Source organism: Gavia stellata, chromosome 4, assembly GCF_030936135.1.
Source record: "Gavia stellata isolate bGavSte3 chromosome 4, bGavSte3.hap2, whole genome shotgun sequence".
Lineage (NCBI taxonomy): Eukaryota > Metazoa > Chordata > Aves > Gaviiformes > Gaviidae > Gavia > Gavia stellata.
The window spans coordinates 48,644,162-48,901,291 of NC_082597.1; the positions used below are offsets into that span (position 1 = coordinate 48,644,162).

The following is a 257,130-nucleotide window of genomic DNA, read 5'->3' on the forward strand; positions in this document are numbered from 1 at the left end:
TGGGGAGAGACATGTCACTTTTACTGACAAGACGGAATCGTAAAAATTTCTATCAAACAGTTACCTGAATGGTTGTTTGAAACTTAGAGAATGTTTTTGCTCGTGGATTTCTTTTCCTCCAAGTTGGTGCATTGTAAGATCCTGAAGTATATTTGTCTATAGAAAAAACATATACATTGTTTCTTAATATCAGGGGCAGTTTGAGGGAAGACTCCCTTAGCCTGATAACGTGAATTAAGTATTGCGTTAGCTGAAGTATCAATGAATGGACCAGGTGACTCACGCATCACCTCGGAAATACAAGTTAGGGTTAAATACAGACTCCCTCTCTGGCACTTTAAACATCATTTGTAACCTTGCAGCGTTTCCGTCAGGCTCGCAGGATCTTCCAATGAGGCGATTCTGCCACGGACATCCTTGCCTTGAACAAAGTGAATGTTCCTGTGTTGAAAATCTTCCCAAAGGCATCAATTGCTTTTAGATTAAACAAACCCATAGTCCAATCTCCTGTTCTATCTCTGCTTGTGAAAGCACTAGATGCAAGGCAGTATGGTGTTTTTGTGCTAGGCAGTTGATTTTGCATTAGAGTATGCTGCCTAATGACTAACCATTTTCTGTAAAATCTGGTTCAAAGTCATTATTATTAACACTCTGGCTTTCTGTTAATTCCAGCTTAATTCCGTTAATTCACATTCTTAATTCCACAAGAAGCCTAAAATCTTCAGTTTATACACAAGATGTAAGAATTACCGTAGTTTTCCCTTTGGGTCCAAACTCTTCTGTTTGTGTCAAGCTGATTCTTTTGTTTGGAGCATTTCCCACCATATGGCTCAGGTTCTGCTGAAAAGAAAGGTAGCGAAAATGGTAAAGGTCGTTCTTCTGAAAATTAGGAAATACGTAATAATTAAGTCCCTTTCACATTGGAATACTTGGATGCAATTGGTCCTTTTTCCCAAGGTAGTGCCTCGTGTCTTTTCCCTTCAACAAATGTGTTCCTCTGCGCCACAGAGCAGTCACCTCCTACAGGAAAGGAGTCTCACAAAGTTACCTGTACTCAAGAGCACCCTGAGAAATGTGAACAGTGCACAGAGCCTGCTCTTCTTATAATTACATTAAGTTTTTAACTGAAATGAATACAAAAATGCAAAGAATACAGAGAAACCAAACAGCTGATTCATTAAGGCTCACAAAAAATTAGAGACACAGTCCATTTAAAAAGCTTTAAATACAGAGGGGTATGAACGGAGGTTCAATTATGGAATTGTTTCTCAGTGGTAACTGTTTCTTACTGAGAGTAAAGAACACCTACAAGAAAGATACAATTTGTGCATAAAGGTGGGAGGAAAAGAAGTAGCATGTGAGATACATTTGTACTGTGCAGTACAGTTCTGGAGCTAGAAGATGCGTGCCGGTTTGCTCAAAGCTAGAGCAAGCATCCCTAACGTGGTACTGCATTATTTTGCATTGACAAACCAAGGGGAAAAAAGACGACTACAACAATTACGGCTGGTTTTACCACTAATAAATGTTTATGAAGAAAAAGGATTAAATACCACTAAGTATTAAGTAAATGCAAGGAGAAAGGGGCATTCTTCCACCTTGATGACATGATTCTATACTGAACTCAATGGGGCAAAACACTGTGTCTTCTTTAAGATCAAGCGAGTGTGTGCAGAGGGGTCAGCTCCCTTACACAAGATGCAGGACTGCAGCTTTAATATTTCTCTGTATGATAACTGAAAAATACAAAGCCTTTTCATCTGAACTAGGGATAGTCTCACAAACATAACGATACTGAAAGCATTTTAACTTGTACGCATTTCTACGCTTGCGTTTTTGCATCATCCTACTCAAATCTGTTTTACATAATTATCAAGATTTTATCCCTAAAATTTACACAAAATAAGCAACAATATAATTTTTTTAGTAAAAGTAGCAGGTCAGCCCAAATGAGAGACTTAAACTACATTCCTGACCTTAGGATGGTTAAAATTAGACTACATAAATCTGGACCGTGAAGTAAAATTATACGAAAGACCTATGTTGTGTATCTCGGGCAAGTATACATAGGGTTAATAGCCCATTTCTACCTTTTCCATCTACAATCGATGCAGGTAGTCACCATGTGTGTGACACTACGTGTATCTATATCTATATATAGATGGGGAAAAATTAATGAAGTATTTTTACGCTCTTTGTAACATGCTCTCTTCTGTTGTCACTAAATTAAGAAAGGGGGGAGGAGGGGCAAACTGTGTAATAGTTTCTCCCTGTAACAGTAAGTTTAAAAGCGGTAAACGTTGTCCAAGATGAAAAGTACTTGCCTTTCTGCAAGTCTCGCTCGGTAGCTTCCAAGGGTGATAGCTCATTTTCCCGAGGTGAAGACACAGTTCTTCTTGATTGGTGTTTGTGAGGGTACCGAATCCTGTAATACTCTCCTAAACATTCACGAGGAGGGAAAAAAAAAAAAAAAAAACAACGTTTACTATAGTGGCATCATTGCTGTTGAGGGAGGAGTGACTAATTTCAGATTTACCAGATGTATAGCATATTTCCTTTATTGCTCTTTCCTCTTGAATGTCTTCAGCAGTCTTAGGCACCCGATTAGAAACATCTGTAGGAAATATTTTTAAAAGATTTTACTAGATAGCTATACAAAGACCTGCAACAATTCTTAATAATCAAAGACCATAGTGAATTTCGTTTCGGTCACGATTTGTTTTTTTCTGACTGCAACCTCTGCTTCTGGACAGAAAAGTGATTCCTTAACAGTAGGTGTTTCCAAGTGCAATAAGAATTGCAGTTACAAGACATATTAAGAAGCAAATGCTTGTGGATTTAACGTGATTCAGAAACATCTTCAGGACTCATTGTCAAAATAAGCCATCATTTACACCCAAAAGGAAATCTTCTGATTAAACCTGTCATCAGGGAGTGCTTGTGACGAAACCTCTGCCCAACGTTACTATCCTGTAATGTCTGCCGGCAGAGCTGGCATTACATCACTTTTTATATTGTTTAAATTAATGTGGCTTACTCAGCCTAAAACCGAGTTAGAAACCACGAACAGGCAGCCCTGCCCGCCAACCTGGAGGGCAGGGGGATGGTGCAAAGCAACTTGGGGCTGCCTGAGAACTAGCGCGGTAATTTGCGGAGTGAACGCGTGAGAGTAGGCCATTCTCTCACTTTCCCTCGCTGGGAACGGGCAATTGGTTCCTTCCCTAGGAATCTCTCATCTCAAGGGAGATACAGTCACAGCTTAGAAGTACCTCCTAAGCTTGTAAACTTGTAGTTTTGTCCCCAAATTTTGAGAAATTTTGAAGGGTCTTTGGTGTCCATCTGAATTGTGGATCACATTTTAAACTCTATTAAATGAAAAAGAGCTATGTGAATTAGCTGGAAACTATTTCAAAAACTTGTCAACAACTCGCTTCTAAAAATGTAATGGTTATTATAATAAATCGGTTGCGAAGTACGTTGCAAGAGTCGAAAAAACCCATTCTAGTTCCTTGTAAAAGGAAGAAAAAAACTGTTTACAGTTCTCTTCCTCTTCATCGTCCTCTTCATCCTCTTCGCTGTTGACATTTATAATCAGTGGAGGGTGAATTGGTGGTAAAATATTCTCTCGCTTTCTGAGTGATTCTCGACGAAGGGTTGGATGTAGAATCCCTTCTTGGACACCCTCTTGCAATGGGACATCTGCAGAAAAGAACATCAAATTTATTTTTTTTAAGGAGGGAACTAGAACATGAAATCCAGGTTCAGACCAGCAGGTATGGGTTTGAAATCATTATGACGTTGAAGGAATCATTAAATAGACTGATTGTGCCTTTTAGGCAACACCTTCTGCGGAGGCTGGCAAACGAGCATCTTCCAACTACAGAAAGTATGAGAAAACAGAGAGATACTTACAACATAGGGAAACGTGTGATTAGTAATACCTGGGCTGAAGTGAGTAAATGAGTTTAGGACCCCACCTGTGAAAATATTTTAAACATGCTGAATAATAGGCAGGCCTGTATCACTCCCCATGGCATCGATTTTGAAGAATTTAGCAGTGCTAAGCACAGGATTACCCATTTTTAGCTTGTAGACATTTTTCTCTATCAACATTTTCTGAATCACAACTCTCTTTACTACGTACAAGCTGTAGATTTTGAGAAAGAAGATGAAGTTCCTGAAAATCATTTACGCTTAATTAGAAGGAAATCAGCAAAGATATTCTTTTCCTTAGGAATTTATATCTACCCACGACGTTTGCAGCAAAACTATTTCAGTACGGGGGTAGCATTTTCTGAGAGCCGGGAAATGCAACGGACTGAAAATTAAAATGATGAAAAATGGTGAGTCTATCTGTATTGTTCAAGCTGACCAATTTGCAACTCTAGGTACAATCAGGATTCTGTGCATTATATTGAAAATACTGAGGTTGGATATGTTTCCCAGCTTTAAAGAAAGAAGATGAAGCATGGGCATTTTCTCTTATTCCGGTTGTTGTTATGCTTGTGAATTTGTACATATTGCAGTAACAAGGAAGAGGGTTGGGTCCATTTTCTCGTTCTGATTGTTGGATGCTGCTCTTTCTTACACAGGATGCCCTTGTCCATAGTGCCTCTTGGGCAGTGTCTCTGACTCACACCACACCCAAAAGCGTGCCTACGTGGTGTGTACGACAGCACTAGCTGCCAGGGGCCGGTGCTGTGGATGTGGGAACTGTACTAAAAGCGGTATGGGCGCTCATAGAAACAGCACTCAAGTTCTTGCCTTGGTCCTGGGTGGCTAGTTAGGCTCAACATGCCCAGATATGAGAGGCTGCCTTTTCCGGGGGGAATTTCAGGAACACGAGGTGTTTGCTTCTGACTCGAGGGCTTGCTGGACTTCTCTTACGACACCTGTCCACAGCTCTGGAGATAAGGCCCCTGAATCGGATGATATCTAGACAAGGGGTGTCTCACCCATGTAACATGTTGTGCTCTATCAACAGATACGGCTACTAGGGGCCCTACCAACCTCCTCCCCCCACCGCACACACTACTTTTCCTTTCTCTTAAATGATTTCCTGCCTACTAACCATTTTCACTACTAGAGAGATTTACTCTAGCAAATACCCAAGTAAAGCAACGTTTTCACTCCATGGATCTTAGCAACGTAAACTGCCGTTTGTGACTTCATCTCTCATCACTCATAGGTAGGGAGATCCGTAACGTGACAGCTAAGCAAATCCATACGGCGACCCTAGACAATTGCCAATGCAATTCCTTTCTTGGCCTCGAACTTGCTGGGATAGCAAATCAGACCTGATGATTGATTTGCCGTGGTACATTTCTTGACCTTAATATATATTACGTCAGCACTGGAAGTAAGCCCTGGAGGGGCATTTTCGTGTCTTTACTTACTCTAACGAACAAATTGTTGAGAAAATACTTTTACTCACTGTTACTAGGTGGCAAAAAAAGTCCATTTATATTACGAGGCTTGCTATGATGGAAGGCGCAATTGATCCTCGCACAGCCTGAGGGTTGTGTTTCCCAGAAGCAGGAGATGTTGCGGTACTTTTGCTGCAGGAGAAGACAGTTCTCAGACAGTGTAAATATCACCATGAAAATGGACTAAATGGATTAATACACGGTGCACTGCAGTGAGCAGAGGACTAAGATTTTGTGGGACCACGCTCTGATATTTTAGAACGTTTGAGGTTATCTTTACCCTGAACAGATACACTCAGGTTTATATCCTGGATGTGAACGACATCCCAGCTGAGAGCTGTAAATGCCAGGTTGCCGGTTATTTCTCAGTGAGTTTCCCCCAGTGCTGGAACGGATGCAATAACGAAGAGCCCTACAGCCAGCCCTGGATTTTCACCAGGTGGAATATAATTACTTCTTTGAAGAACAAACCCATTTTGGAGGACGTTGTTTTAAATAACTGATTTTGCGCCATCTTTAACGTATGTGTTCCCTGAGTGCCTGAGCCTGAGTTCACCGGAGAAATTGTCCATAGTTTAGATGATCATTAGCTCTTCACACGACTTCCGACCATCAGAGCCTTGATCTACAGATGCTGCCATGACCCAGGCAGAGTGGCATATCAGCTTCTAAGTTTACATAACAAGCCTCCCTTTCAACACGGATATATCAAGAAAATCAAGGATACAAACCACTCTAAAATCTACAGCAGTTACCTGTGCGTAGGGGGCGTGGAAATGGAAATAGCGGTCGTTCCCAACTGCGGCCATTTTCACCTCTCGTGCTTCTCCTCCACTCTCCTAATACTGGCAGAACATACACATGAAAACGTTAGAGCTGTCAACACTGAGGCAAATCGTAATCTTATCCTGAAAGCAGTAGCTTTCTTTCAAAAACTGGACCTTCAGAACCTTAGCTCTGGTGCTTTTTTCAAACAAAACCCCAACGGGCAGCGAAATATGCTTGGATGAAGGAGGCGGTACCTTCTCCAGGCTTGCTGAACCGACGAAGGCAGTTGCTAGCCGGTATAGAATGTTACAGTTCCACGGTGGTACCTTCTCCAGGCTTGCTGAACCGACAAAGGCAGTTGCTAGCCGGTATAGAATGTTACAGTTCCACGGTTGCCAACCGCTCCTCCAGCTCGTGACATCAGCATGATGGCGCTCTGTGGCCTGTCCAGCTTGAACATCTTCCTTTACCTCCATTGCTTCAGCGTAAAGTAGGGGAAATCGGACCGTTGCAAAGAGTCTCCCATTCCGGTGTTTCCTTAACGTAAAACGGAACAAACCCGTTTGGCGGGGCTTAAATAATACCCAACGTCTTGCCGTAGGAACTGCGGTCTTAGAAACAGATCTTTGACACCACAAAGACAAACCTTATTCTCTGACTATTTTTTAACCACCATCCCTGTGCCCAGTGTTTTTCTGACTCTACCTCTTTCTTTGGATGGAGAAACTTGCTGCTTCCTGTTAGTACACTGTTAGCTGTTAACTGCTTACAGTGTTGGGGTTCATTGCTTTTTCTGGCTTCCATGACGTCCACGGCCACAGCTCAAGCAGAAAGAACAGCGTACGCTTGTGTCCCTAATTAACGCCTCTGTTCTCATTCAGGTCCTAGGCTGCCTCGGAACACAAAGTATCGAGGGGGGGGAAATGAAGTTTCAGTCCTGGAAAATGGTGAGGCATACTGGTATCGCCAGGACATGGGGTCAGATTTACAACACTGAGTGACATCAGTGACTTGGAGACGAACACTTCAGGTGCCAGTGACTCCGTGGGCACAAATGGTAGAAGGCTGGCTCAGCGGTGGTTACACCCAAGCCGGGGGAGAAGTACGAAGACACTGAAACGACTGGAAGTCGTCTGGTCTCTCTAGGAGCCTACCAATTTGCTTGTAACTCGGGTATCAGCGGATGGCCCGAAGACTAACCGGAAAGGAAAATACCGCATGCCTGACCACTGGGACTTTGCCACTGGAATAAAGTGATTTCTACAGGAATGACCTCACCTAAGTACAGAACGAAACTGCTCACTGGCAGCAAGGTGGGCAGTACTGGCGAGAGCTGTGAACAGAGAAGCGATGGGAAAAGGCTCCCACAGTTCTGCAAGCCCTACAACTGACTGGGGCACACAGGGGAAGGGAAGTTCAGAGAAGCAGACGAGGGCCGTGAGTAATGAACTCTCAGTGGGCAGGAGCAGCCTTTGGAAGAAAGTGTTACCACTGCCAAGAGCTACCCAAACAGGGGCCCTCTGCAGCTGTATAGCTGTGCCTAAATGAGGCACAGAAGCAGGTACGGCCAGGAGGAATTAATTCTGTACTGGGTTTGCGTGGCCAGGAGGAATTAATTCTGTACTGGGTTTGCGTGGCCAGGAGGAATTAATTCTGTACTGGGTTTGCGTGGCCGGGTTTTGGTAGCGGGGGGGGGGGCTGGAGGGGCGGCCTCTGTGAGAAGCTGCTGGAGAGCTTCTATCCCATGTCCGATAGAGCCAATGCCAGCCGGCTCCAAGGCGGACCCGCCGCCGGCCAAGGCTGAGCCCCTCAGCGACGGTGGTAGTGCCTCTGCGATAACATGTTTAAGAAGGGGGAGAAACTGCTGGGCAACAGCAGCCGGAGAGGGGAGCGAGAATATGTGAGAGGAACAGCTCTGCAGACGCCAAGCTCAGTGAAGGAGGAGGGGGAGGAGGTGCTCCAGCGCCGCAGCAGAGATTCCCCTGCAGCCCGTGATGAAGACCATGGTGAGGCAGGCTGTCCCCCCGCAGCCCATGGAGGTCCACGGTGGAGCAGGTATCCACCTGCAGCCCGTGGAGGACCCCACGCCAGAGCAGGTGGATGCCCGAAGGAGGCTGCGACCCCGTGGGAAGCCCGTGCTGGAGCAGGCTCCCGGCAGGACCTGCGGCCCCGTGGAGAGAGGAGCCCACGCTGGAGCAGGTTTGCTGGCAGGACTTGTGACCCCACGGGGGACTCATGCTGGAGCAGTTCGTGAAGAACTGCAGCCCGTGGGAAGGGCCCACGTTGGAGAAGTTCGTGGAGCACTGTCTCCCGCGGCGGGGACCCCAGGCCGGAGCCGGGGAAGAGTGTGAGGAGGAAGGAGCGGCAGAGACAAGGTGTGATGAACTGAGCGCAACCCCCATTCCCCGTCCCCCTGCGCCGCTCGGCGGGGGGGAGGCAGAGGAAAATCAGGAGTGAAGCTGAGCCCGGGAAGAAGAGAGGGGTGGGGGGAAGGTGTTCCGAGATTTCGTTTTTCTCGCTCATAACCCTACTCGGATGTGCTTGGTAACAGATTCATTTCCCCGAGCCGAGTGTGTTTTGCCGGTGACGGTAACGGGTGCGTGATCTCTCCCTGTCCTTATCTCGACCCAGGAGCCTTTCGTTGTGTTTTCCCGCCCCTGCCCGGCTGAGGAGGGGAGCGATAGAGCGGCCTCGGTGGGCACCTGGCGTCCAGCCAGGGTCAAGGCAGCACACGTTCAAAGGCTGTACAGCGAGGCAGAGAGCCTGGGTAACGGCAGGAGGCAGCTGTCCCGGCGGAGGCAGAATGAGACCCAGCGAGGTCCCCACAGCCTGGGGCCAGGGCATCCATGCCCCAGGCCCGGGCGTGCGGCACCCCGGGAAGCAGAAAAGGCAGCCTGAGGAAAGGCTGCCAGGCCAGGGGAACGGCACCGCCAACGGCGAAGGGCCGCGGCCACCTCAGCCCGGCGCCGAGCACAGCCGGGGCGGGGCGGGGCGGGGCGGGGCGGCCCTGCCAGGGCGGGGGCCGCCGCTGTGGGAAGCGGAGGTGCCCCAGGCCCGCGGCCGGGCTGGGCGGCGGAGAGCGGCGGAGCCACCGCCCCGCTGAGGGCTGCTGGAGAGAGGCGCCCGCGCCCCGCCCCGCCCCGCCCCGCCCCGCCGTCCCCGCCGCCCAGGTGCGTCGCGGCGCTCCTGGCGGGCGGGAGGCGACGGACTCCATTTCCCGACGCGCCCCGCGGCCGCGGGGCGGCGCAGGCGCAGTTCCGGCTCGGCGCTGGGCCGGCGGCGGGAGCCTTGGGCTGGAAGCCGTGTAGTTGATATGCAAAGTCGTCTCTAAGTGCTAAGTTCTTCTAGATTTCACTCTCTAAAATACATGAAGTATGGTTTAAGTGAACATGCCAATCGAGGAACTGTTCCAGTTTTAAAGTTTCCTATCCGTAAAGCTTCCTTGCACACTAGAACTTGTATAATAAAGGGCGTCTGATTTCCGTGGGGAGGATTAAAAGAAGCATGGAGGTTGGGAGGAAACGAGAAGACTGTGGTTCGTTGCACCACTGCGGCTCTTGCCTCTACCTGAAATTGTAAGGAAACTTTGTATTAAACTAGGCGAGACTCTACAGCTAGATTTTTACATTCATCCGCAGTAGTTAATTGAGGACTTTAAATAGTGTCTTTGGATATAAAATTTCCCTGGTGGCAAATGAGAATTCGTACCTTTCCTTTTATGTAGTTGATTCTGCTGGTTTTATCCCTCTGGAAACTCCAGGGCCACCCTATCCGTGGGCCAGGCTGGATGGACAACCCAACAAGCAGGCTGCAAAAAGGTTTAAACGATTCTAGTATCTCAGGACTTATTTTCACGTCGTGTTAGTTTAAAGCAGCGGGGGGGGGTCTGTCATGCAGCGAGTGTGTGAAAGCACAGAAATGCAATCTTTAGGGCCTCGCTGCATGAAATGTTGAATATCCTCAGTAGCCTTTGACTCCGCTTTGGGGCCCTAACGACAGAGACAACCAGGCAGAAGGGGATGAAGTAGTCTAACAGGGGATGCACCTGTGATCTGGAAAACAGGCACGTATTTTTATTACTTTCATGGACCTTGGTGCCTTTGAAGCTGTGGAAGGGAGCGGTAAGGTCTCCCCTCAGCCTCCTTTTCTCCAGGCTAAAGAACCCCCGTTCCCTGAGCCCCAGCACGGCACAGCACAGCCTGCGCCTGCACAGGCTCGCTGTGTTGTGGATCGGTCACTCCTCCATGCACAGGGCGCTGCCGGTTATGGGGTTGGGGGTGGGAATGGGAGAGAGGAAGATGCTTTGTTGATCTGAGGTGCAGAGTTTTCTGCAAATAACTTCAAAGTTGAACGATGAGTTCAAAAAAGGCATACTTCATGCTTGTCAAGCCAACGTAGTCAAAGCTCACAGAATCACAGAATGATAGGGGTTGGGAGGGACCTCTGGAGATCATCTAGTCCAACCCCCCCGCCAGGGCAGGTTCACAGGTTCATTCCAGATTGCACAGGAATGCGTCCAGGTGAGTTCTGAATATCTCCAGAGAAGGAGACTCCACAACCTCTCTGGGCAGCTTGTGCCAGTGCTCTGCCACCCTCAAAGTAAAGAAGTGCCTCCTCATGTTTAGATGGAACTTCCTGTGATGAAGTTTGTGCCCGTTACCTCTCGTCCTGTTGCTGGGCATCACGGAAAAAAGACTGGCCCCATCCTCCTGGCACCCACCCCTTAAGTATTTATCAGCATTAATAAGATCCCCCCTCAGTCTTCTCTTCTCCAGACTAAAAAGACCCAAGTCCCTCAGCCTTTCCTCATAAGAAAGATGTTCCAGTCCCCTAATCATCTTCGCAGCCCTTTGCTGTACCCTCCCCAGCAGTTCCCTGTCCTTCTTGAACTGGGGAGCCCAGAACTGGACACAGTACTCCAGGTGCGGCCTCACCAGGGCAGGGCAGAGCAGAGTGGGAGGATAACCTCCTTCGGCCTGCTAGCCACACTCTTCTTGATGCACCCCAGGATGCCGTTGGCCTTCTTGGCCACAAGGGCACATTGCTGGCTCATGGTCATCCCGTTGTCCCCCAGGACTCCCAGGTCCCTTTCCACAGAGCTGCTCTCCAGCAGGTCAGCCCCTGACCTGTACTGATGCATGGGGTTATTCCGCCCCAGGTGCAGTACCCTACGTTTGCCTTTGTTGAATTTCATGAGGTTCCTCTCTGCCCAACTCTCCAGCCCATCCAGGTCACGCTGAATGGCAGCGCAGCCTTCCGGTGTGTCAGCCACTCCTCCCAGTTTCCTGGCTCTTCCTTCTTGCCCTTTTTGAAGACTGGAGTGACATGGGCTTTCCTCCAGTCCTCAGGCACCTCACCTCACCTGTTCTCCAGGACCTTTCAGAGATGATGGAGAGTGGCCCAGCAATGACTTCTGCCAGCTCCCTCAGCGCTCGCGGGTGCATCCCATCAGGACCCACGGACTTGTGGGTGTCCAGTTTACTTAACGGGTCTCTAACTTGATCCTCCTCAACCAAGGGGAAGTCTTCCTTCTTCCACACTTTCTCTGTTACCTGCAAAGTCTGGGACTCCTGAGGGCTGGCCGGAGCAGTGAAGACTGAAGCCAAGAAGGCATTCAGTAACTCCGCCTTCTCTGCATCGTCCGTCACCACGGCACCTGTCTCATTCAACAGCGGGCCCACAATTTCTCTAGTTTTCCTTTTGCCTCCAATGCACTTGAAGTAACCCTTCCTGTTGACCTTGACATCCCTTGCCAGGTTTAATTCACAGGAGGCCTTGGCCTTCCTTGTTTCATCAGCTCAGTGGAATTTATTTTAACTGATGACAGTCCTCTTACAAGCAAGGGAAATAATGTCTCTAAAATATAATAATACATCTTTGTTTTTATTAGCTACGTTTATTGTACCTTTATAATATACAAACAACTATTTTTAAACACAAATTTCCATACAAACAACTACTTTTAAACACAAATTTCCATACAAACAACTACTTTTAAACACAAATTTACATTTTGGTCGGTTTCTAAACGTTAACAGTGTTCTTCCTCCCTCTTACTCGCTTCATCTCTTTCTCCTCTCTACGTAACCTTCTCCTTTTCTCCTCACTTCCATGTCTTCTCGGCTCTGTTGTCAAAATAGATGTACAGAACATTTTGTGCATAATTTATCAGAGTAAAACTCTGTGCTCTTTCAGAAACATTTTAAGAGACACAAGATGGAGGTTCTAATCTCTGCTTTCAAGTCAGCTGTAAAATGTATTAATGGTCCTAAGGGCATCGTGTGCATGTTTCGTAGCCTGAGTCCCCTTACGAATTTGGACCTCGGCTGATCATCGTTCAGCTGTTGCAGATGCTTCCCGAGCAAGCAAGCAGAGAGAGAAATAGATCACACTCCTGTAGTCTCTACTGTGCTTTGTCCAGTGCCACAAGCCAAAACACGCTTCTTGTAGCTCCTCACTTTAAAGGCAGGTACAGAGTTTGCTTTCATAGCGGTAATACTGTGACAAATTAGATAGTCAGACAGGCAAAATTACATGTCCGCAAACAAACGAAACCATTAACTGCTCTTTCAGACTACTCGGCGTTGCTTAGAATCTTGCGGGTTTTGGTTGGGCAAGTTTTCAGAGCCATTTCACGTTTTCTAGGTGGGGAGAGACATGTCACTTTTACTGACAAGACGGAATCGTAAAAATTTCTATCAAACAGTTACCTGAATGGTTGTTTGAAACTTAGAGAATGTTTTTGCTCGTGGATTTCTTTTCCTCCAAGTTGGTGCATTGTAAGATCCTGAAGTATATTTGTCTATAGAAAAAACATATACATTGTTTCTTAATATCAGGGGCAGTTTGAGGGAAGACTCCCTTAGCCTGATAACGTGAATTAAGTATCGCGTTAGCTGAAGTATCAATGAATGGACCAGGTGACTCACGCATCACCTCGGAAATACAAGTTAGGGTTAAATACAGACTCCCTCTCTGGCACTTTAAACATCATTTGTAACCTTGCAGCGTTTCCGTCAGGCTCGCAGGATCTTCCAATGAGGCGATTCTGCCACGGACATCCTTGCCTTGAACAAAGTGAATGTTCCTGTGTTGAAAATCTTCCCAAAGGCATCAATTGCTTTTAGATTAAACGAACCCATAGTCCAATCTCCTGTTCTATCTCTGCTTGTGAAAGCACTAGATGCAAGGCAGTATGGTGTTTTTGTGCTAGGCAGTTGATTTTGCATTAGAGTATGCTGCCTAATGACTAACCATTTTCTGTAAAATCTGGTTCAAAGTCATTATTATTAACACTCTGGCTTTCTGTTAATTCCAGCTTAATTCCGTTAATTCACATTCTTAATTCCACAAGAAGCCTAACATCTTCAGTTTATACACAAGATGTAAGAATTACCGTAGTTTTCCCTTTGGGTCCAAACTCTTCTGTTTGTGTCAAGCTGATTCTTTTGTTTGGAGCATTTCCCACCATATGGCTCAGGTTCTGCTGAAAAGAAAGGTAGCGAAAATGGTAAAGGTCGTTCTTCTGAAAATTAGGAAATACGTAATAATTAAGTCCCTTTCACATTGGAATACTTGGATGCAATTGGTCCTTTTTCCCAAGGTAGTGCCTCGTGTCTTTTCCCTTCAACAAATGTGTTCCTCTGCGCCACAGAGCAGTCACCTCCTACAGGAAAGGAGTCTCACAAAGTTACCTGTACTCAAGAGCACCCTGAGAAATGTGAACAGTGCACAGAGCCTGCTCTTCTTATAATTACATTAAGTTTTTAACTGAAATGAATACAAAAATGCAAAGAATACAGTGAAACCAAACAGCTGATTCATTAAGGCTCACAAAAAATTAGAGACACAGTCCATTTAAAAAGCTTTAAATACAGAGGGGTATGAACGGAGGTTCAATTATGGAATTGTTTCTCAGTGGTAACTGTTTCTTACTGAGAGTAAAGAACACCTACAAGAAAGATACAATTTGTGCATAAAGGTGGGAGGAAAAGAAGTAGCATGTGAGATACATTTGTACTGTGCAGTACAGTTCTGGAGCTAGAAGATGCGTGCCGGTTTGCTCAAAGCTAGAGCAAGCATCCCTAACGTGGTACTGCATTATTTTGCATTGACAAACCAAGGGGAAAAAAGACGACTACAACAATTACGGCTGTTTTTACCACTAATAAATGTTTATGAAGAAAAAGGATTAAATACCACTAAGTATTAAGTAAATGCAAGGAGAACGGGGCATTCTTCCACCTTGATGACATGATTCTATACTGAACTCAATGGGGCAAAACACTGTGTCTTCTTTAAGATCAAGCGAGTGTGTGCAGAGGGGTCAGCTCCCTTACACAAGATGCAGGACTGCAGCTTTAATATTTCTCTGTATGATAACTGAAAAATACAAAGCCTTTTCATCTGAACTAGGGATAGTCTCACAAACATAACGATACTGAAAGCATTTTAACTTGTACGCATTTCTACGCTTGCGTTTTTGCATCATCCTACTCAAATCTGTTTTACATAATTATCAAGATTTTATCCCTAAAATTTACACAAAATAAGCAACAATATAATTTTTTTAGTAAAAGTAGCAGGTCAGCCCAAATGAGAGACTTAAACTACATTCCTGACCTTAGGATGGTTAAAATTAGACTACATAAATCTGGACCGTGAAGTAAAATTATACGAAAGACCTATGTTGTGTATCTCGGGCAAGTATACATAGGGTTAATAGCCCATTTCTACCTTTTCCATCTACAATCGATGCAGGTAGTCACCATGTGTGTGACACTACGTGTATCTATATCTATATATAGATGGGGAAAAATTAATGAAGTATTTTTACGCTCTTTGTAACATGCTCTCTTCTGTTGTCACTAAATTAAGAAAGGGGGGAGGAGGGGCAAACTGTGTAATAGTTTCTCCCTGTAACAGTAAGTTTAAAAGCGGTAAACGTTGTCCAAGATGAAAAGTACTTGCCTTTCTGCAAGTCTCGCTCGGTAGCTTCCAAGGGTGATAGCTCATTTTCCCGAGGTGAAGACACAGTTCTTCTTGATTGGTGTTTGTGAGGGTACCGAATCCTGTAATACTCTCCTAAACATTCACGAGGAGGGAAAAAAAAAAAACAAACCAACGTTTACTATAGTGGCATCATTGCTGTTGAGGGAGGAGTGACTAATTTCAGATTTACCAGATGTATAGCATATTTCCTTTATTGCTCTTTCCTCTTGAATGTCTTCAGCAGTCTTAGGCACCCGATTAGAAACATCTGTAGGAAATATTTTTAAAAGATTTTACTAGATAGCTATACAAAGACCTGCAACAATTCTTAATAATCAAAGACCATAGTGAATTTCGTTTCGGTCACGATTTGTTTTTTTCTGACTGCAACCTCTGCTTCTGGACAGAAAAGTGATTCCTTAACAGTAGGTGTTTCCAAGTGCAATAAGAATTGCAGTTACAAGACATATTAAGAAGCAAATGCTTGTGGATTTAACGTGATTCAGAAACATCTTCAGGACTCATTGTCAAAATAAGCCATCATTTACACCCAAAAGGAAATCTTCTGATTAAACCTGTCATCAGGGAGTGCTTGTGACGAAACCTCTGCCCAACGTTACTATCCTGTAATGTCTGCCGGCAGAGCTGGCATTACATCACTTTTTATATTGTTTAAATTAATGTGGCTTACTCAGCCTAAAACCGAGTTAGAAACCACGAACAGGCAGCCCTGCCCGCCAACCTGGAGGGCAGGGGGATGGTGCAAAGCAACTTGGGGCTGCCTGAGAACTAGCGGGGTAATTTGCGGAGTGAACGCGTGAGAGTAGGCCATTCTCTCACTTTCCCTCGCTGGGAACGGGCAATTGGTTCCTTCCCTAGGAATCTCTCATCTCAAGGGAGATACAGTCACAGCTTAGAAGTACCTCCTAAGCTTGTAAACTTGTAGTTTTGTCCCCAAATTTTGAGAAATTTTGAAGGGTCTTTGGTGTCCATCTGAATTGTGGATCACATTTTAAACTCTATTAAATGAAAAAGAGCTATGTGAATTAGCTGGAAACTATTTCAAAAACTTGTCAACAACTCGCTTCTAAAAATGTAATGGTTATTATAATAAATCGGTTGCGAAGTACATTGCAAGAGTCGAAAAAACCCATTCTAGTTCCTTGTAAAAGGAAGAAAAAAACTGTTTACAGTTCTCTTCCTCTTCATCGTCCTCTTCATCCTCTTCGCTGTTGACATTTATAATCAGTGGAGGGTGAATTGGTGGTAAAATATTCTCTCGCTTTCTGAGTGATTCTCGACGAAGGGTTGGATGTAGAATCCCTTCTTGGACACCCTCTTGCAATGGGACATCTGCAGAAAAGAACATCAAATTTATTTTTTTTAAGGAGGGAACTAGAACATGAAATCCAGGTTCAGACCAGCAGGTATGGGTTTGAAATCATTATGACGTTGAAGGAATCATTAAATAGACTGATTGTGCCTTTTAGGCAACACCTTCTGCGGAGGCTGGCAAACGAGCATCTTCCAACTACAGAAAGTATGAGAAAACAGAGAGATACTTACAACATAGGGAAACGTGTGATTAGTAATACCTGGGCTGAAGTGAGTAAATGAGTTTAGGACCCCACCTGTGAAAATATTTTAAACATGCTGAATAATAGGCAGGCCTGTATCACTCCCCATGGCATCGATTTTGAAGAATTTAGCAGTGCTAAGCACAGGATTACCCATTTTTAGCTTGTAGACATTTTTCTCTATCAACATTTTCTGAATCACAACTCTCTTTACTACGTACAAGCTGTAGATTTTGAGAAAGAAGATGAAGTTCCTGAAAATCATTTACGCTTAATTAGAAGGAAATCAGCAAAGATATTCTTTTCCTTAGGAATTTATATCTACCCACGACGTTTGCAGCAAAACTATTTCAGTACGGGGGTAGCATTTTCTGAGAGCCGGGAAATGCAACGGACTGAAAATTAAAATGATGAAAAATGGTGAGTCTATCTGTATTGTTCAAGCTGACCAATTTGCAACTCTAGGTACAATCAGGATTCTGTGCATTATATTGAAAATACTGAGGTTGGATATGTTTCCCAGCTTTAAAGAAAGAAGATGAAGCATGGGCATTTTCTCTTATTCCGGTTGTTGTTATGCTTGTGAATTTGTACATATTGCAGTAACAAGGAAGAGGGTTGGGTCCATTTTCTCGTTCTGATTGTTGGACGCTGCTCTTTCTTACACAGGATGCCCTTGTCCATAGTGCCTCTTGGGCAGTGTCTCTGACTCACACCACACCCAAAAGCGTGCCTACGTGGTGTGTACGACAGCACTAGCTGCCAGGGGCCGGTGCTGTGGATGTGGGAACTGTACTAAAAGCGGTATGGGCGCTCATAGAAACAGCACTCAAGTTCTTGCCTTGGTCCTGGGTGGCTAGTTAGGCTCAACATGCCCAGATATGAGAGGCTGCCTTTTCCGGGGGGAATTTCAGGAACACGAGGTGTTTGCTTCTGACTCGAGGGCTTGCTGGACTTCTCTTACGACACCTGTCCACAGCTCTGGAGATAAGGCCCCTGAATCGGATGATATCTAGACAAGGGGTGTCTCACCCATGTAACATGTTGTGCTCTATCAACAGATACGGCTACTAGGGGCCCTACCAACCTCCTCCCCCCACCGCACACACTACTTTTCCTTTCTCTTAAATGATTTCCTGCCTACTAACCATTTTCACTACTAGAGAGATTTACTCTAGCAAATACCCAAGTAAAGCAACGTTTTCACTCCATGGATCTTAGCAACCTAAACTGCCGTTTGTGACTTCATCTCTCATGTCACTCATAGGTAGGGAGATCCGTAACGTGACAGCTAAGCAAATCCATACGGCGACCCTAGACAATTGCCAATGCAATTCCTTTCTTGGCCTCAAACTTGCTGGGATAGCAAATCAGACCTGATGATTGATTTGCCGTGGTACATTTCTTGACCTTAATATATATTACGTCAGCACTGGAAGTAAGCCCTGGAGGGGCATTTTCGTGTCTTTACTCACTCTAACGAACAAATTGTTGAGAAAATACTTTTACTCACTGTTACTAGGTGGCAAAAAAAGTCCATTTATATTACGAGGCTTGCTATGATGGAAGGCGCAATTGATCCTCGCACAGCCTGAGGGTTGTGTTTCCCAGAAGCAGGAGATGTTGCGGTACTTTTGCTGCAGGAGAAGACAGTTCTCAGACAGTGTAAATATCACCATGAAAATGGACTAAATGGATTAATACACGGTGCACTGCAGTGAGCAGAGGACTAAGATTTTGTGGGACCACGCTCTGATATTTTAGAACGTTTGAGGTTATCTTTACCCTGAACAGATACACTCAGGTTTATATCCTGGATGTGAACGACATCCCAGCTGAGAGCTGTAAATGCCAGGTTGCCGGTTATTTCTCAGTGAGTTTCCCCCAATGCTGGAACGGATGCAATAACGAAGAGCCCTACAGCCAGCCCTGGATTTTCACCAGGTGGAATATAATTACTTCTTTGAAGAACAAACCCATTTTGGAGGACGTTGTTTTAAATAACTGATTTTGCGCCATCTTTAACGTATGTGTTCCCTGAGTGCCTGAGCCTGAGTTCACCGGAGAAAATGTCCATAGTTTAGATGATCATTAGCTCTTCACACAACTTCCGACCATCAGAGCCTTGACCTACAGATGCTGCCATGACCCAGGCAGAGTGGCATATCAGCTTCTAAGTTTACATAACAAGCCTCCCTTTCAACACGGATATATCAAGAAAATCAAGGATACAAACCACTCTAAAATCTACAGCAGTTACCTGTGCGTAGGGGGCATGGAAATGGAAATAGCGGTCGTTCCCAACTGCGGCCATTTTCACCTCTCGTGCTTCTCCTCCACTCTCCTAATACTGGCAGAACATACACATGAAAACGTTAGAGCTGTCAACACTGAGGCAAATCGTAATCTTATCCTGAAAGCAGTAGTTTTCTTTCAAAAACTGGACCTTCAGAACCTTAGCTCTGCTGCTTTTTTCAAACAAAACCCCAACGGGCAGCGAAATATGCTTGGACGAAGGAGGCGGTACCTTCTCCAGGCTTGCTGAACCGACGAAGGCAGTTGCTAGCCGGTATAGAATGTTACAGTTCCACGGTGGTACCTTCTCCAGGCTTGCTGAACCGACAAAGGCAGTTGCTAGCCGGTATAGAATGTTACAGTTCCACGGTTGCCAACCGCTCCTCCAGCTCGTGACATCAGCATGATGGCGCTCTGTGGCCTGTCCAGCTTGAACATCTTCCTTTACCTCCATTGCTTCAGCGTAAAGTAGGGGAAATCGGACCGTTGCAAAGAGTCTCCCATTCCGGTGTTTCCTTAACGTAAAACGGAACAAACCCGTTTGGCGGGGCTTAAATAATACCCAACTTCTTGCCGTAGGAACTGCGGTCTTAGAAACAGATCTTTGACACCACAAAGACAAACCTTATTCTCTGACTATTTTTTAACCACCATCCCTGTGCCCAGTGTTTTTCTGACTCTACCTCTTTGTTTGGATGGAGAAACTTGCTGCTTCCTGTTAGTACACTGTTAGCTGTTAACTGCTTACAGTGTTGGGGTTCATTGCTTTTTCTGGCTTCCATGACGCCACGGCCACAGCTCAAGCAGAAAGAACAGCGTACGCTTGTGTCCCTAATTAACGCCTCTGTTCTCATTCAGGTCCTAGGCTGCCTCGGAACACAAAGTATCGAGGGGGGGGAAATGAAGTTTCAGTCCTGGAAAATGGTGAGGCATACTGGTATCGCCAGGACATGGGGTCAGATTTACAACACTGAGTGACATCAGTGACTTGGAGACGAACACTTCAGGTGCCAGTGACTCCGTGGGCACAAATGGTAGAAGGCTGGCTCAGCAGTGGTTACACCCAAGCCGGGGGAGAAGTACGAAGACACTGAAACGACTGGAAGTCGTCTGGTCTCTCTAGGAGCCTACCAATTTGCTTGTAACTCGGGTATCAGCGGATGGCCCGAAGACTAACCGGAAAGGAAAATACCGCATGCCTGACCACTGGGACTTTGCCACTGGAATAAAGTGATTTCTACAGGAATGACCTCACCTAAGTACAGAAGGAAACTGCTCACTGGCAGCAAGGTGGGCAGTACTGGCGAGAGCTGTGAACAGAGAAGCGATGGGAAAAGGCTCCCACAGTTCTGCAAGCCCTACAACTGACTGGGGCACACAGGGGAAGGGAAGTTCAGAGAAGCAGACGAGGGCCGTGAGTAATGAACTCTCAGTGGGCAGGAGCCGCCTTTGGAAGAAAGTGTTACCCACGGGGGACTCATGCTGGAGCAGTTCGTGAAGAACTGCAGCCCGTGGGAAGGACCCACGCTGGAGAAGTTCGTGGAGCACTGTCTCCCGTGGGAGGGACCCCAGGCCGGAGCCGGGGAAGAGTGTGAGGAGGAAGGAGCGGCAGAGACAAGGTGTGATGAACTGAGCGCAACCCCCATTCCCCGTCCCCCTGCGCCGCTCGGCGGGGGGGAGGCAGAGGAAAATCAGGAGTGAAGCTGAGCCCGGGAAGAAGAGAGGGGTGGGGGGAAGGTGTTCCGAGATTTCGTTTTTCTCGCTCATAACCCTACTCGGATGTGCTTGGTAACAGATTCATTTCCCCGAGCCGAGTGTGTTTTGCCGGTGACGGTAACGGGTGCGTGATCTCTCCCTGTCCTTATCTCGACCCAGGAGCCTTTCGTTGTGTTTTCCCGCCCCTGCCCGGCTGAGGAGGGGAGCGATAGAGCGGCCTCGGTGGGCACCTGGCGTCCAGCCAGGGTCAAGGCAGCACACGTTCAAAGGCTGTACAGCGAGGCAGAGAGCCTGGGTAACGGCAGGAGGCAGCTGTCCCGGCGGAGGCAGAATGAGACCCAGCGAGGTCCCCACAGCCTGGGGCCAGGGCATCCATGACCCAGGCCCGGGCGTGCGGCACCCCGGGAAGCAGAAAAGGCAGCCTGAGGAAAGGCTGCCAGGCCAGGGGAACGGCACCGCCAACGGCGAAGGGCCGCCGCCCCGCGGCCGCCTCAGCCCGGCGCCGAGCACAGCCGGGGCGGGGCGGGGCGGGGCGGGACGGCCCTGCCAGGGCGGGGGCCGCCGCTGTGGGAAGCGGAGGTGCCCCAGGCCCGCGGCCGGGCTGGGCGGCGGAGAGCGGCGGAGCCACCGCCCCGCTGAGGGCTGCTGGAGAGAGGCGCCCGCGCCCCGCCCCGCCCCGCCCCGCCCCGCCCCGCCGTCCCCGCCGCCCAGGTGCGTCGCGGCGCTCCTGGCGGGCGGGAGGCGACGGACTCCATTTCCCGACGCGCCCCGCGGCCGCGGGGCGGCGCAGGCGCAGTTCCGGCTCGGCGCTGGGCCGGCGGCGGGAGCCTTGGGCTGGAAGCCGTGTAGTTGATATGCAAAGTCGTCTCTAAGTGCTAAGTTCTTCTAGATTTCACTCTCTAAAATACATGAAGTATGGTTTAAGTGAACATGCCAATCGAGGAACTGTTCCAGTTTTAAAGTTTCCTATCCGTAAAGCTTCCTTGCACACTAGAACTTGTATAATAAAGGGCGTCTGATTTCCGTGGGGAGGATTAAAAGAAGCATGGAGGTTGGGAGGAAACGAGAAGACTGTGGTTCGTTGCACCACTGCGGCTCTTGCCTCTACCTGAAATTGTAAGGAAACTTTGTATTAAACTAGGCGAGACTCTACAGCTAGATTTTTACATTCATCCGCAGTAGTTAATTGAGGACTTTAAATAGTGTCTTTGGATATAAAATTTCCCTGGTGGCAAATGAGAATTCGTACCTTTCCTTTTATGTAGTTGATTCTGCTGGTTTTATCCCTCTGGAAACTCCAGGGCCACCCTATCCGTGGGCCAGGCTGGATGGACAACCCAACAAGCAGGCTGCAAAAAGGTTTAAACGATTCTAGTATCTCAGGACTTACTTTCACGTCGTGTTAGTTTAAAGCAGCGGGGGGGGTCTGTCATGCAGCGAGTGTGTGAAAGCACAGAAATGCAATCTTTAGGGCCTCGCTGCATGAAGTGTTGAATATCCTCAGTAGCCTTTGACTCCGCTCTGGGGCCCTAATGACAGAGACAACCAGGCAGAAGGGGATGAAGTAGTCTAACAGGGGATGCACCTGTGATCTGGAAAACAGGCATGTATTTTTATTACTTTCGTGGACCTTGGTGCCTTTGAAGCTGTGGAAGGGAGCGGTAAGGTCTCCCCTCAGCCTCCTTTTCTCCAGGCTAAAGAACCCCCGTTCCCTGAGCCCCAGCACGGCACAGCACAGCCTGCGCCTGCACAGGCTCGCTGTGTTGTGGATCGGTCACTCCTCCATGCACAGGGCGCTGCCGGTTATGGGGTCGGGGGTGGGAATGGGAGAGAGGAAGATGCTTTGTTGATCTGAGGTGCAGAGTTTTCTGCAAATAACTTCAAAGTTGAACGATGAGTTCAAAAAAGGCATACTTCATGCTTGTCAAGCCAACGTAGTCAAAGCTCACAGAATCACAGAATGATAGGGGTTGGGAGGGACCTCTGGAGATCATCTAGTCCAACCCCCCTGCCAGGGCAGGTTCACAGGTTCATTCCAGATTGCACAGGAATGCGTCCAGGCGAGTTCTGAATATCTCCAGAGAAGGAGACTCCACAACCTCTCTGGGCAGCTTGTGCCAGTGCTCTGCCACCCTCAAAGTAAAGAAGTGCCTCCTCATGTTTAGATGGAACTTCCTGTGATGAAGTTTGTGCCCGTTACCTCTCGTCCTGTCGCTGGGCACCACGGAAAAAAGACTGGCCCCATCCTCCTGGCACCCACCCCTTAAGTATTTATCAGCATTAATAAGATCCCCCCTCAGTCTTCTCTTCTCCAGACTAAAAAGACCCAAGTCCCTCAGCCTTTCCTCATAAGAAAGATGTTCCAGTCCCCTAATCATCTTCGCAGCCCTTTGCTGTACCCTCCCCAGCAGTTCCTGTCCTTCTTGAACTGGGGAGCCCAGAACTGGACACAGTACTCCAGGTGCGGCCTCACCAGGGCAGGGCAGAGCAGAGTGGGAGGATAACCTCCTTCGGCCTGCTAGCCACACTCTTCTTGATGCACCCCAGGATGCCGTTGGCCTTCTTGGCCACAAGGGCACATTGCTGGCTCATGGTCATCCTGTTGTCCCCCAGGACTCCCAGGTCCCTTTCCACAGAGCTGCTCTCCAGCAGGTCAGCCCCTGACCTGAACTGATGACAGTCCTCTTACAAGCAAGGGAAATAATGTCTCTAAAATATAATAATACATCTTTGTTTTTATTAGCTACGTTTATTGTACCTTTATAATATACAAACAACTATTTTTAAACACAAATTTCCATACAAACAACTACTTTTAAACACAAATTTCCATACAAGCAACTACTTTTAAACACAAATTTACATTTTGGTCAGTTTCTAAACGTTAACAGTGTTCTTCCTCCCTCTTACTCGCTTCATCTCTTTCTCCTCTCTACGTAACCTTCTCCTTTTCTCCTCACTTCCATGTCTTCTCGGCTCTGTTGTCAAAATAGATGTACAGAACATTTTGTGCATAATTTATCAGAGTAAAACTCTGTGCTCTTTCAGAAACATTTTAAGAGACACAAGATGGAGGTTCTAATCTCTGCTTTCAAGTCAGCTGTAAAATGTATTAATGGTCCTAAGGGCATCGTGTGCATGTTTCGTAGCCTGAGTCCCCTTACGAATTTGGACCTCGGCTGATCATCGTTCAGCTGTTGCAGATGCTTCCCGAGCAAGCAAGCAGAGAGAGAAATAGATCACACTCCTGTAGTCTCTACTGTGCTTTGTCCAGTGCCACAAGCCAAAACACGCTTCTTGTAGCTCCTCACTTTAAAGGCAGGTACAGAGTTTGCTTTCATAGCGGTAATACTGTGACAAATTAGATAGTCAGACGGGCAAAATTACATGTCCGCAAACAAACAAAACCATTAACTGCTCTTTCAGACTACTCGGCGTTGCTTAGAATCTTGCGGGTTTTGGTTGGGCAAGTTTTCAGAGCCATTTCACGTTTTCTAGGTGGGGAGAGACATGTCACTTTTACTGACAAGACGGAATCGTAAAAATTTCTATCAAACTGTTACCTGAATGGTTGTTTGAAACTTAGAGAACGTTTTTGCTCGTGGATTTCTTTTCCTCCAAGTTGGTGCATTGTAAGATCCTGAAGTATATTTGTCTATAGAAAAAACATATACATTGTTTCTTAATATCAGGGGCAGTTTGAGGGAAGACTCCCTTAGCCTGATAACGTGAATTAAGTATCGCGTTAGCTGAAGTATCAATGAATGGACCAGGTGACTCACGCATCACCTCGGAAATACAAGTTAGGGTTAAATACAGACTCCCTCTCTGGCACTTTAAACATCATTTGTAACCTTGCAGCGTTTCCGTCAGGCTCGCAGGATCTTCCAATGAGGCGATTCTGCCACGGACATCCTTGCCTTGAACAAAGTGAATGTTCCTGTGTTGAAAATCTTCCCAAAGGCATGAATTGCTTTTAGATTAAACGAACCCATAGTCCAATCTCTTGTTCTATCTCTGCTTGTGAAAGCACTAGATGCAAGGCAGTATGGTGTTTTTGTGCTAGGCAGTTGATTTTGCATTAGAGTATGCTGCCTAATGACTAACCATTTTCTGTAAAATCTGGTTCAAAGTCATTATTATTAACACTCTGGCTTTCTGTTAATTCCAGCTTAATTCCATTAATTCACATTCTTAATTCCACAAGAAGCCTAACATCTTCAGTTTATACACAAGATGTAAGAATTACCGTAGTTTTCCCTTTGGGTCCAAACTCTTCTGTTTGTGTCAAGCTGATTCTTTTGTTTGGAGCATTTCCCACCATATCGCTCAGGTTCTGCTGAAAAGAAAGGTAGTGAAAATGGTAAAGGTCGTTCTTCTGAAAATTAGGAAATATATAATAATTAAGTCCCTTTCACATTGGAATACTTGGATGCAATTGGTCCTTTTTCCCAAGGTAGTGCCTCGTGTCTTTTCCCTTCAACAAATGTGTTCCTCTGCGCCACAGAGCAGTCACCTCCTACAGGAAAGGAGCCTCACAAAGTTACCTGTACTCAAGAGCACCCTGAGAAATGTGAACAGTGCACAGAGCCTGCTCTTCTTATAATTACATTAAGTTTTTAACTGAAATGAATACAAAAATGCAAAGAATACAGTGAAACCAAACAGCTGATTCATTAAGGCTCACAAAAAATTAGAGACACAGTCCATTTAAAAAGCTTTAAATACAGAGGGGTATGAACGGAGGTTCAATTATGGAATTGTTTCTCAGTGGTAACTGTTTCTTACTGAGAGTAAAGAACACCTACAAGAAAGATACATTTTGTGCATAAAGGTGGGAGGAAAAGAAGTAGCATGTGAGATACATTTGTACTGTGCAATGCAGTTCTGGAGCTAGAAGATGCGTGCCGGTTTGCTCAAAGCTAGAGCAAGCATCCCTAACGTGGTACTGCATTATTTTGCATTGACAAACCAAGGGGAAAAAAGACGACTACAACAATTACGGCTGTTTTTACCACTAATAAATGTTTATGAAGAAAAAGGATTAAATACCACTAAGTATTAAGTACATGCAAGGAGAACGGGGCATTCTTCCACCTTGATGACATGATTCTATACTGAACTCAATGGGGCAAAACACTGTGTCTTCTTTAAGATCAAGCGAGTGTGTGCAGAGGGGTCAGCTCCCTTACACAAGATGCAGGACTGCAGCTTTAATATTTCTCTGTATGATAACTGAAAAATACAAAGCCTTTTCATCTGAACTAGGGATAGTCTCACAAACATAACGGTTCTGAAAGCATTTTAACTTGTACGCATTTCTACGCTTGCGTTTTTGCATCATCCTACTCAAATCTGTTTTACATAATTATCAAGATTTTATCCCTAAGATTTACACAAAATAAGCAACAGTATTGTTTTTTTAGTAAAAGTAGCAGGTCATATTTCTGCTTGGCAGTTTTTGATGACTGATCTACTGACTACTCTGGTGTCTTGTTATAGTAAGAACCTAACTCTCTGCTAAAATGGAATTACGTTATTACTTATTCACTAAAAAAACTACTACAGATTTTTTTCAGTCATGCCACTTGGCCAGGAATGAAGGAGAAGCATAATAAGGGAGGTAAATATTTATTAATTTGTATTTCTTTCACCTTAATTATGTTGGATAAAGCCCAACATTCGAAACAAAATGGAACTCTCTCGTTCTTACCTTTCAGAAGACACTTAAAGGGGGTATTTATTTACTCTAAATTTAGTTCTAGAAAAGTTTGATGTGTCGCTACATTTCGTCATCTGGACACCCAAGAGAGCCAGCAGAGAGCGTGGAGCACCTCTGGGGAAGTGACTCATCTCGCCTTTCGCTGGCGCTATCTTATGATGCAGTAAACAGCCCCATAGGAGTGCCTGTCTCAGTAAACAGCCCCATAAGAGTGCCTGTCTTTCTCCATTGACAACAGAGAGCCCAGATGAGAGACTTAAACTACATTCCTGACCTTAGGATGGTTAAAATTAGACTACATAAATCTGGACCGTGAAGTAAAATTATACGAAAGACCTATGTTGTGTATCTCAGGCAAGTATACATAGGGTTAATAGCCCATTTCTACCTTTTCCATCTACAATCGATGCAGGTAGTCACCACGTGTGTGACACTACGTGTATCTATATCTATATATAGATGGGGAAAAATTAATGAAGTATTTTTACACTCTTTATAACATGCTCTCTTCTGTTGTCACTAAAGTAAGAAAGGGGGAGGAGGGGCAAACTGTGTAATAGTTTCTCCCTGTAACAGTAAGTTTAAAAGCGGTAAACGTTGTCCAAGATGAAAAGTACTTGCCTTTCTGCAAGTCTCGCTCGGTAGCTTCCAAGGGTGATAGCTCATTTTCCCGAGGTGAAGACACAGTTCTTCTTGATTGGTGTTTGTGAGGGTACCGAATCCTGTAATACTCTCCTAAACATTCACGAGGAGGGGAAAAAAAAAAAAAAAACAACGTTTACTATAGTGGCATCATTGCTGTTGAGGGAGGAGTGACTAATTTCATATTTACCAGATGTATAGCATATTTCCTTTATTGCTCTTTCCTCTTGAATGTCTTCAGCAGTCTTAGGCACCCGATTAGAAACATCTGTAGGAAATATTTTTAAAAGATTTTACTAGATAGCTATACAAAGACCTGCAACAATTCTTAATAATCAAAGACCATAGTGAATTTCATTTCGGTCATGATTTGGCTTTTTCTGACTGCAACCTCTGCTTCTGGACAGAAAAGTGATTCCTTAACAGTAGGTGTTTCCAAGTGCAATAAGAATTGCAGTTACAAGACATATTAAGAAGCAAATGCTTGTGGATTTAACATGATTCAGAAACATCTTCAGGACTCATTTTCAAAATAAGCCATCATTTACACCCAAAAGGAAATATTCTGATTAAACCTGTCATCAGGGAGTGCTTGTGACGAAACCTCTGCCCAACGTTACTATCCTGTAATGTCTGCCGGCAGAGCTGGCATTACATCACTTTTTATATTGTTTAAATTAATGTGGCTTACTCAGCCTAAAACCGAGTTAGAAGCCACGAACAGGCAGCCCTGCCCGCCAACCTGGAGGGCAGGGGGATGGTGCAAAGCAGCTTGGGGCTGCCTGAAAACTAGCGCGGTAATTTGCGGAGTGAACGCGTGAGAGTAGGCCGTTCTCTCACTTTCCCTCGCTGGGAACGGGCAATTGGTTCCTTCCCTAGGAATCTCTCATCTCAAGGGAGATACAGTCACAGCTTAGAAGTACCTCCTAAACTTGTAAACTTGTAGTTTCATCCCCAAATTTTGAGAAATTTTGAAGGGTCTGTGGTGTCCATCTGAATTGTGGATCACATTTTAAACTCTATTAAATGAAAAAGAGCTATGTGAATTAGCTGGAAACTATTTCAAAAACTTGTCAACAACTCGCTTCTAAAAATGTAATGGTTATTATAATAAATCGGTTGCGAAGTACATTGCAAGAGTCGAAAAAACCCATTCTAGTTCCTTGTAAAAGGAAGAAAAAAACTGTTTACAGTTCTCTTCCTCTTCATCGTCCTCTTCATCCTCTTCGCTGTTGACATTTATAATCAGTGGAGGGTGAATTGGTGGTAAAATATTCTGTCGCTTTCTGAGTGATTCTCGACGAAGGGTTGGATGTAGAATCCCTTCTTGGACACCCTCTTGCAATGGGACATCTGCAGAAAAGAACATCAAATTTATTTTTTTTAAGGAGGGAACTAGAACATGAAATCCAGGTTCAGACCAGCAGGTATGGCTTTGAAATCATTATGGCGTTGAAGGAATCATTAAATAGACTGATTGTGCCTTTTAGGCAACATCTTCTGCGGAGGCTGGCAAACGAGCATCTTCCAACTACAGAAAGTATGAGAAAACAGAGAGATACTTACAACATAGGGAAACGTGTGATTAGTAATACCTGGGCTGAAGTGAGTAAATGAGTTTAGGACCCCACCTGTGAAAATATTTTAAACATGCTGAATAATAGGCAGGCCTGTATCACTCCCCATGGCATCGATTTTGAAGAATTTAGCAGTGCTAAGCACAGGATTACCCATTTTTAGCTTGTAGACATTTTTCTCTATCAACATTTTCTGAATCACAGCTCTCTTTACAAGTACAGTACAAACTGTAGATTTTGAGAAAGAAGATGAAGTTCCTGAAAATCATTTACGCTTAATTAGAAGGAAATCAGCAAAGATATTCTTTTCCTTAGGAACTTATATCTACCCACGACGTTTGCAGCAAAACTATTTCAGTACGGGGGTAGCATTTTCTGAGAGCCGGGAAATGCAACGGACTGAAAATTAAAATGATGAAAAATGGTGAGTCTATCTGTATTGTTCAAGCTGACCAATTTGCAACTCTAGGTACAATCAGGATTCTGTGCGTTATATTGAAAATACTGAGGTTGGATATGTTTCCCAGCTTTAAAGAAAGAAGATGAAGCATGGGCATTTTCTCTTATTCCGGTTGTTGTTATGCTTGTGAATTTGTACATATTGCAGTAACAAGGAAGAGGGTTGGGTCCATTTTCTCGTTCTGATTGTTGGACGCTGCTCTTTCTTACACAGGATGCCCTTGTCCATAGTGCCTCTTGGGCGGCGTCTCTGACTCACACCACACCCAAAAGCGTGCCTACGTGGTGTGTACGACAGCACTAGCTGCCAGGGGCCGGTGCTGTGGATGTGGGAACTGTACTAAAAGCGGTATGGGCACTCATAGAAACAGCACTCAAGTTCTTGCCTTGGTCCTGGGTGGCTAGTTAGGCTCAACATGCCCAGATATGAGAGGCTGCCTTTTCCGGGGGGAATTTCCGGAACACGAGGTGTTTGCTTCTGACGCGAGGGCTTGCTGGACTTCTCTTACGACACCTGTCCACAGCTCTGGAGATAAGGCCCGTGAATCGGATGATATCTAGACAAGGGGTGTCTCACCCATGTAACATGTTGTGCTCTATCAACAGATACGGCTACTAGGGGCCCTACCAACCTCCTCCCCCCACCGCACACACTACTTTTCCTTTCTCTTAAATGATTTCCTGCCTACTAACCATTTTCACTACTAGAGAGATTTACTCTAGCAAATCCCCAAGTAAAGCAACGTTTTCACTCCATGGATCTGAGGAACCTAAACTGCCGTTTGTGACTTCATCTCTCATGTCACTCATAGGTAGGGAGATCCGTAACGTGACAGCTAAGCAAATCCATACGGCGACCCTAGACAATTGCCAATGCAATTCCTTTCTTGGCCTCGAACTTGCTGGGATAGCAAATCAGACCTGATGATTGATTTGCCGTGGTACATTTCTTGACCTTAATATATATTACGTCAGCACTGGAAGTAAGCCCTGGAGGGGCATTTTCGTGTCTTTACTTACTCTAACGAACAAATTGTTGAGAAAATACTTTTACTCACTGTTACTAGGTGGCAAAAAAAGTCCATTTATATTACGAGGCTTGCTATGATGGAAGGCGCAATTGATCCTCGCACAGCCTGAGGGTTGTGTTTCCCAGAAGCAGGAGATGTTGCGGTACTTCTGCTGCAGGAGAAGACAGTTCTCAGACAGTGTAAATATCACCATGAAAATGGACTAAATGGATTAATACACGGTGCACTGCAGTGAGCAGAGGACTAAGATTTTGTGGGACCACGCTCTGATATTTTAGAACGTTTGAGGTTATCTTTACCCTGAACAGATACACTCAGGTTTATATCCTGGATGTGAACGACATCCCAGCTGAGAGCTGTAAATGCCAGGTTGCCGGTTATTTCTCAGTGAGTTTCCCCCAATGCTGGAACGGATGCAATAACGAAGAGCCCTACAGCCAGCCCTGGATTTTCACCAGGTGGAATATAATTACTTCTTTGAAGAACAAACCCATTTTGGAGGACGTTGTTTTAAATAACTGATTTTGCGCCATCTTTAACGTATGTGTTCCCTGAGTGCCTGAGCCTGAGTTCACCGGAGAAATTGTCCATAGTTTAGATGATCATTAGCTCTTCACACGACTTCCGACCATCAGAGCCTTGATCTACAGATGCTGCCATGACCCAGGCAGAGTGGCATATCAGCTTCTAAGTTTACATAACAAGCCTCCCTTTCAACACGGATATATCAAGAAAATCAAGGATACAAACCACTCTAAAATCTACAGCAGTTACCTGTGCGTAGGGGGCATGGAAATGGAAATAGCGGTCGTTCCCAACTGCGGCCATTTTCACCTCTCGTGCTTCTCCTCCACTCTCCTAATACTGGCAGAACATACACATGAAAACGTTAGAGCTGTCAACACTGAGGCAAATCGTAATCTTATCCTGAAAGCAGTAGCTTTCTTTCAAAAACTGGACCTTCAGAACCTTAGCTCTGCTGCTTTTTTCAAACAAAACCCCAACGGGCAGCGAAATACACTTGGACGAAGGAGGTGGTACCTTCTCCAGGCTTGCTGAACCGACGAAGGCAGTTGCTAGCCGGTATAGAATGTTACAGTTCCACGGTGGTACCTTCTCCAGGCTTGCTGAACCGACAAAGGCAGTTGCTAGCCGGTATAGAATGTTACAGTTCCACGGTTGCCAACCGCTCCTCCAGCTCGTGACATCAGCATGATGGCGCTCTGTGGCCTGTCCAGCTTGAACATCTTCCTTTACCTCCATTGCTTCAGCGTAAAGTAGGGGAAATCGGACCGTTGCAAAGAGTCTCCCATTCCGGTGTTTCCTTAACGTAAAACGGAACAAACCCGTTTGGCAGGGCTTAAATAATACCCAACTTCTTGCCGTAGGAACTGCGGTCTTAGAAACAGATCTTTGACACCACAAAGACAAACCTTATTCTCTGACTATTTTTTAACCACCATCCCTGTGCCCAGTGTTTTTCTGACTCTACCTCTTTCTTTGGATGGAGAAACTTGCTGCTTCCTGTTAGTACACTGTTAGCTGTTAACTGCTTACAGTGTTGGGGTTCATTGCTTTTTCTGGCTTCCATGACGTCCACGGCCACAGCTCAAGCAGAAAGAACAGCGTACGCTTGTGTCCCTAATTAACGCCTCTGTTCTCATTCAGGTCCGAGGCTGCCTCGGAACACAAAGTATCGAGGGGGGGGAAATGAAGTTTCAGTCCTGGAAAATGGTGAGGCATACTGGTATCGCCAGGACATGGGGTCAGATTTACAACACTGAGTGACATCAGTGACTTGGAGACGAACACTTCAGGTGCCAGTGACTCCGTGGGCACAAATGGTAGAAGGCTGGCTCAGCGGTGGTTACACCCAAGCCGGGGGAGAAGTACGAAGACACTGAAACGACTGGAAGTCGTCTGGTCTCTCTAGGAGCCTACCAATTTGCTTGTAACTCGGGTATCAGCGGATGGCCCGAAGACTAACCGGAAAGGAAAATACCGCATGCCTGACCACTGGGACTTTGCCACTGGAATAAAGTGATTTCTACAGGAATGACCTCACCTAAGTACAGAACGAAACTGCTCACTGGCAGCAAGGTGGGCAGTACTGGCGAGAGCTGTGAACAGAGAAGCGATGGGAAAAGGCTCCCACAGTTCTGCAAGCCCTACAACTGACTGGGGCACACAGGGGAAGGGAAGTTCAGAGAAGCAGACGAGGGCCGTGAGTAATGAACTCTCAGTGGGCAGGAGCAGCCTTTGGAAGAAAGTGTTACCACTGCCAAGAGCTACCCAAACAGGGGCGCTCTGTAGCTGTATAGCTGTGCCTAAATGAGGCACAGAAGCAGCTACGGCCAGGAGGAATTAATTCTGTACTGGGTTTGCGTGGCCAGGAGGAATTAATTCTGTACTGGGTTTGCGTGGCCGGGTTTTGGTAGCGGGGGGGGGGCTGGAGGGGCGGCCTCTGTGAGAAGCTGCTGGAGAGCTTCTATCCCATGTCCGATAGAGCCAATGCCAGCCGGCTCCAAGGCGGACCCGCCGCCGGCCAAGGCTGAGCCCCTCAGCGACGGTGGTAGTGCCTCTGCGATAACATGTTTAAGAAGGGGGAGAAACTGCTGGGCAACAGCAGCCGGAGAGGGGAGCGAGAATATGTGAGAGGAACAGCTCTGCAGACGCCAAGCTCAGTGAAGGAGGAGGGGGAGGAGGTGCTCCAGCGCCGCAGCAGAGATTCCCCTGCAGCCCGTGATGAAGACCATGGTGAGGCAGGCTGTCCCCCCGCAGCCCATGGAGGTCCACGGTGGAGCAGGTATCCACCTGCAGCCCGTGGAGGACCCCACGCCAGAGCAGGTGGATGCCCGAAGGAGGCTGCGACCCCGTGGGAAGCCCGTGCTGGAGCAGGCTCCCGGCAGGACCTGCGGCCCCGTGGAGAGAGGAGCCCACGCTGGAGCAGGTTTGCTGGCAGGACTTGTGACCCCACGGGGGACTCATGCTGGAGCAGTTCGTGAAGAACTGCAGCCCGTGGGAAGGACCCACGCTGGAGAAGTTCGTGGAGCACTGTCTCCCGTGGGAGGGACCCCAGGCCGGAGCCGGGGAAGAGTGTGAGGAGGAAGGAGCGGCAGAGACAAGGTGTGATGAACTGAGCGCAACCCCCATTCCCCGTCCCCCTGCGCCGCTCGGCGGGGGGGAGGCAGAGGAAAATCAGGAGTGAAGCTGAGCCCGGGAAGAAGAGAGGGGTGGGGGGAAGGTGTTCCGAGATTTCGTTTTTCTCGCTCATAACCCTACTCGGATGTGCTTGGTAACAGATTCATTTCCCCGAGCCGAGTGTGTTTTGCCGGTGACGGTAACGGGTGCGTGATCTCTCCCTGTCCTTATCTCGACCCAGGAGCCTTTCGTTGTGTTTTCCCGCCCCTGCCCGGCTGAGGAGGGGAGCGATAGAGCGGCCTCGGTGGGCACCTGGCGTCCAGCCAGGGTCAAGGCAGCACACGTTCAAAGGCTGTACAGCGAGGCAGAGAGCCTGGGTAACGGCAGGAGGCAGCTGTCCCGGCGGAGGCAGAATGAGACCCAGCGAGGTCCCCACAGCCTGGGGCCAGGGCATCCATGCCCCAGGCCCGGGCGTGCGGCACCCCGGGAAGCAGAAAAGGCAGCCTGAGGAAAGGCTGCCAGGCCAGGGGAACGGCACCGCCAACGGCGAAGGGCCGCCGCCCCGCGGCCGCCTCAGCCCGGCGCCGAGCACAGCCGGGGCGGGGCGGGGCGGCCCTGCCAGGGCGGGGGCCGCCGCTGTGGGAAGCGGAGGTGCCCCAGGCCCGCGGCCGGGCTGGGCGGCGGAGAGCGGCGGAGCCACCGCCCCGCTGAGGGCTGCTGGAGAGAGGCGCCCGCGCCCCGCCCCGCCCCGCCCCGCCCCGCCCCGCCGTCCCCGCCGCCCAGGTGCGTCGCGGCGCTCCTGGCGGGCGGGAGGCGACGGACTCCATTTCCCGACGCGCCCCGCGGCCGCGGGGCGGCGCAGGCGCAGTTCCGGCTCGGCGCTGGGCCGGCGGCGGGAGCCTTGGGCTGGAAGCCGTGTAGTTGATATGCAAAGTCGTCTCTAAGTGCTAAGTTCTTCTAGATTTCACTCTCTAAAATACATGAAGTATGGTTTAAGTGAACATGCCAATCGAGGAACTGTTCCAGTTTTAAAGTTTCCTATCCGTAAAGCTTCCTTGCACACTAGAACTTGTATAATAAAGGGCGTCTGATTTCCGTGGGGAGGATTAAAAGAAGCATGGAGGTTGGGAGGAAACGAGAAGACTGTGGTTCGTTGCACCACTGCGGCTCTTGCCTCTACCTGAAATTGTAAGGAAACTTTGTATTAAACTAGGCGAGACTCTACAGCTAGATTTTTACATTCATCCGCAGTAGTTAATTGAGGACTTTAAATAGTGTCTTTGGATATAAAATTTCCCTGGTGGCAAATGAGAATTCGTACCTTTCCTTTTATGTAGTTGATTCTGCTGGTTTTATCCCTCTGGAAACTCCAGGGCCACCCTATCCGTGGGCCAGGCTGGATGGACAACCCAACAAGCAGGCTGCAAAAAGGTTTAAACGATTCTAGTATCTCAGGACTTACTTTCACGTCGTGTTAGTTTAAAGCAGCGGGGGGGGTCTGTCATGCAGCGAGTGTGTGAAAGCACAGAAATGCAATCTTTAGGGCCTCGCTGCATGAAGTGTTGAATATCCTCAGTAGCCTTTGACTCCGCTCTGGGGCCCTAATGACAGAGACAACCAGGCAGAAGGGGATGAAGTAGTCTAACAGGGGATGCACCTGTGATCTGGAAAACAGGCATGTATTTTTATTACTTTCGTGGACCTTGGTGCCTTTGAAGCTGTGGAAGGGAGCGGTAAGGTCTCCCCTCAGCCTCCTTTTCTCCAGGCTAAAGAACCCCCGTTCCCTGAGCCCCAGCACGGCACAGCACAGCCTGCGCCTGCACAGGCTCGCTGTGTTGTGGATCGGTCACTCCTCCATGCACAGGGCGCTGCCGGTTATGGGGTCGGGGGTGGGAATGGGAGAGAGGAAGATGCTTTGTTGATCTGAGGTGCAGAGTTTTCTGCAAATAACTTCAAAGTTGAACGATGAGTTCAAAAAAGGCATACTTCATGCTTGTCAAGCCAACGTAGTCAAAGCTCACAGAATCACAGAATGATAGGGGTTGGGAGGGACCTCTGGAGATCATCTAGTCCAACCCCCCTGCCAGGGCAGGTTCACAGGTTCATTCCAGATTGCACAGGAATGCGTCCAGGCGAGTTCTGAATATCTCCAGAGAAGGAGACTCCACAACCTCTCTGGGCAGCTTGTGCCAGTGCTCTGCCACCCTCAAAGTAAAGAAGTGCCTCCTCATGTTTAGATGGAACTTCCTGTGATGAAGTTTGTGCCCGTTACCTCTCGTCCTGTCGCTGGGCACCACGGAAAAAAGACTGGCCCCATCCTCCTGGCACCCACCCCTTAAGTATTTATCAGCATTAATAAGATCCCCCCTCAGTCTTCTCTTCTCCAGACTAAAAAGACCCAAGTCCCTCAGCCTTTCCTCATAAGAAAGATGTTCCAGTCCCCTAATCATCTTCGCAGCCCTTTGCTGTACCCTCCCCAGCAGTTCCTGTCCTTCTTGAACTGGGGAGCCCAGAACTGGACACAGTACTCCAGGTGCGGCCTCACCAGGGCAGGGCAGAGCAGAGTGGGAGGATAACCTCCTTCGGCCTGCTAGCCACACTCTTCTTGATGCACCCCAGGATGCCGTTGGCCTTCTTGGCCACAAGGGCACATTGCTGGCTCATGGTCATCCTGTTGTCCCCCAGGACTCCCAGGTCCCTTTCCACAGAGCTGCTCTCCAGCAGGTCAGCCCCTGACCTGAACTGATGACAGTCCTCTTACAAGCAAGGGAAATAATGTCTCTAAAATATAATAATACATCTTTGTTTTTATTAGCTACGTTTATTGTACCTTTATAATATACAAACAACTATTTTTAAACACAAATTTCCATACAAACAACTACTTTTAAACACAAATTTCCATACAAGCAACTACTTTTAAACACAAATTTACATTTTGGTCAGTTTCTAAACGTTAACAGTGTTCTTCCTCCCTCTTACTCGCTTCATCTCTTTCTCCTCTCTACGTAACCTTCTCCTTTTCTCCTCACTTCCATGTCTTCTCGGCTCTGTTGTCAAAATAGATGTACAGAACATTTTGTGCATAATTTATCAGAGTAAAACTCTGTGCTCTTTCAGAAACATTTTAAGAGACACAAGATGGAGGTTCTAATCTCTGCTTTCAAGTCAGCTGTAAAATGTATTAATGGTCCTAAGGGCATCGTGTGCATGTTTCGTAGCCTGAGTCCCCTTACGAATTTGGACCTCGGCTGATCATCGTTCAGCTGTTGCAGATGCTTCCCGAGCAAGCAAGCAGAGAGAGAAATAGATCACACTCCTGTAGTCTCTACTGTGCTTTGTCCAGTGCCACAAGCCAAAACACGCTTCTTGTAGCTCCTCACTTTAAAGGCAGGTACAGAGTTTGCTTTCATAGCGGTAATACTGTGACAAATTAGATAGTCAGACGGGCAAAATTACATGTCCGCAAACAAACAAAACCATTAACTGCTCTTTCAGACTACTCGGCGTTGCTTAGAATCTTGCGGGTTTTGGTTGGGCAAGTTTTCAGAGCCATTTCACGTTTTCTAGGTGGGGAGAGACATGTCACTTTTACTGACAAGACGGAATCGTAAAAATTTCTATCAAACTGTTACCTGAATGGTTGTTTGAAACTTAGAGAACGTTTTTGCTCGTGGATTTCTTTTCCTCCAAGTTGGTGCATTGTAAGATCCTGAAGTATATTTGTCTATAGAAAAAACATATACATTGTTTCTTAATATCAGGGGCAGTTTGAGGGAAGACTCCCTTAGCCTGATAACGTGAATTAAGTATTGCGTTAGCTGAAGTATCAATGAATGGACCAGGTGACTCACGCATCACCTCGGAAATACAAGTTAGGGTTAAATACAGACTCCCTCTCTGGCACTTTAAACATCATTTGTAACCTTGCAGCGTTTCCGTCAGGCTCGCAGGATCTTCCAATGAGGCGATTCTGCCACGGACATCCTTGCCTTGAACAAAGTGAATGTTCCTGTGTTGAAAATCTTCCCAAAGGCATGAATTGCTTTTAGATTAAACGAACCCATAGTCCAATCTCCTGTTCTATCTCTGCTTGTGAAAGCACTAGATGCAAGGCAGTATGGTGTTTTTGTGCTAGGCAGTTGATTTTGCATTAGAGTATGCTGCCTAATGACTAACCATTTTCTGTAAAATCTGGTTCAAAGTCATTATTATTAACACTCTGGCTTTCTGTTAATTCCAGCTTAATTCCGTTAATTCACATTCTTAATTCCACAAGAAGCCTAACATCTTCAGTTTATACACAAGATGTAAGAATTACCGTAGTTTTCCCTTTGGGTCCAAACTCTTCTGTTTGTGTCAAGCTGATTCTTTTGTTTGGAGCATTTCCCACCATATCGCTCAGGTTCTGCTGAAAAGAAAGGTAGTGAAAATGGTAAAGGTCGTTCTTCTGAAAATTAGGAAATATATAATAATTAAGTCCCTTTCACATTGGAATACTTGGATGCAATTGGTCCTTTTTCCCAAGGTAGTGCCTCGTGTCTTTTCCCTTCAACAAATGTGTTCCTCTGCGCCACAGAGCAGTCACCTCCTACAGGAAAGGAGTCTCACAAAGTTACCTGTACTCAAGAGCACCCTGAGAAATGTGAACAGTGCACAGAGCCTGCTCTTCTTATAATTACATTAAGTTTTTAACTGAAATGAATACAAAAATGCAAAGAATACAGTGAAACCAAACAGCTGATTCATTAAGGCTCACAAAAAATTAGAGACACAGTCCATTTAAAAAGCTTTAAATACAGAGGGGTATGAACGGAGGTTCAATTATGGAATTGTTTCTCAGTGGTAACTGTTTCTTACTGAGAGTAAAGAACACCTACAAGAAAGATACAATTTGTGCATAAAGGTGGGAGGAAAAGAAGTAGCATGTGAGATACATTTGTACTGTGCAATGCAGTTCTGGAGCTAGAAGATGCGTGCCGGTTTGCTCAAAGCTAGAGCAAGCATCCCTAACGTGGTACTGCATTATTTTGCATTGACAAACCAAGGGGAAAAAAGACGACTACAACAATTACGGCTGTTTTTACCGCCAATAAATGTTTATGAAGAAAAAGGATTAAATACCACTAAGTATTAAGTACATGCAAGGAGAACGGGGCATTCTTCCACCTTGATGACATGATTCTATACTGAACTCAATGGGGCAAAACACTGTGTCTTCTTTAAGATCAAGCGAGTGTGTGCAGAGGGGTCAGCTCCCTTACACAAGATGCAGGACTGCAGCTTTAATATTTCTCTGTATGATAACTGAAAAATACAAAGCCTTTTCATCTGAACTAGGGATAGTCTCACAAACATAACGATTCTGAAAGCATTTTAACTCGTACGCATTTCTACGCTTGCGTTTTTGCATCATCCTACTCAAATCTGTTTTACATAATTATCAGGATTTTATCCCTAAAATTTACACAAAATAAGCAACAGTATTGTTTTTTTAGTAAAAGTAGCAGGTCATATTTCTGCTTGGCAGTTTTTGATGACTGATCTACTGACTACTCTGGTGTCTTGTTATAGTAAGAACCTAACTCTCTGCTAAAATGGAATTACGTTATTACTTATTCACTAAAAAAACTACTACAGATTTTTTTCAGTCATGCCACTTGGCCAGGAATGAAGGAGAAGCATAATAAGGGAGGTAAATATTTATTAATTTGTATTTCTTTCACCTTAATTATGTTGGATAAAGCCCAACATTCGAAACAAAATGGAACTCTCTCGTTCTTACCTTTCAGAAGACACTTAAAGGGGGTATTTATTTACTCTAAATTTAGTTCTAGAAAAGTTTGATGTGTCGCTACATTTCGTCATCTGGACACCCAAGAGAGCCAGCAGAGAGCGTGGAGCACCTCTGGGGAAGTGACTCATCTCGCCTTTCGCTGGCGCTATCTTATGATGCAGTAAACAGCCCCATAGGAGTGCCTGTCTCAGTAAACAGCCCCATAAGAGTGCCTGTCTTTCTCCATTGGCAACAGAGAGCCCAGATGAGAGACTTAAACTACATTCCTGACCTTAGGATGGTTAAAATTAGACTACATAAATCTGGACCGTGAAGTAAAATTATATGAAAGATCTATGTTGTGTATCTCGGGCAAGTACACATAGGGTTAATAGCCCATTTCTACCTTTTCCATCTACAATCGATGCAGGTAGTCACCACGTGTGTGACACTACGTGTATCTATATCTATATATAGATGGGGAAAAATTAATGAAGTATTTTTACGCTCTTTGTAACATGCTCTCTTCTGTTGTCACTAAATTAAGAAAGGGGGGAGGAGGGGCAAACTGTGTAATAGTTTCTCCCTGTAACAGTAAGTTTAAAAGCGGTAAACGTTGTCCAAGAAGATGAAAAGTACTTGCCTTTCTGCAAGTCTCGCTCGGTAGCTTCCAAGGGTGATAGCTCATTTTCCCGAGGTGAAGACACAGTTCTTCTTGATTGGTGTTTGTGAGGGTACCGAATCCTGTAATACTCTCCTAAACATTCACGAGGAGGGAAAAAAAAAACCAACCAACGTTTACTATAGTGGCATCATTGCTGTTGAGGGAGGAGTGACTAATTTCATATTTACCAGATGTATAGCATATTTCCTTTATTGCTCTTTCCTCTTGAATGTCTTCAGCAGTCTTAGGCACCCGATTAGAAACATCTGTAGGAAATATTTTTAAAAGATTTTACTAGATAGCTATACAAAGACCTGCAACAATTCTTAATAATCAAAGACCATAGTGAATTTCATTTCGGTCATGATTTGGCTTTTTCTGACTGCAACCTCTGCTTCTGGACAGAAAAGTGATTCCTTAACAGTAGGTGTTTCCAAGTGCAATAAGAATTGCAGTTACAAGACATATTAAGAAGCAAATGCTTGTGGATTTAACATGATTCAGAAACATCTTCAGGACTCATTGTCAAAATAAGCCATCATTTACACCCAAAAGGAAATCTTCTGATTAAACCTGTCATCAGGGAGTGCTTGTGACGAAACCTCTGCCCAACGTTACTATCCTGTAATGTCTGCCGGCAGAGCTGGCATTACATCACTTTTTATATTGTTTAAATTAATGTGGCTTACTCAGCCTAAAACCGAGTTAGAAGCCACGAACAGGCAGCCCTGCCCGCCAACCTGGAGGGCAGGGGGATGGTGCAAAGCAGCTTGGGGCTGCCTGAAAACTAGCGCGGTAATTTGCGGAGTGAACGCGTGAGAGTAGGCCGTTCTCTCACTTTCCCTCGCTGGGAACGGGCAATTGGTTCCTTCCCTAGGAATCTCTCATCTCAAGGGAGATACAGTCACAGCTTAGAAGTACCTCCTAAACTTGTAAACTTGTAGTTTCGTCCCCAAATTTTGAGAAATTTTGAAGGGTCTGTGGTGTCCATCTGAATTGTGGATCACATTTTAAACTCTATTAAATGAAAAAGAGCTATGTGAATTAGCTGGAAACTATTTCAAAAACTTGTCAACAACTCGCTTCTAAAAATGTAATGGTTATTATAATAAATCGGTTGCGAAGTACATTGCAAGAGTCGAAAAAACCCATTCTAGTTCCTTGTAAAAGGAAGAAAAAAACTGTTTACAGTTCTCTTCCTCTTCATCGTCCTCTTCATCCTCTTCGCTGTTGACATTTATAATCAGTGGAGGGTGAATTGGTGGTAAAATATTCTCTCGCTTTCTGAGTGATTCTCGACGAAGGGTTGGATGTAGAATCCCTTCTTGGACACCCTCTTGCAATGGGACATCTGCAGAAAAGAACATCAAATTTATTTTTTTTAAGGAGGGAACTAGAACATGAAATCCAGGTTCAGACCAGCAGGTATGGCTTTGAAATCATTATGGCGTTGAAGGAATCATTAAATAGACTGATTGTGCCTTTTAGGCAACATCTTCTGCGGAGGCTGGCAAACGAGCATCTTCCAACTACAGAAAGTATGAGAAAACAGAGAGATACTTACAACATAGGGAAACGTGTGATTAGTAATACCTGGGCTGAAGTGAGTAAATGAGTTTAGGACCCCACCTGTGAAAATATTTTAAACATGCTGAATAATAGGCAGGCCTGTATCACTCCCCATGGCATCGATTTTGAAGAATTTAGCAGTGCTAAGCACAGGATTACCCATTTTTAGCTTGTAGACATTTTTCTCTATCAACATTTTCTGAATCACAGCTCTCTTTACAAGTACAGTACAAACTGTAGATTTTGAGAAAGAAGATGAAGTTCCTGAAAATCATTTACGCTTAATTAGAAGGAAATCAGCAAAGATATTCTTTTCCTTAGGAACTTATATCTACCCACGACGTTTGCAGCAAAACTATTTCAGTACGGGGGTAGCATTTTCTGAGAGCCGGGAAATGCAACGGACTGAAAATTAAAATGATGAAAAATGGTGAGTCTATCTGTATTGTTCAAGCTGACCAATTTGCAACTCTAGGTACAATCAGGATTCTGTGCGTTATATTGAAAATACTGAGGTTGGATATGTTTCCCAGCTTTAAAGAAAGAAGATGAAGCATGGGCATTTTCTCTTATTCCGGTTGTTGTTATGCTTGTGAATTTGTACATATTGCAGTAACAAGGAAGAGGGTTGGGTCCATTTTCTCGTTCTGATTGTTGGACGCTGCTCTTTCTTACACAGGATGCCCTTGTCCATAGTGCCTCTTGGGCGGCGTCTCTGACTCACACCACACCCAAAAGCGTGCCTACGTGGTGTGTACGACAGCACTAGCTGCCAGGGGCCGGTGCTGTGGATGTGGGAACTGTACTAAAAGCGGTATGGGCACTCATAGAAACAGCACTCAAGTTCTTGCCTTGGTCCTGGGTGGCTAGTTAGGCTCAACATGCCCAGATATGAGAGGCTGCCTTTTCCGGGGGGAATTTCCGGAACACGAGGTGTTTGCTTCTGACGCGAGGGCTTGCTGGACTTCTCTTATGACACCTGTCCACAGCTCTGGAGATAAGGCCCGTGAATCGGATGATATCTAGACAAGGGGTGTCTCACCCATGTAACATGTTGTGCTCTATCAACAGATACGGCTACTAGGGGCCCTACCAACCTCCTCCCCCCACCGCACACACTACTTTTCCTTTCTCTTAAATGATTTCCTGCCTACTAACCATTTTCACTACTAGAGAGATTTACTCTAGCAAATCCCCAAGTAAAGCAACGTTTTCACTCCATGGATCTGAGGAACCTAAACTGCCGTTTGTGACTTCATCTCTCATGTCACTCATAGGTAGGGAGATCCGTAACGTGACAGCTAAGCAAATCCATACGGCGACCCTAGACAATTGCCAATGCAATTCCTTTCTTGGCCTCGAACTTGCTGGGATAGCAAATCAGACCTGATGATTGATTTGCCGTGGTACATTTCTTGACCTTAATATATATTACGTCAGCACTGGAAGTAAGCCCTGGAGGGGCATTTTCGTGTCTTTACTTACTCTAACGAACAAATTGTTGAGAAAATACTTTTACTCACTGTTACTAGGTGGCAAAAAAAGTCCATTTATATTACGAGGCTTGCTATGATGGAAGGCGCAATTGATCCTCGCACAGCCTGAGGGTTGTGTTTCCCAGAAGCAGGAGATGTTGCGGTACTTCTGCTGCAGGAGAAGACAGTTCTCAGACAGTGTAAATATCACCATGAAAATGGACTAAATGGATTAATACACGGTGCACTGCAGTGAGCAGAGGACTAAGATTTTGTGGGACCACGCTCTGATATTTTAGAACGTTTGAGGTTATCTTTACCCTGAACAGATACACTCAGGTTTATATCCTGGATGTGAACGACATCCCAGCTGAGAGCTGTAAATGCCAGGTTGCCGGTTATTTCTCAGTGAGTTTCCCCCAATGCTGGAACGGATGCAATAACGAAGAGCCCTACAGCCAGCCCTGGATTTTCACCAGGTGGAATATAATTACTTCTTTGAAGAACAAACCCATTTTGGAGGACGTTGTTTTAAATAACTGATTTTGCGCCATCTTTAACGTATGTGTTCCCTGAGTGCCTGAGCCTGAGTTCACCGGAGAAATTGTCCATAGTTTAGATGATCATTAGCTCTTCACACGACTTCCGACCATCAGAGCCTTGATCTACAGATGCTGCCATGACCCAGGCAGAGTGGCATATCAGCTTCTAAGTTTACATAACAAGCCTCCCTTTCAACACGGATATATCAAGAAAATCAAGGATACAAACCACTCTAAAATCTACAGCAGTTACCTGTGCGTAGGGGGCATGGAAATGGAAATAGCGGTCGTTCCCAACTGCGGCCATTTTCACCTCTCGTGCTTCTCCTCCACTCTCCTAATACTGGCAGAACATACACATGAAAACGTTAGAGCTGTCAACACTGAGGCAAATCGTAATCTTATCCTGAAAGCAGTAGCTTTCTTTCAAAAACTGGACCTTCAGAACCTTAGCTCTGCTGCTTTTTTCAAACAAAACCCCAACGGGCAGCGAAATACACTTGGACGAAGGAGGTGGTACCTTCTCCAGGCTTGCTGAACCGACGAAGGCAGTTGCTAGCCGGTATAGAATGTTACAGTTCCACGGTGGTACCTTCTCCAGGCTTGCTGAACCGACAAAGGCAGTTGCTAGCCGGTATAGAATGTTACAGTTCCACGGTTGCCAACCGCTCCTCCAGCTCGTGACATCAGCATGATGGCGCTCTGTGGCCTGTCCAGCTTGAACATCTTCCTTTACCTCCATTGCTTCAGCGTAAAGTAGGGGAAATCGGACCGTTGCAAAGAGTCTCCCATTCCGGTGTTTCCTTAACGTAAAACGGAACAAACCCGTTTGGCAGGGCTTAAATAATACCCAACTTCTTGCCGTAGGAACTGCGGTCTTAGAAACAGATCTTTGACACCACAAAGACAAACCTTATTCTCTGACTATTTTTTAACCACCATCCCTGTGCCCAGTGTTTTTCTGACTCTACCTCTTTCTTTGGATGGAGAAACTTGCTGCTTCCTGTTAGTACACTGTTAGCTGTTAACTGCTTACAGTGTTGGGGTTCATTGCTTTTTCTGGCTTCCATGACGTCCACGGCCACAGCTCAAGCAGAAAGAACAGCGTACGCTTGTGTCCCTAATTAACGCCTCTGTTCTCATTCAGGTCCGAGGCTGCCTCGGAACACAAAGTATCGAGGGGGGGGAAATGAAGTTTCAGTCCTGGAAAATGGTGAGGCATACTGGTATCGCCAGGACATGGGGTCAGATTTACAACACTGAGTGACATCAGTGACTTGGAGACGAACACTTCAGGTGCCAGTGACTCCGTGGGCACAAATGGTAGAAGGCTGGCTCAGCGGTGGTTACACCCAAGCCGGGGGAGAAGTACGAAGACACTGAAACGACTGGAAGTCGTCTGGTCTCTCTAGGAGCCTACCAATTTGCTTGTAACTCGGGTATCAGCGGATGGCCCGAAGACTAACCGGAAAGGAAAATACCGCATGCCTGACCACTGGGACTTTGCCACTGGAATAAAGTGATTTCTACAGGAATGACCTCACCTAAGTACAGAACGAAACTGCTCACTGGCAGCAAGGTGGGCAGTACTGGCGAGAGCTGTGAACAGAGAAGCGATGGGAAAAGGCTCCCACAGTTCTGCAAGCCCTACAACTGACTGGGGCACACAGGGGAAGGGAAGTTCAGAGAAGCAGACGAGGGCCGTGAGTAATGAACTCTCAGTGGGCAGGAGCAGCCTTTGGAAGAAAGTGTTACCACTGCCAAGAGCTACCCAAACAGGGGCGCTCTGTAGCTGTATAGCTGTGCCTAAATGAGGCACAGAAGCAGCTACGGCCAGGAGGAATTAATTCTGTACTGGGTTTGCGTGGCCAGGAGGAATTAATTCTGTACTGGGTTTGCGTGGCCGGGTTTTGGTAGCGGGGGGGGGGCTGGAGGGGCGGCCTCTGTGAGAAGCTGCTGGAGAGCTTCTATCCCATGTCCGATAGAGCCAATGCCAGCCGGCTCCAAGGCGGACCCGCCGCCGGCCAAGGCTGAGCCCCTCAGCGACGGTGGTAGTGCCTCTGCGATAACATGTTTAAGAAGGGGGAGAAACTGCTGGGCAACAGCAGCCGGAGAGGGGAGCGAGAATATGTGAGAGGAACAGCTCTGCAGACGCCAAGCTCAGTGAAGGAGGAGGGGGAGGAGGTGCTCCAGCGCCGCAGCAGAGATTCCCCTGCAGCCCGTGATGAAGACCATGGTGAGGCAGGCTGTCCCCCCGCAGCCCATGGAGGTCCACGGTGGAGCAGGTATCCACCTGCAGCCCGTGGAGGACCCCACGCCAGAGCAGGTGGATGCCCGAAGGAGGCTGCGACCCCGTGGGAAGCCCGTGCTGGAGCAGGCTCCCGGCAGGACCTGCGGCCCCGTGGAGAGAGGAGCCCACGCTGGAGCAGGTTTGCTGGCAGGACTTGTGACCCCACGGGGGACTCATGCTGGAGCAGTTCGTGAAGAACTGCAGCCCGTGGGAAGGACCCACGCTGGAGAAGTTCGTGGAGCACTGTCTCCCGTGGGAGGGACCCCAGGCCGGAGCCGGGGAAGAGTGTGAGGAGGAAGGAGCGGCAGAGACAAGGTGTGATGAACTGAGCGCAACCCCCATTCCCCGTCCCCCTGCGCCGCTCGGCGGGGGGGAGGCAGAGGAAAATCAGGAGTGAAGCTGAGCCCGGGAAGAAGAGAGGGGTGGGGGGAAGGTGTTCCGAGATTTCGTTTTTCTCGCTCATAACCCTACTCGGATGTGCTTGGTAACAGATTCATTTCCCCGAGCCGAGTGTGTTTTGCCGGTGACGGTAACGGGTGCGTGATCTCTCCCTGTCCTTATCTCGACCCAGGAGCCTTTCGTTGTGTTTTCCCGCCCCTGCCCGGCTGAGGAGGGGAGCGATAGAGCGGCCTCGGTGGGCACCTGGCGTCCAGCCAGGGTCAAGGCAGCACACGTTCAAAGGCTGTACAGCGAGGCAGAGAGCCTGGGTAACGGCAGGAGGCAGCTGTCCCGGCGGAGGCAGAATGAGACCCAGCGAGGTCCCCACAGCCTGGGGCCAGGGCATCCATGCCCCAGGCCCGGGCGTGCGGCACCCCGGGAAGCAGAAAAGGCAGCCTGAGGAAAGGCTGCCAGGCCAGGGGAACGGCACCGCCAACGGCGAAGGGCCGCCGCCCCGCGGCCGCCTCAGCCCGGCGCCGAGCACAGCCGGGGCGGGGCGGGGCGGCCCTGCCAGGGCGGGGGCCGCCGCTGTGGGAAGCGGAGGTGCCCCAGGCCCGCGGCCGGGCTGGGCGGCGGAGAGCGGCGGAGCCACCGCCCCGCTGAGGGCTGCTGGAGAGAGGCGACCGCGCCCCGCCCCGCCCCGCCCCGCCGTCCCCGCCGCCCAGGTGCGTCGCGGCGCTCCTGGCGGGCGGGAGGCGACGGACTCCATTTCCCGACGCGCACCGCGGCCGCGGGGCGGCGCAGGCGCAGTTCCGGCCCGGCGCTGGGGGCGACGGGATCCGGCGGTCGTGGCCATGAGCCGCCGGGGCGCAGTCCAGCGGAAGGTGCCGTGTCTGTTCGTGACAGAGGTGAAGGAGGAGCCGTCGGCCAAGCGGGAGCGCCAGGTGGTCGGGGCGGCAGGGGGCCGGGCGGGAGGCAGGCGGGGCCGCAGTCTCGCGCCGGGGCCGGGGCCGGGGCCGGGGCCGGGGCCGTGGCTGGGGCCGGGGCCGGGTCCGGGTCCGGGTCCGGGTCCGTGTCCGGGCCCAGGGGCAATCGCTGGGCCGCGGGTAGCAGCGCCGCACGGCGGGGCGGGACGGGGCGGACAGGCAGCAGCACCGAGCGTGTGAGACCGGCCCGGACCTGCCCGTCTGCGGGGAGGGGGACAGGCGAGTGGCGAGAGGTTTCGCTGCAGATGTTAGGGAAGTGGCGGGTAGAGGTTTCCATAGGGCTCCCCGCCTTAAATGCGGGCAAGAAATGTCGTTTGGGAGCCGTGTCGGCTCTGTCGCACTCTTTTCCTGCCAGGTGCATACAGGTGTTCACCCTGATGTTGTGTTTGCCTTTTTGTAAGTGCAGGGAACAGGTATGGCAAGGAATGAGGCCACTCCAACATGACTGCACTGGGAGCTTGTGTAAAATTGTCCTGCTGTCCCCGCTTGTGAGCCTTGTGGCCAAAAAATAAGCTTGTCTTTCCTTTCTTTTTCCTTTCTTTTTTTTTTTTTCCTTTTTTTTTTTCCTGTGATCAAAGCAATATCAGGCTTATGCCAGAAGAATTCACTTGAGGCTGTAAGATGTGGCATACTTATCAGGGTGGAAGTAATGGAGCCCAATCAAAGTTACTTCTTCCCGAGATGTACAAGGAAGTGTCGGGACAGATTGGGGTGGCATTCCCCTGTTTAGCTCTAGACCTGCAACTTGTGTTTCCTGATTTTAGTAGCAGCACCTACTGCTGTCTGTTGGCTGCGTAGTGAACTTGCATCCATCTGGGTGACTTTCTCCCGCTGGTGTTTGAGTTCCGGGTGGAAGAGCTGAACTGATTACCAAAACGTCGGTAACATCATTGTTCAATTCTCAGTGCCAACGTCGTCTTGAGAATGGTCATGTAAGGGTACCTCCCTACGTTGTCGTTCCTTCATATGGAAAAAGCCGGCAGGAGATTAGGTCTGGAACTGGTATACGCTCTTTTTTGTGTTTTTCGAAGCACAGGCAAAGATAATACAGGGGGTTTTGACTGCTAGGGAAGAAGGGGGGTGGAGGTGGGGAAACCAACAGGAATGTTTTCTCACTCCCCTGAAAATTTTCTTTTTCATGTACTCTTCATAAAGTCTTCACATATGCTGCATGTTATGGTTACAAATCCGATGACTAAAATACAAACCAGCCATGTAATGTAACAAAAGCATGTAGAAGGCTCTCATTTTATGAATTCTGAATTGTGTTCCAAGACTTTTGCAAGACAAGGACTGGTTTTGTGTTTTGCTAGCAGAAAGAGACAGTGACCAGCTGACAAGTCTAAGTTGACTAGGGAGAAGAGGAGGAAGGGGTGATGATACAGGAAAATATTTGAATCCAAACACAACTGATGACATGTTTGCAGTGAAACTGTTACAGAAGCCCTGTAGAAGTCCTCCTAGGAATGTGGACTAGTGGCTGGCTATTTGTTTCAGACCCCCAGATCACTTATTTCTTTGCTCTTTTTGAGCGGAAAAGTGTCTACTTGACAGCACGGACACTAAGTATTTAACACGAGGATGCTTTTGCCACCTTGCATTCCACGGGTCTGTGTATTGCACTAGCATGGTGCTGTTGACTTTCAGCTCCAAACTGAAAGCTCGGAGAAGCTAGTCATGATGAAGTTCTGTTGCCGTCGTAATACAGGAAGGCACATCTCAAAATTTTGCAGCGTTGGATTGGAAACTTGTAGTTGATATGCCCTGTGTAAAGTAGAAGGCAAAGTCATCTCTAAATACTAATCAAGAATGGAAAAGAGGGAGAGAGTTTGCAGATAGGTTGCCTTTGTTCCTTTGCCTTAGAGCATTTTCCAAACTTTCACGTGTTGAAGGTTCAACAAGGGTCTATTTCGATAGTGTAAGAAATCGGCGATATAACATATAATGCTGGCCTTGTAGAGGCCAGCTGTAAGGAGCAAGAATCCATATGAGGCCAAGGCAGTAACATAGCCATGATGAAGGTTTAAAATACCTGTCTTCTTTTCAGCCATTTAAAGTTTTGGCAACTGAAACTATAACTGGGAAGGCGTTAGAGGCAGATATATACAATGCAATTCCTACTGAAAAGGTGGACGGAACCTGCTGTTATGTAACTACCTATAAAGGTAATAAGCAAGATTCATATGCAGATTTCTCATGCTGACTAGAAGCCTTGTTTTATGTAGTTTTCACTTTTATTGTATGATTTACTGGATGACAGGTGTTGTGAATTCAACGCTCATGAAACATCTTGACTACAAAGTAATAGCTCCCGTAAACACAGGAGGTGTTTATGAAGTCCTTCTAGATTTCACTCTCTAAAATACATGAAGTGTGGTTTAAGTGAACATGCCAATCGAGGAACTATTGCAATTTTAAAATTTCCTATCCGTAAAACTTCCTTGCACACTAGAACTTGTATAATAGAGGGTGTCTGATTTCCTTGGGGAGGATTAAAAGAAGCATGGAGGTTGGGAGGAAACAAGACGACTGTGGTTCGTTGCACCACTGCGGTTCTTGCCTCTACCTGAAATTGTAAGGAAACTTTGTATTAAACTAGGCGAGACTCTACAGCTAGATTTTTACATTCATACGCAGTGGTTAATTGAGGAATTTAAATAGTGTCTTTGGATATAAAATTTCTCTGGTGGCAAATGAGAGTTCATACCTTTGCTTTTATGTAGTTGATTTCAGTACTCTGCAGTGTATGGTTACCTCAGTAAACTGCTGGTTTTCTCCCTCTGGAAATTTTAGGGCTACCGTATCTATGGGCCAGGCTGGATCGAAAACCCAACAAAGAAGCTGAAAAAAGGTTTAAACGGTTCTTGTATTCATTGGAAGATTGCAAAGGTTAGTGAAGATTTCTTTCCTTGTTGTTGGTAATGTAAGTTATCCAGTCGGAAAAACACCTGTAGTTTAACACAGGAAATGTCAGTGGTCCTGCTCCAATTTTTTTTAATGTCACTCTTAACTTTACTTGGAGAGAGCTTTAAACTAGAATCAATGGGGGAAGGGTATACCAACAGGATTGCAGCAGGTAAGCCAGGGGTTTGCATGGCATTGCCTGAGGTTGGCAGTGGTAGTGGGAACATTTACACTGCTCCTGGGAGCACGGAGGGCTCAGGATTCTATCTGAAATGCTTCTACACTGACGCACGCAGTAAGAAACAAACAGGATGATCTGGAATTGTTGGTCAGCTCCCAGATCTACGATATCATTGGTATTAGTGAGATGTGGTGGAGTGAGGCCCACGATTGGAGTGCTGGGATGGAGGGCTACAGTCTGTTCAGGAGGGGTGGCAGGGCAGGTGAGGTGGAGATCTTGCATTATGAGAGACAGGTTTGATTGCACAGCCCTTTCAGTTAGTGATGATGAGGTTGAGATCCTCTGGGTAAGGACTAGGGTGATGGAAAACAAAGGAGATGTTGTAGTGCATGTCAACTACCAATCACCCAGCCAGGATGTAAGCACTGATGAGTTATTCTATGGGCAAATAGGAGAAATTTCTGGATCAGTAGCTCTTGTCCTTGCGGGAGATTTCAACTTCCCAGACATCAACTGGGAATATCATCCTGCTGTGGCGAGCAGGTCTTGGAAATTCTTGAATTTTGTGGGAAATAACTTCTTGTCATGGGTACTCGGTGAGCCAACTAGGAAAGATGCCCTCCTAGACTTGCTGTTTGTGAATAGAGAAGGACTTGTGGGGGATGTGATGGTAGGTGACTGTCTCGGCCGCAGTGATCGTGACATGGTTGAGTTTAAAATTTTCTGTGTAAGGAGAAAAAGGGGCAGCAGAGTTGCTACCCTGGGAATCTGTTTTGAGGGCTTAGGAGTCCCTGAGTGCTGGCCAGCCTTTAAAAACCACCCTTTAAAAGCACAGGAGCAGGCAATTGCACTGTGTCCTAAGTCAAGCAAGCAGGGCAGAAAACCAGCTTGGCTGAACAGGGAACTCCTCATGGAGCTCAAGAGGAAAAAGAAACCGTATGATCTCTGGAAGCAAGGTCAGGCTTTGCAGGAAGATTACAGAGCTGTGGTTCATATGTGCATGGAGAAGACATGAAAGGCCAAAGCTCAACTCTAGTTGAAACTGGCCAGTGTTGTTTCGGATAACAAGAAGGGCTTTTAAAAGTATGTTAATAAAGGTCTTTTCCAACCTTAATGATTCTGGGATTCTCTGATTCTGTAATAGCAAGAGAAGGTCTAAACAAAACATTGGATTGATACTTGTTGAAGGTGGTCATCTGACTAATAGGGATGAAGAAAAAGCAGATGCATTCAATGCATTTGCCTCTATCTTTAATAATACTGACAGACCTTGGGCTGCTCGGGCCCCTGAGTCGGAGGACAGCAAGTGTGGGAACAGCAAGTGTGGGAACAGTGACTTGCCATTGGTGAACACTGAAATTGTAAGGGACCAGCTGTCTCAGCTGAATGTTCACAGGTCCCTGGGGCCTGATGGGATTCATCCCAGAGTACTGAAGGAGCTAGCAGATGTTATGGCAGGACCTCACTCGATCATCTACCGAAGATCTTGGGAGTCTGGGGAGGTCCCTGCTGACTGGAAGCTAGCCAACATTATTTCAATCTACAAAAAGGGTATGAGGGAAAACCCAGGGAACTACAGAGCTGTTAGTCTCACCTCGGTTCCTGGAAAAATTGTGGAGAATATTATAGTGCGTACTATTGAAAGGCATTTCAAGAATAATGCAATCATCGAGCATAGTCAACATGGGTTCACAAAGGGAAAGTCCTGTTTAACTAATTTGATATCCTTCTGTAAGGTCACCTACCTAGTGGATGAGGGGAAGGCAGCGGATGTAGTTTTTCTGGATTTTAGTAAGGCTTTTGATACTGTCCCTCACAGCATCCTTCTGGACAAGTTGTCCAACTGTGGGATGAGTGGGTTCACAGCACACTGGGTGAAGAACTGGCTGAATGGCAGGGCTCAAAGAGTTGTAGTGACTGGGGCTACATCTGGCTGGTGACTGGTCACCAGCGGAGTTCCTCAGGGTTCAACTCTGGGGCCAGTCCTGTTCAATATATTTATCAACTATCTGGATGCAGGAGTTGAATGCATCATTAGCAAGGTTGTTAATGATACCAAACTGGGAGGTGCTGTTGACTCTCAAGAGACAAGAGGCCTTGCAGAGGGATCTAGATAGACTGGAGCATTGGGCTATGTTTGATGATTGGACTTGATGATCTTACAGGTCTTTACCAACCTTAATGATTCTGTGATTCTGTAATGGGATGAAATTTAACAAGGCAAAATGCCAGATTCTGCACCTGGGATGGAGTAACACTGGGCACAAGGATAAACTGGGAGAGGAGTGGCTGGAGAGCAGCCCTGCAGAAATGGATCTGGGGGTGCTGGTCGACAGCAGGCTCAGTATGTGTCAGCAGTGTGCCCTGGCAGCCAAGAGGGCAAACCGCATCCTGGGGGGCATCAAACACAGCATAACCAGCCGGGCAACAGAGGTGATTATCCCGCTCTATTCAGCGTTGGTGCAGCCTCACCTTGAGTACTGTGTGCAGTTCTGGGCCCTGGAATTTAAGAAGGATGTGAAGGTCCTTGAATGCATGCAGAGGAGGGCAACAAAGCTGGTGTCAGGGCTGGAAGGCATGTCCTATGAGGAGCGGCTGAGGACTGTGGGTTTGTCTAGTTTGGGGAAAAGGAGGCTGAGGGGTGACCTCATTGCTCTCTCCAGCTTCCTGAGGAGGGGAAGAGGAGAAGGAGGTGCTGATCTCTTCTCCCTGGTATCCAGCGATAGGACGTGTGGGAATGGTTCAGAGCTGCTCCAGGGGAGGTTTAGATTGGACATTAGGAAGCATTTCTTTACTGAGAGGGTGGTGAAACACTGGAAGAGGCTTCCTAGAGAGGTGGTCTATGCCCTAAGCCTGTCAGTGTTTAAGAGGCATTTGGACAATGCCCTCAATAACATGCTTTAACTTTTGATCAGCCCTGAAGTGGACAGACAGTTGGACTAGATGGTCGTTGTACATCCCTTCCAACTGAAATAGTCTATTCTATTCTACTTCTTTTGTTCTAGTTTAAATATAATGTTGGCTATTTAGGTAGCTATTTTTCAATGTTAGTTTTGAACTTCTAAACAACTTAAAGGCTACTAAGCTTCTTTAAACCTTCCTAATTATAGACCGCTTGAGCGCGGCAGCTCTTGGTGCTTGTACAAAGTAACTGGGACTACTGTCTCTAAAACGAGGTTTAAATCAATGGTGTTTCAATATTTGCATTGAAAGATGATCAAAATGTAAAATTGGCAAACAGTTTGTGAAAAAACTATCACATTTATTTGTTTAGAATTTGTTTGGAATGTTGAAGAGGATTTCAAGCCTGTTCCAGATACCTGGATTCCAGCAAAGGACATAGAGTTCTCAAATGGCAATCCTTTGCCAGATGAAAACGGACATATGCCAGGTACCTGTGATGCAGCACAGGTAAAATGGGGCGGGGGGGATCCATTTTTGCAGTGAATTAGAATTAGTTCCAAAGTTAAAAGTAGTGGTTAACATAGTCAGAAAACAATTGGAATGTCATTCATTCACTATCCAGAAAGGCTTTGTTCTCCAGACACATTGAAAATAATCGCAGTTTGCTGTACAGACTTACAGTGCTTCAGCTGAAGGCATAGTTGTCACGTTTGCATTCCTCTGACATTTCTCTGAGATATGACATAGTTTTTCTTGTTACTCTGTCTGTTTGTAGTTAACTGTGGTTTTTTAATGCATGTACAGTTCTAGTATGCATATAACTTCAGATATTTACTTTGGTAAAATGCAATTTTTTCTCATAGGTTGGGTGCCTGTCGAGAAAAATAGTAAGCAGTATTGCTGGCACTCATCTGTTGTAAATTATGAGGCTGAAATAGCACTGGTATTGAAACACCATGCTGACCCAGGGCTTCTGGAAATCAGTCCGGTGCCATTATCAGAAATTTTAGAACAAACATTGGAGCTTATTGGGACTAACATTAATGCAAATCCATATGGTAAGTTTGTATGGTCTGTTCTTAAATGTTTTTTTTATTTAGTGATATTTTTGAGTGCAAACTATGTATTTTCTTTGTATAAGTTTTAAAAAAAAAGTGCTAAGGTAGCAATGTAACCTTTTTTAGACGGGAAAGAACACTCACACAAAAATACTCACCTCAGAAAGCTGAGTTGTCATTAGACTATTTATGTCTATTAAACCTCTCTCCACCTGCATGTTTTTTAGGAGTTACTACAAAAATGCTTTGCTTTAGTCTTTCAAAAAATATTCTAACTGGAAAAGTTGTTTTAAGTTTTGCTATTAAAACATTTTTTAAGATTGTTTGTTGGTGCCTTTTCTTGACTTTTTTTTAACTTGCTCTTCTGATGCTGTTTAGTTCATTAAAGTAGAAAATTTTATTCAGGCACTGTTTTGAGTCCCTAGAGTTAGTCATAAGTTGCAGTTTTTAAATTATGAAATAGTATGAATATGTTTTTAAGGAAATGCAATTTAAGCTAAATTTGGGTTGTGGCTTCTCCCTTTAAAAGCCTTTTAACAAAAAAACAGTTAGGTATGAGCACAAATGAGTTCCAACTTCTGAGCTTTGCTGTTAGGATAACTTGCAAGGATGGATAGAATAAATAGTAGTAGGTGGTCTAAGCATTTTCTCAGAATGTAAAGGAACTGCAACAAAAAATTCTAATAGCTGTATTCTTAGATGAAGATTTATGTTGAATAGTCGGTGAAGAGTTAATGCATTTGTTAACAGCCTGGTTTAAGTATTGATCCATATTCATAAGAAAATATGCCATATTTTCAGGAACTAAGATATTTGTGCTATTGATCATGATCTGAAGTATGAGGAATTTAGCTAATAGCTTTATGGTTACTGGAGGTGACCACAAGGACAAAGCAGGCAACTGTATAAGTCTCTATATCATGTTTATTTTATATAAAAAAAAAAAAGTTACATGAGGAGGGGATAGCTACATTTGATACTTAAAAGTATATCTAACTGTTCTCTTAAAAGCACTCTATAAAGTTAGACTTCTATTAGATACAGCATTGTCCTGCCTTTAAGGTAACTGTAATAACAAAAGTGAGGGAAATCTTGAGTTATCACACATGACTAGCAGGAAGGTTTTTGTTTCTTTTAACATAGGATTAGGAAGCAAGAAGCAGCCTGTACATCTTCTTGTACCGCATGGAGCATTTGAAATAAAGAATCCACCTACTTTGAAACAAAATGAGATACTGTCTTGGTTTGAAGGCTGCAGTGAGGGTAAAATTGAAGGAATTGTGTGGCACTGCCATGATGGGTGTTTAATCAAGGTAAATGTAAAGATGGACATGGGGAAAGCACTGTAATAATTTGTAATATGTGAAGTATTGTGAGGTACTCACTTTTTGTCTTGTTTTTCAAATTCTTTAGTAGTAAATGTTCTCCTAGCAAATCAGGTGACAGTAGAATTAGTCAAGCCAGTGAATCACTACAATGACAACATACTAAACTTTTTCATTATCTACGATAGGCTAATAACTTAAAGTAACTGAGAACATAAAATATTTTCTTGCTTCTGTATAGGAATCACTCAATGTTTTAAAGCTTAATTCTTTTATTTAAAAAATTAATTTCTTGTGATGTTGACTTATAGAACAAGTATTGTTAATGTGATTCTTGATTAATTAGCAAGTTTATATTATTTCTGAAGCTGTGGAGGACACCTTGGTTCTGGTTTGCCTTTTGTGCTTCATTGTTAGTCATGCTATTCAGATAACTGATGAATGGTTATAAGTGCCCTAATGCAGAGGATCCTAGAATTAAAGCACCCACACCCCTCAAGTTGGGAACTGTTGGCCTGCTATATCAAAATTTCTAAACTGATCTTATTTCTTTTTATTTTAGCTCCATCGCCATCATCTTGGTTTAAGCTGGCCACTTGCAGAGACGTACCTGAATTCTCAGCCTGTTGTAATTTCTTTTGATAGAACTAAATATGACTGTGACTTTGAACCAAAGAGTTTGTTTCACCATTTTTCAAACTTGGATGGTCAAAGATTTGACAGACTCCAAGACATCAAGTTTGATGCTTGAAATGATTTTTCTCTTTTGAATTAATTGTCGTATGTGCCGCATTCCTTTAACGTGTGTCTACCGCAGAACTCTTCACAAATAATCTGGTTTAGGCAGCAGCCTAGGTACTGTACCATTAAATTACTAATTTTATATAATGAGAGATCAAACATCTAGAGAAGAGATCTAGCTTTCAGCATGTTTATTTCCAGTTCTGAAAAATCCTTAACTTTTGAACCCATTTCTGGAAACTGTTATAATTAAGTGTAAGAAGTATGTTGTCTAACTGGCTGGTCCTAATAGCTTAGCTAATGAATGCAATCGGCTGTAAAAGTTCCATAGGTTGCAATTCTGTAAATATGATTATTATGACACTCTTATATGTAGGATTCAGATTTAGCATCTCGTTGTTTCTTAACAGTAAAGGATATATTTCAGGTGGGACCAGAATTAGTCATGAAATTTGATATTTTTTTTTAAAGTTGTAACAATTTCTTTGGGGGGAAAACTTTTCACTGTACTATTTAACTGGTAAGCTGCAGCATTATGCTATTACTTGAAAACCTAATTAAGCTATATCCTACAGGTACTTCCATTATTTTGGGACAAAAAGAATAAATAATAGAAAGTATACTAGTTCTACTTAGGAGATCCTTAGTAATTAGAGAGACAGGACTGGGCTTAATATTACCTATTTTCAGACTGCATCTCAATTAGGAAACTTCAACAAGGGCATATTAAGTAAGATGTCATATAAATAATAAAGGTGAGACTACATGATTGTTTGAGTTGGCTTTATTTTATTTGTGCTATAGAAGTATACGTCCAGCTATATAAAATATACAAAATAAAAAATCATTTATCTACAAAAATACCATTGGTTTGGCTGAAATACTATAACTTTATTTTCAACTCTTTGTTCTTGGGTTTTCTAAAATTGAGGTAAAAATTACCAGGGATGTAAGAACAGACATCCAGCACGATGACCCTGAGTCCATAGTTAAGAAGGTATGAGAGCATGAGACAGCAAGAACAAATTACATATTCTTACTGAACTGGAATTTAGCATACTTAGCACATTTTAAGAGTTTCTCAACTTTTAGGATAAGTCCAAGGTTTCAACTTCACCTGACAACTCTGTATTACCCAAATTACTGTTCTGAATTAAAATATAATATTGCAAAGGAGTTGGGAGAGGTAAAACCCACTTTTATTTTGACTGGTGTATATAAATACTGACCATAATCTATTGACTAATCCAATTCTACACTCTTAGGTATGTGCCAGACTATTGTAACTTTAATAGACTTGTATCATTTTAAGATAAAAACAGACAGATAAATCACTATTATGTAACTACCCTGGAATTTATTTTCTCTATGAATACTAAGGATACTAAACACTAACCTAATCAACAGAAATGTTGCCTGGACTATCAACTTGAATGCCAAACTCCTGAGAAAGCTGCTTTAACCTCTCTTCTAAGATAATATTTTTTTTTACTTCTTCATTGTAGTTATATTTCAGATCCTCAATTTCTTCAAAAAAGGAAGGGTCAAAGTTTTCTAGTTCTCTTCTCAGCTTTTTTGTTTCTTCCTATTAAAAAGAATGAAGGAGTACCATCTTTATTCAGAACTTCGGAAATACATGTCAACAACAGCTTTTGTTTCCTTTTTGTTAAGAGGCTAAATGATGAGAGAATAAGCATGTTCTCTAGAGACATAAAAATATACCCAAGAACAGCACATTCACTTCATAAACATAATGTTTAGAAACTGAATTTATCATTAAATATTAGTTTAGATATTAAACAGCTCTTTCTAGCTAACCATAATTTGCTCGTTATCTTGCCTAGGATGATCCTTACAACTCACCTTTAATTGCTGTTTTTCCAACTCTGAGGCTTTCAACTGTGTCTGGAGGTCAGCTACTTCTGTCATTAACTTGTTATTTTTATCCTTCTCAAGAATTTCATTATGTCCTGCAAAAATAATGATAATTTGTTATGAAATTTAAGGTAATGAAAATCAAGGACATGAATAATTTTGTTACAGTAATTCTTCATCTCCTGAAAGCTGGAACAGTTAAAGTGTGTAAACTCAACTGGGATCAACAACCACAAAAAATTCAAGTCATCTGGGCTTTTCTTTAGTTTTGGTACAACTTAGGCAGTGGTGTCTAGTTCCTGTGATTGAACGCAGTACTCCAATAGCCAGTCTATTAGCATACTTCTGAGAAATATGACATGTACAGTTTCTCTAAATTAAATGCAAGAAACTTGGAAATAACATAGTATAAGGGTCTTGTTAATTATATTCATAATTTCCAGAAGGTTATTTTAAATTTTTTTTTTCCTAGTCATATGGTAACGTGCTGCTCTGTAGTTCTCTGCTTTTCCCATAGGACTGATGCCTGCTAAGTCTTAAATCATTCATAGAGCTGGTATCTGGAAATAGACAGTCATTCTCTGGCAGCTCGGAACCCAAGGCAAAAGGGGTAGGCAGGAGGGTTTCAATGAATAACAGGTCTTGCAAGCAGTCTTCTGAGGTTTATAAAGCAAGTGGTGGCATGAACTACACATCTTCTTGGAAAGGGACATCTTACAAAGATTACAGCCTCTAGTTCAAGATAATTAATTATGGAGATTTTTACCAACACTTCTCTATAAAAAGCTTGTATAAGTACTCAAAAATCCAAGACCTTAGTCTGCTCCAGTTTACACTACTCTGGCATTAATATAATTCAAACAATTCTGTAGATTTATTATCATTTTGCAACACACATTAAGTAAAAATAGTTTTAGGCCCAAAATACAGGAAGATCTTTATTTTAGGTATTGAAAATGATTACCGGCTGCAGGACCTTCACTTGTATTTGTGTGCATATGGTGCTTGTAATCCTCCATCTGGTGAGCTAGTTCTGCTTTTTCTTTCTCTAATCGATTATTAGTTAATCTGGAATATAAAACAATTTTAGAATAATTTTTTAAAATTACTGAAATATTTTAGAATATAAAATACGTAACTAAAAATCGCAATGGCCATTTCCTGATCATTCTTATTTCATGTATATTGGCTGAGGTATTTATTTAGTTATTTAGAAGTACATTACCTTAAATGCTGAAGCTCCCTGATGAGGCTTTGCTCTGTCCTTGCACCTTCAGGAAAGCATTTGAGAAGCTCAATCTTAAAAATTAAGAAAGTTTTACTCTTGAAAACAGTATCCATTGATAATGCAGTTCATATAGAGTTTTCTTTGATAGATTAAAAAAATTAATGATAATAATACTAAGGATGTAACCAAGTACTAGGTTATCACAGAAAAAAACCTCTATGTGTTCATCTGCTGACAGTTTCCACAAAATTAATTATCTACAGCTTTTTTAAAGTTAGTAGAGGTTATTGCTACATATTTCATGAAGGGTGAAGAAAAAAGTATTCGAAAGTTAGATTTACAAAGTAAGTTAGACACATAGCTATATTGCAATAATATATACATATGCTTAAGGAAGTGATATGCCTAAATCATTTAAGTGCTTAAAAAATACTAGACATGCTTATTTGCATATATAGGTGTCCAAGCTCCTTTTTAAATGTAGTATGAAAAGTCTGTGATTTTTGCAATGAAAACCCAAATGAGAGTATATTGACTAGAAATGACCTGCAGTCAAAACTTAGAATAGGTCCCTGACCGGAGAAGGAGTTAGCCTCTCTAAGTGCCTTTCAGTAGAAGATGCAGGAGCAAAAAATTAGCATTTTAAATATGAGACTATATACAGGTTTTGGATGCAGTGACAACTTATGAACTCTCATAAGGCTACTGTTAGTGATAGGCTTTTGTTCTTTTACTACCTAAAATGGTAAGGATTTGGGTTTTTTTTTCCCCAATCAACCTCTGTTTCTTTGAAATGTAGGTAACCTTGACCACATCCCTTCATCAGTATTTGACTCATGAAAGAAACGGGGAAGTGTGTTGCTCCAGAGTAGCATCACATAATGAAAGAACTTTATCTCTCTGTTAATTTTGCAGCTGGTATACACTTCATGTTAATAATGCTGACTTTAGAAAAGGGAAACCAAGCAGAAATTAGCAAAGTAATTGTTTTATAGGGCTCAATTCCAAGTTCTATTTATTGAACACATTTACTTGCTTACATAACATATATGACTTCCTAAATTGAAAGTTGTGTATTCGATACCTTACACTGAGAATGGCCAGTATATGATGTCTGGGGAAGAAAACCATGCTCATAGTAATAAATGAGAAGATGGAAGCTAATCTAGGGCTACATCTCTAGAGTACTTAAAATGCCAAAATTTGATGCATCTTTTCAAAGGTACCAGAGTTTAAAATTAATGAACTTTTCCGTGTGTGAAGTAATATTTGTAAGCCTTATTACGAACTGCATGTAAGAGGCCATATTGGAAACAGGCATGAAGATCCCCTTTAGGATGGCAAAGTCAATCCCCCAAAAAAAGACCTGGAAGGAAGAGGGAAGCCCCTGCAGCAAACTCACTCTATGGAACAAGCTAGAAAGATTTTAAGACCATTTGAAACATCTGTACCTACAGGTTTTCATGTGATCAGTGAAACTATAATAAAAAAACCCTACAGAAGAATACAGTAGAAAAAATTAATTTTCCCCTAAGACTGCAAGTCAAGGATATATATTGACAATATGTGGTAAACCTCATTAATTTGCTAAAATATGTAAATGTACAATTACAACAACTAGGACTGAAAAAAACTATAAAAGCATGGATTAGAGAAAAAAAATGTACTCTGCCAATACAGACATTAGAAAGAAATATTAAGCTATCTATTCTCAGAGTCATCTGGCTAAATTTTACTCACTTGTTCTTTTAGATCTTGTAAATTTTTATTAGCATTGTGTTCACGTTCTGTTGCTTCCTGAAGCAGCCGTTTAAGGTCAGTAATGCTTTGGGTTTTTTTAGCAATATCCATTTCCATTTCCTTCATCTTAGTTTCGTGCATCCTGGTAGTATTTTTATTCAGAAAAAGATAAGAGTAAAAGCTAATAGTTTTATAGAAATAGAGGTTAAAATATCTTTAGGAGATTAAGTGCCATAAAATACACCCTAAAGTATGTTTGGGGCATTGGCCTTGAAGTAATCACTGATTTTATCTGTAAGTGAGCTGAAAGAAGCATAAAGAAAAATACATTTTTAATCTTAGAATAAAGGCTTTTCCAAATATTACACCTTTGTGGATCTTACTTTGTGTAAAGGGGGACTGGAATCTTTTTATGGTATTGCACATAAACCCCAAACTACCTCCTGCTAAAAACATGCACACCTCTTATTGATGCAGTGTGCATATTGGTCAGATTTTACTTCAGTGTCAAAGGTATGACAGTATTTCTCTTATGATTTAACAATTTCTGAAACATAGATTAATGTACTGAGAAAGGGTCTAATACAGATACAGAAGATGAAGACTCCAAGGGCAACAATGTTCTACGAGTAATTACGCTTACCCTGGAGAAACAGCAGTATAAGGAGGATTCTGTTTTGATTTGAGCCATACAAGGCTACAAAAAGGTTTTTGTAGAATCATTGACATGTTGGTTGGAAGCTACCTCTGGAGATCGTGTAGTCCAGTCTCCCATTGGAAGTGGGTTTTCAGATGGCAGTACAATCTCCAATATCTTGCTACCTGCCAAAGAGCCTTCCCAAGGATCACTTGGATGACACCTTTGTCTGCCCTATCGAATACTTTCTATTGCCACGTACACGCTTTGGAAGATGAGGTGGATTGCTTGTTCAAGTGCCCCAATGAGCTCCTCTAGGTTAGTAATGTCTTAATGTTACTCACTTTAAAATCAAGTTAAAGTAAATGCAAACAAAAGTTTTTACTCGCACCAGCTGAAATAGGCAAGTACCATTAAGCACAACCATGTATTTTATATCTATCTATCTAGACACAACTACCTATCTATATCAACTAAATAGAACTAAGTAGAAATGTTTTTCAAAGAGGTGAAGTACTAAAAGAAAAACTATATTCCAACTACTGAGCTGATATGCTAGCTGTTAAGGGCCTATCATCTTCACTGCGTGTTCCTGCCCTCCTCCTCCTGTGGCAGGCAGCCAGTTTTGCCCTCCTTCCTTATGCTAAATATGGCCATCATCTGACCTTGCATAAAGATGTTTTACCTCACTACATAGTTAGGGGGAAGGTTAAAAAAAAGGAATGGCTTTCTGAAGTCTCAGTCAAGTGAAATGGCTCAGCAGTATGTCAGAGAAGCACCAAAACTCTCTCAAGGGATCCTGTGGGACTGCAAGACTGGGAAGTAGGTAAAACTTGGACATCAGCAGATAGACTGTTTAACAGTGATACGACCTAAGATGAAACCAGACAAGTCTCTCTCCTGTCCAGCTGATTTTCTGCCCTAATAAGGTTGCTGTCAGAGGTTCTGTTTTTGTAGGTACCTTCCACCTCTGTTTACTGAAAATGAAAGTCTAATTTGTTTGCTAATATTTAAAGAGGCATTAACATCTATGTTTATCTTCCTTACTTCATGCTCAATTCCTACCTTGTTACAACAACAGACTTCCAGCTTTTGCTGTCAGCTTCGTCAAATTGGCTCCCAGCCAAATTTAGCCTCCTAATGGTTTCCTCCAGCTGTACAGTTAACTTCTCATTTAATATCTCCAAGTTATTCTTTGCTATTCGTAGCTTCTCTCCACTGTCAGCTTCCTATTGTTCAATAAAAACATAGGTTTATGGAATACTTAAGCTTACATGAAGCACAGGACTATCTAAAATGATAGTGAGATAGGGTCAGTGCTGATTTAGAGGAAAACGGTGCATCAGAGATCACTAGCACTACAACTTCCAAATTCTGTCTTGGACTGCTCCTTGGATGTCTCCTCTCCACATATAATTAAAAATTCTGTCATAGCAATATCACTGCTTAGAAAAGTGTCCATTCCATATCAACCATTAAAAAAAAAAAAAAAAAGATACTTGCCACAACCCATAACTAATGGAAATAAAGGGATGCATTACAATGATCATACCTTTTTCAGTTCTTTACGCAGCCTCTCGTTTTCAGTAATGACTTTTTCCATTCCTTTGGTTTTAGATTCATAACGCATACTCAGCTGGCCTCCCAGATGAAGTTTCATTTTTTCCATTTCAGACTAAATACCGAACAGTTTGTTAAAACACATATACATTGCTTAGTAGAAAATTTCAGATTTCCATTTTTAAAGCCCAGCATAGTTCCAGCTACCTAGCACAGTGAACGTAACTTTTCATCACATATTTAAATATACCCTTAAGGTACAGAGTACTTTTACATAAATCATGCAGTATGTTATGCTAAAATTTGTGTTCGACATGTTTCATATTTTGTATTTTTAAAACACTTTTGTGCCAATCAATGTCAACAACAGCCTTGCTGCTCCATTTTTCTACTAGCTTGTATATAAACTGCTATCTAAATACAGTTATTGGAGATAAATCAGTACCTTTAGCCTCTCATTCTCCTGTTCAAGACCAAGTAATTTCTCATTAGAAACCACAGCTGGAGCTTTTTTCAGATCTTCATTTTCTCTTTGGACTCTCTCTACAACCTTTTTCATCAAACCAATTGTTTTTTCCAATTCTGGGACCGTCTTTCCACTTCTACCAGCCTATAGAGAGGGAAGAAAAAAGAGTAAAACGAAGTAAACAGTTTATGTTGACATTCTGAGATACTCCAAATCTTAATCGCTTATTTTCCCATTGCAATTTAAATTTATAAAAAAGATGTTATATTTTGGTGTGACTTGAACCCTAAAGTTTCTTGCATACTTAGCTCCCCAAAATGATTTATTCACCCCCCAAAGTCAACATATCAGGTCCTTCATTTCCTGTGTTACCCAAGAAAGCTGCAGTCAGTCTCAAAATCTGCTGTACTTTATGAACTAAACTGAAACATTAGGAAAATAAGTCAAAGTACTACTTATTTTTTTTAGCTTTTCTTCTAGAGCAATTCCCTGATCCAACAGACCATGCAATTGCTTGAATGCTAATACTTGGGGGGGAGGGGTGGGTAGAATGGCTGGGAGCTTGAGGGAAGAAAAGAGGGCCCTTTTTTAGCAACCATATTTCTGCGGAATTAAAGTAACAGAAGAACTAGCTCTTAAAAGCATGAGTAAATCTCCATTTCCCAAGGCATACATTCTCCTTGCAGAGTGATAAATAAATAAATAAATAAATACGGGGGAAAGCTTGTAATATCTCCATTTTTCTTCTTTCACTATGTTCATTTATGAGGTAGAAAAGATGTTAAAGGGTGTTCAAATGCATTTATTTTCTCAGTAATTTTGTAGTGACTGTTTTCCTCAGCAGTAATAATTTAAAGATGCTGCTGTTTCTAGTTCTGGGCCCACGAAGTACCTCCTTTTCTTTCTACAGAGGTAAGGAGCACAGTACAGTGGAAAATGGGGAAGATTTTACTCCCTGGAGTCCTACATAAACATATATAGCGATGAAGTTTTGCAAGTAAAAATGACTTTTTCTTTCTTCTTTAAAATAACTGGAAGGATTAGGAGGTTTGTGTTGGTACATAGCAGAGTTAAAGAAAAACCTCTGTCTGATCGTGGTGCCTGAAAAGGGAGGAAGATTCAGAATTTGCTGCCTCCTCAGAACCTTTGCATGAAAGTTTCATAAACTGAACTTCCTTATCCAAAAACTACCACTACGTAAGAGATGGGCAGAAACACAAGCAGTTCATGCAAGGAACAAGTAAAAGAATGGGAAATAAACAAACTTTTCCAGGTACCCAGAAGTAGAACCCATTCTCCTTGTATACTGAAAGAGCTACGAAGGCACTTAAGAGCTTCTATTAAATCAGCTTCCTTTAAAAGGTCACACAAATAGTTTGACAAGGTAGTGGCAAGAGAGATACTGGGCACTGCTGAAGCCTTTTTTTCCTGTAACTTATGAAATATTGCTCTATTAAAGTAGCTGACAGTAGCTAGGGTAAAATTTAACTGTGTCATATTGCATAGCACAGCAAACAAAAAACTGCACTAACTTACACTTTCTAGCACCTGCATCAAATCAAAATCCTATCTTTTAAATCATAAAGTTGTAACTGTATTATGCATTTACATGAATATCTGAACATAATTTTCATTTGTCATATAATTCTTAATTTAGCTTTAAAAAAAAAAAATACTGCTTTTTTCATACTTGTTTCATTTAATTATGGTGAAAAATGCTGTTACAATACTCACCCCTCTAATGCTGCCCAGCTTTCGTTCAACATCTGCTTTCTCTTTTTTGAGAAGTTCACACATTTCTTTTAAGTCACCTACTTGGTCCTAAAAAACCAAAGTAATAAGCAACTTATTTAGATTTCAAATTGAGGTGAACAGCAACAAAATTACAGTTGGTTTACTTTGAAAAAAGAAAAGAGAAAGCAACTTCCCATCGCAATGACATCTTTCACAATTTCTACCAGCCATTCAACCTTCTCATCTTCCATAAAAACATTAAAAACTTACAGTATGTACAGAAAATATATCCATTTCTTTTTAAGCAGTGCCCTAACCTGTGTCAGGGTGAAGGGAAATAAAGGTAAAAAGATGTTACCTTCAGTCTTGGCAAATCTTTGTGGGCCTGCTCTAGCTGGAATCTTAGCTCAACATTTTCAGATGACAATCTTAAATTTTCCTTTAAAACCTCTTGTTGTCTTCGATATTGATCATCTGATCCTATTCCTGATGTCTTGAGAAAATGGAGGGGAAAAAAATTATTATTAAGTGGTAATGCACTATTCATTGTATCAGTTGTAGCTGATAAAGAGCAACAAAATTTAGTATTTTTCACAGAAATAAAATGGATTACAGTTGTATCACCAGTTTTGATCTAATCTGCTCTGACTTTGAACTCCTTCTCTTACATTTTCTAAATTTGCTTAACCTTTAAGGGAAGTTTACAAATCAGTATAAACCAGTAAACATTTTGTCAAACCAAAATTATCTCCCAAACTACTAGGTAGAAATAAATCTTAAATTCTAAAAGACAAAAAAGCTACCGAGTGTAGTAAGCTGTGACACTGTACCTGGGAACAGCATCTAATTTTAAGGACATATTCTGAGATGTTTATTAAATAGTACATATGGCATAAGGAATTTCACTTAAGTCAAACATTACATTCTTAGTCTGTTAGTTCCTACAATCTTAAGGTCTTCATCCATGGAGTCCAGTAATTTCTTTTACATAAAGAGTGCTCTGCATGCCTTATACTGCCAGTTCCAATCATAAGTATATGGTAAATTATTATGCCTGACTAGTAAAGAGTAAAACCTTTTGATGATATAATAATCAGCAAGTTTTACTTATGTAATTATGGAATTAACCATATGATCCATTAATTCATCACTGAAAATGCCAGGAATAAAGTATTTGCTTCAATAAAGCATATTTTTTTTCTTAGCGTAAGTAATAACACATCATAAGTCTCTTTAAAGAATGAAGGTTATCAAGTAGCTGCATGTATCATTGTGATTATTTGTAAACTTTCTAGATCAAAATTTTAGAATTGACAGGAGCTTACTTGTGAGCTGACATGCATGCCTATCATGAAAGTGTAAGGTTTGTTTTATGGACCACTTGGTGACTACTTCAATATCCCTACAGACTATGCAGAGGAAACCACTTTATCTAGATAACCACATTATCAAGATCAAACTAGTCTATTTCTACATCAATTATACATAAGAAATGCTAGAGGACTGCTACAGTATCAAACCTCGGGCATTTCACAAAATTCTGGGGTTGTTTCAACCCCCTCTGTACCACTTTGGTAAGTTTCATGTTTATCCTCTGCAGTGTGTTGATTCATTTCATTATTTGCATTTATTTTTTCTGCTTCATAGTCATCAGCTTGATTAGAAGGTTCCCCTGAATCAGACTGATTGCAGCTCATTCTGTCAGTATAAGGCTCTTCTACACTTTCTTCTTCATCAAAATTTGATTGCTTGAGTATTTCTTGCTTCCTCTCCTCTTCTTCAAATTCCTCATAAAGTTTTCCATTTTCAGGTTGGGTTATATTTTCTTCTTTGTCACTGCAGTTCTCTTCATGAGCTTCAGCTATATTTTTGTTTTTCAAGCCTTCCCTAGAAATATCTGTGTCCTTGCATTTCTCGCTATCTTCAGGATGCCATTCAGGAGACACTTCTGTGCTTGCATCCGCAGTAGCCTCATGGCCTTCATTATGCATAATGCATGTTTGCATGTCTGCTTCCTCATCTATTTCATTGCCATCAGTAATGCTATGATTAGTCTGATGTTTGATTTCATCCCTACTTGAAATAGATTTCTTTTGAAGGGAATTCAAATACTGTTGTTTACTGATACTGACAGGATCAGACTTGGTCAGTTCAGTTTGGTCACATGTACTCTGATTCAAGTTGAAGATAGAATGAAGCATGAAAGAAAAGCAGAAGACAGTAAAACAAAACATGAAATAAAGAAACCTAAAATGTACTGTTAAATCTATTTCTTGAAAGATTAAGATAACCTAATGATGCAATATTTGCAATATAATGAACCTTGTAAAAAAACAAAATAAAAACGCCTAATATAACTGAAATGCAGCTCAGTATTTCCCCAGACTCTGTGTATCCCAAATTTTCAATCAATGTGGAATATAAAAGCAGTCTCTCAGTTGCAGACTCACATATTTAAAAATATATATCCCTTATTTCTCCGCATATGCTAGGATGCTGAATATTTCAGCTTCCACCTGTAGAACACAGAAAATAAGTTTTGGGTTTTTGGGTTTGTTCTGTGTGTTTTTTAAAAACATTAAAAGCTGAGTATTTCATATTCCGTTCTAGAATACTATCATTTGAAATAAAACCAGCTACATGACACAAAATACCAAACGGATAACAAACATTTTTGTTAAGTGGGTGCGATTCCTGTAGGTAATATGGTTACATTATTAACTTACTGAGGGTCTAGAATATGTTTCTCTCGAACATTGTCTCTGCAATGCATGAAGCTTTTCCTGGAGGTATTGATTTTTGAAATGTAATTCTTCTACAACAGAATCTCGTGGGATTGCTTGCTGTGTTCTACATCAAAAAAATGGATCAAGCCAAAACAAACAAATAGCTATTAATGCAGGAAAACATCCCTTAAGGTGAAAAACCCCACGAACTTCTGGATTGTTAGACTGGATTTTCTAGTATTAACTGGGGTAGTTATTCTAAATCAATGTTAGCCATATACACTATTTCAACTAATCCCTGTGAATTTAAAGTGCTTACTTTGGCAAAAGTAAGCCAAAGTACACTCTTTTGAGATGTGTACAGCTTCTGTTACTCAGGTACACTACCCACTGTGATAGCGTATACACTGATTAAGAATACACTCCCTAACTGCAACTTAGCAGTTCCAGTAACTTTCACCAACTCTAAATCATAATTATAATTTTACACAATAGGAGCCAGATGTGTTTCATATTATTTAGCGTTTTAGAATAATGAACCAATGCTGCATATTTTCTGAACATGCACAATTGCTCCCATGTAGCTTTAAGTTTGCTTGTCACAAACTCAAAGAAGGATTTTTGAAATTCCTGTCTGCTTTTTTCCTTATTGAATCAGTTGGTCTAATAGAGACTATCTATCTCTTTCCACAGATATTTTTCTCATTTAAATTTTTCAGTTTTTATAGATTCTTTTAAAATGCCTCTCACCTCATGTGAGCAACTTCATTTTCTAAATCTAGATTCCGTTTTCTTAGTTCTTCCAGATCTTTTTCAGTCTCTGCGGCTCTTACTCCAACAACACGGTCAACAGTGACACCAGTAGTTTTCAGTTTCTTCTGTAAAGCAATTTTCTCTTTTTCAGTCCTGCAACATCCAGTAAATTTACATTTAAAACTTTATTTGCTAACTTGCTTTCTTTAGGAGAAAATATTTTCTGTCTTAAAGAATCCACATTTGCCATTTATTTGCTCACTGAACCACACCCCCTTTTCTGTTTAATAAGGTTACCTTATAGACAGTACAGCTCTACCAAAAGAAAAAAAACAAAAAACAACCCAAAACCTAAACCTGGAAAAAACAATGAACATTAAGTCAGTATCAGGCACATCACAAACCACTTGCTGGTCTTGCCTGTGTTTTATGTGAAATTCATGCAAGACTTGCTAAGAATAAATGCCATTTTGAAGCAGTTTCAACCACAATCTAACAACAGCTACAATTGCAATCAGTTTCCCATCTCTTCTGCATCTTTTATCAGCAAAACCCTGCCGTTACTGTACTGAAGTAAACGTAACATTTGTGGAGGGTTTGCACATGTTTTTTTTTTTTCTTAAAAGGCTTCCATTTCATAATCCTGGAACCGTCAGTACTGCAGCAGCACTACATATAACAGTAACCAATCCTTGCAATCTGATTAAATAACACAGTGGTGAGAAACAGTCTGTCCTCATAAAGTTGTTATTTGTTTCATGGGAATAACACAATGCTACATAAAAGACACATAATAAAGGACTTAAATGAGTTTTATTCAGAGACAGTTTCTTCTAGTAAAGGTTGTTGGCTTTTACAAGAGAAAGGATGCTAGAGGAGTGGCCTGCTGCTTGAAAATTAACTAATCCTTTTAATCTCTATAGCAATGTCAATTTCTAGACATCAATCTTATAAACATAACAAACTGTTATAATTATTACATGGCAAACATATTTGGATTTCCCTTATGTCATCATTTTGTAGCTGAATCTATTAAAACCAACTCACTTAGTATAAATGTCCTTCAACGTATTCAACTGTTTGGCTAAAGCATCTGCTTCTTTTTCCTTTTCCCTTAGTTTGTTCCGCAATCCTTCCGTTCTGATTTGCCATTTTTTACCTTCTTCCCATCTAATTATTTCCTCCTTGCAGGTCTGTGAAGCACATAAACAAATCATGTATTTATTTTTGATTTTTTTTCTTAAAGCAAAGTAAGCAAACATATTAGAAAACCAAGAATGATACATTCTTCATTTATCAATTTAAAACATGAAGCCATAGCAGGCATATATTATTTACCTTATTTACCATAAGGTAAATAGCAGGCCCAGTTGGATACCTTAAGTATGCTGTAGTGACTGGTGTATAAAGCTGATGCAGTTTAATGCTAGTGCCAAATTCTTCCTTAGCTTTTAATATTAATTTTACAAAAAAGGAGTGACACATTTTATGAAATTAGTGGTGCTAGCACAATGTATCCTTTTACTTTGAATTACACATCAGTAAAGAAGGCTGATTAAGGAAAAAGAAGTGTTTTTCTATGCCAATTTACAGCAGATCTGTCTTCTGCAGCTCACCAGGAGTTTATATGCCCCTGCTGCACAGCTGTACAATTGGCCATTTTAGTTTATTTTTTCCTATGAGAAATGGAATCTCTGCTTAAATTTACAATTCAGTAATTATAAATTAAATATCAGTTAAAACCTGTACCTATGTGATCACAAATGGCTACTGAAAAATCATAGTCAATATTCCCGTAAGCATTTTTTGTTTTTCTTTAATTAGAATTTTCCCTTCTCCAGTTAGCCCCCTGTATTTTCTTTGGAAGCATAAGTGCAGTCCTAGAATAATATTTAATATCATAAATAGTCTGAATGTAATTATACAAGCATGCTATAATATTTCAGTATACTTTATGATTATTATGACAAGCCACTAACTAGTTACTGAAGTACTAAAATAACAAGCAAAAACCCAAAGAGAACAACTGGTAAAATGAATACATGTCCAATCTCACAGAAACTCTTGTATGTGGAGATCACTATTGTGAAGAATAATGACTTATACAGACATCATCCCTTTTAGGATTCACACTTTTGCTCCTAAGTACTTCATGTTTTTATCATTGCATTGATTTAGCAAATGCACATTTGACAGCACTTACGTCATCAACTTCACTGCTACCTATAAAATCTTAGTTTTCTAAGATTTGTAATGGATCTTTAATTCTACAAAAAGGGCAGGAAAACATTAATATACCAGTACTAAGCAAGAAAAGCAGTAACAAAGTGCATGGGAAACATGAAGTTACAGTCATAAAACTGCTTTTCTTCTGATCAAGTTTGTTTGGTTGGTTTTTTTTTAGAGGCAATAGGGAGCGTTGAACTGCCTAGACCTACGCTGATGATGTCTTTCAAAGCCACGATCTAAATATCACATACCTTGTCTTCTCTTACACCTTTGTTTCCTGTTTCTTCACACTTCTTCTCAAGTTCACTTTCCAACCCTTTAATTTTTTTCTGAAGTGCATCTATCAGATTTTGTTCATCAGCTTTGCACTGAAAAATTACAAACTTTTACAAACTTAAAGTTTAATGACCACTACCTAAGTATTTTTCTCCACTCAGAAAATAAGGACTTTAATTCCAATTGGTAGAATTAGATTACAACCTAAATGACCTTTTAAAAATTATCTTGAAATTATTAAAGTATTGGAATGTAACTTTGCATTCTAAACTGAATATACATTAGCAAGTAGCTGAATTAAAAAAACAAAAAAAATCAGACAATTCTACTGTAAAGCCCTTTTCTTCTGAAAGGGGAAATAAGGACAGCCAGGGAGACCACAAAATTCCATTTTTCAAAGGAGCTTTGAAAGTGGTAATTTAGCTCCTCAGACTCTTTCAAACATATTTCAAGGATCAAGTATTTTTCAGTGTCTTCCTTTTATTTGAGGCATGCTTCCAACAACAAAAGCTAGTAGCTTACATGTAACACAGCTGATGAGCAAACATAAATTTTTAAATCAAGTGTAAGTTTCAATGCCTGCCGAAAGTACTTAATCTTTCCCTCCAAAACCAGCACATCTATGCAGAAACTTGACCAAGATCAAACATATTTTTAAAAATCACTTCTACCTGAATGCTACTGCTTAGCCTCCTAATCCGTTTCTTCAGTTCTTCATTTTCTTTTTCCATTTCATTTTTTTCTCTCAACATTTTAGCAAATGCTTTTTGTTTCCTCTGAAGTTCTTGGTTCAACTCATCCCTTTCATCAGACAAAGAACTTTCCCTGGTTTTACTTATTTTAAGGTTATCTGTAAGTTTTGTAATCTGATTATTTAATTCCTCTATCTGTGTCTAGAAGAAAACAAACAAACAAACAAACAAACCAGCAACACCCCAAAATCAGGATTATCAACAATACAACAGCGCAATACAATGATATTACCTAGTACTCACCATAAGCCTCTTTGTTTGTCTGTCAACAATCTCCTGGACATTCATATATGCCTCTTTTTGTGATGCAGCAGAAATAATCTGCTGTTCAGCATTAGCAGTCATTTCTGCTCGGAGTTCCAGAAGTGCTTTACTCAAAGCCTGAAAATAATAAATTCAAGTTCTTCTAAGTGAAGAAGCTGCTAAGATGAACATTACAAAACAAGAAAAGGCAATTGTATTTTACTATGTTATATTATGCAATTATGTTCTACCTCCTGTCATACTATACACAGAATTCTTAAGCATTAAGCAACATTAAACATTTATGTGACATATGGTTTAATTTTTGTTGACTAACTTTCTGCTGCTTCTCTTTTATGGCTAACTGGCTCTTCAGCTGTTCCACCAGATTTTTCAGTGTTGCTGTGGGTGCTCTATTATTTGCTTCTTTTTGGACGTCTAGTTCAGCTTTTACATTTGCTAATTCCTCCTCCATCTGAGATAACATGTTCCTCAATTCACTTGCTTCATCTTTTAGTTGTTCCACATCAACTGTGTGCTTTTCCTGAAGCCTAATAAAAAAATAAGCATTAATAGGGTACACTGCAATAATTTAGCATACTCCAAATAAATAATAAAGGTCACGATGTTGTATTTTTTATTATTGTTAAAGCAAATGACACATAGATTTGGAAACAGCAAAAAAGACTGACTCACAAAGAAGACCTCCATTTAATAAGAAAATTACTCAAGAAGGTGAGCAAAATGAGATTAGAGCATTGTTCATTCTAATTCCTGGCCCTAACAGGTAAAGAAAGCATCATACTACTCTCCTTCTAAACAGGGGTTAAATTTTCATGATTTTAAACTTTTTAGGCAGCAAGCCCAAATGGATGTATCAGGGAGAAAAAAACCCCAAACATAAACCAGCAAGTATCACAGTAGCTTAAAGACAACTGTCATACGAAGAGTCCTGGAATACTTTCTTTTTCACTGAATGGCACAAAGCTAACTCCTGAAAAGCATTTTTCGAAGCAACAGTTTTTCAATATTAGCCCCAATGAAGGGCTACAGATTAAAAATAATTTACAATTACCAACCATAGTAACTCTTCTGAGTTATTTTTTTCAGTCAAATCTTCAATTCAGCAAAAACATGTTAAATTTGATAGACAAGTCCTGTAGCAGCAATACATAATTGACCTGATCCAATCCAATTGTGACTTACGTTAAGTCTAAAAACTTACTGGGCTCTGACAGTCTCAAACTCTTTGATTTTCATTAAAGTAATTTGTTTTTGTTTCTCCAAATCAGATGATGTTTTCTTTAATTTTCCAACAAGGGAAGCAAGAGAATTATCCTGTTCTGCTACCGTTTGCTCCATTTCAGCTAAGCGAACAAAATGTGTGTTGTCGGAAAGTGATAAAGAAGTCTTTTTCGCTAACTCCTGTAAAACAGAACAAATGCACGTGATAAACATTTTGATCTTTAAATCAAAGGTAAGCATTAGTGATGCATTTTAAACTCAATAACAAATATAACCAAGCATTAATATCTAACATGTTTATTTACTGAGATGTGATTCTACGTCCACAGAGAAAGCAGTCACACTGGTTTGAGAAGATCTTTGTGCATCTAATGATCCACAGAATAACCAGTTAAATACAGGTTTCACCTTATCAGAAAGTGTCAAGAGAAAATTTGTAATAAAATGGGTTAGTTTAACATAACCACAGACTGAATAAATAGAACAGAAAACAAAATATACCTCTCTCTTAGGAGTCTCCATAAATTAGGATGATACGAAAAATGCTCATATATACTGAGGTGGTAACTCTTTAATCTTGACTTCTAATCCATTTCTTGCGAATTCTCTCAAGAATAATACAATAATTCTATATCAACCACCCATTTATTTCTCCTGTCATCATTTATCACTTACTTTTGACTGCAAAACTGTTCTTTTGTGCAACAATTTTAAGATTTGGGAACAACTTCACTAATCCCACAAACACACATAACTCACCAAAGCAGTCTGCTTGAATTTATTAAGGGAATTGTCAGTATGCAAATTTAACTGCTGGTGTAGAACTCTAAGGTGTTCCTCATGCTTCTTTGCTATTTCTTCTTGTTCCTGTTAGTTCAAAATAAAAATATAACTCTACTGATGCACACTATTCCAGAAAATGATGAAATTACAGTACCTTCATGTTGATTGCTCACTCATTACTCAGTATTGCTCCCCAAATTTTCCTCTAATTCTGGCAGTTTTTAAAATTATTTTCTGCTTGCTATAATCCATGATATTTTTTTCCTTTTTAACACTATTGGGAAAAAAATCTATTACAGTTTTAAGCTATGTAACAAGTAGAATGGTGCAACAGGAGCTGGAGAGCAAAACAGTTGGTGTTGGTCCCCGTCATATATAACTATCAATATGGATAGTGATATCCATACTATGTACTTTGCAGGTCTGTTTACTTTGGACTATAGTGTGATCACGTGGATTGAATGTCTGCCAGCAGACAGAGCACAGTAGGCTCATTTTTAGACTGCATCTTCTGGCTTAGTTCCAAATCAAGAGACATGATTTCTCCCAGAAGAAACAGCTACACATGTTAACCAAAGAACACTAATTGAAGATGATAGGAAGTCTGCTTCGGAAATGTGCTCCTGATCCAAACACACTAAAACTGATGCATATTTAGTCTTAAAGTACCTCTGGGACACAAGGTTTATGCTTTAAAATATGCTTTAAGGGTATAAAGAATATAACGTATGTTTAAATAATATAAACTAGGCTTAGATACACTGTTTATGCTTTAAAATATGCTTTAAGAAGCATATTTTCCATAAATGCATGTCTTTCCTGTACCTTCCAAATTCACTACAAGGTGCAGTCCAGAGATCATTGTTCAAGTACTGGAAAATCCCATATAAATACACAATATACTAAGACCATTTCTCACAGCAGAATTTTAGTTTTCTTCCTGTTATGCTAATTTAATTCCTAGACATGCATCATATATATAACCTCTCGACCGAGCAAGACTCCTATTTTAAGAAGTTAAAAAATTCTACATTAACTTCCTACATAAAAAATTACCAGTTGTCTCTGTTCTGTTACCTCTGAGGTCAGAAACTTTTTAAGATTTCACTAGCAATGAGATAAACAAGGAATCAACAAAAACAACCTAAAAATGAAATTTTGTGCAAAAAGTTTAACTACCTCTCTTGCTTTAGCAAGCAAACGTTGGTATTTTTTTAACACTTCCTCCTTTTGATTTAATCTTGCTTGCATATTTGCAATGGTTTGATGAGCAATTTTTATGGCATGATGGTACTCTGGATCATCTTCTTGTTTGCCTAATTCAGACATTATTTTCTCTCTTTCTGATGTTCCAGGTAATCGAAGTCTTAGTTCATTTATAACTTTGTCTCTTGAGAAAACATTTTGTTCAGCTTTCCACAGAGCAGTTTCCTTCTCTTTTAATTTCTACAACGAAAGGCAATTGTTGCATGTCCAGAATTCAAACACTGCAAAAAGATCTTACTTTTTAAAAAATGTATCAGAAATATTTGTCTAAATGGACTTATAAACACAAAACATTTTGCACTCAGTTCTGGCCGTATGGGATTACTATTAGATGAAAAAAGTCCCAGAATATCATTACCGTGTCTTTATGTATTATTTGCTTGGCACAAGACACTTATGCAACTCATTTTGTGCTACCAAATTAAGAAGCTGGTGTTTTTTCAAATTTCTTAAGAACCTCAAAGTATCTTCTGTAACAAAATTTCAGTTTAGCATCCCAAGATAAAAGGATTTTGCTATGCTACTTGTTAATGTAACACTTGCTAAATTTAAATAGCTATAGTCAACTGAATTTTGTACAGCAAGAGCATCTTACCCTTCTAAATGAACGTTCTAAAATATTCAAACATTTTCCCCAATAATTTGTTCCAATGGAAAAAATATTTCATTTTAGTCATGGTACAATTATATTATTTACATTTTCTCTGTGTTAAATACTTCTAAGGGATTGGACACATTCGGGTGACTTTTATAAAAGGATATTTATAATATAAATAAAATTAAAGGTCGTAGAAATACAAACATTGTCCCTTTATATGATAATTTATACATTTAATTACCTCCTCCAGTGATTTGCAGGTTGCCCTAGTTTCCAGGATTGTTCGAATATGCTCCTGAATCTTTCTCAAAGCCAACTCGAGTTGTTGTGGGAGTGGCAAACTAGAGTCTGGAACTGATCCTGTAGCCTCTTCTAACTACACAGAAAGATTCATATTCATGTAATCTGACAGCTCCAAAAAAATGTGTTTATGAGTTTGTTTTTAGTTAATTCAGTGCATGTACCTTTAGAGCTGTACTAAGTATTTCATTTTGTTGATGATCATACAGGTCTAACTGGCGTTGCAGATCTATTTCCCTCTGGTCCCAAGCCATTTGCCTTTCTTCATGGAACTGTAACAAATGTTTGATAAAGGTATTTCATTTATTGAAGGCAATGGGAATTTTATAACCGACTTAAACAGAAAAAAAAATAGATACCAAACTGTAAAATACCTAAATGTGCTATTAAAAAGAATTATGGAACCAAGATACAAACATCTATGTTAAAAACTTACTAGGAAAAATCTTCCTTTTTCACCTAGGGAAATAAGGAGTAGGTTGTTTTTCTAATAGCATGCAGAAATACATACCTTGTTCTGCTGTACAATTTCTTCTTCCAGATTATTGATTGTATGTTCATATTCAGAAATTATATTTCGCAAATACTTCACCTCTTCCTTTTGCTTGACTAACTCTCGATTCAGTTTAAGTTCCTGGAGATGGAGTTCCTCCATCTTCATATGCCATTCAATTACCTAATAACGAATGATACGCTATTGTATTTACCAAGCCCACAGGCCAACTAGATGCAGCTACACTCTTTGACTTCGAGGCAGTAAGGCACTTATCCAACTAACAGGAAAAAAGAGATTCTGCCTTTTTAAGCTTCTTCACTTCTCTTGACTGAGGGGGCTTGGCAAGGATATGAAACTGCAAGAGGAATGACTGAAAAGCACAGCAAACAATTGGAGAGGCAACAGGTTTCCCCTACACTAACAGAAGTGCATTGCAAATAATTTTCAGGTGACCTAACTAAGCTATACCCTATGCATCTGTCCAGACTGAAAAACAAAAAGGCATGCAAGAAGTTTCGTTGACTTTTCTAAAACAGCAAAAGATTTTCAAAACCATTAAAAACTGTATGTATTAGAAAATGCACATGTACTAAGAATAACAGACATATTGATGTCAAAATGCTCTAAAAAAAATATTTGAAAACTGGCTTAAAACTAAAACATGCCAAGAGCACTACAACCATTGCTTACATGCAGACATCTTTAGTCATGACAGATATAACCATATTATATAATACACAGTGATCTGGAAGAGAAGTGAGAAAGCCTCATTCATATTTCAAGGCAACATTGTTTACAATAGCAAAATATGGTTAAGTAGAATTACATGAGTATAATAACATTTCTGACCATACTGCCTAAATTATTGCCCTTGGATTTATTTAAAATGACATGGATTTGTAGTAAAGATTTCAAAGCAAGCTTATGGAAGAGACCTTCAAAATGCTACTCTGTGTTTAATTTAATTTAATTCGTAATTTAATTCAATTTAATATAACTGAATTCATAGTTAGCCTCTACTTTCTATGCCACTTAATTGGGCACAAAAGAAAATTAGTAAATCTGACTGCACTGACTTTTACAGGGCAAATAACTAATGATGTATTACTTTTTTAAAATAGGAAACCAAAAAATGATAGCTGTCATATTCTAACAAAGTGTATTTTGAAATCATTAAGTTCTACATTAAGATAGATGTTTAGGGAACAAGCTGAACTGAAATGTAATTTAAGTGCAGATCAGATGAACAAAGCTATTCAAAGTTGTAAAACAGCAAACCTTTTGAGCTCCTCTTGTATCCTTCAATGCACTTATTAATTCTTCCAAACCTTTCAGTTTTAAGTCCATCTCTAATGCTCTGTTTTCTGCATTTCGACGCTCCTGCTGGGCATGCTGAACTTCTTCCAGGATCTTCAGTTTGTCATTCTGTAGCTGAATCATTGTTTTAGAGAATTTTTCTTGCTGTGCTAAAGGCAGAGCACCACTAAACTGTCGCCGCAAAGACTGAACTGTCTGTTGTAGCTGTTTGGCTCTATTTCTTCCTTCCAGTCGGGCAAAATATAAGGCTTGCTCTCTCTCATCAAGCTTCTGCTCTAAACGTAGATTATGGATCTCCATCTTCTGTAGTTTCAATTTAAGCGTCTCCAATTTCCCTACAGCAACAGATTCACTACCTTGAAGGGCTATGATATGTTGATGCAGTTTTGCAATAACTGCTTTTTCATCTGACTGTGCCTAAGAACAAAATATATAGAACAGATTTATTTTTCATTTTGAATATGTTAATGCAGTGTATATGTAAATATAAACAAGCTATTATTTTTTTGTTTTATATATTGTATGTATTTTATTCCATAGATAAGAGCAAGAATTAGCCTCTAAAACCAGCTTTTTATTTTTCCACTATTGTTTCTACAGCCACATTTTAGAAGTACACCTATTCAGATACTGATTTTAAAAATTATATCTTTCCAAAATACCAGGACATGAGGAAGAAATGTATACCTAATCTTAGATAATATGGTAACGTAAAAGCTGACAAAAGTGTTGTATTTTGGGATTCAAATCATTCTAGAACATGAGTACAAATCCCAAGAAATTTTTTCAACTAATAACAAAGCAATATAATAAGTCTACTGCAAGTCTTCAAGATTTACAAATCATTGCTTGTCTTGTAAAAAACGATCAAACTTTCCTGATATTATATTTAAACACTGACCATGAGCTATTAATCATATAGGAATAAATATTACCTAAATAACATGGAAAAAAGCTCAGGATCTGTAATAGCTCTACAGCTAGAAATGGGAAAAATGGAGAAGGGAATAATTAATGTAATACAGAACTCTTGAAAGGGTATGGCCACTGCAAAATTAATTAATTTCATCTCACTCCAAGAAAAGAAGTCCAAACTGCAGTGTTAATAACAGTTGAATTTTACCTGATAGTCTAAAATTTGCATTCTAAGAGATTCCACTTCTTTATCTCTGTATTGCTGCCGTGCCTCCAAAGCTTCAACTTGCATTTTTGCTACATCAGACAGTTCTCTTAACCTTGCAGGGAAACCAAGAGTATTGTGTCACTTGAAACCACTGAATAACCTATTAAGTTTTTCTACACAGAAGATGCTAAGATGTTTAGTATGTCTCCTCATGTCAAAACATTTGAAGACTTCGTTATTTTCAGCATACTCTACTACTCAGAGTCCTTGCTATGAAAATTCTTCTGTATTGCCTCTCAACTTTTTCACAGAACATTTTCCTGTAAGTTATACAGAAGTTTTCTAGCAGTAACCTACTCCAGGAATACGATGCCATGGTTTTTACCTGAACTAAGCATCTCTGTCCTCTATTTCTCTCCCACATCAGGACATAAACGCTCAAAAAGTTTCATTCTCAATTCCTTTCTCTGCTTCCCCATCTAATCACTCATTTTCAGTGTCAAAAACCACTGCAAATATCCCCACAGACATTGCTGTTTCAGGAATATAACAGGATTACATTGTTTACTCAAAGACAAATGTCCATATCAACATATCTGAAAAGGTCAGTTTTTCAATTTATCCATACAAAGTTAATCTCTTTTAAGTAAATGGCAAAAAAATCCCCACTGCAGTTTAATCTTCGAGATACCTATGACTCTTTGAAAGTAAGAATTGCTTTCCAATTTCTTTTATTAGATCTTCATACATTTAAGGGAGATGGTGGCACAGAAACAAAATAAACTTTAATTAATTAGTTTAAAAATACTAGTAATAAGTAAGTGCACCCTTACGTCTATCCAGGCCAGCACTTAATTCCTTGTTTAAATCAAAATGAAGCAAATTACTTGCTTTATAATCATGAATTAAATGCTTCATTTTAAATTCCAAATTTGGCATATATAAATGCCAAAAAAATTAGGCATTGAAAATTATCTGTTAGTAATACGTAAGTAATGTATTACATAAGCCTATATAGCTTAAATTTTTGCATGCTTCTGAACATACTGCATTCAAAATTTGTTACTTCAACACTTACTTTGATACTTCAATCTTGAGCTCCATCTCACGCTTCTCTAGGTCCACAATTTGTCGTCTGTCTGCATCACTTACTGCCTTACTTACACTCTTTGACAGTTCATCTCTTAATTCCTGTTCCACTTTCTGTGCCTCAAGGTTTATTTTGGTGAGCTTAAAAAAAAACCAAACCCAGAAACAAACAAGATGGTATCTTAGGCACACAACTGCTCCCAACCCTGCAAAGAAAAAGCTGTACCAAAAATATCTTTTCTTTTTTAGTCATTACAAAATACTATTCATCTGTGTTCAAAAAACAATTTCCTTTCCTCTCTGCTTAAGCATCTTTTTGTTTGCAGCATTGCATACACATAGGAACAGATATGCAGGTAGGCACAGAATGGTATTCTAAATTAAATACAATTTTTATTAGTGAATTTTCTTAAAACCATTACCACAATAACTTGCTCTTAAACTAAAATATGAAAAAAAGAAAAAAATAATAAGACTGTAAACTCTTTAGGAAATGAACAGTCTTACTTATGTATTTATATACTGTCTAGTATATCAGGATTGGTAACACAAATACAGGTTGTAAGTGCCAAGACTCATGGTAGTGTAGTTATTTTGTTCTTTCTAAAAAGAACTTTCATAATTAAGGGATATTATTTGAAGCGGCCTAATTTTTCAAGTTGATTTTTAAATACCGAGTAACAGATGTTTCAATTCAAACCAAAGAGCATTAAGAAAAGATATGTATCTGAAAAGCATTAGGCAACACAGAGAAGCCTCAGGAATTAATTTAGTAAATACAGCTGTAGCAGATTAGTCTGATACCACTCCTTAATAAAATAAACAATGTCCTAAACAAACAAAAAAGGTGTGGTGTATCTTATTATCTGCACTTCATATTATTTGAGGCAGCACTATCTGGAAAACTAACAATCATGTTGAAGTAGATTTATGAGTTTAGAAGATGTCTAGTAGACTTCTAGTTATCAGTTCTTAAACTGATATCACTTACAATGTTCATTAATTACCTTAGCACAATATTGTTTTCTCTCTCGCTCTCTCTGCCCTCCCCCCCAAAAAAGAAACCAAAATAAACCCCAAAAACCAGTGGTGCCAGTTTAGGAGGCACTGACAACAGGAGTATATGAAACAGAAAATGTATGTCTTGGAGCTACAGAAATGCGGAAAAAAGGGATGCACAGAGTAACTAATAAGAAAAAATAGTGGCATTAGGAGTTCATCAACTCAAAATGAAGGAAGACCAGCAGACCTAAATGTATCGCAAGACAGATAATAATATATGCAAAAGAGAAAAAGGGAAATGGGATGCTAGGGTGTATCACCTGAGATATTTCTTAATGAAATAAATGAAGTCATGCCATCAGAAAAGGCTTTAACAATACTGCTGCTAAGAAGCTTTATACACTTTCAGTTACTCCACATCCCAAATTAATTCAAATCAAAACAGTGTAACAAACACTACTAAAACAATAGAGAAATGGGGAGTTCAGATAACAGCAATCTAAAATAGCTGGGCTAAAGTCTAGCAGAGCACAAGGAGGGGGAAATTAATACAATCTATCAACATTCCTGTCAACTTAACTATTCTTTTTCTTCCCTTGTGTTTAAATTATAGGCCAGTACTGGCACAAGAACAAATGTGTACAACTGCCTATAAATAAATAGAGACTGGAGATTACAATAAAGTGTCCTACTATTAAATAATGAATTTATGGAACAAACTTCAAATATGAATAGTGGGGACGAAAAAAAAAACCTAACAAGATTAAGACTGATATGACAGGAATGCTAAGGATCATCAGCTTCAATGGCACATCACTTCTCTTCTATTCCTGTATTATAAATAATGTTCGGCACGTGACAGAGGACATAGCCAGTCTGTAACAGAATCATGACACTAACATTTGCAAAAGGGATGCAAAGATCTAACATTTTTTGAATCACTGGTAATTAAGGGAAAATTAGCAGAAAGGGGATCATATGAATTAGACACAAGAAATAACAGGTAAAGAACAGACTTTTTTTTAGCAGTCTGCTGAAAAACTAGCAAACTATCTGTCAAGATGCTTATCATGTATTTTACAGAGATTAACTGATGCTTGAAATAAACTACTGAAAAATTAATTAGTTATGTATTTTACAAATGCCCTGTGCATGCAAAATTGCAGCTTTTAAAGGCAGCTATATTTTGCACCATAAGCTTATTTACCAGCCGTGACATAAAATCCTTTCTGAAAAGCTGAAAAATATGCTTTTAAGATGTGTCAGATTATGTTGTTACACCTCAACAGATTTACCTCAGCAAATTTTGTTTCCAGTTCAAAATTACGTTCTTCTACTTGCTTTACAGTGTTCCTTAAATGTTCATACATTCGTTGTGAATGTTCTGCTCTCTGTCTTTCATTTAGTTCTTTCATTTCCAACATTGTGATTTTCTTAGAAATGGACAAAATCTCACTGTTGGTTATTGCTTTTGTGGCCTTGTCCATGGCATTGTCACCCCCTACATTAAAAAATATTTAAATTAGGGAATACACAAGCTTATTCAGCTATGAAAATTATTTGCACCATGAAACAGAACATGAGTTTTGCTTTATCTCTGTCAGATAAACTTTATCAAAACACCTGTATTATTTTTTTAAACTGCAGGCATGGCTATCTTGCATTATTGCATGTTTGAAAGGTATCTAATTTGAAGAAAATATTATTATCAATTATAAATGGGTATATCCGCAACCGTGGTTATTGAGACTGATAACTATTTTCAGTGTAGCCTTTCACTTTATCCTCAATTTAGCTGGTAAATCTTCAGGAAATTTAGTTTAAAATCTAATTTAAAATCTGTAAAAGAAAGAGATATGGATGAGTTGTTCTTGAATAATGGGAATGTAAACTGTAAACAAAGAAGCCCCACCTATCAAGGAAAAATACTTTGTTACACAGCATGAAACCAGGAAAAAGAAATAATTTTCCTGACAACCTATGAAGTATTTTGAATGACAATCAAGTTGTATTGCACCTCATTAAAAAAAAAAAAAAAAAATTAAAAAAAAAATCAGGTGATGTTGTTTTACAAGTTCCAGCTTTTAAACCCTTGACCTAGTAACCCAAGAAAAGTCAACATGGAACAGTTTCCAGAGGAAGATACCAAACTTGGTTTTGGTCAAATAGGAAAGTAAAATGAAATAAACAACAAAAGAAAAAATCACCAAAAAAAATTAAGACCATTAATGAAAGACACAAAATAGTTTTGACTTTTTTTGTTGTTTTTTTTTAAGACACCTCAATTTTAAAACGTTCACAGGACATACCATTTGATTTTTAGTGTTGCAATATAACTTTCATACTTGCCCAGTTTAGTCATCTGTTCCCAGGCCTGTTCTACCGTGTGAAGTTTCTCTTTCGTGATCTCCAGTTCCTTATTCAATAAATTTATCTGTGCTTTCAAGGATTCATTCTCACGCTGTATGACAAAAAAGTTGCACGTAACAGCAAACTATTTAACTGTAGCAGACTTGATGTTTAGTATCTATAAAATCCTTTAACAGATTTTACCTATGCACAACCCATTATCTACATATATGGCAACAGAAGAGCATACGTTTTCTCCTAAGCATAAAAATGCTAGTCTTTGCCCTCTATGTTGTATCTTACTATCAACTTGTATTACTGTGAATATTTATCATCAATAACTGTGATTCCTAGAGTGTCCAGAATTAGATGAAGAAATCTATATTTGTCATACTAAACACCCTATTAACAGTGGGAAAGAAAGAAGTACTTCTGGAGGATACTTCATCCTGCACAGGATATTTCATCTTGCACATAAATACATGTTTGAGACCAATCATATGCTTCTTTTAGCTCTTTTAGGCATCTAATATGATGCCAAACATTAGTTTTGTAAACGTTCCCTTACTCCTCCAAATAAAAACACAAATTTCCCCATTAACCAGTAAAACAAATTGAATACTTCATATTAATTTTCAATTTCTAATTTTCTAAACCCATTTTTAGTTTGCTATTGATAAATTATTCTCTAGCTCTGTGAAATTGCTGAAATAGGCAATGCAAGTTTTCATACACATAAAATTTCATAAAATAGAGAAGGATTCATTAATCTTTTAGCTAACACAAATGCACCTACCTGTTCCCAAGCAGACAAATTTAATAGTTCAGTAAGTTTACCCACCATATGTATTTAACTCTTGTCAACCACAGAAACCCAACAGACAAGAACATGATGTGAGTTTTAACTACTGGTTAAACTACTACTTTCTTGGACTATTATTTCTGACATGAAAGAAAAGTGGAAGGTAGTAACGTATCTTTGAAGCCAGCTTCACAGTTCTTGAAAAGAAGTTTCCTTCTACTCGAGAAAAGAAGTTCAAAGGAATAGTTACATATTTGCCGTCTCTACGACATTTTGCAAACACATCGTGAACAATCTTCAGTCATTTACTTTTTTTATAGAAGTAAAATTCCAAAGGTTTACTGCCTTTTGGAACTGAACATTTCATTCTTGTAAGTCAGGAATTAGTAAGAGCACTTTGAGAGAGAGCTTTGGAAGTGTTTACACTCATTCTACTTTCCTTATGACCTCTAAAACTAAAGATGATAGCAAATATTCCTTCTGCCAGCCTTGTTTTGTTAATCAAAGAACTAAAAATACTTTGTGAGGAAAAATACCCAGAGCTTAACTTAAAAAGCAAACAAACAAAGAAAAAAGCCAAACCACCAAAATAATTAAACAAATTGCTTTTATGTATGCCCATTGAAATAAAAGCTCGGACTTCGTGTATGTTTCTTAATCCACCAAAAAATACCAGGTAAGCAAATTAAAATTCGATAGCAACAGTAAGACTGGTTCCAACATCTCATACCCACTATGGAACTGTTAAAACCAGCAGTTCTAGCGTTGGGACTTCCGTTCAATCTTTCTATTATGTGAGAACAAAAACCAATGCAGAACGAATGTATATAGAGGTTTTTTTCTCTTAGGGTTCAAAAATAAATCAAACATTACCTCCATGTGGTCCATATTTGTTGTCCGTTGGACGAGCAAGTTATCTTTTTGTAACACATCTCTGTATTTAGCAGTTAATGCATTATACTGCTTATTAGCCAGTTCTAGCTCAGATAATGGCACACTACCATCCAACACTTTTTGCAGAGCTGCAATCTTAAAGCTAGCCATTTCCTATGAAAATAATCAACACAATGGGTTACTAAGGTCTGCTAGATCTTTTAAAAGAAAAAATAAAATTACTCCATGAAAAAAGAATACCACTTAATATAATGCTTTAGAACATGATACTGGTTTATTTTACTGAATTACTGTCCATCTTTATAAATTGCTTGCATTGACAGAATTTCTCTAGTATTCCAACTCTCTGGGTAATTTTACCAATGGCTGCCTCTCAATCATAAGGCATTGTCAAAAACATATTTTATAACGATGAGTTAATAAAAGCCCTAGCAACCTGCGAGGCCAAAAAGTAAGATTTGGTTTCATATGACACTTTCCTAAAAAGAACTTGTTGAAGCAACTTCAGAAGGGGAAAACTGACAGGTTTTGTATTACGATGCTTATTTAAATACAAAAAATTTTTTGACAAAAATCTATAACAGCGTTTAACAAGTATTTGGGTAACTCATTCAAGAAACTAGTACTGCCTCCATTTAAAAAAGTGTATTTATAGAAAAATTGTAACAATAAAAATGTGTACTATTACTACTATAAACCATACCTTGAATCGTTGCAAATTTCCAATCTTCTCTATAACTGCAGTCTCCATGTGTGTTATTTCACCCTTTAGTTTCTCATTTTCTTTTCTAAGATGCTGTTCCGTTTCAAGTAAAGTGGTATACCGCCTTGTTAGTGACCTTTCATTAACTCGTAAAACAGTTATTTTTCTATTATTTTCTGCAAGTACTTTTTTTGTTTCATCAGGATCCAGCTGAAGTGCACTGAGTAAATTCTGTAAAATAATTTTTTCAACAAGAGCTTTGTACAGAAATATGGTAAAACTCAACTACGTAGACAAGCTTTCTTGTACATTTTTTAATCTAGGTGTAAAAATTCTGGTAATCTGTCTGAAACAATTTCTTTTTGCTAATAAAACATACACACACACATACTCAACACATGCATAAGCATACAATATTCTATTATAAGAAAAGAAAAAAATCAAATCTTAAAAATCAATATTTTCTGAGGAATAGCTGCTAAATACTTCTGACTAATTGGAATTTTCATTAATGCTGACATTTTCAAACTAGAATCAAAGAAATGTATTGGAACAATTTTCTAAACCAAATAGAATCCCTGTGGTTCCTAACAAATGCTAATAACAATCCTACTTTAAGAACCAAACCAGTATTTGTAAAGTAACCACAGGACCCCTCCTATGGAACCATGCACGTGTATGTGTGCACACATATGTGCTTGCGTACATGTATAAATCCAAGGTGTGGAGTGCAGAGAGCGGGGAGAGGGAACTAGAGTGACTCAGGTCGCAGGGCATGTAAGCTTTAGCTTTGCTGTTGCACACATCAACTTGCCAAGAAGACAGGGAGTAGAAACTGGAGCTGTAAAATCCCAGATTCCTATAAGCCTAATGAAGAGTAGTGAGCAGGTAGCTAGAAAAAAAATCCTGAGTCCTGAAGCCATGAAAAAAATCTAGTTCTGTAACAACTAGGAAAGATTTGGCTTTTCTGATCAAGGAGCCTGTTTTTCTTAAGATTTTAAGAGCAAGCAAAACATTTGCATTGATCATTCACAGTGAATTAGTTTCAGAGAAATGTTTAATCTGAAAATGTTCACCTAATTCTAATTAAAATTACACACTAACAAAAAATAATACTAAATAATAGTACGTATTTCTCATGTTTGGATAGGGTATTTTTCTGGAAACAAAAGCTATTAGGAAACAGTAACTTCTCAAAAGTTCTCAGCAATACTTTGATAGCACCGCTAACATCATAAAGCTCCATTATATTTTAAAGACTTTTAAAAAAACAAATCCCAGAAATATCTTTATGCTGCTACAATCTACTCCTGTGACTGTGGAAATGCAGAATAAGATAGTGAGCAGATTAAGAAAAATGGCAAGCGCGCTCCCCTCCCCTCGTTTTTTTAAACATGCAGTAGAAACATCTGCAAAACAATTTCAATTTCACTTTTCTGGAAATATTTAGACTTAATTGCCTCAGGATACAATTATTTTGCAAATCAATTACAGTTATGAACATGATTATAAGCAGGACCACATACCATTACAGTCACCCCTCAGCAGAAGAAAAGGGTTAAAACTCAGCTTTTTGATCTCAGGCATCCACAATCATTTTCAACACCTTATGATATCCTTGCCCTGTGTCTGCTTCTCTAAAAGGACATGTGTCCCATATGTCCTCTGTCATATTTGGCAGCTTTTGGTATCTGCCCAAAGACACCTGAAGCCATCTAAAATTGCACTATGTCTGTGATTAGGCACCTGCATCAATTCCAGGAACTTTTAAAGATCACCTTCTTAAAAAGTTATTTTTCACTTTTCTTAATAGAATATTGAATTCAGTCTTGGTGGAAGTAAATAAAAATAGAAATATTAATTCTGTTTCCTGTCTTTGTGAAATACTGATACATATTTATATATACCTGTTAATATATAAGATGTAATTCAACCTCATAACCTTAACTCTTAGTATAAATTACCGTGTTTTCCATGGGGGTGCCTGCACTACTCCTCCTCCCAATCAAACAATGTGGATAACAACCGCTGTTAAGAGAGCAGTGTGAGCGTAAATAGTGTGTGTGAACAGAATCCTGAGACTGTCTGAGATGGCATTTGCTCAAAACTGATAATGTTAAAGAGGAAAATGACCATCAACCAGATTGAATAGTAACCATAAAATTAGAGACTTGAAATAAAGAAGTAGTCAGCTTGAAAATTAGTATAAAAGCAGCATGAAAACTTCAAACAGCTGGGGCAGAGAGAGTTATAATGCAGCACTCATAACGTAGTTCAGCTTCAGAAGTTTCCCCACTGTCCCCGCATCCTCTGTGCAAGTGTGAATGCTTCCTCCTTACCATGAACCTCAGCACTCCAGCTAATGGACCAGCGGTACCACGTGCAAGAAGTAGGGACCCACATCTCGGGTGTGTGTACGTGACCTTCTGGGGTGATTTCTCGCCAGTGCATGGATTAGCAGACTGCGGGGAGGCGCACAGGTACACATAACACCAGAGCACCCCCACATACACACAGCACCAGAGCACACACAAACGGTGTGTGTACGCAGTCAACCTGCACTCTCAGGAAAGGGGGTGCGTGCCGGTAACCTGAAGGGGCCTGGAAGTTAATATAACTGTGTGAATGTGGGCATGTGGGATGAGAAATATTTGGGATTAATTCCTGAAAGGTGCTTAGAGATTTTTAAGTCTACAGTAACATTTTGTATGTGCCTTAATATTGTGATTTACCTTTGGTATTGTTGATACTGATTTTGAATGTATAGTTCACTGATTGCTAGTTATTTACATTGCACTAATAAACCAAGAAACCACTTCCCTTCTGATTTGATTTGAATTGAGCAGTTTTTCCCTGCAACATTTTCCCCATCTAACAAATTACAGTATTGTATTAAAACCTTTTTGAAACATGAAAGCAACAAAATTACTTACAGAATATGCCTTTATTTTTGTAGCATCCTGTTCTTTTTGCTCTTCTAGCTTTTTCTTTTCCTCTTTCATGTCTTCTGATTCCTTCTGCCAGCTTTCCTTTTGACTAAAACAGTAATTAAATATTTTCATTTAGAATGATGAAAGACTTGATGATTTTTAAAACTATAACTAAAACAGCAACCCTGAAATCTTGCAAACCAAGATACTTATTTTTAGGAGCAACATAATTTAAAAAAGACATTATAAATTCTAGATGGATTAATAAATCTATCCCCCCTGTTTAGGCTGCAGCTGGTTTAATGATGAAAATAATTCTTAAGTTAAAGTGTCTTATCTCTTCTTCACACGTGTACTTCAGTGTAGAGATAGAGATGCCTTACTCCCCAAAAATATACACACACACGGGATTTAATCTGCTTTAAATTACACAGCTTGTAAGGAGAACAAGGCTTCTGCAGTTCCTAAGACAGAATACCTAAGTTGCTTTTAAATTATTTTTAATTAATCATACAGAACAGTACAGTATCATAAGGAAAAGATTACTCGCTCATCCTCTGAGAATCCCCCACAGCACAGTAGTTGGCTTTTTCTTTAAAAGGTGTCAGTTCAAATTTCCCTCAGGAAGTGGACAGAATTAAACTCAGGTTTCCCATATCCAAATTCTGCGTTAGATGTCAGACTGCTAAACAAAAGGGCAGGCAATGACTGTACTATTAACTCAATTTTTTCAATGGTTTTGCAAATCTTTCCTTCTATGACATTCATTTTATTTCAGATGCATAAAGGACATAATTTCCCACCCTAGTTTTTCTATTTCAGTGAAAAACAAACAAAAACATAAAAAGATTTAGCTTCGCTTTGGCCCAAACTACTCTCCTCTATCTACTTTTATTTATTTATTTGGAAACAAAAAAGACTATGAACTGTTTATACATGTCTAATAAGGAAGTTCCTATAGACTGTATAGGCTGGTTTAGGCTAGTTTAAACAAATAATTTATTTCAGGAGGAGTATTTTATCTTCAAAGAAGATCCCTTAGTTTCTTCCATAATGCAAGAAAATGGAGGAAAAGGAAAGAAAATGTTCTGAAACTGAGTCTTTATGGGATGCCAAGTCAAAGAACCTCCTCGCCTAACTTCAATCTGTAACAGGTTTGGAGAAGGAGCCTTGAGTCATCATCTTATCCCTGTCATTGGAGATATCTAATCCAGTAGTAAATGAGGCAGTATATTATAGCCTTCAGTATTTTAAAAAAGCTGTTATCTTTAATGCCTCAAACAGAGATAATGTTACCTGGGAAGTCTTAACTGATTCAAAGAATAAACAGAAGGTCCTAAAAGATAAAACACCCTTATTCCAAAAGCCGTCCGGTGACTGTTCATTCCAATCCAAAGGTAGAGAGGACACAACTGTCTATTACCTGAAGAACCCAAATCATCCCTATGCTCCTAACAGATGAAAATCCTTTTTTTTTGATCATAAGAAACATTTTATAGAAATTAGATTCAATGAAGCATATAAAGGAACTAAGAGTCTGAAAGAAAACCAACTACCAAGTCCTGATGATCTGAAATTTTGTAACAGAGATCTCTGATTGTATTTGGATAAGTTTTCCTTCCCCCCCCCCCCCTCAGAAAAACTGCTAGGACCCATACTTGGAAGGAAAAAAAAAAGAGACTGAAGAGGCCATAATATTAAGTTCTAACAAAATACAAGATATCAGATGCAGAAAGCACAATGCAATCCTCATTATATAGTATGCAATATGAAAAAAGTCCAGCAGAAAATGTTTTTGTAAGAATTTTCTGAATCCTTACAGGACTAAAGAAAATATATGGAGTACATATCCAAGAGCAGCAGCATTTATGACATTAACCAAAGAACTACTTCAATACAGCAGCAAATCTCGTATTCAAAATTATTAAACATTTAGATAGTAGAACTTTCATAATTCAGAAAAGAGAACAATACCTTTGATATTCTTTATACAGCAAGCCTTGTTGATGACGTATTACTGCAAATTTTCGCTTATAGTCCCCTACTGCATCTTCTAATTGTTTAAGTAACTGTTCTTTATTTTCCAGTTCCTAATGATTATTTTCCAAATGAAAATATTGAAGTGATTAATATACGTTTTAAACATGAAAGGATTAATCAAAATGGCAGTTCTCCCTTGTGTTTTTCATTATAGATGCTTCTATCATGAACTGTGTGAACTGCAGATATGAAATGTGTATTTTCTTTACAAGCAACAGATGAAAAAAAAGTCCAATAAACTTTGGCATTCATATTAATAGGTGTGAAATAGTGCATAACTGCACTGTGGATTACAGCACTCAAAGTTCAAAACACTATGACATGTTGCTAGCCCACAAAGAATACTTTGAATAATTGCATGTCTAACTGGAAAGTGATGTTTTCTTCTCGTGTTCCCAAATATTATTCTACTTTATAATCATATACAGTTGAAAAACATTCTCTAATCAACAAAAGTGATCAAAGTGAAACAAAATAATTCAGTAATAATAAAAAGGTAAGTTCTTTTTACTCCAATTCTCAAAGAGTTAATATTTCTTTACTATATGGTTGTCTGCTATGCTTCCCGTGGGAATCACTGGCTCCGGTTTCAATGTATTTATGCCTCTTTTTACAAATGTTGACATATTTTTGACAAATAAGGGAATGAAAATTCATATGGTAAATAAATAGAGACCTTTGCTGTACAGAGAAAAACTGTTCAGAGTAGGATTTGCACATGCAGACTCAGGTGTGGAATCCAGACAGCAGTAAGAAATAATTTCTCATAGAAAGAGTACAACTGCAGAAGTAGAAGGAAAAGTGGGCAAATATTTAGATCAAAATTCAGATTTAAACCAAAAAAAATCTAAATTGTCAAAAATTTAATAAAGTATTACCTTCCAGGTTTACAACACAGCAAAGTATTTACAGCTCTAAAAAAATAGAATAGCCCAAAGAGTTTACTGGATGTCAGAACTTCAAAATAATTTTGGAGAGTTCTCCCATGTCCATACATGGCATGGAACTAGATTTTGGAGGAATTAGCTATATGTTACAAATATTCTTGATATCAAGGAGTAAATGAGTTACCTGTATGAGACGTATTAAATATTCATTCAGAGAGTTAATCATATTAACACTTGAAGGAACCATTCCTTCTGGAAGATTCACGGTTCGGAAGACAATATTGGTACCTTCTGACTGACGTAATAAGCAAATTTCATTATTCAGTTGTGCAATCTAAAGAAAATAAACAAAAATATAAAGAAGTAGCTCTTGGTATTTAATTAAAAAATTTTAAATAAAAAAAATCACTGATGGAAAATATATTGTTTTCCTATGCTACAGCAGCTGTTATTAACAACCTAATTCACTTCCACTTATATTCTAAAGCATTCAAATGCTCTCTAAAGCAACCTTTTCAAAATGCTGTGATTCCATAAATCATTACATGCATGATATCTTAAGCCAAATTTATCAAATGACTCCAGCAATCAGGGCAGCTTCACATATCTAAGGATTCACCACAGTTTTATTCCAAATCATTTAAAACACAGTGCATTTCTATTCCTTTTAAAAAGATGAAGCTTTGGATAGAATTATTGCAGTGGTTATTTGACGGTTTACTCTAAATAAATCTTTGCCTTTTCATTTAACTTCTCAAAAGCTCTCTGGTTCTGTACTCTAACAGTACATAAGACACTGTTCTAGAATATTAATTACTGGCAAATCTTTTTGCATCAACAAAGCTGTTGTAAAAGGCAAATTTAAATTTGGCTTCTTGTAAGATAATATTCCATTCCTCATTTCTGCCCTGGAAGAAGGATTCCACAAATTCAATTGTACAACTTAAAACAAGATATAGGATTTTAGAGAATGATTCATCATTTTAGAACACTTAATCTCTGTTACTTATTTATAAAAAACAAATGCAAGACTACTGGCTTTTTGAAGAAAGAAATCTGTGAGCATTTTTGGGCACAGGTCTCCCCAAAAGACAGGCATGCTTGGTGTTTAACATGATAGGATATTCCAAGGATAAAGTAACATTAAGAAGAGTAAGATCTGAACTTAAAAAGGACAAATTGGTAGATCCAATACATAAATTTAATTAAGATTTGTATAATTACACTGTTCACATAAGCTAAATTCAGTATCTTATAGATTGTGTCGTTTTGTTCTAAATTATCAGAGAAGCCACTTTTCAAGTACAAAATAAATTGTATAAAATAAATCGTATACCTTTTCATTTGCATTTGCCAGCTGATTAGAGAAATTTGTTGCCTCCTTCTGAGTCTGTTTCAGTTCCTGTCTTAATTCTTCATTTCGTCCTGTAAGCTGGTCAACCTGAGCTTTCAAGTGCACACTAGCATCACAGATTCCCTCTGAATTCTTTGACTCCATTGCCTAATGCAGTAAACATTTGATTAACAAAACAGAGAAAAAGTGCAGACAAGCTTTGTTTTTTCATAATAAACTGGAGCCCTCAAGTTTAGACTACATGAAATTAGAAAAAAGCATGAAATTTTAATGCTTTAAAATCTACTTATCAGTTTCCTGATGGTATATTTGCCATAGACAGTGATTTAAATGGTTAAATTTCCCTGTAAAAACACTGATTTTTTGGCGAGATGCTTGAATAAACAATTTTTCTTCAACATTTCCTGCAGGTCCCATAGAGATAAAAGACATGCAAACAAACTTTTACATAAGCTTTATGACTGTCACAATAAACTTGCCAGACAGTTTTATACTATCCAGCTGAAATTTTTTTAAAATTTTTTTTATTGGCAATCTCTTTTTGCTGTATATTTTTAATTTGCATTTTTAAAGAGGTATCACACTATGTACTCCTACTTGTAATTAAGGAAGTCTATGTATAAGGAAGCTACTGTTTAATTATACAATAACTGAGTAATTGAAGAGAAAAAAAAACAAAACCCTGTAAAACCTATAAAGCTAAAGAATACTTTAGAAAGAAAGCTTACGTTAACTAAACGATCCAGACTAGGGATTATTAAGGCTGTTTCTCCTCCCTTCACAGTAGGATCCTTCTGCATTTCCTTGACAGCTTGCAGGATTTCTTTCATTCCTCGTTCAAGCTGTTTATTCTCTTCTGATAATTCTTTTACTGTAATAAAAATTGTAAATGTGTCTAAAAGCACTTAAAAAATGAGTTAAGGTTTCCTAGGACATTTCATCATAATACTTGTTGATTTGATATATAAAAAGAATGTTCATATTACATATAGACATAACCAATTAGGAAGTTAAAAGTAGAGCTGCTAGGATCATCTGGAGAGTGTATTTTGGTGGAGAAATACCAACAAAACAATAATGAAATGCTTCATGGGAACACATTTGACTTTATTGAACCTTCCAGTCTTCAATGCTTCCTGACACCTTTTTTCACTTCTTAGTAGCCTGTCTGACTGGCTTTCACAAATCCAGAAATGTGGCTATTTTGGAAATGTTTGGGTGTAACAATGAAGTATATAGGAATTGCCTGAATTCCTGCTGCAGACTGGGAAAAAAGAACATTTACATTATTTGGCTGTAATAAGGACTCTCAAGACATACAATTTTCCTGCCGCCACTAGTCTGTCAGTGGAATGTCAGAGTTTCCAGCACAGAGCAAGAAGCTTGGAAATTTTTAAAAAAACAGAAAACCTGTCAGGACATTCTCTGCATCTTAACAATATGGCTAACTGTCCTGAGGACCCAGGAGTGAACTGCAAAATTTAGAACAGTTTGAGCAGTTTCACCAAGTGTATTTTGAAAAGTCAAAAAGAATTTTTAGAATTCACATTCTTTGGGAAAAAATTAAGATTCTTGTCTGGAGAAATTAGCATTATTTTTATTTCAGAGTTTGCAAGCAGTGCAACTTCAGCTAACATACGTATATACATAAGCAGCAAGTGGCTTTAATTCCCCAACACTTCCCTGGAGCCAGAAAAGCACTACAATTACACAAGTAAATTGTACAATTGTTATAATTGGGATAACTCACAGAATTAAAGCCCTTATTAGGTCTGATTCAGGAAAGAAAAACCATGAGACATGCCAGTTTAATGTATTTAGTATGAATAAACTATGTTTCATTTACTATCACTAATTTAAGTTTTAAATTAGCAACACTATACATGTATTTATACACACACGAAGATATACACTGATATAAACACAAAATTTAAAAAAAGTCACTAATGAGAATTCAAAGAAATTACGATTCAAAAATGCCATTTACATTCATTGTTTTGTAATCATTGTGTTCACACCTGGACCAATTCACAACCACAATTTCCACAGTTCAGAAGTATATCAGAATGATTGTATAATAACATTCTATATACACAGCAAATTCAATCATTGTGAAAGATACCAAAGTAAACTGCATTTAAAACAGAAAACATAAAGTCAAATATTTGTGGTCACAATTACAGAAACAGAACAACTAAATAAGCAAAGTATCTGCAGGTACCTGATAATATTCCCTAGTCTTAAAACAGGTTGCAACTTACATTTAGATTGAAATTTGGCTATTACAGTCCTGTTCTTCTCCAGATCTCTCTCTCTCACACTTAGTTCATTTGTAAGATACTCGTTCTATACAAAGAACAAAGAAGACTCAAAAATTGCAATTTAGGAATTTTAGTATTAGAATTTTTGTTAAGACTCTGTGGTTAAATGAGAATAAATGCTTGAAAATATTGCTAATCCATATATATTCAACAGTGAAATTACACAGTATGTAAACCAAAATAAGGTGTTACACTGAAGGTAACAATCAAAGACATAGCCTCATCTTCACAGCAACAAAATTATCAGGAAAAAATTATTTAAACCATGAATAAGCTTTATATAAATATTTATCCTGTTTCGTTTTTTTTAAAACGTTGTACTACCTGCACTGCCTGTCTTCTGCATCTTTCAAGATTTAATTCTGTATAACTATTTAGCATACTCTTGATCAACAAATCTCTGGATATCTGCCCATTCTAAAAAAACCTCAACAGTAAGTTATTAGTATAGGATTCTATCTCCATTTTTATATAAAAAAATTATATTTCCAAGACTTATCTTCCAAAATATAAAAAAACTTTTTTTCTACTGAAAATGCAATTAGTTGGCATTACTCATTCCACAGCTTGGCTAATACAGTATTTTAAGAGAAGTCACAACAGCAAAGCATACTCCTCCAGCATGGAAAAACTGTTGTATAATTGAAAAAAGCCTGATGTATGTAGACTTATACTTTCCATTGATGAATTACATTGCTCAACGGGCCTAATAGAAATGCCATCAGTTCCAAAACATTTCAGTTAAAGATAGGAAAGACCTATTTGCTTATCTTATACATTGTTACTGTGATGTTTCCTCATCACATTCTTAGATGGTTTCTCCCAGGCAAAATATACACAGATTCTAATTTTAGCAATCTAATGGTCTAGACCCAGCCTTTTTTGAAATTTGGAGTATACCTTCATGAAAATTTCCCAGTCCATATATGAACCTCCTCCCTGAAATGCAATGGCAACAGAGATTGATTCACTGGAAGAATTACACAAGGTGTATCTGATATAACACTGTCTAGGGAAACATGTATTCTTGGGTCATGCAGCAGTTGGAACAACAGTGTGGTACAGACCAAAAGTCTGTGAGACTCTGAGGGATTGGCTTGATCTATGCTCCAAAAGTATCTCTAGCAACCAAAGCAATGTCCTCCACTACACAGAAAACTAACACAGCATTTCATGGTACCAATTTAGGAAACTACCAGTGAATAATTTTTTTAGATGATTTATCATGTGAATAAAACAAACCACAGCAAGCATCCTGAAATCAACCTGTTCTTTCACTGATTATAAAAAGGTTTGAAAAACCCCTTTCAGAACCTAAGATTTTATCACTAGAGATCATTTTAATAAATAATAGAATTCTTAATTGGAAATCTTTTTTTCTGAAAACAGATATACATTGTCTTTGTCAGTTGGCAGGGAAATGGATAAAAGGACAAAAGAACCAACTCAGGAACTTCTTAGATGTTTCTCAGAAGGAAAGGCCTTTCTCATTCCAAAAGTCTAACTTTATACCATGTGTTCTCTCTGGAGGTAGGAGATGTCCTCTAGTCAAATAACATCTGCATCTTTTAACAGAAATCTCATCTTCTATCTTTCAAACCAAAGGACTGATTCAGTGCCTACTTCATTCAACTAATGCTTGTAAATTACCATTTGTATTTCTCCGTCTTTATTTAAAACAATTTTTAAAAATAATCCTCAAACTATGTTGTTTAAAATACAGTTGCAATAATTAATTTGTACAAGATGCAAGACTGTATGCACTAATAAGAAAAGTGATGAGTACCTTGTTTACACAAACATGTGTGAGGTCTTAAAACTGTTCTCTCTTTGTACCCATCTATGTGCGTGTGCATGGGTGTTGTGCAAACTTTTTCCACCAACAGAATGAAAATATATGCTTACATTTTTCAATCCCATGTCAACAAATAAACTGCAAATTAATGACTTGTCACTTTTTTTTAGAAGAAAAAATGCCAAATTCTATTAGAACTATCCTATAGCTTTAGTTAATAAAAATGAAAGTAAAGTAACACTTATTTATTATTTGTATTTATCTTCTAAATAACTGCAATAGATATAAAAATACACACACAATAAAGGTGTCTCACCTGTGATCTAAGAAGGGCTAATTCTCTCCTCAATTGCTCTACGAGATTTTCAACAGGATCTACCTGACCTGAGTGTTCTGACTGTCCATTTTCAAGTTCACTTTCCAAAGATTTTACTTGCAACAATTCTGTTAGGCATTTGTTTCCTTCTCTATCTTCTTGAAAGGTAGTTAAATCAGAAAACTTTACTGGCGAATAGTCTTGCTTATTCTTCAATGTTATTATTCGTGTTTTGTGCGTTACTGGCTTTCCAAGAGCAGATGCACAAGGAATCAGAGAGTTTTTGCTGAGAGATAGTCCTGGGCAAAAATTTTCCTGACCTGTCTGGTCTGAATTAGAAGTTATGGACCCTTGATTCTGAAAAGATGGTTTGTTTCTGTAATTTCGGTTATTTACCTCTGAGGTCTGACACACTCGCTGATAAGCAGGAAATGAACCTGTGTAGTCTGATTTTAAGTCTTTTGACATCTCTCTATTGTCTGTATAATCTGTTATCCCTGATGTCTGTGTGAACTGTAGCTCTGGTGGTACGAAAAGCTCTTTTATACTAAAAGTTTCAGAATTACAGTTGTCATTAACTAGCTGCCACTCTGTCACATGTTTTGAACCCAAATGAACTGAAGAAGTATTTCTATTTTTTTCCAAGTGATCTAAATTCTCAAGTATGCCAGAAGTTCTTCTAGGTAGATTTCCCACAGCCTTACTGTTTTCAGCTAGATCTTTCTCTGCCTTTAAAATTCTAACTGGTGCTTCTCTATCTGCAAGTGTGTTTCCCCCTTCCACGTTACATGAGCTGCTAGCCTATATTCACAAAAAATATAAAATATTCTTTAGTCTTCTAAAAAAATTACCAATTATTAATTTTTGGATTTTTTAAAAGCAGTTAATAAAAGCACCTAGAGAAATATATGAACGGATATCTACAAAATAACATTTCTATTTTGAAAGAGAGATACAATAAATGTTTATGAACTTGCTTTATGAACCAACCTTTGCTTTTACTTCAGCAAAATCACATCTGTTCAAGAAATCCAACTTCCTCTTATTCATTCCCTTCTCTTCGGTAAAGCTATCGGTTATCTGCACGTCACCAGCATCCAGTCCTAATTGTAGTAAAGTAAATGTACAAGTAATAAATGGTTACGAATTTTTAATTGGTGTCCAAACAAGGGAATACATTCCATTTAGTATATCTGAGTTCTAGTTTTCTACCTGCAAAGTAGGGAGCTGTAAACCTTTCCATCTGAGCACATTATGCTTCCCTGTGTGGCACAGAATTGAAATTTTAAGATTTTTGAAACACATACTTTACATAGATTTACTGGAAATCATGGCGAGTCAAGCCAGTGACACAACTCTCAGTGATGCATTACTAGCTCTCACAAGTCAAAAAGCTACTGGGCTGTAAGACTACGGAAATACAAAACCACTTATCTCTTCCTACAGATTCAATGAAATGTATTTAGCCTTGTAATTTAAACAAATGAGTAAATATAACATAGCTATATTAATAAGTATAGACAGCATGTTTTTGAAACAACAGTTTATAATAAAAAAACCTACCTATTGTTGCAACTCTTCTTCCTTTCTCCTGAGCCAACTTACGAACCTGTTTTTTCAGTTCAATTCTTTCCTCTTCTAGTCTTTCAATCTGCATATTATTATTCACAGATCAATATTTCATTTTGTTCAAATACATTTTTGTTATGTAGCTCTTACACAAAAATAGGACTTATCACTTGCCTCTTGCAAAAGAATCTGGTTTTCAGCTCTATATTGCTGTTGCTTCAGTGCTTTGCTGTTTCTGAATTCATTTAAATCAATCATTGTCTTTGGCTCAAGACCTAAAACACAGTATATGCTGTATAATTATTCATTAAGGAGGACCATTAATGTTAGTAATCATTAGAATGCAGTTAATTTAAATCAGAACGTAACTAGTCAAGTAGAATTAAAAAAATACGATAATTGAATATATAGAAGTATTTCTATATACGTACACACATCTTATGCTCCATGTAACCAGAAGAAAGCATAATTTTACTTCAGTTACTCAAAAACCAAAATACAATAAAATGCCACCTAAAATTAACTATATTTATGATAAGATTCTTCTCTGTAAAAATAAGCCTGTCCAAAGTTTTCTCTGAGTTTTTCAATCTAGCATTACAACCTCAGTTGTTATGGTTTCCAAATACTCTATTATGAAATTAATTGAGCAGTGTACAGTCAAAGAAGAATCAAAACAAAAAAGCACTACAAAACCTATTCTCCTACTTTCTTCAGTCAAAGTAACCTGTAAGCCAAATTTAGTCATGTACATTCAAGTTTAGTCATGTACATTCATGCAGTTTGTCCTAACTAACTACTTGCAAATATTAGCAGAATATACAAAATTATTTCCAAGTAGTTACTTAGTATAGCAAAAGATTTCCATGATATAATGTTATTTCAATTCTTACACAACAAATAACTGAAAACATAATGGGTATAGCATACCTAAGCGCTCTCTGAGTTCTTCATTTTCATCAAGAAAATCACTTATTTTAAGTTCAAGTTTATTGACTTCCTTAATTAATGTTTCAATCTCATGATCTCGTATTTTGATTTGCTTTTTTAAATCTTTTATTTCAGCAACAGCCTCTTCCAAACCATATATACCCTGTAAAAACCCAAATTGAAAGTAAAACAAACCACCCAACAGAAGATATAGGAAAATAAATTATGAATCTGTCTTTCATCATTACACAGATAAGAAACAATGTTTTTCAACCTGTATTACTCTTCTGCACTATGCTCAGTGAAAAAGAATTACTGAATAAAAAGCAGATCCTACAAATCTGTCTTTTGACTACAGAGGAGTCTCTGCATATTTCAAAACTGAGTCTTACTACATGATCCTTTGAAGAATCACATCTTAAGTGTTCAATTACTGTTCAATGGACTTCAGAAGCTCATATGAATGTTAAAACTGACAACTTGTAAAAATCATTAAGTATGGCTAACAAATTGCATGCAGTCAGTGACCACTAAATGTTATTAAGAAAAGAAAAAAAAAAACAACCCAGCATCAGAAGTCATTCATTTAATTTCTAATTAGAACTCAGTCAATAAAAAAAGGAAGGACAAAATGTTCTAAATGTGTATAAAAATACCCTGTCCACTCTGACAAATTGTTTACCAGCTCATAGTCTCTCATTCGTTTCAGAGCCTCAACAAGCTCTTTATCCTTTTCTCTAGCATCTGCTTCTGCGAATTCTGCTGATTTCTCAGCCTCCTTAGTTCTCTCTTCTAGCATTTTTAACTTTTCTTGCATATCCCCAATGAGATTCTGCTGAGCAAGAGATGAGTGACCTGGAAAGAAAAACCTTGATCTGTTTACAATTCAACTAGGAATTCTTGCTATCAGCCATTAAGCAAGAAAGAAACACTTCAGACGATGTTATAAAGAAGATCTTAATTTTCTGCTCTTTTTAATTAAGTAATTATAAAAGACTACCTATGAGAGGGGTTTTTTTTCCCCCTAATCATTCATTCAAACAACATTTATACGAAGTAAGTGCACATAAGGGACATCAGAATTTATTCTGAATTGCATGAGACTCCTCATTTGCAATTCTTCATAGAGCTGAGACCTTTTATGTTATGCTCTAACCTTTGCAGACCAGGTATAGTTTTATTAAGCACTGTATTACCCATAAAACCCACTGAAGTACTGTGAATAAATTTAAACTCTTCATGAATGTTTAATAAATGGAAATGAACAACAAAAAAAGACGACTAATATTACTCAAATACTGCAAATATTTTTTCTGTATTTCTAGAGGAGAATGCACAGTAAATTTGTGGTTTCGTATTTTCCTTTCCATAGATATTAAAATAAAATGGTCACGTTACCTTTATCTTTTTGGAGATCATTTTTTAATTCCTCAACAACAAATGCATTTTGTTCCATTTCTTTGGTATACTGTTCGACTTGCTCAGTAAGCAATCTTATCTGAGCATCTCGCTCTTGCACACCCTATACATGCAAAAAAAGAAACCCCATTTAAGAATTCTTCTTTATTGACAGGCAAGCTACCAATATAGAACACCGTACAGTAAATGAAGAAATTAAAAGTAGCTAATACAAAACAATTTATAGAACATCAAATATACTGTACTTACAAAATAGAGTTCAGATATTGTCTAGAAGTTGGGTATACAAAGGCAAAGCAGGAAAAATAAAAGGAAGAGTAAAAATAAAGCATTCAAACACACACACAAAAAGCAGTATTTTAGTATATCAATTTTAAATGGAGCAGTTCTCTAAGAGTTAGCCAATGTATGATGAAAAGTTTCAGACAATACAGGTTTCTTACAGCTTCCTCACAAACAATTGCCAGTGGGAACCGAGAGATAAAAGTTCAAGATTGGGAGGACTAACAATCCATCATATATGACACCTGTATTGCAGACTGCCTTTCAGCAAGTCACCCAACTCTTAAAAATGCATATCACACCTTATTTTGCATGCATATAAACCCATAAGTACATAAAAACTGTGAAAGTGACTTCTAGTTATATTATACTATTTCTGTGCTTATACATGAACTTCAGAAAATCACAGAGAGCTTAACGTTATTTTTTCTGTGCTGAACGAAAAAAGAGGAAAAAGATAGAAAAGAGAGTTAGAAAAAAGTTACAGAAAGTAATTCTAATGTAAAAATCTCAAGAGCTGCCAACCTTACTTTATACCAATGTTATGAAAAAAAAAATCTCAGGCTTTCTTAGAGGACATATATAACCACATTTCAAATCTGAAGGTAAAAGAGCTTAGTAAAGTTGTAAGGAGCTAAACATAACCCTTTAGAATGTAAATGTACACTGAACCATAACAAGCTCAGTCTATTTTGAGCTAAAACACAGTACAATAACTTGATTTAATTTCTAAGTGTCTGCTTTATAAATTTGCTTATTTCCACAAAACTGTTCAAAATGTCATGCTAATGACGGTCATCCAAAAAAGCAACCTCTACAGCCATCTAGTCAACTAAAACCAGAGTCAACAACTGCTTATCAAAGTGACTTTCAGCTGCCTTCCTCTCCTGACTGTCAGAGGCTGATTTGTACTTAAGGTTTTTTCTCTCCTGAGAAGCTATCTGTTCCTCGCTTTGCAAGACTGCATAAATATATCTCACCATACTGCTCAGTCTACAAGGGCCCAACATGTAACACAAATGTCATGACATATTTATTTAAAAAACTTGAAGGAAGGCAGGATATCATCCTGGTATCATACAGTATGCATTCCATAATGTATATTTCAGGGTTCCTAATGGGCTGTGTTATTTATTCATTCTTTTTATGTTTTACAAGAAAGTAGGGAAATTCAAAATCATAAAGAACCATGTAATTTTGCACGAATATGAGAGATACTTAAATTCAGCTAGCTCTATCATGGGCTGAACCACAGACTTAATAGTATGGCATCAGGTGAGACAAAGGAACACGAAAAATTAAAACACTAGGTAAGACTCTTCCTTGACTAACAAATTTAGAGAACAGAAACTAAGCTATAATTTAAAAACATTAAATTAGGAATGCTTAGATGTTAAAGCAATCACTCTACTAATAGTTAGAAAAGATAAATATGAAAGTAACAGAACTAACTACCAAGAGCTCAGTTCATACCTACAGCAAGAGAAGTCTCCTTTGTACACTATTAAGTTAACTTTGTAGTAGAATGAATCAATCCATCTCATAATTCTCAAACATATGTAATACATATTCTAGTATTTGCAAACTATGAAAAACTAAATAATTATTTGGTCACTAGCATATTTAGTGAATGGCAATTTCTGTGTGTGTAATTTCTCACACAGACTTTACCTGCTGAAGGGCCAGTATACTGTTTCTGTCTACATCAAGTTGGGCCATTTTCATTTTCTCTTTCAAGTTAAACAACATTTGCTGATACTCTAGGAGTTCATAATCTTTTGAAGCTAAGATTTTCTGAAAAGAAGATAAAATATCATCAGAACACTTGAAATAATTCCTAAAAATATTAAAAAAAGTATCAAAAAGTACCTTCCATTCTTCAACTTTTGCATTTACAGCTGCCATGAGTGGATCGTCTTCCTCATTCTTTGCTTTCAGCTGGTCTGAAAGCTCCTGAACCTAGAAATACCATTTGGATGAACAACACATCACAAAAATGTTTTGCTATAATTGCTATAATGTTTGTATATGTACAAACACACTACATCAAGCCAGATTAGCATTACAGCAGCAAGGGAAGGTCATGACTCTTAAGAACAGAGTATGACTAACATTTTGTACATAAAAATCTCGTGATATGCAGTCAAGTTTTAAAATTTGCACCAAATTTAAAGATCACATTACTTTTAGAGAGTGTTATTTCAGTAGAGCGTGTGTTTTTAACTAGATATGTTGAATTTTTTTTAATTTATGGGAAAATATAAAAATACAGTATAAACCTAAAAAAAAAAATATATTCAATAATAAAAGTCAGTTCTTACTTGAAATTTGTACTGTTCTTTCTCTTTTCTTAACTGATCCATAACATTATCAGATTGTTGCACAATTCGTTTCATTTTGTTATATTCATCAGTCATCTTCTCCATTTCTTGCACTGATTCCTCAAGATTCTTCCTCATTTCTTGATTTTGAATGTCTAACTTCTCATTAGCTTCAGTCAAATTCTGCAAAATCAAAGAAAAACCTGCTCTTAAAAAGCGCACATCTTAATACCTGAATAAGCACTAATTGATAGTTACCTTAAATGTAAGACTTGAAAGTTTTACATGAAATTAGCACGGAAGACAGTATTTCACCTCTAGATCATCAATTTCAACAAATCCTAACAGCAAATAAAAGACACATCTCCCATTGCTAGTAACTTCATTACCTCTGTCAGATTCACAGATGCAGAGTATATGCATCATAGAACCCAACTGCATTACTAATTCCACATGACTTGATCTGTAAATTGACATAGCTTTGTGAAAAACACTGTTGTCAGTAACAGTCTAATAAATACCCAATAGCATGCATAGATTTTACCTGAATTTCATCCAAATACTGGACAAGCTCAAAGTTCTTTTTGGACAACTGTGTTCTGTAATCAGAATCCTCTCCTCTTCGTAATAGAATTGTTTCTTTTTGAGAATCTATTTGCCTCTGATAGTCAACTACATCCTGACGCAATTGTTCATTCTGCACAGAAAGCAATCCAAACTTAAATCTATTTTGAAGAGTTGAAGACAAAGTTGTTGCTTTTCTAGCAAGCTAACACAAAGAGCTAAGACAGTCAAAACCCATCCAAATTCCTACAGTCTGCTCTTAAAAAACTTAGAAGCCTCACCTTTTTCTTTATGCGTTTTTTCTTTGGATTAAAAAGGAGAGAACAAGACCAAAAGAACAAAGCATGAAAAATTAGAAATTATGTTTGCTTTAGGAAGACTAAATAGGAAACAAGAAAGAGACAAAATAAAATAGTTTTCTACATACCTGTGCATGCATGTACGTACATACACACACACACGTAAAAGGGCATTTTGAGGAATGATTCTCCAGGTTTCCCCCCCAGACATTAATTTAACTTTTGCTGTCTGTTTTATTCTCTCAGAGGCCAAGATTACAGGTATTAAATGCTATAAAACATGCATTTTTTTCTAAAAACAGATAGCAAAAATGTTTCAAGACAATGATTAAAAAAAAATTCCAATAATAATGTTAACTCTATCTTTTCATTTATTGTTATGTTAACTTCTAACTTTTTATAATTTTCTTTTAACCAATCAGACAGTCTTATCAAAAGCAGCTAGCATAAACTGAATCCTCTCTAATATCTACCAAATCTATTTGTCAACAATATTTAAGAAAAATACTGAAAATTCAAAACACAAAATCCAGACAAAATTAATGCATAGTAGGACTATGTAAATTCAAAGGTAGACAGCTCCTGACCTCAATTAACTAAGTTTCATTGGAGCAGATGTACTATGTATTTGTTAAATGTGATTAAAATTCCATATTCTGTTTGTACCAGTAAACAGGAAATGTTCTAAAACAGAATTAAACATCATGCCACATGAAAGATTATAAATACAGAACACTAATAATATATTTATAAATAAAGTTAAAAATACAGTAAATCTGCAATAATTCTTTACTAACCTCTCTCCTTAATCTGATGTTTTCATTTTCAGCATCTTCATTTCGAAGAGCAAGCTAGAACAAGATGGAAAACCTTTATATGTATCACTAACACCACAAACTATGAAAACGAAGACTCCATAAAGAAAACAGAAAATGAATGCACAGTGGTCCTACTACATCAGTTTTTTTAATTTCAGAGGCTCCTTTCAGAACATGAACTTTTCCAAAGATATGCCAGAACAGCTTTTAGAGATGTCAAGCTGAAATCCTTCTTACCTGTTCATTCACTTTCTTCTCTTTTTCCAATTCTTTTTCTGTATCTGTTAACTGTCTCTCTTTTTGTTCTAATCGTTTTTCCAGTTGGCGGATCTCATCACGCAAAAAACGAGTATCACGACCACCAGCAGATCTTTGTGCCGTCTTAAGAGCATTAAAAGAACATTGTAAATATAGTACAGTTCTTCAAAATAGAAAGAGCTAAAATACCAAAGCAGATGCTAAGACTAACATTCCTAATGTTCAGGAAATGCAACAGGAAAGGCTCACTAGCTTCTTTCAACAAAACCCAGAAATCTCTAAAAATAAATGGGATTTATTCAAGTATTAAAAAAATATACTTCAATATATATGCATAGCTCTTTGCAAACCTGAGGCTGGTGAATATTCAAAAGCCAATAAAAAGTATTAGCTAAAATAAAGGGCTATTACATCTCTTTACTAGATTAACATACTAGTCTAAAAAAACCTCATTAAAAAAACCCCACCAAACAGCACTCTATAAACTAACAAAATTTTAAAACATACCTCTAATTCATTTCGAAGTTTCATCACCCTTGTTTTAAATTGATTTTCTGTTAAAATAGAACAGATACAGTGAATTACCCACAAGGTAAAAAGTATATAAAGCAACAATGGTTAAACTTAATCTAAATATTTGGCTTCACTGAAGCAATTCACTTCAGAGCAGTTGGTATTTTATTCAGTTCCCTAAACATAAAAAAACCAACCTAAAAAATAAATTTAACAAATCATTTAGGAACAGCATAAAAAGGCTTGCTTACCACATTTGGCTTGCTCTTCCCCAGCTTTTTCAACTTCTTCTAGTGCCAGCTCTACCTCTTGAACTTTCATCTGGGGAAAAAAGTATAGGTAAAGAAAGAAGAAATATTTACTACTAAAGTAAATTAAAAGATTTTTAGATAGACCTCATGTTTAAAATGATGACAACATTTACAAAAGAACATTGATTTTCTCTCTTTAAACAAATGAAACCACTTCCATTTTTCCTCATGCTGACAATTAAGAAGTTCAAATTGCTGAATTATCTTCTTTAGTAAATTATTCTACAGGGCTGCCTAAACATTCAAAAGCATACTGCTGAGAATTAAAAACAGTAAAAAAGCCTCTGTAAAACCAATGTGCTAACCTATGCTGCTGTTATTTCTTGCTTTCTGTACATTTATGAGTAAATACAAGGAAGTATGATAGATTTATAGGATCAGTTTTAGGATGGCAGCGTTCGTTCATTCATGGTGACATTTTTACTTACCCTAAAACATCAACCTACCACAAAAACTTACATGAAAGTTAAAATCATTACCAATAACTTACAACATCTAATCAATTTTTGAGATATTTGTTTGCATCTTCTATCTATAAAACTAAACTTCCTTAATTATATAACTGTGTTAGTTCTATTCACTTTACTTCCCACTGCTACGTGCCATAATCCCAACAGCTACAAGAGATACTCTGATGCAAACACACATTTAGCTTAGAAATGCCCTTAGGAGTAACCAGTGTGTTCAATGCAGGAGAAGGAAAAAAACCAAACAAACGGAGAGTAATGATGCTTTCATTTAAACAAAAAATAAAACGCATCTGCAGAATTGTAGAAAGTGAGGATTAATACAAACCTTCATTAGCGACTGAGTAATTTTAAAAAGGTGTATCAGTTGTTCCGGAGTTTCAGTTTTTAAGTCTTTCCCATCAACCTAAGGAAAGAGACAACAGTGTTTTTATACAAATATCAATGAAATTCACAAAATAAATCATTTATGTATGTGAAGGACCAGAGACAGTTTAGGGAACAATGCATAATAAAACCCTTATGTTCTGTTTTCCCCTTGAGTACCTTGGACATGGTCTCCAGCAATCTGTCCGCTAGTTCCTCTTGATGAGGCAGAGCATCTGGATCAACTTTCATAAGCTTCTTCCAATCTAAAATGGGTGCCATATTGAATTTATAATTTTTGCTGGAACAAAAATTAAAATAACAATTATCAGACATTATCAGTGCCAATCAATTTTATGTCAAATGATTTAAAGGAGGCTAGCAACTAAATCACACAAGATGATTCTAATAACTGTATCGATTTTGTAACACTGATTAACATTGTGTTCACATTTTGGTCTACTGCAAACAAGGAGACTATAGCAAAACCATTTTTTTTAAGTTAAAATTACATCATGCATACTCAATGAATTTGTGACACTAACAGTGAAGATCAGGACACATGTGAAACCTCTATTTTAACTTTAATATCCTTCTTTTCCTCCCTACTTCTCAATGTGGTATTTTTATGTTAATGAACAAACACAACTGAATGCCCTCTGAACCAGCCCTTTTAGGATAAACATCTCCTTACAGTCACAAAATCATTATTTCTAGTATTTAAAACACAACCAACATCTGCTTTAGTTTGATACTATGAGCATCCATTTCTTGACATTAATTTCTAAGATCTTAAACTCATGTATTAAATATCCTTTCCTTTTGATTAGAGTAGTTGAATTGATAAAGGACAGTAAAGAACCTGGAAAATGACAAAAATCTGATCAGAAAGTGGTGCAAAGTTTTGTTCTACTGCTTACCTACCAGTTGCTGTGAGTCACAGTAACTTCTCATATACCTGAAAGTCAATGCAGTATCTGAAAAAGGCAGAAGGGATTGAAAGTCTTGGATTATTCTATTCTCTGGAGCTGTCTCTAGCCTTTATTATCAATATTTCAAAAACTAGATTCTGCCAAGTTTAAAACAGAACATTTTTTAATCTACTTATTGCCCTAAATTATGAATATGGCATAAATGATTAAGAAAATTCAGAAAAAGCAAATCTAACTAGTATATTAAATTCTTTATTATTCAAAAAGCTAATGGTACAGCAGGGTTATATATTTTATAGGAAAAAAATCAAGCTCAATCAATAACTGTAAAAATGCTTTATGCTGAGCATGATATTTTGAGATCTGTTCCATCATGCACCCTGTTCGTCATTCAGCAGTTTAAAAACTCAACAACTGAAACTTCCTTCCTTAACGAAAGGCTGAACTGGTATTACTTTCCCAAAAAATATGCCTAAGCAGTCTGAAAGTGCTGTAAGACTTAGAAATCCAGCTGTATGCTTAAGAGAGGATAAAAAAAAAATCAACTTTTCCTCATCTTTTCTGAATAGGTGAACTACTTGAGAGCTCTCCTATATTTACCATTTCTTCAGTGTTTGCTAAATGTTTTAGAAAACATGCATTCCATATAATCCATGGCTTCGTAATGATGACATCACATACACATTTTTGCTTTTCTGCTTTGTCGTAAATGGCAAAGGAAAAGATGAGAAAATCACATGTAGGCGCATACTGATCTTGGCACTCCTACTTCAGTTAATTGAATGCTACTTGATTTCATTAACATACTTGTTTAAGGGTTGTTTTTTTTAAAAAGTATTAATTTTTTCTTAAACAATGAGATGTAGGAATTACGGGTATGAAATGCCCGACAATCAAAAACTATTCTGAAAGCAAATACACAACCTTACTACTGCCAATCTTTTCCTACATTCCATCTTTCAAATATCTTTTTCTCTTAACTTATAAAATAACGTCTTAGGAAAGTATCAGTCCTAAAATTTTATCCAAAAGGAGACATATCTGTATATAAACAAAATAATCCAACTTGTTGGGAGACCAGCTATAATAAGGTGTGTGGGGAGGCACAACCTAAGCATACAGTATGTTCCACAGTATGTACATCCTCAAGGACAGTAATAAAGAACTTATTTAACTGAAGAGTTTTCCATCATAAAATTTAGTTGATCCCTCGCCCTCAACTAGAACCTGTGCTTTTAGTTGACAGATGATCTCTGTAGTGAGACTCTGAGATCACGGCTCTACAAAAAGTGTGAAATAGATGTGCATTTGACATTAGTTACCACAAGATTTTCTTGACTTACTCAGGAATCAAACATACATAAAATGTCCAGATGTTGCAAGTTCAGCAAGGGCAGACAGAAAAGGAGGTCTGGTGTGCACACTGAAGTACTGTCAGAACAACAATAATGTCCTGTGCTGCCTACAGCAAACCATGTAAAGAGGCAGCTAAGCTACCACGCAGATACCTTATCATCACAGTGAAATGAAGCACCAGTAGGAATAGCTGTTCTTTTCCCATGAAGCTGTGTACAATGTGTAGCACAGAGTCATGTACACTTGAGCAAGACTGAATACCAAGAAGCAGCACAGTCATGCAGGAGATGTGCTCTCCTAACTCCGTATTAGTTTACCAGGACTAACCCAGCTTAAGCTACTTCTGATTTTCAAATTACATTACCCAGACCAGCTCTCATCTACTAGCTCTACAGAGCACTAGATCTTAACTAGAAAGCCACAACCAAAATGGGATCTTGCACAGGGTTCCTATTTTCTTCCAATTTGTATATCCCAGTCCCGGGAATGATACAGTGACAGACCGTGATCCCTCCAGGATGCTGCTGAGAGGCAATTTTGCCTCCGTTTCATCTGACTCCGCTGAATTAACAAACTGCCTAATTTTGCGTCCACCTTCATCGCGGGGCACAGCTGAGGCATCAGCCGAGAGCAGACACAGCGGGCTGTAACCTCCTCCGGGCACCGCGCTGCGACGATGCCTGCGCCCCGACGCTTCTGCCTGGGACCCGCGGCCCTGCCCCGCCACCGGCCCCGGCCCGGTTGCCCGCTGCGCTCCCCGGGGACCGCGGCAGCGCAGAGGTCTTGGCCTCCTTCCTCACAACACCCCCCGCCCCTTGACCTCACCGCTCCCCGCGGACGGCGGTGGCGGCGGAGGCCGCTGCTAGGCGACGCCATCAAACTCTCCCGCCGGCTCCGCTCCCGGGGACCCGGATACTCGTGGGCGCGGGCAAATTCCAGGCTCCGGCGGCACGACAGGCGCCACGGTGCCAGCCGGGCACCCCCAATCCCGAGGTGCTGCACAGCCACACAGATGGAAGACGGGCGGGGCAGTCCGCGTACCCGCTCGAGCGAACAGTTTCACCAGGGCAACAGCGCCGAGCCGCCACCCCACGCCGCCGGCGGTGGACTGCGTGTCCCAGCGTGCCCCGCGGCTCCTCCAGGACCACAGCTCCCGAAATGCTTCGGGGCTTGCCGTCCCGCGGGGGCGGTTTCCCGACAGGCTTTGCTGGCCGGAGGGTGGTGGTGTGCTGTGCGCGTGCGCGCTGTCTGGCGGCGGCGGCGGAGGGAGTTGTGGGCGGCGGCACCGGTAACGGTGAGGCCGCTTCCTTCGCGGCCTCAGGTAGGGCGGGCAGCGGCGGGCTGGGGGCTGTTCCCCCACAGACGGGGTTTGAGGGGCGGGAGGGTTGGGTCCGGCGTAGCTGCTGCCCCTGGTGGTTTCCCGCGGCGGCGGGTGGTCCTCTCCCCTGGTCGTGCCTGCCGGGCCCTCCGTGAGCCCTCCGCGCCTGCTGAGCGCCAGGCTGCGGTGCGGCCTCCGTCCCTGGTCACGCTTCCGCGTCGCTTGAGCGCCCCGGCTCGACCCGCTCCCTTCTTCAGTGTTTCCTGGGGGCGGCCGCTGGCCCGGCCCCTTCCGCCCCCCGTCCTGGCCTTACGTTTCCTGCCTCACCCAAGGGCTGCGGGCAACATGCTCTTTCTCGCACTGACCGGCTTGGCTGGAGGGCCGCAGCACTGCCCAGATATGCTTGTGCTTTATGTGTAAGTATGTAGTAGTCGGGGCTCAAAAGATACCTTGCAGAGCAGTACAGGAAAAGATCACATCTATAAACTACACGGATCCATTGAGTACTGGTGGTCAGCGAGGAAGTCTGTACGTTAGTAGTGACCTGATGGCCCAAAAAGTTTGGGTTCCTGTGTTTTAGCTAAATGGGTGTGAACACAGCTTTTTTGAATAAAAAAGGAAAACCAGCAACCCCTTGAGGCATGTGTATATCTTTGTATTCATTCAGCAGCTGTGGAGAGCTGAAGATGATTTGTTTTTTATTTCTTAATGGAAAGAGAAAGGTGATTATAATGTCATCTTTGGACTCTTGCCTTTTTCTGGGTTGTTCATTGTTTTCTTTTTCTTTGCTATCTCCTGATTAGTGGTGATATTTAATGAAGGCTGGCAAGATGCAAGATGCTTGGCACTCATTATAGTTATGTAACTTATTCCAGTCATGGCATAACTCTTAATTCTTGATTGAAAGTAAAGACTTCTATACCTCAGCCAGAGATTGGTTAGTTACAGCTCCATATTGGGTAAGAAAGGCAAACTTTGTAGTTAGGGAAGGGAAAGAGACTGGATTATATTTCGTGAATGGGAAGTGTTACTAAAAATAAAGTTCATTATGGTTAAGTGTAAAAACAATTACTTCTTAGCAGGAGGGACTTTTATAGGTGGAGAAGGTGATCCACAGAAAATAATGCTACCTTGCTACAAGATGAGCTTTCAGGAAATGGATCCCCCTGTGATACAGAAAATAAAATAATCCATTGGTGTTAGGATGCTTCCGAATAGGAGCTCTTTTTTTTTAATCCTCTTCATCAGGTTAACAAGCTGTTAAGGCCAGTATAGGTATTTAATGTGCTTTATATAATGCGCTTCAGCATTTTTTGAGTGTTGTTCTGTTACAGAATCAACAGAAAATACATCATTACATATACTGGTAGTAAAACCACATCTAGGTTATAATTGTGTAGTGCAGCTAGTAAAGAAGATTGATGCAGAACTAAAGGGGATTTTGAGGTGGGCGTGCAAACTTCCAAAAGTGAGAAGAATGGAAGTATTAACCCCACAGAAAATAAGAAAGGGTTTAAAATACCGAATGGCTTAGACCAAGTGAATTACTTTTTCTTTTGTTCTGCATCACATCTAATTGTGTGACAAACTTTGTGTAAGTGGATCTTCTTTTAGTGGGAATACAGGCTTGTAGTTCTGGAGCCAAAGAACATATTAGCTCCATAGTACACAGCTTGACCTACCCTGATAGAAGAGTTAGGCATCCATGTTAAACCACAGTTTTGGTAACGGTAGCATTTCAAAGACCTAATACAAAAACTGCAATATGAAAGACCTAATGGAATGTTATTAAAAATAACATAAGAAGTCATATACAGACCAAGCATACTAAATAAGGACATGCATAGCAGAGTCTAAAGGCTGTCTTTTCAGCTTGTGCCACCTGTGTAGCTTTTGTTTCTTTATTCTGTGGAGTTAACAAACACGCAGTTTCTGCTGTTTTATTTCTAGAGCACTGAGAGTGTTGATCTGTTTGATCAGCATTATTTTAAAGCCACTATTTTTGCATCAGTGTCCTATGAGGACAAAAAAAAAAAAAAACCCAGCAAAAAAGCCCCTAAAGGTTTGACTCTGAAGTGTGAGATTCTAAGGTATAAAATACAAACCATACCTACGTGGTGTGTATTTCAACTGACTGTTGCACCAGTTGTATTGAACAAATTGAAGGTAAAACACCAGCTAAATCGGTATCTTCTTCTCACCCATTTTTAAATTGTTTTATGTTTTGAGCCTTGTTTGTACCAGAGTACCCTAAAATGTCCCAAGTGTTACTTCAGCTGCTTGGTTGCCAGCAAGCTCTTCACAGTCTTCCCCCTGGGAAATCTTTCCTCTGGGGTTGCTACAATGAAACTTTTCTTGTTATATTTATTCTGCTCTAGGATCTTAGCAAGATGAAAGGGGAATCCAGGCATGTTTTGCGTTCTTCCTCCTCCCATCTTCCCAAATACTGCTTGCTTTTTTTTATGAGATTCAAACCAAATCATTTAAATCTCAGCTGTACATCTAAGTTGTTTCATACTGGAGTTGTACCTTGGAGTGACATTTTTAAGAGAAGATAAATTTAAAGGCTGTGTTGGAAAGGGGCAACAGAAACAAAATTATGATCTCTTTCTGTCATTAAACATTTGTATCAAGTCAGCAGGAAGAATATTCAATTTAGCCAAAAATAAAAATATAGAAAGGGTAGAAAGTAGGCAAGACAAATTAAGATGTTAGCAGAGCCTCAGAAGCTGAATTAAAATGCCATTTTTAAGTGACTATTCTGCTTGGTTTGGTAAACCGTTGTATATATCTCTGCTGGTATTCATCAGTTCAGCCACCAGCTCTTAGATGAACTTGTTGCTCAACCTGTTTAAAAATAAAACTAGGAGTGCTTTTAACAACTCTTTTTCTTCCACCTTTGATAATTTGACCTTTTTCTATGTGAACTGTAAATTTGTTTTAGTTCAGGACCTTCAGTGGTTATCAAAGTACATGTCTCCAGACTAAATGAGATGCACGACTATTTTTTGGCAGCTCCTTTGCGTATGTCTATCTCTTCACTGGCTTTAGAACTCTAGACAGAAGAGTGGGAAGCCCACATTTTACAATTAGGGATGTGCATAAATGCTCATTAGTTTGTTTTCAAAGCTTTTCAAGAAACTGCCTGATCTGTATGCAAATTGCCTGTTTTTTGTTTCCAGCAGCCTAATTAATAGAACACAAAATTAAGTTCCTTGAGATTTACATAGTAATTGTGCTTCACATTGCACATGCAAAGCATTGTTTATCAAAGTGACTCTGTGGAGTTAGGGACTCTGTTGCCTCACTGATGCTTACATTGTCATCTCCAGAGAACAGGTGCAGTTTGATTAGGGTTGAAAATGTTAACATCTTGGTATGACTGAAAAGTGTCAGGTGTATTTTTAACATCTATGGATATTTAATAAACTGCGGATGAAAATATTCTCAAAATATAAGATCAAAGAAAAAAATCTTTAGGTTATAGTAACTAAGTTCTGTTATGGACAGTGAATAAGGTGAATTTTAAAGTTTTCTGTCAGCTTGAACTGACTTTCAAAATACTGTATCAAAAGCTGCAAATATCAATAATACGTCAATTATGTTGAGTGTTTTCAGGAGTAGTAATACTTTCATACAAAAGCTGGAACAGGTTGAAACTTTGCAATTGGGACATCTGTTTGAGATTAATTTTGACGATCATGTTTGTTCCTGTCAGTTCCTGTCAGTTTCTGTGAAAATCCTGAGCAGGATTAGGTGTACAGCCTTTTTCCCTTCAGAGGTGCCGTGGTTTTCAAATTGTCTATTACTGCCACTACCCATGTCTTTTTTTTTTTTTTAAAGAACATAGAACATAGACCGTTTTCTTTGAAGTAGTCTTCATCGAAAACAAAGTTGTTATTGGTGCCATTCAGGGTGTAAAAGAGGCAAGTGCCATTACCCAGTAGAAGAATTTTAAATGTATGTTTAAGTTTCTAAAGTTAGGTAGTAAGATGTGTTTAATTAACACAAATATATTTGCTCCTGCAAGGGTCTGTTGTTTATTAGGTGATGGCTAATTATGGAGTGCTAAATAGCTGTTGCATATTTAGGGCTAGCAGCTATATTCCTTTCTAAATACATACTTCGTAATTCTTCCTAAATTCATATGGGCAGAAAATGGCTTCCACACTCCCAAATTTCTTAACCGAGGATACTCTTAGATCATCATTATGCATTTTTCATTTGTGTTGAATTTTTTGTGCAGACTACTATTAATTTGTAGTATGCGGTGCTAAACCATTTGTAGTGTCCTGGATTTGGTAGTGGTTGTGGAGAAATACTTTGTTTTCCTACTTTTAGAAAAGAGTTTTAGGTTTGTGCTTGTTTTGTTGTTTGTTTGGTGGTTTTTTTGGTTTTTTTTTTTTTGTTATGTCTTACTCTGGTCTGTAATTCTTGAAGGAGAAGGCTAGATGAACTTGTAGAGGGCTCTCAGCAAGTTGGAAGAGGAAAACTATAGATCTTACAAGACAAACCTGCTTGAGAACTCTGGTTCATGTTTGTCCTTTCCACTTAATGTCTCTGTACATGAATGAAAACAGTACAGTGCAAAATGCAGATTTCTGTGCCAAACAGCTTGAGAAAATTAGACTAACAATCAGGTGTTTTGCACAGCTTGGGCATTCTGTTTTCCACAATCGGCTCTCACAGTCATGCAGTTTCTGTCTCGCAGGGCTTATCTTGCTGCTTATTGTTTTCAGCTGTATATTCTTCATGACATGTTCAGATATTGTTGTAAATTAAAATACACAATAGAGATCTTGGTAATGAAATATGTGTCTGTCCTGATTTCACCCAGTTAAATGGGGGCTCTGTGGCTGTTCCATACACCATGAACTGGCAGTCATACAGCCCAAGGGGTGGTTAAGGTATTTGATGAGCAGTTCTTACAAGCTGTGAAAGTAGCGGGTAGGTGAGATGAAAAAATAACTTAAGGGACAGTCAATCTGTTTACATGAGTTGGAGCAGTCAGTGATGTGGTTTTCCATCACAGCAAGCCTGTATTAACAAACAAGTTGTTAGGCAGTGTGTTTTACAAGTATTTATCAATACACCCATCACTGGGCGTGGTGACGTACTGGCACTTGCAGGACCATACGTGGGTTGATAGCAAATTTCAACATGTCTGTTGGGCAAGAAGGGGAATATTTCCACTCACCATGACTCACTTGAGGAGCCCAATCACACCAAGGCTTCAGCAGCCTCTTGCAGGTCTGTGATTTATGAGGTTCTGAGTCTTTCATACTCCTTATATGGCTTCTTACTTTCTAACATCAAACTGATAACAGATTAGTTGGCGTGAAAAGAGTGTTGGCTGCCAAATAGCAATTACTGTTTTCCACTGAGATTAATGGCAGACATACTTTTGCCTGGCTTACCAAGTACAGATGAGCTTTTATAAGCCTCCCTCTGTTTTAGTCTTGCATTCTGTCATGTTGATGATTGTTCCAGGTTTGAAGCTTGGAGTTTGGTGGTGGACTCGGCTGTAGTATCATATAGGAAGTAGTATGGTGAGCCTCCCTCAAAATCTGCCTTGGTATGCTAACATAAAGGACTGCCAAAACATCTTTTCCATATTTATGCTTTAATTCAGCAAGAACATTAAACTGCCCTGTAATCAGAGGAGGGTTGAAAAGTAATTTTCCTAACTTCATGTATCTTTACGGTATATTTCAGGGAAATAAGACCTTAGAATGCCATAATGCAAGTCAGAAGTAGTGAAGTATCTGTGCTACAGTTCTGTGCGATTTACAGATTGTATGTGGCCTTGCATTTCCCTTTTTTCTCTTTGTGCCTGTCCTGAAAGCAGATGCTGGAAAATGGGGGCTCTTCCATATTTCCATTATGCCTGTCTGTTGCCAAGCCCTACTAGTGCTTTTACACATAACAAAAATTTGAGAGGGATATGGTGTGATGCATTTGAGGTTACCAGGCTTGGCACAGTTCAAGCAGTGTGTTGTGTGACTTCCTCCTAAAACCAGAACAATGTACTTTGTTGCTTATGTTCATTCCTTACAGTAAATTTAGTAAGCTGTTCAGAATTGCCTGGGGTGTCTGTGGCTCAAATACTTTTCTTGAAAGACCAAATTATAGCCATGTATTTGCATGTATTTGCAATCATATGTGATTGAAATGTGTATGTAAAGGAGAGGGCGAATTGAAAATTAAAAATTGTGATGTTAAAGGTGAATTTTTTCCTGGAGTTCTCAAACAGATTTCTCTGCTGGTGGGCTAGCCGCTTAAGCCTGACTTTGGATGTAGCTAAAATCTTACTTTCTTTATGCCTAAGAGTTCCCTTTCATTCAAATGAAATCAGTATTTTCTCTACAGTTGGCATGTAGGTACGTGTAGCTCTGTGAGGGAACAGCGTGGTCAGCAGTGGTGTAAAATTAGAGTTCTGGGTGGAAGAAATACTAGAAATTCAGAGCAAAAAGAAAAGCTTGTGAAAGCATCAGAATTGCCTAGGAATAGGGGATAAGTAAAGTAGCTGTCTTGACATATATTCTGTGTAGGGAGAAGAAAAGTAAAAACCTACAAAAAGTAGTTGAGGAGCTAGCAATTAAGGTTGGTTAAGCTTTTCCTTTTGATAGGAGGCTATACTTAGGAATCTATCCTTTTTTTTCCTGGGTGGGTAGCAGCAACTGTTTCTGAAATAGAGTTATTAAAGAATGACCTTTGAGTTACTCTTTGATACGAAAAGCAGTATCTGAAAGGGCTTGCTGCTTCAACCAACACAGTAAACTTACATTGTTAATAAAGAAGTCTCAAGTCACCAAAAACCTACTCGCTGTGCGCTGCTTTTTCTTAAAGGGCAAATTTAAATAAATCTTACGGTTGGTTCTGAGTGGCAATATTATCTTGTCCCATTAATTTTTGAAACACAGTATTTTAAAAACGTAGGCTTGTATGTTGGAAAATCATTACATGTTCGTTGTAGGTCCTTTTCAGCTGTCACTGCTTTTCAGTAGAACTAGTGAACTTCAAGAAGTAGGAAGTGTACTGTTCAGAAGCTACTGCAAATAAGGAGTTTCAAACTCTGTTTCTAGCAGGGTGAGAAACAGCAGTTTCTTCTCCTCCACATTCTTTGCGGGGGGAACTCAAAAACTTCGGTGAGTTGAAGTTCAAAAGTGGACTATCTTTTCATGTGTTCCTGTAATGTGCTTTGTTTTATTTTTTTTAATAAGATTTCTCTGGCTGCCAAGAAGACTATAAATATGTTCAGACTTAATCTTGGCTTACTGTTTTAAAGTACTGTTATCCAGCCTGGCAAAAAGATGTAGCAGCATCCTTTAACATTTGTTTTTTTCTTTTTTTTCTCCTTTTTTTTAATTACAAAGGTGGTGGCAGCTTTGAAAAAAGGCTCTGTTTTGGTTGAAGTAACACCAATAAATAGCCAGTGCTCCAAGTACTACAAAAGAAGAAAAAAAACCCTTCACTGCCATTATGTGAGTATCACTGAATGGATTGGTTTGATTCCTTTCAAATGATCTTTGTCTTGGTTTTTAGTTTAATTGCACCCGCACCTTTTTGCACATGTATTCCTTCCTGTACCTTCTTTCCTGTATTCCTCCTTTACCACTAGTTGTGATGGGTGATTGTCGTGGTGTCAGGCCCAGGCTGCAAACCACAGCTGAGATTACCTATCTGGATGAGATGTCTCTATGGCCTGTTTTTAGAGGATAATATACTTAAACTTGAACATAATTAAAAACACCTGACAAACCAAAGAAAAAAAAACACCAGTATTTCAGGGCTTAGGACAATAAAACAGACTATAGCTTCCGAATAATTCATCAGCTTTAACGTGTGAACCCTGATAGACATAAGGCTGGTGTTTTTTCATATTTATGGATCCACATTATCTGGCTAATACTAGCTGTTCTGTGTCCTTACAGATGTTACCCCTCTCTAGTTTTGGGGAAAATGCTATGTATTTTTGTTCAGTCATCTCTCCTTCTTCTCAAAACTAAGTCAGTGTTTGACTGTCTGTCGCTTTTGAATATCTTTGGTTCCAACAATTGTCAGTAATCCATGCTGCGTCAAGCAGTGGTCAAAAAGAATGTCTTTGGCCTGTATTTACCTTCTTATTCTTCCAAGGCAGAACAGTCTTTTCAAACAACCCAATACATAGTAATTTCACCTTTTGAGCAGGTCACCCATATATTATTTTTTAAATAATCATGCAGTTTAATAATTTCTAGGGCTTAGGAAGTTTATGCAAGATGAGAGAAAATAATGTAAGGTAAAGTTCATTTGTAGTGTCTTTTTTGCATGCTATTTTTCTTTAGACAGGACTCTCCTGAACATTCAGTGAGAATGGAGCCATTGGCAGAGTTGACAAAAAAAGACCTTTTTGTGAACTTCTGTGAAGAATGCAAATGAGCAAAGTGTGAGCTTCAATGGTAAGTTTAACTTTTTGTTATTGCTAATGCCCTCTTTTACCTGTTCTTGAACACCTATATTTATGAAGTTCTTCAAGTTTCCTGTTTGTTCTTCAGAATGTTTGAAATTTGTTTTTTTAATTGCTTTTGAAATATTTTGAGAAACACCTTTAAACCTAAAAACCATGAATAATTAACACGCTGCCTGCCTTTTTGATAACTTAGTATTCTGTGTCAGTATGTTAAATTACTCAGGGTTCTAGAGAACTTAATTTTCGTAGTTTTCCAGTTTGCAGCATTCACTTGAACTGCATAGCTGTCTGCTAAAAAACTACACAATTTATCATTCATCTTCGTCTTTTTTAGTAAAACATGAAATGTAGCAGTGTATCCAGTTTGTGTGAGGGTATTGTGAGAGTATTTATTTTAAACATTAAATAGTGTAAGAAGGATAAGACTTGAGGAAAGCTTTCTGTCTTACTGATTTTTAGATATGTAATGTCATTGATTTCTAAAATATTGGATGTCTTAATTTGACTTTATTTATCAAGTTTAGTTCTTAATCAGTAAAATTACTCAAGTTTCTGTCCATATATTTCAGCTTTTGTCCATGAAAACTCTTAGAGAAGATGGCTGATATAAGCCTGAAGGAAGCAGCACTAATAGTTGGCGTGGTGGCAGCCTGCTACTGGAACAGCCTCTTTTGTGGCTTTGTTTTTGATGATGTTTCAGCGATTTTGGACAATAAAGATTTGCATCCTTCTACTCCGTTAAAAAATCTGTTTCAGAATGACTTCTGGGGCACTCCAATGTCTGAGGTAAACTGTTTGTGAAAACTTTGTGAAACTTTGTGAAAACTTTGAGGCATTTGAAATGGAAAAAAACCTTGCAGAAAGTTTTCATACTTTCTTCCCCAGTGTGGTTTTAACAGAATAGTTTGTTTCTGATAGAATTTGGTGGTGCTAGTGTTTTGTACTATAAGATCAGGAACAGATGTTGCTTATATTCTTTCTGTTTGTTCAATAAAAGAACTTGTAAGAAAATGAAGTCATATATCACGCTTCAAGATGCTGTGTGTTATCTAATTCCAATATCGAAATCAGATAACTCTGACCATTTTCCCTTCTCCTGCGAAAGCTAGACATTGACATACAAGGGTATTTATTTCTATTTGCAGTCTGGAAGGAAAGGTAACACTCTTAAACAGCAAAGCTAAGAGTTAGAGAATGGGTATTGAATCCATTAAATTTATTTGAGTAAGTATGTTTATGTGAATTCAGGGTTTTTGGTTTGTAGCCTGTGTAAAGCGGCTATGTTTTTATCTGAAGAGCTGCATTGGCATTAAAGTTGTTGCTAAACATCATTAAATGGCAATGGCTAAAGGATTTACATATAGTTTAGAAAGTTACACATGGTGCCATTGCTGAGCAAATGAATAAAAATTCTCTGACAGGCATAGTTTTTTTGCCTATCAAGGCATTCTGCTTTGTAATCTCTTATGTCCATAACGTACAGGGTTAGTTCCTTGTGAGATACTAATTGCTAGCTCTACAAATAGACTTTGATACATAATTTTCATATAACCCTGTAATGAAAGCTTCCAGACTCTTTTTCAGATGCCATCTTGTCCTGTAATCATTGAGAGTAAGTGAGTTCCTAATCACCTCCCAGTAAAATTTCAAGTAGTAGTTTTCAATATGTTTTTACTCCAGAAAAACCCTAACCACGTGGAGCGGGAGAGAGCCATCTCATTCAATGTTGATTTTGCACTTAAACCCAACTGAAAGTCAGGTTAATTTTAACTAAATGAAACCAGATTAATTCGATCATTCATGGCTTTTAAAATATTTTTTTCCTATCTTGTGTTTTTGTCTGTCTGTATGTACAATTCGGTTCCCTGTCCCCACCCCTCAGTTTTTTCTTAGATTTTCTTCCTTTGTTTTATGGACATATTCAGCAAAATATCAACAGGCTGTGGGTTGACACGTGCATTTTGGAACAGGAAGATGGTGTTAAGTGTAGTTTTTAAAAAGGTTTATGGATGGAGTAACTGGCAACATAGACATATTGACTGGTAGACACATTGAAAATGTGTAGATAATACATGTAGCTGAGTGCACCAAATTTTTATTATATAAAATACTGATCTAAAGCATGAAATGACAGAGTAATCAAAATATTGAATAATACATTAAAACTATATGGAAGTAGGAAAAATAGTCAGAATTAACTTCTCTGTTTAACGTTTTAATTTTAAATCAAGTTTTCATTTAATTCATTAGATTTCTTGAATTTTTTTTAGTATACTGATTTTCAGGTCTTTGTTTTGAAGGTAGATGCCTGAGAATAGAGGGGGGAATCATGTATGCGTAGATTTTTAAAGTAAAAGTCCCTTTATAAGTTGGTGGTGACTGATTGATTTATTTATTTTCTTTTAGGAGAGGAGTCATAAATCTTATCGTCCCCTTACAGTTCTTACGTTTCGCTTAAACTACTTGTTCAGTGAGTTAAATGCAGTTTCTTACCACTTCCTAAATCTGGTCTTTCATGTGGTGGTTTGTGTAGTCTTCCTCAAGGTCTGTAAACTTTTTCTGGACAACAGGAGCAGCGTAGTTGCATCCTTGCTCTTTGCAGTGCATCCAATACATACTGAAGCGGTAGGTATAGCTGTGATGTGCTTAATTTGTTCAATCTGTATTAATTAACCTTAAATTTAATGTCTTTTCTATCTGTTTCTGTATTGTAACTCCAGCAAGTGTGTGACTTTACTTGTATTTACTCTGCCCTTTGGAATGAGTGGTAGAGGTGACAAATTTTAATGCTCGACTTGTTTGGTATTCCATGCAGCTAGTCAAAAATAATGAAAGAAACTTTAATTTAGTTGCTAAATAGCTTAGGTCTCTGCTATGAACCTTGGCTTTTATGATGATGGCTACTTTAGCTTACATAGAAATCTCTGTTCTGTGATGATTCATCCAGTATCATGTTTTGCAAATACTATGAATACCTCTTCACTCAGTTCCAGAATCGCTAAGCACTCCCCTTTAGCTAATCTCCAAGTCTGTTCTGTCCACTTTCTTTTATGTCACTATATCTATCTCAGCAGGGCTTTTTCTAGGATTGTTGTTGCTGTGCTACATCCAGCTTAGGGCCATTCTGTTTGAACCTTCCATTTTTGAACATATCCAATAGAAGTAAGAGGAAATACATTTCTTGCCTCTCATATTTACCTTTCCTTTGATTCTGACAGAGTTTTTCACTGCTATGAAAAGCATTGTATATACAAGCTGTCTGATTATATACTTTTTAATGGTCAACCAGGCTTGCAGTCTTGTGGTCGCTATTCATTAGATTTGTTTCTGCCAGAAACACTGATAAAGCAGATCTGTGGAATTCTCTAATGTTATTTCTGCACCACTTAGATTGGCTTTCCTAGATTCCAGTTCACACGTGTTGCAAAGCCCATTCTCAGTCTCTTTTCTTTTGTATAGTATTAGCTGATTTTCAGAGAACTGGAAATGTTTAAACCTTTTGCTTCTTTGGAGGTGTTATCCTGCTTTTTTGTGTGTGTGTTTTTTTGGGGGTAGAGCAATATCTTTTGATATTAAGAAAATGAGAAGGGTTTGCTCTTAACCTTATGTTGTATTTTTTGGTCCTGATTTGTTTGGGTAAAGAGTTCGCATTTCTCTCTCTTGTTCTCTAAAGACACAAATCCCTGTCAGTAGCAATTCAGTAGCCTGCATCTGTGTATTTTGAGCAAATCTTTATAGGAGTTCAGTTCATGGGGTTTAGAATTGGCTGCTGTTTGAGCTACTAATATGTCCTTGCTAGAAGTTGTTAGTGGCATGTTTAAAAATGCAAAAGTTAAACACCTAAAAATTTTTGCTTGCTTTTGTGCTTGAAAGCACAAGCCCCCATAAAATCTTGGGTAAAATATGGGTTTAAAAAATAATTTGTTAATTTCATTTGGTTTTCTGTTTCTTTGAAAATACATGCTTTAAATTTCAAAGTTTGGCTTTGCCTCTTTGTAGTAAATGTGATAGTATCTTTACAAGAGCATTAGCAAGTTGCTAGTGACTTACATTAGTGATTCATGGCTTAGATCATCCTATGTCATTTTATCACTTTCATTCCAAATATGATGATACTTTATCATGCTTGAACTGTCAGATTCCACATGAGATAACAGTAACACAGTTGCTTTAGTACTACGCGACAGATTTAGCAAAAAATATCATACCAATCCTACAAAACATTGTGTAACGAAAGTGCATTGTTTAAGGCAATGTATTACAAAGTTAGGAAGTACAGTTATGAAGCAATTTGGTAATAAGTGTGTAATCCCTGGTATTAGCCACATGAGGGCACTTTAAGACTATGTGATTGGTAGAATTTGGTGCTGTACTTAAAATACTTAGAGATTCTGAGATTTAAGTGCAATTGTAATTGAATTCCCCTGCTGTTGTACTTAGGTCCTCAGTGAAGAATCAGTTAAGGGGTTTTCTTCCTCCTTTCCCCACCTTTTTCAATTTGTTTTCTGCGTTTGAGAAATAGTGCATTTTATCCTTTCAAGTGTTTGCATTGAGAATTCTGCCTAACGTGTAACCGAGAAAGGATTCTTAAGAGTTGGCAGTTGAGACTTGTGCACGTGTATAAAAAGCAAAACAAATGGAAGTTTCTGTACATGGAAAAGAGAGAATAATGAGCTGTATTTTAGAACTAGGGACTTGGGTGCCGACTAACTTATTCAGGCTTTAGTGAAAACTCCAAAACAGGCTTCATTCCCAGTTTTTTGTATCATTTGATGGTACCTTTTCTACCTTTTATAATTGAAATGTATCTGATTTGAAGTCCTTCACGTTAGTCTCCTACTTACTTACTCCTTGCTCAAGAGTTTGAAACAGCAGATGCAGTACGTAAACATTTCAAACCCTTACCTATCTTATGATAAATCGATTTTTCCTGGAAAATTTGGCAGAGCAGGATAAATAGGAAATAATTTTCTGCTTGACTTCAGAGCAAAGCCTGGGCTCTTGCGGTGGTAATACATCATTTTCTGAGGAAGAATTTTTGATGAAATGGGTTGAATAACAGCATCATAGTTTCATTTGTCCTTGTCTTTAGAATTCCAGTTCAGTCTTTCTAGCTACTTTGCTACTGTTCTGGCCAGAGGCATGTTGACTACCTTTATAGCTATGGGATGTCAGCTAACCTTGTGAATGCTGGAATTTTCTCTCATAAGTCACGTTTGTATCCAGAAATAGAATCTGTCTTTTGTTGGCAGGGGACTGTGGAGGCACACCAGCACACTTGCTTTACTAATGATCTCTTTCAACTGATCTACAAAGTTCTCTTTAATTTCTGTCTTAACGCTAGACAATTTTGAAATCCAGACCAGGAATCCTTGAAACATTGTAAGACATTTTGGAAACAAACACCTGTCTTCTATCCAAAATGTTAATACAAACTCTGATGTCCTATCAATTGTGAAACATGCTTTGTCTGTGCACAATTCAGTGAGTTCTTTCGTAAATGTACGCCACTTCCAAAGGAAGCACCAGAGCATGATTTCAAATTTGGATTTGAATACTTTCTTTACACTGTGACCTTGGATATTGAGTTACTTTCTCTTTTTATGCTGTGCTGGATCAATCATGCTTGACCAAGAATGTACCTAGCAATAAAAACTTCTAGCTGGGTCCGGATGGCTGAAAGTCAGTTTTCAGCATCATTGTAATTAAATGGTGAGCTATGAGGTTTTCTTAGCTAAATATGACTGTCTGCCTCGGGATAGCACGTCATTTTTCAGCCAGCTTACTTGCAAAAAATTTGGATGTAATCAGGCATTATAGAAGAGGACAAATGAGGAAGAAGGGCAGTCCTAAATGGTACTGTGGTCAGCACAGTGGCTACTGCAGTAACCATTAACATAGTGACCTGTCTTCCATCTTGAGTTGTTGGTTGCACCTTAACGTTTTTTGAAAACAGCTCTTGAAATGAAAATTAACATGTATTTCACTGGGAATTCTGAAACAGCCTTCTGCCCTATGGATTTTAGCACTTCTCCAAAGTTTCATAAAATCCATACTTCTCAGTCTTATTACCAAAGGGGGTGCTACCTGCAATTTTAATATTGCCAACCAAATTATCATTCAGAAGATTGCCAGACCTGTAGTAAAGCCTGAGTCATTCTTTAACTCCATTGCACAGAGCTTGCCATCAATTTATTTGTAACTCTTGATGGCTCACCTAAGAGCTGCCTTAGCACCAGTCAAGGGAATTCTTCTATCAGATTCAGATCTGTTCAGTCAGTCAGAAAAGGTATGAACAAAAATAATAATCAGTTTCCATGTACCACTGTCTGCAGGATGTATATGTACAACAGTCCTTGTCAGGTTTCACTTCAAGCCTCTACAGGTGAAAGCTAGTTTCTTCCAAGTATTATGAAGAAAGCAGTTGTTATCGTGCCCAAATTCTGCCTCAAATGATGTTTGTGGCTGGTGTAACTAAAGCTAAAAGAAAGTACAGCATTTCTCAGTTGTCTTGTTAATGGAGATACTTAGGGGCACATCAGCCACAGGTGGTCACCAGCCAGCCACCTGTATCATCCTGTTCTTGAATTCAGTACTGATTGAACTGAAAGCAGCCTTACTCTTCTTAACCTTTTTTGCTTGGTTTACAGATCTTGTTTATGCATATCCTGATAGTATATCATTTATGCACTGTCCTAGTACTAGAATAGTCACTAGAAGAATAATCTTGGTTTTTCTTCTTTTTCTTTTCAGGTAACTGGAGTTGTGGGCAGAGCAGAGCTTTTGTCATCTATCTTTTTTCTAGCTGCTTTTTTGTCATATACAAAATCTAAAGGGCCAGATAATACCATAGGTAAATGATTGACAAATATATACATAACTTAATTTCTGTATCATTGATAATAGTGTTCTTAAAATGGTAATATGGGTGTATTGGTTATTCACAAGTGTGTACCAAAAACCCTTCAGCCCCAAGATACCCATGTAATAGTACTTTCCCTTATAAATTGCCTTTTTTTTTTTCTCTTCAAGACTTAAGCATTCTTTCAGTTGTTTTGTAACACCTGGAGTAGGGGACTTTTGCACTGACTTCTATTAGTGCAAGTAAGTGGAATTATGCTGAGATGCCTCAGATGGTCCCAATAAGCTGCAAAGTTTCAGTGGAGATGTAGGAGGCTTGCCTCTTTTCCAAAGTCAAATTGACCTTGTGAAAATTCATGACTCTCTGTAAAACATTCCATTTGAAAAAGTGTTCTGGTGAATTAGGAAAGATTAGGGTTTTCTTGTTTTCCTATCATAGATTAGTCTTTTGTCTTTCATTTAGTTCTTTCAATTTAAGGGAGGCAGTTTTAAAACTGATACATGTATATTTTCTGCAGAGTAAAACTGGTAATCTTCCCTTTAGTAACAAATGGCATACTGAATAAGTTCATAGAATGTAGCATGTTCAAACATAAAGAGCCAGCGTCTTCACTTTTTAGGTTAATTTACTTCATTAAATGTTTGGTTTTGTTGTAGGATGGAACATTTTCAATAGTGTTGTCTTTATTTGCAGTGTGGACTCCAATTGCAGTGACTGTGTTTCTAGTAGCTGTTGCAACACTGTGTAAAGAACAAGGAATAACGGTGGTGGGGATATGCTGTGTGTATGAAGTATTTATTGCTCAAGGGGTAAGCCGTTGGAAAATAAATTGGATTTCTTAAGAATACTGTAATGAGACATTAAGTACTTTGAAGTGTCATATTTCAGCACTGATTTTGTCAGTTCAGGCTAACTCTATAGTTCTGTTACATTTTTCAGATTTTTTTTTTGACTCGGCTAATGTTTAACATACGTGGTTCACAGTGAGGGAATCCAGTGAGTTCTAAGTTGTCCTTTACATGCCATCCAGGGATGGTACCAAATATACTCAATAAGGAATTGACATGTCTTAATGGAAACCTAAGGTTTTAATTGACTGAGGTTTGCAAAGACTAGCAGGTAACACTCTTGATTAAAGTCTGAAGTGCATAAAGATGGGGGATTATTTGTTTTTAATTCCTGTAGTAAAAATAGAGACTATACAATACACAAATGCATTTCATCACATTCTAATGAATAACCAGACGTTTTGAAGTAGTCTGATTTGAATCAGTAATATTCTTACGAATTTTGTTGTTCTAAGAATATCTTTTAAATTTAATTTCTAATCTGATAGGTTTCATTTTAAGCATTGGTAAGTCTTTAAGTTAATAGTAACTTTTCTTTTGTTTAGAGAAACAAGATGTTCCTGCAATTAAATAATTCTTGGCTTTTTAATAGTCAAACCATAAGCAGTTTAAAAATGTATGATTGCATATTCTAAGAAAACTTTCTAGTTTACTATTCCTTAATTACTTGAAGGAATATTTTGCAAAACCTGCACCAGTGAAAGCCAAAAGATTGTTTGTCTTGGGGATACGCGTTCAAGGCCAAAATGCCAAAATCACATTTTTTTTTTTTTTGTGCTTACAGAAATATGTGTTGTAACTATTGCCTTTGCAAGTCTAGTGAATAAGCATATAATTTTCAAACTGGGTTTCTAAGGAAATCACCAGTATGTGACCGTACTTTTCAATCCACTCTTCCTTTATTTTAGTAACTTCTAATCTGGTCCTCAATTTCATGAACATTTAACAAGTTTGTGTAAGTAAACTGAGTAGAAAAGATAAAATCCAAACTGAGACTTCTTCTGAGGGCACAGGCGTAGCATGAACCACGAGTTTGACCAGTTCTCAAAAACCTATCAATATCTGTAGTTTAGCCAACCAGTATATGGGAAGCAATAAATCATCCCCAGCACAAGACATGAAGGCATAGGGAAATAGGTACACAGGGAAGAAATTAGGGTATGTAATGGGGAACTGTGCAAGATCATAATGTTCATGAGGCAGGGAGAGATGGGTTACTGCAGTAGAGGCATAAAATAGAAATCCAGGGCTAATCAGGAAGCGAATAGTATTTCTGCTGTTCCTAAGTAATTTTGTTTATAGGACAAGTTTTCAGAGGGGCTGATAATTCTAAAAATAGTGATTTTTTTCTTCTTCAAAATTTATTTCGTGGTCATACTTGATTTATTGAAGTCTCTGAAGACTGTACAAATTTTTTAATCTGTCAGTGCAAAATACAGAACTACAGGCATAGAAGTTCAGCTATAGTGTTAGCAAGAACACTTGAATAGAGTTATTTTTATTAGAAGGGTGGATGTCTTTTTGGGGGTTGTCATGAAAGCTCTAAGAAGCTGAGTTAAGTAACTATTGGGAGCTGGCATTTAGAGAAAACCAAGGGGAAAAAAAAGACTAGCTCATATTTATCTAAGGGATTAATGAGTACACTGCCTGATTATAAACAGTTTTTTCCATTGCAGTACACCTTGCCAGTGTTGTTGGACGCAGCTGTACAGATTCTTCGAGGGAAGGGCAGTATTCCTTTCTCTATGCTCCAGACACTGTTGAAGCTCGTAGTCCTAATGTTCAGTACACTGCTGCTTGTAGTTGTAAGAGTCCAGATTATCCAGTCTCAACTTCCAGTGTTTACAAGGTAATAGTAAAGTGTCTCTTATTTACAGACACTGATAAGTAAGATGTGGCTCAATGAGGTCTGAATGAAATGGCCAAAAATACATCAACTTAAATGTTTATTAACTTATTTTAATATTGGTAAGCAATGACTGTACAATACTACATTTTTTTTCTGAAATGGAGAAATGGTATATTTCAGTACCTGTTGACAAGAATGTCCAAAATATTGCGGTATCTGAGCTAGCATTAATTTTTAAAAAACTTATGGTTGTTAGTTCATCTTAGTAATTCAGAAATTAAATGTTTTATTACTGAAGTACTTTTTAATGGCTATGTGTTTGAACCTTGGCTGAATATTTCAAACCTCTTAATAAGTTTTTCCTCTTCTACGTACCTAAAACCAAAAAAATACTTTGTACGTACTATGCAGAAAGCATGGTTGACTTCAGAGAGTGCTTGAAGATAAGTGTGTATCAATGTTAGAACTAAAAACCTGTAATTTATCTTAAAAGTATGTGAGCAATGTAGAAATACAAGAATCTAGTATTTTCCCTAAAAAATGAGGCAAACTATTAAAAACATGAACAAGGATCACTGAATCTAACTTTAGGTGTAAATCATGCTGTTTCTTCAAACTTACATTGACTATATCCCAAACCAGTTTCTTAAACTTGGAGGAGGCTCCGTCCCGTGCTAAGATGAATCATCATGCATGGTTCCCAAGTTACACACCAGACAAATGCGGGAAGATTATTGTACATGTCTGTAATTGGTAGTTCTAGATATGAATCTAAAGTTTGCTGGTTTCTGAACACAAAGCGGATCAAGACTATATCTTTTTTTCATTAAAAGCTCCTTTTTCTCCTTTCTTTTGCTTTAGGTTTGATAACCCTGCTGCTGTTAGTCCATCCCCAGTGAGACAGCTGACTTTCAACTACCTCCTCCCTGTAAATGCTTGGCTTCTTCTCAACCCCTCAGAATTATGCTGTGACTGGACAATGGGAACTATTCCTCTCGTGGAGTCTTTGTTAGATGTTAGAAATGTTGCCACCCTTACCTTCTTTTGCTTTCTGGGATCTTTGATTGTCTTCAGTCTCCGATATCCTGGGGATTCCTCCAAGACTGTGTTGATGGTATGAATGATGCATTGTTTTTGTCCTTTCTTTAAGAGTGTAAGTGGCTCAGGTTGTTTGGTCACATGTCTAATCTGCTGTGACCCAGAGGTATAGCATTTATCTCCTTTTGGGCTAGAATGAACACATAAGAAAAGAGGAAAGTTGTTGTAGCAACAAAACTGTTAAATTGCAATAAAGCATGTGACTGTCAGGGATGTGATGGAGAAGAACAGACAAGAGATGAGAATAAATATGCCCCTTGTTATGTATTTGCAAACTGTATTGCGGCCTTTCTCAGGTGTTCAGAACTCAACTAGCAAATGGGGGGTTTCAGGAGAACTTAAGTATGTTTTAAGGATCGGAATGCATTTCCATCCTGTAAACTGTCTACCTTATTTAAATGTCAGTAGTCATGCTGCGAATTTAGCAAGTGACTTGATCTTCTTTCTCATAGGTATAAAAGAAAAGGATGGTTTTTAGCATTTAGGAATATAAGTTTTCCTCTTTTGTTGTTGTTCTTTTAACAACACAGTCTTCTGTAGTCTTTTCCATATTCTAAGGAAAAAGTGATTTTTGTCAACCTGTAAGATCAGTTCCTGTTTTTCAGTATTATATGACCTTAAAACTGAAATGGATTAACGGGAAAGTGTATTTTGGAGGAAATGGAAAGGAGCAAATAAGCTAGTATTTTTTTCATCCAAACCCAGTCATCTTTTTGATTGCATCCATTGCAAATTTTCACAAGATTAATGATTACCTGATAACATGTTTTTTATTAAATCAGTGGTGCAATTATGTGTACAACAAACCTGCATGCATAGATCTTAGTCTCCTTCAGAAATAATGTACTTTTTTAATACGTAACTCGGCCAACAAAAGTTTCAGATGGGCGGGAACATTTTTGCACAACTTAAGACTACGGATTTCTTTGCTGATCAGCTGACAAACTTTGATTCACTTCAAAGAGACCTAATATTATAGTTCTGACTCATATGGTTTTTCTTGTCTTGCCACTGGAGTGAGGCAATTTGTTTCACTACAAAAATCTGTGAAAACGATCTGTAGTATTGCTGATGAAGCATCTTGTCCTGAATTTGGAAACTGTGTATGAAGAACTTGGATAGCTTATTGATACAATAAACATGCAAGGTGACATATCCAGAAAAAAACATTATAGTTTTACAGCACTTAAAAAGTGTAAAGGAGTAGTTTAATCTTCCTTCTTACATAAGCCGAAACAATTTTTCTCCAGTGCACTGATAGCAGTAGAAATGTGTGTGGGGAGTAGTTTGCTTTTTTCATAGGACAGGTCTTGAACTTTAAGGCTTTTTATTTCCCTACATTTCTGTTTAGTCCCTACCCAGTAAAGCTCAGAAGAGGAAAGGGTTAATGGAATTGCCAGCATACATTGTTGTAAGTCAGTTAGGTTTTGTTTGAGGGTGGTTTTTATATTTGTTTTTATTATTCCAAGTGTTTTTTATAGGAAGGGTCTTCTGAGATCATTCAGTCCAGTGTGCAAGCCTTAACATCGCTTAACACAGTGTAATCTGTGTTTAATGAAAGTTGTTTTCCTTTAATATATACTTATGTTGTGTTTATAACCTTCAATATGATGCTGATTTTTTTTCAGACATAATATCTAAGTGTCTAGAACCTAATTTTGTAGGAAATGAGAATGCAATATTTTATATTAAAAATTAGTTGTTATATACTATAACATGCAACAACACTGTAGGTCAAAGCCTATTTCTGCCTTCCAGTAGATGTAGAGTGGATAGTCTGCCAAGGGAGAGAGGAAGAGAGGACAATTTCTTTCTTATGGCTTCTCAATCTGACTTACTAGAGAAATCATAGTACCATCTTTAAAGTGAAGAAAGTGGATCTTTATTTAGTGATACCAATTTACACAGATTATGGCAATGTTCCAGGTAACTATGTTGAATTACTAGTTTTAAAAAACTTTTTTCCACACTTGGTTCTCAGTTCTGCCAATAAAAGCCTGAATTTGTGCTGGTTAAAATAAACTACTACCCTGGCAGGTATGAATTCTAGGTGCTATCCATATGGATGCCACATGGTATTAGTATAATGGTGGCTTCATGACAGTTGGTACCATGATTGACTGCACTGTTTGATGTTTTCATGCTCTAATGGGTGTCACTCTAAAGGAGTAATAAAGGACTTTGTAAAGAGCTTTTGCCATCACAAATCTCTAGCATGTTTTGGCTCTTCCACTGGCTCAATGAGACTCTGAGGTGTGATGCTGAAGCCTGATCTAAGGGAAAAGTCTCAAGTTATTTTTGTTCACGAGTTCAGCAGGTCTAAAGTTGTACTTTTTCTGGTGATAATAGAGATGTTTATTTGGACTTTTCAAAAAAAAAATGCAAAAGAGAGGGTTCCAAAATTGAAAACAGAAAGGAAGTTGCAAGTATGTCTGAACATGTCTTTCTGTATTTGCTGATGTGGATATGGATTTGGTGCTGTACGGCTTGAGGGACAAGACACAAGAACGGATTCCTTCTCCTACTTCCTCAATTGCCAATGGACATTCCACAGTTCTCCCCAAGTACAGTCTCACAGGATGAACTCATTACTGGGAGATGCAAAAGTTGAAGGACTCGTTTTCAGTCGGTTTTCATCTGTTTGATACCAGTCATCTCCAGGAAAAATAACCGGTAAGCGGGTACATTGTGTTTCATTTTGTCGTATTTTAATTTTTGCCATAGTTTCTAAAATTGTCTTTTCAAAATAACAGAACTAGGAGAGGACAAAACAGATAAATTGTGTGGGGTTTTTTTACCAACTGACAATATTAAACTAACAAAAAGTGGGACTGTATGTTATAAATCAGAATGCATGCTTTGGCAGGCTGATGTAATTGTGCTGCTTGAAGTAATCACAGAAACATGCCCTGGAAACAATGTATAAGCAGTTAAATTCTCTTATATTTTCTGTTTACTTTATCCCTCTGAACAGTCAGATAACTTGACTGCCAGACTAAGAGACCTTTATAAGCATGTTCGGCTATACGTGTTGAAAACGTTGAGTACTAAGAATAGTACTGATCTAGAATTACTTTGGTGGCTTTTCAGCAGGTTTCAGAATCAAGTTGTGGTCATTGCACTTGTTTGTTCATGGAATTTCTTGGGTATAGACATTCCTTTGTTGGCTGGTGAAATTTAATAAAAGCTTTTTAGTATATTTTGGTACTTGCTAAGTGTCCCAAACATGGGTGTTTTACCTCCCTTCTGATAAGACAGCACTCCATGCTACTCAGCTGCAAACTTTGGTGGCTTGTTACTATGCAAATGTCAGGAACAGACAGATATCCTTAGGTTTCTTGGAGTAAGTTTTTAACACTTTTAAGTGTTGTCCCAAGACATCAGTACTTCTAAATTTAACAATATTTATTTCTCTACTCCTTATGCTTACACCTTACTTAGGCTTTGAAATCTTCCCTTATGAACTTTTGACTGGTTACTTAGCAGCTCAGATACTTTTCATAGCTTATGGTTGTATTTTAGTTTTGTCATATGCTTTTTTCTTCCTGAATACTTTAATGGTTTCTGTCTTTTTTTCTTTTTTTTTCTTTCAGTTTCCTTGACCAGCATATTTTTTGAACAGAGCCTCTGCATCTGCTGAAAGACTGAAGAAAGAATAAATGAACAGAGGAGAATGCATTTTTATCTGTGCTAGGGCTTTGAGTCTGTTGCCTAAGAAATTGTATTTGAGGGACAGTGTACTAAGGAGAGGCAAAAGGATCTAAAGAGAAGTTTGGCAAAACATTGTGTAACGTTTGTCGTCAGAGGAATTGCACAGAGCAGAATATGCAAAAACCTTTTTACTGCATGCCTAGATCGTAAATGCTCAGTGGAGACCAAGCACTTGCTATATCAGCTGCAGAATCCTTTCCACTCAAACCCATTGGAAAGAATTGGCTTTCACTGTATGTATGTTGACCTCATGGGGCTGTGGGACTGATGTCCTTACTATATTAAAAAAAACAAAGCAAAACAAAAAAACCCTGCATTTTTTGAGCAATAATATGAAACAATTTCTTAAAATCTTAAGAGGTGATTTCTTCAAATCAGTTTATCAGAATATGTTATAAAATAAGTTAATTCATTTAAGCCTATGTACAAGCCTTACATACATTTTAAAGCTAAATACAGTTTATTCTTATTGTAGTAAAACCACTTGCAAAACAGCACATAGTTTGCTAAAGCACACTTAGAACATGCTTTTGTACATTTGCTTTTGTACTCACAATTGTGTTTGGCTGCTCAAAACAGAATGAAATACAGAATGATACCCTTACTTCCTATAATCCACCCTCAAAAGTGTGAAGGCATTTGCTATAAATAAATTAAAACCTTTTACAGAGGACTGGCTTGGGTATAGCGTGGTGAATCCTGCAGTTCAAAGTGGATTACAAAAATCTGTAATAGAGTTCTGTGTTGAGGCTTTTACAGATTGGTAAGTGCCCTATAAGGAACACGTATTATAAAAATGTAAAGGAGAAAGGGAGAGGAATGTGAAGTGGCATTAAATTAAGTTTTGTCCCCAAGTAATTGACATATTCTCTATATTATGCTTGTGATTTTCTTCAAGTCTCGGTTATGTATTTATTTTCATGTAGCTTAATGAATTGCTGTGGATGAGCTGAACTGTGTTAATGATCCATGTACATATTCTTGGCCCCTGTAAATATGAGCTAGAACCCTACTTGAAGTTTTAGGTCAGTGTTGCATTTTTATATGGGAAATCCTAGATTGACTTTCAAACTGGATGTGTTAACTATTTTAGCATGGAAAAGGCAAGTTAAAGTTATGCTTTAATCTAGACAGAATGTGACAACCAGTTGTATTGAAAATTTCTAGAAAATTCCTCTTTATTTCTTCACAGAAACATTCCATATCTGTAGGGGTTTTTTTATTTGTAACTTGGAGGCCAGATATTTTGAAATAATTATTTAAATCTTTTCTGGTACCAGAGATTGTAAAGCTGCTATTTAACAATCAGTCACCCAGGACTTAAAGCAAATGGTCATGTCCACTTCCTTTGCAGCAGATGGATTTCTCTGTCTTTTAATCAACACACCTTTTGTTAAGATGTCTGTCACCAACCTAAGAGCTGCAGTTATGCAGTTTAGTTCATTGTCACTTTTAGATATTTCAGAGTGCCCTTAGTGCACTATCTGAACACTGATGTTTATTCAGTGGTTGATTCTGATTTCTATGTTATTTCTTCACATTTTTTACAGAAACTTAAAATTGACTTTATTGTATTGTAAAAATAACTGCTTTATACATCACATAAGCTGGTATAAATTCTTAGTTGTTACAAAAGATAATGTCCAAGGTTCTCAGACTGTCATGTTTTTGTATGTGGAACTCTTATTAAAACGTAGGTTTGAATTTGATCCTTTGATCCTAGTGTTTTGTCATACAGCTGCTCTTTTCTGTAGTATAGAAAAGCAAATATACTTGTAGACACTTAAGTAAGGAATAGTGTCATTTGCAGGTTAAAACTTGCCGTGTTCAGAGTGGTCTCAATGTAAAACAGTTCTTAATGTTTAAAAGAAGAAAGCAAAACCCCAAAGATCTACTATGTATGTCTGTTTTTCTGGGATTTTTTTTATAACTGCTTCGTAATTTGTTTCTTGGGTACAGTTTGTCACTGCCTAATCTTGATTACTAATTCATTTGCATTTCTTTTCTAGGCACTCTGCTTAATAGTGCTACCATTCATTCCTGCATCAAACCTCTTTTTTCCTGTTGGATTTGTAGTGGCAGAACGAGTGTTGTATGTTCCTAGCATGGGATTCTGCATTTTAGTAGCACATGGATGGAAGAAATTATCAAATAAAAGGTAAGGTAGTGTTACATATGTCTGGTTTAACTCATCTCCCTTAATTTCATAAAGGATAACCATATTTATAATGGCAAGCTTTCCCAGTAGAGCTTTTACCAGTATGAATTTATTACATTATAGCTCTTGCTCTGTTTCAAGTTCTTAATGAATACAGAGTAATGACCAAGAAACTGTTTGGCAGTCATATGAACAAATGACAACAAGGAAGTTCTTAAGAGACCACTGGATTATTCTGAGGATATTATAATGTTTATTTAAAATATACATACACACACCCACATACATATATGTATACACACACATATATTTTTTTATTTTATATATATATAAGCATACATACATATATATAAAAAAAGCCTCAGGCTGCACCAAACATTTTTAGAATGCAGTGTAACTTACATTACACATGACTACAAAATGGGCTTTGCCTATGAGCCTAGTAGTATAACCCATGTCTTTTCTGTAAAGAAACACAAATATTTTCTGTTTAAATCCTAGACATTTTTAAGGATTCGGCAAAATTTTCTTGGCCAGATTTGATTTGTACTTTATTCAAAGGTGATTACTGACTGAAGTTTATATAATGCACGTATATCAGTCTGCAGCCTATTAAAATAGCTTTTACTGGTTAAATCTTCAGACATGCCATGCTAGGAGTGGACATCAGAGTCATTCAGTATTTGTTAAACTAAAGAATATTTTGGATAACAATTTCTCCTTAGGAAATTCTGCTCTAAAAGCATGTTTTGCACACACCTTTGTTTTTTCTGCTATCTTCTACATTGATCTGCACATACCTCTCTCTGAGCTGCATGCTTTGCCCTTGTTACCCCAATGACATCCTAATGCTAGTTCGGACAAAAGGAAAGGCAGTAATTCCCAGTCTGTGTTGTCTGCTATCATTAGAGGTGAGGCCTTGCAGTATACCTTATGTTAACTGGTGCTGCCAAAGCTGACAGCACTGGATAACGAGAAATTAGTGATACCTTGTAGGAGTGAGGAGAAAGTATTATCACAAATTCCACTGCGAGGCAGTAAAAATACAAGTGATGTGAAAGAAAGCAAGGAACCAGGAAAGGATGGATGGAGAGAAAAATTAGACAGCAGTGTCATTTACTACAGAAATATTGTGAATCAGCGCTCTAAAAAGTTTTGAGAGAGAGAAGGCTCCTTGCTTTAGAAATACGTGGAAAGAAAAAACTTTCTCATAAGGCTGGTGGGGATATAGTTTACTGCATATGCCTGTTCTTGCCAGTTGCTTTGCTAATCTTTTAGAATTTCTCTCTTAATTCTGATGTTCTAATTTTTTTTTTTAATATTTTTTAAAACCAAGCATGGTCATCTTAAGTCTGCATAGCATTTTGTATATCTTAAAAATGGAGGGGGGGAAAAAACTTCCAGTTTTTAGCAAACCCCTGTGAAGTACATAGTGGTGTGAACAGCTGTTGCCTAAGTCGAGTATAAGAAATAGCTGACAATGGTAAACAGCTGTATGTCTGACCAAGAACGAGATTTTTTAAAAAAAAATGATACTCATAATTGTAGGAAGGCTACTGGGTGTTTAACATGTTTTTTCATAAATAAATTAGAATTCAGAGACCAATTGCCCAGTATGTTAAAAGTCTATGTTTTGTATCTGTTGTGCTTAAAGTCAGTCATGTTTAAACTCCAGAAAAATAAACTGCATGAAATCTAGAAGATGATTTTTCCTGACAAGCTCGTCGCAGAGCATGACTTTGCCCCAGTTTGCAGATTTAAAAACAAAATTGCTACAAAGACACTAAACCTTTCTCCTATTTAGATATTAGAGTAGTAGTAGGATTTTATTTGCTTATGGAAGATTGGGTAGTCTCCACAGCAGACCTCTCTATTAAGATGTATTCTGCTGTCTGGGAAAGACTGGTGATGCATGCAGTAAAAAATTTGTGTGGAATTGTCTGATATGAAACAAAAGGATGGGATGATGTTTTAGTTGATTTTTCATTTTTTAACATCTTGTACAGTGTTTTGAAGAACCTCGCTGTTTGACATCATGATTATGTTCATTGCATTCAATTACAGATAAGCTCCAACAGAAGTATAATTTTGCTATATTTTTTGTTTACATGGTATTATGTGGACTGCATTTGTTAAGTGAATTGCATAGTGATAACAAAAAATCAGGTAAATAACAAAATTAACTTGAAATTGGACATTATTTCCTTTCAAATTTTGGAGTGCGCCATTTGGTGATGAGGCAAATAAATTGGAGTATACCATTCACAAATATGTTCCTTGGTTTATTTGCCTCCTAGCATATGAGATACTTTTTCTAGTATAAATTAGAATTGTTTGCTTATAACAAATCTTTGTTTTATTTAATAGCGTGCTAAGAAAAATTTCTTGGGTTTGTTTGGCTGCAGTACTGTTCACTCATGCCTTAAAAACACTGCACAGAAACTGGGATTGGGAGTCAGAGTACACATTGTTTATGTCAGCTTTAAAGGTACTGTATTCTATTTGAAAGGGATAATGGAAAGTTTGTGTTGCTGTTCTTCGTAAAAAGCTGCAGTAGAGCATGATAAAAATGGAGAGAAATGATGCTTGTTTTGCCACTTTTATTTCTATGTTGACAGTATTAACATCTAATTAGTTGCTTTTGGGAATGCTTTAAAAGCAGCGTGATGCACACGTGGGAATTCATGTGCAAGAAGTAGATAATTTTTTTCTTGTGTTAAAGCAATTGAATGTATCTCTTATCTGGATGAAAGCATGATATGTTTCAGTACAAAAATCTGCAAAAAGTTTGCATAGAATAATTTCTTCAGTGTGCATATGGCGTGATAGTATAGTTTGTACAACATCCCATAACAATTATAATGAATTTTAAAACATTTGGTATTTCTAGGGGCAAATAACTAAAATAAATGGATGTTGAGCACCAACTTCAATGTAATCCTTCTGTATGCAGTGTTTTGTTATTCTTTGCATCTAGCAGCTTGATGAAATCTGTCATTTGCTGTGCGTTTTTACCTCTTTAAGAGATAGTTAACAGAAAATCAGTTGTTATGTAATTTCAGCTTAATACCTTACGCATTGATATCTTTTTTTCTGGTTTTAGGTAAATAAGAACAATGCAAAACTATGGAACAATGTGGGGCATGCGTTAGAAAATGAAAAGAATTTTGAAAGAGCTCTGCAATTCTTCATACAAGCCACACAAGTGCAACCAGGTAAAAGCTTTGGCTAGTTGCCATTGAACAGTGTCTCTGCACTCCTAGTATTTAAGTATGTATTGCTTAATAAAATCTGTCATCTGTTTTTCTCCAACTGAACATCAAACAATGTCATACGCTAAGTTAATTGATCCATAGTTTTTGGAAATAAAACGCAAAAAAGTCCTCCAGAAAAGTTTCTTTCTAGAAAAAAATGCAAGGACTTTCCATTCAAAACTTTTATTTGGATGACATTCTTTTTGAATTAACTTAAACTGTAATTTCTAATGAAACATAATATTTAATTTTCTTATTTAAAGCTAAGGAGGTGTATAAAAAAAATAAAAATCTAGATAGTATCAAAACGCACATTTACTCTATTTTACATACTGTTGCAAAAGAAGTTCTAGGTAGTACTAGAGAGCTTGTCCTTTTTCCTTTTAGAAGCCTGATAAATAAACTTCAATTTATGTGCCTCTACTATAGCAAGAGATTAAAGATACGTACATGGGAGTATGACAAATTTTTTATCATTTCCCAAGTAACTTATCATCCATCCTTGGTTCATAGTTAAATTATTATCTTCATAATTAAGATGAAAAATAACAACAAAAAAAGCAATTCTATATTGATTGTTTTTATGCAGTACCTGTACTTACCTGTGCCTTCAGAGTAGTGTTAATTATTTTCATGATACTCAGTGCATGGAAGTATTTGAAATTTCATTCTTTTTCTTTATTAAGATGATATTGGTGCCCACATGAATGTAGGAAGAACTTACAAAAACTTAAACAAAACTAAAGAAGCTGAAGAATCATATATGATTGCTAAATCATTGATGCCACAGGTAATTAGTAACTTTATTTTATCTACCACCACAGGAGGAACTCTTTGTTGAGGTATACTTTAAAGTTGTTAGGGTTTTTTTTAAAACATATCTGTTAAGAGTAGGTTGTATACAATCGTGGCTGTTAAAAAAAAAAAAAAGCTAAGTTGGCACTTCTTTAAAACTATTTTAAGTTACTTTTCATACTGCTGTGGGGTTTTTTTTGCTGAAATTGAGGGTATAAAAGAAAGCAGCAGTTGAAAATGTACACCTACAGTTTCTAGGCACAGTGTGTTTATTTTCACTTACAGCTGATATATTGATGATGACTGAGTTTCTGAGCCCTCAAGAGAAGGCTTAAATGCAGCATTGGAGGTGGTAGAAGGTAGCTGCAGCAGCAATAAAAAAATCTTTGCCTGAACATACTTTTAAAAACATGTGCTTTGTGACCTTTACCATTTGTTAAGTTATATTTATACCTAGCAAATACTACTTACTCTAGCTCTTCAGGAGAAAAAGAGAGGAATATTTTAGAGAACATATGAAGGTAACAAAAGCTATGGGTAAAATGAGACTGACAACAAAAATCAGCAGTCCCTTGAGTTAGAAGTATGGCATTAAAAAGTTTGTATTGTGAAACAGTATGAAGATTCTAGATGGATGAAGTATAAACAGTACACCAGTTGCTATGTCAGAGCATTTTCATCTTTCATGACTATTTTTCATCTGCTGTATTAGTGGCTGGTAGAATCTTATTTACACTTATCTTAGGTTGGAGGGTTAAAAAAAGGAATTAAAATGTCTGATAGAATGTCAGTTTAAGCTTTAGGAAATATTCTTTGAATGGGGGAAGTTTTGCAAGGTCTGGTTGGTTTCTAATAGCTATCTGCATGAGCCCAATTAGGTAGTAGCGGAGCTTAATTAACTGATATCTTAAATGCAATATAGAAGTCATCTATGTCTTCATAGAATTAAAGAAGAAAAAATTTTCTGTTCATAATTTTGTACGATTTTCAGGGAAAGAAGAATTGCTATTTGTAATAATTAAGAATATGCACACTGAAGTCCAGTGATAGCCTAAAACAAATGTGGCAGAGTGAAGAGGAGATCTATACTGATTGTCTTTCATATTTTTACTCATCTGTGTTTGGTACATACATTCCTTTTGACAGATTATTCCAGGTAAAAAGTATGCAGCAAGAGTTGCTCCTAACCATCTGAATGTTTATATCAATCTTGCAAACTTAATTCGAGCAAATGAATCTCGCCTGGAAGAAGCGGATCAATTATATCGACAAGCAATTAGTATGAGGCCAGATTTCAAGCAGGCTTACATCAGCAGGTATCTTTTCTAATTTTAGAGATACATATTCTTGAATGAACATTTGTGTATTTGCAGTGCTATGAACAGTATTTAGTTCATACAGTTGAATTAGCTGCTGGAATGGATTAATTTCGACATGAGAAGATGAAGATTTGGGACAATAATCAATTACTCATTACAAGCCCTGTTCTTTTAAATTCCTGCTTCAAATGGTGTGTTTCCACATAGGCTGTGTATTCAAACATTATATAGCAAAATGCTTCCATTAGATTTCTCTATGAATCTCAAACCCAAATTTTTAATCTCCTAGTTTAGTTTAGAACTAAAAAGCTTTTGTTTAGTCTGAATCGTGGATCTTTCTTTATCCTTCTTTGTTAAACGTGGTCCAGAAAATGCAAGACTTAGTTGACATTTATGTGCACTTTAGTTAAATAGATAAGAGTAATGTGGCTGTGGGTATTGAGGCTTCTCTTCGCTGTTTCGTTGGTTGTGATTCCCATTGGGGCTTCAGGAGGTGCAAAGATGCCTAAACTATAGCTGTTGAAGTGTAATTGCAGAGCCAATACCAGGAACCCTTGATCACTTCTTTTTTGGTTTTTGTCCTGCATATGTGTGTGTTGTATACAGACTTTTGAGAGCTGAAAACTTTGGGAATGGTACGTAAAGAAGGTTTAAAACTCTTTGTGTTAAAAGAAAAGACGCTGTTATCTCACATCTACTGTCTATAGGAAAGCAAACTTCTAAAAAAGGGTCAATTATTTTCATATCAGTATGAATAAAAGTTGAAGGTTAAATCTGATTCTTCAACAGGGGAGAATTGCTTTTAAAAATGAACAAACCTCTGAAAGCTAAGGAAGCTTATCTTAGAGCTCTAGAACTAGACAGAACCAATGCAGACCTGTGGTACAACTTGGCAATTGTTTACATTGAACTGAAAGATCCAACAGAAGCCCTGAAGAATTTCAACCGAGCACTAGAACTCAACCCAACACATAAACTGGCATTATTCAACTCAGCGCTGCTAATGCAGGAATCTGGTATGTTAGTTGTCCCTTATCTAAATATTGTATATTTGCATTTATAGGATCCATACTATTTAGGTTTTTTTAATGAACGGTTTTATTTTTGGAAAGCAGAAGTTTGTAGCATCATCAAAGAAGAAACTGTTTATTGTAATAGTCAGCTTTGTAATTTATTGGTAGTGTATGGAATTTGTGCAAAGTGTACATGTACCTTAGCTGATCAGCATCTTTAACACAAGTGCTATTTTACAATATAACATCTTATGCATATAAAGAAGTGTTACAAAACATCTTCAAAATTGTGCCTATATAATCTTTAAAAAAAATCGTACTTACTAAAATATATGTAATATCTATGTTTTGCATTTGTATCGATTGATTTCATTCTTCATTGACTGAAAAATGTAGCTGACTTTTGTGGGTTTTAAATCTACCCCAGGAAATTTTGAATGTTTTCATAGGTTTATCTGTAATACTGCTAATTAGTATGAAGTAAGTCAGATTTTCAGGAGTTTATTTTTTTTGTATGTATACCTTCTAGCTGTATGGGTAAAGGTAAGCATTTTGTGAATTCAGGCTGTTGCAAACAGTATTTGGCAAGGGTCTAGTAAGGTTTGTTTCCCTTTTGTTGGGATGGTAAACTACCCCTAAGAAAGAGATAATACAAAGTTGATTGGAGCTGATGCAAATTGATTATTCTACATATCTTCTCACATTGTAAGGTAAGGAGTACAAGAAATGCCTTGTTTCTTGTCTGTAGAAGCACAAGGGGCTTCAAACAAGCAGAAGCATTAGCTATCTAGTATTCAGTTATTCATACTGGAAGGTGCAGCACTGTTTCAGGAGGTGAAAGAAGGTGGTAAAAATCAGCTGCCTGCTCCCCCATCCTTCAGTAAGTCTGTGTGTGGAATTCCTTACTAAAATACATTCACTGGAGTATTAAGAAAAATAGCAGACTACAAGCTAGTCTAGCTAATCATGGTATTGTCAGATAAGATTATTTTACTGTATCTTTTTCAAACTGTGATGCAAATTAAAATTGGGGAGTACAGATTTTATTGTTTTGGTGTTAGAAGGTAGTTTAGCCTGGCTACACCTGAACTCACCCTTTGTGATTCCTGTCTTTAAACTTTCAATCTATCTTTAAAATGAGCTCTTCCACTCCAAGTTTGCCTCTGTAAGAGCTGGTTTGTCAGAACTGACATCTTCTCTGTGTTCTGGTTGCTCAACCATATATGAAAATAGCTTCTCTTAAACTTGTAGAGACACCTTTTGTATCTGTTATACCAAACCTAAATATAATTCAACAGATAATAGAATAATGATGCTGAATTTGGCTACAAGTCAACTGTTAAGTGGTTTCATTCTATAAAGAAGGTAGATGTCATTTACTTTTGCAGTTACACAGCAATGATAAAAAGAAGCATTTTACACCCGTTCCCTTTAAACAGTTCTGTTGAAGATGTTACTTTTTAATTTGTATAAAAATTAGCATTTTACAGAGCTGGTCTAAAAATCCTTCAGAACAAATCTGGAATTAAATGCATTTTCTGCCATTTAGGTGATGCTCGGCTTAGACCTGAAGCTAAGCAAAGACTATTACATTATGTGAAAGAAGAACCACAGGATGCAAATGGGTACTTCAATTTGGGTATGCTGGCAATGGATGACAAAAAAGATATGGAAGCAGAGGCATGGATGAAGAAAGCCATAAGGTTGCAGCCAAATTTCCGAAGCGCTTTGTTCAATTTGGCACTGCTTTATTCTCAGACAGGAAAAGAATTGATGGCTTTGCCCGTCCTGGAAGACCTACTGAGATACTACCCTGATCATAGCAAAGGTCTGATTTTGAAAGGAGATATCCTTATGAACCAAAAGAAGGATATTGTTGGAGCAAAAATGTGTTTTGAAAAAATTTTGGAACTGGATCCCAACAATGTACAAGGGAAACATAATCTTTGTGTGGTTTACTTTGAAGAACGAGACTTAATAAAAGCGGAAAAATGTTTGGTTGAAACGCTAGCACTGGCACCTCATGAAGAGTATATTCAGCGTCACCTAAACATAGTTAGAAGTAAAATTGCATCACTCGGTGCTATGGAACAGTCATCACTTCCAGCAGATGGGACTGCAGCTGAGGAAGAAAAAAAAAGGTCATTTCAAAATTTGAAAGAAGTAAAAAATGAGCAGAAAACCACCCAAACAACAGTTGGTAACAATAAAGGGCACTCAAAAAATAAGAAACGAACAGAGAAAAACAATATGGACAAAGAGATTCCAAAAAAATCTACAAAAGAAATTAAAGACATTGAGAAAAAGAGAGTTGCTGCTTTGAAAAGACTGGAAGAGATTGAACGTATATTAAATGGTGAATAGTCTTTATCACGTCACAATAGAATAAGGGGAGAATACTATTTTTAATCATTGTTTAATATGTGATCCAACTGGAAGGTGGTCTCAGTGCTTTGAAAATAGAAATAATGTTGACTGCATATCACTTAGCAAGCAGCAAAAGGCATTAAAATGCCTTATGTGAGAAAACTGCAACTTTTAAATATGATGTGGGGGATGGGTGGCAATCGAAGGATAAAGGGTTGAGAATACTCTTAAATGCAGAATCCTAATAGTGAGAAAATAGCACTCATAAAAATCATTGGTAGTCAGGGATATTCAGAAACACTACTTTCAAAGAATCAGTGAAAGAACTGAATGGAGAATTAATGGGATAAGCCAGACACTGCTCCTTTCCCCATATAAATCTGTTTGTATTACCGTTATCTACGTTTCAGTTTACACATCATCAGTTTAAATCTTTCTAGACTTCTGCTATACGTGAAAAAGAGTTTTTCTTTGCATTATTTGTTTCCAGAACTTAACAAAAAGTCATTAAAAAGCCACTGGTTGTAGTATAGGAGGATGCAACACACTAAAATTTTCAGATGTGTTCTAAATATGGAATGATATAATAACCTTTTAATTGTTCTTTACTTACAATGCTAATGGTTTTTACTGTTTTAACCGATAGAAATCTTATGGTGCTGTTAAGATCTTTAGATTATGCTTTTACTTTTAAAGGGAATGTATGTTTTTTCTTCAGCTGTCAATCATCTGGTTGTTTTTAAAAATTATATAAAAAGGGTGGTTTTCTCACTTTTTCCCCAGTTCATTGAATGCTGATAAATGCACTTTTGGTACAGTAACCAGTATGCTATGCAGTAGTCCTTGTTGACTTTGTATCAATGGCTGTGGATTGACTCCTTGGTGTAGTAAATTCTTCCTTGTTTATAGCAAACTGGCTTTACTATTTCTGTCATTGGAACAGTATTTCTATTCTCATGATTTTTTACAACACTAATATAAGCAATGATTGCTGAAGGCAGTGCGATAATAATTATGCTGCCAAATTTAGCAATGTTTAACACAAGGAAATGTAGAGAGTATCCTTCCAAATACTAAGTTCTGTGGTTTTGATATTTTGTCATGGGTGTGTGGATTTTATTAAATATTTATTTTAACTACTAAAATATTCCATTTACACTTTTCCACTAATGCATCATTTTAATTTCTTACATGAAATTAAAACATTTGCGATTTCAGTGTTGCTTTTATCCTTGTCCAATGCATGTATTTTTGTTTAAATATACTACTGATAACCTATACCTGATGTTTTCCTGAATTATGAGAAAGAAAAGAAATGTAAGAGCTGGGTTCAATAATAATTTATTTAATCACTGAATCTAACTCTTACTCTTCATGTTTTGTCTTATTTCACGATGTAGAAGTATTCCTTAGCAACTCTGCTGTTTAAACTTAATCCTTTCCATAACTGCTCAACTTTCTCCCTCGGGCAGTAATCCAGCTGTAAGATGTAATATTTATCTCCGTGGGAGGGATCTTAAATGGTTGAAGGCCTTGCATGGAGCTTTTCTTTATTATGTATCATTTGTAATGTTACCACAACAATTGCTTGCATGGTAATAACTAGAGGGGGAAAAAAAGTGTTTTTTTAAAAACATGATTTAAAAGCTGCAGACAGGAACAGGTACGTGGTGTGTAGCCGTTCTTCATACCAAAGTTTTAAGTGCTGCCTGTAGTGCAGTGTAGTGAAGTGCTGCCAAGAATCCATTGACCACACCTTGAAAATTGCTGTTTTATCTTGTCTGTGTTACTCATAGCTGAAATAGCTGGTACGTTGACCTTTATAGAAACACTAACTTGCATATTAAGTCTTCCCTCCAAACCTTTGTTTTACGAAAGAATTAGTCATTGTTCTGTGTGATACAAAGGAACATTCATTTGAACATGGAAGTAACTAAGTGGTAAGAAAAGGTACTTTCTCTCTGATGGAGCAGGCCAGGATTCTCCTCTCTTTTGTATCGAGCTCCCAGAATCCCATTGCCACATTGCTTTCACTTGGTCTGTAAATTGAAGAGGGGAGGAAAGGCACATTCTCAATATCTGCAGTTGAGCCTCTGTTACGCTGCTCTCATCTTGATCGTCCCAGCAGCTGCTCTTCATGGACTAGCAAGAATTGTTAGATTTATTGATGCTACGAGGTGCCATCAGGTTTAACTAAAATCATCAGACTAATGTAAATTGAAGGATGCTGGAGGTAGGTCTTCCAGTCTGGTAGCAGGTACTGTGCCCCCTTTCTGTCTTTTAAAGATATGTTAGTAAAAACAACGTATTTTGACTAATGTCAGTGCGCTGAGTTGTATTTAGCCTGCTCAGATGTGTCAACCATGTTAAAATTAAACTCTCATGAAAAAAATTTTTCAGTAAATTGCAGTGGCATACCTTCTGAAAAATGATCAAAATATCATTTGCTCATCGGAAAACTATCAAAGAGAGAATAATTTTGGCTTTGCTTGGAGGTAGAACAGAATAATCAACAGGCGCTTTTTGCCTTTCAGTTCAGTCTGTTTTTTCTCCTCTCCTGGACATCCTCATGTGCAAGAAGACCATAAATGTCATCCCTTTTCAGAACTCCCAATTTAAGAACTGGGAATTTCCAAGGATGGGACAGGCATACAATAGCCCTCTTCTCATACAGTGCAATTGCTGTGATTGCTGAAGAAACCTGAAGAGATGTCTTGTATCATCTTTGCATACATATGCAAATTATTCAAGCTTACATGTACAGCTGCAATAAGCACTTTAAGTGTTGCGCACATTTGTGCATGTAATTTCAGCGCACACTCGTGCATTTGTCACATTAATTTTTGGATCTTTTGCAGGTAAGTATATGCATAAAGAGTTAGAGGTAAATAAATGTGAACATAAGGATTAATTGGATATGCATGCATATAGTTGGGACAACTGGATGCGTATGAGTAGTGCAGTTGCAGAAGGACAACGTGCAATTGTAGGTTAATCTGAATATAGCAAATTTTTTGTCTGTTTTGCACATGAAACATCCTAGGACTTAATTTTCTAAGTATTGCAAATATTCTTTACTTTCTAAGTATTATTCTTTGCATTACAACCACTTAAAAACATGATAATTCAGATCGGATTTCTTCTTTTTGTCTGTATTTTATCAGCTCTGTGAGGGAAATAGGGTATTGTGAAGAATAGGAAACGTTTTCCTATGAATGGGCACGTACAAAGTGTTGGAGGTTGCAGTCACAAAGGATTAAGTGGGACAGAAATTCTTTTCAATGTGCAGTGCAATTTGCACCTTGATTAGGCAATACTGGAAGAGATACAGTCAAGCTAGGAGTAAACATACAGGAAGATTGCTGTGGATGGAGGGTTTCATGTAGAGAAAAGCAAGAAAACATGCAATGTGTGCTGCCAGAGCCTTTAACTGAAGGAAATAGGAAGCTTTAGATTTCTGCTCATTTGTGGAGACTTACTGAACTGCGCCTTATTATGGAATATAACAGCGATTTCAGTATATTTAAAAGCAAAATTACATGCTGAAATCTTAGGTAAGTAGGTCTTGGCTTCAACCTGTAAAATAACAAGTCCGGTCGCGTTCAATGTATTGAACTGTCACAATTACGGATACACTCGTAACACCATGTACTTTCAGTCTAGTCATGTTCCATGAACTAGCATGGCCACACTTAAGGGATTTGGTGGCATTCAATGAGAACTCTCACGGCTAGATTAGTGAATAGTGCAGTATATTGAAGCAACAGATATACAAGTTTTTTTGGATTGCCGGTGATAAAATTACTGCTTGCAAAGCATGTGCAAATACCAAGAATATGAGTAATATAGCCTGGCTACAAATGCGTTAAATTATAAAGCGACTCTATAGAGATTTCTAAGTTGCCCGGGGAAGCACTTGGTATAACCAAGTGTTCGAATCTTACCCAAAGGCGTCCTTGTGGGGGGGAAGAGAGGCTCAGCCTGTCGACTGATCCCAGGTGTCAGAGGTGGTCTGTGATGGTATCTTCCCTGGCATCCTTCCTCTCTTAAGCCATTTTTATATTATTTGTCCTTACAGGTGGAGCTTGAGTGACTCTAGTCATACATACCTCTATTGTAATTGGTGTAAAAGTTTCTTGTTTACTTTTAAAGGTATAGACTAAGAAAAATCCAGAGCGCAAGCTCAGTGAGGGGTGGTCGCACCTTGGAGGTGGGTAGCTTTGGGATGGAGGTGTGTTTTCTGGTATTACAATGAGACTATAATGAGCAAAGTTCACCCAAAGGATAGTATTTTGTCAAAAAATGTCAGACTGTTGGCTCAGGGTGGTAAATACGCAGCTTGTCAGTTCCATAGTACTTCCAGTTCCCGTCTTATCACAGAGCCTGGCCGCGGTGTCTTCACTCCGCTCCACTCTCCGTGTAGTTTCTCTTAGAGTCAGCGCACCAAGCTCCCCTGGTGTTGCCAACATCTAAGGTTGCCTGGGGAACTACTGTGGGATGGATTCCTTGCATGTTCGCCACACTCCACCCTGAAGATTTCTTCAATGCTGTACCTTTAATATAAATTTAATTCCTAAGTTACCACCGGCAATTATTCCACACCTGCGTAGCTGTAAAACCTACAGGGACTTCTCATCCAGCTCTTCATTCCCCTCTGGCTCTCTGGCATGAAGCAGGCAGGCTCAGAAGATCCTCCTACTCTGAAGGGGACACAGGTTTGTTCTGTGCCCATGGGATGCGAAAGATGCACGTGTTCTTTGTTTTCTGGGAGGTATGACAGTATAGTTACTGAGTAGCCCCTAAATGGATTTAAATTGCCGACAACAGTATGTTTCATTACTCAGCCTTCGTTCACCACGGCTGGCTGAACCATAGGCCTGTGGGATAGGCAACCTCATGTTTAATGGGACTTCAGAGCAAAGCACTGACCTCTGAGAAAGGTCAATTTTCTGACAGAGGAATAAGCACTTTCCCAAAGCAAAAGCTGCTGAAACATTTTGGCACTGTGCATGTAGGTTTTCCAGAGCAATATCTCGGGAGCTTTCCCTTCCTCACAGCTGTTGGGTGTTCCAAGACTAAGGGGCAGTGACAGCAGCTCTTCAGGCGCAGTAGTTCAGCCATCTGCCACTTCGTTGTCAGATGAGGTTTTTGCAAGACCTAGCTGTGCCTTGTAGCTGTAAAGCTGCTCACATACCTTCTTCCAGGGTATGGAGCTTTGGGCTGAACATGCAGGCGTTTGTTCTTTCTGGAAGTTTCCTTTGGAAAGACTCAAGGCAGATCAAAACCATTCTGGGAAGTTAGCAGCCTGCCCCAGGCTCTTGCAAACTTTGCATCCCACAAAAGCACCAGGAAGAGTCCCAGTTTGGGTGAGTGTATGTGGCTGGGCTGTTCCTTGCAGAGAGAGGCTCTATAATCCCCCTCCGTCTGGCAAAATGTCTGGAACTGCAGCAGTACCACCTACTCCTGTAAAGCCCTGCTTCAGCTGCTGCCATGTAACCAAAATTGTGCTTCTCCGACTTTCAGCCTAGGAATCCTGCTTTGCTTAGATAAAAAGCTTGAGAATAGAAAGGCTGGAAGACACCTCTCCTTCCACCCATTCTTCACCTCACTTCCTTTGCATACAAAACTGTAATGCTCTTCGTATAGTGTTTCAACTGATGAAGAAGAATCTGTCCCCCAAACCTCCAACATAGCTTACGAAAAGGTAAGAGATTCCTGCCTGGCATCAAAATAACATTGCTTACTGTGTTAAGTACTTTACTATGCTACATATTTTTTTTTTTTTTAAAAAATCCTGGATAGGTATCACCTTATATTTTATAGCATTCAGTGAGTGGTAGTGCAGTTAATATTCTTTGAAAACTTAAAAACTGCTTTCTGCAGTCTAATATTTAGTGTCTGTCTACAAACCAGTGGTCCTGCGTGCGGGATCTATGTCTCTTGCAAACAGCCAGAAGAAATTGTATATACATATCAACAAACAAAAAGCAATGATGACAAAACCAAAACAAAACACACAAACTGCGAACAAACAAAAAACTTTCTGCACAATTATTCCGGGATGGGAACAACATAATAAGCTATATAACTTTCTTGGGCTAGGAAACAGTTCCAGAAAAACACGTTTAACCTTCCCAGGCACAGTGTCATACTTTCAAAGATTGCTAGAAAGAGAATTGGACTTTATAGATGCCATATACTCTGAACTAAGGAATTCTGTTTAAAATAAAATATTAATACAATGTTAATACTCCAGCATGGTGCAAACAACTGTTAGATACTACATCTTTACCAGTATAGGAAATATGCTATCAAAAAAAAGTGAGTGAAAAGCCCCAATTCGGCTGGTGTCTTCACCAGTGCTTACGGAACTGTAAACGCCTTCTGTCAAATGTCCATACAGAGGCAGTAACTTTCTTCACAGCGAGTTTAGAGGTTACATGCTTGTTTGGGCAAGCTCAGCCTTTTCCAGATGTGGACAGAAAGAGAAAGAAAATAAACGCTTGGGTTTATGGGGCTTTGCATGCCAGACTACACCTTGGCATTATGGGAAAATGCATATATACTTGCCAAAAATTTAGTTACTGGTAGGTCAACGTAGCAGACAAATTGGTGTATTTGATATAGTTTTGGGGGGTGGTATGGCTTACAAACTTTATATGAGGTGATGAATTCTCTGTGTCTTTTTCTATACTGCAACTGTTATGAATGTGAAGCCTAAAAGATTCCAGATAGAGTAGAAATGAGCATTAAAATAAAGCAAGTTGTTCAGATTTCCTACACCTATTCAGCATATATGCTTGTTCCTTATGTATAATTATCAGGGTATTGTCTTTTTAAATACACAGAGCAAGGTATTTTTAATTACATGTGTATTCATCCACGCACAATGAGAGTAGGTGGAGGAGGAAAATACAACAATTACAGGATGTCTTACCAAAGTAGAAGTCATAAATCTTGGTTTTTAAAATACCATCTTGAACATGCACTCACCTTTATTTCATTTGCAATTGTTAACGCAGTCCTACGCTTTTGTTGTATGTCATCATCATTAGAGCGCGATGCTGTAGTGCTAACTCCCCGGGACTGAGAGCTTAAACGAGATTGTGACAACTGGTGCTTACAGAACGGGGGATTAGTTGTTATCTCTCCTCAGCCTCAAGCTGAATAATCGAGGCTTGTTTGGGTGCACTGCTTGTTTCATCTACAGGAATATCAGACATTACAGGTGACTATCTCCGTTTGCCAGATACAGTGATTTCTCTGTAAATTTGTGCCTTCTCATTAGCAGACAAAGATAGCATGAAGATACTGGGCACACCTGAAAGCTGTAGAGGGTATAAGTGAGGGAAGCCAAATTATAAGAAATGTTAAGTGTTATTGAATTCCAGTAAGATAAAAGGTATGTAATAATCACTGTGCTCTGAAGTTATGCAAAAACATGATAAGTCTTACTCAGTTAAAAAAAACAAAGACAACAGTTGTTAAAAGGAGCTTCCAAACACACTTTCTACCCTCTTGAACAAGTTTTAAACAGGTCTGGAATGCTGTGTTTTCTTCAGCTCTATATGTAAATATTTATCACTTTTCCAGTATAAACAGCTACAAACAAATAAATAGAGACAATGAAAGGTATGTGAAAGCTTAAAAATCATGAAATTCAAATACCGTGCAGAAACATAAAAGAAGCTGAATAGGTAGTATTTCTTTAGATGTATTTATATGAGTGGGTTTGCATGAAGTTAAAGTACGAGCTGTATTGATGAGTATTATTTGGATTGAGTCATACTGTATTTCTATCCCTTACTTGGGTGAATATAGCCAAGGTTTTAGTACAAATATTTAGGTTTAAATTTACCTTTCCAGGGATATTCCTCCAGCCGTTTTAACAGATATTGCAAAAGAACTAATTGGCTAGAATATTCATGAAAAGCAAAAAAAAAGAAGCATAATTAAGTTTTGGGAGTAATTTCTTTCTGATCAATATACATGAAAAAGTATATATTTGAACAAAACTGTATGCATTGCACAAGGATAAAAGCAACACTGAAATTACAAAGATTAAGAAATTAAAATGATGCATAAGGATTTTCCAATTATTTGCACTGGTTTATCTTGTGATAAAAATAACAAAAGAAACCCTTTTTCTATTGACTTCCTTTCCCTTTGATTATCTTACTGTCTGTAAGACCTTTTCCCCTAAAGAACAGCTTTTTTTTTTTTAATTATGAGTACAAAATTGGCAGATGATCCTTCAGCTTACAAAACCAAAACATACTGTGACTGTAGAAAAAGAAAAAAAGCATAAGCCAGAAAGCAACTGAAATGCAAGAAGACAGCTAGGATTTTTTGTTTTAAAAATTAATAGCAAAATAACAAACACTGTTATCTTAGGCTGCCTGGTGTCTGGGTGTCCTAAGAGCCTGCTGGATGATGAGGAAATACAGCAAACTTTAACTCGTCAACTACTGACCTTTTCAACTTCAGAGTTTAAAACCCATTTCATATCGTTGTTTTTACTAGTATACTGTTCCTTCTTCAGCTCTAGACAAAATGGTATAAAGGGCTTGAAGGTGAGATTGAATTTCAGTAGCACAGCCTCTGTATTTCTGGAATACTTTGGGGTTCTCTTTCCTTTGTTGTCTTCTGTTCTTTTGTTTCTGTGGCAGTGATGCTTTCCCACACTGCCAGTGTTGCAGGACAGAAGGCTGTAAAGAGGGAAACGAAAAAGCAGAGGAGCTAAATGAAGGTTTTTAAGTCTTTATGTATGCATTACTAGTAAGCATCTTCAGTGTTCTGCTTTTTGCTCCTGATTTAAATATATAATGCATATATGTATACAAATCACATATGTAAGTCTATGCTAAAGAACTGGAACACAATTATTTCAACATTTGCTAGGAAGAGACTCATTTTGCTTTATTATTGAAAACTATTATTATTGCTATTTGGAAGAGCAATGCAGAAAAATACCTACAGGCAGTGATGACCAAGTTACTGATTCAGGTTATTACCTAGTATGGAGCAGTTGCATAAATCACAGAAATGATCAACTAAGTGCACAGACTTACACAAATAAATCTGTAGAGTTGTAGAGCATAACACCATGTAACTGAATTTTGTTGTTATATCTTGTGATTTGGTTTATTTACTGCTTGGGATCTGGCAGGGTTTTGAGAAGGTAGTAGTTTCTGCTTCCAGGGGCAGCAACAGTTCAGACTGTTGTTCATCTGCTGTCCATTATCACTTCAGAGGTGAAGACTGTTATCTTTGTATTTGACCTCTTGCTAAGTATCTTGTTAAAAGAAGTAGCAGAGGGGTAGGGTCAACAAGCTAAATTAGAACAAGATTTCAAGCAGATCATGATTACATCAAAATCAGCTGATCTACGGGTAAGGATGAAATTAGCTAGCATTGTTCTAGATTTCTGTCCTTCATTTAGCTATTTGCAGATAGTCTTCCTTGTAGCCCTAGTAGCAACTTCGGTAAGTTTAGGACAACAATATAAATCTTAAGCAGCAATCCAACCCATGTTCTCCATGTGACAGGATAAATTGCAATGCTCTGAGTAGCACCACTGGAAGATGTGGCCTCTGACCTGAGAAGCTTATCATCATGGAAGTATGCGATGATCTAAACTAGGACATAAATAAAAATGGCGTTTCCATTATATATTGGGGACTAGCAATTAAAAGCATCTAGAGTCTTACAAAGCTGCTTAATTCTACTGAAATATGATGATCTTCATGATATTGCATGTTAACATCCCTTCAGGTCTGCAGTTTTCTTCTTAAGAATTTATCTTTTCTGCGATGGCATAATTAGAGGAAAAATAGTAATTTGCTTTTAAATGTTACTTTCAAATCCCATACTCACAAATTTTTAATTTTGATTCTGGGTGATTACGCATACATTCTGAAGAGCCTAGCCTGTATGTAGAATTGCACTGAACAGTGAAAATGCTGTGAAGTTTGGAATATTGCAGGTACAACATGACTGGAAAGGGTTAAGGGGGGGCAGGGAAATCATCCAAGATTTTTGAATGCAAAAGATACAACCAGTGTGTCAAGGCATGTTTACTCCACAGATTATTGGGTGCTTGAGTACACACTAGAGAAGCATCACTTCCAACTTGCTTTTCACTTCTCTTTCTCTAAGCATTCACTTTCAGAGACTGAAAGTGGGTTACATAGACTATGGTGGTCTAATTTGGTGTGGCCACTCTTAGAAGGAATTCTGCTGTGTACCCAAGGTGGTCAGGGGCTGTAGCATATTGTGTGTCAAGAGATGCTGAAGAAGCTGATTTTGTTTTGCCACTATAGGGGCTTCTTACAGCAATATTCAACTCTCTAGGTATTTGCACAGAAGCTGGAGCCAGGTTCTCCTCGGTGACACACAGTGAAAGGTAATGGATACAAGTTGCAGCAGGGGAAATTCTAATTAAATGCAAGAAAATAATTGTCCTCAGCATTCCCATTTGCAGATGATCATGCTATTAAGAGGCGTGTCACCCCTTTGGCATATTGCCTGCTTCAGGCTCTTCAGTGGTCGGGTCATTGTGAGAATAGGACTGTATTGGCCAACCACTTCAGCAGAGCAGGAGCGAGTAATTTTGCCGCGCCAGGTACTGTCTGGGCTAACTCCATGCATATACAATAGAATTCAAAGAGGTACAGAGAAGGATAACAGCAACTAAATTGATGTACAGGCATTGTACAGGTCATGCATTATTTATGCAAGGGTTTTCCAGGGTAGAGCAGATCCAGGGCAGAATCATGCAATTTACAGTAAAGGTTAACAGGAAATTACTTTTTTATTTCTCTTAATACCAGGCTGAGGGACTTAAATGAATGAAGACTTTGTTGGTAAAAAGAATGTCTTCACAGAATACATAATTGAATTTTATAGTTCATTGCAAGACGTTGTGGTTGCTGAGGTATAAAAGATCCCAAGAACCAAACAGCTGCATTGATGAAAGTGAAGTTCTATGAAATACCGTTAGACACAAGGAAATAGATGCAACTTCTGGTTTAGAAAGATCATCGCCTGTAAAATCCCCAAACCTGGTAGGATATACCAGGGTGAAAAAAACACCTTGTACTTGCCCTATTCCTAAACTTGTTCCTAAACTCTTCCCATAGGTATTTGGCAGTAGACACACAGACTCGGTAGCAAGCTGAATGGACTTTTGGTCTGACCCATGCTGTAAGAAATGCTGTACTTAACTTCAAAATCATCAGAGAAAAAAGTAGAAAAGTTTTGATTGGAGTAACGTAGAATAAACAATTATATATTGTAACCTCAGTTTTGGATATATAAATATAGGTGAGGATCTTGTCTGTAATGTTTTTGGACAGATAAATGTTAGGGGATCTTCAGCTTTGCAGATACAGACTGGAGAATAAATGCTAAGAATACGGTAAGGCCTGGATATTGCGTGCATGCTGGTCAGCAAATTGTTAGTTAGGCTATGAACCTGCAAAAGGTGTCATTAATTAAAATTAATTTTGATAAGTAGTGGGATATATGAGAGGATCTGGCTATAAAAAAAACAGCTTTGCAGAAAGAAAGGTGCAAACTGATTTATTTTAAATTAAATGGAAAAAAATTAGTAGGCCTGTTATTCAAGTCTGGTTTTGCAAAGGGCAGATTTTTATATACAGATGTACTAAAACAAATAAAAGGATAAATTAAATATAGAGAAAGGTGGAAATAAAATACCATGAAGTTCTCTATGTAGATCGAGATGCTATTTTATAGTTGGTTTAACAGATGACAAAAACACTTGAATACCATCTTTCTGAAATTCAGCTCTGGAGAAACTAATAGTTAAACTACAGGTGACAAGAATTAATGGAGTTATTGGAGGGATAAAAGCTATCCAGAAGGGAAGGAGCAATAGGCAGCCCTGCAATATCCAGTAGCACAGTAGTTACCAGCCATGTTCCTGAAAGAACTTGGCACTGAACTTCTTTAATATTGTCATTAATGGTCCTGGTAGAAATACAGTAAAAATGTGGATTGTATCTGTTGACAACATAAATCCGTAAGCATTGTCAATACAGGGTAGGGTATTGTATAAAAATAACTTGTTAGGACTGGATTAGTAGAAATGGGATGAAATATATAGTATAAGGTGATGCACCCTGGTACTGGTATCAAACTTGCATTGAAAGCTAGAAGTTTGCAAAGAACTAAGGTGGAAATGCACTTCGCTGTCCTACATAACAGGCACTGGAATAGGCTGCCCAGGGAGGTGGTCGAGTCGCCGTCCCTGGAGGTTTTTAAAAGACATGTGGATGAGGCACTTAGTGACATGGTTTAGTGGTGGACTTAGCAGGGTTAGGTTTACAGTTGGACTTGATGATCTTAAAGGTCTTTTCCAACCTAAACGATTCTATGATTCTATAACAGCAGGATTATAAATTACTGAAGTAGTTCAGCCAGAAAATGAGGTGACTGTGTTGAAAAAGTAACTCCAGTGGAAATAGAGATGTTTCGACTACAAGACACTAGTGATGCTGATCTGGAATACTCAGTCTTGATTACCAGTGTTCAAGATCAATACATTCAAACTAAAACAAATACACAAAATCTCTGCTGGGTGAATAAGAAAAGCAGGGGGCTTAACTTCTGCAAAGAGCTAGAGCTTGTTATCTGAGGCTAAACATGTGGTTATCAAGATATTCAGTAGGAGGATGATAACTGGAAGAAAAATTACCATTTAGGCTAAAAGCCAATGTTTGTACAAGAACAAAAAGGGAGAAAACAATTATAAACAAACTCGGGCTGGAAATGAGGCAAAAGGCCCAGACTACTGGAACAATATATTTTGGGATTATCTTTCATGGAGAACGGGGTGGGGGGAGAAGTTATTTTAGGCTAAGGCCATGAACATTTTTGAAAGGGAATGCATTAAAATGCTACCTGTAATAATAAAGAACTAAACTTTGTGATCCAGGAGATTAATTCTAATTTTGTACTTCCTTAAAGCCCTCTGAGCTAAGAAATGGTAGGAATTTCCATCTCACCTTCTGTTTATTTTACAGTGTATATTTAAATTGGAGGTACTCTTGTGAAAGTAACAATGCCTGTTGCAACTGATGTATTTTGCACGTGAAATCTTTCTGCGCACAACAATATAAAATTAGATCATATTAAAATTGCCTATTTTCAGTGGTTATAATCTTACTGAAATCTTAATGCAACAGTGAAAATAAGCTGTCTAAACTTGCTCATTTATTTTCTTCCTGAATTATTTTGCCATCTTACTCCTTTGAATCAAGAAACTCCCACTATAGATTAAATGAAGGAACAGTGAAAGAGCCAACTCAATGATGTTAAGACAAATCCCTTGAGGTACAAAGTGCCACATAGTCACATGTGCTGAGTTATTGGTGCAGTTCATGGGGCAGTTCATGAAGCAACTGAAAGTTTGCAGTAGAATTCAATTTTTATGAAGATGCAGATATTGCCTTTTTACATCTATTGGAGATGGTAGTGAAAGTCGTACAAAACATTTGGAGTGAATCAGTATTGTGGGTAATATGAAGTTAGAGAAGAATATGCAGATTTCTCCTTTTCTTTTCTTGTTCCCATGCCTTCTAGCTTGTAGGCCAAGACGACACAGTTTGCTACAACCATATGTATAATAAAATGCGTTTATTATACATTATAATACTAAAGTGAAAAACTGGTTATAAATCCAAAACAAATGGAAAATGCATTATTTTGTACTGGATTATATTATTGTTTTTTAATATAATTTATAGTTCTGACTTTACATGTATGTGAAAAGTACATCATAGGCACATGACCGTCTCCTAGAAACATTTTAAACAGTTAAGGTAATAAAGAAATACAGAACAAAAGTAGAAACTACTTTATTCTGTTATTCAGGAAATATGGAAAAATCGGTCGCTGAAATAATTTGTTAAATCTAAAGCAAAAGAAAATTATTTCAGATTCATCTTTTACATGTTAAAAAAAAAAGAGAAAGCAATTCTAAGATCACAACAAAGCAATGACAATACCAAAGAACATAAAGAATGTATGCTTAAAAATAATATGAGGTCCTGGAGTTTCCAGGTTTTCTTTTATAAAATTATTGAACACTTTTTTGGAAAACGTGGTCTAATCCTCATCCAAACTTTTTGTGTGTCTTCCTTCTGTTTCTGAGAGCATGAAGATTTAAGAAATGTACTTGCACTATGGTAAAATAAATAATAATTGTGTAATTCAGAAAAGATCCAAATGAAAACCTATTTATAATAATTTATCATTTTATTTCCCATTGGTTAACAGTTTTTTCCAGCAGAAGTCATATATTTGAGATGCCAGGTGAGGGTCTATCTTGAAATTTTTGACACCTGAGAGGCATAAACACATTTTTATATTTATACTGAATTATTAAAACTTTGGTGGTGACAATTTGTATTTTGAAGTGTTTCCTATTTGTATTGCAGTAAGGGTTTGACACTGCAATGCTAAAGACTTTGCTTGCAAACATGCCTTGGCACATACACCATGAGATAGGTGCAGTCAGCCCTGACCACCTCCACTACTGCTCTGACATGGCTGAATGTGATAACCACGATCCTGAAACAGAATAAATCACTGCAGGGTTTTGCCTAATTTAAGACATAATTCTTTCTGAGCAGCAGAGGTTTAATCCACAACCTCAGAGAGTGCCCTAATCCTCATCCCTCTGTGCTTTCCCAATGTTGAAATGCCTCTTTTCCAGAGCTTACTTCCCACTGGCCACTGGTAGACACCCTGTGCCACTACCCACTGTGCTGGTGGCCCAACCCTTGCGCTTCTGTTATCAAAAGAAAGGATACAGGCAGTTTGTCATCCATCCCTATTTGACAAATCGTAGCTCTGTCTTAGATTTACCTTAACCAAAGCCAGTTTACTAGCCAGTCAATTTAAAAATTTAAAGCAGAAAAAAACCTTCTTCTATTTTCTACGCTATTATAGCTTTCCCCACTTTTTCCCTTCCCCTCCCTGCCTAAAGGGCATGAGATTTGTTCTTGTGCCTGCAGTCTTTCCAGAAAGTCTTGACTGCCTTCAAAACTTTGGTTGCCTAGAAGATGTATGGTTTCACCTATTTCTGAACAGTATGTTCTAGTCCTGTGAGGATTTTAAATGTCTGGCTGCTGTATGAGGGATGCAAGGCTGAAATGCAGGTCCTCAGTGACCCTGCCTAGCTGTCATCTTATGCTGAGGCTTTCCTCACGTATGCAGGACTCGCTTCTACAGCACCCTAAGCTTCTGCTCATCGAGATCTCACGGGGCTTAAGTTTCTGTCACTACACACACGCGCCGTTCCAAGTCATTAAGGCACCGAAGTGCTCAGTTCTCAGCCTTCAGGAGATGAGAACACTTGAGCTTGTGTTCCTGTGGAGGCTTACTCCCTTTGTTATTCTTAAAATGCATTGGGAGGATCCAGCCTTGCACAAAACATAAATCAAGAAAAAGAGATTGAATCTTTTTTTTGTGTTTTGGAGGGGGTTTTTTTTGGTCTAACAATCTGTTATTACAGGTTTGCTTTGTATGCAGAAGTTTCGGGTCTAAAGCTAGCCTCTTGATTTGAGACTGCCCTCAGACTGCACAGGGGCTACATTTTAAGGCATGCTTCTCATACTCTCCTCTTGAGAATGTTCTGTTGAGAGCAACAGGGATTTAGTTTAGATCTTCATTAGGACCCAAGATGTTAGGAGTCAGGGGAATTCCCCTGACACTGGACCCGTTCACATTACATCTGAGAACTTGCATCGTCTTTCATGCTGCTTTATCTCATCTTTATTGAAAATTACAGTTTTGCTGTTTTTATTTAATTCTCTCCTGTATTCACAGAGAAGAGCTTGTTTGTTTGGAAGGTTTGTGCTTTTTTTTTTTTCCCCCTGGCTGGACTGATTTATTTTGTAAAGAAAAAAAAATCATTTTTAAACATTCTAACAGATGAGTATAAGGATTTTTCTTTTCAAATATCTCAGAGTTTTGTCCTACAACAGCTAAGTGCTTAATTATTCTGTTTTGAACTCAGACCCCAGATATGTCTCATACGAGGAAAGGATCTTGATTAGATTTATCCCAAGTGTAGGACAGATGAAGCTGGATGTGGAAAAAATGTTTTCCTCCTTCTCTTGTCACTAGTAGTTCAGAGTTGTTTTTTTGTTTCTTTGTTCTGTAATATGAATCTGCTGAAGAAAGCTGTTTTGTATTAATTTTCTTTTAGGGAAAAATGTCTCTTCAAATAAATACTTATAAGTTGTCTTTTAATGTAGAAGATACGCACACTCAAACAATTAATCCAGGAAAAGATTTATCGGATTTATGAAAAAGATCTTAGTCTTCTATAATTACAGAAAAAAAGTATGAAATAGATTGGATACAGGCAGCCATAGTCATGGAAAATTTTTTAAGATCTTAGCAGCAATGTAACTTAAAGGTGATACAATGTACAATGACAATGATGATAGGGCAAATAAGTAACAGCCAAAAGCAACTCTCATAAATCTGTTGAGTCATTTTCCCTCTCAAAATATCATTGGAGTGAAATTCAAAATTCACATGATGAAAAAACCCACAGGGGGGTAAGGAGGAGGGAAAATTATACATATATATACATATGTATTATATATGTATATGCAATATTTATATGCGTACACATATATTATTATATATTACTATATATTACATAATATTGTCTAGTAGATGTTATATATGTTATATATTTTATATGTATATAAAAGTTTTCTGTCTGTTTTACCACATTCTTATTCATACATTTTAATGAGTTTCTTAGGAGTGTCTGTGCCTCTGTCTGTTATTTTTTCATAGCACTGTTAAATTATCTTTTTCTCCCTTTTCTGCATTCTTTTCTTTTAAGGCAAAAAGCACATTGGACCAGATCCTGTAGGAGGAGGTTTTTGAAATTTTCAGAAAGATTTCTAGCGACCATATGGGTAAGCTAGTATATGACTAAAGTAGGAAATCAGATGCAAGAAAATTTATGGGTTTTTTTTGCAATGTAGTAGCTGCACCCCAATAATTGTTTGTGCCCATGTTATCATTCTGCAGTAAATGAAAGGAATCTAACACTGTGCTGAAGGCGTCAGTTGCCAATCAAGTAACGCATTGCAGATTCATAACCTGCCTTTTTCTCACAATGAGAGAATGAGAGCCACGTAACCTGTCCTAAGTTTTGTTACAGTATTTCTTAACTTTCTGTGTTACTCAAATTAATAATAACATAAACTACAAAGAATATCATCATAATATTTGAGTAGAGTAAGTATTATGCAAGAGATTACTTTGATTAAGTGGATTTTTGTACAGCTAATGTAGATATTTCACTCTATTCCCTATTCAAATAGCATTTCCAAAAAAGATTTCTTAATCACAGCTATTCTCACAGATATCTAATTTTTTACTATGTAAACAAATGGAAAACATTCAAAATGGAAATCGTGTTTCTATTTACACTTTGGTTGCTCTTTTCTTCCTCTTGAAGACAATACTATCCAAATAGAATCACTCCTTTAATGATAGGAATTTTCACATATATTTTCAGGTAACGTGTAAGCATAACACACAGAAAGATAAGTCAATTCAGATGAGGAAGCAAATTGTGTGGGATCTGGAGCAAGGGGACTTGAAAGGAAAGGAGGTCCTGGGGTTAAATCTCCTCTTTCATAACTCTCACATGCATATAAACGTTTCAGCTGTAAAATCACAGTGTATGTTTAGATTTTTTAATCTCTAATGAGTTATACACATGAAAACACATTATTCCCAGAGAAGCTCATGTGAGTTTATAACAATCTGACTATGCAAATATTTGTAAGTTAGTCTCAGCAATTAATTAATTGAACTTTGAAATAAAATCCTGCTTGAAGATTAAATTTGGCATGAGATTTTAAAAATACATGTATTTTTAATATATATGTGTATTGAGTCTGGCTGAGACGGTGTTTATTTTCCCCATGGCAGCCCTCATAGTTCTGTGCTTTGTGTTGGTAGCTAGAAAGGTGTTGGTAACACTCCAGTGTTTTAGCTACTGTTGAGCAGTGCTCACACAGCATCAAGGCTGTCTCTCCAACATTCCCCCCTCACCAGTAGCCTGGGGATGGGCAAGAGGTTGGGAGGGGGCATAGCCAGGACAGCTGACCCAGACTGACCAAAGGGGGATATTCCATACCATATGGTCTGCTCAGCAGTAAAAGCTAAGAGAAGAAGAAAGAAGGAGAGGGCATTCGTTAGTTACATTTGTCTTCCAGAGCAACTGCTATGCGTACTGAAGCCCTGCGTCTTGGGAAGTGGCTGGACATTGCTTGCTGATGGGAAGTAGAGAATAAATCTTTTGTTTTACTTTGCTTCCATGCGTGGCCTTTGCTTTTGCTATATTAAACCGCCTTTATCTTGACCCACAAGTTTTTTTTCTTATTTTCTCCCCCCGTGTCCTGCTGAGGAGGGGAGCGATAGAGCGGCTTGGTGGCACCTGGCGTCCAGCCAAGGTCAACCCACCACAATATGGAAGATAAGGTGATGGAGGAAATAATATAATTTTGACAAGCCTAATCACAAATTCTGTGGATCTAAGCTTCAGTGGGTGGAATCTTTGATGACAGCAAAATATAAAAAGGAGAATATTTGTAAAACCTTTAATATTATTATGCATAGTTTTCCGTGTATGTAGAGGTACATCTCAGAAATTAATCCTTCTAATAGACTGAGCATCTGAGGAATACTTTCCAAAGAGACCTGAAAGATGACTCCTGAAAATATGTTGATTCATAATTTGTTACAGTTATCCTGTTAATAATTAATGCTGCTAATACTACATATTTCAGAACAGTATGCAAAAAGTTAAACTCTTCAGAGTATCTTTATAATCCCTGTGTTTATTTGACCTTACTGAAGATTCAACTTTTATTCTGCATTTGTAGAGGTCAGCACTTCTGATTGTATACCAGACCATTTTTATAGTAGGTCTGTAAGATCTTGGGTTGTTAGAATAAACACTAGACTTCTTTTGGATGATCAGAAGCAAACACTGAAGATGTGACCTTTGGTTTTCTTCCTTATTGCACTTTACATGACCAAAATAAAAATTTGTAGCTTTTAAGTTCAAATGCGTTAAAAAGTTAGTATGAAATATTGCACTCCATGAAAATTTCTGGTGGAATCTTTTCCAGTAGACTTGCTGGCTAGTGAACTAAATGAAGCCCACATTATCTTTTTCCGCTGAGCAAAACTGAATTCTGTGTACATATTATGTATGTAACTTGCATTGAAGACTTAATACTTATACAAAAATGAAATTATGACTTTTGCCTTCAATGAATTTTAGGAGATGATAGAATTTTTCTACTCACAGTGGACTGACTTAGAAATCTCTGCTTTCTCTATGTTGGTATCAGTAACCATGGGTCAAAGGTTAGCTTGTTACACTTATGAGCTTTCAAATATTTTGGCTACATCCGTGTTTTACTTTTTTCTTTCTTTTCCCCATATTCCTTAATTATTTTATGTTAAGTTTAGAAAAGGCTATGTATTCTTGTCTACTTATAGACAAGAGCTCTGATATAGCATCTTACTGTCTGCTAGTATTGCTTTAACAATCTGACAAGTCCTTTATCCTTGCCTTTTCAGGACAAGCAACACAGTCAAGAAGCTTGCTATGGAAGTATTGCTCTTCATTTTTAATGTCAAACAACACGGTATTTTAAAAAAAAAAAAGAAAAGAAAAAGAATTGTGATTGTGTGAGTCTTGTCTTCAGATCAGCTCCTACCACCTAGAGGAATTAATCCTGGGATTTCAGGTCAGCTGACAAGTATATTCCCTTATTTGAGTAGACTGCAAACCTATCTTGCTCTATGAAAATTCCCTTGTACCACAGGAGCAGAATTACTTGTCCTGGATGTTAGGTGGTGTTAGGTGTTCTGCCCCTATGGGCTATAGAAAAAGAATGATGAACCCCTGAATGTTGCTGAACTTTTTTTTTTTCACGGGAAGCTGGCATGGGAGGTAGATGGCAGATCTAATCTATGTTGAACCTGTGAAGCAATGTGCTGGTGAGATGTGTCTAAACAATGACATTTTCTAGTCTAACTGTATCAGACAGGTGTCATCTGAGAAGTGGTCAAAGCCTGCAGTCCACCTGAATAAGGCTAAATTAGGTGGCTAAACATTATTACCAGTGACTCTGTTTGAGATTTAGTGCCAAGAGTTGTCTAAAGTTCTCTCTAAGAAGGGTCTTTTTCTCAACCTTCTGTACAAAAAAGGACATACACCTACATATGCAGCTGCCATGCTTGTAACCTGTCCAGTCATGCCATGAGGTACTGAACAGCTGGACGTGTTCAAGCACATGAGTCCCTTCATGCATCCAAGGGCATGCTGAAGTCTGAGCTTGCATGTGCATTTTGCTGTCTTTATGGACCTGTCTGATTTGTGAGAATGGGACTGCACTGTTAACCAAAACATAGTAAACTGCCAATGGGAACCTTTCAAAATTATTTCCTTTGCTAACTATGTTACTTCTTTACTGCAAGTTGGTGCAGTTTTAGACCATTTAGAAATGTTTTTCAGTTCTTCACTGACCTTTTCAGGTCAGCACATTTTCTTTCTTGGTGCTAGTGATGTAGGTGTATATCACAGAGAACAGGAGCTATGCATGTCCTCTAAAAGCAGATTGTAAAATATTCTGTTTGGAACCCAAGGCACTGGCGTTCTTACTGAACAACTGCTGTCATACAACAAGTGGTAGATGATACACTTGGGGAAATCAATGACTAAAAATAATTCATCTCAATTGTAACAAATATTCCCATTGTACAAGACAAAGTTGTATATAGATTGTTTAAAAATGACTCCCCTGCTTCAGAAAATTTATGTTTAAAAGAAGAATTAATTTATCAAGGGACATAGGAAAATTATTTATGATATTCGTAAGAGTCACATTTGGAGTGATTTGGCAGTAGAATTTGTAATAAATATTCTTAAGTAAAGCATTGTTGAAAAAGCCAATTTATACAGCTTTATTGTGTTTTGTTCAAATCAGCTTTTGATGATCCAATTAATTTTTGGGGATGTCAACACAGGAGTCTCATTGGGATAGGGAAGATCTGCCAGGAATTTTGGTGGATGCACAGAAGGTCAGAAAAGCTGCATTGCTGGAAGCAGTGTGGCCACCAATCTTGTAATGACCTGGTAATTGACCTTGTGAATAACCTTGTAAATGCCCTTGTAAATATGATCATCTTAGGAGATTTGCTAATTCTCTTAGCAGCAAAGTAGCCAAGAACATACAATGAGGAGAGTCAGGGCCAAAAATCTTCCAATTTACTGGAAAGTACTTTCAAAAAGTAAAAAAATGCTGTTGAAGCAGAAGCCCAATTTTCAGTCAGATGGGGTTCTATATCTTTACGAGAAATACCATGTGCAAATATCTTTTAACATCACTGAAAGATAGCATTTAGTCATAAATCCGAATTCTAGAGGTGCTTTAACTGAAGCATAGTTTAAAGGCCCATGTGCTAGGTTCTCAGTGCTACTCAGTAAAAAACACGATTGCAGTATTTCAAATATCTTGGTAATGTCAAGCCCATCTTCTGCCTGCAGATGAAAATACTTGTTGTGTTTGTAACAGGTTCACTAGTTGGGTTACATTCTTCTTCTGAAGCCTGTTAGTCCTGAAGAAACCCAAAAGTGGACAGTTGGAGTCTCAAAGTTACACTGGTTTGGGCCACTGGCAAGATTTATTTAGTAATCAATTTTAAGTATGCTATGAAATATGCATTAAAATACAGTGATGCATTATGATGCAAATCTGAAAAAAAATGAGTCAATTGTGTAACTGGTAAGAGTTAAGAAATATTTGGAAAAAATTTCCATTTCAGCAACTAGGGCTAAACGGATAAACAAGTTCCTATCTGAATATAGGTAACAGACTGATGCATCACTTCACGTTTTGTTCTGTTGTGTGCTTATGCTCTTTTTATTTTAGTAGTCACATGAAATCATGGCTCAGTTTCTTCTGAGGTAAACACATCATATCCTGCTATACTTTCAAAGTAGTGAGTCAGAGAGAAAGATAGTGGCATTTACCAGTATTTAATTATCCCTTCCTTCCTTCTCTGAAAATCAATGTTATTATGATGTTTATTTACAAGTATTTAAATGTAAGCCTTTGTGTAATACAAGCCTGATACCTCTTTTATGTGAAAATTAGTGTTTTATGCACAACTATAGCAAGGTACTAAGGTATTATAATTGAGTACCACTAAAAAAATGTCCAAGAAAGCCTGAAAGACTTTCTAATTTTCTACATTAAAATTATATTTATTTTTTTGTCCAAAGTTTTAATTACTATTACAGCTTAACAGAATTAAAAGAATAGCCCAGAAAAATAGCTCAATAAAATGAAAAATAGGTGAATGAAACAAAAAAATAGCTAAAACATTAACATTAAGGATGATTTATTAATTCCCACTGCAAAAAAGCAAACCAATATTTTTTGCAGTAGAGGATTTTGTATTAAAAAAATGAAGTCAGGATTACAGTAAAGCTAATTCCCACTAAAGCCTTGAAAACTGAAAAATATTGGAGGGTATTATCTGTGTATAACTAAGTCCCCAAAAGACCTCCCATCTTTGGTGAGACCATGGAAAAAGAATAATGAATCTCTGTTTTTGCTTTCTGATTTCTAATTTACTGTACTGCACAATCTTAGCTCATGCACTTTCAGCACTGAGATCAGTTGTCATTAGCAAGCTATAAGCAGTAGCAAAACAACTGAAAGGAAGAAAGAAGCCATGATACAGTACCAAAAATCAACCTTCAGTTTAATGGAGCATCTGGAACATACTAATTTTACTGAGGCTTTCTTATTAACGATACAGAATTCAACTAATCCCTGTTGAGGGTGTATAACTTTAATTTTTCTATTAATAATTTTTAAACAAGACTGAAATTAGCTTTTAATGTTACAAGCTTTTAAATTGCTCTACATAGGCATGACCTGCTTTAGGTTATGGAGATAGGATTAATTCTTGTTCTGATGTCCTGAAATAGTAATCTCTTCTGGAAGATCTCTGTGAATTGCACGTTCATAAAATGTAACAACTAAGTAATAATTAAGACTTTAGGGTGTGTGTGTGGGGGGGGGTGTGTGTGTGTGTTCAAATTTATTTGGATTGTTTTAGACTTCTTCCTTTTTTGTAACAGTAAAGTAGCTATTTTTAAGGGGTGTGGGTAGCTTACTTGTCTTTGTGGTACATCCTTTAAAGCTGTGTAGGTGAGGAGTGAATGGTATCTGCCCTACTCCCAGTAGTCCCAAATCCCAAACTATTTTCTGGAAAAATTTTTAGCAGACCAGGTGGCACTGCTTTTTTTTTTTGGCATGTCCTGTCTTTTTCTTCTCTTTTTTTTCTTTAGGGTATATATTTGTACTAATTTGGGGGACGAAATTACCTGGTGCTTACCATCAAAATGCCTCTTTCTGTGCCACTGTCTGATAACTGATAGCAGATCCTAAAAGCAGCGTGTAGCCATACGTAATGCATATAGATGACATTTGTAAGAGAGAACCTGGCTCATACTGCACTTTTACGGGAAACTCATTGCATGACAGGATTTGTTTTGATCCAGCTCCCAAGAGATGTGAAACTCCAAGTTTGGCAGATGAGGCTCTTTTCTTTTTTGATAAATATTTATCTTTTGAGTCACTATGGACCATGTATATCTATCCTCTTTGAGTAGAAATTCAGAAATGATAGAACATTAGTTTCATTCTTCAAAAGATTTTTCTAGATGAAAAACATCCATTTCTTTGGCTGTTCTCATCCTATTTGAACTTTTGGATAGAGCATATCTTTTCTTTTAACTAACTATAATTTCATTACATTTTTTGTAAGTGGATCCACATCTTACTTGAACAAATACACCACTTTGTTTTCAGATGTTGCTTTTTCTACAGATTCTGCATGAGGTATCCTTCATTTAGTTCTGCCTCTGTCTTACATGTTCTGGTCTGATCTTTCTTCCAGAAGTACTTCTCAAAACTGTTGAACTCTTATTTATTGTAATGTATTTGGTTGTTGGGCACTGAAGAAATTAAGTATATCAAACATCAAAAGTAATCCAGCTGGATTTCTACTCTGTTCTCTGTATTCTGTACAGTTTTAAAACTTTTGCATCAGGTCTAAAGCCTATTGATTATTGTTGACTCAAGCTAAAAATTTCCACTTAAAATAGACAGTAAATTTGGTAGACTTTTGCGATAAGGTGAACTTCCTGCACAGACTATTAAATCAAGCAGTGTGCTGGATATTGATGTTAAATGGAATCAGAACATGGTATTTACATTTATTATAAAATATTTCCTAATGTTCTGCTAACAGAATCTGTTCATTGACTGAAATACTGATCAGAAGATTTAACTGAAAAGCAACCCTGAAATTAATACAGGTAGCAGTAACTATGAATTTAATCTGCTTAGTTTTTGTGGTATGTACATATGTCAAGTCTGTCTTACTGATCTAAAAAGTGCAGACAGAATTTAGGCAACTTTCTCAACGCCATCCACTCTCTACCTATTCTTGCTAGAAATCTAAATTGCCTAATTTTTCCTGGCATGGTGCTTTTACCAAGGTAATATACAAGTAGTAGGTAGTATACAACGTAATTATTTTTCTTAGGGAAATGAAATACATCCTTTGTAAAATCTTAATTAATGAGGATAGGAAAGCAGGCATAATTTTCTGATATCAGAAGATAACATCCAAAACAAGAAAGCTGAAATGGGTTGATGGATTCAGTGTTCCACATTCATCTGGTGTGAAGCATACAAACACAAATCCTCAGTCAGGTACCAAACAATGTTAAATAATGGTCAGATACTAGTTTGAGACATTAACTTTGAGGTCATGTTCTGAGGATTGTGTCTGTCTGCAAGGTATAAAGAAGAGCAAATCTCTGATTTCCTCCAGTCTCAGCTGGGTCCACAGCCAGGCTCTTGATGACTTGCTCTGCTCTATTGCCGTGGCCAACATGTGGACATCCTGACTCAAGTTAATGTCTAAACTGTCATGGCCTTTTTCCCTTTCATCAACAAACTTAAATTTCAGCCCTGCAAAATGTAAAACATTAAGACTTGCAAACAGAGGGAACAGAAGGGATAGGAAGAAAATGTCTACCTTTCTTGCCAGCATGGTTCTACTTGTCCTGCAGGAAAGTATTAGTTGAATCATGGTGAGTTGGTTGGTTAGTACATTCACTTACAACAAAGTAGACCAATGTTTGCTCCCAAGGAATGCTTCAGTATTTCATATTAAGCAATCATTGGAGCAGGGATTAGAAATCACATTTGACTCATACGTCTCAATTAGTATTCCATTAATGCAGTGCATTAATACCAAATTGTGTTAACACTGTTACGATAAATTAATTTCTAAGAAATTTCAAGGGGAAATGCTACTACGAATACTACCCGATTTCTATAAACTTTATATTCTGAAGGACTCAGGACTTTATCTGATTCTTATAAGGGTCATTGGGGAGTGTGTATTTTAGTGAATGATGAATTAAGCCTGCAATAAACACAAAAATAGGAGTCTGCAAATAGTTCTAACGAGAGCTACTTCTTGTAGGCTACAATTTAAGAAGGTATGTAGAAACCCTCATTAACTAAGCATGTAAACAGTTACATTAACTTCAGGAAGTTTATGTATATGCTTAATACAGGGAACATACTGAGCTTGGGACATCCAAGAAATAAGACACAAAATTGCAGGCAGGCTGAAAATTATAATTTCAAGTTCTTGTTTCTAAGATTCCAATTTGCTTTCTATGTTTTTATTGAAATTTTAAAGTGAAACTCTGAAATTCCAAAATATTTCCTGGAACTGCAGAAGGAAGTTTCAGGTGACATTCTCTTCAGTTTGATAATTTGAATTTAATTAATTTTGTTTTGTTTGTCAAAAGCTTTTTGATTGTCTCTAAATAATGTCTAGTACTCTCCAAACATAAACTATAGTTTGCCAACAAAAAGAATATCAATTCCAATTGCATCACTACATCACTGCTACCTTTTATTTTTTCTGAATGCAGTTGATCATCTCTATGAATTTAATGATTAAAATCACTGAAAAACAGATGCCCAAAAGCCAAAACATTTGTTTGGAACTCTTTATTCAGTCTGACTTCTCAAATGAACAGGTTTTTTTCAGGAATACTTCAATAGCCGTGCTTGAAATCATTAAGGATATGTGAGTTACACAGAGTCATAGAAAGTATTCTCTAAGGACTCCTGAGACAGTAACTAGTGTAGTCCTAAGGCAGAACCAATAATATAAAAGCTGATGACAGCAGTTTTTCCAATCCGTGCTTAAAAACGTACGGTAATTGGGCTATACAGCCTCCCTTGGTCATCTATTGTGGTGCTTAATTGCCTTTGCAGACAGGTCAATTATAAGGAAAGCTGCCCGTTGCTCTTGCAGCAGTTTAGCTTATTGCTCCACTTCAGGGTAGTTTGGGGTGGACATAGAGAGCAGTTGAGTCTCCTCCACTTCCTTGGTGTCTGAAGGAAAGGAGGAAGGTGCCTCCAGATGGGAAGTGGATGGCTGTTACGGGGGCACCTGTGGGAGGCTGGGGGTGAGGAGCCGAGCCCCGGGCTCCCAGGCTGTGTCAGACAGTGGAGCGCTGAGCCCGGTGTGGTTTGAAATGGCAGCCGGTGCTGTCTGTGCAGGTGGACCTTGGCTCGTCTGGAGATGCGGCCACAACTACAGTGCAAGTCACCTAGGCCAATGGCTGGCACTTGGCACTGTGGCTGCGTAATGATGCTTCAGATGATTAATAATTTCCCTTACTAAGAAAATGTGGGGACTTCAGTACTTCCAGTATGTTGAGTCTCTAAATTTTTACAGGAGACTGTATTGCACTTGCATATAATGACCTTCCAGAGATGAGCAGGTTGACAGCAGGCCTGAGACTGTTTCACATTACATTTTAATTATGCAGTAGATGTGGTTTTCTCCCTTTTTTTTTTTTTTTTTTTTTAGTGAATGAAAGATAAATTTTGCTTTTCCAAGTTTTGAAATAAAAATGGGTTTCAAATTTCTGGTCTTAAAAATTGTACTTTACTAAATACATCTACAAAAAGTCTTATTTTGGGGCGCTGGAGTTTTATTTTTCCTTTTATTTTCTATGTATTTCACCTTCTTCTTACCTGGTGCTCCAACTTGTAAATGTTGATGCCTGGATGTGTTGGAAAAAGAAGTAATCACATGAAATAGGAGGGATTTCACAAGAATTGTATCTGAAGGTCTTGTTTAAAAAGTCCTATGCTGTAAATTAATAATACTGAGCTGAGAATATATGTTTTTCTGAAAAGTATTTTAATCTAATTTAAAATGCCAGAACTGTGTATTGCATGGACTCTATTCTCTTAGACATATAAAAGATAAATGATGTTTATGAGGAGAGCTACACACTGACATAATCGTTTTTAGTTAACAAAATGACACAAAAGGAATCATAGATGCGAGAGCAGATGAGAAGAGAAAGACTTTAAATCATCTTTTCACATTCAAATGCTGGCTTACACAATATTATGAGAACAGAATAAATGAAGGTGGGGTGGAAATACGAAGGAAGAGTTATGAGGAAAATTCTTTTCAGTATTTTGACTAATTATTACCAAACCCAAATCATTTAAGAATCATTAAGAAACCCCAAACTGCCTTTCTTATTATTGGTTCATTTTGTAAGGAAGGACATTAATTATTATTCTTGACATTGCTGTATTCTTATCTCTTGCACTCACCAGTCTTTATTAAGCTTTGTGGCAAAACATGACATTGTCTTTATAATAATAAATGTTGCAGAAGAAGAAACATTACAGTTCTTTTTTTTGTTTGTTTGTTTTCCAGGAAAAGAAAATTTAATGAAGATTTTTAGAAAAAAACCACTTAAGGATTATTGAAGACCAAAGGCAATATGATTGTAGGAAACAAAGAATTTTTAAGATGAAAGATTCTTCTTTGTTTTTTCATTTGGGTGTTACTGTGAGAGATTATACAGAATAGATGGATAAAGTCACCTAGCCAATGCTCAGTCAAAGGTAGATTGCAAAGCCCTGTTTTTGTGCTAATGAATGCTTTATCTTTTCTCCTTCAAAAATATTTCATTTTTTAATGACCATTACCTAAGCATTATAATTTGAGCCTCCTCTTACAAAACATTAATTAATTGAATTAATATTTAATTAAATATTGGACAATTTAATCTTTTTATTAACCTGTAGTTAGTTGTTATACTGATTTATAATTTGGTTATTGGGTCTGGCTGTAAATGAAACTAAGCCTCTGTTTCACTCAGAAAAAATAAAAAACTCAACAGCCCAGCCATTTTTTAGTATAATGATGCTAGCAGCAAGTAGTAGCGCTATTATTTCAAATATAACAGTAATTTTCTTTCAGAAAGTTGTCTAGAAGCTGTGTTAGCATGGTCCCATTACTGTCAATGTGAGAGGATGGATACTTTTAGAGAATGGAGGATAGAGTCATTGCAGAAATTGAAGAATGTCTAATGGTTTCCCCTTTAAAGAGCAAATTTCTTCATACAGGACAACATGCGGAACATACTAGGAGTACAAGGAGAACTGAAATGAAAGTACAGCTTTCATGTGGAAATTAATCCAAATAATTTAGATGGTATGACATATTTTGAAAATAGATACAGACATGCCACAGCTACATTGCTTATGCACAAAGCAGGTTACATAGACAAGTGTATGTATGTGAATATATTTGTTAAATGTAATAGCATGGCAACAGGCAAATTAAAAATGCCTAAATGAAATACAGGTTTCATTAGTTGCAGAAGTTAATTAAAATCTTGGCAAGATTTTTCTTCTTTGATATTCTATACCTAATTGTTTTAAAAAAAAATAGACACTTCTGATAAACTTCCTGGAATTGTGTCTGGCATCTTTCAAGACACAGTTAGTTTAGTTGGTACCTTGTTCTCTGTTCTAAAAGTTAACATTGCCTTTGTTGTTTAAACACAAAGCATTGTCCCTCTTGTCACCCAATTTCAATTTTAGCTGGTCTGAGACTGAAAACATTTTGAATTCTAGGACAAGTAGGACTTTCATGTCTGACTCCATTGAAGGCTGTCATCTTTACCTTGTATTTTATCCACCTATACCCACCTCTGTTCATATATCATTATGTGCTGGTTTTGGCTGGGATAGAGTTAACTTTCTTCATAGCAGCTAGTATGGGGCTGTGTTTTGGATTTGTGCTGGAAACAGTGTTGATACACAGGGATGTTTTAGTTACAGCTGAGCAGTGCTTACACAGAGTCAAGGCCTTTTCTGCTTCTCACATCACCCCACCAGCGAGTAGGCTGGGGGTGCACAAGAAGTTGGGAGGGGACACAGTCGGGACAGCTGAGCCCAACTGACCAAAGGGATAGTCCATACCAAATGATGTCATGCTCAGCTGTCGTGGTTTAGTCCCAGCCGGACTAGTCACCACACAGCCGCTCACTCACTCCCCTTCCTCAGCTGGACAGGAGAGAGAAAATATGATGAAAGGCTCATAGGTCGAAACAAGGACATAGGGAGATCACTCACCAATTACCACCATGGGCAAAATAGACTTGACTTGGGGAAGTTAGTCTAATTTACTACGAATCAAAACCAGAGTAGGATAATGAGAAATAAAACCAAATCTGAAAAAAACACCTACCCCCCACCCCTTCCTTCTTCCTGGGCTCAGCTTCACTCCCAATTTGTCTACCTCTTCCCCCCGAGCGGCGCAGGGGGACGGGGAATGGGGGTTGCGCTCAGTTCATCACACCTTGTCTCTGCCGCTCCTTCCTCCTCACACTCTTCCCCGGCTCCGGCCTGGGGTCCCTCCCACGGGAGACAGTGCTCCACGAACTTCTCCAGCGTGGGTCCTTCCCACGGGCTGCAGTTCTTCACGAACTGCTCCAGCATGAGTCCCCCGTGGGGTCACAAGTCCTGCCAGCAAACCTGCTCCAGCGTGGGCTCCTCTCTCCACGGGGCCGCAGGTCCTGCCGGGAGCCTGCTCCAGCACGGGCTTCCCACGGGGTCGCAGCCTCCTTCGGGCATCCACCTGCTCTGGCGTGGGGTCCTCCACGGGCTGCAGGTGGATACCTGCTCCACCGTGGACCTCCATGGGCTGCGGGGGGACAGCCTGCCTCACCATGGTCTTCATCACGGGCTGCAGGGGAATCTCTGCTGCGGCGCTGGAGCACCTCCTCCCCCTCCTCCTTCACTGAGCTTGGCGTCTGCAGAGTTGTTCCTCTCACATATTCTTGCTCCTCTCTTCCCCGGCTGCCGTTTCCCAGTTTTTCCCCCCCTTCTTAGATATGTTGTCACAGAGACGCTACCACTGTTGCTGCTTAGCTCAGCCTTAGCCAGTGGCCAGTCTGTCTTGGAGCTGGCTGTCATTGGCTTTATCAAACATAGGGGAAGTTTCTAGCAGCTTCTCACAGAAGCCACCCCTCCAGCCCTCCCCACTACCAAAACACTGCCACGCAAACCTAATACATCACCATATAAAGCTGGGGGAAGAAGAAGGAAGGGGGGACATTCGGAGTAATGGCTTTTGTCTTCCCAAGTAACTGTTACACGTGATGGAGCCCTGCTTTCCTGGAGATAGCTGAACACCTGCCTGCCCATGGGAAGTAATGAATGAATTCCTTGCTTTGCTTTGCTTCCTCGTGCCGCTTTTGCTCTACCTATTAAATTGTCTTCATCTCAACCCATGAGTTTTCTTACTTCTACTCTTCTGGTTCTCTCCCCCATCCCACCTGGGGGGAGTGAGCAAGCGGCTGTGTGGTGCTTAGTTGCCAGCTGGGGTTAAACCATGACACATTATTAGGTTGCAAAGGAATGCTCTTAAAATTTAGGAAATATCAGAAATAAACTTGCCTCTGCAATATTATGCCAGCCCCCTTGTGTACTTTTCAGTTTTTAGTTATATTTTTAACATTTAATGCAAAGATGTGCTTGCAATTAACTTTACAAATATTTCTTTACACTTTCCATAATCATTCACTGAGGCATAAAAAGATGGAGCTGAAATAGAAGGTGTAATAGAAGGTGTAATTGACCAAGTTAGAATTTGTCTGGGATGTTCAAGTTAACTCACACACTTATTTAAGACTTTAACCATATACTTTAACTATTCCTCCCAAATGTTATTCCATTTCTAAAGACCTCCAGGCTAAACAAGGACTAATTCAAGAAAGAAAACCTGCGTAATTTTCTTGAGTAGATATAATTCTTTTGAGTAAAAGCTTTTCTCCTCGTGAAGCATAATCCAGTTTTATATAAATATATATGTATGCATATTTTCGTGTGTGTGTTTGTGAACTGCAAAAATAGATACAGAAACTTTTTTAAGAACAAAGAGGGGAGTAGTTTGTATGAATCATGGCACACTAAGACCTAACTTAAACATCAGCCTTGGTTTTATTGGAAGTTGTAAGAGATGGCCAACAGATCATGGCTGGTTAATTGAAAGGAAAAAAGCAGCTTTAATTTTATCTGTAATATATCTTGAAACACTTACTGAGTTCACAAGTTTCAGTTAACTCAGGCAGAAGAGACTAATGTGTTTGAATGTGATAGATTTGGCAAACACAAGGAGTAATGACCAAGGCTTACAGAATAAAAAAATTGTGATGTGGATCTGACCAAGTGCAGACATTTTCAAAGTAGAACCCTCTATTTGTGAATTAACAGGGCATATGCTAGCTGAAGTCTGAAGTGACTGTCTAGACATGTAGGTGCTGGATTGTACCCAAATCTATTTGGTTTACATGGCAAGGTTTTGGTAGCCGGGCGGGCTGCAAGTGTGGCGTCAGAAGACACCAGGAGCTGCCCCCATGTCAGACAAAGCCAATGCCAGCCGGCTCCAAGATGGCCACTGGCCAAGGCTGAGCCCATCACCGACGGTGGTAGTGCCTCTGCGATAACTTATTTAAGAAGGGGAAAACCAACTGCGCCATGGCAGCCGGAGAGGGAAAAAAAAACCCCTGTGCAATTGCAGCTGGAAAGACGAGTGAGAATATGTGAGAGGAACAGCTCTGCAGACGCCAAGCTCAGTGAAGGAGGAGGGGGAGGAGGTGCTCCAGCGCCGCAGCAGAGATTCCCCTGCAGCCCGTGATGAAGACCATGGTGAGGCAGGCTGTCCCCCCGCAGCCCATGGAGGTCCACGGTGGAGCAGATAGCAACCCACCACACCTTTATATACACAGTTTCTCTTGGAGAGGCTTCCTTTCTCCTGGTTTTGTTATTCTTGACATCTGGCACTGTAGACAATTTTAAAGAGGGGTGGGTTACTGGAAGATTCAGAATTAATCCCTAAAATAAAAAAAAAATCAGAAGTTTTCAAATCATGGAAAGCATAATGAGTGAATGAACACAGGAGAGACAGTAGCTTGATCTATTGATATATGCAAAATTGAAAACAAAAGAAGCTGGAGGATGCACATTCCTCCTAAAGGAGCATGTGAAATATGTACATTGGTGAATAACAAATTTAAAGTGATACATTGTAATGCAAAGGAGAAGAGCTGCTGTTGCTGGACTGGCCATGCACCAAGGTTTGTGCTATGGTCAGAAGGATATCCTCACTGAGGGTTCGGAACAATTAAGCAGCTTAAAAGTGTCTCCCAGAGAACAGAGAAACCCTTAATAGAGAACAAAAGGGAGCTGGAAGAAATTAACACAGGATGCGTATACGTAGCTCACAGCACAACTGAGATCACCACCAAGGTGCCTGTCCTAACTGGCAAGGAGAATGTCCATGGGAATGATGGGTTATACTTGGAAATTTTTCTTTAGTTTTGTTGCTTAAACTAGCATTTTGTGAATGCTGTTGAGCAGTGTTTCGCTATGGACGCATAATGCAGATAAAGACTCTGAGAAAATGAGAAACTACAAAAGTTCAAATTCTCAGTCAGACTGAAGTACAAAATTTAATTCTCCACAGGTACTTCCAGGGAGGGATACAGTTCTATTCTAAAGAAGCAAGATCAACTTTAGAGATTTAGGTATTTTGAGCACTAATGAAAATTTAAAGTATAATTCATCCCAAGGTATTTAATATTGTACTTTGACACTATGTTGGACAACCTGGCCTGTTTGAAAATGGAGAACTGGCCTGATTCATCTGCTTTATTTTTTACTTGTTAGGATATGTCTATTTGATTTGGTCATATTAGTCCTATACTCTTTCAGTACCTCCAAATACATATACATATACATATAATCCGTTTGAACAGAAAACTTGATGCATATAAGAAAGTTTCATGTCTTTAATTAAGACTGGATGAAACTGGTTATAAACCACTTGCTGCTGTTGTTTAAAATGGCCTAGAAACCTCTCCATTTACTTTATGAGAGTTGCTCTTTTTTTGTCCGTTATGAATGTAGGTTGCAGACACAATCTGTAGAAAATTTACAAAAAGTGCATTTCAGCAAAATACAAAGTTGATTTTTACAGCAGCATGTTTTAACTCAAAACAAACAAATATAGCCTGTATCAGTTGAAATAGGACATTAACTGCCCAATCTACTGCTCAATTTAAGACAACTCTGGAGAATGACTGAAACTACCAGAAGAGGTTGAATAGGATGGCATGCTTCTGGCCCCTAATACCAAATAAACACAGAATAACAGAATGGTTGAGGTTGGAAAGTACCTCTTGAGATCATCTAGTACACCCACACTGGTTCAAAGCAGGTTGCTCAGGGCTGTGTCCAGTTGGGTTTTGAACATCTCCAAGGATGGAGACTCCACAACCTGCCTGGGCAACCTGGTCCAGTGTTTGACCACTCTCACAGTGGAAAAATTTCTCCTTCAGTTGAAGTGGAAATTCCAATATCTCACCTTGTGCCCTTTAACTGAGCACAGTGACTAAAAGTATGACTTCATCGTCCCCTCCCCACCATCAGATATTTGTACACATTGGTAAGATCCACCTGAGACTTCTCTTCCCAAGGCTGAAGAGTCGCAGCTGTCTCAGACTCTCTTCATATGTCAGATGCTCCAATCCCTTAATTACCTTCATGGCCTTGCACAGGACTCACTGCAACAAGTCAATGTCACTTGTACTGGGGAACCCAGAACTGGACACAACACTCCAGGATTTGGCATTTGCTTTTGTTGAACTTCATGAGGTTCCTGTTGGCCCATCTCTTCAGCCTGTCCAAGTCCTTCTGGATGGCAGCACAACATTCTGGTGTATCAGCTCCTGCTCTCAGATTTCTATCATGAGCAAACTTGCCTCATTGTCCAGGTCATTAATGAAGATGTTAAACAGAATTTGTCCCAGTATTGGCCCCTGGGGTGAACCACTAGTGACTCGCCTCCAACTGTACTTCATGCTGCTGATCCCAAAGCTTTGAGTCCAGCAGTTCAGCTAATTTTCAGTCTACCTCACTGTACATTTGCCTATGCCATACTTTATCAGTTTGTCATTAATAATACTATAAGTGTCGAAAGCCTTACAGAAGTCATGATAAACAACATCCACTGCTCTCTCCACATCTACCAAATCAGTAGATGTAGAAGTAGATTGTAGAAGGCTACCAGGTAGGTCAGGCATGATTTCCACTTCATGAATCTGTACTGAATACTTCCCATCCTCTTGTCTTTCATGTGCCTGGATATGGTTTCCAGGAGGATTTAGCTCCATCATGCTTCTAGGCAGGAATTGAGGTGAGGCTAACCAGACTACAGTTCCCTGAGCCTCCCTTCTTGCCCTTCCTGAAGTAGCATTTGCTTTCTTCCAGTCTTCAGGAGCCTCCTCCAGTTGCCATGACTTTTCAAAGATAATTGAGAGTGACATCTACCTGCTCCCACAGGACTCATGGGTGCACCCCATCAGGCTCCATTGACTTAAGTATGTGCAGTTTGTTTAAGTGCTCCCTAAACTGATGTTCCTCTACCAACAGTAAGTCATCTTTGCTTTTGATTTGCTCACTTGTCTCAGGAAGCTGGGATTATTGAAGGCTGGTCTAAGCAGTGAAGACTGAGCTGAAGAAGACATTGCATAATCCAGCCTTTTCTATGTCCTTTGTCACTGGGTCTTCCACCCCTTTCAGCAGTGGGCCTGTGTTTTCCCTTGTCTTACTTTTGATGCTTATCTATCTGTAGAAGCCTTTCGTGTTGCACTTCATGTCCCTTATCAGATTAAACTCCTGGTGGGCATTTCCTAACAGCGTGCATGCACCATTGGACAGTGTTTTTATATTCCTTCTGTGTGACCTGACCTTGCTTCCACTTCTTGTATGTATCCTTTTTAAGTTCAGATTTTTTCAGGAGCTCCTTGCTTATCTACGAAGTCCTCCTGCTACCCTTGCTTGACTTCTTACTCCTTAGGATGGGCCATTCTTGAGCTTGTAGGAGGTGATCCTTGAAAATCACCTAGCTCTTCCGGAGCCCTCTCTCTGCAAGACCATATCCCATAGGAGTCTTCCAAGCAGATCCCTGTGCAAGCCAGAGAATGCAAAAGTTCTCTGGAGTGGTTCACTTAGCAGCCTCCAGATAGCAATCCCTAAATTATTTGAGAAAAACTGGCCTTCCCTGCACCCCAGTTAATACCATACAGCACTAAGCACTCTTTGTTGTTAGTGGAGAGAAGTTGCAAGCTTGTACAGTGGCTCTGCATGCCGTGTTCCTATTTCTATCCTACCACCTCCCCCAGTACTATATTAATCCCTAAAATCAGTAATGTTGAGGAAACTTTGTGCTTTATATATATACCAAGCAGTGAGTAAAAAAAGCAAATATGTATAAACAGGTTTGTGTTCACCAGACAAATTATTCATTTTCATTAGATTATTTTCCTTCTATTGGATAAACAGCAGATAACGTGTATCAGTTCTGGGGTTTTTTTTCAGCCACAGTATATTCACAGGGGTCTATTTGTCAAGAGATGTGGACATGATTTAAGCAGTTTACAGTGAAATATGGATTTAGATATGTATCTGTTAGTCCTTATATCCCAGTGACATAGGCTGGTGGGAAAAAATAATCAACCTAATAAAATGCATACTGAAAAGAATGCAGTCAGACACTGATCCATATTTAGCATGGTTGCTATGGAATAGCACAGATTAACATGCTATCAACCGCTGACATGTTATTCAAGAACTTGGAATTTGAAAAAAATAGAAATGTACCGATAAGACTTCAAAAAAACCTGTGTAAGTATTGTATTTCAGAAGAATGGTGCAGGTGATATATATAGTGGGAGTCAATGAGTGCAGGACACTGTGAAACATTAAGTGAGTTGTTATACACCCACCCTAGTTGGACACATGATGGAAAGGAGTCATTGACATGTTTTGTATGTTCAATTGGTGGGGATAAGGTACATTCATTCTGCACCTTTTCGTGGGAAGAAACATCAATTTAAGACATGTAAGCCCCAGGACAGGGTACAGTTAGAACAAATGACCTTGCTGTCTCTCAGCAATACTCATAACCAAAGGAGTTTTTCAAGTCCAAATGGCGGAATGAGGTATCTCAGAGGCTAACTGGACAATTTAAAAAGTACTTAAAGCTCTGTATTACGTAAGTCCTCACTGTTGTTGGTGTTATGCTAGCCTGGCAAGCAAAGATACGCTGTTGGAACCTATCTTTCAAGCAGCTTAGCTTTGGAGACAGGATGTCTGGGACAGGGTTGCAGACATTGGTGTTTTGTTAAAAAGTTGCAATTGCAGAGAGTAGACGAAGCAGACCTTTGTCAAATTTAACTAAGCCAGTAGCTCCTCCTTCCCATGTGATAGATCTTTGGGCTTGGTTGCAGGTGTTTTACAGTGGGCCGTTCAAACAATCACTGGTACAAGCACTGTGAGACCTTCTCAGCAATGGTGTGTTTTTGTGGATAAATATGCGCTTCCATATTGTCTGTGTTAATATTGAATGCCTGCTATGAAAAATTAATGGTGAATGTTGTATTATTCAATAGGAAAAAGATTTGCCTGACAATTGTTTCTTTTTAAGCAGGTAATCCATAATGTAAAGAAAGTGTTATAAGAATACACTGACTGCACAATCTGAGCAGACATTGTTTGGTCTTTTGGTCATGTGTTGTTTTTTGGTCATCTATTGCCTATTACTTGCAAAATTCAAATAAGCTGTATTTTACATGGTTACTTGGAGGGAAGAGGCCAGCTTTTATACTGTTAGATCTTTATGTGATATTCTTTTCTCTTTTGGCTTAAGTTATGTATATACATTATGCATAAACCAGAAACATTTAAACTCCTTGGACAGCTCAGGGACATCACCAGGGCTTACACTTTAGAAGTATCATGTCCCCCTGCTAAAACTGCTTACACAGTCACCTGAATTTGTCTCTCATTAATCTGTAGAAAAAACATTATAGGAAAAAGACTGTAATTGTGTAATTTTGCAAAGGAGAGCAAAGAGGAATGCTTTTATAAATATTCATTGCAAACTGGTTTTGGTATGATGCTGCTTCTCTTATCTCTTCACTTACACAGAAGCAGGAAAAGACTTCTGATGCATTCACATCAGGAAACAATGGATAAAGGAAGTGCTCATTAACAGGTTTATTTTAGGTCAGGAAAGTCAGCCATAACAGTAAGATATGCATGTATATGACACTCCAGAAAGTATTTCTAACTATATAATATTTTTCTTTCCATGTATGCCCTCAGGGATCATCTGTCAGAGTGACTACTCACTCTGGCTTACTTTTTAGGCAGAACTAACTCTTTTCATTTCCCATAATAATATTTTCTGTCCACATGAGCTCTTCTCCTGTTGTGTTCGAGGTCATATGGATAAATTGTAGACTGGGAATCTGGAAAATGACTGACTAGCTACTTTGAAATAATGGATGCTAAAATATAGTTAGCAAAACTTGTGACAAACATATTTAAGTAGTAAATAGAAAAACAATTCCAAAGATAGAAGATAAAATAATTCTTGTAGTGGAATATTATTTCATTGCTTCTGTCTTAAATTTATACTTCTCAAATTCACTTTTGAATTTGTTTGTGTTTCTTCAAAATATTTGTAAATTTTGTTGAATAAACACTCTTGTTTGACAGGATATGTAAGTGTAAATGTTATATTGACAACACAGTTTTCAGTCAATCTAGATGTCTAGATGTACCTAAGCAACCTCTTGTCAAACTCGGCATCTCACAGTGGTTTCAAAAGACTTTAATAGTGTGAGATTTAGAGAACTTTAGCAGTAATGAGTTTTTCCATACTAATTCTAGCTTACAAAAGGAATTCACTGGCCCCCATCCCCCCTGAGTTGTTTTGAAATTAAACTAATAAATCTGAAAGTTGTAACCATTTATTTCTGGCAGGAAAACGAGTCACTGCTAAAGAAGTGCTACTAGTTTTTATTTAGCTTGAAAGTTTGCAGACTAGCTAGTCCTTCAGCTAGAAATTCTAGTACTTTTCAATAAATCAAAGCAACCCTGTGGCAGAAAGGGTAGATTATTTTATTTGCAAGATTTCTGGCAAAGTGAAAAAGGGAAAAGTCAATGCACTAGAGACATTATCTACCCACGTACCTACCTACCTACCTACCTAAACATATAAAATTTATATATATGTATGTATCATGTATATGTGTGTATTTATAGTGTTTCCACACACACACACAAAAATATATGCAATGCCCATAATACATTGACTCTATATTGACCATATAAATATATATACACCTATACATACATGCATACATACATATATATAAATGAACATATATAAAATGGATTCTTTTGAAACAAATAAATCGAAAAACATTTCTGCTTTTGGCTAAAAATGAAGATGTTATTTGAAATGTTATTTGGATGTGTGCAGAGCCACAAAAACTTCAGTAAGTTGTAGTTCACTTAGGAGATGTGGAGGGTAAGGGAAATGAAAGCAACAGGGTGCTTCCCCAGTACAGCAGTTCCAATAGCAACGCCAGGTTATGGATTCCTTCCTCTCCCTATCTTAGGCCATTTATGTCTGCTCCTGCAGCACAGTTCAATTCCTCTTTGACCTCCTAAGCCTCCAGGCTGCTTCGTACTTAACTGAGAAAAAGCCATTGTCCAAGAAATGAGGTAAAACATGAATATCGGTGTGCTACTCATACCTGGCTGCCTTTTCATACATGTTAGGGAGATCTACTGTCTCCAGAAGTCCCAGGGTTTCATATCACCATAGATTCCTGACCATATAAGCAAAATAAAGACTCATGAAAACACAGCTATTGCGCATGTTTCAGACTCCTGGAAAATTCCACTGATATTCATGGTAATATCTCTTGTAGTCTGCAGTTCAATACTTTCTATTTTAGCATATCTCTCTGTGTGTAAATGATAGGAGTTGGGTGCCTTATGCAGCCTGTAGCACTGTGTTTGGTTCTGTACTGTGTCAGCACTTTACCTGACAGCATAGTCTGCTCAGTTTTTCTATAAATCTTTTATCTCCTGTATGTACTCTCTGTTGTTGTCTTTGGAAAGGAGTAACTGAGGCATGTCTGACTGTGGTCACAGAATCACAGAATCACTACGGTTGGAAAAGACCTGCAAGATCATCAAGTCCAACCTGGAGAAAAAAAAAAACAAACAAAAAAAAAACCACCCCACACCAAAAACCCACCACACAACAACAACAAGCCACAACCCACCCAACACCACACAGCACCGTGTCCATCAAGCTACATCCCACAATGCCACATCCACACGCTCCTTGAATATCTCCAGGGAGGGTGACTCTACCACCTCCCTGGGCAGCCTATTCCAATGTTTCACTACTCTCTCAGTGAAGAACTTTTTCCTAATATCTAGCCTGAACCTCCCCTGGCGCAACTTGAGGCCATTTCCTCTTGTCCTGTCACTAGTCACTTGGGAGAAGAGACCAACACCCACCTCTCTGCAACCCCCTTTCAGGTAGTTGTAGAGAGCGATAAGGTCTCCCCTCAGCCTCCTCTTCTCCAGGCTAAACAACCCCAGCTCCCTCAGCCGCTCCTCATAAGACTTGTGTTCCAGACCCCTCACCAGCTTCGTCGCCCTTCTCTGGACACGCTCCAGCACCTCAATGTCTTTCTTGTAGTGAGGGGCCCAAAACTGAACACAGTCAACATACTGAATGTTTCTTTAGTCTAGAGACCATGCATAATAGAAAGGCAAGTGAACATATTTAGAGGGATACCAAATTAGCTAATAGACCTGACTAAATAGTAGGGAAAACAGACTGACAAACTGTTTTAATTGCCAGGGTTTACAAACACAGTAAGTCAGCTGTGGACATTTCACTACATGGGCATTTAAACCTTCCCTAAAAAATGGAAGAGTCACAGACTACGTCTGCAACAACAGGTATATGTGTCTGAGAGCTGCTTTACTTCGTAACAAATGATTACAGCAATTCTGTTCTGCTTTGGGGCCAAGAATCAAAAGAATGTAATGTTTATACACCATGGTTAATTTAAGCTAAGACAAATACATTCAACAATTTGCATAGAAAAAGAACAGGAAAAGAGAAAGGGGAAAGGACAGAAGCCATAAAGTTTTAATTTCCCTCAGATTTGTTGCACCTTTGCTTCTTAACCCAGGGGGACAGGCTGCATTTTGAGATTCCCAGTTCCAAGGAAATGAGCACCTCACGCCCATCTATGCATACTCTCAACTTGCATTTCTCAGTTGTGTCATTCTTTGGCTTATCATCATCTGTGTTTGACCCATACATCCAATTTTCTGTCCTTCTCTGCCGTCTCCAATGATAAACCCCCAACTTTTCATCAGCTCCTAAATCAATGTATTTGCACTGCATACTGTCAAATGTAATTTTATATTTGATTTAGTCTACAATTTGCTAAGAATTGGTCAAGCCCATTGATATGATACGTCAAAATATACTCACACATCCTGGCTGCATCTTCACTGACCATCAAGGCACACTTTCCCAACCAATATTTCCTTCCTGTCTTTGACACATTTCTTCAAGTAATAATATTCCTGAATATATTTTTTCTATTGTGAATGAGATTCTAATTAAAAAGTAGAGCCTCTTCTAGTGTTGGTTCAACATTTGGACTGCACAACATTGCAAATTCCATTTTTCCCATTATATTAAAACATCTTCAGTATGGACAGATTCTAAATTTTTCCAAGTTGCTTTTAATTTGTCTGCTCTCCTTATAGTAGGATAATCTTCTCCACTTTTATAAAGATGGTGTCACAGAGAGAATACTTATGGAAGATACTTATGGAAGCTTCCTTTTTGTTTTTCCTAAAGTATCTTTTCTAGCAAAAAGGAAAATATTTGATTTCATATTCTATTTTTACACTTATTATTTCATCTGTTCAATCTACAAACCACAAAGGGCAGACATCAAATGCTACACTCAGTATAGAAGAAAAACACTGAACAAAAGTTTTGTTTCATTCTGGTGTAGTTTTTTCTATTTACATATTGATCACCTTTGGTAAGAGACCTACACTTGAGTGTATTTTTCTGATTTGATCTTAAAATCTGTTTTTCTAAAATGAAAATGAAGATCTTATTTGCCTTACCATTTTATGTCATTTACTTTTCTCTAAACCTTTATCAATGGTGTAAAAAAGGGAAAAAATCAGTGCTGTTTTAAATGCAAATGATTGAATGACAAGCCTCTTGTGAAATATCCAGGGTCAATTCTTCTCACTTCATGTTAGACTCCTACTTTGTAGACTTCTGCATATGTGCTAGTTATCCCAGTCCCCTCTTATAGCCAGTGGAGGAAAGCAAACATTTCTTGTCTGATCTATGTCCTTTAGGATGAGATAAATTGACACCAAGAAAAAAAATCTATTTTCCTTGAATGTGTATCTGTCTTCTCTGATCTATTTTTCTTACTACTTTACATCCCTGATTATTACATTTTCTAGATTTTTTTGTTTTAAGTTACGGTGTTTCTCAATAGTAGTTCTGGAGATCCAGGCCATTTGAAGCTGACACAAAGCAGGTGATTGCCATCACGAATGTTCTCCACCAAGAGCTGGTGAAGAGCTACATGGCTTAATACTGATCACACATTTGTGTGAAGGGTATTCTTCATATTAGATGTTGAAATAAATAATAAGTTTCAATGGACGGTGGCATTTTATATTGAATTGTACATGGCTATAGACTAGAGGGCGAAGTTTTGCTCCTAACTCAAGGAATCGTTAGTAGGCGAGTCAGGTGCAAAGGCACTGGAATCTTCATACAGGTGACACTGTCCCTTGTTTAGCAGAAAGATACTGCCAGAATGACCTCCAGGAAAAGTTAAAGGTGATTGATAAGCTTTGGGGTGAAAGAATTCAATGTGTCTGTCATCACTAGAAGGAAATGAGATTATGCCTAGAAAGCTACCATGGTTTACTAGAGAAAAACTTTTTGCTGGATAGTATCCGAGAGCTGTGTCAGTTACATGCACGTGGACAGCCAGCTGTGTTTAAGTGGAGGGAAAGAGGAAAGGAACATTTATTTTTATGAAAGCAGGTTGAATATGACATTACTTATTATATTCACATGGGTCTTTTATATACATCTATAACTGTCATCTTTATTTTGTCTATTATAAAAACAAAACAAAAATCCCAAAATTACATTCTAGTGTCAAGGGATAATTAGCTAAGAAAACTGTCTTATTGTGAGGCAAGAGCATGCCTCATGCTCAGCAAAGGTACTGAGAGACTATAGAGTTTGTCCTGACATAGAAGTCATACTAACCTTACCCCTTCCTTAACAAGCCTAATTTAAGCTCTAACTAGTGTTTTAGATATGTGAACTGGTGATAGAACCTGAAAGGAAGAAGCCAGACCCCTTGGAGATTCCAAAACAATAAATAAAGGTGAGGAACTGCTTCAAAAGAGTATTTGTTTTTATGTGTACATGTAATTAGTGGTTGTAGACATCCATTATTTTGGATCATCAAAGGCCTGAAGTGTGCCAGCACAGCAGATGTAGAAAGAAGAATCTAAATCCAGAATTCTCATTAAGCAGGTACCATATCTGTGATCCCACCAAATGCCATTGATGCTGTGCTGGCAATTTGATCACCAAGGAAGAGAGGTGAGGTACAGCATGTGAAGGGGAAAGGTTGGTGTGCTAGAGGGCTTTACAGTAGGTCATGGAGAGGTGGCTTTGAAGCTAAGCATTAGTGGCCTTGGAGCCACTAATAGATTTTAGGGGAGAGGAACTGAGAGGCAGAACTTGCAGTGCAACTTTTTTCAGTAAATACGATACTTTTTTTTGTTATTTGAGAAACTCTCTTACTATGAGACATGTTGTATTTACATTCAAGACTCGGACACATCAGGCTGTCATAATTCAAGTGAACATAAAAAGGTCTCATTCCAGCACTATATATGGTAACTAATCTTTATTGCTTTCTGACCTGTTTGATTTTAGGTGAAGTTAAGCTTTCTTCCACTGAATTTTTGTGTTTTTCTGGGTTGTCTGTCTGATGAATCAGGTAAACTGACAGGAGATATGAATTTTAGATATAATAATCATAGGCCTACAGTATTTGTTAAGGAATTAAAAATTTTTACATGACAGGTGTAAACGTTGTTCACAATTGCAGACAATGACTTGAATGCATGTACTTGTACAATACTTTAGGAAAGGAGAAGTTCAGGGAGGGTATAATATGCTAAAGCACTGGAAAATAACAACGGTTTCCCTCTCTCTGCCCTTGGTACATGCTCCCTCTTCCCCTCTTGCGTTGGCTCAAGCCGCTATGCAGCCACATGGTGCTGGTGATTGGTGGTGGGGCTCTGCTGGTGTGGAGGTTTTCTAAATTCTGAGTGAATAGAAAGGAGATAGCTATTATTAATGCATGAACCTGGAATCTGTGTACACAGTGTAACACTCCAAATCTTATTATTGCCAGAAGGAAACTCATTCTAGGTATGTAGTGCTATGATTTTTTTGTAAGTCTAATTTGATAGTCTAATCAAAATAAAGCAAAGAGTTATAATAATACTAACACAATACTACCATTTAATAATAATACTACCATTCACAGTCCAAATTAATGTGGGGAAGTCTCTGTAATACAGCTAATTACACAGAAAAAAAATCTTAGTCTTTACTTATTTTCTCTGGTGTTATGCTCACTTTCCAGTGTCCCTCCAGGTTCTTAAGGTTGGTGGCCAGTCTTTCTCAAGCAGAGGAGACAGGGAAGGGTGCCAGCGAGTTGTCTACATCCCCACTTCTATACCAGCAGGAGTTTGATGCTTCTGGGGAAAAGTGAAGTGGTTCCTTCCTCCTTGTCTTGGGGTCCACTTGTGTTTATGTTTATCCATTTTCTTAATGTGTACGTGGGCATTCTCTTAATTTGTTCTCAGTTATTTTCATACAATTTTGCTTTCTTAGTTTTCTGTTCTCTTTGTACATCTAAACTGGTTTAACAAGATTGTATTCCTGTGGTGACCACTGACTGACCATTGTGATTTTTGTTTAGTTCAGGATCTCTGGTACCACTCTGTGTTTACACTCTTGCAAACCGTATTTTATTTTATGGTCATAGATAGTTCAATCTACAAAGAATAATTACTTTTTCTCACTATAAACTGAAGCTAACTTAAACCAAACCTGACTGCTAGGTAATAGTCATTGTAGCTAAAACAAGCTAAAATCAGCTTAGGCCATAGGCTAGCCCAGGCAAGTCTGGAGCTCCTACACTGCCAGGTTAACACCAAGCCTGTGGGCTTTCAGTCATCAAAGTAAAATACCATGCTTACTGGACTAAAACAGTTCTACCTCGCTCACAGCTTCTCCCCCCAGGTCTGATCACTCTGGGCTCCATAAGCAGGCAGTACATGTCTTCAGATCCTCATCCCTGAGAAAATGTTGTTCATGACCTCACAGGGACTGGAAGATTGGCTACCAGCCTGGGACTTATCTCCTGATGCACCTGTAGCCCTCGTCTGTCCCAGTCCTCAGAGAGCACCAACATGTCAGGACTCTGATGAGTATGGTGGGGCTGAAGAGACCATGAGCAAGTGTCATGCCTACAATTTACTTTCTGCCTGAAACCTCCTGAGCTTTATCTCTGCCAGCACAATTCTACCTGTCAGGTGCTTTTGCAATTAGAGATGGCCATGTCCTCCCACAGCAGTAGGTGTTATCAATCCTGTTAAGCAGATGTTCTGCATAAAATTCTTGGTTTATGGGGATAAATAGAGCTATGAATTCTCCTGTGGATATAGAAAACAAGAATTACTTTCTAAGTCACACTTTTTTTTCCCCAAGCTACATTTTCTGTAAAAGGTTAAGCATCTCAGGTCACTTGGCCCAGTGGCAATTCCTTGCTTCTTTCCAGTTTCCTTGTAGATACAGCATATTGGCACAGTCACATCCAGCCATACCTTATGTCCACAGCAGTCACCTTCCCTTGATTCTACGGTTCCTTTTTTGGAAGAATATGTGGCAGGGACTTCTGCTCATATTGGGAATAATCATCTACAGTGTACTCATAAAACACAGCAAAAACTTGAGCACTTCTGTTTTTCCTGTGGTATTTACCCAACATAGAACGAATTATATTTTAAAATGTGTTTTAAAATGATGTTTTGGGCCCACATCTGTAGTTATCTATCTCTGTTAGGGACAGCAACCCATATAAAAATCTAATGATTTCAAGGGATTGACATATGACTTCTGCAAATCAAAAAGTAAGCCTGTTTTCATTGACTATTCAATCTTCTAACTGTCTGTGTTTCAGTTTAGGGAAATTAAGAAGAAAAACAGAGGAAATCCTACTGCGTTTTGAGGATGCACTAAGTTCTCATAAAGCTCAGAACTTGCAACAGTTCAGAACTTGCAATAGCCTCTGTATTTCACCTTGGGCAGTTATTTATTCATTTTATGAGGAAAATAAATGACTAACAGAGAAAGCATCACTTTGAGTGATGAGTGGAAAGTGATTATTTACCATGCAGTAATTTCACATACCTTGTTCAGGTTGTAGGTGAAAGGTATTTTAATGTGAGAAAGGTAAGCTAATATTTGCCAGAAGTTACTCATATGACTGCTCCTCCCTTTACTCAAAGAGAAGCAAAGAGCAAGCTATAATGAATCTTCTCTATACTTTCATTCTTGGTGGATCTGTGAAAAAACCCTGTGAAAATCAGTATGATGCATGACTTGTAGATGTGGCCCATGCTATTTAAGGTAGTCATTTAATTTTGAGAAGGATGACAAGAAGTAAAATTCAAAGAAAGTTTTGACTTTTCTGTCTGTAATGCCATCGGTATCCAGCTCTGCTGGATTTCTAAGAGAAATTCAGATAGTCAGAGAGCAGAAAAGGATACTATTGTTTCTATTAGGGTGGCATCCTGGGGACATCCAAGAACAGAGCTCCATTGTGCTAAGCAGTATAGAAATGGAGTAACTGACATCATCTGCCGTGACAGGGATGCCAGGAATTCCTCAAAGATGGCAATTCAGAGGGGATAGCTAGAACTGTACAGGGCTCAACAGAGCACCAGATCAGACCTTAGAGCTGCTCAAAGCTGTAGGGTATGTCCTCCTGATAAAGGGAGGCACTATACAGAACTACTAGCTTAAGCCCCAAAAGTGGTAGAGCTGCATCTATGGATAGCAGGATTACCTATGGGAAAAATCTGAATCTTGATCTATGGCTGAGTGAATGTTTCAACCCATTGGTGGAGCAGAGTTCAGGGTCAAAAATGATACCAAGTTGTATGGTTTTGACAGCAGAACATGAACTAGAGATTCTTTTTTTATGAAATAACATTAAGATTAAATATCTAAAAGAAGACGCAGGAGAAACTACTATAAATCCCGCTAAAAGGCTTTTTCATATGAGAGCAAGAGAACAAAGTCAGTTCATGACAATAGACTTCCCTGAGCCAAGGAGAGAATTCCATTTTCTCAGGAGTCTTTCTATGAAGCCCATTTTTTATGAATCACAATACCTTGTTCTTGCCACGTTCTGCCCTTTTGTTCTTCAGTTCTAGGATATAGTTAAAAGCCATCTCAGCTATCTTAAAGTAAGAAACATCTGCTGTAGCAGTGTGCCAGTGTTACCAGGGATTGGCTCTCAAACTGAATTTTTATTAGGCACTACCTTAGCAAACATACTGTGCTCGTCAGCATTATGTAAAAAGGGAATAGTGTCAAGTCTTTCTGTAATAGATAAATCTTCTATTTGGGGAAAAATTAAAAAAACCCATTCTCCTAAGTGAATATTCTTGCAAAAAAAAAATCATATACTTTCTACAACCATTTCTAATAGTAGGTAGGAAATCATAAAAAGGTGTGCTGCCTGTAACTTATTCTATGAGAAGCCTACTTGGTCTTTTGTGTCTCTTTTTTAATCTTGCTATATTGATTAATCAATTATGTTTCCTAGTACAAATTTTTAAAAACTGAAAAATGAGTCAATGATTTTTTTTCCCCAATACAGCCTATTTTTTCCCCAATACATTAAATTTGGCAGATATAATTTCAATTAATGAAATCGAAGTGATTTTTAAAAAAGCCAAAAAAAAAGCCCTCAGAACACTGGGCTAAAAATGATGGAGATGACATGTTTATCTCTTGCTAATACTTTCTCAATAGTTCTTGAACTTGCTGTCTAATTGCAACCAAATTTGTCAAAGGCGCAGGGTATCAAAATTACACCAGGTCCCTGTAAGCTTTGTAAAAATTTAAAGCTGGGGAGATGAGAGATTTATTTTTCTTTCCTTTTTAGGAAAGGTTTCTGAAGGAGAGCCAGGGAAGGGTTTTACTGTGCTCTGATGTTCTCTGGCACATGAGACAAAAGAGATCACTGCAGCATACCAGTGTTCGTACAGCAACCAGCCTAAATGGATGTGTGTCACCAGTGATAGCATGTGGTAATTCAAAGCTTAAGAGGGAAACACAGTGAAGGATTTGGATGTCCTGCAGAATGGCTCACGTGCAGAGTTAGTTACTTCTTGTGGTGGAGGGAACACTGATGTTTACATCATAAATCATATAGGAATAAGGCTTTGTAGGTCATTGATAGACGCCCTGGAGTAGAGTTCAGTTTACAAATTCTTGTTTCCTGCTTCAGTTCCCCATTTCTGTATTTGCTAATGTAAGATAACCGCAAAAGGAAGAATTTACTACTACTGCTAATGCTACTACTACTACTACTACTACTACAAATAAGTGAGTAAATAAGTAAAAACTGTAGACTTACCACAGAAAGCAGTATAACAAATCTAAAGATACTTTATTTCTGAAGTGGTAATGCTAGTTAACTGCAATATGATCTAAAGCTCTGCTATTACTGTAACAAGTGGATCCTACTCTTTGAATTGCCTGTATTTGCTATGCTGCCTGTCATTAAAACTGCAGGATCAATCCATATTGGAAGTAACTGTTAGTTACTGCCTATAACGTCAAATCCTTACGTTTAAAGTGGAAATCTTACATTTCAATGATATCCACTTCACTTTTTGAATTTAACTTGAAGCCAGTAACTTGTAATGATGAGAGCAAGAGAAAAAAAAAAATGCAGTAACCTTGAGTCCAGGATAAGGATCGACCCTTAACTTTTATATTTTAATTTGCTTTGGTTTTTTGGCTGCATAGCACCGAACCAAAAATGTTATGATCTCAGTTGTTTTTAACCAAGGGGTCTTATGCAGAAGTTGATTTACTTTATTTATTTATTTTTACTAGCAATCAATTTAGAGTAAATTTCCTCTAAACTTTTTCTCCTAGAATTTCTCATGGTGCATTTCATAGCGTATCTGTTTTTCTCTCTAGTTAACTTCCATTTTTCCTTCTGACTTGGAATTCTTTTGAATAAATAGCTAATACTATTGGAGGTGTTCAAGGAACGTGTGGATGCGGCATTGTGGGACATGGTTTAATGGGCATGGTGGTGTTGGTTGGTGGTTGGACTTCATGATCTTACAGGTCTTTTCCAACCGTAGTGATTCTGTGGTTCTGTGATTCTGTGATACAGAGATGTATCACTTAGTTCTGTGATTTTTGGATGCATTCTTTTTATTAAAGGGTCTGTATATTGTTCCTATACTTTTTTTCTTGGGCAGTTAAAAAACCATTCAGCTGTACTTCAGAAACATTTGCTGCAAGTTAAAGATGCAGAGTTTTCTCAGATGTTCATGTTTGTTTTCATGGGGTTTTAAAATCAACTCACCCTGTGAAAAACCAGAAAGTTAAATTCAAACAAACACCTTTTTATTTAGATAAATAAGATAAAAACATCCCTGAAGCCCCTGAAAAAGACTGAATTTACATCAGGGTCAGAAGTCAGCACTGCAATTTTTTTGGGGGGTATAAGGTAGGAGAAATCCTATTTTTCAATAATTTAAACGCATTGCCTGAAAACATTGCTAATAATGTTTTCAAAGATCTTTTATTTGCAGTGCCCATTTTGAAAAAAACTCTGCTGATTTCAGTCACAATAGGATTGCACAAAGAAAATGGAAATTGTATCCCAGATTTTTCTTTTTGTTAAAATGACTAGGTTTTGTCTTTGTACATTTTCAGTTGCCAGTTTATATGCGGTTTTGCTTATGGTATGATAGGGTTTGCATTATTAGTTACAGTCAGTGTTTCTCAACTGTAGCTTTTTCAAATAGGCTTATAAATATCACAGGCAGTTCTTTCTCATCAAAGCATCTTCTAGTTCTCCAAATTCAAAGATAATGTTTAGATTTAATTTCTAATCTATCATATCCACCTGGATGACAATGAAGAAGTGATGGCTTTAATAAATGGTGTATTTGAGACGGAACAATTTAACTACGTGGAGTCTCCTTCCGTGATATTTGCATAAAATGATGGCATTAAGCTCCCAGCGGTGCTCTTCCCATCATACACAAGATCAAAGAGCTATTATGCTCTGAGCCTGTCTGCAGCTGTTAAAGGCTTTCAAGGACTGTTTTCAATCTCTCAATTTTTAAAGAGTATTTGCCATAGGGGAGTATCAGAGTTTCCACTGTACTTGAGCTCTAATTTCCCCAAAACAATGTTGTGTTCAGGCGACTGCCATGTTGTTTAATTTCTTAGGATTCAGCAGCTCAGTTATGTAACACACAGCATACCATGGCCATGAAAAATGTGGTCTCTTGTTCTCAGGCACTGGAGCTCTCTGGGGAGCTGCCAGCTGTCTCCTGCTGACTCACTAGGGGAGAAGTGGCTGCTACCACCTTCCTCAATGTGCTGCATGTGGGAATAATGACCTGGGCAGCTGGAATGGGGAGGAAACAGGGCACAAAGAGAAGCATGTGTGTGTGTGAATTTAAGGGAGAGGTACAAAGATGAGGAAGAGGCACAAGGATGAGACTTAAATTTGAATTTTCTTCAGTCTTTTTGTTATGGTACCGGAAACTGAACTCTCAGTGCAAGGGCAGTTATGCATTGAAACACCGTACTGCAGTTACAGAGCCCTGCTAGAGTATAGTGAGGACTTTGGTGTCTTAACGCAGGCCCTGGTGGGAACTGGTCCTACAAAACATTGGTAGGACATTACTTAGGTACTCACCTTTGCTGATCCTCATACATCATTTAGCTTTGGAAATCACAGAATGATTGAGGTTGGAAAGGACCTCTGGAGATCATCAAGTCTAACCCCCCCTGCTCAAGCAGGGTCAGCTAGAGCAGGTTGTCCAGGACCGTGTCCAGTTCAGTTTTGAGTACCTCCAAGGATGGAGACTCCATAAGCTCTCTGGGACACCTGGTCCAGCATTTGACCACCTGCACAGTAAAAAAGTGTTTTCCAATCTTCGGATGGAATTTCGTGTACTTTAACCTGTGCCCATTGCCTCTTGCCCTGTCAGTGGGCACCACTGAGAGAAGTCAGAGGCTCCCTCTTCTTCATTCCCTCCTCTCATATTTGCACACACGGATAAGATCCCCCTGCGCCTTCTTTTCCCCAGGCTGACCACTCCCAGCAATCTCAGCCTCTCCTCATATGTCAGATGCTCCAACCCCTTAGTCATCTTCATGGCCTTGCACCAGACTCACTCCAGTAAGGCCATATCTTTCTTGTACTGAGGAGCCCAGCACTGGACCCAGCGCTTAGTCTGTATGTTTCATAAACACATTCTAACAGTATTTTATGACCCCAAATACAACAGTGGCTAAATACCCTGGGATTAATGGGATCAAAAAGAAGAAGGGATTGGATGCTCACATGCTGTAACTGGTATTTATGTTGTAATAAACAGTATTTTTTTCTTATTTCTTGGTATTTACAATATTGGAATTTATCTAAGGTGTCCCTCTTTCTCTTTTGCATAATTACATCTCACCACATAAAGAAGCATTTCTTTTATTTTCCAGAAGATGAACGCCTTATTTTTTGCCTCAAGAGAAGTACTACAAAAGAAAATGAAAATATGCTTGTCAGATTTTTTTTGTAATTCACTAGAAATTGAACTAGCACTGTCTACTTAAATAGGTGAAGATAAACCACTTTGTCATTACTTAGTTAAAAAACAATAGCCCTCTTTTATTTACTGTGGCTTTCTGCATGTGTCTCTTAGCACTAGTTTCCAATATTTTCAAAACATCTTAGTGTTTAGATATATTATTGGGCTGTAGGAGGCATGCAAATAAAGTAACTCATAATCCTTGCTTTGAAGAATTTGCAGCCTACGGCTATGTCTACAATATCTTTTCATTAGTTTGCAAGAAAAACTCTTATGGAAGGTATTTTCTTGTATTTTTATACTGACCAAAGCTCAAAACAGACATTTATATGGCAATTTCAGTGATTCAAATGGAACTACTCATTGACTAGAAAATAACATGATGTATAAGTTAGTGTTAGGTACTAAAACTCTAGGCAAAATGTGGTCTTAATAAACCTAGTGCGGAGGAGAAAGAAGAGGTATAATAAAGGACACAAAGCTCCAGATGATACCATTTACCACCTGCAGCAAGAGACTGGGGCTTACTACTTGAATCTTACTAATTTATTTTAACATCTTCCTTGCCCAATACACAGTTGACCAGCTAAAATACCCCTAAACCACTTATACATATTTACAGTTGGTTTCATTAAGAATCTCAGACTGGGAGCAAAAGCTAATAATTTAGAAGATATTTCTCTAAAATCTCTGCTGTTAAGACAATACCATCAGAACTGTGGTTTCATTTATAAATATCTTTAAAAAATTTTAAACTCGCTCCTTGACAACAAAAATGTGAGCACTATGGAAAAAAAATCCATTTTCACACTAGAGAGCAAGCCTAGTAAGGAATGCCACTTTCTTTCTGTATTTTTAATTAAGAGATTAATGTGAAGATTAAGTACGCAAAGGGCAGAGGTGTCCAAGCCTGCCACATAAAAGCCCTTGGTGACAAAAGATGACCTTTTTATAAAGTGCGACTGTTTTGAAGATAGTAAGGGGCTTCCTAGTCATATTCATACTTCTTTGTCTTTAATTTAATCATGGAAGGCCTGCGGCTAGGCTTTGTTTCATAGGAACAAGGGCTGGGTTCAAATTTTAGCATCACTAATAAACAACCTCAAGTTCTATCTAGTCATCAGGTAAAAAGAAAGGAGGTGGTCTAACACCCATTGAATTACCATGTCCCGCTCAGGATTACAAATCGGCATAAAAGACTGCACTTTGTTTAAGGTGAAAAGAACAACAGAATATAAGTAGGTTAACCCATACTGGCTTCCCCACAGCATGATGATTTGCATTCCTCTGGTTTCCTGGAGAAACAATCGTTCAACTTGCAGGCACCAGACATTAAGTTCGCAATTTTCATAATTTGCCACACAAAGTTAGGCTGCTTAAATCCACAAATTACAATCTCCAGTAAAATCCATCACTTCGCAAATAGCCAATTACAGTAAAGGTTTACGGATGAATTATCAAAGAAGTTATTTGCTTATGAATTGCAAAAGTAGTTACTAGAAGAAAGTATCTTAAATGATAGAAAACCTTGCTTGGTATTTTAGGATGTATTTAATGCTGAAACCTTTAGTGTAATTACCAAGTAATCCCAGAGGGCACGTCATGGACCACTCTTGAAGCAGATTCCTATTATACAAAGACAAGTTTTGTCTGGGCAGATCTGCAAGTGATGTATGGTAGGGTTACATAATACAGATAAATTAGCACTGCATATTCATGCCAAAACTTGCATTTGTAAGCTTATTTTTTAATACAACTGTCAGGCAAACAAACTTGCTCTGTCTTACAGAAATGTAATAGAAAATCACCTGTTAAAGTTTTAGTCGAACATAGTGGCAGTGGCTGACAGCATATGTTCATATGCACTGCAAGCTCCAGCTGATGCCTCTATACTATAGTGTATCTTTTTTTCCCCACATTTCTGCTTATGCCACAGTATTTTCTTAAATGTGACTACAGGAATGCAGGTGTACTAAATCCTTGTAACACTGAGGGTCAAAACCAGACTGCTCAAGGGAAGACTGCATAGCCAGCCTTGACATTGGCCAGATCCATCAGAAATGTCATGAGCTCTTTTTTTAAACTTAATTTTGATCCAGAACATATTGACAAAAGTCCTCACAAATACTCAGCATCAAAAAAAATGATAGGTGAAACTATTTTTGAAATCACTTTTCCCAAATCATTGCTGGCCCAGAATCCGGAACTGCTGATGTCCCCATCTGGTTTAATGGCATGGCAGAGGAACCGCTCTGAACACCAGCACTGGAGCTGGGCATCTGACACCCTGGCAGCACAGGCACTGCGGTAGATAAAGAAATATGCCCGGGCTGTCAGGGAGCAGCACAGACCAGCTGCTCCCTCTGAGATGAGGGCTGGGAGCAGCAGGGGCTCCTGCGGGGTGGCCAGGGAGAGGTCAGACTCAGGTGGCAGCCAGGTCCAACCATCAGTCCAGATCTATAGCACAGTGATGAGGTAGTTCCAAAGTCAAGCCCGGAAGCCAACCTGTGGTCAGGATCAGGTCCAGCAATCACTTAGCAGACTCATGGTAATGAGACAGGGCCAAGGTAAAACCAGAAAGTCAGCCTGCGGGTTGGTGTCTGGATCAACAAGGTCCACCACCAGCCATAACTGTGTCTGAACTAAAGATCAGCATTCCTCTCAGGCCCAGGTCTGAGCTTAAATAGAGCTTCTGGGCCCACAGCTGTGGGTGGAGGCCCCAGGTGAGGTTGGTCAGGGCCATTAATATCCTCAAGACCCTGACAGGGGTGTTTTCTTTTTCTCAGAGAATAAGTATCATGAAAGGGTTCATACCCATCTCCTCCTGCAAAATAGTTTGTCCTCATCCATGCTGCCAACTGAAAACAGTACCTGAAACAGAGAGTGCTACTTAACATGGGGCAAAGTATGCCAGGAGATGTGCTGCATGGGTGATTTCCACCTGGGCTAGAGCCCGTGGTTTGGTGCTGTTTAATGTTGTGATACAGATGTGGCCTAAGAGCCTCTGCTGGGACCCAGGAGTCGACAACTCTGTTAGAGCTGACGTACAGATTCTTAGCTCACTGACAGCAACTTTGAACTGAATCATCTTGCAGTAGTAACTGCAAGTTAGTCTCAAGTTCTTCTCAGCTGATGACAACTCTTTTAATTATAAGCATACTAGAATTGTTTGTCCTTGTATTGGGTTTGCATGGCAAGGTTTTGGTAGCAAGAGGGTGCTGGAGGGGTGGCTTATGTGAGTAGCTGCTAGAAGCTTCCCCCATGTCTGATAAAGCCAATGACAGCCAGCTCCAAGATGGACCTGCTGCTGGCCAAGGCCAAGCCAATCAGCAATGGTGGTAGTGTCTCTGGGATAATATATTTAAGAAGGGAAAAAAAAAAACCCTGTGCAATTGCAGCTGGAAAGACGAGTGAGAATATGTAAGAGGAACAACTCTGCAGACACCAAGGTCAGTGAAGGAGGAGGGGGAGGAGGTGCTCCAGCGCCGCAGCAGAGATTCCCCTGCAGCCCGTGATGAAGACCATGGTGAGGCAGGCTGTCCCCCCGCAGCCCATGGAGGTCCACGGTGGAGCAGGTATCCACCTGCAGCCCGTGGAGGACCCCACGCCAGAGCAGGTGGATGCCCGAAGGAGGCTGCGACCCCGTGGGAAGCCCGTGCTGGAGCAGGCTCCCGGCAGGACCTGCGGCCCCGTGGAGAGAGGAGCCCACGCTGGAGCAGGTTTGCTGGCAGGACTTGTGACCCCACGGGGGACTCATGCTGGAGCAGTTCGTGAAGAACTGCAGCCCGTGGGAAGGACCCACATTGGAGAAGTTCGTGGAGCACTGTCTCCCGCAGGAGGGACCCCACGCTGGAGCTGGGGAAGAGTGTGAGGAGGAAGGAGCGGCAGAGACAAGGTGTGATGAACTAACTGCAACCCCCATTCCCCGTCTCCCTGTGCCACTGGCAAGGAGGAGATAGAGAAAATCAGGAGTAAAGCTAAGCCCAGGAAGAAGGGAGGGATGGGCGGGAAGGTGTTTTAAAATTTGGTTTTATTTCTCATTACCCTACTCTGATTTGATTGGCAATAAATTGAAATAACTTCTCAAAGTTGAGTGTGTTTTGCCGGTGACGGTAACGGGTGCGTGATCTCTCCCTGTCCTTATCTCGACCCAGGAGCCTTTCGTTGTGTTTTCCCGCCCCTGCCCGGCTGAGGAGGGGAGCGATAGAGCGGCCTCGGTGGGCACCTGGCATCCAGCTAGGTCAACCCACCACAGTCCTGATAAGCATAGTCTCAAACCTGCTACTTCTGATAGCATCATGGGTGATGCTGACATATGGAGTGTCAGAGAATGTAGATAGCCCCATTATGATCTTCCCCAAGGAAGATTTATACATTGGTGTAGTTATTTTCATAGTGGGATTGTCTCAAAAAATGATACAGAGATCTCCAAACTTTCAAGTCATTGTGAGATTGTGAGATCTCTTTTTCTGTCTAAAAGAGGATTTCTTCCTCTCTGCCTCGTATTAGATCTGGAGAAAAATTATGAAAGCCCTATGTATTGAACCTGACCATAGTCCTCTGACCTTTGCTATAAAAAAACCCGAACATAGTTTAAAACTAGTAGACACAGTGAATAGGAAATGAGTTATTGTTTACCTACCTTTCATCGACCTTCCTTGTTGGCCACCATACCACTAGTTTCTTGATCATTTTCCCTTAGAGACATTCTAACCTACCTCACATGAAAAAACATGGCACTCTGGTTCATGCAGAGCAACAGCAGCTTCAACAGGGATAGACTGTAACAGCAACTTCTCTGTACAGAAAGTATGTAGTTAAAAATACCAGCACAAGTGCAGCACTTCTGATTTCTGTTCTGTGTATAAATCTTCATACTAGATGAAACTATTTTATCACTGCTGTCTAATGAACACAGAAACCTACCAGGACATCATGTAGGATACTCTGCAGTATAGTTCAATAGTTTGTTTGGCTTGTGTGATTTCTTTAGAAAATATCCTTTATACCTCTAACAGCTTTGGAACAAAAGCTCATCTGCAAGAATTGAGGGTGGGATTCTGCCCAAATTTAAGACACTTATATTTACACATCCAGATGTGCACTACTCTTCTAAATTCCAATTACAGTGACTGGAGATCTTCACATACAGCCAGTGAAGCTTATGCAGTGAAACAGCTGATAGTTTCTTCAAGTTTCCTTTGGGACAAGTAGCTCTCCACTGGCAAGAAGAGCTCAGATCAGTAGAATCCTAACAGTCACGTACATATACACATAAATGTAGATGTCTTAACCTCTACACCGAATCCTACCCTGCACATCTACCTCCAGTAAATGAGAGTGTCGAGTGTGATCACTGGATCCAGAAGATACAGTGATGCCTGTGGTCTAGGTTCTGCACTGAAGCTTTTACTCCACCTGAGCTTTCCCAGTGGGGGAACAGTACACCTGGCACAGATCCAGTAGCTCCAAAGACATCGGTAGAGAAGCCCAGTCTAGCCCAGGTCATATACAACTCATGCAATGACATAGGGAAAGGGGTCCACTCATGGCTTTCTCTTGTTGGAGTGCTGGCATCAGGAATGTTTTTAGAGCAGTCAGCATTCCGGCTTGCCTGAGCAGAATGGAGGCCAGTCCTCCAGAAAGAGAAAGCCAGCTTGCTGGGAAAGGGAGGGGAAGAACCAGGAGACAAGCATCACTTTCCCTAAAACCTCATAAATTCAGGCCCACCTTACTGAGAAGCTAGTTTATTTTCTTACCAACCATGCCCTCACAGGTTGTTTTATTCTGTCATACTTGCTGCAGACTGACATGTTTCCTTCTGCCTTGGTACCAGCTGAACTCATGGCAAGTCTATAGAGATGTGCAGGTTGAGGTGTACCTGGTACGTCTAGTCCCGCTGTGTTCAACAGTGTAGGAGTCACAGTGCACTCCAGGAGGAGCCCCTCACATCAGCACTGAGGGTGTAGCATGAGGCACAGCAGCCCACAGTGCAGGCAGCCTTCATAAACCTGCAGACTGAGAACACCTGTCATACTCTCTGGAAATAACCTACTTCTATAGAACAATTGTTGCTTTGTTGGTGTATAGCACTCCCTAAGACAACAGAATAGTTTAAAATATCACCTGTCTTTCATGAATGTACAGTTGGGGTGATCAAGTGTAAAAGAATCAGTTCACCTGGACAGTGTCTTTGCCCCATCTTATAATTTCTCTCAGAGTGATTGTAGGCAATTATGTTCATAGCTTCCATTACCTTATTGGCTGTTGCCCCCCAAAGATCAATATGGGCTTTAAAAGAAGCAAGACTTCTGATTTGAATCATTCCTATACGGGGTGTTTGTGTTAAGCTGTCTGCTTTCTTTTAAAGGATACCAGAAATACCCTTTTCACACCTACACTTTTAGAATACATCTGTTGCATGAAGCATTTTCTAGGGACTTTGGCTGTTGAAAGCTTTAGCCCTTGTTCCCAGCTCCATCTCAGCTAATCGCCTTTCAGGAGAAGAATTAGTAGTTTATTTAGTTGTGTTAAACTTTAAAGCCCAGTGTACCTGGGTGTAGCCTACCTGTGGGCACTGCCCAGAAAAATGATTACATTTGCCAAAATCAGAGTAATGGACTTAATTTGATATAAACTGGACATTTTCTTCTTTTTGTTTTGCCTTTTTTTGTGTGTGTGTGGAGGTACTTCTGAAAGTTACTGTTAGATGCTAATGTTAGATGCATCTCCTGGCAGCTAAGTACAACAAACAGGTACCCACAGATGGAGTTTGCAACGAACATTAGGTACCTGAGGACTCCTATAAAATCTGCTAGATAGTTATCTGCATTGGCCACATGACAGTACTTCCATAAAATAGATCCTAAATTACTACTGGCATTAAAAGTACAATTTTTTAACTCAGCAGATCAATTTTAGTTCTACATGCAGTACTCAGAAGTTACCCAATTTTAAGATTACAAAGAGAACTCACCTCAAGCTAGCCAAAGATAATGATCACTGCCTTATCCCTCTTTATTTCATAGCTAAACCATGAAAAATGAAACAGATTAACATTGTGAATGCTTGGTATATATTTCCCTTTTGTTCTGTCTTAATTAGAAACAAAAATCTTGGATAAGTCCGATTTACTTTTCACATGAACTGAAGTAATTTCCTCCTAAAACCCTAGTCTAGTCTTTTCATATTCCAGTAAGTTTTAATGGACTCCATCATTATTTGAGAAATTCAGTTTCTAGAGAGAACTTTTGGTCACATGATGAATACAAAACTAGTCTTTGATTCCCTGACACTACAAAGTCATTTGAACTCCTACAATTCACGTGAAGTCCTAGCTCTTCAGTGTCGGTTATGTAAATGTTCTATTTTATTTTCAGGTGGATGACAGCTTTGGGAAACTTACAGGTAGAGCTGGTAGATGAAAGCAGAACTACTACAAATTATGGTATATGTAGTGCTCTACAGTTTCTCTCTCTGAAGAACTGCTATAAATGTTTTTTTATCCCCTTCCCTCTAGATTACGCAGTAATGCAATATGTTTTGGAAGTAGTGCCTTTCTGCCACTGTTAGTACTAAAAATGTTATTTAAGAAAAACAAAATTTTCTCTCCCTTCTCTGTTATTCCACTGTGTCTGCATATCAATCTTGTTTCTGGAGACATCTCAAGTCATGTGGATTTTGTTTTGTAGTCATGGCCGCTCTTACACTTTGACCTTGTCTTTCTATGATTAATTTATCTATCTTAGTACATTGAGTTACTAACTATGATAAAAAGAATGGGAAGTAATTGTTCCTTTGGATTAGCATTGCGAAGTCCATAATATTGTAGACTGAAACTAGATTATTAGTAAAACTCTGATATTTCAGTGTATTTCCTCATCATATCTCAAGCAATTTAAATTTTACTGGTGTATCTATTGCCAAAATTTAAGAATTACCGATCGGGGGGGAAAGTAATCCCAACTTTTTATTTGAATTTTTAAATTTCTTCTGATATTAAATCTAAAAAATAGGACTTTGATAGTGAAAATTATAGAGATGTTCACTGGATGTGCCGTATTAGCTAATATCTAATTAAAACAACGTGCAGTTAACTTAGAACTACCATGGACCAAAAATAATATACCAATTCTTCTATAACAGGAGCAAAATAGTTCTTATAGAATCAGGAAAATTCAGATTGGAAGGGACCTCAACAGGTCCTTCTCAAGGCAGGGTCAGACCACATTATTCAGGGCTTTATCCAGTCTATGTTGAAAATCTCCAATAATGAGACTGCACAAACTTCTCTGGGAAACCTCTTCCAATGCTTGACTGTCCTTATGGTGGAAAGGTTTGTCCTTATACCCATTTGGAGCTTTATTGTTTCAAGATTTGATAGAAAACTGATTTTAGCCTTTGGATAGATGGCAACATTACACATAAACTATCACACTGTTATTTATTCATACTAAGGGACTTAAGGTACTACCTCTACATAAGTAATCAAGCTGTGACAGATGTCATCAAGTTTTATTATAAAATGTGGGTTTCCAGTTCTAAACTGAATAACTTAGCAGAAACAGCAGCTTCCAAAAATCTGTAAGTAGCTATAAGCATACCCTACAGTTCTACTGAGCACATCTGCCATAACAAACCTGCCAAAAATTCAGGAAATCAATGGATCTGTCAAAAATGGAGAAGTGCTTTTTGAATCCTTTATTTATAACCAAATTAAGCATTTGACTATAGCCTCATCCCTGCTGGGATCTTCTGTCAGTAGAAAAAGACATGCAGCAGACAGACCTTTAATAAGCCTCTGTCGGATGAGAAGACTATATTATGGCTTAGTGATGTACTAACAGAGCAGCCCAGTGAAAAATGCTTGAGCTGAAGGAAGTCTCTGTTTTTTGAGAGCTATCATGGAATTTTCATCTGAGTTACAGACTTGCTATGCTATTCAATCAAACATTTGTTTACCACTTAACGATATGGATAGATACTGTCAAATACAGAATATTTTGCAGAACTATTGAACATGACTTCCCTAAATCATTATGCAGCCAAGCTGAAACACAGAAATGGAAACTTGAAGACTTAGAAGTTTGCCCATATTCTGAATTACAGCTTTTTGCGATATGTACAACTAAAGGACACACTATTGTATTTGATCTGAGTATAAATGTTACTTGCAGCAAAGATCAGCATTGCTAATCCCTACTTATTTTCATCAATTCATTTAGCCTGAGAGAAACTGTGGGAACATCTGTGAAAACATGGTCTTTTTTATTCTATCAAAGTAAGGATAAAAGGATATGGTACAGAATTTCCATTTAGAGCATCTTTCAACTATCCATAAAGAAAGGTGAAATTTGGCTGTGTTCTAGTAATTGCAAAATTTTTTGTGGGAAATAAAGAAAGCCTAAGAGATCTAGCTGAAGATGAAATGAGGACATAGTTAAATAGTAAGTCTAAATGAATAGCACACAAATAAAATAAAATGAAAGGGCAGCCGTCCAGATATTTCATAAGTTTCTAATGTGACTGGGAAGTCTGGAAAATGGCCAAGGACAGGATACACCTCCATGGTCCCTGATGGTTGCTTTATTGCCTGTAAAAATTACTGTGTAAACACATTATTGACACTCTTGAAAAATATTTTTATGGATCGTCTTTTTGAGGATTGCATCCAAGGCAGAAAACCTCTGGCTGATGAAGCAGCACTATTTAGATGCAGAAAAGTTTATAAAAACAAGAATTTACTATTCATGTCTTATGTAAGAGTTGGTCAAAATCATATAAGGCTAAAATAAGATTAATTGGTTTGACCTGAAGATAGGGATTAGATGGAGTCCCATAGTATGACCAAATCCTTTTTATTGTATCCTAGAAGACCTCACAAGAATCAGCACTAATAGAAACCTATGGGATAGAATTTGCATAGGGGGAGCCAAAAACAATAGTGATATATATACTTTGAGGTATTGAATGTTTTGGGTTATTGCAACAAGATGTGGAGAACTTGAGGAAGCACAGCAGGAAAAACAAACAAGTTAGGTCTAAAGCCACACAATGTCAAAAGTTGTTTCTGACATCAAAAATACTGGAACATTTTCTTGCCATTTCTGTCCTAGCCCAAAGAGACAACTGAGAATTCAAATCAGTGAGTAAAATATTACACAGAATAATTTAATTTACATTCAACTTAGCAAATTAATAGGCAGACTTCTGAATAGTGTAAAAAATGAATCTGTTTTAGTTTTATGTGAAATGCTTACTGTTCGCATGTGAAACTTGCATATTGAAAAAACTGAAATATTAAGAAGCCATTGTTTTCACATTGAAATATTGTGTGAGACTACCACGTTACCCATGTCTTAGATATGGCTAATGAGAAGAAAATTGCACACATTTGTCATAACAGGAGTTAAGCCTGATAAAATCAGAGCAGTCAAAGAAAAGTTGAGTTTGTGGAACTTGTGGGTCAGATGGGACAGACTGTGAGGGAAAGATGTGCAGGGAACGATGCCCACTGCCAGAGGTTAGGGAACATGTGGTAGCTGTGGTTTGATAATGGCTGATGGATGTGGTAGCATGCACTTTACCAGGCTGTGCAACAACTGTAAAAAAAGCAGGAAGGTTTGCAGCCTGCGGTTTCCTTGAGTTGTATTCACCATCCATTGTCATGTAATTCCAGAGTACTTTTGCAGTCCAATGCAAATGTTTAGTAGTTTAAGATAGTTTAATTAACGCAATATAAGTTTTGTTTTATATGTATATACATACATTACTTTGTAATGAGACACTGTTTGTGTTCATCAACATTTTCATTTGTTTTCTATAGCAGGATATGTGACTCTTCCAGAAGCCTGAAATCTGACCTACCTTTTAAGGATTTAATCATAAAGCTGCCTTTTGTGTTTGTTCAGACAGATGGATATTTCCTAAAACCATATTAGAAAAAGTAACATAAGTTATCCTATTGCCTGTATAACTGGTCCAACTTTGGGATGATAAGCTTTTGTGGATATACACATGCTTGTTTAATAGATTTTCTACGTGGATAATATGCAGTTAAACACCGTAGACATGGCATGCATTAAATTACACAGGCTTTATATACTAATAGGCTCCCCATAAGCATTCACAGTTTGAAAAACTTGAGAATTTATTTTACTGGGATTGCCAGCAAGAAAGGATACATGTATTTTACCCCCAGCCCTTTTAAGAAGTACGGAAGAGATTAATCCACTGTTCTATTCTAGTCCTCCAACAGGATGGTTTCAGACCCTGGTTTAAGCTGTCAGGACTAGAGGAAATGCACTTCTGCTGGGGATTATAGGGCCCTCTTGAAGGCTGGATGTTGAATTGGAAATAACAGTTGCCATAGATTCATCAGCAGATTTGTTGAACCATTTTGCATCTGAGAAAATTTTGATGTCTTTTAGCCTTAAAAAAATTAAGAAATAAAAAGTGAATAGCTGAAATAGTAGCTGAAATTAAAAATTTAGCTCATCTGGGGAAGAAGGAACTGGCATTTTGCTTGAGGTGATATTGTGCTGCATTTTTCATTCTGTGCGCTTGAACATGGTTATAGATATATGTGTTGGTTCTCTTGTGTGGAAATTAGCTTTTACAGCCCTTTAAAGAAATCAGAGATCTGTTGCAAAACACAATAAATTTGAACCATGTCAGATTTGGTTTTACATTTGGACAAGCAACACTCAAATAAATATTTCCCAGAGCTAGGACTGCCTGCGCCCCCCAACAGAAGACAGCGGCATGTTGCTTCCTTCAGTTTTAAGGATTTATGGCTAAGGTAGTCTTCTGGAAGTAAATTTTGAATGCCCTTCAAATTATGCAGGCGTGTACTGGTTCTGGCTGGGATGGAGTTAACTTTCTCCATAACAGCCCTCATAGTGCTGTGCTTGGTATTTGTAGCTAGAAAGGTGCTGATAACACACCAGTGTTTTGACTACTGCTGAGCAGTGCTCGCACAGCATCAAGGCTGTCTCTGCAAACTGCGTCTCCTCCAAAGGCCAGTAGGCTGGGGCTGGACAAGACGTTGGGAGGGGACATAGCCAGAACAGCTGACCCAAAGTGACCAAAGGGATATTCCATACCATACGACTTTGTGCTCAGCAATAAGAGCTGCATTTGCCTTCTGGAGCAACCACTACGTGTACTGAAGCCCTATTTTGCAGAAGTGTCTGGAGATTGCCTGCTGATGGGAAGTAGAGAATAAAATCTTTATGTTTTCCTTTGCTTTGGTGGATGGCCTTTGCTTTTTCTTTATTAAACTGCCTTTATCTCAACCCACAAGTTCTTCTTCATCTTATTTTCTCCCTGCCTGTCCTGCTGAGGAGGGGGACTGGGTGGCTTGGTGGGCACCTGGTGGCCAGCCAAGGTCAACCCAGCACAAGGGTTAAAGGAGGATCTAGTAAGTGCAGGATGAAAAGACAGAAAATTATGTCCTCAACATCATATCTCATCACAATCAGGATACTAGAGAAAGTGAACTGAAAAGAGCACACTCTTTTCCTTTCTTGCCTCCTCCAAACTAATTATTTCCTTTTGGGAATCACAGAAAGCAGAACCTTGTATTTTTCAAGTTACCTACTAGCCAAAACCATTTCCTAAAGCATAACTTGTCTCTTCCCGAACCCCAAGGCAGAATCCCAGGCCAAAACATGTTTTCTCTTTTAGCAGCTTGGTTAGACAGGATAAATGAACTTCTCCCTAGTCCTAGATTTTCTTGTGGGATTCTCTTTATCCATACCTCGATCTTTGCAGTTGTTTAGGGCTTCTACACATTTTGTGCATTTTTAAGTCCTATAAATCACTGCTAAGAGGAAATGTGTCTGAGCCATATCTCTACATAAACTTGGGGTTTAAAAGCTGTAATAAATGATTTCTCTTACCTGGTTTTGCATTCATATAATTTTAGTTAAGAAAGAAAATTGCAGTGATTCTTAAAGCATACCACAAGCCTCATGTAAAAATTGACCTTTGTAGTCATTCTAGGACAATTTTCATCCTCCCTGGATATCTAAGTTCAGTAAGCATCCTTTAGAGGGAGGAGAGCCCTTATGTAATACAAATCGATGATAGATCAACCATTTGGTAAGGATTAGCATTTGTCATCCGCCTTTGAATTGTGTAAGCACCTAATTTCTCCTCTGTTCAAATGCAGCTAGACCAATTAAAGGAAATAGACCTTTCACTCAGTTTTTCAGCTTGCCATAGTAATCATCCCTTAATCCCATGATAGAGGCTCTCAAATTCATCTGCACAGTTCTATTCAGTTTCTCATAAATATACAAATTTAGTATTCATCATATGCTCAGGGTTGTTCAGAAAGTATCCCAAAAGTGTTGCCACAAAACACCTGTGGCATTCCCATCCTCTTTGTGACCTTAGGGCTGTCAAGTTCTTCATTTTCAGAGTTGCATAATTAGAGTCCTTGCTAGTTCATGTAAGAGCTGTGAACTGTCATGTCCCATGAAAAGTCAAACAGTGGACGAAACCTCCAAAATCTGTCTTACATGTCAGTCTACACAGCAAAGCAGAATATCACAGAGATATCCAGGCTAGCGCAGGGCAGTCTCATTCAGTCAGTGCTAGAGAGCTGTGCACGCCTCTATGGAATTGCATCCAAGGAAATTAGTTTGGTAGAGAAATGGCATGCCATGGCCAAGGCAGAATATCACATTAGAATGACTATGTCATTTCCTCTTAGTGACAAAGTGTTTTTAGAGTTAGTTTAGATGTACTTGCAGTACTTTTAAACATACCCTCTAATAAACAACTTCACAAATAATCTTTGCTTTGTGTAACTATTTTTCAGGTGCTAACATGTGTCATCTTTGGATACCCTACATTTTAGCAGTAGCGTCTGCAAAGCCCTGAAGGCAAATAAGATTGTGAATGTAAATATTAACACTTGTGATGATTCAGGTGTTAGATTTCTTAAAGGTTTCATGCAAGTGGTAGCCTGTGTCGAGCTACTTTGTGCAGTAAGGCATGGATGATGGATTGGCTAAAAATATCTCTGTATTATAAAATGTAGACGTCTGTGGGGTTTGCATAAGTATACAGGCAACATGCTGTAGTAAGGTTTTCATGAGGAGTAAAACCTTGCAACTGTTTTCTTGATATTCTTGTGATTTTCAGTTATTCCTTTGAAAATAGTACCTTTAGTGCTATTATTACTAATAGCACCTTTGAAAAGTAAAACCCTGAATTCTCCTTGTCTCTTTGAAAATATAGGAGTAGATTTTAAAGAAAATCCTACCAAAACTAGTCCTCTACGCAAAAGTGACAGTTGTCACTTTTAGACCCTGTATTTACGTGTTGCACAATAGCTACACATTTGTGGTATTTTTGAGTCCACTAGCTATTTTGTAGTGAATTGTATTGCATATGAAAAAAAGTAGAAACAGATATTAAGAACTAATTTCACCGAGGTCCAGGTACACCCCCAATAAATATTTTATCCCAATAAAATAATACAAGTGTATTATTTTATTGTACTTATATGTGTGTCTTGAGCAAAATCTAATACAGAAATATCTCACCTTTAATTTATTTTGGATATCATGGAGCTCTTGGCAACATGGACTGTATATTCAGGCAACAAGAAAACAAGTACAGCTGTCAGTATGAAAACGCTACAAAAGAAAACAGAATCTTTCTACTTCGTTGTAGTCTATACCTAAAAAGTTAAGCCAACTTACTGGTTTTTATTTCTGTCATGTCCTTTTTCCTCACCTGTGAATAGTACTCCAGCTTTAAATCTTTACAGAGTTTGCCCTGAAGATACAATTTTGTCACTAGCAGTGCTCTTTGAGCACATCCTACTAACAAAGAAATGCTTTGATCCACACAGATGACAACAGGCTTTATTCTTCTCTTCCATAAATCCAATAAATTCCAAGTCTGCAAGTAGTCGTAAATTAAATGCACATTTTAGTGTTTATATAGGGAAGCTGTTGTGTTTAGAGAATGAGATTAACCAGAGTGGTCACAGAAAACTCTGAATAACAATCCCATGCTCCCAGTAAAGGCCTAGATCGTTATGACTTGAAAATAGTGGTCTGCCCAAGGCAGGGCTGTATTTCTCAGAAGGTAAGGGGTAATGTTGCACTTCTTTTGTAAAATATCAGATATCTATCAACTGCAAATTACCCTAGTGAGCTATTCAGTAGATTCCTCCTCTCAAAGTTCACATTTTCCTTTGCACAGAGTACTCAAAATTTATAAATACAAAAAGGTAATCCAAAATACTTTATTGTAAAAAGGAAGAACATGCCAATGCAGGGTTCTACTAAATGGACCGATTTAGTAAAGTAGACCTGTATTTATATGCAGAGGTAACATTTAGAAAGATGAAACTTCCCTGTAAAAGCGAGAATACATTCAAAGGGAAATTATGGTTTATATTGCCAGGATTTTATTCTTAAGAATTAAATATGAAACAAGATTTACAGGACCCCTACTCTACTGAAAGAAAGAGAACTTATTGCAAAACTATTTATATAACAGATTTCAGGAGCACAGAAGATCACACTGATTTCAAAATAATTTTTGGAGGATATTAGATTAAAAGCAATATCTAACATCCTGTTTCTGGAAGCAGAGGATACAGGATCTGGATCTGAAGGGGAGCAAAGCTTTGCTTGTTTTGTAAACTCTTCTGTGTTGAATGAAGCTAATTCAATGCTTCCAATGGCATGGATTTCACACCCTTAGGCTACTGAATCATCGAAGAGATCTCCTGGATCTCACTACAAGAAGTGATGATGCAACACAAGCAGGTTACAATAGTGTTAGTGTATTTCCCATAATGGGTTCTTATTTAGTGTGCCTTGAACACGGCATACAAACATGACGGCTTGTTGCAGCACCAACATGAATGTTCAGAGCAGATATGTGCACATACTTAAAGGCCCACTCTTCTTCTTCTGTCTTTTTTAAATGATATATAACAAGTTCTGCTAAATGAATTCAAAATGCCTTATGGTATTTAAGAAGTTTCTGATTATCACTCCCTCACTTTTGTGGTAAGAAAATTCTCATTTTTTTAAATTATAACAATATAAACAAAACTGTATTATTTTCTCTTCTTTAGCAGATGTCCTTAATGATTAGTTATGGTTAGTTGTTGAAGGTGGTATTAATCTGAGTTTTTCAAATAAATGTGAAACCCCTCAAAAGACGTAAGCTTGGGTTATGTCTAGCATATCTAGTCTACATTTCTTAGCAGTTAGAAAAAATCTGCTGCTTACAGCATCTTAAAGGGTCTGACACTGGTTCCTGGTTCCGCAGTTAGCTTGATCTGGCAACCTGACATGGTCAAGTGCAAACAGATGTTCCACGGCGGTGGGATGCAGTTCAAAACCACTTGGACAGATCAGTGCGAGGTTCTGCCCAACCTAATTAGCTGTGATGAAAAAAAATTCAGTATTTTATTAAAGTCATATGTTGTTCATTAGTAAATCAAGACTTTGGAAGAATAAATTGATGGTCATCACAAGTGAACAAGGTATAGAGAAGAGCTTTGTGAGAATCTGATCCATAAAATTTCACTGCCTGGAATGGCAAATGCTGTGGGTCAGATACACAGCCATAGCTAAATACTTTGGGTTAAGTGTACTTTTCTGTGTTTAGTTTCTTAAGCTAAGCCTCACTTAAGGCAAAACCCATCTGGAGCATAACCCGAGGATGTTCCCAGCAACCATTAGATGGTAAATTAACCTGTAAATAAGTTGCTGTCATTTCTTTCTATTTATTTTTGTTTTCTAATAATTGAGAAATAAAACAATTCTAAGTGCATGTGAAAGTGACATTGTTATTGCATGAACATAATTATTTTCCTTTTTTGGTATATTTTAGCTATAAGTAACTAAGATATTTGATGTTCATGGCACTGCTTGTATGCAGCTCTACTTCAGGGTATAAATCTTGGCAGGCTCTGCCCCTTCCTGTCTTAGATAGTAGCACTCATAAATAACAGAAATAACAGGCTAGAAGGAAATAGCTCTCTTGTAGCAATTTCTGATTGTCATTAACCTCTTCAGCCATATTTGCTGTTCCCTCTGCTTGATATTAAAACACATCAAGTTTAGGTGCTCATCTTTCAGCCGCGCACCATCAGCCTGCTCAAATTCTGAAATCCTGTCAAATGCTGACCCTTCTCCAAACTTCTGGAACTAGATTAACAAAGTTATTACTGATTACTTTCATAGCATACAGCTGAGGAACACTAGTGACAGATCAGTATTGACTGTTTAAATACTGTATAAACACAGAAAAAAATATTGGCAACTTCTGAAGGCAGTCCCTATAAACACAGGAGTAGAGATGTGACATAAACACATGAGTGGTGATGTAGGCATCAATGCAAAGGAGAGTTTTAAAGAGGAATTTAAAGGGGAACAAGAAAGTAGTTTTGTGCATATTTACAGAGATCCCAAGCTGGCCTTACTGTGCTGAATGAAGATAAGAATTATCTTCTAAGATTAAAGAGACAAGATAAGAGGAAAGGTATAGGCAACCATGGCCTTGAAGTAAGCTTTTATATTGTTATATAAATAACAAACTTTCATGAGAAAAAGGAGAGGGAGCAGGTAGAAGGATACCAATAGAGGTTTGAAAAGAGCAGAGAAACAGATCAAGGGAATTATCTTTGAATTAGCATTTTGCTTCTTTCCTTTTGAGCAACACAAGACTGTGTTTATCATGGACAAAGAACAGGCCATTGAGATGATTAAAACCGGCATTCTTCAGCCAAGTATATCCTCTGGGTGTATGTCCCTGAATTCCCTGGTAAGTTCCTACTAACACCTCAGTCAGTACTCTGGCTGATACTACTTCTCAAAAAAAGGATCTCTCTAGGACAGTGTTAGCTTAATCGCGCTTCTTAATCACTTCTGAGGGGACACCTTATCACCCTCTACAATTACCTGAAAGGGGGTTGCAGAGAGGTGGGTGCTGGTCTCTTCTCCCAAGTGACTAGTGACAGGACAAGAGGAAATGGCCTCAAGTTGTGCCAGGGGAGGTTCAGGCTGGATATTAGGAAAAATTTCTTTACTGAGAGAGTGGTGACGCATTGGAACAGGCTGCCCGGGGAGCTGGTGGAGTCATCATCACTGGAGGTGTTCAAAAAAGCCATGTAGATGTGGCATTGTGGGACAGGTTTTAGTGGGCATGGTGGTGTTGGGTTGATGGTTGGACTTGATGATCTTACAGATCTTTTCCAACCTTAGTGATTCTGTGATACTGTGATTCTTCTAGACCTCCTCTTAAATAAACCATCTGATCACAGGATTAACCCTACAAAGGCATATGAATGTAAAAGGAAATTGATACAGTTTTAAAAGATTTTAAAAATATCTTCTTATTTTAGGCAGCATATACAAGTATTTCTCTCTCTATAGCTGTCTTGGTAGGTATAAAAATGTAGGTATAAAAATATAGGAAAGATAAAAAGCATTTTCATACCTCAGTTTTCTAAACAATACTGAACATGCTTTAGTCAGGCTATACTGAAAACTGAATTTCATACAAAATATGAGACTTCTTAAGTACAAACTTCCATTTCTACCTACAAGCTTACATGCCAGTGGCTTTAAGAACAGGACCTTTGTAGCAGTATTCTTAGTTTCCCCTTTGAGATATGCAATAAATTTTGTATACCAAACATTTTGTTTTGTATATCAAATATTTTATTTTATCATCAAATATTACAGAGAAATCTCTTCAGATTAGTCACTAATTTCACATTTTCCATAACTCAGTTAGCCTTCCTGTCTTCTTAATAAGGCTTCATGTTGTTGGTGGGAGAAGGCAATGTTTTCTGAGTTTTATTTTGCTCTATGGTGAAGACGTCCTAAGAAAATAGGATGTCATGTGGGGCACCTTCCGCAAACCATTTTCTGCACCATATTTTTTCAGTATGAATGTTAAGACCATTACATCTCTCAGATATAGTAAAAGTCAAATCATCCACCCACTAAAACTATCAAAATTCACAATAGCCTGTATCTCACGGGTAATTTTCCAGCCAGCAGCAGGATCTTATAGGTTGAAGCAATACTTTGCCTTTCCTCTAGGGATGTGCTGTGTGTGACTTGAAGTAATCCATTGACTTTACTCAAACAGTAGGCAGGTATTTCAAACACTGAGACTGAGAAAGAGAAAATTCAGTTTCCATTTGACTGGTGCTTCTGAAAAGCTACCTTCCCACAGTCATTGAAGAAGAAAGAACAGTTACTTTTCCATACCTAGCTCAATGGATTGAGGTGCATCCTGTAACTTACTTCCAGCTCTACTTTGGAAAAGGACTAAGAGAAAACTCAGCATCACCCCATAATTTTTACTGCAGGATAGGAGTGGCTAATGGCATAAACACAGTCATGGTGGGCACTGCTATTGAAAAACCCTTATTATATGCATCAGCTCATCTGAAGAGTGGTTTGTATTGACATATACTACCTCTTGATGACAGGAGCCAGTGCTGATGATTGCTTTAAGTAATAAATCTCACATATAGCCAAATCAGACCTGTTTTCTATATTGAAACTAGCTGGTTTTGTTCACAAGAGAATTTACATTGCTTTTTCTTGATGCTAGAAATTCCATTCTTTAATCTGATCAGTAGGTGTCTGGATTTCCCCCAGACTTGGTTTACATCCTTCCAAGTACTTGTAGCCTCTCCTGGCATCAATGGAGTTGCAGGTTGAAAAATAGCTTTAATATATTTTTCATTCATTGTCTATTTGCTTCTTTCATTTTTTGAAACAGGAGTGTTTCTGGCACAACTTATGTGGACCTACTGCAGTAAGTGTATGCATATGACAAGTACATGATCAAAGGCATTCTATTAGCAGATGTCACCACAGGGATATTGCAAGAGATATCCATCAGTCTGGTCCACATAATTATCATTCTTTAAGGCATTTCAAAAGAACAAAAGCTAACAATCAGGTGATTTACATTTGGTATTAGAATCTGCTGCAGAGAAAGATAATGAAATGCTAGAAATCCCATTTGTTAATTTTGTGTTTCCTCTATTTTCTTGTTGAGCTTTTATTCTATACTGTGTTCTACTTCTGCTATTTCTGCCTTATCAGAATTAAATATGGAGATAAAAACGATATTCAAAGACACTTGTGCAACAGCAGCTTGAATACAGTGAACTCTTTTAAAGATGTTAGATGTTCTAATGCCTGGTTCTTAAGCAATTACTATGATGAGACTCTGTGTTAATGAGACTCATTTGACAGATTAATTAAAAAAAAATATTTCTTTGTTATATAATCCGCATTTCATCAGAGCTTAAATTCTGACAGAAATCTAACCCTACAAAGTACTATGAAGACTGAATATGAAAAAGAATTACTGGTAAATACTAAATTTTGGTAAGGACCATAATTTGGTTGAAATCCATGTGCAAATTTCAGTTATCATGTCTTTTCTTGTATATTGTTATGAAATTGCAAACCTTCTTGCACGTTTTTCCACACACCCTTAAAGCAAAAAAGGGAAGTTCCCAGAAGAGAGTAATTTAACTCTGAGCTTTATTCAGCACTGTTGGCTGCCACAGTGGCCAAATTTCAGTACTTTTTCCCTGATGCTTAAATTTTCCCTAATGTTGCTTTTCAGTTGAAAACAATAGCTAGATTGCTTTAAAAATAATTTAATCAGCTGTTAGTCAATGTTTGTTTATTTCATATAGACTCTGTCATTTCAACTTTTGGCTAAATTGAACAGAATAAAAGTGTGATTTTGTAGAATTCTGGATAAAACCATCCCAATTCAACAAAATTCTAAGACTTTGAGACTGGTTGGATAATAGATCTTGGCATAATGAGTCAAGTTTCATTGTTCTAAGTTGTTCTAAACAAAAAATAGCTTTAGTGTCTGCTTTAAGAAGAGGATAGAAGTTATATGTACTTAAGGTATACAGAAGACAAAAAGAATTAAAAGTAGGGAGAATGCTCACCCACTGCGACATGGGGGCAGGGGACCTGGCGGCAAAAGACATGGAAAAAGCTGATGTACACAATGTCTTCTTTGCCTCAGTCTTCACTGGTTAGACTTGTCTTCAGCAATCCCATTTCCTGAGACTCACAGGAAAATCTGGAGCAAGGAAGACATACCCTTCATAGAGGATGTTCAGATTCGGGAACATATAACAAACTGGACATACACAAGTCTGTGACACCTGATGGGATGTATCCATAAGTGTTGAGGGATCTGGCCAATGTCACTGTGATATTGTTCTTGATCATTTTAGATCACTTCTATCTTTAGAAAGGGCAAGAAGGAGGATTCAGGGAACCACAGGCTGGTCAGCCTCACTTTAATACCTACCTAGGAAGGTAGTGGAGATAAATCCTCCTGGAAACCATTTCCAAACATGAAGGACAGAAAGGTAATGGGGACTAGCCATCATATAATTATGAATGGGAAATCATGCCTGACCAATCTGATTGATAGACTGCCGTGATGAGATGACTGGCTTGGTGAATGAGGGGAAGGCAGTGCATGTTTTTTATCTCTACTTTTGACACTATCATCTCCACTAAAATCCTTATAGAAAAACTGGAAAAATACAGGCTGGGGAAATGGTTAGTGAGGTGGGCTGAAAACTGACTGAACAGCTGGGATCATAGGATTGTTATCAGCAGCACAAAGTCCATCTGGAAGACAGTCACTACTGGTTCACCCCAGGGATCAACACTGGGACAAATTGTGTTTAACACCTTCATTCATGACCTGGATAATGGAGTGTTCCCTCAGCAGATTTGCAGATGGCACAAAACTGGGAGTGGTGGCTAATACGCCAACAGGTCATGCTGCCATCCAGAGGGAGGTGGACAGGCTGGAGAAATGGGCCAACAGGAACCCCATGCAGTTCAACAAGGGCAAGTACAAAGTCCTGCACCTTGGGAGGAATAACCCCGGGCACCAGTACAAACTGGGGCCGATGAGCTAGAAGGCAGCTCTACAGAGAAGGAATTTGGTGTCCTTGTGGACAACAAGCAAACCACGAGCCAGCAATGTGCCCTTGGAGGAAAGACTGCCAAAAACCTCCTGGGCTGCATTAGGATGAGTGTTGCCAGCAGGCCAAGGGAGGTGATCCTTCCCCTTTACTCAGCCCTGGTAAGGCCACATCTGGAGAGCTGGGTCCAGTGCTGGGCTCCTCAGTACAAGAAAGATATGGCCTTACTGGAGTGAGTCTGGTGCAAGGCCATGAAGATGACTAAGGGGTTGGAGCATCTGACATATGAGGAGAGGCTAAGATTGCTGGGAGTGGTCAGCCTGGGGAAAAGAAGGCTCAGGGGGGGATCCTATCCGTGTGTGCAAATATGAGAGGAGGGAATGAAGAAGAGGGAGCCTCTGACTTCTCTCAGTGGTGCCCACTGACAGGGCAAGAGGCAATGGGCACAGGTTAAAGTACACGAAATTCCATCCGAAGATTGGAAAACACTTTTTTACTGTGCAGGTGGTCAAATGCTGGACCAGGTGTCCCAGAGAGCTTATGGAGTCTCCATCCTTGGAGGTACTCAAAACTGAACTGGACACGGTCCTGGACAACCTGCTCTAGCTGACCCTGCTTGAGCAGGGGGGGTTAGACTTGATGATCTCCAGAGGTCCTTTCCAACCTCAATCATTCTATGGTTCTGCAATTCTCTGATTCTATATGTAAAATCTTAATCTTTGAGTTATTTTCAACAGTGTTTAGAATTCTTTGAAAAATGTGTTCTGGCTTTATGACTGGTGTGGGAGGAAGTTTAAAACAGGAAAAATGTTCTTCTGGCAGCAGCCTTCATTTGCTTGTTTATACTAGCTAGTATTTTGTTTATTTTCTCCCTTTCTCTATAATTTCTATCTTGGGAGACAAAAAAAATGCAATTTAGTGTATTTAGGTTACAAAAGTTTACTAAGATTTCCTTTGACCCTAGTATGCCTATAGGAATATTGGAAAAAGTGGTTAAAATACATTTATTAGGACTACATGAATAGGTTTTAAATGCTAAAGATATAGACATATCTTTAGATAAAGTTGCTTATGATTTCTTGTTTTCCAGGGAGGATTTGTTCAATCTGTGCTAGAAATATTTTGGATGTGCACAACGTTTATTCAAACCACGTAACAGCATGTTCTCTGGAGGTATGGTGAATTCAAGTATAGAGAGCTGGAAAATGAAGTCTATTCATATTTGTGTATATACCTATCTGTGTGTGCATGTGTATGCTACACTGAATATCACGTGTATTTTAAAGCCTATAAATACTTATAAATATTGAAGGTTACATTTTGCAGCACAACAGGAAGTTGCATATAGGCCTGTGACAAAGAGAGGTTCATCTTTTCATTTAAAAGAAGCAGCGAGAAAGTTGAAATATGACTCTTTTCAGACGATAAGAAATAAAAATAAGATACAGGGGAAAATATGATGACAGCAGTACTTGAAAGGTTAGTTTATGGTTTGAGTAAGCTACAAATACCTGCAAGATACCAACAGGTTGATAAGTCATTGCTGCTGGAATCATATAACATAACTATAAAACCAAATAGCATGATTAATGATTTTTGCTGTTTGGTGCAGACGAAGAAAAAAATCATTAAATAATCTTGTAATCAATGCCAACAAACCTACAGTAATACCACAGCCAAATAATCGAAGTATGTTTTTGCTGGAGAGCAAGAATGTCCTATTCCTAATACATATTAAAATGGCAACTTCTTCAAAGGAGCAATAGCATATGTGCTCTACCAATAACTTTAGTCTAGTAATACCTTTCTAAGTGTGTGCCTTGCCAGAATACCGTGGAACAGGAGAGTCTAGGCTGTTACCACAGAAAAGATGCAAAGCCATTCAGAAGTCGGAGATATTTTTTGATGCTTTAATTAAGTTTACTTTTGTTAAATGTGACAATATGAAATCATTGGTTTGTAAGACACTTAGCTTGATGGGTAAACTGTAGCTGAAGTCCCAACTGCTTCCAAAGTTGATCGGCCTTTGGGTAGAAATTTTCATTTGGCTCTTGCTTTCTATTATCATCTATTTTCATACATTTCTGTAAGAAAATGCAAATTAGAGAGAAGATGCTCAGCTGTATAGCTTTTGGCAAATAACTCCTTTATAGTTCACTGAATGAAAGGCTAAAAGGAAAACATTCATAATCTAACTTGAATGTCAGTTCAAGTTACGCAGTTAACATTTTACTTAGTTATCCCCTTTTTGCAGTTAACATTTTACTTAGTTATCCCCCTTTTGATGCAGTAATTTGTATTTCACTAAGCCATAGCAATGTACAGTAAAACTGATTTTTCAGAAAATCTTGCAATGTTGATTTGAAGACACCTCTTGGATAAGTTTTACTGAAACTGCAGAAAATATGTGTCTTGTTTCTCATTTGGATTTCTGACCTGAGCTTTCAAACACTGGCTTTTGTTATGTCTTCTTCATTAAAATAAAAAACACTTTAGTAGTTGTTTGTTTTCCTCTCTCTAAAGGTATTTGTACACAGTAATCTCTTAATCTTCTTTTGAAAAACTGGACAGACTGAATGTTTTATTACCCTTCCCATTATGCTTTTCTTCAGTACTTGGATTGTTTTTATGTCTCCATCTTCCCTAAAAGAGATGTTTTAACAACTCTTAAAAAAGTACAGGTTAAAGCTAGAAAGAGTATCTCAGCACCTCTGTAAGGATATATACAGATGTAAAAAACACTTTATTTATGCTATGGTGGAGTGCATGATAAAGACATATTTTCCATGAAAGTGTACTGACTGACTGTCAGGAATTAGAGGGCAGAATATAATTAGTATAATCCCAAATCTGCTCTGGTATATCCAGTTTCATTACTGATATAACATGAACTCTGAGTTTGTCTACTACCAAACCACCTCTAAAGAATTCACAACTGGTTTAATTTTCCTTCAAGACAATTTAATCTGCAAATACCCTTATATTTGGGAAATTAACCTTTTTGAAAATCTAAGTGTATCCATTACTTGTTGAGATGCTTCTGTTTTGCTGTATCAAAGGCAACCAATTAGTGATGACTTTTTTCTTACAGCACAAGCCACAGTTCAAGAGTTAGTCTTTAACCACCACAAGGAGTTCATAACAGTGTGAGGGATGTAGCAGTGTCTTTCAGAGATGAACAGCAATAATCAGTCAAAACCTGTCTGTCACACAGAAAGACTTGGCAAAATAATCACTTCTCGTACATGGGCTCCACCTGCTTTCTGAAATTCAATCATAATAAACCTAGAAGTCCAGTGTAGGTAACCTAAATCACAGAATCACAGAATCACAGAATCACTAAAGTTGGAAAAGATCTGTAAGTTCAAATCCAACCATCAACCAACACCACCATGCCTATTAAACCATGTCCCACAATGCCCCGTCCACGCGTTCCTTGAACACCTCCAGTGATGGCAACTCCATCACTTCCCTGGGCAGCTTCTTCCAGTGTTTCACCACTCTCTCAGTAAAGAAATTTTTCCTAATATCCAGCCTGAACGTCCCCTGGTGCAACTTGAGGTCATTTCCTCTTGTCCTGTCACTAGTCACTTGGGAGAAGAGACCAACACCCACCTCTCTGCAACCTCCTTTCAGGTAATCGTAGAGAGTGATGAGGTCTCCCCTCAGCCTCCTCTTCTCCAGACTGAACAACCCCAGTTCCCTCAGCCGCTCCTCATAAGACTTGTGCTCCAGACCCCTCACCAGCTTCGTCACCCTTCTCTGGACACACTCCAGCACCTCAATGTCCTTCTTGTAGTGAGGGGCCCAAAACTGAACACAGCATTCGAGGTGCGGCCTCACCAGCGCCAAGTACAGGGGCACAATCACCTCCCTACTCCTGCTGGCCACACTGTTTCTGATACAGGCCAGGATGCTGTTGGCCTTCTTGGCCACCTGGGCACACTGCTGGCTCATATTCAGCCGGCTGTCAATCAACACCCCCAGGTCCTTTTCTGCGGGGGAGCTTTCCAGCCACTCGTCCCCAAGCCTGTAGCATTGCATGGGGTTGTTGTGACCAAAGTGCAGGACCCGGCACTTGGCCTTGTTGAACCTCATACAATTGGCCTGGGCCCATTGATCCAGCCTGTCCAGATCCGTCTGCAGATCCTCCCTACCCTCCAGCAGATCAACACACCTGCCCAACTTGGTGTCGTCTGCAAACTTGCTGAAGGAGCACTCAATCCCCTCATCCAGATCATTGATAAAGATATTAAATAAGACTAGTCCCAAAACTGAGCCCTGGGGGACTCCGCTTGTGACCGGCCGCCAACTGGATTTCACTCCATTCACCACAACTCTCTGGGCTCGGCCGTCCAGCCAGTTTTTTACCCAGCGAAGAGTGCATCTGTCTAAGCCATGATTCACCAGCTTCTCCAGCAGAATACTGTGGGAGACGGTGTCAAAGGCTTTACTAAAGTCCAGGTAGACAACATCCACAGCCTTTCCCTCATCCACTAGGTGGGTCACCTGGTCATAGAAGGAGACCAGGTTGGTCAAGCAGGACCTGCCTTTCATGAACCCGTGCTGGCTGGGCCTGATCCCTTGGTTGTCCTGCACGTGACCTGTGAGCACCCTCAGGATGAACCTTTCCATACTCTTCCCCGGCACCGAGGTCAGGCTGACAGGCCTGTAGTTCCCCGGATCCTCCTTCCGGCCCTTCTTGTAGATGGGCGTCACGTTGGCAAGCCTCCAGTCATCTGGGACCTCCCCTGTTAACCAGGACTGTTGATAAATGATGGAGAGTGGCTTGGCAAGCTCCTCCGCCAGCTCCCTCAGCACCCTTGGGTGGATGCCATGAGGTTCCATAGACTTGTGAGTGTCCAGGTGGCGTAGCAGGTCATTAACTGCTCCCTCCTGGATCTCAGGGCATTTATTTTGCTCTCCATCCTTGTCTTCCAGCTCAGGGAGCTGAATACCCTGAGGAGACCTGGTCTGGCTATTAAACACTGAAGCAAAGAAGGCATTAAGTACCTCAGCCTTTTCCTCATCCTTGGTGATGATGTTACCTCCCGCATCCAGTAAAGGATGGAGATTCTCCTTGGCTCTCTTTTTGTTGTTAATGTATTTGTAGAAACATTTTTTGTTATCCCTTACGACCATGGCCAGATTGAGCTCTAGCTGGGCTTTTGCCTTTGTAATTCCCTCTCTGCACGACCTAACGAGATCCTTGTACTCTTCTTCAGTTGCCTGCCCCTTCTTCCAAAGGTGATAAACTCTCCTTTTTTTCCTGAGTCCCAGCAAGAGCTCCCCATTCAGCCAGGCCTGTCGTTTTCCCGCCGGCTCTTCTTTAAGGCACATGGGCACTGCCTGCTCCTGTGCCTTTAAGACTTCCTTCGACCTTCCTGGACCCCTTTGTCTTTCAGGATCGTCTCCCAGGAGACCCTCTCAACCAGTGTCCTGAACAGGCTGAAGTCTGCCCTCCGGAAGTCCATCGTAGTGGCTTTGCTGACCCCCCTCCTTACTTCACCAAGAATTGAGAATTCAATCATTTCACGGTTGCTAAGCCCAAGACGGCCTCCGACCTTCACTTCTCCCACCAGACCCTCTCTGTTTGTAAACAGCAGGTCAAGCAGGGCACCTCCCCTGGTAGGCTCGCTTACCAGCTGTGTCAAGAAGTTATCTTCCACACACTCCAGGAACCTCCGGGACTGTTTTCTCTCTGCTGTGTTATATTTCCAGCAGACATCCAGTAAGTTGAAGTCCCCCACAAGAACAAGGGCTTGCGACTGTGAGACTTCTGCCAGTTGCTTGTAGAATGCTTCGTCAGCTTCTTCTTCTGTACAGTGTGAAAAATGACAATTGGAGAAAAAAGTGAGGACCAGAAAAGATAACTGTTGGGACTGAGACAGGAGGTGTAACAGCAGAGTCCTTACAGAGCTAAAGCTGATGGGGAACACTGTAGAACCCCAAGGTTTTGATGTGTGGATGGAATTGGCTGGGGAAGGGGGACTCTCAAAAAAAAGAGATTTTCTTGACCACCAACAGACCTGAAACCACCAGTGAAAACAAAAAATCTTGAAAATGAGATTCACAAATTTGCAGGAAGCTATGTTTCCAAGAGGAAACAGATACAATTGAGACTAGCAGGTGGGTGGGTCATTTAGGACAGCTGTGATTAATCTTAAGCTTATGGTTGGAAAAGTAACTGTGATACTTTGGTTGATGTTTTTTACAAAAGATCCAACAGTTGTTTGAATCAGTTTTTCCAGGCAACAGAAAAGATTACTGTAATATGTAGCTTTTCCTAAGTCTAAACCTGGCACGGGTGTGTCAACTGGAAAGAACTCCCCCACCAACCCAAACCTGAACATTGTTCCTCAGAACCTATGAAATGTAGGCAAAGCTGTTTATGTAGCATCCCAACCCATCCCATAGAAATATGTCTGAGTGTTCCACCTAACAGGAAACTTTTTTCTCACCCGTGATGAAACTGCTGGCTCATCTCCCGCTTTTTACATTTTGTCTGGTGGACAGTAGGGGGAAATCCAGAAAAAAATTGTTGATTTTTTCTTTCAAGTTGACCTTTATACTTGGATAATTTCATATAGTATTTGTTCTAATTTATGTCATCATTAAAGGAGACAAGCCAAAGGGTTTCATAATGATGCCTAATCTAGCCTTCCTCTCTTTGTTCCAGAGAAACACCACCTATTGCAGAGTCACAGAAAATAAATGGAGGAACTTTCTTGACAGCCAGTTCTTCTCCCTGCAGTTCTTTGTTCCATTGATTGAGAGATTATTTGCTTCGCAGTTCATTGGTTTAGAGACACTTACGATTGTAGTTCATTTGTGGGAAGTAAGGGACTGACTCAGCAGCACTTCGACTCCAATGTTGTTTTGTGGCTGTCTGACTCCTAAGTTGTACCTGGAGGTTTTGTAGTTTCCTTTTAGTGCAACTAAAGCACCAAAAAATGCTTCAAGCCTTTGATGATTGCTCATTTTCTTCCCTCCTTACTGCTTGTTTAGGAGAACTTACTGTCTTGTGGCTTTAATCAGCTCTAGGAGTCTGCAAGAATTCAGATGATGAATCCTTATGCTTTTTTTTTTTTGGACTTGGTCCCCACATATGGTATGAGAAAATCCTAAATTTGCCAAAACTTTTAGGTAGAACTGTCTAGCCCTTTTTCTTACACAAGAAATGTAACCATTGTCTTAAGTTTGGTTTTACTATAACACAAAAGACGAAACCCCCACAAGGTAGTTATTTACAAAGGAAAACCTCAAATCTCCTGGGCAAAGGTGACTGAAATTAAAAGTTTGAAACAAACCAGTACCCTGCCAGTTGTGCCTTTGCAAGGACACATCCTTTTCTTCAGCCGTGCTGTCCACTCCAGCAACTTTGAGTAGCTTCCTGGGTTTCCACAAACTCCGCACAGTTCTTTCTGGGTCTCGATTTCTTTTGCTTCTGAGCCTTAAGTTTGGACTTAGTACTTGCTTCAGAAAGACCCCTTGCTCCTTTCAGGAGGAAAACTCCTGTTTATTTCAATGCTTCATGCTCCCATTCTACTCTCTGTCCTTGACTGCTAGCCCTATGCTGCTGCCCAAGGGCTTCTCTGCACTTGGATATGCTCAGCTGTTCTCAGGGGAAGAACAAACTCCTCTTCCCTCTTCCTTTCTAGAGGAGGTGGGACCAAAAACATGGCAGCCAGGTCAGGAAGCCTCTTTCTCTCTCTGTTGCCCAGCTGCAGTCTTGTTACAAAACACACAGTTTGTATTTATGTGGTACAGGGTTGCATCAGTTGTCACACACAGGCTGAAAGATCATGGTGGTTGGATCAGGTCACCCTGAAAATAAGAAAGGAGAGCACGGAAAGTAGATTCTAACTGATATTGCTAAAGATTAATATAAAATTGTAACACAAACATAAAGGGATACAGTCAAAAAGTCCAAGGTGAAAAATGAACAAGAGACCTAAGGGTTAATATTGACTCAAAGAAGAAACTTTATTCCAGAGGCAGGACAGAGAGCTATTATCATGATTTGACCATGTGCTTCATGTTCTCTTTTTTTCACTTAAAAAATCAGCAGCAGTCAGCCAATTGGTACAGGTGCAGCAGAGAAAAAAGTGTTTATACTGCTTCAGTAAGGGAAGAATGGGTTATAGAATAGCTGGATGAGTTGCAAATACTTTGAAGGACTAAAAGAGTTGTCCAAACATTGGAACGGGCTGCACAGGGAGGTGGTGGAGTCACCATCACTGGAGGTCTTAAAGAAACTTGTAGACGTGGCATTGTGGGACATGGTTTAGTGGGCATGGTGGTGTTGGGTTGATGGTTGGACTTGGTGATCTTACCGGTCTTTTCCCACCTTAATGATTCTGTGATTCTGTGAAATGTGTCTAATAAAAGCAAGGAAGTAGTGGTCTCTAGGCTAGTCCATTTAATTTCAGTTCCAAAACAAACCAACCAACCTGCTGAAACAAAAAACCCGCAAATAGTTTTTCAGCAAATAGAACATAACAAGGAGATAAGTAAAAATCAAGATGGACTTCTCCAAATATGCTACTTAAAAAAAAAAAAAAAAAATTACTCCTCTACTTTGACAAGGTAGCAAACTTTTTTGGAAGGGGGTAATTAGCAGGTATTATTTGTCTTGTCCTGTACTACTTAAAAGGCACTCTTATGAGGAAGCTAGGGAAATGACGACTGGATGAAGCAGTTATACAACTGATTGGAAACATATATCCAGAGGAACAGTCAGTCATGTTTCACTGTCAGACTAGCAGCTAAATAAAGTAGGTTTCTATGTGACTCTCTCCTGTACCTATGTTCAACACTTTTGTTAGTGACTTGGATGAATGGCTGCATGCGTTTTTGAGGCAAATTTAGAATTCAAGATCATCTTGCCAAATCAGAGAAAAGGTCTGATAAAAACATGCTGCAATTCAGTAGGATAAATGCAAAAATATCTTTACATAGAAATATTTGGCTGTACAAATATAGCTTGAGGGATGATGCACAAATACTTCAGAGCAGCATGTACAGTTATAGTAAATCACATTCTGATTTAGATACTTTAAGCAAGTTTCCAGATAAACATGGAATAAATGGGAAGTCAGTCTCAAAGGAGACTTTCTGAAGTCAGAGGGCTCCAGTTAACCGCTTTAGCAAATAGTAATGCTGAACAAGTGGGCAATTTTAAAACAATTTTAACTTCAAGATAGTTTTTTTGTTTTTTGGCTGTTACAACCCCAGTTGCCTTTAACAGAAATTAGGTGCAGTTAATTAAAGAAAATTTTCAAACAGTTAGGTCAGCTGGAACTGGCCAACCAAAAAATGCAACTTACCAGTTCTGGTTTGATTCGAATTCTTGTGCTTTAAGCCAGCTAAAGCTGAACAAAAAATATCTATAGCAATGAAAACTTTATAGGGGGAAAATAATGAATGCGTATGAAAAAGACTGGATTTTAGAAAATAAGGTTTTTAACATAACAGGGGGAATCAGGGATGTACTGTTATTGGTCATACATTCAGGCCTGGTTCTGCTGTCTTCCATTTATGAATTTTGCCCATTCTAACACATGCCTTTGTAATAAAAAATGTTTTCTGTTGAACAGTGACTCATATTCCAGCAAGTTTTCCATTTTATAATATCACATTGAAACTGGTCACAGCGTAGTAATTTGTTATTAATATTTATTTTTGTAAATAATTTTACTGGAGAATACAATTAATTAAGCCAATATGGCATAAGCATCATTGTTTTATTGCTAATTATATCATACATGTCTCTAGTCAATATCTTTTGATCTCATCTTTCCCTAAAAACAAGATTCAGTTTCATTCTAAAAATTCCCTCATGTATTAATGATTAAACTTTAACTTCTCTAGGGTGCAGTAAGAACTGAAAAAGTGATATTTAGCATAAATTTTACAGACCGGCTTCTTGTACCACCAGGGAAGCAATAAAAGAACACTGCTTATGAAGCAATCTATGTACCATTCTTCTACTTAAAAGCACACATGGGGATTGTTAAATAATAATATATTACTAGGCATTCATCATACTGGATTCCCAGTAGAGACAATTACCCTTTTGTTTCCATCAGAAAGCAAATTATTCTTTGTGGAGATGAGTCTTATGCCTTAGTTATGTTCCCATGTCTGATACAATTTTGGACTAATTCAGTTTTCAGCAGAAGTTAGGAAGAGTGTGAGTGCCTTTGGCATGACACTACAGTCACAGATTGGGAAGCAAAGGCTTCCAGACCTGCTTCACTGACAGTTGTCAAAATCACTAACAAACAGCTTTATAACATCTCATACCTTACTTTTCTGTTCTGTTCTATCTCTTCATCTTTTTTTTCATTCTAATATTTTTGATCAATCCCTTCTTGAAAATAAAAATAGTTGGGGGTTTTTATTTGACTGCATCGTCGAAAACCAGGATATCCTGCAATCAGGATACCTTGGAAACCAAAGGTGAGAGACAAGTTCTTCTGACCTGCTGTCCATTCCTTTAGCACCTGGAGCTCTGTATAGTCTCTTTTGCTGTTATGTTGGTTTTGGCCTTGTGGCATGTGGACCTACAGTCACAGTAGGGAAGAGGGGTAGGGCAACAGAAACAACTGTTCATTTCCTACATAAGAAGTGACATGGCACACCTTGGCTGAACGGTTTCTCATCTTTGCTAGGAAGTACTCTTGGCTTTGATTTTCTCAAACACATCTGATGGAGCTGTTCAGCTTTGCAAGGAAATATTGATTGAACCAGAGAAAATTTAAGAAAAAAAAAATTAAAATATTAATTGGAGCAGACGTTGGAGGCCAGTTCTTCTCCTTGCCAGGTGAATGCCCTCAGGATCTGTCTTTCTTACATTCTCTTGTCTCATGAATATTTAATTCTACTATGTAAAGTGGAGCAGCTTAAATGGGTGATAATGAGAAGCCTAATTCCTGAACATATAATAACCATGATTTTCACCCAAGATGGTAGACACAATCCAAGCAAATGAGTTCTCTCAGAAATGGGTGTTCTGAAAGTGCAGAAGATGGAAATGTAAATTTTAATAGTTAAATCTACAGAGCAGTGAGGGAAAGGAGTAGGAAGCAGCCCTGGGCAGGGTACAGGAAAGTAACGAAGCAGAGAGAGACACTCTGGGATGATAGTGAATGGAGCATAGAGCAACACCAGTTTTCTCATGTGATGCTTGGCTTCAAAAGGCTTGAGAATTGCTTGTTTGGTAATCTTTCTGGGAGATAGTGATTGACACGTAAAGAGAAAGGAGCAGACCTTTAATCTCTAGCATCCCAAGCAATACTGAAGCTACTGGGTGTACTTTCCCCCATTGGATCTATTGGGGTGCAGTGAGACTGCCTATAGGATGCACAAGGGATGAGACAAATGTCCAGTCTCTGAATTTTGACTAGGCTTAGGCATGAGACAGATGTCTAGCAGAAGGTGAGATATACATCACTCCTGGTCATATCCAGAGGCTGAACTTCAGGTTTCTTATTTGCAAAAACTGTGTTTGGTGCCTTGAGAATTGGGCAATAACTGAAAGTGATTTAGAGGATTTTGACCTGGGTGTTTACTTCCAACTTTTGCCATTTACATCTTTTGTGGATGTAATCCTGGGGCTACGCTGTAAGTGTGTTTTCTTTTGCTCCAGCTCATGAAAGCCAACAGCTCTCTCTGTATGCCTGTAATATATTTTCAAGAGGAGCACCAAATGTGAACTGCTTTGAAACACCCTGCTCATCATGGTTTTTGATAAATGGCATTTAATTAAACCATTTGTAAGGCAAAAGTACAATGAAAACAGGAAACATATCCTGCTTGTTATATAATTATTCTGTTGCTATATTTATAGGGTAGAAATTTTGGAAACTTGAAAATCTTTCAAAAACCCATTATTGTTATAACAAAAAGGGACATATTACTTGCTTTGACACAGTTGTGTTCTGACATGTGCTGATCATACTGAATATTATTAGCAAATATAATATTTTGCATAGCTTTGATAAGACACACACCGTTACTCCATGAAGAAACTTACTTTTTTCCTCCAAAATGCTTCTGTTATAAAGTGAAAGTACAAGGGAAAAAAATATAAGGATACAAAAGTTTCTTATTAACTTGAGGGTCAGTTGGCAACAATTTTGACTTATAACAATTTAGAAATAGGAGTAATGTGAAATAATTTGCCCAAATCTCTTTTTCCTTCTAGGCCTGCCTGTCATCACCTACTTTGGGAAAACGGCCAGTAAGGACTGGAAGCACATCTGATTCTTGTTTTGCGTAAGAGAAAATGCAGTAGAGGTTTTGGAGCATCAGAGCCTACAATTTTCAGTTGCTTGGTGAAAGTCAGGCTGTGTCATGTTTAAATGTGGCTTAAGGGAATTTGGTTGTGTTCTGTATAGCTGAAACTGATGTTTCAGAAATTTCTCACACCTCCACAAGAAGGGAAATCATTGCGTAGCCAAACCATTCGTATAAACTGTGTTATGGCCAAGTTTAATTCCCATCTCTGTCTAATTTAGAGGTAGAACTTGAAGCTGGATCTCCCACAGACTGGAGGAGTGGCCTTGCCACTAGTTAATGAAAATTTTTATTTTGTATGTATGAAGGAACCAGTCATGAAAGTGGAACAGATCCAATTATTAGTTGTAATTTGTAGAAAATGCAGATAGAACAAATGACTAAATGTAGGAGCTGCTAGAGTCCATACAGTTTCATAGCAATATGCTGAGCTTCTATAGTCCCTATAGGGCTGCTACAGGCCTGATCCATTCTAGTTGGACTAGTTGTCATCAGCAATCTCATTCCAGAACTGAGTAACTTCATAAAAATTTTGGCTTCAGTCAATCAACATCTTTCAACAAAAGTTATTTCACAGGAAAATTCCTGTATCAATTTTAATTATGACAGATTAAGTCTGCTAAGATGTGGTACTTGTTTGGTTGACTAAGTGAACTATGTCAGTATGTTTGGTAGAGTTTCAAATTCTGCCCCTGATTATCTGTAGGATAATAAGCTACAGGATGTTTATGCAGGGTTGGGCAATGTTACATGACAGTCCAAGTCAAGGAAGGAAGAGAAGAAGGGAGAGAAAGAAGGGAGAGAAAGAAGAAAAATAAACAAACAAACAAACAAATATATAAATAAGGAAAGAAAGAAAGAAGGAAAGAAAGGAAGAGAAAAGAAGAAAATGAGGAAGGAAGGAAGAAAGGAAGGAAGGAAGAAAGAAAGAAGAAAGAAAAAAGAAGAAAGAAAGAAAAGGAATCTAAAAGAAAGAAAAAGAAAACAAAGGAAGGAAGAAAGAAACAAAGAAGGAAAGAAGAAAGAAAAAGAAAGAAGAAAGAAAGAAAACGGAGCTAGAAGAAAGAAAAAGAAAACAAAGGAAGGAAGAAAGAAAAGACGAAAGAAGAAAGAAAGAAGAAGAAAGAAAAAAAGAAGAAAGAAAGAAAAAGAAAACAAGGGAAGAAAGGAAGGAAGAAGAAAGAAAGAAAGAAAGAAAGAAAGAAAGAAAGAGACAAGAAGAAAGAAAGAAAGAGAAAAGAAAAATAAAGAGAAAAAGAAAAAAAGAAATACAATGCAAAAGTTTGTATCACTGGCATCAGTTCTAGAAGTATAGATTAGTAGGTAAAGGTGAAATTTCATTTCCTAAGAAGGGTGACTAGGGAAGAATCTACATTCCCTGTGAATAGGCTTTTTTCAAGGGAGAATAGGAACAGGCCCAAAGACTAATGATATTTTTGCAGATTCTCACTATAGCAAATAGGAGGTTCTTAGAAACAGGACTAGAATGAGGTTAATAGCAAGAGGTTATTTCAGATGACAATTCAGAAACTATAAGATGTTCTGAAGTGCCCCCTGGAGTAGTTAATATCTTTCCATTAACTAGAGAAAGAATGTAGCGAGACTTGTCTGAAACTAGCCTCTCCGTACAGTCACTCAGCACCGCGGTGCAGTGCAGTAATGCATACATTTGTACACAGGCTCTCTGACTTCTGGAACCCGTCACACATCCAAAATGATCCAAGATTTTATAAGAAGAGGATGGGATTTACTTTATATTCACTTTGTAGGCCAAAAAGATCAGAAAAAAAATGTATTCTACAGAAATACTCAGACTCTTCTTCAAACAATATTGCCCTTCCAAAATACAATCAGAGTTGCTTACAGATTGCCAAAATTGCAAGTGCAGTCTCAGCCTGCTATAGGATCCCATGTGGGAAACATGCACAGTTTTGTAGCCTTTCTGTTGGAGCTCTGTAGGACCAACTGACTAGAAGTCCTTCTCAGGACCCAAAATAACAGGAAGGCTTCAGGCACTCTGAAGTCTTTCGAAATATTATGGAAGCCCTGAGTGCAGGTGTTTCAAAGAAATAATGGGGATAATGGCTTTCCTAGTTGTGAACTCAAGCCTGTTTTTTTCAAGATGGTCTCATATTTGTGGCATTGTTCATTGGTCCATATTCTCATCTGGTGTAAATCAGCTATACGCTTTTGACATCAGTGGAACTATGCCAAGTTATAGCAACAAAGAATCAGGCCCTTCACTCTGTAAATACATTTACAAAACTCATTTGTTAAAAACAAGGCACCTTAGGATTCTGAGAATTCCCCGACAGATTTGACAGAAATATAACAACTTTGCTTGTCTGGTATTGATCTGATTCACAGTCCAGTTAAGAGAGTGTGCCAAAGGAATCCCCAAACATAAAGGCCGTTTGGCTTTTCTCTCACAGCTAAAGGTGTGTTCCTCCCTCCTGCTTCTTCTCAAATGGATGGGACAATTCCCTAGGCATATTTAACAGAATTGTGTTGTGAACATACTGTATTGCCTTTACCAAGGCAACTGAGCAGATGCCTCCTGGAATGGATTTCCAAAAGCTGGTTAAGAAGGAATACAGTGATGGGCCAACCTAGCAGGTGTGTGCGACTATGTGCTTTGCTAATCTTGAATTCTTCTCAAAATGAGTCTATTGATTCTTTTGTTTTTTTCCTTTTTTTCCCCTCTAGAAATACAATGGTAGGAAAGAGTTTGTTTCTGATGTGATTAAAATACTTGCAGAGGAAGTGAGAAGTCAAGGTTTAATTCTCTCTTCCACTTGAGGGAGGTCGCTTCTTTCAGTTTCCAGGAGAAGCATCTTCCTCCACTATCCGAGCATAAGTTCATCGTTAGATCTAGTCACAGGTCTGTGCTTAAAAAGACAGCACATATTTGCCAGGGAATTTAGGTGAATATTTCTGGTTTTTCACAGAGTTTTCTTTCTAGGTGAATCATATGCACTACAAGGAGATAATATTTTCAACATTTCTAGTCAAAAGTTTAACTCTTACATTTCTAACTAACTACAGAGTAATCAGACAAAATTATTAGCAAAATACTTACTCTAATCGGATTAAAAGTCCTACTGTTATCTTCTTTAAGAAGCCCATTAAAAAATTAATTACCAGGACTATCATTCTCAGTTAAACACCTTTGATGATACAAAATTTCTCTCACTTTTATCTTCAGCTACAATTTAAATCACTGGAAATTCTTTCTAACTCTTCTGGTCAGTCTAACTACCATGAATTTCACATGTAGGCTGATATATTCTCCATAATTACTATTGACAACTCTTTAGTTGTTACCTAACATCATTGGAAATGTAAGCAAATCTTTTGTCTTTCAGTCCAGCTAATCAGGTACCATAAAGTCTCGAAATACAATTAGACGACATTTTACCATATACTGTGAGTATTTTATGTTTTTTGATAGCTTTTGTAAATGTTAGCTACATAACTGTTACTTCTCATTATAACCAGTCTTTCTCAATAGGATATCTGATAGTTGTATTATGTATTGTTCTGGATATGACCTGACACACTCAAGCTGTCAGTTATCCATAAGATTATTTGCACACCCAGTCTATTGTCGAATAAAATGCTATATGATATTTTAGTGACTCTGCTGCTCTATACAGAAATAAAGTGGATGATTTTTTTCTCTAACACATTTTGGAAAGGAACATACTTTAATGGTGTTTCAGAAGATTAGCCATATTCATTTGGAGCTAAGCTTATTACTAAGTCAATCTTTTAAATCCTGGCTTCTGTGCATCTGATAACAACATAGACATATCCCTTCAGTATAAACAGTGCTCCCGTTCAGACATACTGATGCACTGAAAGACATGTAGGTCTTTCAACTTCTCTTCACAATGTCTTACCGTATTAAAAGTATATGGATTGCCCTTATTTATAAATAATTTATCTAATCTTCAAATTAAAACAACAGCCATCTTATTTACCTCCCTTGATTTCAGTAGTTAGACATAAAGCACTGGGTTGCATTCAGAATCTATATGCATCTTTTTGTAATGTATTATTCAAGAAGTCTGCCATTATCTACAGTATATATTGCAGTACCAGGTGCTGTTGCAACATAAATAGGGAACTGCCATTTCTCCACTCTGTGATCTGGAGTATGTGTTGGATCAGCTTATGTAATGAAGAAAGGATTTGGCACCGAGCTTTGCTCAGGTCTCTTCTATCATGGCTGTTATATGCTCAGAAATTCATTATGTGATATGCTCCTCAGCTGAAGTGCAAGGCCTTGATTTCTCCTGTGTATCATAGTCCTGCAGATCAAACTGTCTGGCTCATGGAAGTGACAGAGTAGCTGCGGATGTGAGGGGGAGAGAGACAAAAGCTACCAGACTGAGAATGGTGCCACAGCATGAATGTTGTCAGATTAATAAATAGCACAAAAGGGAAGGCTGCAGACTTCTAAACCCTTGACATTGGCATCATATTTATATACCGCATTTTACAAAATCAGCCAGACACAAGTGGCTTGTGCTATACTGGTTTACACAATGGCAGCATGGTCATCCTAAAGGCTAAATTCCTTGACCATTCCCACTTCCTAGCTCTTGGAATGCCTTTCGTAATGTGTTGAGGCCTAAAATATCACTAAGGGTAAAATATTAGGGCCACTTAGCTATCAGGCCATCCACAGTATTTTTAGAAACAGTTTGGATGATAGATACACAGTTTTGAATGACCCCACTTAAATCTAATAGCACTTGTCTCAAATGAACACATTGCATGTTCTGAATCTTCAAGGAGGTACATATGTTCCATTCCATGGAAGAGGAAGGATATAAATGGCTGAAAGGCTCTTTACAGCTATTTACATCTCTGATCAGATGGTGAGCTGTGTTATATGAAGGTAGAAGATCAGTGGTGGATGAAGGTGAAAGCACTTTTGCAGCAAGATCAAAGATTGGGAACAGCTGCTTGGAGGTGAGAGAGACCAGAGACAGAGGAAGAACAGAGAAGAAACTCTTCTGTCTCAAACATGACAAGGTCAAGCAGACCTATAGCAGGAGTCCTGAGGGTAAAAGGTCCATAGAAGGGAGGTTTGTGGCAATGTGTTTATGCTCCTCAGAAGTTTGGGAAGATAAAAGAAAGCCCATCCCATTGCAAAGAAGAAAAGATGAGGCAAGAGGCAAATGCTTAAGGTTCTGACTCTGATGTGGAAAAGGACAATATGTATAGGCCTGATATTTTTGTGACACCAAACCAACTGGGAAGTCCACTAGCCTGAGTAGGACCATCATCTTATAACAGCAAGATGCTTCCTTCCAAAGACATGTAATGTGGCATCATCCCAGCAGCATTTCTTATGACCAGGGCATGACAAAATCATGACACAGGACTTGGTGAAAGAATGACAACCTTGGCTCACATTGTCAAAGGGCACTAGGCCTGGGATTTAGAGGGCTTCAGGACTCCATAGATTCCAAATATTTGGGAATCTAGCCGGACCAGAGCAGTTCTTCTCCCTACTCCTAACATACAGGAGGCATTCTCACAGATCCACTAAATGGGTAACTTCATAGATGCCCATGCCCATGTGGGCTTTGGCCTACAGTCAGAATGGCAGTGATGCTGGCAGAGGCTTCCTGACCTAAAGAAATGGCTCTTGTAACAGGCAGGAAGAGACGTCATAGTGTTTGGGAATGGTGCCTGGCAGGGTGGATCTACAGGACAGTAATGGTCCATCAGGTTTTTCTGTCCTCTCCCAATAGACAATTTTTCTTGATGGCTTTCACAGAGACCCCACTTCCCATTTATTAAAACTCATAATTTTAATTCATTATTATGAAGGCAGAGGAGAAAGAACCGTTAATTTTATTAACTACTCTTTGGCCACAGGTTACTGGTTTAGGTGGAACTTTATTCCTTAGCTGCCTTGAAAGGTCAAGCAGGAGCATTGCCTCTATGTGTATGCCACGACTTCCTCTGAGAAATCTCCCCAGACGATCGCCTGAAGAGGGCCTCTGAGCACATAAATCTTAAAGGCTTTGAGAGAGTCCAGATGGCCTCAGTAGGAAAGGGTGGCTTTTCTTGATGTATTCTTATTGCACTTTGACTAATGTGTCCTGGCCAGTAGGAAGGCCTGGCCTAGATGTAAATATTTTCTCTGTTGTTTTCTGTTAGTTTTCCAAGAGGGCAGTCAGTCCTTGAAGTTCTGTTAAGTATGGACTGGTTTTCAGGGCCAACACAGTTTGTACTTGCCAAAAGAAAAATATTTTCATATTTGACAATAAGAAAGTATTTCTGTACTTTAAAAGTTGTGTCTGTTCTCTTGAATTCAGAGAGCTTTTAGCTCCCTACCTTCCACCTCTCCTCCCCACTGGACGAGTGCAAAAGCCACTGACCTGTGCCTTGATCTGGGCAAGGAAGAGCTCTGCTCCAGCTGGGGTGCATTTCATATGACACTCAAGTCATGTACTTATGAGAACAAGGGGAGTGCAGAGATATGTGAGTCTGGGCAGTGATTACCAAGGGACAGAAGGCTAGCTCAGCCTCCACAAGCCTTCAGTACCATGGCAACCAAATAGTAAAAAATTCAGAAGAAAGGAGGTGGGATGCTATATTTTAGTCACTTACTTATAAACAAGAGATGCTTTTTGATAAAAGAGAACAGGGAAGACCTGTGTGGGCTGAGCAGCCTTAAAAAATTGTGATGGCAACAGAGGGAAAGCCTCTGTAGGCAAACGAGGCAGAGAAAGGAAAGGAAAAACTGTCAGAATGAGAAAGCAGAGTTGTTTGGGAGGCATGTGGAGGATTATGGGGTGTGCATGGTGCACATGCACATGGGAGGGTCTGGGATGAGTGCTGGATGCTACCATACTCATAGGAGCCCCAAGAAGAGCATGGGCTAAGCAAGGCGGTAGCAGGCTGTAGGGAGCTTGCAAGTCTGCTGGATTGCAGGGAGAGAGCAACACCTCATGGTAGTGGTCAAACAGAGCAACTCAGGTGTGGATATGCTGGGGGACGGACACACATAATTTTGCACATTGGGTAAAGTGGAAAACCTTATTTCAGATGTCTTTTTTTTGGTATACTTTTGGTTGCTCACCTGAGAAAGTAACTAAATCTGTCACATCAAAGCTATGTTATTTCATTATTGCAAACACAGTTTTATGTTAGCATTGGAAGCACTTCAATGTGAAAAAGGGTGGATATTTGCTTCAGAGCTATCTAGTTATCTGGATCTAGGATCTTTTTACGTTGTCTGGGATTAACAGCAGGGATGATATAAAAATTTTACATTAAACTTTTTTAACCAAGTTTGAAATTTGAAGATGTTATTTTTGCACGTATTTCTTTAAAATTATTTATTGCACTTACTCTTAAAATAAGTAGTTCATTTTTGTGACACTTGTGGCATCTGTGTTTTGCAGCCACAATACTTTGTAAGTCTTTTTAAGAAGTTATATTTAGGACAAACATCTTCAAATTAGGGATGGAGGTCTTTGGTGTGTCATTATTTCTTTACTAGACAGGTGTTCTGTGCCAGTCTTTGCTTGTCTTTCCTGTTTGATCAAAACCAAAATTATTTTGTCTTTTAAAAAACCATACATGCAGGTGTCATGTATGTCCTATTCTTACAAGCTGTTTAAACAAATTTCTAAAGCATTGTTTTTATCTCAGTATGAAAGTACAGCATGTTTGTTGGGCAGCCGGCATGATAATTAGAGCCCCTTTCATAGCACAATTGTCACTGAAAAGCATTCCCAAAGTGGTTTCACAATAAAGTATTGCAAAATATTTATTCTGAATTTATAAATTCAGAAAGCAGCTTCCTAAACTTACTATATTATCTTGACCATATATCTGCAAAATGAGAAGTAATAGCTTATTTCTGCTTATGACAGTTAAAGTAAAACCAATTGGGGCTTTCTTCAACTATGTATAATGGCAGTAAAATGTGTGGGGTTTTTTTATTAATTCTATTTATAGTAATAAAAATATGGGATAGTAAAGTATGCAAGTGATAAAGGGAAATTGAAATGAAATATAATGCAAGTACAATTGATGGCACTTTTATTATATTGCATTGATGGACTAACTTGCATTGATAGACTAACACTGCACTCAATAATATTTGTGTTCATCACAATAAAACTGAGGTGTAATTCATGAAAGAAATTCTTTTTTGGTAGAAATCAAATTATATTAGCACCTCACCAGAAGAGTCTCTTTGTTTCTCAGACATCTGTATTAGCATCTTTAAAATCAGCTTGTTCAGCTTAAATTGAAGTATGCTCTTACTACTCTTCGATCCTTTAATGAAATGCACTGGGAAGCTGAACGTTGTCAGTCTGGACCAGGACCTGCTTTTAAGTGCTCCGTGTCCGTAAGCATGGAATGCTGTGAGGTCAGGCAACACACTTAAATCAGCTTTTATCTCAAAACAGGCTACATAAGAACAAACAAAAGAAGTATTTATTTACCAAATATAAATATATGACACTGTTTGCAAACATTCACAAATAAAAGAAGTAACATAAATCTAGTATATATAAAGCATTTTAGCTTTCAAGGTCCATTCCACCCTGCAGAGGTCAGCTAGGAAGCTGACAGATGCTTCACAGCCTTCCTGTCTGAAGCCTGTTTTGTAAGCAACCTGACTTTGTTCGACTGCATTCATCGAAGTAGATCCTGAATTTGCTGTTCCTACTTCACAAATATAATTCTCCTGCTAATGTTTAACAGAATAAAAGTTGCCTCTGCAAGACTCAGGATTTTGGGCAAAGTTTCAACTTCCCTGCCACCAGAAAAGTGTCTGCTTTATCTAACCTGGAAAAGTTAATGTCTCTTGGGTCTGAACCAGGGCTAACCTTATCTTTCCACACAGCAAATGAAAGATTATTTTCAAGGTGAGCTGAGCAAATAGCTAAGTCATTCACTGTAGAGCAAAAGCATTTCCTACTTCCTAAGTCTTCACATTGACCCTGATATTTCTAGAAATATGTAACTCGACAGCCACATGTTATACTGACATATACATTGTACTAATACTACAGCTTTTTTCTGACTTTTGATTGAAAGGCAGTTTCCATGAACATGACATTAATGGATCACTTTGGATGGTTGTGTATTTCAAATGTATTTCTTTGAGCAACAGTGTAATACCAGAATAAACTACACACGGTGACAAGTTATGTTAATAAAGTGAGCTTCTACTGAGAAATAATTTGTGCCTCATTCTTCATTTCTGGTTATCTATATAGATTTTTTTAAACTTATGGCTCAATTGTCCTTGCAGGCTATGGGAGGCACTTTCTGTAACATTGTCCATGAATTTTTGAAAGGTGTCAATAAAGTGTGTGGATTACAGCCCTGGATTTTCATAGCAAACAACATTAGCCTAGTTTAGACTATGCCTCTGTGAAAAAGAAAGGACTATAACATATGAGCAGGTAATATTTGTAAACATTTTGGTTATGCAAAAACAGGTGACATAATTTGTTTAACTGTAAAGTATCAGCTTGTGTTAGAACCCTTTCTGCCTTCAAAAACAATTGATTTCCACATCCATCACAGTGTGCCTGAATACTTGGCTACAACCCTGGGCTTAGCAGTTTATGCATAAATATGTTGGATGGAAATGAGAAGTGGCAACCTATGCAAAATTGCATCTACTTTTCCATCTGCTTTTCTTCTATTTTGTATCTTCTTCCTTCCTTACAAGGTCCTAGCAGATTCTGCAGAACTTCAGGCAGAAAGCAATTTGCATACGCAAGTGCAAAGAGAATGACATTGGAGAGAGAGCTGCAATTTGATTATCTTTCTTAGTTAAATGCTGAGAAAATCTGTGATCTGCAGGGATTACTCAGGATGTCTTAGGAGGCTGTAAAAACCTTACCCTGATAAAAGTCACTTTGAATATATCATCTAACCTTCCTGTGTGAAAAGCTGTTTTTCTCTTCCATCCCCCTGCTAAATACTGGCAAGCTCTTTGTATTATCTAAAGCCACTAGCATTTCTGCAGCTTCGGGAGACGATCTACAGAATCCCAAGGAATCTACATTAGCATCTCCGGGGCTTGGCTAGGTTTTGTGTTCCTTGCAGACTGCTCTGGGGATTGTATACACTTCATGCCAGTGTGTTGATGGATGTTTTGTGATGCTATATAAATATTTTCTTACTTTTTGCATTGTATTAAATATTACAGGTGGAGAATAGGCATTCCATGTCTCAGCTAGGGTGATTGTGACAGACCTTATCAGAAAGGCCAAGTCAAAATGACTGCTTACATTTTAAAATTCACTTCCATTTAGGACACTAAAAATGCTGAGAATGCCACATGTACTTATTCTTTGTTTATACACTTTGCGGCTGTGCCACTTTCCCTAAATATTCCATTATGAAAGCGTATGGACTTATTCAGAGAAATTAGTATCACGCTACAGGACGCAGCTTTGTTCTAGCTCATTTGCAGTAGGATGCCAGGTGCAATAATTTTCAAGTTAAAAAAGGCACTATGTTCTATTTCTGTAGGGCCACAAGAACGGGATTTTATAGAGAGCTATTCCCAAGGGCAGGCCTGTGGGAAAAGTTGTAATAAACTGGCTCCCACTATTGTATTGTCCAGCAGACCAAAAAAAATGCAAACAAAAAAGTCTCTTCCTTTCTTTTTAAAGAAACATGTATCATTGTAATTCTGTTGTTTAATCTCTGTGTCTTACGAGTAATGTACATGAATAAAAAATATCCAGATCTTATCGCAGGCAGTTGCAGCATGGCCAAAAATGAGATTGCTTTCTTCAAAGAGAAATGATACAACACTGTCCCAATTCATTGTGAAGAGACCAACAACCTCTGTCCCCTAAAAATCTTTCTGAGTGTCCTTCTAGTACTTCTTTTAATATCAGCCTTCTTTAATAAAGCAGTTCTATTTCAAGATGCCCACTTAATAACACATTGTTCAGAGCTAATGACATTTTGTATTGTAGTAGAATTTTTCACGTCAGGAATTTGAATCAGCTTACAAGTACTTGCTAAAGCAGACTGACAGATTGTATATTAAATAGATATGGATGGAAGAAAAAGGAAGTTTGAAAGAGATCATCCACCTCATGTCTTTCCCTAACTTCTGGTTGTGATTATCAGGGCTGGTGAGAAGAAATTTGTTTTCTAAAGGTTTTAGATTATTTCAGGTTACATACAAAAGGTCTTTCAAGATGCAGATTGTCTCATTTACTAGAAAATCATGCAGAAGAAGAAAGACAAAGAAAAAATATTGTATTTTCTTCACAGACCACATTCTCTATATCTTTTTCTTTATTCACTTTTTTAAGTAAATGCATAAAAACACCACCACCAGAGCCCGTGCAGCTATCAAACATGGAAAGACTTAAAGCTGCTTCTTGAGAAGGATTGCCTGCACTAGGAGAAATGCCAACTTATTAAAAAGGCATCAAAACCACAGTCTGCTGAGGAAAACAATGACAGAAAACATGGCTTAAAGAGAGACAAGGCTGATCCCCTAGGCACAAATGCCAGTTCATTCCTGTGGAGCAGGCACAGACCTCAGCAGAGGTGAGGTGTGGGTCAGAGGGACATGATTTATCCAGCCAAGAGCTCTGGAGACTGAGCAGGAGCTCGCATTGTATGCCTTTTACCACACAGTCTAAGGGCTTGTGCAAATAGGAAAGATTCTGCCTAGCCTCAAATGCTGACAATCTAAGCATTTACAAGAAGGACTAAGCTGAGATCAAAGGAAATTTAGAGAATTTCAGGGACCTGAGCACAGCATCACCCCTGCTTTATGCAAGAACTGAGATAAGAAATCTAGGTCCAGGAATATGAGTTAGGGACACGAGCTATAAACAATGCCAGTGCTCTTCTGAAAGCCAACTGGCTTGGGAGCCCTTGGCTTACCCACAGAAGCCTTCTGAAGGTACCAAGCCAGGCTGTGGTATGGATGATGGTGGCTTTTTGCATCCCCTTTTTGCCCAAATCCTCTTGGATAGTTTTTACTCCCTTGCTAGGGAGCAAAAAATATAGCTAAATAAGACTAAACTGAGTTGAAGAAACTGCATTTTTCATTATCCAAGCCTGCCCAATAACTACTCATTAAAAACAGTTTTCCTATTTAAAGGGAAAACTGTTTTTCATATTCTCTTTGGACAATCTCAGAATACTACTCATTACAAAACATTCCCTCAAGCAAAGCAAACCAGTAGACAGCAGAAGTCTTTCTGCAAAATTTGTTTTTTATATATAAATATAATGCTGAAAGTGGAAACATAAACAGGAATTGTGACAGACTGTGTTACACAATGCCAGGTTTTGGCAAGGTGAGAGACAGGTTCACAAGTCCTCTTTGGAATTTGGACGCGTTACCTCTAGCTCAGAACAAGCAGACAGACCTCAGGGAAGACAATCTGACAGTAACTTCACTCTCTGGTTTCTCCTCATGTCCCATCTTCTTTAGCACATAATAAATATGTTCGGTCTCTCCTAAGCTTTTGTTTGGAACAAACTAGTCAGTTCTCCCTCTGTGATGTAGCTCAGGAAGTGCTTTGCTCCAGTAATGATTCCTCAAAGTCGCTTTGGACAAGATCCGAATCTCCCTGCTCTGCACTGTCTTTAAGAGTGCCCCAGTAGGTTCGGAGTCCTCAGCTAGCTCTCCTCACCTTTAGTCCATAACCTAATGTATGCAGTGTCTACCATCGACATCCTACTGTAGAAACACCACCTGGTTGGGCTCTGCAGCATTCTCTGTGTTATTATAGGTACTTTCAACAGAAAAATCACAACCAAATGATACATCTTTCATGGTTCAGACTGGTATCACGTGAGATTCAGAGGACATTCAGAGGAGGGCTTTGGGCCAAGTGTTATTCAGCGTGCACACTGTTTGTGTGCTTCAAAGAGCATCACCATCTGCAGTGAGAACGTGACCCATGCTGCGCAAGTTGGCCTGACCTTCAGGGAATGCTCCCAGGGGACAATGTCACTGGCAGTGCAGATGTAGTTACAATCTAGTAGAGTAATGCGTGCTCTCAGTGAAAACTACTCCTTAAAAAGTTGGGTGCTGTTTCATGGGCAGCTTCACAGTTTCGGTTGTTATGGGTTGGGGCTACATGCACACTATAGCACAGCTCAAAATGTCAAAGTCACAGGTTACAGAAGCTGGTTGCTGCAACGGAGAACAACCCCTATGCCTCAAACATGAACATAGGTCTTTGAAGACTGAGCCTAGGATGGCTAATTTTTATGACCACCTAACCTCTAGTAAGCACAAACCCTGTATTAAGTGTGGCTGGATTAATTGAGGCAAAGCAGAAAATTCTCCAAAAAAGCCCATGTTTTTCTACAAATTTGATTAATCTCTTGTTCTCACACAAAGGTGAGACAGACAGACAGACAGACAGAAAGAGGAGGAAATGTTAAATCTGATGGAACAAAATAAAGGCATGAGAGAGACAACTTTGTTCTGTGAAACTCATCCTGTAGGCTAAGGTGAATAATTGCATTTAATACTCCCTTCCCCAGGCATTAATGAAATGGATTTGGGCCAGCCTATTCTTTCTCTCTTTCTCTCTCATTTTCAGTCCCACTGATGTGAAATTTATTCTTATAAAACTTCTATGGATGTCTGTTTCTTAGATCTAACTCAATGTGTATGTGAATACCTGATGGGAGAGTTCTGAGTTTTCCTAAGATTATGAGATTATTTCCATCTGACATCCTCAAAATAATACCCAATATACTTTAACAGGAAGCACATTTTACATTTCAAATGCAAAATTACTCAAGCGATGAGTGAAACGCTGCTAACTTCATAGGCTGAGTTCATATCAAATGGTACCTCTGTATGTTTCAGTGCTAAGTTTCATTTAGTGAAAGAGGGTGTCATATTTGATTAGTAGGATGTGGAAAATTTTTTTTAATCAGATAAGACCCTTTGAAAATTAAGAGCTTCAACACAACTCTTGTAATCCTTCTGATGAAATTGATCTGATCTAGCTTGTTAGCAAGTAATGCTTGAATAAAAAAAAGTTACTTCTATTTGAGATCTAGTTATTTTTAGTCAGCGTGCATGCTAGTCTAAGTTCATACAGCTTCATTCACTCAAGAAAAGTTCTTAAAGGTTTTTCTGAGGGGGATGGGAACGGGAGGGTGGGAACAGTGTAGTAGTAATTCTTTAGTCATTTGCGGGTTTCCTTTCCTACTGAGTAAGATATTTATACACTCTATCTGTAGTTGTCAGTTTAACACATTATGGATTCATAGAGCAATTTTGTTCATTTAAAAAGGATCTGATTACGAAAACTGGCAAAATCGCAGTTTTATAAATAAAAATACTTTTATTGTGTTGACATACCGAATCCTTGAGTTGAGCAAGGGAAAGAAGAGTTAACAAGCTAAATTTATCTGAAGTGGCTACTGTTGGCTGTTCCTCACAGTATTCCAGAAATGTTCCGTATGGAAGGAAGCAGATCTGATATGTTTTTTCAAAAGGGAATCAAAAAATAAGAGGATAAAAATAGATGGAGAATCTTCTGTCATAATTAGAAGCATTTGGTCCCTCAGGTCTGAGAACGAAATTTTGCCAAGAGAGAAAGAGTAAGTTTCCTAGGGAGGGACAGTAGGGAGGAAATAAAGACGACACTAATACTATCAGTCTCAGCTATGAGAAAAGGTTGTCAGTCAGAATAATAAAAAATGTGAAATCAGCCTTCGACACTAAGATTTCGGAAGAATAAAGATGATTGTGGTTTTTTATTTGCCTTTGTCGTGGCTTTTTAAATTTTTTTTTGCAGTATTTCTGCACTGGGACGATAGAGATTTAACATTTATATGCAGAGTTTATAAATAACTGAGTAACTCCATATGTGAATGGTCTCGTACAAATAATTGCCATCATTTGCATTAATACTGTATCTTAATTCAATTTCAATTCCATTGTGAAAAAGTTTGTCTTTGATTTTGCACAGAAGGCTGTGTGTAACGGTCTCAGTTAATGGACCTGGGTGTTCCTCTTCCACCTAGCCTATCATGGTTCTTTTTCCCTATTTTTTCCCCTGCTGACCTGTTGATGTCACACACCTCTTGCAGTCTGTGGGAAGCCTTGCAAAAACCCATGCTCAGACCTTGTACCTGCATCCCCCTAGGCTGAAACTGTATGTCTGCAAGCAGCTGAGTGGACCTAGCAGCCTGCCAGAGCAGATGGAGGTTGGCTCCTGCCTCACCCAGCCCTCCTCCTTCCCAGCCCTGCGCACCCAGCCCTGCCTGGGAAGGGCCCTTGTGCTGCTGCCTCTGGGGATTGCTGGGTCGTCCTAGAACCTTTCCAGTCACTGACCTGGCTGCTCCTCCACTGTGGAGAGGAGGAGCTTTCTGGGGGCTAGAAAGAGATAAGTGGAAGGACATAATGTAGGCATTGAATGTTGAACAGCCTGGTGAGGATGCGCAAAGGAGAGGAGGGCGAGGGGAGGAGTGGAGACATGCAGGACTGTGCGGTTAGGGGCAGTAGGAGATAGAGGCCAGGGGTGAGGGATGGGCATACCACCATCAAGGATGGGGCAGAGGATGGTCACTGAAAGCCTGCCAGAAACTTTCTGAGACTCTTTCAGTATTGCTTGTGGAAGAAGCAATGCTGAGAGCCTGGGCATAGCGTGATGCTGCCTGCTGTCCCCACCAGCCAAGAGCTGCGCCGTCTCTCTTCGACCCACTCCTATGACCTGGTTGCTATGGAAAGGTTTCATTTTCTCCCAGCTTTCACTGAGATCCATGAGAGCCTGAGCATCAGCTGAATGGATATTTCTCTTTTTCTGCTTGAAGTCTGCTAACTGTTAGCTGCCCTGAAATGTACTTTTGATCCTGTAAGCTTAGTGAAGGCAGGAGATAGGGCAGGATTACAGAAAGACCTTGATTTTCTCTTGAAACTCGGGTGTTACCTCATTAAGTAGATTGCCAATTTGTAGATTCCCTGGTCTACAACCTATCTCACCTATAAATGTACTGCTATTTCAGAGTTTGTCCCACTTCAGTGCTTGTTGTGGCTTCTAGCAATAGGTGATCCATACATATTTTTTATTTCAATCAACATACAATTGTTGCCTTTCAAACTTTAGGTGACAGATGACTTATATGCTTACAAATACATTGAAATGTGAATAGAAGGAGTTAAGGTACACAACCCTAAATCTTCAACCTCTGCTTTGTTTCAGGGTCTGCTTCTCAGAAGTGATAGAGAAGAATGCTACCTGTGATTGTTAGTGGGTGTTTTTGATGCTCAGTAACTAAGTGTGATACCTAAGGGATGGGTGCTGCGATCAAGTTTGGCAGTTAGGGTGTGGCAAGTGTATTGCCTTTTAACCGAGATATTGTAATTTCCTATGTCTGTATCTATAGATAAACTCTATCTATAAATGTGCTTCTAGTTCACTTCAGTGCAAAGTAAAACAGGTTAATTAAATCTTTTGTGAAATAACATTGCACCTGAAATTTTGCTGAAATTCTGATGCTAATAACAAGTTAATGTTTTTAAAATATGTTTACATTATTAAAGCCCAAAATAGGGCCCTGCTATTTTGTTTCAATTAGGATGAAAATTTTATTACATGAAACAGCTATGTTTTTAGTAAAATCTTTTTTCACAATATAAACACAGTGTCTTTCTTGCCTAATCAGAGAAATAAAAATCAGCAAGCAAGTATTTTTCTTACTCAGAACTACTCAGGTATGCCACCTGAGTAAGCTTCTTGCTGAAAAAGCTTTGGCTTCTTTCCTTCTTCCTAGAGTCATACTTCAACTCCATCTGCCACTTTGCCCTCTCAGAAACCTACAGCTGGTGCTGATACCATCACCCCTACACTGGCTCCTAGATTAGATTTGGAGAAAGCTCATGATTAGATGCTTGAACAGTAGCCCTTTTTATCTGTGGCTTATTTTATTCTGGGCTTGTTGTGCAGTCATGACGGAATATCAAACTAAATGGAGGCTTATGAAAATCCTCATCTGAGTGTTAGTGTCTAACATCTCAGTATTCTGGCATTTCCTTCCAAATTAGTTGTTTTAATATCCAAAAGAGCTTAGCTGGTCCTTTGTTAAGTCTGATGACGTGTGGCTGGGAAACTCACTGGCTGTATGAGTTTAAGACTCATGTCGTATTGCAGCCGTTTGCTACCTTCTGCAAAACAAGATGTTGTAAATAAACATAGACTTAGAAATACTACTCTGAATCTTTTGTAACGGGAAAATTGCTCAGAATATGAACTTTGGTACAAGCTCTTCCATGGTGGCTGTCCTAAAGTGGCTTTCTATACAGACACTTTCTTCAAATACTGGAAACTCCAACAGCTTCCACTGAGGAGGCAGGATATTCACTTTTATATAGAATATATAGAATTGCTGGTGTAGAAAAGATAATTTTCCAGTAATTATTCTAGGAAAATTCCACATCACATAAGCTATAATTTTTCCTCCTTTTTTCTTCATTAGGGATCACTCAGACCAGGCAATTTTAGTCTTTCTTGCTACTTGGAAACCAGTAAACGATTTCATTTAGCTCCTCCTTTTCCTTCCACATCACCTATCATAGTATTTGTTTTCAATTTTCATGTGGTTTTGTGTTGGTTTTTTTTTTTTTCATTGTCCAGTAACTAATAAGGAATGGAAACCAAGTTCCACAGAGATTAAACTCAAACATTGAAAACATAGTATGTGAGTCGTTTTGGAGTAAGGCAGAACATACATTTTTGTTGTAAGGATACAGAGTTAAACTTTTCTATGCTTTCTACACTGTGATGGGTCAGAAAAGAATGTTTGTTCCTTGGGAAAATTAAGGTAATATCTGGAAAAAAATACAGGCTCTTCAGGCTCAGGTTTCTGCTTCATTGCATGTCCACTCACTGGTCATACACACAGCATAACGCTTTGTCACAATGCCACGTTAAGTCACTTTTTTAAAAGACTGAGATCCCTTTCTTTTCTCAGTCTCCCTAGTAAATTACAGAAAATTATTTTATGTCTCGGTGACCATGCAAAATAAAAAACCCAAACCCCACAGAAAACTGACCAGGGTAAAACAGGTTGTGCATTGGCTCTGAGCCTCCCAGACATTATTCTGAAGGGTGAAGCAAAGATGTTTATTTAGTGCAACATATTCCAACAAATTTCTTATTAAACTGGAGGAATGTAATTACAGAGTGTATTTCACGTCAGAGCTCAACACCGAAATTGCGAACGTCCAGCGATTGCTCCTACACTAAAGGTGCCAGCCCTGAAAGCTCTTGCTGGTCCTCATCTCCCACTGGGAACCTCTCAAACGAACCACAAACACTTGGGCTCTGAACTTGTTTAGACACTCAAAGGTCCAGACGTATCATCACTTCCTCTCGCTAATTCACGTCAGAGCTCAACACCGAAATTGCGAACGTCATCACCTGACATTTAATGAAGGGCACAGGGCGACACAGTATGACGCAGAGAGCAATAGGTCCTAAAGAAAAGACATAGTGTGGGTATGGTACCTTTCAGAAAGTCCTGTATTTTTTCCTACATCACATTCCATTTCCAACTTCCTTTTTCCACTGTGTTTTTCATTTATTCTTCTTCACATCATTTAGGCGTGCCTTCTCCTTGTAGTTATCCTACCTATATAACTCAGGTGCTACACTTAAAACTTCTGCTTCCCACACCATACCTCCTATCACTTTGGTGACACAGCTGCTAAATGTTGGCAGGGGTTGGACCAGACAATGTCCAGGCATCCCTTCCAACCTACATTCTTATTCTATGGTTTTGATTTGGTTCTGTGGTTTAAGCATGGTCAAGGGAGCATGTACCTGCCAATTCTCCCACTTTGGAGACTGAACTGCAGCTTTTATGGGTCAACTACTGGCTCTGGCTTTATTTGTGGTAATGCATGGCTGAGAACATAGATGTTCACTTGCTTCCCTGCTAATCTTTCAGCTTTCTTAATGTGCTACAGGGAAAAAAATCAAAAGCAAAATAATCCACATCCCCCAAGCATTCTACAGTGTCTCTGCCAACAATGGAGAGCTTGTTCTTTCATCCTGTCCTAAAACCCTTTACACGAGACACTTAGCTCTGCTTTTTCTCGCCTTCAGTTGAGACCAGTCCGTTGTGTCCAGCCATGGCAGGCTGGCATCCACACAAGAATGTTTTATGGGGCTGTGCGTGTTCAGATGAAATATACTCCAGTGTGCTCTGCTGTGCTTGTGTGTCTGGGTAAGCATGTGCCGGGGCAGAAGGAGAGGAGCAGGCCACTCACAAAGGGCAAGCTGGCACTTACCTAACACTATCTGAATTTTGAACGCTGGGAGGTATGCACACGTGGCTGTGAATACAGCTTTAAACTTGAGTTTGACTTTGCATAGACTGGCAACCTACAGACTACAGATTAATGATGGATACCGAACACCTCCCTCCTTCCTGTGCTGTCATTCAACCCTGCACTTGCTTGCTCCATAGCTCCTCTCTGCACTGGAGCTAACAACAGCTTCCCAAATAATCTCTGCTGCAGCAGGAGAAAGCCCTACAGTTTGGGCGATTGTATTGCTGGAAAAAAAGTGAAAAAGAAGGAGGTCAGAAAGGCATGTTCTGAATCAGACTACAGTCCTAAGAGACAATCTCACTAACGGTGCTTGCTGCCAAACGCTGTTTCACTTGCCTTCAGAACTGTCTGCATTAATGACTACCTCCACTTGGAAGTTATTTACATAAAGTATTGTTCTCGTGTCACTGCTACAGATAGCAGCTCCTTGCTAGGTGAGACGAAAAAGAAACAGATAGAGCAGGTTGCAAACAAATTCAGAGAAAGCTGGGTTTTACACGATCGTGGGGAGGATGAAGTATTCCTCCCGTAATGTCCCCACCATCACAAGGGCAAATACGTCACCACTGGGGATGCTCTTACACAAGACCCTCACAGGTAGGCCTTCACAGTGAAGGTGCTTATCTGTGTTAAGGTAGTCTATGCTTCACTAGTTCCCATCATTTGATGTGTTTACTTGTTTCCCAACCTTTTCTGGCAAGCATGGGTCTATGGAGAAAAAAAGAGGAGATCCAGATTCTTGAGGAGAAGTCATAGGAAAGAGGAAATTGCAGTTCCGCTCGGTGTCTGGGCTGGGCAGCACTTTTCCATACCCTCTGAGGGAAAAGTGTGGAAAAAGCCCTTACGACGGGCAGTGAAGAACTTCATACAGCTAGAGAGGTCACCTGCCTGTCTGCCAAGTCTGATGTGGCCACATCGCTTCTACCCCTGTCCTGAATCAGCTTCAGGTGCCTGGTGGCAGAAAAGCAAATACAAAATAGACAGTCTGAAACATTGCATCCCCCCTTGAACTTAAATTGACTTCCCAGACAAAAGGAGACAATTCAAATATGTAATGATACTTAGGTGTGATTTAAATTCTGCTCAAAATGAGTTTCTTTTGTCCTTTTGGCATGTGACATAGAATTGGCTAGAGAGATTTTATCTGAAAAGCAAACCTTATCATATGCAATTCCATTGGTAATGCAAGCCATGTTTTTACAGACAGTTTTAATACACTTTGAATAGGCTAGTGCTCCAAAGGGTGTTAGACTCTGATCCTATCATTTGATAGTGAGTGACTCATATCTAAGCATCAGAGAAACCTAGTGTAAAGCCTATGTCTGAAAACATAGGTTTCACTGCAGTTGTCTGCTGCTGAAACGCCAGCGCATACTGATCTCACTCTAATGTGACTCAGAGAGCTCTTTACTGTTTTGATTTTTTTGCCCTAAAATACAAAACTTGATGACTTAGAATGGCTGTAATGACTGGAGCCCAAAAGTTAATATAATTTTTACTTCAATGAACAGATATTTAGAGACATAATTGGTATATAACTTATATAATGTGCATTTATTGAAGGTAGTGGCATAATATATACTAATATTTTGAGAAAGTCCTGTAAGAATCAAATATATTAAAAAGCTGGATGAAGGATTAGTTCTCAGATAATGTACATTTTCCAGCTTTGTGTAACCCATTTGTCTAATGGGTTTTGACATTTTTCCATTGCTGGCATTTATATTGCACCAGAAATATGGTTGGGCTGGTGACTTGTTTATCAGCAAAATTAATTTCTGTTAAAGCAAGTTTTAAATTAAAGTAAAAAAACCTTTTTCCTCTATATCTACATTATGCAGTCAATTTTTACGTGGTGTTGGACATCCTGACTGAAAATGAGACTGTTTGTACCAAATGAACTTAGTCCTTTTTCAAAATGGGTTAACTTATTGGAAGCAGACAGCATTAGCTTAGATTTAGAAGGCCCATTCTTGTATTTAGTCAGAAGTAGCTATTCTGGAACAACTCCCATGTAGGCAAACTTTTATCTTCCTTCAGAGACAGAGCTGGAATTTCCTTCTTTAGGGAAATGCTGTACTAGCTGAAAAATGCTTACGTTTTAAAGTCACATACAATTACCATTTTTCAGAAAGTCTAAGGAAAACATCTTGCGAACATTTCTGTTCAATATGTATGACGGGTTCTTAACAGAAAACTTCAGTAGCACATCAACTATTCAATGTTTGGAGAAACTGCAGTATGGCTGCTGAGGCTCATAGTGACTTGCTAGCTGAAAAAAGAATCTCAAATGGCTATGTCTAATTTCATCCTAACTCTCAAAAAAGAGAGCCTCTCAATATACAACATAAATTTCTTGATCGAAGCCACTATATAGCTGAACTCACTTGTTGACTGTTGATTTAGTTTTAGTATTTTCTTGTTTGCAAAGATCCCAAGTTGTTTTGTTCTGGACCACTGCTAGTTGTAAGACAAAAATGTTTTGATATTTTGGGTAACAGTACTCTATGATAAAAATAAACAGGCACACTTACTGCTGTGTTCTTCAAAAGTTCACAGAAAGTACTCTGACCCAGAAAATGTATAAACAGGAGCTAGCTCATCTATGTCGCATCAGAGAAAAGTAAAATCTTTGAGGGATTCTGTTCTAGCGTTTCGGCATCTACTGATCAAGTCTGGAGAAGTAAGTAAATACTTTCATCCTATTTCAAATAGTAGCCACTTCAAGAATGTACTGCTAATTTATAGACAACACCTTTTGGATATATTTGAATAAGTTGGAGAGTCCAGAGGACAGTAGCAAGTGGAGTTTGCTCGAAACTTGACCTCTGAAAAAGGACTGAAGTAAGCGGGGTTGTTTAATCTCGACAAGGCTGAAAAGATGCAAGATAATAAACTTCAAATCTATAGTAGGCTTCTGAAGAGAGAAAGGGAATAATCTGTTCTCCATGCTTTAGGGAAGTAAGTAACACAGTGCAGCAAGGGAGCTATAAGTGAGAGACTAAAGGGCATTATTTTAAGAGTAAAGATTCATGTTCAGTTGAGTAGACCCAGGGAGACCATGGGGTCTTTATAACTGGCAGGTAAAAATGACTTGCTTCAGGACTGACAAAGATATCACTGACTCTGTACTGGCTAGGAGGATGGGCTATTACTCTAACCTGTTTTCCTGAAATAACAAAGTAAGAAACTGATCAGTTTTAAAGCTATACGACCTAGTAGGAACTTCTGATAAAACATTTCAGACCATATTTCTAGACATATGGGAGAGGAGAACTTACAGATAGTTGTAAGTAGGGGGAAGAAAACAGGTGTTCTCTCACAAGCTGAAATGCCTGTCTTTCATTAAAAATGTTGTCCCTAGATCAGGGTTCTTCACCCTGTGTGCAAAATGCCAATCAACGTACTGAGTCGAGATGTTTGTCTTTATTGCCAGTGTGCAGAGTGAGGTGCCGGGCATTTAACATCAGCCAGCACACCTCTCGGAAACACACAGGGTCTTTTATACAAAACAATAACAAAGAAAGAATCACATTACAATAACTGGTTGGTCCCTCATACTAAAGTCCATCTGCACATGTCTTAATTTTAATGTAACTCATTATACTAAGGTGGACTTATATTTGCATTTAAAATCTCCTCCTAGGGGTGTATTTTTTAGTATTAAAATCACCTGAGGTTAGCTTAGGATACCAGTCTTGATTAAATTCCAAAATACTTCTCTACAACAAATCATATATCACTACACACCATAACACACACTAAATAGGTTATTGTCTACTTGAAAGGTCCTTGTGCAGTAGCATTGTCTTGACCAGGATGCGTATCCTAGTTACCAGGGTGAGTCTCCATCTCTGTCCTCCTGAATTCCGTTGCTATAATCTGATTCCATATACAGCACTATGAGGCTTATTCATCTTCTGTACCTTTGTTATGCTACCTTCTTAATATTATGAGGTTTATCTAGACCCACCCTACCATGCTAAACCTGATTTAGATCCACGTAAGATTAAATACTAGGTCTTTCAAAAAATTGGTTAACAGTTTTGTGCTGAAAACACTTCAGTATTTCTGTGAAGCTTCCATTTGACAAAATGTTCTAGTTTGCTATTCCTAGAGGTAGGCAGAAAAGGTCAAACGAGTTGAAGAGAGAAACAACAAGAAGTGGCTTACATTTAAGAGACAAAGATTGCGAAAGATTGTGAAGAAAAAAGAAAAAGGCAAAGTACAATAGTCCTTGGAACAAACAATGCAGATACTACATTTGGCTAAACTCTAAATGGAAAATTTTTGTAGACACTGATCAATTTTGTACATGGTAAAGTAAATATTCCCAATAGATGGATGAAATGTAACTGGTCTTATTTTTCTAGAGCAAAAACTTGAATCTTCGTCCTCAAGGTTACAGTGGGAAGTAAATTCTGCACATCAGTACTTGCAGCAAACAGACTGACTGACTCAAAAGCTGGTTTTGAACCCAGAGAGGTAATGTTTTTGAAGAAGGACTTTAAAACTCCTTTCTCTTCTGTATCTGTTTCCAGCTGCAACAGCTGGTGGATTTGGTTATTTTTGCCCCACTGTTGTTCTGATGTCCTGGCTGTCTTTGAGAAATGCTGCCTGGAATAAACAAAGTGTGCCTCATATAACTGGAAATTAGGCAAGAAGGGAGGGTTTCATCTTCCTGATTATTGTAAATCTACTTTCTAGGGAATAACTTCAAAACTGGAAGTTGTGCTGTGATGTTTCTGCATATCATATGGTACGACCAAATACCAGCTTTTCTGTTGCTATGCTCAGTCAACATGCTTGTTCTTTGGGTGGGTGATTTGCCAGCTCACTCTGTTGGCATATTTGTTTGTTTACTCTTAGTAGCAGACTGCAGTCAGATGATTGCCATAGTCTGTGATGTGATTTTTCACATATTCAGGTGTCCATTAGCAGTCCTTCGCTGGCTGTTGTCTCTCCCTCCAGAGCTGGCAGAATGTATGATGAGAGAGGTCCTCAACACTTGCAGTACTGTATCACCTACCTCAACTTAATTTATTAAATACCAGTGGTTTTTAAAGTGTTTCCAGTTGGCCTGGTTGATTTTGCATCAAAATAGGTGACAAATGCTTACCTGAGCTGTTTGCCAGCTTTGCTCTGAAAGCAGTAACCTCAGGCAGAGGAGCTGTGATAAATGGTGGGAAACTGTAACACACACAGCCTCTAGAGACTTCTCTGCAGATAATTTTTTACTAGAGCTGTAGCTTTGGTTGATTTCCAAAAGCGCTAAGCTTCAAAACAGAAAGAAACTTGTAATGAGACTGGAAACAATCAATGAAGAATCAGTCACGAATTAAGCTTAGTTCAGAAATGTATTTGCTGGCTTTGAAGGCAAGTTAAATACCTTACTGATACAGCAGAGAAGTATTTAAGGTCAGAAAAATGGTTGTGAACAGAAAGGATATCTTACACTCTTCAAAGAAAAAAACTTGTGTTTTCTTGTTTTGCTGCTTGCTCCTTGAACAGATTTTTACATTTCCAAGAAGAGTAACATCTTATCTAGTAGATGGCATGTTTTGATATTTGAAATGCTTTATTTAATTGCCAAAATCATATGATGGCTGCCTCTGTCTCCTGCAGTTGAACTATGCCCTTATTAGAGCACTGTTATCACTTTATAGAACCACACAGAAGAGTTTGAAGTGGAAATGAAATTAATTTTTTACATAATGACAGTTAATAGTTTTCTGCATTGTAAATTTGCTTTCCTATCTCTTTCAGTTCAGAATAAATGGATATTTGCAATGTACAAGGTCCATTATAAATTGGTAGATTAAATTCAGGAATCCCTGGGTGAAATTCTGTGGTTTATAAGCAAGAGTTTCGTAAAATTAACTGGTTAATATGAATTAATAATTTGCTACTTTCTCCTCTTTTTTTATGTTTATTCTGTCCTTCCAAAGAAGTTATAGAATTCCAGGACCTGTAAATAAGTATTTTTCAATTACATCATCCACAAGACTGCATGCATCTAAAAAATAAATGACCTGCAAACCTCCAAAACCTGATCTCTTGAGTGCAGAGCTGCTGTACAACGTGACTTGTTTCATTGATGTTGTTTTCTTAATTTTTTGGGTTACTAGCTGTCACTATATACAGAGCTAGGCAGATTTAGTAGAATTTAAAACATTACCATTTTTGTGAAGGCTATTTAACTTTTTTGCTGCTGTACAGTTTCTCAGAGTTATTACATTTTTCTAATCTTAAAAATGTAGAAAAGTAAAATTTTGCAGTTTATTTTTAAGTCTCTGTCATGATATTTAGACATGGCATTTACAAAACCATCAGGAAATTGACAACAATCTTGGGCTGCATGCAGTCGGACTGACTTCCAGCATTGTTGCTTATCTTCACATTTTCTTTAGAAATGTTGCTTTTTTTTTTCTTCTTTTTTTGAATATCTGGGATCAGTACCTGCCTCCCCATCACTGCACACAAGGAGAACAATGGATATTCCTCTGGTTACTCAACGGCTTAATCATTAAAGCGTTTGCCCAGGATGGAGGAAACATGAAATCAAAAGGCTTCTCAACCTCCTGCTTGCCAGGCTGGGAGCAAGGCTG

The 257,130-nt window shown here is 39.1% G+C and overlaps 7 protein-coding genes across 9 annotated transcripts; 2 read left to right on the forward strand and 5 right to left on the reverse strand.

Annotated features, from left to right (window-relative positions):
* Window positions 1-3,544: 3,544 nt before the first annotated feature.
* On the reverse strand, window positions 3,545-6,235 carry LOC132316889 (uncharacterized protein C12orf50 homolog; the record flags this gene model as incomplete). Its single annotated transcript, XM_059816071.1, has 3 exons — window positions 6,182-6,235; window positions 5,435-5,558; window positions 3,545-3,699 (listed from the first exon to the last, which is right to left on the reverse strand). Coding segments are annotated over exons 1-3 (333 nt in total), but the record flags the coding sequence as incomplete, so codon positions are not given.
* Window positions 6,236-16,383: 10,148 nt separating this feature from the next.
* LOC132316890 (uncharacterized protein C12orf50 homolog) lies at window positions 16,384-19,076 on the reverse strand (the record flags this gene model as incomplete). The annotated part of the gene is made up of 3 exons (XM_059816072.1): window positions 19,023-19,076; window positions 18,276-18,399; window positions 16,384-16,538 (listed from the first exon to the last, which is right to left on the reverse strand). Coding segments are annotated over exons 1-3 (333 nt in total), but the record flags the coding sequence as incomplete, so codon positions are not given.
* Window positions 19,077-28,335: 9,259 nt separating this feature from the next.
* LOC132316883 (uncharacterized protein C12orf50 homolog) lies at window positions 28,336-31,032 on the reverse strand (the record flags this gene model as incomplete). Its single annotated transcript, XM_059816064.1, has 3 exons — window positions 30,979-31,032; window positions 30,232-30,355; window positions 28,336-28,490 (listed from the first exon to the last, which is right to left on the reverse strand). Coding segments are annotated over exons 1-3 (333 nt in total), but the record flags the coding sequence as incomplete, so codon positions are not given.
* A 9,949-nt stretch (window positions 31,033-40,981) lies between these two features.
* Window positions 40,982-43,678, reverse strand: LOC132316887 (uncharacterized protein C12orf50 homolog; the record flags this gene model as incomplete). The annotated part of the gene is made up of 3 exons (XM_059816069.1): window positions 43,625-43,678; window positions 42,878-43,001; window positions 40,982-41,136 (listed from the first exon to the last, which is right to left on the reverse strand). Coding segments are annotated over exons 1-3 (333 nt in total), but the record flags the coding sequence as incomplete, so codon positions are not given.
* Window positions 43,679-46,893: 3,215 nt separating this feature from the next.
* On the forward strand, window positions 46,894-56,148 carry RLIG1 (RNA 5'-phosphate and 3'-OH ligase 1). The gene is made up of 7 exons (XM_059816218.1): window positions 46,894-46,983; window positions 49,073-49,190; window positions 49,819-49,914; window positions 53,385-53,501; window positions 53,878-54,072; window positions 55,216-55,385; window positions 55,960-56,148. The coding sequence occupies exons 1-7, from the start codon at window positions 46,894-46,896 to the stop codon at window positions 56,146-56,148; spliced, it is 975 nt and encodes a 324-aa protein (XP_059672201.1).
* Window positions 56,149-57,531: 1,383 nt separating this feature from the next.
* CEP290 (centrosomal protein 290) lies at window positions 57,532-108,366 on the reverse strand. Its single transcript, XM_059816686.1, has 53 exons — window positions 108,265-108,366; window positions 108,047-108,124; window positions 107,192-107,261; window positions 106,935-106,981; window positions 106,407-106,550; window positions 106,149-106,202; window positions 105,334-105,354; window positions 105,033-105,185; window positions 104,489-104,671; window positions 104,037-104,126; window positions 103,839-103,961; window positions 101,865-101,988; window positions 101,149-101,321; window positions 100,467-100,629; window positions 99,711-99,811; window positions 99,531-99,618; window positions 98,958-99,070; window positions 95,797-95,881; window positions 94,264-94,406; window positions 93,518-93,682; window positions 92,366-92,515; window positions 91,229-91,344; window positions 89,258-89,360; window positions 86,325-86,555; window positions 85,601-85,774; window positions 83,926-84,037; window positions 82,872-83,077; window positions 80,564-80,715; window positions 79,486-79,597; window positions 78,324-78,779; window positions 77,061-77,225; window positions 76,714-76,821; window positions 76,491-76,625; window positions 75,565-75,831; window positions 74,362-74,469; window positions 73,583-73,782; window positions 72,695-72,908; window positions 72,358-72,495; window positions 72,034-72,255; window positions 71,338-71,454; window positions 69,905-70,050; window positions 68,855-69,010; window positions 68,105-68,228; window positions 65,737-65,871; window positions 65,379-65,465; window positions 63,624-63,788; window positions 63,171-63,293; window positions 62,684-62,847; window positions 60,982-61,123; window positions 59,239-59,312; window positions 58,978-59,081; window positions 58,002-58,108; window positions 57,532-57,723 (listed from the first exon to the last, which is right to left on the reverse strand). Exons 1-53 carry the CDS (start codon window positions 108,364-108,366, stop codon window positions 57,535-57,537), a joined length of 7,422 nt encoding a protein of 2,473 aa, XP_059672669.1. The 3' UTR covers window positions 57,532-57,534.
* Window positions 108,367-111,660: 3,294 nt separating this feature from the next.
* On the forward strand, window positions 111,661-162,321 carry TMTC3 (transmembrane O-mannosyltransferase targeting cadherins 3). 3 transcript variants are annotated; one of them, XR_009483958.1, is made up of 17 exons: window positions 111,661-111,693; window positions 119,067-119,174; window positions 120,018-120,131; window positions 120,712-120,928; window positions 122,549-122,767; window positions 126,896-126,995; window positions 127,698-127,813; window positions 129,529-129,701; window positions 130,563-130,815; window positions 136,520-136,668; window positions 139,036-139,156; window positions 139,772-139,883; window positions 140,609-140,712; window positions 141,864-142,033; window positions 142,826-143,052; window positions 144,599-147,649; window positions 162,311-162,321. XR_009483958.1 is itself a non-coding variant. In XM_059816681.1 (16 exons), the coding sequence occupies exons 4-16, from the start codon at window positions 120,740-120,742 to the stop codon at window positions 145,411-145,413; spliced, it is 2,748 nt and encodes a 915-aa protein (XP_059672664.1). In that variant the 5' UTR covers window positions 111,661-111,693; window positions 119,067-119,174; window positions 120,018-120,131; window positions 120,712-120,739; the 3' UTR covers window positions 145,414-147,748. The 3 variants fall into 3 exon arrangements, 2 of the variants coding, with proteins under 2 accessions (XP_059672664.1, XP_059672665.1); XM_059816681.1 differs by lacking the exon at window positions 162,311-162,321 and having other exon boundaries at window positions 144,599-147,748; XM_059816682.1 differs by lacking the exon at window positions 162,311-162,321 and having other exon boundaries at window positions 120,022-120,131; window positions 144,599-147,748.
* The last annotated feature ends 94,809 nt before the right edge of the window (window positions 162,322-257,130 follow it).

What these genes read in the sequence shown, in the direction of transcription:
- RLIG1 (XM_059816218.1), top strand. Translation starts at nt 46,894, where the DNA reads ATGAGCCGCCGGGGCGCAGTCCAGCGGAAGGTGCCGTGTCTGTTCGTG. An exon ending in CGGCCAAGCGGGAGCGCCAG is followed by an intron (nt 46,984 to 49,072) that starts GTGGTCGGGGCG and finishes TCTTCTTTTCAG; the next exon opens with CCATTTAAAGTTTTGGCAAC. An exon ending in TGAAAACGGACATATGCCAG is followed by an intron (nt 53,502 to 53,877) that starts GTACCTGTGATG and finishes TTTTTCTCATAG; the next exon opens with GTTGGGTGCCTGTCGAGAAA.
- CEP290 (XM_059816686.1), bottom strand. Translation starts at nt 108,366, where the DNA reads ATGGCACCCATTTTAGATTGGAAGAAGCTTATGAAAGTTGATCCAGAT. An exon ending in GTCTGGATCGTTTAGTTAAC is followed by an intron (nt 93,683 to 94,263) that starts GTAAGCTTTCTT and finishes TTACTGCATTAG; the next exon opens with GCAATGGAGTCAAAGAATTC. An exon ending in CTGTATAAAGAATATCAAAG is followed by an intron (nt 89,361 to 91,228) that starts GTATTGTTCTCT and finishes TTACTGTTTTAG; the next exon opens with TCAAAAGGAAAGCTGGCAGA.
- TMTC3 (XM_059816681.1), top strand. Translation starts at nt 120,740, where the DNA reads ATGGCTGATATAAGCCTGAAGGAAGCAGCACTAATAGTTGGCGTGGTG. An exon ending in AAGTATTTATTGCTCAAGGG is followed by an intron (nt 127,814 to 129,528) that starts GTAAGCCGTTGG and finishes TTTCCATTGCAG; the next exon opens with TACACCTTGCCAGTGTTGTT. An exon ending in CCTCCAAGACTGTGTTGATG is followed by an intron (nt 130,816 to 136,519) that starts GTATGAATGATG and finishes TTTCTTTTCTAG; the next exon opens with GCACTCTGCTTAATAGTGCT.